Source organism: Corvus cornix, chromosome 8 (assembly GCF_000738735.6).
Source record: "Corvus cornix cornix isolate S_Up_H32 chromosome 8, ASM73873v5, whole genome shotgun sequence".
Classification (NCBI taxonomy): domain Eukaryota; kingdom Metazoa; phylum Chordata; class Aves; order Passeriformes; family Corvidae; genus Corvus; species Corvus cornix.
In genome coordinates this window covers 19,085,265-19,311,863 of record NC_046338.1, presented here as the reverse complement: position 1 = coordinate 19,311,863, position 226,599 = coordinate 19,085,265, and the positions used below count along the sequence as shown (strand labels likewise).

The following is a 226,599-nucleotide window of genomic DNA, read 5'->3' as shown; positions in this document are numbered from 1 at the left end:
ATCAGATCACAAATTGCTATGGAAAGTTGTACTGAAAGTGTTAAAAAGCAATACTGAGAGCAGCTATAAAAATCAAAATCACTGAATAAAATTTACATGCAATATTGTACATTTTTGCAACTGTGTATATGTAACATATACACACACAAAGTAGTGTGTGTGCATATATATATACAATATACTGTATATGAATTATAGATTAATGGTAAGGTAATTCTACCTCTCATAAAGAATTTTCTCATGTACTTTGTTATAAATAGTTTTCCTTAATAAAATACTGATTAATTTTGAAATGTAGATATATATATATATATATATATACATACACACACATTCAGGTAATTGATAATAAAATGCCTTTATAAGCCAGCCTCCTTGTTTCTTGGTTTTTTCTTAGATCTTTTGATTATTTGATCTCTAATTGAAGGTAACTCTTCAAAATCACCACCTTTCTTCAAAACCATGTAATATACTTAAAAGTAGGATGACATTGCAAAAGGCCATTAGCATGATAGATACCATTTTTAACAATTTCTCTAAACCTTCTCATATTTGCTTTATATAATGTCAGGTATTTAATCAACGTGTTGATATTATGGTGATGGAGCTATATTTCAAAATACAGTAATTTCAAAGCTGTGACTGAATTGAGGAATCCTTCCTGGGTGAGGCCCCTTTTTACAGGTATAATACAGCTTGACTTTTTTGCATGTGCAACAGGATTCTTAGTCCCACCACCAGCAGGTTCTCTGCGCATAAGAATCGAAACAATTTAGCTTTCTTTAGCTTTTTGTCCTTCCTTCCTTCAATTAAAAACTAGTCACAAATGGTTCTAACATTTGTTTAATTCTGTTGCTGATTTTCTGCAATTTTTTTGCATTGCATGATTATTTATCTGTTATTTATTAGTGCTTAATATTCCTGTCAGCGTCTCTTGCAATAGAAGATGTGGACAGTGTGTAACTGTTACACAGCCATTCTAAAGGAATAGGAAAGCTGGGAATAGAGCAGATGCTTTCCAAGTTACCCAAATTCTGGTGACAGTCTGATCTAAAAGGTCAACAAAAGGCTTCTGTCACTGCATTCAGATGAATAATGGATGGTGATTTGGATGGGTAGAGTAAATAATATACAGCAAGAACAGCTAATTAAAATGTTTCTAGTACATAGGAATCAACCTCTCCCTTGGCCTTTTTCTAGACTTTTATTGATTTATTAGATGAAATACATACCAGCTCGTGTACAGTATTTTTTTTAGTTCATGAATAAGTCAGTATTCTACAACAATCAACTTCTTAACAGCAACAAAAAATGCTGGGACATTGAAGGGTCAGGGAGGTCTTTTAGAACCTTGTAGCTTTTAAGAAATAGCCTGAAATTTATTTCATATCCTGTGTTCACTTGTCCTTGAACTTTACCATTTCTGTTCCTTCTTATAGGAACATATCTGGTTCTGGGAAAACAAGCTGTAGCACACAAGATCTCTAAAACTGTGAATGGATGGATCAAATAAATCTAAAGGTCTCTACTGGGCATATTATTCTGTGGCTAACATCTTATGAAACAGTTAATCATCTCTTCTAAAGTATGCTTTATGAAGCTTTTTGGTTAGGGAGATATTTCTTGTTACAAATTCAGAGACTATTTTTCAATTAGAGTACTGCAGAAAGAGGAGGATTTTAGTTTCTATAATAACTGTTCTTTACTGACAGCTAAACAATGAAAGGCCTCAAAAGGTTTGACACTTGATTAGATCTACACTGTAAAGTGCAGCAGGCAAAAAATATGGTAATTAAGGACCTGATCAAGTAAATCACTGAGGTATGTCTTTACCCTTAAGCACATGAGCCATCTAATTAATTAAAAATGAATATAGATATTCCTGTTTGTAACAAATTCACCTTTGGATCAATATTTCTGTCAATTGCTAACGTGAGCCTTTCTGTAAAATAGGAGATGTGCTATATTGCAGCATCCATTAACCCACACAAACTAACTTTTTTGACTTGAAAAAATGTATGTTGCAACTACGACTACCTCCTAATATATTATTTTGGTATTGCCATTTTTTAGCATCAAGGGTTTTAACAGTATCTAAAAATGCTTTACGAAGGTCTTTGGTACAGATAATATTATGAGCTGTGATCTCCTGCTTTTGTAGCCTGTATCTAACCTACCTGTAAAAGCAGCTTTTTTCCTTAAACTCATCACAAAATTAACCAGCATTCCATATCTGAAAAGCTTTTCAAAGTAAATGTAAGTTCTTTTACTGAGTTTCTTATTAAGTCTTGTCCAGGTAAGGACAGTTAACATTTTGTCCCTGTTTGAGTAAAGCAGGGTAGAGTTCCTGGGAGAATCCCATGACTAATTATTCTCCATCTGGGAATGGATTGTTAATGCCTACCCTTCAGCCAGTTTTTAGTCCACCTCAGGAGCTGTTGTTCATCTCTGCAGGAACTGATTTTGGAGTGAGACCATTTTAAATACTACACCAATTCTGTGTTACCTGCGTCCTCACCAACACCAGTGTTCACCTCTGGCAGGTCGGCAATGCAGGATTTCCTGTGAGTTGAGACAGGCTGAGAGGTTTATGAAGAGATGTAAAATGTTCAGATCGAGAACCAGCTTCCTCAAATACGTACTGTCTTACAAGGATTGGTCTATTTATTGTGTTTGAAAATTTTCATTCAGAAAGGATATTGTTATTATAGACCAGTTCTAACTAAGATTGCAGAAGCATACTGAGCTTTCTCTTAACAAAAATAAGATCAGAAAAAAAACTGTTAAAAAGTGAGTATCCAGCAGAGGGATTTCTACAGTATATAGACTGTATTTCAGACAGAAGTGACTGACACTGGTTTAAAACCTTTCTTCAACTGAAAGTTGTGTAAGTGGGTTAGACCCAGAACACTGGTAAGGCAGGGAGAAAAGAGTCAGACTGTGTAGTTGGAGTATTTCTGGAGCGTGATAAGGTTTGGCTTTTTCTTTTTTTTTTCTTCTTGATTTAACAAGTTGAAAATCTGCTGAATAATTCATGAAGAGTGGAAGGGCTGAATCTTCCTGGAATGATATACAGTGTACGTACTGTGGCACAGGAGAAACTGCAAAGCTTTGTATCAGTTGCTGCCGTTTCTGCTGCGGATTGCAAGGTGCTGCTGCTTTTGCTGTTTTCACAGCTACAGAAACCTCAGTCGTGCTCTGGTCTGCCAACAGCCATTTGCCTCCCTATGGACCCACCTTCACCAGCTACAATCTGTAGAATCTCTTGCTGCATACCTGCCTTGGACACTGCTGTTCTTTGGATTGTTACTTGCAAACAGCATTTTCTGGACCTTGCAGCTTGTATGACTGAAACCTGCCTTAGAGTTCCTCAGCAGCACAGCCTCCCGTGTGCTTGGTGAGGACTCCTGCAGCAGAACTTCTGACCCAGACAAGGATGGGATTTACAGGGCAAAGTCAAAACTGAGCTGCATTCAGCGAGATGCCCAACGCCTCTTCCTGGAGTGCTAGCTCGCCTCTGCTGCTGCTCTGGGAGGACTCCTCCGGGACCCGCATCTTTCTGTCGCTGCTCTACGCAGTCTTAGCTATCTCAGGGACTTTATCCAATGTGATGGTCATCTATTTAGTCTTTTCCTTCAAGAAGCTGCAGACAACCAGCAATGCCTTCATCGTGAACGGCTGTGCGGCAGACCTGAGCGTGTGCGCCCTGTGGATGCCCCAGGAGGCCGTGCTGGGGCTGCTGCCCCCCAATTCCTCCTCCCTTCGCTCGGCGGAGTACCGGCTGCTCCGAGGGGGGCTCCTGGGCCTCGGCCTCACCGTCTCCCTGGCCTCGCACCTGCTGGTGGCTTTCAACAGGTACGTGCTCATCACCAAGCTGCCCAGCGTGTACCAGGCCCTCTACCAGCGGAGGCACACGGGCTGCATGATCGGGCTCTCCTGGGCCCTCGCCCTGCTCCCGGTCCCGCTGCTGCCCGGGCTCTGGACCCTGGGCTCTGCCCAGTCGGACGGCAGCTCTCGCTACACCGCCCTGCTCCTCGCCCTGGCCGTGCTGGGCCAGACTGCGCTGCTGCTCCACTGCTACCTCGGCATCGTGCGGCGGGTGCGGGGCAGCGCCAAGCGGGTCAGCGTCCTCAACTTCCACCTGCTGCACCAGCTGCCCTTCCCCGCCGCGCCGCCGCCGCCTCGCCGCGCCCAGCGCCGCCTCAGCAGCGTCTCCGTCCTGCTGCTCTGCTGCGTGTTCCTGCTGGGCACCCAGCCCCTGGTCTGGGTGAGCCTCCTGGGCTTCTTCCTGCGCCCGGCGCCGCCGGCGCTGCAGGCCGCCAGCTGGCTGCTGCTCTGCTCGCTCTCGGCCCTCAACCCGCTGCTCTACACGTGGCGCAGCGAGGAGTTCCGCCGCGCGGCCCGCTCCGTCCTGCCCCGCGGCGAGGGCCCGGCCGCCGCTCCGCGCCCCGCCGCCGCCGCCGCGGGCCCCGCCGCCGCCCCGCCCTGCCCGCAGCTGCCGCGGCGCCGGGGCACGGGGAGCAGCGCCAGCGCCGCGGCCGCGCCGCTCTGAGGGGCCGGGGCAGCGCCAAGGACCGCGGCGGCCGCGCGCGCGGGAACGGGCGCGGCCCCTGAGGCCGCTTCGCTATCTCCGCCGGCGGTCACCGCCCGCCGGGCAGCCGAGCGGCCTCGGCCTCCGCCCCGGTAGCGCTTCTTCCTCTGCACATTGTCCTGTTGCTCCTTTCTGACCCCATGCACTTCTTGCTCGCTCCCTCTTCCACCGCACAGCTGGGCAGCACCGGGTGCTTTCCCAAGGCACCGGGACGGACACTGGGGTGGGATCTCCCGCCCGCGCCCTCAGCCCCGCTCCCGGCACGGCTGCTGTCCACCCCCGGGAACCGGCCAGGACTCCAGCCAAAGCGGTGGATTTAGGAATCTGGGATAACCGGTAAATATGGCAACGCACGTAACTGTTGTTATGCTCTAAAGATTTCGGTATGAGACAGGCACATAGACAGCTCTTTTTGAGACGTACTGCAAGTTTGTTTTTATAAAATCGATGTAATTCTTTCAGCATTTAAAGTAGTTCTTTGAAGTGAGCTCCCTGAACACAAGGTTCATTTGTGAAGAACTGGCAGGTGTCTCATTACACACACACTCACACACAGACACCGGGAGCTGCTTCCTTTCCCCCAGCATACCTGATCTCTGTGCTCCATACAAGACCCTCCTTCAGCTTTCTCTGACAAACTTCAGGATGATGCTATCTATGGAAACTGTTAAAAACAAAAACATATGCAACTTTGTGGTGATCTGGTTTGGATATTTTGTTTTGAAAGCTCTTTAAGGCCTGTTTTAACAAAGGCCTCTGCCCATGGGTACTCAATAAAATACAATGCAATATGAAGACTGGTATTGTCCATCTAACCTTGTCACCTGTTCAGTTACCAGTTTGTTGTGCTTCTCTTAAATATATTATTGCAGAAGTATGATTTCACAGCCTCTGCCAGATACAAAATAACAGATTCTGTGCGGCATTTGGAAAGGAGACAACTCCTCGCACCAAAACTGCGGTGGTGAGTGCTGAAGGCCCATTCCTCTCAGGAATGGTCTTTAAATCCTTGTATTTCCTTCTCTTTTGCTTGACTTCCTCCTTCTTCTTTGACAACACGGTTGCTCTTGTTCTCATGGTGATGATACTTAGTGCTGTGTTTGCCTTTTGACACAAACGACTGGAAGAAGGTGGTTGTTTTCTGAATCCATGGGCATCTGCAAGCAGTATCACCTAAATTGTGCTGTCTTGAGAAGAATGGACTCATGGGAACATAGGAAACTTTGTCACAACAAGAGTTTGTTGCACTGGGTGACACAAACTTAGCAGCTCTCAGGAAGATATTTTAATGATGGGATAAGAACAAGGAAAAGACTTGTGTGATGGGTAATAACATAAAAGGCCCTTTGGCCATATTTTATGATGCCCTACACACTTTGCTCGCTTTACTTGATGGGGTTTGAGTTTCCACAGAAAATGCTTTAAGAGAAAGGGAATAATTTAATTTTTTCCCATGACTGGGACCTGTTAGGTATCTGTGATACAGTGATGTGTCTAAAAGCCCCATGCCAATACTGTTTCCCTCCATAAAAAAATCTCCATCATCACGGAAGAGATACTTATTAAGGTCAGGATTTGAAAAACACAAGGAACGAAGGCCTCAAAAGGATTTTTAATTGATATCCTGAAAATGTATGAACATCTTGAAAACAGCTTTAGCCACTTGCAAGGACCTGTGGAAAAGTAAGAGAAGTTTTGTAGAGCCTGAGGCTTACAGAAAACTTGTTCCTTCATCTTGGAGACAGTGTTCTGAGTGACAGCATCAGAATGATAGGGAGGGCCTGTAAGGAAATACTGAACATAGAAGATATGCAAGATTTATTTTATTAACACTGTGCACATATCGTGGAGAGTGAAGGAGCCACTATATCCTTGTTGTAATATCTCATCCTAATCGCAGTGGCTGTGCTTTAGCTTTCTTTGTGTAGCAAATGGAGAAGAAAAACTGTTTCAACCTCACCTATCCCAATATTGGAGAATATTCTGGTTCACTTCCAAAATAAAGCTCAACCAAGGGCCACCTGAGGGTAAGACCCTGTTCAACTATAAAATAATCCTTAGGCTGGAACCCACAGAAGAATGTATATTGCCACCTCCCACCATGGCTAGAAGAACTCAAGACACTTGGTAAAGTTCAATACTGGGCCCATAAGCAAAAAAAAACCCCCAAACTCTAAAATAAAACTTAGACAACTCCTCTCCCCTGTTTTTGGCTATGGAACACGTTAGTCTGGAATTAAAGCAATAACAGGTTTCAGAATTCAATGTCCAAACCATCAGATAACTGGAACTTCTGGGCTTCTTCCCTTGTAAAATAGCATGCAAGTTAAATCTGAAATGCCTGTATTTTATATAGACTACATTTTAAATGCAAACATGTATAAAAATGCTATGATGTACAAAACTCCAGACAGCTATCCTTATGCTATGCATCAATTCCAGAAAACAACTGGAAATCCCTTGGAAAGTTTGATGTAATTACATCTGACTGTAAATCTTTGACTGTTTCAATATACTCAGGTGACCTAAATAGCATTACGCAGAAAAAAAATTTATTTAAAGTAATTAAGAAAGAGTATTTGTCTCAAGATCAGTTTCTCTGAGAAATTACTGCTCTGAAAAGTCCTGTATGCCTTGTTCTACAGCCATAATCGTTGTATTTCCACATTGTAAATACTCCATGGTAAATTGCAATGGAAGCTTGGCTTGGCTTAAGTTCTCCTGGCTCTGTGGTACTGCTTCTTGGTTAAGAAAATGGATCTCATTCTCAGTTTTTGTCATTCTATGCTTTACTTTTACAGATGATTTATACGTGTCCTCTGCTAGTTTAATGGTGACTTTTTTTCGATGTGAATTTCTGTCATGCTCAAACAACTAATTTACAGACACAAGGGATATGTTGCCAATTGTCCTTTAAAATGTCTCAACCAAACAGTATTTCAAGAGGTGTAAGTGAAGATGATGGAAAATCCTGTCAGCAATTCTAATGAGGTTTTGTTGAACTGAGTTGCTCCTTTTCTCTGGTGTTGTGCCAAGCAAGTTGTCTGAGCATGGCCTAAAGCTGCCCTTCCTAGACTGGCTTGCATTGACATGTATTAGCTGGCTTCATGTGCATTAGATGGGAGGTGTGAGCTCATTAAAACGTTGAATTTATGTTGCAGTAGTGATACAGTAGTGCAGATCAGCCACATTGCTCATGTGCAATAGTTGCCTATTCCTTTGCTATTTTCTCAGGGCTTCTGGAAACAGGAGCATGTAGGAGATAGTAATAGGCTGGATGAATTGTGGCCAGTTGCACTGATGTGCTTGGAAAGTGCCATTTGGTGTATTATGGCCCAAATAAATCTGCCACTCAGTTTGTGGATTGCCCATGCAGAAATATATGGGAATCTGCTTTTTGAAAGTAAAATTGTGATGCCTCAAAATAACACCGTAAGGCATGGGTTATTTGTGAAAATTGCTTGTAGAGGGTGTTCCTGAAGTTATAGTTTGGATTCAATCTTTTGAAGTTACCCTTGATTTACAATAGTTATAAAAGGCCGTTATAAAGAGCGGCTTTGCAGAATTAGGTAGCTACAACAGTAGGAGTCTCCACCAAAACTGGGCAATCATTGCCCTCAATAAAGGTCTGTAAAAAAGTACAGGCAGCAAAGTGAAGCTGGGAAATCATGACAAGGGGAGACTTATTAGGACAGGGGCACTAATAGTTTGATCCTGAGAGACAACACAGAGAAAAATCTGGAAGCCAGAAGAGGCCTGGGATTATGATAAAATTACCCATCTCAGATTCTTTGATTCTTTATATGTGAGGAAATAGAATTCTATGCTTTTCTTAATAAATAAAAACATGCAATTGTATTCTCAATTTCTTCCTTTAACAAAGCATTCCATACACCAGCAAATTTTCTTTAAACTCTGAAATCAAAAAAGACTAAAGGTGTGAGTTGCGTCAGCATTCTTGTGGAGACTGCATTCAGCAGCAGTACTGGACTGACAAGCAGAGATAATATCTTAGCTAACCTCCAGATTCAGTCAGCCATAAGCACACTGTGAACCTTTTTTTTCTAACTACCAAGTTGATGCTATTTTTAAAAAAACCCACATACAGATTATTTTCAAATGAAGACATTTAAGTGTAGCATTTCATTAAAGAAAAAAGTGACAACATATACTTTAGCTTTCTATTTCATCTTAAATCACATAACTAGATTATTGCAATATTCTTTAAATTCAGAAGTCCCTTTCTCAAATGGCAGCGAAAATAGCTTTTCTCGTGACTGTTTAACTTCTAAGAAAGCTACTTTTTTTTTGCTCTTTTATGTCAATCCTTCCCATGCACTGTCATCATTTTACCAGGGTAATAGTCTATTTTCTTTCCTTCTCTTTCCCTTTCTTCAGTATCTTCTGTAATTTTCTTCACTAAGGGAAAAGTTCTTGATTCTGCTGATCAGGGCACAACTGCTTGAGCAGTGTAAGTTTTGGGAGACAATTGTAAACTAAGACTAAAGAAATGATGGACAAATCCCACATACATAAATTTCTGTTTAAAGAATGAGTAAGTATTGAAGTTGGGCTTTTCCTGTGTAGGGCAGTGGAGAAATTCTGTGTCTATATTTACAGATACTTGCATTTGAGTAAGGCTGTGTAAAAAAAAAGGTAATATGAAAAAAAATCCAAAAATGGGTTGAAGGCTGGAGAAAAAAACCTTTGTGGTTTAAGAGTTCAATATTAGTAACTTAGCAAAAGTGACATCATTACAGAATATGCACCTTTATGCAGGTATTCAATCTATTACCATACATGGTGATCTAACAATCTCTTCTGGTGTGGAAAACGTGACTTTACAGGAAAATAGCTCTGCTTTAAGAGTGTGGGCCACCTTGTCTGTTTATTGTCAAGGAGTTCAATATGATAAGGGTCCCTTTGGAGCCTGCCCTACAAAAAGTCTGGGTGGATATTAATGAAACTAAAGAGCTGGAAACAATCCCGAGAAAAAGCCACTTGTGGCTGCCTTCTTGCCTGTAGCTTTGTGGGTTTCTGAAGAGGCATAATAACCACTCCAGGAAGGTTGTCTGTTTGGTGTTTAGGGAAAACTAGGTTGTCTAACCTGCAACCCCAAACATCAAACTTGTTATGAGTTTAAAGCCAAGCTTTTGAGAGTTGTTCAGAAGGAAAGCAAACTGCCAGTTGGAAGGGGAGCTCAAGCCAATCAAGGGAGCTGTGTAGCACCACAGATTTCACCAGGCTGAACTTACCCTCTTGTAAGACAATGGGTTGAAATAACGAATAATAAAAATGTGCCTCTGCCAAAATTTTTCATCATTCTTTAAATGTCTTTTTTTTCTGTACTTCTGTGAGATCCACCCCTGCTTCCAAAGTTTTTCTGCTGCTGTAGAATTGACAGCTGATGAAAACCATAATTAGTATTAATTACTAAAGAAGCGCAAAGGAAGGAAGAATAAGTCTCATCCTTATTGGACGGAATCACCTCTGGTGGTTCAACAACCTAGGCACACAGAACAGGAACAGAGCACCTGTTATTGAAAAGCTCCCCTTAAGACCAAAGATGCCTTGTGTTCAGGCTGTCTTCACCTGCTGTGTGAGAGTCTCAGGGAAGAATTAAAAGCACAGCTATGCTTCAGGTGAGAGCTGCATCCCCCCTGATCTGTTCTGAAGTTGATGATGTGATGGAGGTGTAATGTCAGTTGCAAAGCAACAAAGTGAGCATTAGCAACAGAAGAAAACTGTGAAAGGGAGAGCTTGAGAGACAAAAATGATGAATTGAAAAATAGTCGGTTTTGTAAAACATTTTGCAAACTTTGCTTCATGCTTGTTCCATATCCTCTGTTTTCTTCTGACCCCTTTGTCTGCCTTGCCTCTGTGTACCATAGTGCTGAGATAGCCAGTTCCTCAGCCTAGAACCTCTGACCCTGACTTTGATGTCATTTCATTAAACACTGTTTCTATGATTCTCTATAAACTTTGCATCTTCCATTCTAAGGTTCAGTGAAATGGCTGTAGCAGTGTTGTCGCTGTGGAGACAGGAGCACCAAGGTTTGAACAGAGTTAGTAACCAGGAATGTTGTGAAGATATGTGAGTAGTACTTCTTCATATCTATGTTTGAGTATTACTCCTTTGTGTTCTGTTGCATTTCACCCATGGCCATCTACACATACTGGAATAGCTTCATTGCAGGAGTGTCCTTTTCCATAAAAATATCTCTTTCAATTAATCCTTTTTTATAAAGGTAGTGATAAAATCTTGCAGGATTTGAAATGTTCAGCCATATTAGCTCCTTCAGTGAACATAATTGTCCCTCTTTCATTCAACCGAGCATCTCCCCTTGCTCTAGATTCGTTTTTCTCAGTTTATGGCATTATTTCTCTCAGACAGATTAAATGAAAGAGTTGGTAGGTTGCAATATGGAAAGAAAAAAAGCCAGTCTCACTACTGCTTCTATTTGGTTTCAAGCAAAGACATTTTTTATACCTTTCACTGTGGCTACTAGTTTTTTTTTCATATGCTAATTAAATCAAGGCAGTAGAACTATATTGTATTAAAAATAGAGATAAATAGGAACACAAAAATTATGCATTGTATATAAAGAGTAAATATAAGCTCTCTGATTTCCCAGCAAATATCTTGCTTGGCTCTTTGTTGTTTATTGTTAACTGTTATGTACATATGAACAGGACTAGAAAAGTCATGCAAATTTAACGAATGATGGCTCTGAGCTGAATTAAAGGCATGAATTAATTTTCTTTTATCTCATGCATCATTAAATATTGCTGTCTACTGATTATCTATATAATACCTGTCACCTGATAGCAACCACGGTCGTTATGGTAATGTCAAGATTATAATTATAGTCCCTTCTGCAATGTAGTCATACTATGCTAAAAAAATCCTTGAAATGATAGTGTCCCATGCTTGATATCAGCCCAAATACAAATACATTTTGAGATTGTTGAGGGGAAGATATTTTGTTACTAAGTTATTAACATTCAAGAAGAATTATGTACTGACATGTACATACATGTGTATGTAATTATGTAATATGTAGCCTTTTGAACTATGGCTTTATTTCATTTGAGATAGACAAAACTTGTCAGAACTTCATGTCCCTTGACAAGCATCCCTTTGGCTGAGTTTGGGAATTTAAGAATATTTCAAAAATGAAGTTATTGCTCAGAGAAATCATGTGAAAATTTGTTTGGCAGCATATATCAGAGTGGTAGATGAGCCCATACCCTTTTGCAGTAGAGCACATGATGCACTGGGTGTTCTGGCTGCTCCTTCCAAGGTCTCTGTCATGGCAGAAGCTGGTGACCCCCAAAGCCCAGAAGCTGATCTGGAGATCAGGACTCCTGGGAGACACATGTTTACAAGACTGCAAGTTGTGGGTGGCAGAGAGAGTGTGGCTTTCCAGAGGATAAAATAGGTCTGATTTCTGTAGAATGTATGGCAGAAGTCTGAGAAAAAAATCTAAGTCATTATCTGGTATCTTCTTCAGATTTTATTAATACAGTTGGCCTATTTTCTTTTAGATTCCAGAGACAATTTTCATTTAATTATAAAGAAAAAATATTGTCTGATAAGTGTACAAATGTATAAAACAGTCTCTTCTCAAATGTAAAAATGTTCCAGGAAAAGCATATTGAGGAATCTGTGTGAATTCAACTTTTGGAGCAAATAATTCAGAATAAAAACCCACTACACATAAAACTAAGAGCATTCTAACCATTATCTCCTCTAGTAACATCTAACACTATAAATATTATGTTAACCTAATGAATAAAATAGCTGATTATATGTTATTCTTATCTATAATTTGAAAGTAATTGTGATCAACTTAACCAGGGTAGAATGGCCCATACAAGTTTATATCTGTAAATGAGATACCAGTAGAAATACTGAAGTGTTCTTTTGTTTCTTATTCTCATCATTTACACAGTACTATATTGAAATACTGTTTTCTATTAATTGATTTTGGGAACAAAGTTGGTGACTTGTTTCATGTGTATTTGGTAACATTTTGACATCAGTATTTGGTTTCAAGCAGAATTGTACAAAGTTGTTTATGCGCCAGCCATTCTTAGGCTGGCACAGGTACCTGTTAAATAAATACTTTTATTCAGATAATCTATGGACAAGCTCTTGCCAAGAGTGTCCATGAAAAAATTCAGTGATGCCAAGGTTGTCTGTAGCTGTTAACCAAGGGTGTCTGGTGCTGGTGGATGCTGTCACAGTGCAGACCGCTGTGTCTGTCAGCTCTTTAGGAACAAGAAGGCTGCTCAGCTGCAGCTGCTCTCTTACAGGGGCCACCCAGTGATCTGAGTTGTTCTCCCTCATACAAGCCCATTGCAAAAGGCCACAACTACTGCTTCTCTCTAAAAGCTGCACATTTATGCCACCTTTACACTTTCAGTAATTTATCCTCATCTTCTTATCTTTATCATTCAGATTTATCCTCATCTCTTCACAGACTCAAGGAATAAGACCAGTGGAATCTCAATTAATTTGTTAATTATTTAGGTATTAAGGACTTAATATACCCTGATCATTTAAGAAGTTTGGTTGATTAGTAGGATTTCATGAAAAATCTTTATCTTGATATTCATTCTGAAGTAAATGTTTGAAGATTCAGCTGTTTTCCTATTTGGCATTAACAGCATTAACTACTTGGCACTCCAGTAGTAAGAAGTTCCTGTATGGTGCCAGTGGAGGAACAAACCATGCTCATGGGACAGAGCAGGAAATACCTATCCCTCCTGGTAGTGACGAGCACAGCAGTGAATTAGAAAGAAAGACTAAGCAAACTAGATTGAATCTTGTGAGTCCTGGCTCACCAGAAGCTGCCAAAGACGTGAGTCAGACCCAGACCTAGAAGAGACTTTATCTGTTCTACTACTGCAGCTCTTGTTCTGAAGTCATACCCTCATTAAAGGGACTGGATTTGTGGTATGCTTACATATAGTTAGGTCCTGCATATATTGCAAAGACAAATGAAAACCAGGCATCTTTGAGTGGATCTCAGATTCCATGTGTATACAAGGAAGTCCATTACCCTCCCCCCACATCAGGTGAGGGGAAAGTTACTTTCTCTAGCATTTTTCCTTTCTAGGCACCTCCAGGAATTTTCCAAGTCTCTTCAAATTTTATTCATTTGAAAGCAGAGATTTTTCTGTAAGAGACAAATGCCTTCAGCAATGTGAGAGGATTTAGTCATGCTGTCCTTGCTGTCCTGTGAAGTGTGTATTAGTATTGGTATGGTGCCAGAGCTTTTCCAAAGGCATTGGTAGCTTGCCTAGACCATCAGTAAGGATCTTTATTTTCCCATTTTGAAGGGGAGCAAAAAGACCTATTCTAAAGGAAAATACATGCTTTTGTCTCACATTTGTATTATCAAAGAGGGGTTTATTGTCAGGCTCCCCTAATTCAGCTGTATGTCTAGATAAATAGTCAAATAACTTGACAGCTCTATTAGTGGTTGTTCCCTGGCCCTACTTTTGCTACATCACTCAACTGTGTCCACACATGGAATTACTGAGGTCAGGAGAAGAGAAGCTAGATGGCACTATGGTCCAAAGGGATCATGTGCTGCCGGTGAACAGGGTGAAGTTGTGCAAGTTATCTGCTCTAAAAAGCCTCTAGAATTCCATAAACATCAGCAAAACCAGGATCATAATTTTTGGAGTGGAATTAGGGAGAGAAGAGGCTGATACAATTAGTTACCTTTTGGATTTTATAATACAAACAGACTTAAGCATGTAGACATGAAAAAGAATGCAGATGTAAAATGGTTTTAAGATTGCCTACACAGAAAAAGCTGTGAGAAATAGTTTATGCATCATTGCCTCAACATAACTTAAACATATTTGTGATTTTTAAACATATGCTCAGCTATTTCTGTTTATATATGTTATTATTTATGGAAGTAGATAAGCTATGTACCACATGTGTGCAATTACAGGAAATCAACACGCTCATCTGATTTGGTCCAGCAAACTAAAGAGGAAAAATAATCCACCCTGAAGCCCTCATTAAACCTTCCTTTAATGACTTTAAGGATAGAGCTAAAGGGACCTACACTGCCAAAGTATACATTTTGTTCAAGCAAATGTCTAGTGTAGTTATTGTAAGACATTCACTAAGTTGTCTGTATATACATATATTTTCACTATGACATGTCAATTTCCCTAATCTCTACTTTTTACTGTTTTTTAGTTAACAAATATATGTAATTAATCCATTTGTATTTTTATCAGAAATGAAAGTCAGACAAGAATATATAAATACAGTTTTTATCAAAATTATAAGGCAAACCAAAGTCTTTACCTAACCAGTAATTACTATTTAAGAGCACAAGTAGGCAGTTTAAGCTTAAGAACTACTTAGAAAAATGTCAAAGTTATTAAAACACAAAACAAATAAAAACATCTGGAATCTTTGAAAGTCTGCAGAGGTAGGCAGTTTAAGCTTAAGAATTCCTTAAGACGATGTAGAAGTTGTTAAAACATAAAACAAATAAACAAAAACATCTGTGAGCATTGGAAGTCTGGGGAGGTCTTATTTTGTACTTACTTTAAAGTCTCAATATTTGAAAGTAAATAGACCCCAGTCAGACAAACAACTTTCCATCTGTAGTAAAGCCAGCCTCTCGGCTTTTTCGTTTGTATCATTTGCTTATGCAGTGAAGGGTCTGCACTGCAGCATGCCATGTTTGAACCAAGGTCTTTTGCTAAAGGAAGAGTCCTTTTTTCTTTTTTTGGGAGTTCAATAGTTGTTGTTTTGGAGGTGAGGTATTGCTGTACAAGTTACACAAGTGTGCATCTGTCACAAAAGAGATGCAAAAAATAACAGATTTAGTAGGATTTTATGGCAGAAGGTAACCAAAAAATACCATACTGTTTTTTCAGAGTTCAGTATGTCGTTAATGTGACAGTAAGAGCTATGGATGAGCATGTAACTACTTTGAAAATGCTAGGAAATCTTCAAGGTTAGTAGTTGCAAGGAAGACACTTGCAGAACTTCTGCAAATCCTGCAAAAAAGGATGAGCAAGATGACTTCAAACGCTTAATGTAATTACAGAATTTTAATGCTTACACATTTGCAAGACAGCATATGAAAGTCACTGAAGCAAATTCATAGAACTGCAATCCTACAAGGACAGTGTTCAGGAACAAGCAGGAAAACAAATAGAGGAGTTGGAACAAAGAGGAGAAAATGGGATCGGAAGGAATGGGAGAGAGAGCAAGACACCTCTTTGGAAGTGAAAATGAGATAATGGACATAGTCAACACTGTCAAGAAAACAGGAAGTTTATCAAAGCTTCAGGAGAGGCTAGAAGAGAAGGAATCGTCTGTGGACAGGAGGTGCAGTGGAGGAAGTTCAAAAGTTTGTAAAAAGTGTGCAGAGAGGTAGGTGCATACTAATTTGGGCAGTGGGATTGCAGATTTGAAGAACCTAGTAGAAGGCTATTAAAACAACCAGTAGTAGCAGCAAACATATCCTTTAGGTTAGCAAAGAGCAAAAAAATCAGTTACTTTTAACATGGCAGTCTGTTTAAAAATAATTTAATAAAAGAAATTAATTTCACAGCAATTTTTTTTTTACATCTTCCTCGCATTTCAAGATACACTGAATTTGCCAGCTCCTGCTTTATTGTGTATATGGTGATTCAAGAGTCCTTCTTAACTCCTGTGCTTAGTATCAGTATTCTAGAAGGACATTCTTCAAGTTTAAATGGGAAAAACCATGCTTTCCAAGAAATGGAAACCGTGATAGGCCCCCATCACAAAAATGGTGGAGGCATTTAGGAATAAGATTCAGAAGAAATTATAACCAATTACTAAATCTTTCTCTTCTATCAGCAACATGTGAAAAACTATAGCTCCTGTTAACACCTTTTAGAAAGAACCCCTGGTGCTGATCTGCGCATTTGCATGGAATACAGAGATGCCACAGATTACCCAGGAAGGTGAGCATCATCCAGGTAGTACTACCTTTTTTCTAACTTATATTAAGACATGGCAGATCATGAGCCTCGTCCTTAGTTAACCATGGATTCCTGCTGCCTTATTTAAAACCAGCCTTAATTTTTAAATTTCTTTTATTATTTTATTTCTTTGGGAGTCACACATTTTTCCCTTAGTGGGGACTTTACCATGCAGTTTGCCACTTGGTTCTGGACTTCGGAGAACTGACTGCAGGTTTCAGCCTTCAAAACCCTAAGAAATACTTTAGGGCTGATACAGTATTTGTACAGCTGGGAGTGTTGCTTTGTGCTGCTTCAGCAACAAGGAGGAGGACTGTCTGACCTGACAATATTTCTGTGCTTTTCTTTTTTTTTCTTTTTGCCATTCAAGTGCTGTCCCCCTAGAATTCAAGGAAACTCATATTTTGTTTTTTCTGATGATGTGTCAAATCCTTTTAGAGTAGTGTGGATGTTGGCTGAACCTTCTGCAGGTTTAGTCTATAGTGGCTAAACTGAATGGAAGCCAAAAAGCTCTCTAATGTCTCTTATAAGTCAAGGGTCATGTTGTATACGGAGCAAAATGCATGTATAGTGACAGGAAGCAGAGTTTTCCCTATGTTTTAAATAAACAATAGCAAGTCCAAATTCTAGTTATTGGTGATAGGAAGATCTTTTTGTTCTGTGAGATTTCTGTTTCCTGTGACACTCTATAAGGTACATCTCCTTCATGTTTGCTGGCATTATTTGTGTTTTCTAAATGTATGATGCAGCACATTCTTAAAAATAACTGTCAACTTTGTATTTGTTTTCAAGAAAGTGCTGATACTAAATAAAGTACTAATTTTGGATTGCAGCAACAGCCATAAAATAGGCACACTCAGCAAGAAATCTAACATGACTGTGTTTTGGATTTAGTGTAATAGGTGAACTGAAGAAAGCATAATAAATTTAATGTACTTTAAATCTGTGAATATGTTTAAAAATAAGGTCTAAAAAATAATGTATTTTTAAGCTGCTTATCACACATTGAAACTGGTTATTTTACTTCACTAACCCTGGATGAACTTATTCACTAGATGGTTCATCAAAACAGTGCATTATAAGGGCTATATATTTAAAAAATACTAAAAGTATCAGGATAGTTAAATTTTGACTGGTGACTGTTCACAGAAAGTCCAAGCAGGGCCTATGAAATACGCCTAGGGCCTTGTGAGTGTTCTAGCAGTACAGAAAAACATTAAAACTTCTTAAAGTTGTTAATTTCTCTGAATAAATCAACAGTTATTTATTACAATGAAGATTGTTTCTTGGAAATACCAGGAGTGCTTTAGAAATACACAACATTCTAATGGGGTGTTGAATAGGTTCATTGACATGGCATTTTGCGACGTCCTGATTTGAAGAGCAGATCAGAATTTCAGATGATGATTATAAATACATTTATACTGCAATAGTCACTTGAAAATGACTCTTCTTATCAGTTTCTGATGAATTAATTTGTTTAACATCCTTGGAAGGTGCCAAATTAATTATGTTTGTTTATTTCAATCATCTGTGAATGTTTGCTGCCATATTCCATTGCAAATTACATAACAAATTCCCAACGCTGGCTCAGTGTTTCCAGAGACACCCTAGGTTAGTTGCCCTAATTCAGGTACAGTGTGTCTTCCAGGCTGCCTGCTGAAGAAGGCAGGCTGGAGGACAGAGTAGGAGCTGAGGCCAAATGTGCATTTTTCTGCTTGCTTCAGTTTAGGATTAAAACCCAGGCCTGCTACTGCATTTGCAGTTAAGGGACAGCTTGTGGAAAGACACATCCTCCTTTTCAGCTTCTGTTGCAATTGGTAATTTTGCTGTCATAGTTTATGTGCAAGTGACCCGTGTCTGCCTGCCCAAGGACTAAATGCAGCTTTCCCAGTGTTCCTAACCCATGAGCTGCCTTCCCAGGAGCTGAAGCCTTCCTTCCAGGACCCATGGTGTGGGGGAACGATAGAGATTCCCGCTTGCCCCTCACTCTTTTTTTGCTTTTCTTCTCTCTCTGTTTTCTCTCTGAGTGTAAACTTTGACCAGTACTGCAGTTCTAAGCTGCAGTATTTCTATTATGAGCAGGAATGTCTAAAAGCAACTTAACTCCAGCACAGCTGAGGACTAAAGAAAAAGCTGAGAACGTTCAAAACCAGTGCAACAAGCCAGAGTAAGGAGCCAAGCCTCCCTGTGCCTGGTCTGTCTGCAGCATTTGCTTGAAGCAGGAGTTAATTTGACCCGCACATTCCTTTTCTTTTTCTTTCAGTTCTAGTCTTGTCTTGCGAAATACAAGAGCTATTCCAACTTAAGTTAAGGAAGGGACCAATATCTAACAGAGATTAAGTTTTTACTGAGAAAGAATAGTTATAAGCAGGAGATTTTGGAACCATACAGGCCTCTATAGATCTTCACAAAATATCCAGAATGCAAGAAGGTTTTTCCATATTCCTAAACATTCAACTCCATCCATGACTATGATATTAATATTATATAAAATATTTTGAAGTAATAATGGATGAGAGGGGGATTTCCATTTCCTCTCTTTTACAAGGGTATTTCCACAGCTTTAAAACCCTCATTAAACAGTGTTTACTTTATTACATAGGTACAAAACATGTTCAGAGCTATTAAGATGTAGAAAAAGTTTGTTAGAGATTTTTTACACAAAGCCTGTGAGCCTCTGAGTTCATTGCTGAATGCTCTACCAGCTAAAGGGGTGGTTTCTTGCATTTTTATACCTCCATTTACAATTCTTATTTAATGATAGTAAGGATTCTTCTAGCAAAACATTTAAGCCTATATGAGGCTTGTATCACATAGTTAACTGGAACTAGTACACCGTATTTATGTTATGTAAATATTTCAGTATTTTATACAACTAATAATCAGAAATACTTTCCTGTGAAGTAACATCTAGTTATTTTTTTCAGTTTTGGGATTGTGCAACATGCCAAGAGCCTACACTGAACTTAGTATGATGAGTATTTTTTTAATCCTATCTTCTTTTGTTTCATTTCACAAATACCACATTTTATCCATTTTTTTCTTTTTTCTTTTTTCTTTATTCTCTTGGAGAAGTTTCAGTTTCGATATCTCAGAAATGTTTCCATGTTTCCAAGTAGTGGGGGCATTTCTAGCAAGATAACTGAAGGAAAGAATAGCAGGAAATCTTAATTAATTGTACTGATTTTGTACAAATGAAGTAACCGAGGGACAGAGCAGGAACTAGGTGGGAAAAGAAAATAGTTTGAGCACACAATACCAAGAAATAACATAGGACCAGATTTGGGAAGTATTTGGAAGCAAGGACTTTGAGAATTTAGCTAGTATTGGACATGCAAAGAGGTTAAATGTCTGCAAATACACCTGCTATAAAATATCTTACAGTTCTGCTAGTTTTAACTATCAGGGCAACTGCAGTCTCCGTTCCGTAGTGCCTTGAGCCATTAATGGCTTGTGAAAAAGCAGTCATCTGAGTGATCTTGCTAACTCTTTCCAGGTGCCAGTGAAGAAATATTTACAAAGGAGTAAGAGAGGTATTTGTCATACTGAATGAGAGACTGGCTGTAATTCAAAGTGTAAGAAACTGACTTTTAGAAAGGCATATTGGAAAGGAAATGAGAACATTTAGTGTGTGATTTTGAGATGACTGGAAAAAGTCCCAAGAGCAATTATGGTGATAGGAAATGTGAGACCTGTCAGAGTAGAAGAGAGTCTTTTAAAAAAGTAGAAGCAGTTTTGAAGTTACCCTCTGATTACCTGGGAAGAGAAAATAAATATACAAAGGAAAACTGGGTATACTGAAACCAGTGTATAAAGGTGCAGGTGCTTTCATAATTAAGGAGAAAGATAGTCAAACTGAACTACTGAAAATAAGATGAAAAACTAATTACCAGAAAGAAGAGTTTCAAAATAACTCTTAATTTACTGATAACTGAAAGAAACAGAAAGAGGAGAGTGCAGGTACTTAAGAGATGCTACTGCAAGAAAGGTTCAGAAGTTTTATATACCTGCTGTGACTTTAAATGCTAGTACTTGGAACTGTTCTACCACAGAGAATAGCCAGTGTTTGGTATTGTACAGCCTTGTAAAAACAGAATGTCAGAACAAGTTACCTTATTCAGCAGATTGCCTTCATCGTTCTAGGTTATTGTTGTCTGTATGGACAAAAGTGCCCAAGAGTTGCAAGGAACCAGAGGATGCTGGGCCTACAATAATCAAGAAGGAAGTATAGACATGTGATAGTGAAGGAGGAAATATTTTAAGTTCCTTTGAGTCTGAGAACAATTTTGTCTATCTGGAGATCTAAATGCTTGTGTGAGCACTGTGCAGATACTTTTCAAGCAGTAGCATGTAAATTTTTCCAGTGCTTTGCACAGTGGGGCTTCCCCAATTTTGACCTCACCAAAATAACTTGGAGCATTTGCCATTGCAGTACTGCAAAACTTGGCAGAGAGAGAGCTTCCCAAAGGTGCATTTCTCTTTGTAGCTATCTTCTCATAAGAGACAGAGTTTTTACATGTTTGTGCTCATTAGATATGTATACTTTGACTTCCTGTTCTCCACTGCATCAGTGGAGACCATTGCCATACTTGGAAGGCATTTGCACAACTACAGACTGTCCAAAAGGAAGAGAACAAAAGGAAATCATTGTGCATAAAGTTGTGCATGTTGTGAACATGTTATAAGGCAGATTCTTAATTTTGCCATTCTATAATGTACCCTATTGTGCATGGGACATCTAGCTGGCAATGACTGGTACCACAACTAGTTGCAGCAGAAGATTCTAACGTGAGCAAAGTTTTGTCTCATAGCATAGGCCCATCTGAGTTTGGAAATGGAAATAATAGTAATGACAGAATCTTTAATGTTGGAAAGTACCTCCAAGATTAAATGTAACCGTTGAATATTCTGAAGATTTTAAAACCTCCAGAGCATATGCTTTTGTATGTTTATTGTAATCTTTTTATGGTAACAAATATAAAGTTGTCTGATATTAAACAGGCTCAATTTTGGTACTTTTTTCTGTTGTAATTCTGTACTCCAAGTGTTATGCCACACAAAATCCCCACAGTTAGGAATCACTGTTGAGTCTAAATTCTGCATGAGGTTTTTCTCTCCATAGTCTAATTGTTGTTCTTTGCTTGATAAGCCGTCTGGATAGATTTTTAATGGTTAACTTTAAGACTTTCTTGTGGGAACCCAGAGGAGCCTGTGCTGTGGAGGGGCTCACAGCAGACATTGCTGGCTGCTGGGTTCAGGCACTTGGGTTCTCCACAAGTGCTGGGTTGTTATCTGTGAGTCACTCCTCATCCAAGCTTCACTGATCTCAGATTTCTTGTGTTTTATAAGATGGCCTGTCACAGAACAGTTCTTTATCAGGCCAATTTCTATAAATGAAGTTCTTTCCTCCTGTAACTCAAGGACTCCACAGGTGTGCTGCTCCAGGGACTAAAATCGCAGTTTCTGCTCGGAGGTGTCTGGAATTTAGGTTCACTTAGTATAGCAAAACATACCAAGGAAAATTGCTGTGAGGATCTGGGTCTTGCTTGGTGTTCTTCCCTTGTAGAAGTGGTTGTAGATGGAGGAAATGGGACAAAATGGGTGTTACTTCTCATATAAAAACTGTTTAGAAGCTGGATATGGCCTAAAGCTGTTTTTTTCTATTGCTCTGTTATTATATCTTCTCTTTTTAGTCTGTAATCTCAAAGCATTTCCTCATAATCATGAGGATATTACGGCAATTCCTATTAATAACAGGATTTAAAAACTTTCCCCTCCCTTGCAGCTTATTCAAAGGATGATAGATGTACTGAGCTGGACACACGTGCTTATATTGTACCTAGGCCAACATACTTGATGTAGATCACTAAAACATGAAAGACAGATGCCACTGATTAATTTATTGGTGTTTTCTACCCACTTCTCTGGAGCACCTCAACTCTATTAACTTTGATTACCTAAGTTAAGCACCTGAATTTTCAAGTAATAAACATTCCTTACTACTGTAATTAGGCAAATGGCAGTGTTCAGTAACTTTAATTGTGGCTAAATGAGACAAAGTTTGGGTACAAAGGGTCTCCTTTTTAGTCCAACCCCTCACTCATTACCACAATCAATTTATCTCTTCTAGTAAAGAAATGGAAGGCTTCCTGGGGGAAAAAAATATATCTGGGAACATACAAACATACAAGTTTTAATTATCTTCTTTCCCATTTTATAGCATGTGGATTTGCAACCATAATAGCAATTTAAAATAAAACATCTCATTGCAGAAATTCCTTCATAGCATGTCATACTGACAGAGACCATGGGAATGCAGCTGCAGGAGACCATCTGTCCTGTTAAGCTACAATGTAGGTGCATTTAGGACTATCCTGAGCACATGCAAGCAAGAGCTGAGACAGGTTTATTTGCTCTGAAGGGATGATGGTGTGTGTGTGTGTATGGTCTGGTCATACACCATACTTGGATAGTACCTCCATTTGAAATAACTGAAGCTTTTGATTAAAAAAAAAATTAAAACAGTAAAAATTTGCGGAGTTGTGAGCATTTTAAGGAACATTTTAAAATAAGTAATGTGAACAACTATATGTTTTTGGATGCAGGATATTAAAAATTATTTTGTAAGAGTAGCATTTATACCATGACATCTACTGGGGACTTTGCAATGACCAGTCTGTTTTACACAAAATTTTGTAAAATACTGGTGATGTAGTTTTAAACTCCGTCATGGCTGAATGAGCAAGAACTGTAAAACACATTTTCTGCTGTATTTGTAAAATATGAATCTACACAGGCATTCATATGTGTAGGAAATGATCATGCTTCAAAGCTTACCAGATTGAAAAAAAAATTTTAAATATCAAAAGGAATGTCGACTATTTTCTGATTTTACCTAGGAAGTTATTCTCTAGTGATTTTTAAGGATGTGAGTAGTATGGAAAATTTACACAATCAAGTGGAGTTAGGAGTGCAGACATTTTCAAAATAATCTTAATTGCCTGGAGATATCTCGAAGCCAAAAAGCCTTTATAGGAAAAATACAGTAATTCCCATCAATGTGCTTTAACTCATGAACTGTAAAGACAAAGAGTGAGGACTGGGAGGCTTTGTATTTTCTGATCAATTTTTTCCTTTCTTTGAGGAGGGGTAGAGCTTTTATGAAAGTCTGAAAATAAGATCAGTGCAGTAAAGCAGGAGTACAGGTCTAAGTGGATTCCATGCTGTTGCAGCCTGGACTTTGAAAATTACTGCTTGAGATGTCAGGAAAAAAATAGTACACTAAGCAAATTAAGAGATTCTAGGAAAATGCTGTTTTACATCTTTATCTAGAGAATTCGTATTTTACAAGAAAAAAAAGTCTGAGGTAATCTGAAAGTCTCCTAAGATCTTGGACATAAGTTGGAAGGGCAGTACTTCCTAAGCATCTACTATCCAGGCTTCTTACAAGCCTGATTCATTCTCTTTTTATCAAATAGAGAAAATGGGCTAGAACAGAGATATGCCTTGGAAGGGACCCTGAGATGGATTTTGTTTAATCAAGTGATGTCAATACAGATTTGACTATGTAATTTTTTTTTTGTTTCTACATATAGCTATTGATGTGGGAGTTTCTAAGAAAGTGTTTTGATCAATAGTCATCTTCACTAGAACAAGTTTGGAAGTACAAAGCACTTCCATTTTATTAACAGTATTTGATCCGTGACTAATTGCCTTTATCCTGTGAAGCTGTGTTTCTGTAAATGTATCTTTATGGTTTTAATGAGTGTTTTTAAAGTCTAAAACTAACCGTATAGCTGTATGAACAAGCTCTTCAAGAACTAGAAGATGAGTTTAGTTCAGTGCTTCAATTTTCCTATTTTTTGTGTGTATTTCTAAGACTTTTAATTATTCCTGTAGGATCTCAGAAACATGAGGTATCCCACAGTGAAAATGAGAAGACTGGTTTCTTAACTCAAGCTCACACCAGATTCTAGTTTGGCACATAACAGTGGTTAGTTTGAATAGATTTCACAGCTGTACGAACGCTTAATTTCAGTGACAGATTTACAAACAGGATGTAGGGGCTGTAATGAATGAGCTGCATTAAAGTAATCTTTTAGCATTTAGCATCAGTAGCTGAGGTTTTGAAAAACAGGAAACAGTTTCAGGGTGGAGACTTCAGAAGCACCTAATGTTCTTTAATATAATTGTGTGAATGCCTGTGTTTCTGTAACTATAGGTTTCTATAACATAGTTGGGGTTTATTATTTCGAATGGAAGACCCTACCTCCCTTTTCTCCCTAAAAGGTTGCATATAAAAAAATGTAGAGGGAAACTTCCAGTGACCTATTGCATTGTATTGTTTTTTTCCTAGCAAAGGTTGCTTTTCTCGGCAGTCATTCATAATTTTGAAGTCCTTCCAAAGGAAGACAAAGCTCTTTGAATTGGTCCAAAAGAACCAAAATTCAATGGCTAGTGCTAATTCTTGCCAATAATTTTCTGAAGTTACTGCAAATAAAGAACTCGCAAAACCTGATTGGTGGCGTGATTTACAGGGCCCGCATACAGACTCATGGATTTTTTGTATGGCCAAACCATTCTGGTCACACATTTCTCCACAGGGAAACAAATAAGAAATTTTAGTGCCTCTCAACTGCCTTAATCTTTTTTTCCCAAATTAATACATTAATACTATCTCTATTATTATTATTATATTATCTCTGATGCTTTACTACATAACAATGCTGATAGACGTTTATAAATATATGACTAGAATACAAATGAAAATAACCCAACTATAGTAATATGGTAAGAAATAGAATGTATTACACAAGTAAAAAAGTCAGCCAGGATGTTGAAAGCAATTGGGTACCTGCATCAGGGAGATGAATTCTGTGTTCTGTCGGAGAACACACATGACAGTTAGCCAAACTCAAAAGAATATATGCATAAATATTTATTGGGTTTTAATTAAAAATGTTTTTCAACCATTTTTTAAAGAGAACTGGAATTGATAATGGCTTCCCTAATTGCTTGTATATGGGTTTAATGTGCCCTGTAGGGAATACAGTACTTTTGAAGATTGATGTAATTCAACATATAGGTACATTGATTCAACATTTGAGTTGCCTACAAGGATTCCAATAGAACTTGGAATGTTGTAGCATTTTCTCTCCTTTTGCTACAACAGGTAAGTCTTTAACTTTACTGTGTAGTTCACTCACAGTGTTTTCCATTTCCTTTGAGCTTATTAGACAAGTCAAATGACAGTTTCTATCAGAAACAGTAGTCCTTGGCCTCCACTTGTACGCATGCAAGCAACTTGGTGATTTTGGCATTCACCCGCAAATCAAGAAAAACATTTTTAAATTAACTGAGATTTAAATATACCCGAGATGATTTAAGCTATAAATTCCCTGTCTTGTGGAGAATAGGACTAATAGATTCATTGTTGAAATGAGTCTTAATCCTGACAAAATACTATAGCATTTTTGTGGGACCAGAAAACAAATTTGTGTTTATGTACCTTTAATAAAGGTAGCTTATAGAAGACATTTTCAGGAGCAATCTGCATTATGCACATAAATCACTAAGTAAAAAGTTTTTTCTAAAAGAAATTATAACATATTGAAAAAGATCTATGTATTTTCTCCTTTGCATATAATTATTTAGTCTATATGCTACATATTAATATTAATATCTCATTATATTGATGTATTTGCATATGTTTCACATAACACAGAGCATTTACGTATTACAAGTGTAGGCCATAAGGTTTTGTGTTGTAAGGAGTTTTAAAACTGGGCAAGAATATCCTTCCAGTGGGGTTAAACTGCAGATATAAACACTGACATGTAGGATATTTGTAGGTGTCCATGTGTCAACTCATGCAGTTAGTGAAGTCCAGTAAAACTGGTCTAAGTCCTACATCTAGTTGGAATATATAAAAACTAAAAAATCAGTTTTTACATGGCAATGATTTTAACTTCTAGAACGTCATAAACCTTAAATTCCTTTTTTAAAATATATCTTTCTATAACTTACTTCAATTAAAGGTCAAATATAAAGGTCACAGACTAAATACAGGCAGTTCAAATGTTATAAATATCACAGCATAGATGAAATGAGGAAAATTACTTTTTAACTCTGAAGATTAGCATGAACTGTGATTTAATAAGTGAGAATTCCTCTCATTTCCAGTCAATGTTTCGCACTTCCTTGATTTAAGTATGTTGTGATTTCTGAAACTGATAGTGTCTGATTATACAGTAATTTGTAGGTGGGAAACTTTCGGGAAGTTTATTGCTGTCTTCAGACATAAAATGTTTAAATTATACAAATTTATATGCTCCAGTATTTACCAGTCTTTCTATGTATTGTTCATTCTACATGGGTTTGGACTTCTCAAAAAATTTTGTGGTTTTCACTATTGAAGGAATAATAATTGCAGTAAAGTAAGACAAGCTAAAGAAGGAACTCATATGTCAAATAAGGAGACATTATCTCAGCAAATAAGGACATTATTTAAAGAACTGCATGATGAACTTGGCCAGTTATGTGCAGTCTTCATCTTCTGCTGAAGCCACTGCTATTGACTATTGCTGTAAGTTAGACAGTGGTCCTACAGTAAATGCAAAAATGGGAAATTATCTGTTCCTCAGGAAGATTTTGCCAGAGCACTCTCTACTCTTGCATTTCTGAGAATGATGGGTGTCTCTGTCCAGGTGGCCAGCTTTGTCAGGATAATAAATCGATGCCCTTTCTTCTCTGTCCCAGAGGAACTGTGCAGGAGGGAAAATGGTCTTCCTTCCAGAGGATATTTGCCTTTGCCATAGTGATAGGAAAAGCTGATGAATAAATCAGCCAGAAAAAAACCAAAACAAAACAAAAACCCAGAAAGGTCAGAAAACTTAGGGCAAAGGAAAAAACAGTGAAAATACTGTGTATGTCAGGACTCTGGTTGCCATTTCATAAACAACCTTCTTCCTATTTTTGTATAATTTACTTGGACATCCTGTTTCTTTCTTTATCCCATGTGTGGGTTTGGGATTTTGAAAAGGCCTGTAGCCACAGAAAGGTTTCATCTATTGTGTACTGGCAGAAGGTGGAGGCTTTTCTGATAAGACTGAGGAATGTTTAAAGAGAGATAATAGATGCTACTAAAATGATAAATGCCAACTTTCTCCCACGAGGAGAATGGAAAGAAACACCACAGAAAGAAAAGAGATTTTTATTATATGCATTAGAGGTTTACTATTTCATATATTTCATTTGAAACATCTTTGCATTTTGAGATCAGTTTTGACATGATTTTCAAGCTGTTTTCCAAAGCCAACTTCCATTCTTTAGGTAAGAACATGTATTCTTGTGATAAAATTTGCATATTTTTATGCTATGGCAAAGACAGCCTTCTAAATTTTATCCATGCTTCATGCTGAGTGGCCCAGCATAGCAGGAGCTCTATAAATTTTCATGGTCCTCATGAGTTCAGTTACACTAATCCATGTTGCAAAGAAGCAAGCAAAGTAGCTCCTTAGCCTTTCAGTCATTCCGGTTTGTAGTGTTAGTAAATGTGGTGCTTTCAGGGTTAAAAAATCATTTAGTAAGTCATTACACAGCTGAAGAGGACAATGCAAAGTCTAAAAGTGTATCTAGAAGATTCTCTGTTTGAGTCCATTGGGCTTTAGACTAGGTCAGAATGGAAACCTAAGTAAGAAAGTGACATTATTAATTTAGGGAAATCTTACCTTTACAGCTACCAACAGGCAGCTCTGTGACACTTGTAGTGCAAAGTCAGTAGATGGTGACATGGCCCAACTGGTAACAGGACTGAGGTGGCCTGGGAGCAGTGCACTGGCAGGCAGCAACAGCTGTGGGACAATTCAAAACTTTGACAGAGGCTCTGTGCAAAGTTGGGATGCTAATAGCTCAGTTGATAAAGTTCAGTGACATTCTAGATTCAGAAATGACAGAGATTATTTTAAAGTAGCATGGAGAAAAAGATCTTGCAGTAGTAGTGCAGGGGAAAGTAAAACAGCAGAGCTGGTTTTAGCGTGGCGGAACAGAGCAGGTGATTCCTAGTTCCAACTGAAATAGTGTTAGGTAATACTATTAATTTCTATTTTTCTATGCTGTTTAGGATAAGATTTTAAAGGCTGCAAGCTTTAGAAATACATGACAATTTGTATTTCCAAATCTCTTAGATATTTCTCAAATTTCATTTGCTCGTATATTTTTCTTGTAATGAATTACACTCTCAAAAACACAGTGCAGAGACCTTTGGTCAAAGTCCCTGTGTAAGCAGTTGTATCATTTGTGCTTCCACCATTCTCAAGCTTTTGTCTTCTAATCTGCTTTTGGCAAGTGTCAGGGATGGGATTCTGGCTTGAAAAATTCTGACTGATCCACTGTAGGTATATTCTGTCCATCTCAGTCTCCTTGTAACAGCTACACTGATGAGCACATTCAAACAGGACTTGAATTCCAAAATACTGGAAATGGGGAAATAGGACTGAGATCTCAGGTACTAGCCAGCTTCTGGCCTACTTTCTGTGATTCTCACCAAGGTTTAGAGGAATATTTAATTAACTAGAAAAACCTTCTTTCTCTTGCAAAAGCAGACCTTTCTGTTAAAGGTTTTGGTGTACAGTTGCATTTCTTTTAATATATGCTGGAAAAGATAATAAGAAAATAGTTCTAAATGTAAGGCAGCAGCAGCAGCAGCAGCATGTAATTATGAAAAGGTTTCCTTCTGGTGTAAGAAGGAAAAAAGTGTAGCCTCCAACCCAAAACATGTAATGTGTTCTGTAATATGTGGAAATAATAATAAGAGAATAGGAATATTATCTATAATATCTATCATCACTGTATGTGTTAGCACCATTTGTCCCTTCATTTGAGCTACTTCATAAGAAAAGAGTTTTCCTGAAGTATGTGAGACACTGAAGCAAGACTTCAATAACATTTTCAGGATTTTCTGTAATAACTATTTCCTGTTTTCTCTTTTTTCTGGGTTTTGTTCTTTTATCTATTTGCATTATTTATTGTGTTTTGTGGAGCAATGGTAAATGATTCCTGGTTTGACAAGAAAGATTTTAAGTTTTAGCATAAGAAGAACTTAATGATATTTAAAAGAATTTGTTTTACCACTCTTTCAAATAGCCTCTTAATATGTGGCAGGGTCTGACATTCACACATACCTTGAGTAGTAGGTTTCTTAGAGAAGAACCTGTGAAATTCACCTCTATGTAAAGAGCTGTTACATTGGCAGGAATGGTAGATTTCATTTCTCTTTAACAGCAAGATTTTAAAGCTGCCTTGGGCTCCTGGGTAGTTCCTGCATATTCATATGGGAAGCATCAAGCTGCTCTCACTGTTTACTGAACACTTCTGCGTGTTGTAAACCCAGACGTGACAATCCAAACTATACTCACTTTCCCTACAGACTCTTGACATTCCATGAACTCTAGAGAGCTTTCTGAATAATGTAGAGATCTTGCTTTTGAGACACAGCCAGTAATTACAGCCAAGGTGAAACTGAAGTTCCAATCACATATCCAGTTAGGCTTGCACTGTGTTTAACCCTCAGTGACTTTAAGGAGTTACTATGAAATTGTTGCAACTGATGTCACTCAGTAATCATGAGATTACCAAGAAGTTGCAGATGACTTCTTGCTTGGTTTCATGTCCTATTTCTTCTAATTAGATCCTGACAGGATCTCTAGTTATTCACAATGGTTTGCTTTACAGCTATGTGCTATCCACACTCAAGTCCATAAATAATTGTGTTCGTCAGTCAAAACACTAACATGGTTGTCTGAGTTTTTCCTTTCGTTTTCTGTCTAGAACAGCATTGGAAGGATAAACTGAATCTTAAATGGCACACTATAGAAATCCTTATGAAAACAGCTTAATGCTGTAATATGAAATGCATTCACTGAAACATTAGATTTTATTAGGAAGAGTAAGAAAATAAAAGATCAAGGCAAGTTTACTAATGATTCACGAAACCAAAACTAACTTCACAAGGAATGTTGTGCAGGATTGTCATCTCCTCATTATTCATCTTTATAACCATCTGCAGCTTTAGTCTAAATTAATAGCATTTTTCAGCTGTACTGTACAATCCTTCTGAAAACTTAAAAAGCAGTTATTTCTTTCATTAGGAAAGGAATATGATGGGCTAGTAGGAACTAGTAAATAGTGCAGATTAATTCAGTAATTGCTTTCGTCCTGGGTAGTATGGAGTTTTGAACACATACACTGCTTACTTTTCAATCTTGTGATAAATTTCTCTTCATTCTTGTAATCATTCTGTACTATAGACTTCACCTGAAAATTTGCCCTCCTCTGTGTTAAATGTGCAAATCTTCTGGTAATCTTTAAAAATAAATTTTCAATTATTAATTTTCCAATCAATGAATTAGAAAAATAAAATTTAAAATAAACATTCCCATTAATAAATAAAATATGCAGGATAAAGAGAAACAATTTTTCTTAAATCGTCTGAGATCCTAAATTGTTAATAGACTGTATTTGTTATGTAGCAGCACATTTTGTGAAACCATGAGCTACAGCAGGATGCATATGCTGACCTTAGAGGTAGAATGAAAATCTCTTCATGCCACAAAAATTCAATAGCCATGATACAAGACACCTAAGAGTGCAAGAAAAGCAAAGTCAGCAGCTGGATCTTGGTGCCATAGCAGATGAATCAATATGATAAAATGTAAAAATAAATCACTTACAGGCTGATGGGTTTATGTCAAATACTTTAAATCAATAATACAGAATTCCTAGAGTGTATTTCTTTTTTGTGTGAGATGGTTGTGTTATATTCATTCAAATAATCTAGGAAACTCCGTGTAAGAGAATTTGCTTAAAATCTGACTGAATTCACCCTCATACACCTCTGGAAGTTTCTGTGCCTGGATCCTGATGGTCATGCAGATCCCAAGTCACCATGCTACTGATATCCTGAGTACTGAAAGGCACTACAGAGGTAAGATTAATCTCGAGCTCATGAGCCTACAAGAACTTAACTGGATTTGATCTTGGATCCACAAAAGGATTCAACACTGCTTATGAAACATTCATGTCTTTATATTTTAGAAACTGTGGGTTGCACAGAATTGTTCCCTTTCCCATTAGGATGTTCCAGCTTCCAAGAGAAAGCCCTGGCAATAGCTGCATGGTCATCTCACTTAGTCAGTAGTGATTTTATTCAGCTGCAAGAGAACCATATAGGTTTGTCTAGAGCTGAGCTGTTGAAAGAGAGCTACCAATACCCATTCCTCATGGTGCAGAGCTAACGACAGTAAGAAATTAAGTCAAATGGGGCAAAATTTATCCAACCAAGAGGGTCATTAAACAATCTGTTACTTATGGTTTGGTATTCACTTACAATTCTTGGGAAATTTCAGGAGAGATGCTTGGCTAAGAGGTATGGGAATGTTGGAAGTCAGATATTTCTCATACTAATTCAGCACAGACTTTTATCCTGCCTGACAGCAATTTCAAACATGTGTCGCACTTCTCAAGTTGCCTCTCTTATCACTAGAGAGTAACATGGTCTGTGATAGAGGGTGACACAACTATGAAAGTAATTCTTGCTCTGTTGTCTATATCGGACTACAAGGGCCGGGGCTTTGATGCCTAGCCAAGTAATTGTCTGTGGAGGGGAAATAAATTCCAGTAACTCGCATCTTTCTTACCCTTGCCTGTCAAGAAAAATTCAGCTGCTTATGGTTTTTAGCACTTAGCCACTCCTACTTTGGCATATTCTTCTCGTGGAGGTGTTAACAAACAAAGCAGTTAAGATGATACCTAACTGTCTGGGGGAAAAAAAAGAAAGAGAGAAATAGTTCAGGTAACAAAATAGCATGCTTTTTATTTAGGGTAGAGCACATTCAAGAGATAAAAGAAAGGTGCCAGATCCTTAATAGATTTGCATCTTGTTTCAAGCATCACTTGATTTATCAGTATATGTACAGAAACACAAACATACGTATTTTGCTACTGTAAAATGCTTTCTCTTGAATACTTGTCATTCTGGCTTGATGGAAAACTGGTTCATTCCCTCTTGTTTCTATTTGGAAGGTCAGTTTCTTCAGGACTTTCAGTCCACTTCCATAGACGGGAAGGTGACAAAATCTAGGTAAAAGGAAGACTTCCTTTGTGCATGTCTTTAAAAAAAAAAAAAAAAAATAAACTGAACAATCCCTGTAATTCTTACCTATATGGAGGATTTAAAAATTATGAATCTTGAATCCTGCAATGTTAAGTCATTTAATTTCTTTCTGACATCTGTGTAATATTTCTACCTGTTGGTGAGCCAGTCCACTGTGGGACAACAAAGATAACATTTCTATAACACAAGACAGCAAAAACACACAGCCAAGCACAGTTCTTCAGAACATGAACCATTGTAAGAGAATAAAAAAGAATGTATTCTGGTGGACAAGTTGAAGGACAATCAAGTAGTAGCAGTGCAGTTTTCAGTAGCCTGTCTAGGAGAATCCAAGTTCTGCATTTCTTGCAGGTGGAATGGTGTGTCACGGACCTTGCTCTCATCGTTCCCCTTTGTCTTTCTTGGTCCATAGGGACATCCATGTGCTTCATGACTGAAGGGCAGGAAGGATGTCGGAAACAGGGAAGTGACTGATCTACAAGTGCATTGGAGAGCTGCTGCTGGTGAGTAATAAAAAGCTTGGTCAAAAAGTTCTGCAGCATTGTCTTGATAAACTTCTGACCATGTGAAATACTGGCCTTAATAAAGTACAGAACAAGATTTAATGGTATTGGAATTTCCTGTGGAATGTTGGGGGAATTAAGTAACTTGCTCATATTCCTTCTTAAATGTTTTTATCTGACTTTACCTTGCCGTATCCTAAGTTCTAGCTATCATCTGCATGTTGACCCAGAGCCCACTCTATTTTTTTACTCTGTCCATTCAAAATGAGTTTTGTCTGGGTTTTTTTTTGTTGTTTTCCCCTGTGAGAACAAGTGACTTTTATATGCCTTAGTATACTCAGATCAAAATAAAAGTAGATCTGAAGTCTTACTTCAGAATTCCCAAAGAGATTTTGAATGCTCCAAGGCTCATATTTGAATTGACTCTTGTTATATACTAGATAATATTTCAGGAGGGAAACTTTTTTTTGCCTATGTCACTATGAAGAAAATAGGAGCTCAGCTAATAAAGTTTGGCTTGGAATACAGTACTTGGCACTTTAAGTATGTGGATTTAAAGGCTATCCAACGGTTTCGTTTTTAGATCCAGAATCACTAAAATCATACTTTCGGTTTTATAGAAATTAAGTCTGGAATTTCCACAGCTTTTCTCTTGCCAGCAACAAAAGACTAAGATAAAAAGTAGGGACTTTTTTCTCTAGTGGCTTTTATTTATTATTAGATGAAATTTTTGTTCATTCTGTGAAGTGGACAATGCCTCTGAACAGAAGAAAATAAGAAATTAGCTATTCTGTAATCTGCACAAGTTATCACACTTCTGTATTATTTTATCTGGCACCTCTGTGGATTCTGGAACTAACCAAACAGGAAGTGTCCTAACTGAGAAGCTGGTGCCTGAGAAAGATAATGCAGGAAGTAGATGCATTTATTTTTACATACAGTATTTAAGAAATTCCAGAAAAGGAAAAGAAGCAGATGATAAGACTTTCTTAAGATGTTTCTTTTTCTTTCCTTCTTGCAATAGATGACAAGTTAGATGTGGAGTACAATTGTGAGGTGTGATGTGGGTTACAGGGTAATGCGTTGGTGTTCTTTTTGTAGTTAGGTACAAAGTTACAATTCCTGAAACAGACACAACCCTTTAAATAGATCTGCATGTAGATCTCATCCTTCCCATCCGGAGATGAAAATTATAGGGAGTCAGTGATGCTCTCCTCCCCCTCCTGGGGCTATACAGAGGTTGTATTATTGTCAGGTGGTGAGAAAGCAGGTGGAGGGAGTCAGGAAAAGCAAAGTGTTGGGGAAGCTTTGGGAACTGAAACCCCAGGTGCTCTGAGGAAGGAGACAGTGTATAACCCACAGAGCAGGCTACTGAGGTTGCTGAGAACTGAAAATGTTGAGGCTGGCAGATCATTTCCGTCTGTATTATCCATGTAGTCAGCAGTATTCATACATGTCCTCCAGCTTCATGTTTTTTTGGTTATATTATCAAGATATGACCATATTAAAGGTACTACCTTGCATGTGGTGCCTGGAGGGCATTCCTTCTTTGCTGATGCCTGTAAGTTTTCTCTCCGAGATTAACTCCCATTTGAGTTACAGCACAGTCCTCTGGCTCTTTTTCTTTAGGCATGATCATCCTGTAGATGTATCAGACACTCTTTGCATGGGGTGGAAGCTCTTCATCCCAGATGCTTCCGTAAAGCATCAGAAACTCTGTAAGAGGCTTTCTGTACTCAGACCTCCAGTGCACACTCCAAGAATATCCTTCCTGAGATGTGCGAGGGCTGCAGTTCAAATGGGGGACCTAAGTATGGACTTGCTCTAACATCTCTTTGATATGAGGCTGAAGAACTGTTGAGTCAGACTTTGCTGCATCCTCTCACCTGAATGTCAAGCTTTCCACAGAAGGATTCTGACCTCTCAAGCTCTCAATCATCTTTAGTGATAAACACGTTGCACATGTTTCTGTGCTGGGCTTCTGTAGAGAAGTTATGATTCCAGAACTGAGTATTTTTAGCAGAAGTCCCAAATTGTCGCTCTAGATGCAGATACAGGAATGAAGTGCCATGAAGAATTTTATTGCTACACAGGAAACAGAATATCATGTTAGATGACTTTCCTCCCACCTTCTTTTTTTTAAAATTTCCTCTGCCAAAAGGATCATCACTCTTCACCATAGCTCCTTGGCCATGAATCACAAAATCAGTAGTGAAGGTTTTAAGAGTCCAGATTCTGCAAAAGATTAGCCTTTCAGCTAATGTCCATGAGACAATGCAGTATGTTAAAAAAGCAGGAAGAGGCGTATAAATGTTGGATAACTAACATGTTGGATAATCTTCATTTTGTTCAAATAATTCATTAAGATATCAAGAACTTGTTATCTCTTTTGCTTAGAAGAAACTTATAAATGCATCATATAGGTATTTAACAGGATTGCAGAAGTATGAGTTAAAGCAAATGCTTAGCACAGTTCTGAAATGGTTTATTTTCTTAAATTCCAGGAAAGTCTGATGTAAATATCCTGAAGGACACTTGTGTTTTCTTATGCCAGGCCAAAAATTGTGTTCAGTATTTCCAAACTCCCTTTTGCAACACACAATTGTTTTATCTTTGTCCATCAAAGCCTTAGAAGTCTCTTTTGATTACTAGATGTATTGAAAAACATGTAGTTACATCCCTGTGCTTAATTCTTTTAATCTTTTTTGCCTTTAGTAATATTCTTGTAATATTTGTTTCATTCCAGTCTTCATTACACTCTGCATGTGTCAAGATTTCTTCCAGTTGATCCTATAATACTTACCTCACTGTGGATGTAGATGCATCCTCTATTTTTACCCCCAGCATCCACCTCTCTGCTATTTGAATAAAAAGCTAGATTATCTGAACTCTCAAGGTCGAGTGCTAGAATTTGTCAGCTGATCTCTATTTGTTTACAGACAGAACAGACAATTCTGAAAATAAGCAAACTTGGTGCCCATTTTCCTATTTTGAGGTTGATGCTGAGGGTAGCAGGAGCAACAGTAAAGTACACATTCTTTTTAAAATACACAGAAGGCTCACATTTGAAGTTGTGTAAAGAGAAAGTTTTAAGAAACTTTTAAATTTTTTAGCAGATTTGTACTTCCTTTAGTAATATTTGTTGGCTAACTCTGCTCTTACTTGAACTGTCTGAATTCAGTTTGTCCGATCACTCAGTATAGCGGTCCCTCTGGTAAGCCTCCAGCTCCAGTAAAGTTGTCCAGTTTATTTTACTGAGAGCAGGATCAGAGTTATTTCCTATTTCATGTTATCTGATGAAGGACTTGATTAAAACTTCTCCAGCATGCAGACATGAACTCCTATGTTTAAATCTTTTTCTGTCTAGAAACTAATTTCCCAGAAACAAGGAAGTATTGCCCTTTCTCTTTCAGCTTAGCTTCTGATGATTATTTAAGGAGGCCAAGCAGAAGAGTTTCGTTTCTTGCTTCTCTCTGACTATGGTTTAAAAGTAATTATTTACAACGTAAGTGAGAGAGTACACTTTTCTTCAACAAAACCATTTTCTCTGAAGTAAAATCACATTGTGTAGATGTGTTGTTTCCTATCCAGGATAGCTTTTGGGGTTTTGGGTTTGATAGCAGTACTTCTAGAACAGTACTCTGCTTGCATTTTGTGACACTTAAGAGTGTTTTATTCTTCCTCCTTCTCCACCTCCTCCTCCACCTTCTCCTCCTCCTTCTGCTCCTTTCCCTCCTTCTCTAACAAAAAAATTATGATGGTGATAATAAAAAAATATTATGGTAGAATGCACTGTGGCAATTTAATTTAATTTTAGTTTTAGTGACTTTTGGTTAGGCATTTCTAGATGCTTCAGATTTCCCTGTTTTATTGCCTTCTGGGCAATTCTTGGATTGTCTTTGGTTTGTTTTTTTTTTTTTTTTTTCATTATTTACAATTATTATTATTATTAATAGTAGTAATACATACTTTCTCCTGAGATCACAATTTATCTTTTCACGATCTTTACATCCCTTTTATACTTATGTGTTTATGATGAGTGCATGAAAAAATTCGTTGATGCTTCTTGTTTTACCCAGTGTGTTTCTGTAGCAGCTTATACTCTCCAGCTATCCTTTGATGAGGATGCAAAGCTATGGCAGCATCTACAGTCATGTAAAAAGCATTAAAAAATACTTTCTGTAGAAGACATGCTTCCTGCAGGACAGCAGGGCCCTCACATCCTCTGATGCAACTCTCACCTGACCATGGTATTTTTGGAGCTAGCATGAGGTTATTAATGATATAAACTCTGACTGACTTAAAACATATATCAGTGGAGAGCCAATTTTTCAGCAAATACATTTCTTTAACATTTACAGCATTGCTACTTCAGCCTTTTTTTTTCCAAGTTATTAATCACTTACTAGATATTTGAATCTGTGCTGTTTATAAAATACAGACATCAAATGACCAAACTATTACATACCAAATGGTTTGCCAGAGACATTTTAAAAACATATATGTTTCATTTTGAATTTCTTACTGCATTTATTTAGTGATTTTTAATTGACCAATATAGAATCATTAAATTCTTTAGGCTGGAAAAGCCCTGTAGGGTCAAATCCAACTGTTAAACCTGCACTGCCATGTTCAGCACTAGACCATCTCCTCACGTGCAACAGCCACACATTTTTGAAAATTCCAGGGATGGTGATTCTACCGCTTCCCTGGGCAGCCTGTTACAATGCCTGACACCCTTTCAGTGAAGAAATTTTTCCTAATCTATGATCTTAACTTTCCCTGGTGTTATTCAAGGCCATTTCATCTCGTCCTGTCACTTGTTACCTGGGAGAAGAGACCAACCCCCACCTCAGCACAACCTCCTTTCAGGGAGTTGTAAAGAGCGCTAAGGTTCCCCCTGAGACTCCTTTTCTCCAGGCTAAATCCCAGCTCCCTCAGCCACTCCTTGTCAGACTTGTGCTCCAGCCCCTTCCCCAGCTCCATTGTCCTTCTGTGGATACTCTCCAGCATTTAAATGTTTTTCTTGAGGTGATGGGCCCAGAACTGGACGTAGCACTCGAGGTGTGGCCTCACCAGTGTGGATCACAAGGGGACAATCCCTGCCCTGGTCCTGCTGGCTGCACTATTGCTGATACAGGCCAGGATGCCATTGGCCTTCTTGGCCACCTGGGAACACTCTGGCTCATGTTCAGCCACTGTCAATCAGCACCCCCAGGTCCTTTTGCCCTGGACAGATTTCCAGCCACTCTTCCTTGGGCTTGTAGTGCTGCACAGGGTTGTTGTGAGCCAAGTGCAGGACCTGACACTTCATCTTGTTGAACCTCATCCAATTGGCCTCCGCAAACTGATCCAGCCTGTCCAGATCCCTCTGTAGTGCCTAAATTACTCAAGTAGTTGAATATATAAACAACTGAGATTTAGAAGCCTTTATCCATTCTTTGCATTTATAGCATTTTCCAATTGAAAATTATACATTGAAAATGTTACTTTACTTTTTTTCATAACATTGCTGCCTTATTAGCCATTAACAGTTGTCCTCAGAAATATTCCAAACTGGATTTGTATATCCCCTGCAAAGTGGTATTGGGAATATTAGTTAATTCAGTTAATTTGAACAGTATGAGCCTGATTCAAGCTGATGAAGTCAGATCTCCAGACTTCTGTTATCTGATGATATTTCTTCGTTTTTAGAGATCAAACATACTTGGTAGCACAGTTTTCAAAGGAAATACTGAGTCATGTAATGTTATTTACAGAGCTGAGCATTGTTAGAAGTATTCTGAAGACCCACAAAAATATTTTCATTAAAAGCAAATTTGAATAACTGCTTTGTCTGGGATATAGTTGCATTCAATTACTTGGACTTACACACATTCTTTCATTTTATCAGTTGTTTGCAGGATCAGATCTGAAACTGATTTTTTTAAATGCAGTAGGCACTGTATCTATGAGTGTTACCATTTATTTTCCTGGGCTTTCACAGAAGCAGCAGAGGGCGCTGAGCCAATGGGCACGGCCCGATATGGGTCTCTTCCTCCCTGCTCTGGTTTTTCCCGTCCAGGGATTTCCCACTCCACCTCGAGCAGAGCCCTTATAAAGAGCACTCTGGAGCTCTTGTAATAAACTGTTGCAGAGCAGCAAGATCTCGCTGTGCTTCTTCACAGAAGATAGAAAGCAAAACTCTTGAATTTACTTTCTTTACCCAGTAACAGCAATTACAAATGTTTAAAGAGATGGGAAGAACAAGCCAGGCTGTGCTAGTAATTTTGTGTGTGTTAAGGACTGGTAAGTTGGGGAAGGTGGGGGTTGGTGCTGCTTGTTTTATTTGTTTTAACTTTGTTAAGTGTAAACTGACCTAAAATTTGCTGTTCGATCTTTATTTCACTTTGCTCCAGTTACCTTTTCATTTCAGTGAATACAACTGTCAATTAAGAAGTTCCGTCAAAATGTCAGGAAGCTTTTTTTGACATTTACTTTGAGTTTTTCTGTGCTCTGCAATGACTCAGTCATTTTCCTATTGAGTTTGCTAAAAGACAGTCTAGGAGACAACTGCAGTGTATCAATGCATTTTTGACTTTTTACTGTCATTCCTGACAGTGTCAGTCAAGTTTGGTATTAAATGTCCTGTTGGAAGTGTTTCTGCTGTTGTCTTTGCTATCTACCTGCTACCTCTCCCCTCAAATGTTACAAAGTTTTAGAACCAGCTCCACCTGACAAAAAAAAAGTTATATTGTGCCAATGCATTTATTTTCATTGACAGCATTTGGTTTATGCCATTTTATACATGAAAATTATCTGTTAGTCATCTGAGTCTGTATTATCTTTGACAAAAATAGCAATGTTTATGGGGTGTTTTGAATATGTAAACCACTGCATGAGCTTTATTAGTTTAATTTCCACACAACTATAAAGTAAAGAATTGAAACATTGAAAGACCTCATGTCACAGTAGAACATGAGAAGAAATAGGGAGATAAAAGTTGAGGAAAATGCTGAATTGATGTGTGTTTTTCCTTTTGTAGTTAAAGCTTTTGAAATGGAGATTATACCTGCTAAGAGAATTGTTGCACAGATTGGAGACACACTCATACTCACATGCAATACTACTGGCTGTGCATCACCAAGTTTTTCCTGGAGAACACATTTGGACAACCCCCTTGGAGGAAAAGTCAGCAACCACAGGACATATTCTACACTGACTATGAATCCAGTTAGCAGTGTGAATTCTCATGCTTATCTTTGTACTGTCACATGTGATGAGAAAGAGAAAAAAGAGAAGCAGGTCCAAGTTGAACCTTACTGTAAGTAAAAATGCAAAATTCTCTTTAAATAGTACGTGTTGATAGAAAACTCAATAATTGTTTTAGATATTGTGGTTACCAGTTAGCTTTTAATTCTAGGATAATGAGTCTGCTATAGCTCAACATATACTTCCTTCTAAGATTCCTTTTATATGTCTCCTTCTCTGCTTAGCTTTCTGCACTGAAGGATTGTATGTACTAGTATTATTTTTTCTTATTTTTGGTAATTCTTGAAAGCCAAAACTGCCTGAATGCATTCACAGAGCTGGGGGGGAAAAAGAATCAAAGCCTTTGTAGTTTGCAGGGGAGTGATTCAGATGTCTAAACCTACCAGCACAGAAAACAGGATAGCACTAGTGTATGGATTGCTCTGAATGCCTATGTTTAGGCAGCTGTATCACTGCCCAGGTGCCATGCTGAATCTTACTAGATATTCTGTGATCATATTTCAGCAATTGTACAAATAAAATTCCCCTTAGTAAAAGAACTGCTTATAAAAGACTTGTAGGTCTTCAGATCAAGATATGTCTTGTAATAAAGTTGATAGAATGTCATGTTCTGAGCACCTCTAAACTCAAGATGTTTAATGTCTGGATCTTGCTCTTATGTTGACCCTACTATTCGTCTCTGCTAGTCTAAAGAAATTGATTTTATTCTTTTAGCTTTCCCCAGTGATCCTATCATTGAGATCCACTCATCCTTAGTTGCTGGAGAACCAGCCACTGTCATCTGTCAAATTCCTGATGTGTATCCCTCTAATGGCCTGGAAGTTCTCCTAAAGAAAGATGAGTATGTTCTTCATGAGAAAAATTTCTTTGAAGATGGCAGCACAAATACAGAGACCAAAATTGTGACACATACATTTCATCCTGTGGCTGAAGATATTGGGAAAGAGATTACCTGTGTGGCCAAGTTACTAATTCCTGATATGGAATTTGAACCCAAAGAAAGAACATCTTCTCAGAAACTTAATGCAAATTGTAAGTATTTTTGTACTAGGGCTTTCGCACAAAAAATGTTGAGTTTTGTGAAATGGTTTAATGAAGTGTGTACTATAAAAAATTTATAATCTGCACTTCTTACCTATATTATTTATGTCAATAATATACTGGATTCTATTGTATTCAGTACACTCACTGAGTAATTAAATATCCAGAAGTTAGGCAGAAGTTAGGCAATGCTTTAGTAACTCTCTTCTCTTGCCTTGGACAGTCTGTCAGAAAGTAAAGACCAGAAGAAAAATGGTATCACACTGCTAGATGTTTTCAAAATTGTATTGTATGCTTAGGAATTCCAATTTTAGTCATAAATGATAATTAGAAGAAAAAAAAAGAGAAAACCAAAAATTGTACACATTTTGTCTAGCTTAGCTTTCAAAGCTGTAAGCAAAACATCTTACTAAGCCTGGAAGAATTGTTCCACTGCGTTACTGCAATACACATTATTCATTTTTTTCTTAGTATTCTGTGAAATGTACCTCTAAAATAGCTAGTGTTAGAGATGTGCATGTCATTCTTCATTTACTTACTGATCTTGTCTTCCTTTTGTTCTCTTACAGTTGGTCCACAAAATACTATCATTACTGCATCTCCAGGCAACTCACCAATGGAAGGAGACTCTCTAAACCTTACTTGTGTGACTCAGAGTAACCCACCACCACAAATAGTTTGGAATAAATATTCGGCTGAAGAAAGCATTCAGCATCTGACAAATAACAATGTTCTTTCTATTCCCCATGTCCATTTCAATGATTCAGGACTGTATATCTGTGAAGTAATTAATCTGGTAACCAATAAAACAGAGAAAGCAACTGTGGACATTATTATACAAGGTACAATTCTGCTTGAGTTTCACTTGTATTATCCAGTACCTAACTGGCAGATCTCTGTTAGGTTGGAGGAGGCTGAAATATTGAAAATTAGGAAAATACGGGGCCCTCCTTGTTACATATTCAGGATGCAGCTTCAATTTAAGGCTGCTCTTCATGAGTTGGACTTTTTCTTTCTATAGTTAATTTTCGGCTAATTCTCTCTGTACTGCTGTTGTATGTTCACACTTCTATACATTTCACACAATGCAACATTCAAAGTCACAAAAGAATCTGAGAAAGTGGTGGGGGGACACACACTTGTTTCCTTGAAATACAATGTATGTAGCAGTTTCACAGGGACATCACAGTCTCCTTCTTTGAACTAATAGTTTTAGTCATTAGTAATAAATGTAATAGTAATTTAATGGTAAAAATCTTTTGGACATAATAATATTGTTGTTGTAATATTTTATGATTGACTGATTGATTGCTACTGTTTTGATAGAGCCAAAAGTCTTAGATTGTCTGGGATCAAAACCAAAATAAACAGATCCTTGAGCAAGCAATTCCCGCTTTCTTAAAAACCTCTCCATCTTTAGTACCTTGTGTTAGTTTAACAGCCTTTTCTTTTGTCATGCAGGTGCTCCAGTCATTACAAAATTCTCCATTGAACCTTCTACAACAGTTCAAGAAGGAGAAAATGTTTCCATACAATGTTCTGCTGAAAGTAGCCCTCCTCCCAAGATTATTTTAAGGAGAAAATCTGACAATGCAGACATGGGGCCTGACAGTGCCAGGAGTATCCTTCTTCCATCTGTGACATTCCAAAATGGAGGAGACTATGAATGTATAGCAGAAAATAAGTTTGGGAACAGTAGAAGTGAAATCACACTTAATGTGAAATGTAAGTATGTGTAAAGTTTTCCCAGTAATTCAAAATTATTTAGTTAGTTCTTCAGTGATAAATATAACCATCAAATTAAACAAAACCCTGTGAGAACAAAAAAATCAACGTTGTCCTCTGCTCTTCCCTAAGAAAGGAGCAGTGCTGACGAACAAAACAAAGTCATGAAATCTTAAATATAATGACATTCTAAAGTCCAGATCTGAATGAGTGAGAAATTGATCTACATGGTTAGAAGTACTTGGTTAGTATGTTTAGGCTATGGAGGGTTTGTATGGAATCTCTGATACTGTGTGCTTTACTTTCCTTTTTGAGAATGAAAAAGAAATTAATGTTGGGAGGCTGACATCCAGTAGGACATGTAGGATCCATCACTAAAAATCCAGTGGTGATTTACTATAGGACTCTTCCTTTCAGATGGACCAAAGAACACAATGATCACTGTTATCCCTACTGCTGCTCTTAAAGAAGGAGAAACTGTGACAATGAAATGTACTAGTTCTGGTAATCCAGCTCCTGTGATCTCCTGGAAGAAAAAGAAGGCCACTGGGGAATCTGAGAAAATTTTTAGAAATGCAACTTTAACTATACAGAACTTGAAAAGTCAAGATCTGGGGCTTTATGAATGTGAAGCTTATAATCCATTTGGCAAGGAAGAAAAATCTGTGAAATTACATGTTCAAGGTTTGTAGAACGAGCCAGAAAACAAGTTTTTTGGTTTATATATTTTAGGTCCAGATCTTCTTTGTGAAGGATGAGGTAATTCTGTCTTTGATGTCAATGGAATTAAAAAGTGGCCCTAACATCACTAAGTCATTTAGGAAGCTTTAAACAATGAAGCATGAAGTCTGCCTCAGTACAGATAGCTTATGAAATGTTCGTAAGTCAGCGGGGCTTCCATCACTCCTTCCAACTGACGAATGTATGCTTGAGGTAAAGAAGGTATGCAGTGCCTGTATTTCCTTCCAAACAGGCCTCAGTGGAAATCTGCATACAAAATATTCCAGGAGAAAGTGCATGCTGAAACTGCTCTGTGGAAGCACTGTGTTACAGCTCCTTGCTTCTTCCCTAAGTTACAACTCTGTTTCCTCCTCTTGCCATCTGCATTTAAGCTACACAAAATGCTAGTTCCTCAACTTAAAATGAAATGATAGCAAAGTTTCATTTTCAATAGTAATCAGGCTTCTCTCCTTTAGCTCTGCTGCTTCTGCCTCTTGCATGGCAAAAGGGTATTGCTTTGGGATCACTTCTGCCACCAATTCAGCTCTCTTCCCTATTCTTTACTATTTTAATAGCTGCACCAAAAAATACACTTTTGATTTCCCCTTCAAGCAAAGCAAAACAAGGACAAAGTGTTACCATTCCTTGCATATCTGCAAATGTTACATCTCTTAGGAGTACTCTATAAAAGAAAATTGCTGATGAGTTCACAACCCTTGAAACAATAGATAGCAAATATACCGCAGACAGGGCTTGGCTAAGGGATGCAGGAAAATACACATGCATACCTTTAATGAACTGGGAGAGTAGTCTCAGCACATAGTAGTTACGTCAAATGTTAGTTAATATAAATGCTCTACGGAGTTCATATTAGGATTTCTTTTATGCAGATAGAGTGACATCTTCAGTTTCATTAAGAATGAATTGTCTTTAAAAAAACTGAGATAAGTTGTACAGGTCTTTGTCATAAGTGGTCTTAATGCTAGTGAAAACTCCAGTCCAAAATGGTAGATACGCAAAATAATTGCTGCCTCAACATTTTTCATATTTCCACTTCCATCTTTTGAAAACAGGATATAAAATTGAGGAACCTAGTGGAAAAAAAATACACTTCTAGGACTCCTTCCTTTGCCTTTTCTGTTTCTCTTGTGTTGAAAGTGGACATAGACCTTTGGTTTTGTTGGTCTGTGCCCTTTCATGAACTCAAACAAATAAATAGTGAATTTGAAATAAGAAAAGAAGAAGAGGCTCCATATAATGTAAAAGTTATGCAACATACTCCATCAATTGATAAAATGTTCTTTTTGCCAGCTGCTGTTGGCTTCAGTGTGTGAAGGATAGCTGGTGACAGAGTAGTGTCTAAAGCCACGTGCTCAACTACTATAGTGGGCCCATTGACTGGATTAGTATTTTGCCTGTAAAAGCTGCTGATGCCTCACGAGTTTTGCTTCTGTTTGTTGCTAAATCCTACCTTGCATTTCTTTTCAGTTCCTCTCCAAAATATTGCTGTGTTAGTATATCCATCAGAAAATGTTAAAGTAGAAAATATCACTATTACATGTAGCATATATACCCTCAGAGATTGTCCTGAAAAAAAGCCCATCAGGAGAAATTATTCTGCCATCAATGAATGGAAATTTATACTCTGCACTGTCACCAAAAATTATGCAAGCAGATATGTACTTCATATTTCCAGTAAGGTTGGAACAACATTTCAGAGATCGAGATAGCTGCTGTAGATGGGTGGGTCTATTGCCTTAATCCTACTTTGTTTGTACTTTCTAGTGAATTTTTTGTCAAGGTGAGCACAACTAGTTCATAGCTGATCCTTGCATGACAGTACTGCAGTTAACCTAAAAAAAACCCCTCACCCAAAATCAAACCAAACAACCTGGTCAGAATAAGCTGTATTTAACCTCCTTTCAGTGTGGATGTCTTTGTCTCTCTTACGTGAGTTGGTGTGGTAGCTTTAGGGATAGGGCCAGAAAAATGTGGATCCCAGCTGCATTTCTGTCCACATGCGTGAACAGTGAGACTAATCCAGAGAAAGTTCTGTTTCACAAAAATAACTAAATATTGGACTTTTAAAACATGGTCTTCCCCTTGAAAGATGAATTCCAGGAGGTTGAAATGCACTCAAATGTTTCCTGAGTAAAGTATGTGGTATTCCTCTTGTATTCTTCATTAATTTCATGGTATTCTTCATTGTAGATGATATCAGATGGGTTTGAACTTGCAAAGCAAATTTAAGATCGAGATAGTGGCTAGAAATTAAAGTGTGTAATATGAAGTTACTAAAGGAGAAAATGTAAGGAAAACACAAAAAACATGCTTTGTGCATGAAAACAGAAATATGTTCCAGATGAAGGTCATTAATAACACTGCTTTTACAGTGATGTACATGTATCTGTTTCAAAGAATATTTACACAATTTTTTTCTCCTTTTGTCTCCATTTTCAGCAAGATTGGAAGAACCAGATCAGATGATACCACTGATTATTGCATTCTCATCTGTAGCAGCAGTAGCAGTACCTGCAGTTGCAATTTTGATCTACGTGTCAAGGCAAGCAAAGATCAATGGATCCTACAGTCTTGTAAAAGCACTCAGGTTGAAAGTGTGATCATGTGAATACAAGTCTTTAGTTGATAATAAGCGCATTTATTTATTGCTGTGACTGGTTCTACTCTTCTGTAACATGTGGTAACAAACAAGTGACTTAAGAACAGCACCATGTGATAGCAAATGGATTTTTTTTTTCATGTTTTGAGAAGTGTTTTGGTATTTAAATTAAAGGAAGAGCTAGAATCCTATCCTAGAAATTGGTAAATCACTTCTGTGTTGAAGCATGCTGAACAAAGAGCTCTGTGAAGAACTAGGTTTGTACATAGTGTATAATTTGTGTCATAAATATGTTCAACTAAATATCAGTTTGTAAAACTGAAGTCTTGTTGCAACTGTACAGAGTAATTTTGTTAATTCAAAGATATAAATGAATATTTCTTGAGCTGATCAGGTGATTTTTATTTTGTATTACTCTGCAGTACGAATGTTTTTTATATAATTTGTCTGTTTGTGGTAATGTTTGGAAAATGTTCTCTTTTCACTGATATTGCCATAAACTGCATCTTCAATGAAGTTATGCAATCACTGGGCTATGCATTTCTAACAAATTTAAACTAATTTAAGACTTCGAGGCTCATTTGTGAAATGTTTTATTTTAAATATTATTCAAAAAATGCCTGGGGTTATAATCTAGTAAATTCTAGGACTGCCAAGGTATTTTTGTAGGCTTTGATCATTCTTAGATCAATGTCAGAATTCTGTTATTTTGTGATGAGCCAAATCAGACTCTTCTTGTAAAATCTAAGCTGATTTTAAATATACTTTACCAATTTCCACTGCAAAATAAAACTGCCAGTAGATTTCTTTGACTAAACCCCACTAGTGATGCTTGTTTAAGATGATGCCAGAATACACATTACTGTGGAAGGAGATTGTCCTTAGCAGCAGCAGCTGTGGGTGTTGTGGGAAGCCCCAGATGCAAAGGCACAAGCAAGGCTGGCAGCAACCTCAATGCACAGGCAGGGGGCACAAGCAAAATCTGTGCACTTGGCAATGGTGGGCGAGTCGTTTCCTGAAGAAATGCCCTTCCCAAGGTGCTCACTGTGGAAATCTAAACCACTTGCCTGACTACTTTCCCTTTAACAGAGAACCAGTGTCTGCATGCTTCACTCTGGTTAGTGCGTGTTTCACCACACACTTGCCAGTGTTGGCAAAATGGCTGTGAAAAGTGTGGACTTCCTGTGCAGAGGCAAAGACAGAAGGAAGGAGAGGTGGAATTTGATAGTATTTATCCTTACCTCTCTTCTTCTGACTAGCAGTGGTGCTTTGGCTCATCTGGGTGCTGATATTCAGCACTGAAGGCAAAGTTGTGGGAGGTGCAGGCTCTGTGGCTGAGGTTGAAATGTATCCTGGTCCCGTGTGGCCTGATCCATCGTTCTAGGCACAGGAAGGTGGGCCTGGCCCCTCCAAACTTGCACACAGAAGCTCAAGCAGACATACGTGAAAATAATATATCTTTACATTATATACATGGTAACAACTGCTGCCAACAGCGATGCAAATGCAGGTGCTAGCTCTGGGATGAGGCTAGCTCTGGGATGAGGCAGTGGTGCACATCTCCCATATCTTTTTCATAGTGTGTTCAGCAGTGTTTTGTGCACAGTAAATCAGTTCATGCAAGATGTCTACCTAGATTGGAAAGGCAGGCTTGGAAAGTGGGGGTGTAGCAGAAAAATGGAGAGCAGTGTGGACTTGGCTTGGAGGAATGTGAGCATGCAGTAGGAGGGTGAAGAAAAGATTGAAGACAGAGGAGGAGGAGAGCTTTGACAGGCCCATGACATAAATTTCTTGGAGGTGGTGCCAGGCATATTTATTCAGAATAATGTCAGGCCTGTCTCAATGCTGCCTTGTGAATAAACCAGAAAGCATGATTTTTTTCCACTGTGCAAAACTTTGGTGCACACACATTTTGCCTACTCAGTGAGGTTCTGGTGTCTGTATTGCAGGAAGGATAGTTAGGAAAGACACAGAGAAGGAGAACTGGAAAATGAGACTAATTAAAATGCCTGGGACTTTCCAGGTTGGAGAGAGAATGCTGAAGGAGGTGAGGTTCTGACTGATGTTTTCCAAATGTGAAGACAGCTGATAGAAAACAACAGATGCAGAACTCTTTGCTAAATCATGCAATTCCAGAACTACAAGACACGCAAACTAAGGAGAAAGTGGTTTAACAAAAACAATGGAACAGTACTTCTTTACAGGGTGAATGTTAATCTTCTGGAAGCTGCTGCAGAAGGCTCATGGGGGATAACACTGTCAATTGGCTCAAAAGCAGAATGGAAAAAATAATGGGCTGAAGGTCCATAAACAAAAACGAAAGGGAGTAGGCAGAAATGTGTTGTACAGCATCCCTAATTCAATGGCCATTGATGCTGAGCAATACTCAGGATGTATACCAAAGGAACTGGCCAGTGTATGATGTCCTGAAATAATGTCTTTCACTGCTGGAGACATCCTGGGGTAGCTGGGCTGCTGGTGAGACCCACCAAGGTATGCCTTGTCTTCTTACTCCTCCTCTGAGCTGCCTTGGGCCAGATCTACTTGCAGAAGGGGCATGAAAGTTCCTGTGCTGTTTTTCCCTCTCCTGTGGACTGAAAAGACAAAAGCTGGGTGGAAGAGAAATAGGAGTCATCTTGCAACAGTGCTTTGGTACTTGAGTAGTCTTTACTGGAAATTCCTCCATGAGTTCCCAGTATCCTTTCAGCTGTTGGTTTCATCAGTATTTCTGATACAGATACAGATGCTAATGTCCACCTGGCTTGTCTGCCCTCTCAGGACCTCTATTAGGGTATTAAGTTACTTGAGTGGATAGGAATTGTTCTGTGATTTCAACAGGGCCAGCTTTTCCCCCAGAAACATTAAGTGAATAGATAGAACTTCCAGTTCGCGTTTTAGGAGAGTTTGCTCTTGTGTGGGCAGTGAGCTTCCTAGCAGTGAAATCACAAAGAAGGGTTTTGCCAGGGGATTTCCTTCCCTACTGTCTGGTTCTCGGTATTTTCCAGGGAACTAAATGATATCAGTACAAACTTGTCCTGTGGAGGCTGAAAGTTCACAGTCTAATAACTTCTCTTTTTATTCAAAATTACAGAAGGAATATTGCTTCTCCTTGCACAATTTCTCATAAGCAACTTGCAGAGCCTCTGCCTTGGCAAAAAGTCATGAACAGCAGCTCCAGCCCAGCAAGTTGTTTCAGAGCTGCCTTGAGGTCTAGGTAAGAGTCCCTGCCACAGGGCCTGTCTTTATGATCAAGAAAGTGGTCTGTAAAGCAAAGAGCTGTGATGGGTCCTCTCAGGTTTTCTCTATAAAGTCACTTCACAAGTTACAGATACGCATTTTCCCCTGTCTGATCTGTGCTCAAGAATAGCTGTTGCTTTTTTGTCCTCAGGACTTTAGCCCAAAAATACCACTGGGCAATGCTAATATGAGTCTGGATTTTAACAGGTGATTGCAAAATCTCACTCCCTCAAGTCAGTCCAGGATGTATTCTTTCTTAAAATATAAAGCTCAAACAGAAAAAGATACATTTTTTAAACATCTCCAAGAATGCTTTCAAATAATTTTTAGGTATCCTGAAGGGAACAGTTAATATATCCCATGAGAGAAGTGCTGTTATGTGCTGGAGATAACACTGTTGGCCTTGTATTTGAAGGGGCAGGCTCCTCCTGTTTTCAGGGCACGATCAGGGCATGATCAGGATGTTTAAGGGCAAATGATGATCTCCTGTCTCTGAATGGGGTAGGCCATTCAGCTTCATGGACTTGCTGCTGTGCTGGACCACATAATTTCTTTAAGCAGAGTGTGTTCCCCTGTAAGGGATCTGATCTGGAAATTCATCATAAACAGAGAATATGCAGTTGTCCTTGGTAATTAGTGGTGCCCTTCCAGTCATACATCCATGGCGTACTTCCTAATCGGATTTTTCTATCCTTTTACACCATTCTCCCCCAACTGATAATTTGGGCATGCTGCAACCAAGTAATCTCTTATTTCTTTGATAAACTAAAGCCATAGGGCTGTTGGTAGCTACATTTGTCTTTTCTACAGCAATAAATAATCCTTGTGGTTTTTTCTAAATCCTCTCCAGCACTACACATACCTTTTAACTTGAGGCAAAAAAACTTTGTCAAACTAAGCAGTCGGAATTTTACCTATACCTTTCAACTTACCAATCAAAACCTGACAGAGTTTTTGACACTACTCCATACTCAGTTTGAAGGCCACTTCACATTTTAGGAAGAAGTGAGAGAAGTGGTTACGTCAGGGAAACTCCCTCTCTTGTTCCATTGTCATTTGTGCAGCTCAACAGTCTTTAAGTCTCACAACCTTTTGGGATCCATGTGCTACATATTCTGCCACCAAAGTGGTGCAAGTTATGTTACTAGAAATATGGAAATGCTTGTAAAAAGAGTGATGTGCTTTGCTATTAGCTACCAGGCATCTTAGTAGTGTGTTGTTGCAAGTATCTGGGCAAAAGCAGGGAACAAAAGCAGGGAACAAAAGTGGGTACAAAAAAGCAGGGAAACTCCTGTCTGTCCCTCTGCCCTTCTCGCCTGAGGAGTCCTTCTGGTGCTGCTAAAATACATGGAATGGCCAAATGTGTGGCTGTGAGACACAGGAGTGGGAAGTTCCCCTTGCTTATGAGGTCCTTTTTTCCTCTCAGTGGTTCTGCTATGTTTAACAAGGGAAACAGTTTTTTTGACAGGTTGAAAATTTACCCTTACAAGGGCACCTTTTACTTTCTGCAATGCGAAGAAATTGGGAAGTTTAAATCTGAACATTTATTTTTAAAAAAGGAAAGTATGTATTTTATAAACAGATGTGATAGACAGTCTGTGACTCTGTGCTTATGTGACTAGAAGTAGGACAACAAATACTCTCTTTTTCTTTTCTTTTTTTTAAATTGCAGTAATAAACACTATATCCATATGTGTGAAAGGAGCCAGAAAGGAGGAAATATGAGGAAAGTAAGATCACTTGACTTTAATCCTCTTTGCTGTGTGTGATTGTAAAAGCCAAAATGTTCTGTCCTAATGGTGCTGATTTTTTCTCTTAAATATTTTTCCTTTCCTTTGAATGAGAGGCAGATATGGGACATCTGCTCTCAGCAGTTGAAAGAAATGGTGGCATAGGATGTTCCAACACAGATGTCATGTCTTGAACACTCCCACGTATTTCCAACTGTTATATTTCATGTTGTTCTTTCGTATTTATTGGAGATTTCCAGTGATGGAGATTATCAGTTTTAACAGTGAGGTAATTTTGAGACACTGCTACCAGTTGAGCTACAGGGCCTCTTTGCTAGTCAAACCTGGTAGATTAAACTAGCTTTTTACATTCCCAGGCACACGGTGTACAGGGCAGAAAACAGCCCTTGATCCTTTGGCACCACTGATAACATGCAGCTGAATGGAGAACTTCAGAACATGGGGCTGTGCTATTTACTTGACTTACAACTAATGGGCTTAAACAACAAAATCTTACCACAAGTGGTGGATTCATCTGCTTGTTTCAATATCAGCAATACATATAAAATAGAGTTAAAACACAACTGCATTCCATTTTTAAAATTACATTGAAAATGTATCTACTATTTTTCCTATTGATTTCCCGTTCAACTAAAAATGAATATTTGTCCCTTCGTTTATATCCAAGCTTCATAACCGGAGAGTGAGGCAAGACAGCATGATTCTTCACTGTTGAGTAATCATTCAGGCACTCCTATCTGAGAAGCATACAGAAATAAATATTTTAGTGATGTAATTTAGGTTTTGTAGATAAGCTCTGGGAAGAAGGAAAGAAAACTTCCTTCTTACAAACAAAATGCAATTCCAGTGCCACATTGTTGTTGAGGCTTTTGTTCTAGTTCATAGTCACAATGGTCTTGGTGCTGATAACTGAGCAGGGATGGAGCAGATAGCAAGATTTTTTTTGTATTGATTAAAGATCACTCCTTTTGAGAAATCATGACAGTGTTGGCACTTTTCCCAAGCTGTCTGAGGGGAAGTAAAAAACAAGAACGTGGCAGAATCAGGCTCTGCGTGCTTTTTCTGACAGCCAAAAAAGTGGTGTATCTGTAGAAGCAGATAAGGAAATTAATAGAATACAGGAGAATGTATTTTGACATCTAAAAGTAATTCCTAGGCTGAAATTCTGTGTTCAAAATACAAATGTACTGAAATATCCCATTTATTTTATGATACATATAAACTTTCTGTCAGAACATAATTCTTCTTTCTCTTGTTTCCTGTTTAGTAGTGTCTGTAGCAGCAAGCAGTTGAAGAGCACACTTTACCAGTAGGCTGCAAGTGTGATTATTCCTGTTTTCTTTCCTGTGTCTAACTCACTGTTAATTCGATAAAATGAGAAGGTATAAACCTCCAATATTTGCACTTCTTCAGACATGAAAATCAACTTTATAAAAGCTGTTGTGATTTTTAACTAGCAAAGTTCTCTTGCTGCAAAAATGAGAAACAGGTGAGTAGATGTGAGCTATGATCAAGGCACCTGTTTAGCCTTGGGCGTGATTTAATAGGGAAGAGAATATAAATTCTGTGTGAGCTTAATGCTGAATCACCCACAAGGTTTCTGCAGCTTTTATAGATGCATATGCTTAATTTTGGAATGAGACCAAATTAAGAAGGTAGCAAGATAATTTTAGGAAGACTCAGTGAAAGGAAAATGACATTAATTTTGATGTAGAGCGTGAGAATGACCACACCATGTCAAGCCAAAGCTTTTAACCACCATCAGGTAAAACTGAATGCCTAAAAAAAAATGCTGTAAAAGCAACAAGCATGGTAATATGTTCTCTAAATGCACTCCCAACCTCCAGCTTCTTCGAAGCTCAGGAGTCTCCTGAGTCAGAGTTTCCTTCACTGCATTTAGTAACTTGCAAGGGGTTTGTTTTCATTTTGACACTTGAAATTATGTAAATCCATAGCATGCACAACATCCTTGTTTGCAAGAGATGAAGTACTGCTTTGCTGAGTTTGAGATCTTACGGTGGTATGTTTGGGAGCTTTTGAAATTTCTGCCTTGTACTGTTTTGGTTTGTGTTTTTTTCAAAATGGAAGAAAGTGGGGAAAAGTTTGAGCCATCTTTCAACACTGAACTATCTAGATTTCTAGATAATGTCTGGGGCACAAGAGAATGCAGTGTGAAGAACTCTGCACAGCATTGCCACAAGCTGTCAACAGCAGAAGAGAGGGATTTGGCAGTGATCCCACAACCTAGCTGGAGAGCTGCATGTTCCAGACCTATTAAGGAGTAATTCTGCATGCAATTTATATTGCCACTTGCTGTATTTAACACAGTACAGGTGAGTAATCAATTACTTTCACATTTGAAGAACTCTCACTTAGATATTTAATATTCAAATACAACAAAGCAGGGGATGACTGTGACAGTCAGGGTCAGGACTAGCAGGAGCAAGACTGGCCGCCACACCTGCTTTTGCTCACTGCAAACAAAATAAAGCCTTCCCAGTCGTTTCCACAAAAACCCTGGGAAAATTTTTGAGGTAGATTACTTGGATTATAGGAGAGACTAAGGTTTTTGGTATGTAGAAGTCTGGACCAGAGGGTATGAAAGAATTTCTGATGTATTGTTAAATGTCCTACACTTATTTTAATAACAGTAATAATAAAGCATGGTAAGGACTATAAAACAGGTAAGAGAAAAATATTGGGAATCTTACTGAATTAGTAGAACATTTTAACAAACAGAATTTTATAAAAGATTGTTTATGTAGGTATTGTTTCCACTGTTAATGACAAAAACTTAATTTCAAGGTAGCATTTTGTATGATTTATCAAAATGAATATGTGAAACAATAGACCAATAGCATGAAGCACAGAGGAAACAAGAGCTTCTTTTGTTGGAGCCTCTGAAGAGTGTGTAATCAGAACTCAAGTCTATGACACTTGAAAAGAAAAACTGTCAGTTTTGAACCACAAGATTAACTTCGTTGCCTGTACTTAAAGGATGAATACCTCTTTTCAGTTATCTTTCCTGCAGCTGAACTGTCAAGAACAGACATCTTGAAAGCATGTTTTTTGAGTGTCTTAAAAGAACCATCCGCAGGATGGAAAGAGACAGAAGTCTGCAGTCTAAAGGAATGTAGTGCAGTGCACCTTCTAGGTCACCCTGATATTATGGCCCAAGCAAAAATTGTACAAAGAAGTACCCTAAATTTCATTTAATATGCTTGGCCAATCTAGTTCTTGATAACCTGATCTCCTAACATTCAAGAGATCACAAGCAGACTGAGTTAAAGCTATGATTTTTTCAAAAATACTCTGATGGCAGGTTTAAAAATCGAAGCGTGAGAAATTTTGTGGCAAATGCAGGCCTACTTCTCCATGTCATTTAATCTGTTTTGCAGTTTGAAATTTTTAAGCTGCAGATATGTCTAAATACTGATGCTAGGTAAAAAAATGTATCTTAGAAGGAAAAAGTATATTTCTGGACTGATTGAAGCCTTTCCATATCCCTCCAGTCATCAGAAATTAGAGAGAACACAGAGCCAGTCCCTTCTCAGAGGTGTACAGTAAAAAGAGAAGGGGATATGGCCAAAACATGTGATAAGGGAAGTTCCTGTTGTACGTGAGCAACAAATACACGGTGAGGGTTTTCAGAAGCCAAAACAGGACCTCAGCAGCTGGAGGACCTCTGCCCTTGGGGCTTTTGCAATTCAGCTGGAAAAGACCATGATCAATCTAATCTAACTGTAAAGTTTGCCTTACTTTCAGTGAAACACTGGACTTGATGATCTCCAGTGATCATCCCTGCCTAAATTTTTCTGTAACTATGCATGACAGAGGCTTCCATGAGATACCATTGTTTTTTTATAAGGAGCAGTGTAATTCCCGTATAAGAGCAGATGAAAAATATTCAAACAGACACTGATCTTGGGCAATAAGCAGCAACCAAAGTTTCACAAGAGGATGCAAGAAACATCCCTGAAGACAGATACAGGACCAGCTGCTTCTACAGCATTAAGGGGGTTTTTTCCATCTGGTATATATTGCCTAAAGGCAGGCATAAGATTCAGTCTATCTTCCAAATCCATGGCATAGTCATAAGTCTAAAAGTCCCGTAATTTCATGACTCCTTTAAAAGTGCTGTCCCAATTACTTCCTGTGGAAAAGAGTTGCACAGTTTAATAAGACACTTTGTGAAGAGTGTTTCCTTTGATCAGTTTAAAATACTTCTCCTTTTTGTCTTCTTGTTTCTGAGTAATCTGTATCACCCTCTCTAAAACCTCTAGTGCACTGTCACCTTTCATAAGCAATTATCAGTGCAGTACTTCCTATTCCAAAGGAAGTTCCATCATTTATTTACCTTAAGGGAGCTATAATGTTTCTTGGATTATTCTGCATCTTATTCCTTGCATTGTAATATTTTTGGGATATTGTTGTCTTAAGGTGACCTGGTCTGGCTGATAGCCATAGTTTCCAATCCCAAACACCAACTAAGTCAAAGAGAGGGTCTGCTCCTTACAGAAAACTAGTTTCTCATTCACCCCTCCCTTTTTTTCTTTTCCTCTGGATTAATTTTCTGACTGGATCAGGTCCTGAATTGAAAGTGCTGTAGGATCTCACACTTGTTTAGGCTAGTGCAACCAAGGCAGAGATGCTGATCATCAGGATGAAGACAGAGCCATCTCTCCCACTCTTGCATCAGTTGAAAGTGTCTGCGACCGATTACTCCTGCTAGCTGACCTTTATTTAACCATAGATGCACACTCAGCAGAAATTTTACTGCTCCTAGAACAGTGATTTTTAATTGCCTACTTATTAATAACTTCATCTAAATGGTCATTGTTCAACATGTCACACAGAAAAATTTCCTGTAGGAAGTGGAAAGCAGTTGGCTGCTCTCTGGAAGACTTTGATATTTATAAAGCCTGACCTGGATTTTCCAACTAATTTGACTGAAAAATATTTTCCATTTCCCAGAACAGTTTTGGTGTATTTGATAACCACATTTAGGACTTCCTTTAGAGTATCCTTGATTGAAAAGATTATGCAAGTAAATCTGTATTCCCAGAAAGAGTTGAAGGTTGCCTTAACTTTCTTTTAAGTGTGAAGACCTGTACTGTAAAGATAAATGAGACCATCAGAGGTCACACAGGATGAAGAATTCAGCCCTTACAAAGGAAGATGTGATGATGGACTATATCTCTCCTACCATTGCCCTGCAGTGCTTTGCAGCCATATCCCTTTCCAGCTTATTGCAAATGGCATTTAGGATCAGCCATCCATAAATCACCAATATCACCAAAAACCTACGGAAGTATAGATTTGCTCACCTTGAAAACTTCTAAGAAGCTTTGATGTAGGGTAAGGTCAGAATATTTTGGTTTAATGAATAAGCATTGAGTAAAAGAGAAGTTTTCACTTCTTGTTCAGTATTAGTTACAGAAAACACCTCTTCTGCTCATTTCCTGTTTGAAAATTCTCACTTGTACATCCACTCTGGATTCCAGTCGTGTGACCATTTCAGTCACATCCCATGAACTCCAGTAAGTGCTTCCCTGTGTTACTGGTATAAAACCTCTTCAGTGGCTTCCACCTCAGCGACTGCATTAGCCAAGAGTCCAGCTGGGTGAAACAGTGGGACACCAGCACAAACCCAGGGCTGTGAGCTGCATCATGGTGGTTCAGTGTCCACTGCCCCTGGAGAAAGCCTGCAGTCTAGAACCTTTTGCTAAGGAACCCGGGAGCAGATACAGAGCTGCAGACGAATGTATGCTCTGAGTCGCTTTCAGCAGTTTTGTTGTATGAGTGATACATATTGATATGTCAGCATCTTCCCAGTATTGTTTTGAAACAGCAAGTTGGTTAAGAACACATTTTGTTCCTGTTGTCTTGTATTATGACTCACTTTCTCAACAATAAAAAATACCAAAACCCCTGAAACTTTGTGTCAAAATCCATGAGCTGAGAACATAAATCTGCAAATAGTTGCTGTTTGTCTTCCTACTCTCTTCTCATAAACAAATTTCTTGGGAAATTATTTTTCATGATACTCTAGAGTCAGCTGCTTTACACACATATTTGTGTAACATCAAAATTCATGTCAACCAACAGCAGTGCCTTTTTAGAGGAGTGTAACTACAATGTGATCTGCCAGCCATCCATGCAGCTATTTAATCCCCTGACCTAAATTTGGGTGTTTGTCACCACCACCAACACTACTACTATTTGCTTCTAAGATTAAAGGGGGAAATAGTGTCTCTATCTGCATGGAGTTGTAAAGCTGTGCCAGAGTAGGTTTTGCTCTGTTTATTACTTCTGCTGAGGCAGAAGAGTGTTCTTCCTCATACAGTGGTAATTTTAGTGCAGGGTAGATAAAGCATATGTAAAAGTAACCTGCTGGGAAAGAGACCATTCTAAAATTTGAACACATTTTATTTAATCTTTTATTTCTGGGCTTTTGTGGATATTGCATATCTTGGTTTAACTGAAGATCAGTCTTACATTTACGTGAGAAAAATCAGTCTTGTTCTTTTCCTGCATGAAGTTGGGAAACCTCAGGAATGTCATGCAAGTAATTTTGTGAAATTTCTATCCCAGCTTCCCAGCAGTTTAGATGCAGTCTTAGTCATACTCTGAGGAACATTCTGCCACCTAAACAAGGAGTACTAAAAGAAAAACGCTCTTCTTTCAAAGATGTCTCTTGTTTATGGGCCAATAACTTATTTTGCTAAGGACTGAAAGGTAATTGCAAGACCTCACAAATCTCCATGTATACAGTGGGGATCCAGTTTTGCTAGAATGGTATTTGACTGACTTTCCTTTTTAGCTTACTTGAGCCATAACTCCCAGATAATTCATGCTGCCTACACATTAAATCTTACTTTGTCTAAGGCGGGTGAGCCAAGATCCTGCCAGGAGGAGTGACTCAGACATGGGGATAACCAGGTTCCCATGAAAGTCTCCCTCCAGGCTCTGTGGGTGCAGCTGGCTCCAGGAACTTGACCATAAACGTAGGCTCAGCTACAGCATTATATGCACGAGCCTAATTTGCCTCAGTCTCATGTGGTTTAAATAACAAATTGTTTGAGGCAAAAAACTCCAACCCAGCTCTGTAGGAGGATGTGTCTCTCCTCTATTTATGCAGAAAAAACGTGAATCCCATGTTATAGTATTCCTTTTATTTCATAAGACATCACGAACCACCATTTCTGCAGCTGTCTCTGCAGACAGAGGCTGGTGCTGCATTCATGGGAACTGAGCCTCTGCTCGTTTAAACTGTAGGAGGGGCTTACAGAGATGTCCTTGAACACTTTCTGCATCTCCAATTGTGGTTTTTAAGAAGTGAAGTGGTTTTACAAGGACCAAGGTTAGCTGGAGCCAGACTGTACTTCTAAATCTGTAGTCTAACAATACTTTGATATTGTAACGCTTCTCTCAGTAGATGTGAATGTGAGAGGAAGGGGGAAAAAGGAAATGAGGGAAATGTAAAGTTGGAGAGAAGGTGAGAAATGCACATAAAGCAGGAAAGAAATGAACTTGAAAGCAGAATGTAGAAAATAAAAATAGAAGCAGAAAAGGAAATTTTAGAAAAACAAGAAGTAAAAAAGACAATTTAAAAAAATTGTTTCTATTTGTCATAAGCACTTGGCTCAACTGCAACTGAGTCTGCAAGATGGAGACTGATAGCCTGCAGTGCAGGAAATGGGCATTGCTCACTTCTTCACAGACTCACATGCTACAACGAACTAATGAAAGAAAGAAAGAGAAGCTTAGACAAGTAGGGTAATTTAAACCCGCTAAGTGTCAGAAATTTTGTAATATGTCATGAGATCCTATGGAAAATTGTGCACTTTTTGCTGAGGTTTTCTTACCGTCTTCTGTTGAATTTTGTCCTTGTTTCACTTGCCCGTACCACCTGCTCAGGGGAGTGGTGGATCTTGGAAACAGCCTGCTTATGATTTACTAGAAACTTGAATTTCATGCAGTCAGATGTGGGAGAAGAAGCTTTAAGTAAAAATGGTTGGATGGTGGTGGCTGGCTCTGAGACTCAAATTCCTGGACAGTGGGAGCCCTGGTTTGTGCTCCCAGGCTCACTATGCAGCCCATGAGGAGTGGAGCAGGGAGGCATCGGAATTCTTGCAGGCTGCTACTGAGCCCTAAGTGGTATGTGGGTAACTTCAAAACTCAGTTCTTTCTGCAGGAATGTCATTCCTTCCATTTGTGGTCTTGTATTGTGGGGACCAACAGCCATTTCATCAGAAAACCCCAGTAGTCATTTAACAGTCAGAACAGAGGTGGTAAAGTTTCCTTCTTTTCACAGTATGTGCATTAAAGTATCTCCCAGGAAGTAAAAGATCCAGGTGTCAACTTCTTCCTCTGCCAGAATGGGTTTAACTACCTTTCCCTCCAAATTGCAACAATCCGTAGCTGTCCAATTTGCTGTGGGACAGAGTCTCTCCTTTTTTCCTGCATGATAACAAGGATGACTGGGGTGTTCATATGGAAGAAAGTTTCATTGATTCTGTTTCAGGATTTCTGTTTCATTGGATAAAACACCTAAATTCTGTCTAAATGTGGGCTTGGGCTTGACTCTTGACAGAATGGCAAGGCATTTGAATTGTGCTTATTTTACAGAGCACATATTAAATAATAAACAGGATACAGGAATCTGGCTTGCAGTCAGAGGACATAAATCTTGTCCTGGAGGTCACCATCCTATGAGACGGAAGCAAACAAATCTATCTAAAAGCACAGTTTAAAAACTTTTTGTGCTGACTGACCAAAGTATGTTAAAAGGAAGTTAGTTCAACATCACATTGACCTTTTCTCTATGAAGGTGGCTATCATTGATTCAGTGTCAGATTGCCTTAATTTCTTACTGCAAGCACAAAGGGTTACTATATAAAGTATTTTGTTTAGTATATGAGTTTTGTACTATCTTAACCCATTCTAAATAGTCTATTTCATTGTTAATAATCAAATCTGTCTTCAGCTGTGCAGGTTCTACAACTGATTATAAAAAAAAAGAAGGCAAAAAAAAATTAAACATGTCCTCAATTTCAGAGGAGATGAGCACACTGCAAGAATCATAAACTTCAGTGGAAATACAAGAAGCCACTTCTGGAAACAAGACTTCATACAGGTATGTAAATATTCCCAACTTTACCTGGGAGCAGGCTCTGTCCTATTGAAAGATATAAACTTCTAAACCAGTTAACTGATTTTCTCCAGAAGTCTGTCAAGTTTAAAAATTTTGCTCCAGTTGTAATTAATAAGATGAAAGAAATTAGCACATTTGAATGTTTCCATCAAATGGCTGCGTAGGTCTTTTCCTTGCCCTTCAGCAAAATCAGCAGCTTAGACAGATTTTGTTGTTGTTGTTGTTGTTTTTTGAAATAATTCCATTTCAGAAGTGAAAAACAGATAAAATAAAAATACAGAATTGAGAGTTATTTTTGAATGCTTTTGAGAACAGAGACTTGTACACTTTGGAATGGAAAGAGGAAAAACCCCAGCAGTGGTAATATTAAGAATCTTTCAGCTGAGAACTCAATGGTGTGTAACAAAATCATTGGTAAAACTGAGGAACTGAAGTTCAAAGCCCAGAGCTATGATGTGGGAAGTAATAAAAAGATGAAAGCTTTGAATAGATAGAAGGCCCAAGATTTGCTGGTCTTTACAAAATGTAATTAATTTTTAAGTCCTATTTTGAGTTCATACAGTTCAGCTTAACTCAGAGAGTCTTTCTTTCTTTACCGTTTTACATCTGATAATTTGATTATGAAAATGAACTCTCCCACATAGCAGAGAATGCTAGCAATCCTGTTCTGATAAGAGATATTTATACAGCGCCACCAAATCACTTAAACATAAGGGGGCCATGTGTTTATCCTCATGTCTGATGACGAGTCCACTGTAGCTATCTAAGATTTGTCAGCACATGTTGCTATTCCCTGTTCAGTCAGGGCCAGTGCTTTCCAGTGCTGCTTCAGGGCAACGATTTTGACTTACTTGGATATTCTGTGCATTTAATTGCTGTGAATTGAGACTGTTTCTTTATGCTTGCAGCTTAGAATAGATAGGTGCTGATTGAGGACCTAATTTTAACCTATCCTTGATCAGGGAGAAAAGAAAAATCTAAGGAATCTTGAGAAACAGAGCAAGGGAAGAAAGGACTAACTTTTGTAAAAAGCAATGTAATTGGTAAATTTTCATGGCAGAAAGGTATATTGAGTGAGCATAAAATGTTTGCTGTAAAGTATTTCTTAGCAAGCCATTATGGCAAAGTAGAATTCAAAATCATAGTTGTCTGTGGAAAATTTGGGGGAGATGATGGTGGAATAAAAGTGATGGAAATTATGTTCAGACTCATGGCTTACTCTCCCCTCCTTTCTTTGCCAAATGATATAATCTAATAATCATTTTATTTATGTCTATAGCCCAAAATCCATCTTCAGTTAAACAAATGTAAATTCCCATAGTCATGGTTTCATCATATTAAAAGCAAATATTTGCTATTATATTGCAATGAAGCCTTGACTGCTGTTTCTAAAACACAGTATACTGGGATTTGTCTTAGTCTGCACAGACATTTTGTATAAGACCCCATTCTATTAAAAAGTGAATTCTTTATTCATCACATTTTTAAATGGAATGCAATACCAATATAAGAAAGAAGTAATGACTGTAAGCCTGACTGTTCTGATGCTACAAACATTAATAGCTGAGAAAATAAATGATCTCCTAGAGCATTTCTGGATTACAAGAGTTGCACAAACTTCAAGTCAGCTGGCATTGTATAAACTAATAGAGTGCAGTGCATGTAAAATTCTGTTTCTAGAGAGGTTTCCAAATGAAAAAAAACCTTAAACCCCTTCAAAAATTGTCTTTTTATACAGGAACAATTTATCAGGTAAGGATGGTCTTAAATAGCTAGAAAAATATCTCTGGAAGGAGAGAAATAAAAATAACATTAGATGTTTTCTGAGCTAATACTTGTTCTTTTTATGGATCTTTGAAAACTTGTATGGTGTGACAGAAAATGTCTAAAATTTAATCCTAAAAAAGTTTTATGAGAAGAAAAAGATTCAGTTATTATTTGAAAGTGTGATTTTCAAATAAGAGTTCCTTGTTCTAGCAGATGTCCTATCACTATGGGACCCCAAATACTTTGGATTTGGAAAGCATTGCACAGAAAGCCTCCTGGGCAGAGGAGAGGCAGCTGGGTGGGACAAAAAGTCACACAGCTTGTGTTGGGACCTTCTCCATATGCGCACTCCACAAGAGCTTTTAGCTTTTAAGTACACTTATCGGTAGGCTTCCTAAGCTTTGAACTCTGGTCTTCAAGGCAGTAGAAATCTGGGATTAAAACAAAAATTCTGGTTTTGCCCATGTTTATGCAAGACTGTGTTCTCACTTGTTTTACCTGTCTTTCCTGACCTTTCTGCAGTCAAATATTAGGGAAGCACTTTTCAACTGATCTATTTTACTTGATTATTGGATATTGATGTTACTTCCTATTCTCTCCAATCGCCAACAGATTTGACATCTGTGCTTGCAGTTACTTCTTTTGAATTCAAGATGTAGCTCTAATTTAAAAAAAATTTCTTCATTGTTCCCATTCTAAAGAATTTGTGTTGGCAATATTTTCCTACATGCACCTTTGTTTAGTGTAGTGCTTTATTTAACCAGTGGTTGATATCAGCATCGTCAGTTATAGATAACCTGTGCTGGAATATTTTAGAGAATTCTTCCACATTATGTTTCCACATCAGTTGCCAGATAGGGATTTCAGGATCATAGGATAAGGTGGGAAGGGATCACAGGAGGGCTCTGGTCAAAACTGCTGCACAATGCAGGCTGAGCCATGAGCTTAAGCTGTGTCAGTCAGGGCTTTGGCCAGTCTGAGCATCTCTCATTTCTGTTCCTCACCCTCTGCCACGGACCATGGGCCTGATTCCATCTCCTCCATCACCTCTGTGCAAGCACTGGCCATTTGCTGGCAGGTATCCAAACCCATCCCCTCCCCAGGCTGAGCGAGTCCCGTTCCCTCAGCCTCTCTTCACAGAGCTCCAGCCCCAGACCGACTTCACCACTGGTGTTCTCCTTGTATGGAGGGGCTCAAAACTGGACGAAGTATTCTCAGCATGGGCTAGAAAATAGTAAATGTGTCAGTAACATTTTAGTGACCAGAACGAGACATCTGGGCTCAGAAGACGAACAGTCACCAATTGATCTAAGGGCATGAGAGGAGAAAAGGTTCAAAAATATCCTTTTTGATAGTAACAGTCAGAACCAGAGTACAGTATTTCCTGGAGAAATTTTTGTAACTGGCTGCATATGATGCCCTTATTATTTATCTTTCAACTTCAGTCCCCACATACCTGAGTGCAGTGCCTCTGATCATTGCATTCATCCAAACACAATTCTCTCTCATGCAAGTACACTAGACACACAGTTTGAGAGGATTTATCCCATTTCCTTGATACATAGAACTTCTGAGTCATTGCCACTACTTGTTTGAGCAGTACTAAATGTAAGCATCTTAGTTGTATCTATACACCCACACTGAAGTTTTTATATAAGATTCAAATGTGCCTGATTAACATAAGAAAACCCTGTGCATATTTGTGGAGCAGGTGCAAGCAATGTCTCATCTCTTCCTGAACAAAAGGTTAATACATTCTCACAAGTGACTTAATCCAACCTTATAGTTAAAAATTATGTGATTGTAAATGGATAAAAATGAAAATTAAAAAGCTTCAAGTAATGCGAAGTAAATATCAGTTAGTATTCAAAAAGGACAGGATGTTTAAAAGAAAAGTTACACCACTACTACCAACAACTAATTTGCACACATTGCATTAATTTTAAGAATTAATTATGCTGTAAAATTTAAGCTTAAGTACATACAGCACGTGCAATGTAGGAGTGTGATGTAACAAGGTCTGCAACCTGTGTTTTGACTTCTAGATTTAAAATCAAGTGAATTGAAAGTAATTGTAAACCTGGAGGATTTAAGTTTTATGGTGCAGAATCCCACTGAAAAGGGAAGGTAGGAACTTGGTAAATATGAATACCAGTAGTCTCAAATTCATTTTATGGTTTTTATCACCTCAGTTAAAGTCTACATGTAATGAAGAGTAATTAATCATTATATATAGAAAAATAAGAGGAATTATAATAAATAAGGGGTTACCATGAGGTGATAGGATGTGAATTGGACCTGGGTAACAAAATTCTGTGTGGGTGTGTCTAAGTGTGTGTATGTGTGTAGCAGCAGGTAACAATTATTTGGGGAATTTAATCCCATCAAGGAGTAAAACTTGTTGTGGATGACTCCCATCTAGAGATTTTCTAATCCTGAGGAGAAAAAGGTTGCATGAATATCCTTATCAAATCAGCTCCAGGTTCTCCAGTGCAGGCAACACAGCAGGGATGGCATTAGGGCACAGACCTCACATTGACAAGGCGAGCAAGGAAGGAGCAGCTCTGCAGCCTCTCCTCTGCCCACTGCTGGCCCCTGAGGTCGGGTCACAGGAGTGAGGGCTGGGTATTTGACCAGGCCTGCCAGGAAACCACCAAGGACTGCCAGTTTTGAATGACAGCTGCTCTTTGTAACAGACTGGTGGAGCTCAGGGAGATGCAGCAAGAGCTGTCAGGGTTGCTGAGCTGCTCTTTACTGTACATTTACCAAGAGGAGGTTTATTTCTGGTATCCTGGGTTTTATTAATCTTTGTTAAAAATGTGTTGGCTGAGCATTTACATGCTTTTCTACGTCTGGAAGACAAAAATTGCACTTCAGTTTTTCAATGGAATTTTTTTGCTCGTCTGAATTTTGTTTTATTTTGTGACTTTTAACTTTCATTGGTAACAAAATCTGCACATTTGAAAACCAAGTCAAGTATATTAATTTTCTGAATACTGGAAACAGGTAAAGATCCATTCAAATGTGGTTAATGAGAGCTTGTTTTCTTAAGCACAGACAGCAACTTCTCTGGGATTTTCTTTCAAGTTTTTTTTTTTTAAATACATTCAGAATTCTTCAAAAAGGAAACATTGAAAATCATTAGCAGCACAGCAATGATAGCAACTCAGAGAGGGGGTCTTCAAAGGATGTTGACTGTCTGTGTCCCAAACATACTTCAGTGGGTGTCTATTGCCCCCTTCAGACTAGTCCCAGTACTAGAGAAAAATAATTAGCTGGAAATTAATAGCATTCCTTTCCTTTCCACTAAGGAAAAAACTCTAAGAAGAAAGATATTGTTAAGTAGATGGTTGGTGAACATTTTTTAGATATTAGCAAAGGTCTTTCTTGTTATTAGAAATGCACGGTAATGCAATTAACTTAATTAGTACAGCAAACAACACCTCAAGTTACGTCTTCAGCAGTTAGGTTCAAAAGTCACAATTGAGGAAAAATGGTCTCAGAGCAATGGCTGCAGGATGGGCTGGAAAACTTGGAAATCAATTCAAGCTTCCAGAGTGCATTTATACAGTTTTGGTTAAGTGATTCCAACTCTGTGATTCAGGTCTTCATATGGAAAAAAATATGCTCCCTATTTCTCCTCTTACTTTCCTTCTACTTCAGAAGAAGTTTTTGTAGCATGATCAAGGCCAGCCTGGTAGAAGGTCTTCTTTACTTAATCCCCAGATGGGGGATAACACACCTTGATTTCATATGCCTATACAAACTGTGTGTATTTACAGTGTTCCATGTCCATACACATAGACATCTGTGTCTATAAAGCACCCTAATCTCAGCTGAAATTAAGTACTCCCTTCAAAAAGAACAAACCACCACCTCAGTGAAAATGTAGCCTCAGTTAGTATGCTAAGTGACAGGGACAACTGTAGCTAGAAAATAAAATTGTATCATGAGGTTACTACTTCGTGTCTGGGCTGTAATGTGGTACATGGATTTAGCTTGCCTGAGAAGGCTTTTTAAAATAGATGAAAAAAGAAGATATAAAAGATCATCTTACGCATTGAGTCTTCTCTCCCTAAGGAGAACAAGAAACTATGCTGCTGGAAAGTTATTTTGTATCCACCTTTCTCAAGCACAACCTGCTGAGATAACAGCACATATAAATACCAGCCTTTTATAGGGTGATACTGCTTTATTATTTAACCAAATGGCTAAGGAAGAACAGCAGTACAGATTTGATGGTGCATTTCATTCCATGTATCTCATAACATAAAGGTTTCCAGAGAATAAAACTTTCATTTTTTTAAAAGGGAAAGAAATACTGAACTGAAATAGTTACTTTCTACTTAGATAAAGCTGAGTTTTCAAAGCTTCTAACTGAAGGTCTTGCATACCTACAATATATTCTATTTGCTGTCCCGTTGCTACTCATTTTGCTGCTAATAGTAAAAAAAAAAAATAAAGTTTTCATTTTTCACATGACAGGTTCTCACCATACCAAGGGAAATCCTGGCATCAACCTTCAAGTTAAATCACTCTGATGTGACAGAAGGCTCCTCCTCTTCAGGCAGATTATACATCCATTGAAGTGTAGTGCAATACATCACTGAGGTATGTTGAGTGTTTGGCAGCTTGCTGCCTTTTTTTTTTTTAACCCTATAAGTTTGGGTTTATCATCCCCATTCCTTGGCACTCAATGATGTAGGTATCATTATTGGGGTCTTCCTCTTCTGACTTTGTCACAGTAAATTTGGCCTAAAAGAGGATTAGAAATATATCACTAATTAAGTTATCACACACAGCAGTTTAAATATTCAATATCTGATGTCCAATAATTGTATTGCCATGTGTTTATGTATATTACAGCTTTGACAGATTTAATTCAAAAAAACATTTAAATAAAAGTGGTAAAATTATCTAATCATTCTAAAAGCTTTTAACTCCAGAGTATGCTCACTTTCTACAGGAAAACTACCAGTTAATACTATAGCAATTGTTTTATCAATGCTTGTCCTCCATGATCAAGTTCAGCTCACTGCCTGATGAACTGTACATTGCCAGGTTACAGGAAAACAACTGATAGGTAAAACTTCCTGAAATTTTGGACTCACCTTTGTTAGCTGCTCTGCAAAGTGTATAGCTGTTTGAGTATGAAGTGTAATTGGTCCACTTTTCACTCTAGATACTCCCTTTGCTAGTGCCATAAAAATGATCAGCTGAAAGGGAGGGAAAGGTAATTATGAAGCCATTCTTCAGATTCTAGGAATTTACTGATTAAAAACAACCCAACCAAAACATGCAAAATGCCTGTAGATATAAAAATTTGGTTTTCCAAGTTTCATAAAAGTTCATGAAGCTGAGTTTGAAGAGTGATCCAAGCTCCAGAAGTTTGGAGATTACTACTGTAATACCTGTTACAGAAGAGCTACTTTTCCACAGTGGAGACTGCCCCTGAATTCCTATTACTGAATTCTTGTTACTGAATTCCTGTCACTACATTTAACTTTGCTCTCCCTCACTGTATTGCCCCAAAATTCCCCAAAGTCATGTCAGACTCCAGATTAGTAGATTACCTATATGGAGAGAAACTTGGGAAGAGATACTTTAATTCTAACACTTCCTGATCACATATTCACCAGACAGACACCTAGAAACCTCTGATTTGACTTACAAACATCACCATGACAAGAATACTGTAAGGTGTGATGTAACTCTGTACAGTTCCCATACACAGCAACTCTGGCTGTGGCTTGTTCCCACCAACTGTACTTGCATGCTTTGAAAAAAGTAGGATGAGTCCAACACCTAAATACTGACTGTACTACACAATACCAACGTGAGCCCAGGTTTTTACAGCTAAGAGGTAACATCATCCTAACTAAACCAGCCCAAGGTCCTTATCAGGCTAAGATAAGGCAGTGGAGGGCCTTCATTCTCAAATGCAGTTAGGTGACCAAGATAATCAGGAGCACATCCTAGATAGCCTCTAATACCTTTCCTTAGTATCATTCTATATATATAAGCAGGGAGCTATTATCACTGTACTACAGGGAATGCCAAATAGAAACAAATTCCTGCGTCTTTTTCCATTCTTACTGAGGGTTAGAAAATGGGAAAAATTTGAGGGTGTTGTGCAAAGCCAACAGCACTTGTGGTTCATAAGAACTGTACATGATTTGCTAATCCTTGTGATGTTGTGACTACACATCTCTGAGACTTCTAACATCTTGTTCCTTCCCTGTTCAGATCTATATTGTTTACAAGTAAAGCAGTCATGTTCTTGCTACCTCAACTTCATGTAAACAAATATATGAACCTTACTTGGTCTTGCAGAGAATCATCCACAGTTCCACCATGTTTAAGATTCTGAAGCAGCCTCTCAGCTGCTTCAATGCCAACCTTGTCAGAATTCTTTCCTAACAGAGAAATTAGAAAGCTGAAAATTACTATTTAAAGTTTTAAAAATACAAAAGAAAAAAAGCCCCATGAAATTATCAACTTTTTAAACCTTATTTTCATGCTCTTGCCTCAAATGTCTGCTAAAAAAAAACCCCTTCCCATCTTATGCTCATATACAGTTCATACTTCCTAAGCAGTGGAAAGAAAGTAGCCTCATTTAGTCAGAAAAACATTTGATTCAAATAATTTAAAACAAAGATCACTTCTATTCATTTTAATCAAGATTCACTCTTGAGCAAAAACTTCCCGTGTAAAACACAAAGTCTATGTTCTTAAAGTTCACAAATATTTCCAGTGATTCTCCAGTGATCCTTAACATTCCATTCTGATAAAAGGTAAAGTTAACAGTTTTGTAATTTTTATAAATTTCCATTTACTATGCTTTAAATCTGCTCACTTCTGCTGTCCTTTATTACCAAACAACATACATTTAAAAATGCAACATTCAAAGCATCAGATCTTTAAACAGATGATATCTCAGATTCTTATTTGTTACTGGTATATTCAGTTAAGTCTCAAAGAATTAATGGAATTCTTACCTCTCTTGCCAAGTGATGATCCAGCTAACAAACAACCTGTTGAGGTCTCTGCAACAATGCTACGCAAAAAAGAAAAAAAAATAAGAACAAAATCACTCATATTACAGTTTATTTATCAGAAATGTAATCAAGATCTAGCTAATCAATCAGCAAGATTAGAGTGATCAATAGAAAGCTTGGAGTCATCTTACATTATTCCACTTCCAGTCCCAATGGCTTGATCATCAGGTTCTCTGACAGGGTGAATGTTAATGTAAAGATCTCTGATTTCTCTTCTGATGCATCTCACTGCTGCTGCTGACATGTCTTTTGCCAGCTAACAAGACAAGACATAAACCCAGTAATTAGGTTATGTAACTACAGCAATACTTTTTCCTCATAAATCTAATTATTACAGTTAATCCCCAAATAAAGGAGCTACTCTATTAACTAGAAAAACAAAGAATTTTTATAAAACCCCTACAAGCAAGAACTGAACGTGATTTTTTTCTGACAGTTTTTCTACAAAATTAAGGTAACATTAAATGCTGTACAAATTACAGTTATAGAAATGTATGTAGAAACTTCAGTCTCAATAGAAATTCAAGAACTTTTCTTCATTTATAGATAAAAAGATTTGATTTTAGTCTTACCCCAAAACATTAGAGTCTAAAAAACACTCACCCCAAAATCAACTGCGAAAACCCCACCCCACAATTGTTATGTACAGAATACACTCTGTAAGAGCGAATACATAAAATAACAATTTTAAATGACAGGCAAGTGGGGACATATGAAGCTTATCCCATTCCTGTGATCTAATCATAGCTATATTCATAGGTTTGGAGATTTTAAGACCAAAACGAGCAATCCACAGCTCTTCAAAAAGTAACTAAGTTTCTCTTCTTCCTTCCTCTACTAATTCCTAGCCTGTTTGTGAGAAGGAACCCTAAGAAGATCCCACCACTCAGGACAGAAAGAATACAAAGGAGATATAAAGGAGAAAATTTCTCTCCTTTTAATTTTTGGCTATACCCACCCTTAACCTGTTCTAATACCCTTAGCAGTGGTTGAAAAACTTGTTGTAATCTGGCCTCCACCTATTAACAGTGCCCACAGTCTATGAACAAGGGCCCTAATTTCAGATTTAAAATAATTCCCATGAACAATACATAAATCAGGTAGGAGATACCCCTCAATATATGCTAAAGACTTTTGAATAGTCCTATGAAGGATCATGAGGAAACTATTCTCATCTCCTGTTTTAGCTTTACACTGCTGTGCAATGAACGAATTTTAGGTATGTCCAATATAATATTCTACAGCCTGAACAATTGAAACCATTTAATAAGGTTGCTTATCTTGTGTAAGAGTGCAGAAAACAGGGGAGTAGAGGAATGTTAAGCAGATTACATGCAATTTTATATAGCATACAAAGTTGGATACTACCAGAGCCGTTATCAGCACTTACTTTGATAGGCAGTGCTCCAGCAACAAATGCCCTTCCATATATCTTTGTCACTGTGCCACGTTCTGTTAAGTTTATTGGGCTCAGCTCTTTGACTGGAGACATCTGGACCACAACTTCACCACCTCCTTGAGGATAGTAGCCCCTTTTTAGAAACAGTAATCAGATATAACTAAATGCAATGATCACAAGGAAACTAAGAAAAGGGCCAGAAGACTCTTTGTATATTTCACTATACATTTTTATGTTCCCGGTTATCATACATACAGATTTTCTTGATGTGTGCCTTAGAAACCCTTATAATGGAATTAGGTTCTCTAACAGTAATCCTTTGTAATGCACATCTTATTAACTTCCTAACACTAACCTACCAGGCACCTCAAAAAAAAGCTCAGTAATGCACTGCCTGTTCAGCATGTGCTCCTCTCAGGGAAGCCAACGGGAAACATTACACAGCAGCTGTAGACTCAGCATGGAAAAAATAAGACAGGAAGGAATCACATCCCATTCATCATACGGTGACAGTACACACAGGGGCAGCTAATGCAGATTAGTTCATGTATTATAATTTCATCGCTCAGTTTGATTGAGAGCACCTTGTGTGTGCCCCTGAGCTCACACATACGTTCAGTAAGGCCCAGCTCTGCTGCACATCTCCACAACTCACCTCCTTTTTATATCACAATTAAATGTGAAATTGAACTTTTCAACTATTGGCTTGAACACCTGAAAAATAAACACATATAAAAACACAGAGTGAATTTATTTTGCATTGATAATCTCCCACTCTTTAATGCAATCTTATTTTAAAAAAAAATCAACACAAAAATTTCAGTTATATTATTAAAAAAACCAATAGCCAGTCTCATCCATATAGCTTATTTGACATTCCTCATATTTCATTATCAATGTCACTTTGTGTAAAAGGATTTTCTTATGGAAAACAGAAGAGTAATTCACAGCACTTCTAGAATAAAGAATACATTTTAAGTGAAATTTTCTGTAGTAATTAAAACCAAAGAGACCATTTGCTGTTTCAGGAAATTCCATGAAACATTGGTTGCTCTCTACACCCAGTACACTAATAGTGTTATATTCCCATGCCTAATTCCATAATCACAAATAGACTTGCAGTAAGAGCAACAGAGAACAGCAGTTACGTTGCACACATATTCATGGAAGATGCACTAAGGCAAAGGAATTTCTCCCTACCATGACTGTGTAGTCTATCTGAGGAGCCATCTCCGCATTAGTCCCACCTTTTAAATGGAGCTCTGATGGGGAAGCAGCAAACAGCACACAGGGCATTGCTACCTGCATCAGTAGACACACACTCCTAAAAGCAATTACAAGATACTCAAATGTCATACACTCACAATCCATAGAATTCCATAGAATCATTATATATCAAAGGCAAATGACTTTCCAGAGTGTTTACTTCTGCATTTTATTTTCAAAATTATCTATAAACTTATTAGTCTTAAAAAAAAAAATTTAAAACTTCATGTCCTTAGCAAGCCTAAATACGAAAGTTTTCATTTCACAATAATTGCATCTTTAATAGTTCTGTTTGAAATAAAAGTTTTATGTATCTTACTTAGTATACTGATGGGACCATGAAAACTGCGGGTTTAGGTAGCAGAAAAGGCTTAGGCAGCAGTAACACTTTAATACTTATTCAATAACAAAATAATTCTAAAAGCTACAAAATTGCTTAGGAGCTGCTCAGCGCAAGAGAGTTCAGGGGCATAGAGAATATGCTTTTAAATACAAGATTCCTCTATCACTGAATCTCTCCACATATCACAGAGATAAAAAAACTTCCAAAATAAGTTTTGCAAAAGTGAAAGTTTGTTTGGCAAAACAAAACAGTTATCTCATAGGGGTTTCAAACATAATTTTGAATTGTAAAAACAGTAATCACCACAGAACTGAAGATAAACATGGGTTTGTTTTCTTAAGTAACTCTCAAATATTTGTGAACCATAGTGTGTCTCTTTTTTTCTTGTGCTTAATGATTAATTCTACTGCATTGTTCCTTACCCAAGCTCTTTTGTGCTAAGTAAAAGGCATCAACTTAGTTGTTTATACTACTGCAGCTCAGAAAAATATTTCTTAACTTAAAGAAAATTTTAACTTATGCCTGCTCTGGCTTATGCTTCCAAACAGCTCTTCCAAACAACACCAGCTTTCCACAGCTCAGCCCACTTGGTCAGTTTTGCAACAGATTCCAAGAACAAAGGGCCCAACACAGAAATATGGAAGAAACAGATAGAAAGGATCATGGATGAAATATGTTCCCAGTTCCAAAAGTATAACACGCTGTGCCACTATGAGTGTAAGTAAAATGTCAAAATTTACCTTATTATATGGTGATAATTTAAGACCTCATGGATGTGAGGTATTTATCTAATTTAATGCATTTGGTCCAATATGTAACATACTAATGTGAGAAAATAACACCTAAAGTTTTAAATACATGGGCAGCTGCTTTTTGCATAACATGGACCAAGTGTTCAGCTTTTATATCAATCACACTTTTAAACTTTGCACGTACTTCATGCATATCCTGCCTATACTACATGTTCTTTGGTCACATAAATCTGGCTCAGGCAGCACATATCCTGGGTCATTACCAAAGCATAAATGTTCTTACCCCTCTGACTCCCCCATCTATTGTGATAATTTTAAAGTTATCAGAAGCTGTGTACAAAGACATACCCTGCTGTTTTTGTATCTGCTATGTGGGTTCCACCTTTGATCTTCCCAGGAGTGAAGGTTATTTCTGTTGAGCCAATTTCTCCACCATTCAGCTTCCCATCACACAGATCTCGAACAATCTCCAATCCAGACAGATGCTGAGGTCTTAGAATGACAATACAAAGTTAAAGATACATGCAGGTAGACTATATGCTCATGCTACATTAAAAGAACCAGTAAACACCAACTAAGAAAAACTACAATTGCAAATTTCGATCAGACAAGGATCAGAAATTCACTCTGGTTGCTACAGTACTTCTCCTGAGTTGACAGGAGCCAAAGGAGCAGCATTCAGGCCATTCTGGAATATGCAGGATTCTGGTATCTTTTCCACTAGAATGGGTCCAGACAGATAGATGAGATGCAGGAGCAGTTGCTCGTCCTAATGTGATAAATGTGTGGACAGAAATGCAGGGGGATAATGATGGCAATACTGGCTGAGCCAGAATCGGTTGCAGCGCTACAAGAGACTTAACAGGTTTTCTATGTACCTGCCTTGTGCTTGTTTCCATTAGTTAGGGTAATTTAAATAGGAAATACACCAGCTCTTCTTTACACTGGAAATACACTAACTGTAGCAACACTAGGATATGCACTAGCTGTTCTTAACGCTGTACGCTCGGTAAGCTATGTTTTGCTCAGGCATTACATGACTGTATTTCGTGTTTCAAACCGTGTTCTTCTTAGCATCTTCAGAACCATTTTCGAGGCGGCGGCCGGGCCCTCACCTGCCCCGGCTGCAGCCCGAGGCGGGAGCCGCTGAAGGCACTGGCGAAGGAACCCAGCCCGGTTCATGCCCTAGCGTTCCCACTCATTCCTTGTGAGCCACAGACGGGATTTTCTGGTAAAAAGGCTCTTTTAAAGCAATGGAAACACAGCGGTTTCAGACGAGAGCAGCCGAGGCCTTGCGCGGCCGTGTCCCGGCCCCGGAGGGCGCCACACGCCGTAAGTGACCGGCTGAGCGGCCCGGGACCGCCCGGGGAGGGTCTCACCTGAGGCCGGGCTGGCTCCGCCCGGCGCGGATCCGGCGCACCCGCAGCGGCAGCCCCAGCAGGCAGCTCAGCGCCGTGGACACCCGCAGGATCTGCCCCCCCTGCACGGAGAAACGGCGCTCGTCAGGCGCTACGGCACTTCCCGCCCACCCGGCCAGCCCTTACCGCTGCCCGGGGCCAGGTAAGCCGCGGCCCGCTGGCTCTCACCCCCTCCATGATCCCGCCATCTATCTCCACCATGTCCCCGTCCATGGCTGGCGGGGAGCGGCCGCGTCGATGGGATCCCGACGGGGTCCTAAACACGGCGAGCCCTCGGCGAAGCAGCCCCAGGTCAAAGAGTGCTTGACGATGCAGGCACGCCCGGGATGCTCGGGTGCCGGGGCTGGGGGCGGGCGGCGGTGCCGGGCAGGCGCAGAGCAGAGGCACCGCCCCGCCGGGGCGGCTCCGCCGCAGGGAGGAGCAGCCGCCGGGCCCTGGCGGCCAGGCAGCGGGGCGCGTCCCGGCGTTCTGCAGGAGGCAGTGCCTTTCTCCTGTTCTGCACGGTGCGCGGAGCACGGGGACCGGACAACAGAGGCACTTAGGAGGTCACAGCCATGGGTGCAGCGCTGCCGCCGGAGCAGAGCGGCCGGATTGCTGCCCTTCCCCGTTAAAAGCGAGTTTTCCTCAGAATCACAGAATGAATTAGGTTGTAAAAGACTCCTGTGCGAATACCACAATGTCAACCAGACCATGGCACTAAGTACCACGTCCAGTCTTTTCCTTAAACACCTCCAGGGTTGGTAACTCCACCACTACCCTGGGCAGCCCGTTCCAATGTCTAATCACCCTTTCTATGAAGAGATTCTTCCTACTAATGTTCAAAGTAAACCTCCCCTGGCGCCTCTTAAGACTATGTCCTGTCGCTTGTCACCTGGGAGACCAGGTCGACCCTCACCTGGCTACAACCTCCTTTCAGGTAGAACCACAGACACGGGCGTGTTGGTCTGGCAGGCGCGCTCAGGACTTTATTACACGTGTATCGGGAATGGCCGGACCCTTCGCGCTGCCCCTCCCGCTAGTGCGGCTCGGGGAAGCCTCACGCCCTGCACCGCCACCAGCGGCTCTGCTCCGGGAGCCCCCGCACAGGGGGACGCTCTCCCGGTCCCTCCCGTGGGCGTGTGCGGGCCCCGAGCGCCGCCCGGCCCGCGGCCCCCGCCCGCTCCCGGTTGGCTGTGCCGGCGCGGCCGCCGCCGGTTGGCTGTGCCGGGGGTGTGTGCGGGGCCGCTCTGCGCGGGTAAGATGGCGGCCGTGACCGCGCTGAGGAGCAGCTGCCGAGCCGCGGGGCGCCTGGTAAGGGGAGCGGGGGCCCCGCGGGCGGCGGCGCTCCCGGCCAGCCGGGGCGGGGAGGGATAACGCGCGGCATCCCCGTGTCCTGTTGCTGCCGTCCGGCGGGCAGACAGCGAGCACCGTGCCTCTGCAAACACGACGCGCTCGCGGACCTGCCGCCTCGGCAGTGCCCGGGGGCGGGCGGCGCCTCAGCTCCCCTCCCCGCTGTGCGCTCCCCGTGCTCCGCGCAGGTGACCGAGCCCCCGGCGGTGCCTGGGACCGCCCGCCCCGCGCTGCACAGGGAGCCCCACAATTGACACCCTCCGCCCCGCGCAGCCCCCGGAGTGCCCTGCCCTTGCCCATGCTCTCTGTGAAAGAAACGTGTGCCTTTCTGTAATAAGCCAGTGACATCCTCCTCTTCTGTTATTTCTAAGTCATCCCATTATTGCTTTGCCTATACGTTGCTGTGCCATCACCGCTTCTCCTCCCTTTGCATACCGCATCTGCACGGAGACGGTGTGGCTACACGTACAAAAAAGGGAAATGGGTTTCTTTGAATCCCAGGAGCCTTGATACTTAAAAAGTAGTTGAGATACCTTACCATAAGAAGTGAATCTACTTGGTTGCCTTTTAGGATACTTACAATCTCATGAACATAGATTTAGTTCATGCTTCCTTCTGTCTTCTTGTATTACAGTCTTTTTGCTGTTATGAAGAGTGTAGGCTTCCAATTATATCACCCCTATTTTGTGGGATGTCAGAGAAGAAATAGCTTTTGAAACTTAGAAACAAAATTAAGGATCGGTTCCAGTTTCTATTATTTTTTTCCTCTTAATAATTCATATTGTAATTTTAAAGCATGATGATGAGGAATTTTTAAATGATACTTTTGTAATCTAGTTTTAAGCTAGTAATTTATAAGTATTTATTAATAATTTTACTAATTAGGAGCACTGAAAATAACGCTTTCTTTTTAGTTTTATTTCTAACCATCTACTCTTAAATCCAGAGGGAGATTCTGATGAGAATGCTCATCTTATCCACCTTATCTAAGTACATGCTGAACTATAGAATTGGCTGGTTTATAGTGCGTGTTTCTTGCAAGCACATTTTCAGTCTGAGCCAGGGAGCCTTTGTGTTAAGTGGTAGGGAAATGGCAGTTACCAGGACACTGGGACGTGTGCTAGGTTTTTAAATAAGGGATGACATCGGACTAAAACATGTTACGAGGGGTGTTGCTCTAGTATATAGGTAACTATATACTTGGAAATATAGAATAGGTATGCAAAACAGATGCAATGCTCATTAAAATGACTCAATGGGACAGAAGTCAAGAGAGTTCAGCAGGGCAGTATCCTTTAATGCAAAGTCATTGCCTGTGAGCATGTACTGTTCAATTTGACTTGGAAATTTAGTGTTACTCAATCAGGTAATCAGTTCTCTGCAGGCTGCTTAAAAATATTTTGTTCTGAGGCCAGCATACATTTTCAGGATCAGTGGTAACTTAGAAAACCAGAGTTGGCTTGTTTTTGAGGAAACAACCAGAGCTGAACCTGAGGAGCAAGGCAGTTCTCCCCCAGAGTGTACTCAGCTCCGCTGTTGGCTCGGGTCAAACCACAGCTCTGTCAGCCAGGCTGGTGTGGCCTCAGTCCCAGCAAGAGACTGAGTGGGCCCTCAGTTTCTTTTTGCCAGTGTCACTCTGCACATCGAAGACTTGCACAGGAAAGGTGTTACCTTGCTGTGGCATTATTGCCTTTCAATTGCTGTATAGTGTAATAGTAGTGACATTAACAAGCTCAGTACCAGCAGTTATGTTTGGGGTTTATTGATAGATCTTTCCAGACATGGGAATATGTAGATGGGTATGCTATGGATATTAGAGCTAATTTTGTCTTTTAGGTACCGTTTTTATTTCCTTATTTGGCATTACACCAGTATTGTGGTGATTAAATGCTGAAATTGTAAGCACAGTCTCTTTGTTTAGTGGATTTTCATTTTTTCCTTGTTAGTAAGGAACACTGTTCTGTGAAGAGATTGTGTACTGTATTATTACTCTTAACATGCTAGCACACCAACTTTTTGGTAGAGAATGTGCAAAACTGAAAACCAGAAAGATTCCGTTTTTAAAACTGCTGTAGTTTTGAATTATTCCTACAGATATAATATGAAACAGCATGGTAACTCTTCTGTAACAACACCAGTCTCTTTTTTTGGCAGTGACATTACTAATTCACTACCTGCATTGGTAACCAAAGGTTAAAAACACATGGAAATCATTGTGAAACTTCACATTTAGAAATAGTTCAGAGATTTGATGTGCTCCTTGTGATCATCTTCACAGGTAAATACTGAATGTTTTTCATTTAGGGTCATATAAAGAGACAAGAGGGTTTTTGCAAGTTTGTGACAAAAAGGTCTAGTTGAACAATTTTTTCAGTAACATTTTTATGTAAACATATACCCTTCAAGTGGGAAGAAAGCAGAATTAAAAATAGGAGAAAATAGGATTGTGAAGAGGTATGTTATATACCAGTTTTGTAGTTTAAGGAGAACTTTAAATGTATTCCTAAAATATGACTTTTCGTAGCTTAAAATTGCCATGTTACCTGATTGTTGAATATGGAAAGTTGTTTGGAGGACCAATGGAAAAATTTTGTGTTTGCTTGTTATAGGAAGTAGAAAAATACTCATTTTAAATCAGTAGGTATGATCTTAGAGCAGGCAACTGAAAGATAACTCATATGATACAACTTTGATGTGTCCATTATGATGGATTGTGTTGTATAAATGTTTGTTCCTTAAAGAAAGGTGATATTAAATATAACTTGCAGTACTAGGTTAAATAATACAGAAAATGAGTACATTGTCAGTTCAGAATTGTATGGCCTGCTGAATAACGTACTTTTTAAAGAGCGAAATGTGGTAGCAAATAGTTGAACAGTTTGGGGTGTGGGGGGGGAAACAGGAAGTTTCATATGCTCTGTAGTTACTGAAAGGATTTTTTAAACAAGAAGTTAAAATGAACTTTCCCATGCAGGTGTGCTGTTTTCTGGCTCCTCTAAGAAGATAATTTCTAAATTTTACAGTTTTGAGCTACTTGAGGTACATTGTAGCACCTGAATTTTTTTCGTATCTCTGAATAAGTTAGAGATAGTATCTACAGAGAGACTGTTATTTTTATAACTTTTACAGCACTTTTAATACAATATAACACCAGAATTACATTAAATTTAATAAATTTTACTAGACAAGAACAGGTCTAAACTAACTTGTGTTGAGATTAATAAAATACCTGTTTATGTCAATGCAAGCGCTACCAGCTTTGCTTTTGTTCACAATCATGACTGATTACATGATGCTTTAAAGCATAAAGTTTTGTCTGAAGAATCTTTCAGAAAATTCTGTAGACTGTTTTAAATTGATTTCTGGATAAATATAATTGTAACCATAAAAGGAAACCATCTCATGCCCAGTTCTTACAAAATATCTTTGAAGCTAATTTGGAATGATGTTTACTTGGAAATTATTGCCTCCTATATAGGAACAAAAACGAAAGGGCAACTCCCTGTGCCCTCTGATGTGAATTTCCTTTCTGATTAGTACTTCTGATCAACCTCTGATGGGAATTAGAGCTGATGAAGAAAATGATGCTGGTTTTCCCTTCAGTCTAGGAAAATCTTCCAGCATTCATCCTGGATAGGAATATTTCAGATGGCTGATGTACTTGATAGTATGTGTGCTTTTTGTGTGCCTGTCCTGATTAAGCTAATTCCTGAGAGAAACAATAGCAGTGAATCACTCACCAAATCCTGTCATGATTTTTGTTAATCAGTTATGTCACTGTGACTTTGATCTCCCCATTTGTTGTGTTAGTGAAAGAAGTTAAAGAACTGCAAAGCTTTTGCTAATGTAAGGGTTATTGTATATTCAAGAATGTATTCAGCATCATTGTGTTTCGGTAAGAACTTCTCTTATATAGACTAGAATGAAACGATTTCAGTATTGATGTTACATCAGGAATGTTAAATGAGCTCTGCATCCTCAGTCCATTGTATTAACCCTTGAGACTTTTCTCCCCAGGTTTGCACTCATCACATTAGATCGTGCAGCAGCATTCGCTTTATAAAATCAAAATATGTGTGCGTGTTTGACAAATCTGCCCTCAAGTTTAGTCATCAACAGCGATTATTCAGAACATCTGCTGGTAATCCTTTTCATAATAAAATAATTCATTTTAATTTGCTATTTTATGAGTGTTATGTTAGAGGTTTGCATACGGCTGGTGTGTAGACTATTTCTGATTAAGTCAGATTTTTCTGCCTGATATCTTGTATTTAATGTTAAACATGCTGTATTTTCTTATTCTCTGTTTCAAGTTTCATGTGGCCAAATTGTCCAGTTTAAGCTTTCTGACATTGGGGAAGGAATTACAGAGGTGACTGTAAAAGAATGGTAAGCTCTGCTTTTCTGGAAATCCACTAAGAAATCAGCAGGTAGTTTAGCAGCTTTAGTTATATTATCAATTCATTATCTGAGAACATTTCCTGGGTTACTAGTGAAGTTGTTCTGGTTTCATTTTCCACATTTTAAAACCTTGTACATACGGAGCTTCACATTTTGTTCATTTGCAATCTGGTATATTTGTGAGTGGAAAAAGTGGAAGGAATGGGATGCACCTATATATAGGATTTTCCTTCAGTGATTAATGTTTTTTAAGTTCAGGAGACCTGTCTTTCATTGTGTTTACTTAGACTGAGCTTTAGAAACAAATGACTAGTCTGGAGAGTCCACATAATTTTATCCTATAACCCTTCTCTATTGCTTTTAGTAAAAGATTTGAACTTTTAAATTGTTTGTAGAAAGCCAGCGATTAATGGATTAAACAAAATCAATGTGCACAGTGAATGAAGGCAGTGCTGAAAGGCCTTGTTCTTTGCACAAATACCTCTCTTTGCATGGAAGACAGTGTTCCCCACTATCCATCTCTTTCCTGAAACTGATCGTGTACTTCTGACAATTTGAAACTAAGAACTTCCTTGCATTCAGATTAAGCTGGGCTCATTCTTATTTTTAGATGCTTTATAATCTGACAGGAAAACTCTGCTTTACTAAAGCAGATGTAGTATGTGTATAATGATATTCATAATCATTGTGTCATTTCACCCAACAAAGGGTTCTGCAGCAGTCAGGCAAAATGCATATAGCCGACACATCCAGTATGTAGAATTTGTCTTCTCATCTGGAATGCATTTCCATGTTGTGGGGATGTATATTACTGAACTTAGCAAAGGAATACACAGAACAGATTTTTACACTGACTGTGTTTCACAGTAGGCTGTGTGTTGCCTCCTAGGTACATAAAGGAGGGTGACAGTGTGTCTCAGTTTGACAGCATCTGTGAGGTACAGAGCGATAAAGCCTCTGTTACTATCACCAGTCGTTACGATGGCATCATTAGAAAACTCCATTACAGCATAGATGATATTGCTTTTGTTGGAAAACCACTAGTGGACATTGAAATTGATGCTTCAAAAGGTACTGTAAGCCATTTTTTTTTCTTGCATATTTTATGTTTGTTGCCATAAAACAATCAGTGACACAGAAGCTTACTTTTTCCTCCTGAAAATCTTAAAAGATTCTTTTCCCTTTATAAACTCAAGGAATTTAAATAGAGAAAGTTGCAATATTTTATTAGAGTTTAAAATCTCCTAGACATTTCCTATTGCATATTTAGCTTAAGCAGCAGCCTTTAACAAACTGTGTTCCCGTCCATATTAAATCAAAGTAAATAGTAAAAACTTCAGCTGTCACAGAATCACAGAATGGTTGAGGTGGGAATTTAACAAATGCTTATAATGTAGTAAAGTTAGTTACTTTCTTTTTGTTTGCAGGTGTTTCTCCAGAAGAAGATGTTGTTGAAACACCTCCTATGTCTCATGAAGAGCACACTCACCAAGAAATAAAAGGTCACAAAACATTAGCAACCCCTGCAGTTCGTCGCCTGGCCATGGAGAACAATGTAGGTTTGCTGAATAAGGTCCTGCTGCATTTTACCCAGCTTTTATATGGCAGTTTGACTGTCTAGAAGAACACTGATCTAGATGAAACACTTGTTTTCAAATACATTTTACATGTATGAAAACTGTTGTAGAAATGAAGAGGATTGTGCTTTCTGATGATTACGGTGGATAGAAAAAGAATTACTGGGCTTAAAACACAGCTAGGAAGCTTTAGGCTGAAGATTGAGAAGACCTTTCTAGAATAAAAATAAGAAACTGTCAGAGGAGATTCCTGAGAATCTCTACAGAGAAAGAAGGAGGGGAAAAAAACCCAAAACAACCTTGTTTTGTTTTTTAGATTTGTATTAGAGCAGAGGATATACTAAGTGATGTTTTACATGCTTTTCTAATGCCTTTTTTCCCCTATGAATATTCCATTGGTTTTGAAAGCTTATGATGCATTTTTGGAGAGAATTAACTCAAATGAATACTTCACTATTGATCCTGTGAGGTAATTAAGAGGTTAATAGTATTCTCAGTTCCTCCTTGAAGTATGCAATCAAACATAGTGGGACTAGTGGGACTTTTGGATGATTTGAACAATGTTGAATACCTAGTAAATTATAGAAAGGGAAAGAAAACTGCAGATATGTTGGATCAGAAATGGGAGCAATTTTAACCTTAGCTCACAATATAAGATATTTTTATAGTGCTGTGAAACTAAAGTGTCACAGCTTGTTATGTACTTTTCAGATTAAATTGAGTGAAGTTGTTGGGACAGGGAAAGATAACAGAATCCTTAAAGAAGATATACTCAACTACTTGGCCAAACAAACAGGAGCTATTCTGCCTCCATCACCGAAGGCTGAAATTGTCCCACCTCTGCGAAAAACAGAGACTGTGCCAGCTGCTCCAAAGGACAAAGCACGGAAAATCCCTCTACCTGTTTCCAGACCCATTGCATTTTCAGGAAAAGATAAAACTGAACCTGTAACAGGTAAATCATGAAATACAGAGTCTTGAGACCATGGTCACAGTAGGCTACCAGTAAATGTTGCTCTGTGAAAAGCTGATTCTTTTTGATGGGAGTGTTTCATGTTAGTGTTATGCAAGTGAGCGTTTAGGAAAACATTCTCTATAAGAAGCATCTCCACTGAAATTATTTTATGAAATATTTGTTGATGTTTTGGTTGGAAGGAGTTGGGCTGCAAATTGCATTTGGTCATTCTTCAAATGTATGCTGAAACAGGTAGGAATTCTGAAACATGGATTTGTCATGGTAGGGATCATTATGCAACGATAATGGCAAAGTGCAGCGAATTTAAGGGTTTATCAGTGCTTGATAATAGCATACTGCACTATTATGTGAACAGTATTCACACTTGTTCAGGAGAACAGTGCCATAAAAGACACTAAAGTAACAAAAAATCACATTAAAAGGGGAAGATTAAGGTTTTTTGCTTGCCTTTCAAGCAATGTTTATTGGGAGAGGCTGGAAAGAGAAATGCAGATTATCATATTATGATTTCACATTCATGCATACATAGGAGAGAGATGTAGTAATATAGTCTGAAATGTTACAGTCATCAAAATTGAGTTCTGTGAACTGAATAACTCAGTAAGTGCTGTTTACCCTGTTCTTTTCTGGTTATGGTTTGGCTTTAGTTTGGTTTTCGTAAGCTGTGTAATTTGTTTAATGGAAACAGATGAAATTTCACCATAACTTCACAGAAGCTCCTTTTGTTGGTTTAAGAAGACAATGAATATTTTCCAGGTTTTCAGAAGGCCATGGTAAAGACTATGAGTGCAGCCCTGAAGATTCCCCACTTTGGTTATTGTGATGAGATTGATTTGACTCAACTTGTTCAGCTGCGAGAAGAGTTGAAACCTCTAGCTGAACTCCGTGGAGTTAAGCTTTCCTTTATGCCTTTCTTCATAAAGGTGAGGCATGCAGCAGAGCCCTGCAGGGAGTACTTACACAGGTTTTGCCAAAATCTGTTCAATGATTGTTGTAAGTTTGGAGCACCTCTCTATCATCTGAGTTATGGCAGATCACAAGAAAACTTTAAACTTGTTTTTTGTTTATTGAGCCACTTATCAATTTACAGTTGGAATTGCAGCTAGGGTTATGCAATATAATTGAAATTTTTAAAAATATTAATGGGAAAGGGTAGAGTGCCTTCAGCATCATTTAATATGGAGGTAAGCATCACTAGGTGTTTGCATCGCACAAAACAAATTTTTGAAATTGTCTGTATTTTTTGAGCTCCTTTAAAATGAACCTCATATGAAATGCATCACCTTTGTTGTTGATGTTATTTTTATAATCTTTGTATTGCTAATGAATCCCTTAGATCTCTCACTGTTGTCCCTTCTATTGTTCAGAAGAGCAGGCAGTTGCACTCATTTAGTTGCCATGGTTCCATTTCCAACTGTTGGCCTCGCTGAAGGCTGATGCGATGCACTGCCTAAGCTGTGCAGTGAATGCACAGCTTAGTCTGAAATTTCTCATAATGCTGTTGCACTCAGAGTGCTACCTAAACACTCGTTCCATATTGTTATTAATCTAAATTTTCTCCTACCATTACTTCTTTCCCATGGAGCTCTCTGGTTATAAAATATAAACCTCTTATTTCGTTTCCTTTTGTTTTATTTAACCAGGCAGCCTCTCTGGGATTGTTGCAGTATCCCATTCTTAACGCTTCTTTGGATGAGAACTGTCAAAATGTCACATATAAGGTTTGTAAACTATGGATAAACGTTGTGAGCAGAAAGTGTACAGTAATGTCTAACAGGGGCTTTTCAGAAGCCTGAGCTAATTATAAGAACCAAAATTATGGTGTTGTGCAGGAAAATAATTTGTGTGCTCAGATTTTGAGATCTAGATTTGATTTATTATTGGTCTTGTTTCAGTAGATAGTTTCAGTTTGTTAGATAAGAGTCACTTTGTTATTCAGACTTGCCTCAAAAATGCATACTGATATGTTGATTTCCTATTTTTCGCCTGAATATAGGCCAAGCTTTTAAAATGAGAACATTTCAAATCTAATACAACAATTTTTAAGTAATAGCACAGTGGTTCTACTGTTCCAACACTCAACCCTTATATATTAAAGTACAGTCTTGATAAAAGTTACAGCATTTTCATACAAGCTGCTGGATTGATACTTCTGGGCAGCAAATATCTATTTTCTTAAGTTATGTGTACTTGCTCCTTGAAGTACAAACTCTTTTTGTGCTGTTTTATAAATAGCTCTCAGAATCCTTATATTCCTTCCAACAAATGAAAAGCAACTCAGTTTCTTTTATTTTTTTGTAATTTTAGTGTTCTCTTTAAAATCTGCTATGCATGTTTTGTTACACATGTGATCATCCTAAAGTGCGATGTTTTCAGTGTGAAATTGATTCCAGGACTTTGTATTCTCTGAAGGTGAACCTGTTAGCATCAATTTACAGTTTGCAGATGTGAGGCTAATATTAAAAAAACGACATCATTTTCTCTCCTCAGAGTTGTATGCAGGAGTTGCTTACTAAATACAGCACTTTCAGGTTAAAAAGATAAATAAGAAAAATGTAATTTAAGTGTCTTTTTATGTAAGATACATTTTGTGTTGACAGTTTATATTAATATCTGGTTAATGACACTTGTTGCAGGCTTCACACAACATTGGAGTTGCAATGGACACAGAGCAAGGTTTAATTGTCCCAAACGTGAAAAATGTACAAGTCTGCAGTGTGTTTGACATTGCTGTGGAATTGAATCGCCTACAGTCCTTGGGCTCTGCAGGCCAACTGGGAACAAGTGACCTCACTGGGGGAACATTCACCCTTTCAAATATTGGCACAGTAAGTACAGGAAAAATGAGAGCTACATCTGAAATCTGCTTCTGAAATGCAAACTTTACTGAAGTTTAATATGCAGAGAACAAAACCTGTAGCAAATAATTCAAAAGGCAATCTGCTTTGAAAAACAACTGTTAAATAATATCCCCACCTTTTCCTTTTCTAGATTGGTGGCACTTATGCCAAACCAGTGATACTACCTCCTGAAGTAGCTATTGGAGCACTGGGAAAGATACAGGTATATTAACTTTATCTCAGTGATGTGAATGTTAGCTAAGGTCATGAAAATGGAACATGGAGTCTCTCTTTGTTGCAGAGAAACTGCATAACTCATGGTTGAAAAGTTTGTGGTGTTTTTAGACGTTTAAATGTTTAATTAGAAGTCTCTTACGCCAAAGTTTTATATTTATTTTCTAGAATCCTGTTATATTTCACTCACATCTGTGTTTAGCCTGCTAGTTACTAAGAAACAATCTAAATATAGTTTTACAAGTTTACCAGCATGGCAATAGCAATTTTGCTATCATCAGGGAAAAAGCTTAAGAAGTATTCCAAAAATGAAGTTTAATTTCATGAGCCAGATAGCTGAATCCATACAGAATTTTGAATGTGAAGGCAGTTTTATATTTTCTGAATTTCAGGCTTTAAGTCTTTAATGTAGACATTTGAGCTCAATGCTGGAAATGAAATTAGTACTAACTGAAATTACTTCTTCTATGTGCTTCCTCTGAGCATTTTTTTAGAGATGCTTTAAAGAAACAGACATGTTGAGAACTAACAGTGCAATAAACTATTCAGGAGGAAACTTTTGAGTCAGGAAAGGCTGTTACTATTTCAGTATTTCCATTGTGGTGGAAAAGGGCTATGACTCTTTATTATGCAGGCTTGCAATATATTCTAATCTACAGCACAAACAGTAATGGAAAGGTCTTGGGTTTTAGTGTGGTGCTACTGCTGTCTATCTAATTCAGCAAAATGTTTAAATTTAGATCAACAAATTAACAAGAACAAAAAAAATACAGATTTGCTAATGGAAGTATCTATTATTTCTGTTTTTGTCCTTCCTCTGATTTTTAGGTTCTTCCTCGGTTTAATGGGAAAGGTGAAGTATTTAAAGCACAAATAATGAATGTGAGTTGGTCAGCTGATCATCGCATCATTGACGGAGCTACAATGGCCCGGTTTTCTAACTTGTGGAAATCTTACTTGGAGAACCCTGCTTCGATGCTGCTGGACCTTAAATAAAGGAAATCATGGCTAGAATATGCCTTTAAACTGTGGATTAGACTGAATAGCTAGAAAAGCTGTCTCTGCTAACATGTGCCCTTTGCTACGTGCATTATATAGTAATGTTATGTGGTTAAAAGTTCTCAACAGCTGATATCAGTCTCAGTTAGTTGTTACTTCTTTTAATTAGTATTGCTGTAATTTCTTCTACAGCAAACTGTCAAACTAAATAGGTCACAGCTTCTGAATATGGTGGTGGAATGTCTTTATTTTGCCTTTTATAGTAAGAATGATTGTCAGGCTGGTGTGACTGAGTGCCACTGCTCTACACCTGCAGTATTTATAATCTGAAGGGGAATTCTGGAGGGGCATACTCATAGTTCTTCCATTTTGGACACGTAAATTTATTTTAACAAATAATATCTGAATTCCCAAAAGGGATTATGCAAAAATCATGTACAAATAAAATGCCTTTAATGCTTCTGCCATAAGATGTTCAGAGAGCTTTTTGTTGTTTAATTGAATAAACCTCTTAAGTCTTTTGCTAGTCCACTTTTTCCTGGCAAGTACTTGCACAGGTACTCTTTATCAAACTATAAATGAAGAGGCCATATTTATTCAAATGCTTACTGACAACACTGATTGATAACTATCAAGGCCTTAATACTCTCTAGAATATCCTGTATTTTTACAGGCTGATAGTAGTTTCAGTCCTTAATGCTTTCCAGTTATTTTTATTTCTTATAGAAAGCATCTGTCTGTTAAAACCAAACAAGAAAGAGAAAACAAAATAAAAAAAGAAGGATCTTGTTTTATTATTTTGTCATTAGGTAAGCCTGACAGTAAGCTGATCGTGATCTACAAGCTTGCATTGTGTTATCGATACTCAGATACTAGAATTTGACAGATTTATCAGATTCAACAAAGAATGGACATTAAAAATACTGTGTGAGATAAGGACTCTTAAACTCAGATACAAGGCACATAATGAATAGGTTCAAGTTAATGCCTTTAGAACAGGAAACTGTTATGTGGCTTTAAGGTAACTTAACAGATCATGAGGATTGCACTGGTGATTTAATGGGAGATATGAAGAAAACTGTTGGATGTAAATACCTTCTAGACACATAAGTTTCACACAGACACAAGAAAAGACAGTTACATAGCCTTAAAAATGAATTTGTAATGCACAAAATGGACATTTTCTCCTTTTTTTAGATGTATCAAAAACAGGAGCATTCTCCAAAATTGTAGACCAAAGTTGTCTATTGCATTTAGCTGTGAAGATTTGAGACAGGCTGCCAGAGGTGGAATCCCTGCTATCCATGATGCTGAGACTGAATAAGAGGAAAGCTGGTAATGTAGGAGGGGGAGTGTGGAGCATCCATGTAAGGTGCTATTAATATTTCTATTGTGGTATAAGGGTCTTTATATAAAGGTCATTTCTTGCAAAGTTTGACTAATATATCATGCTTATCACCTATTTCATTTTTATCAGATTTATTTATTCCTAATAAAAAATATAAAGCCACAAAGAATTGTAGTAATATTGTTTTTATTTGTGAATTTTATGCAGGCAATCCTGTACAGGTGACTCAAACTCTTTCTTCTAGCTTTAAAGAACATACTGTGCTCAAGGCTACCAAAAGAACACAGCCTAATATCTACTTTCCTACAAGTATGTTGTTGTGGTAAGGGCTTAGGATAAAGGCTTAGGATATTTTTTAATCTGATGACCATTGAGAAAATAAATTGAGGAAATATAAGTGTATGAAAGAAAGCAATAAAATTACTTTGAGATATTTAAGACAGAATAATTTTACTTACACAAGGAGTGGATTGAAAGCTAAAGTACTTAGTGTCTTTCTAAGTAGGTATTGGTGTTCATGTATTTAGTTTGTGGTGGACTGGAGAGGGTCAGGGTTTTTTTGTTATAAAGTTCTGTGTGGTAGAGTTATAACCAAATTGATGTTACTTTTAAAATTTCATCTTCTTCACATTTTATACTCCAGTGCAGTTGGTTAGAACTATCCAGTTTTATGGCTTCTGCCTTAAATAGTCACCTGTGATTATTGTTGTCTCTCTTTCCATTTGATTGAAGAAAAAGATTCTGACAGACTTGTTCTCCTTTTATCTTCTCCAAGGGCTATTTGAAGAAATAGAATGTTAAATATGTTTCATGAGGAAGCATGAAAAGGGGTGAGTAATAACCCCTCTGCACATCCCGATAAAGATTATTTTTCTGTCTGGACTTTGATAATTTGCACTAAATTCTTCAGCAAGAGAATTCTTCAGCATGGGCAAGAGTAATGAGTGAAATACTTACTGATGTAATACTTTTTCTAGTTTATTTAGTCAATGTTGCTGTTTAATAGCACTTTGAAGCTCAGTTACCTTGCAGAGAAGCATTACTAAAGAAAGCAGCTGTTTTTAACTCAATACTAACCTTTTTTATTTTTAATTATAATTTTTAATTCAAAACAAACTCATTGTGTAGTATAACAAGTACTCCTTTGTTCTACTTGTTCACAATTTTTAAACTTCTGTTAAAGGGAGTCTAGTTTAGGGGAGCCCAGTCACACTCTGCAAACTGGGAAGACTTTAACAGTGGTAAATGCTTGGGGGGGTTGCAAAAGTGCCTCATGTGATGCCTTCTATTCTCAGCATAGGTTAAAATTAGAACTAGACTGACATTGCATTGGAGTCTGAGTGAGGGTTTTAAATGGGTTTGGTAATACAGACAAGATTCATAATTTATCTCTGCTCTTGTCCAGAAAGCAATGAATCACAGAAAATCCTTGAACACACCAAATAATTGAGGTAAGTTGTTGTTAAACTCTTTCTGATACTTGGAGGTGAAGTTTTTGGGAGATCTGATTACTTGGGAGTGAATTTGCAGCTGTTTTACAGCCACGTTTGGGAATTCACTTCTGAATTGTTGGCTGTGATGGCATGATTATTATGGTTTTATTTTCCTGACAAATAATAAGATCTAAGAACAAGAACTTTTTGATGGTAGTCATGTTATATCATGAAATACTCCTGAAAATAGTCATATACTTAGGCCCTTTGGTATTTCATGGTTCTAAGGCAGTACTTGTTGAATAGTACACTTTCCACAGCAAAAGAGAGTTGCCCAGAGTAAGCTTTACTGGAAATAAATATTGGTTTGACTGTATAGTATGACACTGGGTTTAGTAGTACAACTATTAACAAATGTCTCTTTTCTGCACAATTTGTATAAAAATATTTCTAGTTTTCTACCTAAAAAGGCTTGTAGTTCAAAAAGTGTCTCTAAGCAACAAGAAATTATAGATTAGTTAATCACTTGATCTCAGTAGAAATTTAACCTTGAAAAAATCATGCAGTTTGAATAGTAACCACTAACTGGAGCAAAAAAACCTCATGCATACATAGCATTACTGTTGCATATTGGGATGGGGATGGGGAAGGGTAGTTACTCTGATGACCATTGAAAGAGAAGCTAATCCTTCAAATTAGTAAATGTGATCACATTTATGTGGGGGAGGGAAAGAGGATACAGTCCTCTCTTTACAGGAAAAAAATCCAATTCCTCTGTAGGAACCCAAAGGCCAGACTGCACTGTGCCACGCTGGGGTTGCCATTTGTGTCACTTCTCAAATCCTGCCATTTTTCCCTAACAAACAGAGAACAGCTAAGAATAATAAATATTAATGTATTAGACCACATTCTTCTTTATTCAAGATTTATAATTTGATTTTTATGCTGTTTTTGCAACAGGAAGGAATCCTGACATTTTACATATTATTTGCTTACAGATTTTAACTTGATTTCAGTATAATCAGGCTTTACAAATAAGTATGTTAGCAAAAGATGTCGTAAACATAAAATAGAATGACTGACAGTTTGAACACAAAAATGGTCACTAAGCAATTGTGGCTTATCCAGGCCATACAGAATTATAACAGAAAAAATATAAAAGAAAAGATTGGTTCGAAAAGACAGACCTGCAGCAATTATTGTAGGGAAATATATGTATGAAAAGACATGAAATTCCTCTTTTGTTGTCACCTACCTGCTTGTTGGGAAGAAAATTATCCTTACTTTTTTAGTTTGAAGCATATGTAAGATATTTTTCTTACTTGCCCCTACAAGTATCAGTAAAAAGTTAGAAAGGGAACATTCCAATCATCAATGTTCAGAGTACACTGCTGCTGGCATGAAGTTTAGCCCTGCAAGCTTATCTGAGTATCAGTGTCTTGGCTCCAGTAATGAAAATAACAATGATTTTTAGAGGTATGCACTGATTAGGAAGAGTGAGTATCCTATTTTGCTGCTCCTCAGGACAATATGTATTAATTATCTCACTAAAGGATAGATAACTTTAAAAGTTTAGACTGAATTTAATTTTAAATGTGAGTTCTGACACCCAGTAGGGCTACACAAACATTCAAAGAGAAATCAGAAGAATTTAAAAGCCTTTTCCTAAAGGTAATGCATTACTAACTATAAAATACAATGTAATGAGTTAAGCTATGAAGAAAATGAATGCAAATAAAGTATACTAATTAATTTCCTAGAACAGTTCAGTTCTTATAAAGTGCAAAACTCCTGTAGCTGCAAGTATTTATATCAGGTAGGTGCCAGAATGCTGCTATCAGAATTTAACTGCCTTAGATTGCAGGTAACAGCTTAATTTCTTCCTGGGATGGGAATGAGTACTCAAATCTGCATTTAAGAATTATTAAGGTCAATGCATAGCCTACCATTGGAAGGAACTGAGAGAAGCAGTTGTTCACTGATAAGAATGCAGAGACTGCAAAAAATACCATTTCTTATTATAATAAAATTTATCTAGGTGCAATTATCTATTTTTATAAAGAGAAAGCAGTCAATAAAATCCTGTCAGTTCTTTACATTAATTTAATAACATAATGAAGTGGGTATTGCAGTATTTTAGTTTTCACATCACTGTCCCCATCTGGTAACTGATACATGAGGTGGTGCATTGAGCCTGAAATTCAGTCAGATTCCTGCAACTGAATCTGAACATGTAAAGGATCATGGCTGAAACTGCAGTTTGCCTGGGAACATTCACTGCTGTGAAGACACTCTGGGAAGTGAGAATACACAAGATAAATGAAGAATTACAGAAAGAAAAGGAATTCAGGCAGAGGTCTGCAGGAAGGTAGGTGAATTGTAGATCTTTAAGTATGTGAAAAGCTAGACCATATGTTACATTTCAGAAGACTGTAATTGGTTTCTTCAAACTCATCCAGACTCTGATTCTTTAGTTGTTACTCCTGCAGGATTCCCAGTGATTAGAATTTATCTAGTGTCTATGATAAAAATATTAGTATATAGACTAAATGCCCTGAAGTCAGATACTAAAATCCTCTGCTGTGTAGATATTCTAACCAGTGAAGATTTGTTATGCTTTCTTCTCCATTGAGTTATTAACAGTTATTAGCAGGGTTGCTTGGTCAAAAAATTGCCAGCAATTTTATGAAATCTGAAGAAATTTAGCATTCTATTTTTGGAACTCCTAATTAATCAGATGTGTTTGAAATGAAACAACAAATTCAAAAGTTACTGGAGAACACAAGCAGAAAGGAAGAGAATTGTTTTGTTGTTGGAATTCTTGCTTAAGTTCCCTTTGGAAATCAAGCTAAAAGAAGCTGATTGACCTTATTTTGTTGCACTTATATATGGTGGAATGGAAGGCTTTCATTTTAGGAGACTGCTTCAAAATGTGGTTTGGAACTTAATTCCACATGACTTTATATTCTGTGGCCCTCCTGCAACATGTTGAAAGTGAATTATGTCCTCCTCCTGAATGTAAATTTGAAGAACTGTAAATAGAATTCCTATAAATTACCTCAGCTGAACATTAAGTGTTTGTCGTCTCTCCAACTGGTAGTATATTAACATCCAGATATAATTAGTGTTATTTGACAGTAAGGCAATTGTCTCTTTTATTGCCAGAAAATAGGATAGTATTTATTGGCTGTATTCATTGTGGCACCACTGGCAGATCTTCTTTCCCTTGTAGGCTACTGCTTGTCTGGGAGGAGAGAGCTGCTTTAGCAAAGCTCAAAGAAAAAGTTATTAATGAAGGTGGAAGAGCAATTTTAAGGATAGAGGAAGAAGAATGGAAGGTAGTGTTGGTAGGAATGACTGATGCATTAGAAAACTACTATTTACAACTTTACACTTACAGTGGTACTATTTTTGTTCTATTAACTTCTCACTGTGCTTTGCTAACAGTGAATTGGGACACACTGTTGTGAGTGTAAAAGCAAGCTGGGTGTTTTTTAGTCCTGAATATTAAGCATTACTCTGTAAAAACAAAGCCCAAAAGGCTTTTCTGAATTAGAAATTATTTACACGGCAAATTATGATTTTTATTATGTAAATTCTCATTTAACATTCACACACCAGAACTACTGAAATGTATCAAGGTGGAAACCCCCCTCCGTATTTGGGTGCATGAAAATATTTCTTATTGTTTATTTTCTCTATCTAAGAGTGAAAATGAGCCTGTAGATCCCCAGAACACTGTTATTGTTGTTTCTCATGCACAGAGGTAATCTGCTGTTAATTCTGGCAGAGTGAAGGTCACCAGTGCTCTGAGCCATGCAGAAACACACAGCCAAGCTCCTAGAAAGTGATGAGAATTAGTCTGTGTTGAGGCCAGTGAGAACATGACAGCCAGACCCAGCCAAACTCTGCTGGTCTGCAGGCCAGTGGTCCTTGTTCAGAACTCTTTGCATGCAGACATTGTAGTTTTATTATCTCTCAGCTCTTCTGCTCTCAGCTGCTCACTGTTTTTACTGACAGAACAGGAATAGAATTTAGATCTCCCTTTATGTGCAAAAATCCATTTAGAGCAGTTTCATCTTCAGTTATATTGAATTTTTTTTAAAAAAGGAAGAAAGAAAGAAACAAAAACAAGCCTGAAACTTGTCAATGACAGAAGTGCAGGTATTTAAATCCTGGAAGCCAAAAGTAGGCAGGTTAAATCTGTGATCAGAATGACAACCCACATTCGTGTTCACTTCAGGATCATGGAATCATGGAACATGCTGAGTTCACAGAGTCCAACTCCTGGCCCAGCACAGCACCATCTCCAAGAGTCACACCCTGTGCCTGAGAGCATTGTCCAAACATTTCCTGAACTCTGTCAGGGTTGGGGCTGTGACCACTTCCCTGGGGAGCCTGTTCCAGTGCCCAACCACCCGCTGGAGGAAGAACATTTTCCTAATATATTGATGTAAACCTTTATAAAATATAAACCATTTCCTAATATGTATGATATTAAAATCATATCAATTATGCTTGCTATTCTTAGCATATTTTAGAAAACAGTTCCCAGGATTCATTTTGTAACCCACATGTTACAGTATAGCTTAAGAAGAAGGACAGACTGTTAGTGTTTCAAGCAAAACTTCTGCCTCAGCCTGTATTCTTCCTGCATACTAAGTTGAATTTCTTCCGGTTCACATTTCTTGTTGTAGACATTACCTTCATGCTTATTGAAACTAATCCACCTCCAGGAATGGCAGCTTCACAGAACTAGTTTGCAGAAAATTCCTCAGTTTATTGGAAGATTTCACAGTCTTGTTGTTCTGGATCTATCCCGGAATTCAATTGAAAGTGTACCTAAAGAAATTGGTGAGCTGTGCTTTCTTTTATTTTAAGCTGCTTTTCTAAGAAAATTGGTCTTGCACAAAATGTGCCATTTTTGTGCCCTTTGCTGGTCTCATAATCCTACTGGGTAGTAAGAAAACAGATTATTTAAATGGGACAGTGGGATAGAGATCTCCAAACCATAGATTCCCTTTAAACGGGGCTGGATGGAAGAGACATTTCTCTATGAAAGCTCCCCATGACAGAAGAAGAGCCTGTTTGCACAGCAGGGACTAGACATCATAATGCAGCTAGCAAAGTGATATTGAAAAACAGACTTTATGTTCTGAGTCCACAGCATGAGTAGCCTAGTCATAATTTTTTGGATTTGGGTTTTTCCTTGAAGCACTCAACTACAGTTCAGTTCTGTACTAAAGAGTCCTGAAGTGCTACTCTTTGCAGTTTGGTGATTTTTGTTTTGTTTTGTTTTGTGAGAACACAGAGCATTTATATAACAGTAAAAGGATAAGACAAAACAAGTAATGCTGTGCCTCAAATAGAATAAACGTGTACATTTTTCATTTGTGCTCTCTACAGGCCAGCTGACCAATCTCCAAGAGCTGCTTCTCAGCTACAACAGAATAAAATCTGTTCCTAAGGAAATAAGTAACTGCATCAGTCTGGAAAGACTGGAACTGGCTGTCAACAGAAGTATCTGTGATCTTCCTCCTCAGGTTTTGACAGACTGTTTAGTTTTGTTTAACGCATATTTTGAATTTATACAAAGCCAATTATCATTACACATTGCACTTCTGATTTCAGATTTGCTGTGATACTGTGATTGCACAGTACTACCCAGAAACACTGATGTGAACAATCTTTCTATGACTGGTCAAATTGAAGCCACATGAGAAGCACATACCTGAGTAGCTGAAGGAGCCAGTCTTTATTTTGGCCAGATAAATGACTTGGCAGTGCTGGGAGGGCAGTGATACAGTCCGTATCAATTTGTTTAGGCTGGTTATCTTCACTGATTTACCCCACTAAGAGTCTGATGCCTTAGCACAGAGAAGTTCCCTTTTGAGAGTATAAATTGGTACCATATGCTGGGGCACAACTGTAAGCATGTTTACCAGAACAGCCAGCTCTGAAAAGGGGTTGTGTGATTTATACAGTTGTCTGTGCAGAGTTGAACAAGTGTTGTTCTCAAATGCTGAAAACAATTATGGGAGACTAAAGACAACTACTCGCCTACTATGGAACTTTAATTTGAATTCACCTAAATGTGAGAGACCTGCATCTGTAACTATTAGTCTGTTAGATAGAGATGACAAGTATGTAACCATATTTGCTTGTTTTAATTTATTTAAAAAGCCAGTTGTGGCAATAGTTGACAGCAGTCAGTGCCTTGCAAAATTGAGTGAGTTCAAACAGCAATAGCCAACACAGAATCTTCAAATGGAAATATTAGCCAAAATCCAGAATTTACAAAATCTATGTGGATACAGGTTGCATGGGGTAATGTAGAAAATCTGTGGTTCTGTCCTATGGAGACTGCAGCAATGTGAACACTGTGAAGCTCTGGTTATGTGCACTTGAGTGGCATTCAGTGTTTAAACAGTTGGGCCAGATCTGCCATAAAACATCACTTGAACATCGCAAAAGCACGTGAAGGCATGATTCACCAAAGCACTTAGATGCTATGTTGCATTTTTAGAATGTCTTGCCAGAGTAGTAGACTTACAGCATGGAAGGTGTCAAGATTCACTCTAAAATACAGTCCATGCAATTTGATACATAAAAATCTGAATATTTGACTAATGAAAATGGCATATTGCATGCAGTATGAAATACTAAGGACAGTGCTGTCTTTAAAATTCTTTTTCTTGAGGCTTGGGGCATAGCTGCATTGTAGTCAGCAGTTAGGGCACTCACTACTGGGTGGGAGGTAAAGTCCCAAACCTACCTACCCTCCAGGCAAAACTTACAAGGTACCTTATTGTTAGGTACTATCAGCTATTGTAACTCAAAACCCTTCTGTGTTTACTGGCTTCAGAATGTGTTTTAATGTTTCTCAACGTTATTAGAGCACTGCTGTACTGCTGCAACAGCTACACAAAGTTGGATTAAATCTCCCCTTCTTTTCAGCTCAGTGATTTAAAGAAGCTTTCACACATAGATCTGTGCATGAATCAGTTTACTACCATCCCTTCAGCTCTTCTCAACATGCCAAATCTGGAATGGTTAGATATGGGGGGAAACAAACTCCAGGAGCTCCCTGATGCAATTGACAGGTAAGTAAAGCTCAAAGCTCATCTTGGTCACAATTCCACTGCATTGAAATTCTAATTAATAAATACTACTTCAATAGGTAATTTTTATGTTAACCTCACTCAAGATTTTATCAGCCCTAGTGTGATGTTTTGGATGAGCTGAAATAATCCATTCAATTAACAATAAATTCAGTATCAACTATAAGGTTAAATATTTACTGTCAATGATATTTTTGAACAGGGATTAGGTGATTATCTTGGATATGGGGCTTCCTTTGATAATTGCTGCCTTATGAGTCCTTTATGTGACTGAAAAATTAATTATTTTATGGTAATAACGGATATGATCTATTTTCTAAATCTTGATTTATTGCACAAATACCTATTTTTCAGAATGGAGAACCTCCACACTTTATGGCTCCAAAGGAATGAAATAAACTCTTTGCCAGAAACCATTGGTAATATGAAAAATCTTAGTACTCTTGTTCTTAGCAACAACAAACTTAAGGATATTCCACCTTGTATGAAGGACATGACAAATCTGAGGTAAGAAAAAGCAATAGAAATACAAATGAAAATACTAGAAAATATTTTTCAAAGCCTCTCTTGAGTTGTGTATCATAGTGATACTAAGGGAGAGGAAAAGACACTACCACAGTTGTAGAGATGGACACAATAAATCAGCATAATTACACAGATTAACAACAATTAAGGATTTAGTCAAGCAAGTGTAGTGAAACTTAGTAATAAGAAGTTAATTATGATAGCTACAGTCTCACATGAAAAAGTAAACTAAACCACATTTTCTCATTTCATAGCCCTCCCCCTATAATTGCCCTTTTATATCACTCTCTAAAGGCAAAAGCTTGCAGAAAAATACATGGCAGGCGTAAAAGTGACAAAAAGTAGAATTTTGCCATTGAGAAATCAAGCATTCAGAATTAAAAAAAAAAAAAAGATTAGGTTTAGGGACATGTCCTGTACTTGATATGAAAAATAAAAAATAATGTAAATTCTTAATTGGTAGAATTTGAACTACTCCTCAGTATACCATGACAGAAACTTTCCTGTTGTTTGCATTTTCATTTGGATTGCTGGATGTTGGCCATTTTAGAGAAACAATGCTAGTCTGCATAAATCATGCCTAACCAGTAAGACAGTTCCTGTTCTCAGCTCTTTTGGAAGCACCTCCTTAACTAAATATGTACAAACATAGGCCCAAGGATGGACCAAGAATAAAGAGAGACAGGACTGGCTCCTGCCTTGCAAAGCTGGGCGGAGGCATTTGCACTGTTCTCATCCACTCACCTGCTTGTGAAAGCTCAATACACCTGACAATGGGGTCAAAAACTGATGGAAAATTATGAGGACCACAATGTTTTTTGTCACCACAATCAGCTACTGTTAGATAGCATCTTCTTAGTTTATTTAATACTATTGATAGAGTAGTGAGTTTAGTATAACAAAAGTTTAATTTCATTTTGCTAAAAATAGTGCTTGAGAAATCTTAATTCAGTTTCAAAAGAGATCTTTTCTCTGGACAAAACTTACTGCAAGAGTAACCTTTTCTGGTGAATTCCTAGATTTGTCAACTTCAGAGACAACCCACTGGAGCTAGAGGTAACACTCCCTCCATGTGAGAACACAGATGAGGAGGAGCAACAGGAAATGTTTGGCATTGACTTCATGCACATGTATATTCAGGAGTCACTCAAGAAAACAGGCAAGGCTTTTTTATTAATTCTGATCTCTCCACAATACAGTGAGGAAGAGAGGAATGAACTGGATAAATAAAATCTAGGATATATATAGAAATGAAACATGAATAATCCTCTTAATAAATGAGTAGCTTTTTCAAAAAAATCTGTAAACAGGCTTTTACTGAGGGCAGGGGCACTTCTAACAGGAGTTGGCACAGTAGGTCTTCACCACAAACAGCATAGGAACATACTGGAACCATGGAGCATTGGAATAAATGTGCCTGAGTTATCTATACCATGAATAACTAGAAGCTGATGACTGTCTTTTGTATTTGCAAAATAATCAGTTTACATAGTGAAGGTCTTCTAGCACCCTTTAATTCATGAAGCTCAACTTTTCCTATTTTTGGACATTGTTCAGATGGTACTTCCAGAGGAGGATTAAGGGAGAAATGCCTATTTTCCCAACATATGTCTTTTAGCAATGAACTATCAATACCTGATAAACAGATGTTTGTCACAGCTTGCTTTCCCTGACACAAAATAAAGTCACTTAAACAAAATACCCCCACAGTTTCATCCCACTTCTAAAACATGACAAATATTTGCTATTCATAGTTTCCAAAGTAACAGCTTAAATGTTGCAGTTAAGAGACCCAAATAAGCACTTTGGAACAGATGTTCAGGTGGCAGCTGTTTTTTGCAGAGAGCACTTCACTGCAGATATAAAATGTTCTCTGTGATCTTCATTCTGTGTTTTGTGAATGCTTAAAAAATGATTGACATGCTCTTGATTTAGAACACTAAGCCAACTTTTTTCTTATCTATATTTCATTACAAAATTATACCACGATGACACTTTAGACATAAGTTTTCTTCTTGACTAGATTCCTTAGCAGCACAGGCTGATAAAAGTACTTAGGTCTACTTAAATATTTTAAGAGGAAATACAAAGCTATTCTGAACTTCAAAGTGAAAATAAAGTATGTTAACTTCTCTTAGTTTAACCTATTGTCTTTCAGGAAATCTGGAAAGTTCTTCTGGTTCTCCTCCTGTCATGAATCCAAATGAATAAAGAATGTAACTGTGAATGGAAGAAAATATCAAGTACAATTCTTCACAGCGAAGAGGCTACAACAGGTTTCAAATATTCTTAGGGGTTTTATATTTCCACTGATGTGAACTGGTTTGCATATTTGTAATTCCCAGTGAAACTGAAAAATACAAGACCTTTTCCAGGGTACAGGAAAGATGACAAAAGGGTTTTTTTGTAAGAAATGAATTAGCTTTTTAAAAAAGTCCAGATGAGTTTCATAGGGTTTGTTTTTTCCCCTGCCAATTCCAAATCTATTTTCTGTCATATAGTTGGCTCTGGTATCAAAGAAGGACTTGGGACAGCTGTCAACAGCACATTCTCCAAGGACACAGCAGACTCTGTGTAATACTGTAGTGCAGCCTTGTATCCTTGTTGTTGTAAATACTCAATCCGGCCATGATCAATCAGCCGTTTACAGAGGCAGCCGATCTCCTTTCGTTCCTCAGCACTCAGTATCCTAGTTTCAGAGAAAGGAAGGAAAGAATGAACAGCTGTCAGGAAATAGTTTTGTTAATTAACATTAGTAGTTAAGCTTAGAAAAACTACTGAAATCACTCTAAGTTCATTTCAGTCAGGCAAGCATGACTGTTGAAATATTTTGAAATGTATGTTCATGAAAATTGTATTTTTAAAGTATTTCCATAAGTTTAGTAATTAAATGGTTCTGCAAAACGCATCCATTTGAGGACCCAAAACAATTTAATGTGCCACTAGACACAGCTTTTCTGCTAGAGTCCATTTGCTAGGAAAACCAAAAATACATACCCTTGTAAAGTATCTGAACCACTTTCTGTCCTGCTGAGTGTTTGCTCATGTTCTTCTGTGTCATCAGTTTGATCTTCACTGTCTTCACTTGTAGAAGCTTTGCTTGTGGTTTCTCGCATGCCACAAGTGGCCCAACTACTCATTCTCTGAAAATAATGAAATTCCACTGGTCCCAGTCCTACTGATTTAAAGAACTCTCTGCCTACATAATGTGTCCAGTCACACTTGTGATGGCAACACAGAGCAATAACAATTCCAGCTACAGGCTTATGGTCCTCTGTGGTGCTTTCATTACCAGCAGATCTCTGAGGAGCCACCTCTGTCTGAGCAGCCCTGGAGCGTTTTGGTGCAGGCTCTTCATCTCCCCCATCACAGCAAGTGGTGTAACTTTCAACCAAGCATCTCAAAGCAAGATCTGGGAATGAACAAGTACATCCCCCCCCCCCAAAAAATATCCATAAACACCATGCCATTATTTATACAGGCTGTATCATGGTTGGGAATGTGGGAATGCTTCCCACAAAGAAAAATAAAATTATAGATCACAAATTAAGCCAAAAAGCAAGTTCAATGATAACTAAAAATTACAAACATGCTTTGAAAACATTAAAACCCTAAATGCTAAATTAATATTATGAGACCTTTTAGAGCTTCTAAGGGCTTATCCTCTGAATATTTGTTCTGCACAAGCGAGTTTAAAATAGTTTGGTTAAAAAATTGGCATACTGTAGGAGAATATCATCCCTGTAAAACACACAAGTATTTGCTCTAGAAGTTTGATATCTAGGACACCATCTATTTAATATGCACATGTACTTCTTAAATGCTTAACTGTGTCATCTTTGTCACATACCTATAAAGGTGTCATATTTATGTCTTTCTCTATGTAGTAACCATTTAACATTAAAAAAACTGTATTTGTTTAAAGTTTTCAGGACAGAAACACAATCCTGTTTGTGTTTGGGATACATATTCAGACAGCCAATAAAAATTTAGAAAGAAAAATATTTCAAAGAAGAGGCAACTGTGCTAAAAAAGTACTGTCAAATGCATGACCCACACACTATTCTCCGTTCTAATCTATTAAAGCCAAAAAAAGCTTCACTTCTGCCTAAAGTATCCTTACATCTATTATCCTTTTACTATTCCACTGGAGTTGACAGATATTTAGAATTTAATTACTGTATTCACCAACAAAGGGTTAGAGGGCAAGAACAGCTTAAAAGGACAGTTTGGAAGATCAGGCGAGAGCGTAAGGTTTAGTATCCTGACTTTCTGTAGTTCCTACATCTGTAATTCATACCTGTTGCAGCACCACACAAATGCTTCCCAATTCCTACCACTGGTAGTTTTTTCTTCTCCAAAATAGGTACCTTATCTGGAGGGGAAAAAAAAAAAACAACCAACAAAACCCCCATCCAATCCACAACTACCCCAGCACCTGTATGGTTTTTTTTTTTAAAAAATACGATTTCAGTGCACTTAGAAATAAATGTTTGCCACTACTAAAAATACATGGTACATGTATTTTTCATGTACATGGTACACTACTAAAAAAGATTGGTACATTCAGTTATAAGCTATTCGAAGGAAAGAGTCTTTTGTTAAGACAAATTAAAAGAATAGGATGCTGAGGCTGGGAAGCATATTTAACCACTTCAGCCTTTCTACACAGCCTATGAAAGGTAAATACGACATTGATGCATCTCCTGCTGACAGGTGCCTCCACAAATTCTGTATCATTGATGGTGTATGACTTGCTTAATTCTACACATAGAACAAACAATGCAAACATGTTTATTCCTGCAAAGGCTAAAAAACTTCTAAAATGTATTTGTTTTGCTACTTCTCATCTGTAATGATGTCCCATGAGTGTATAAAAAGCAGAAAACTTTAAAACTCCATTTAATATATATGTATGCATCTATGTATATTTACACATGCCTGTGTGTATATATGTGTATACACACAGCATCAACATGTCCAAGCAACCACTGAGAATAATCTTCAAATACAAGTATATTTAAGTGTGCTACGTACAAAGTGCTTGGAACCCCAGTATCTGAAATTTAAAAATAAGCCTCTATTTCAGAATGACAAAGGCCAAGAAGGAACTTACTTAAACATAAGTGCTGAATGTCTACTTGAAGTCTCTCAAATATAGAATCTCTCCTTTTATGTTTTCCATCCACCTATTTAAACAGGACAAGATCATTAAGTAGGAGTGGCCACAAATAATTATAATTTTTCTCCAGGTGTTAATGTCAGACTTTTTCCCTGTCAAGTCAAGTGACTTTCCAACATTAAACACCAGGATTTTTTTCTAATAAATTTGCTATTGGTGAAGTACGGAACATGTAACTTGTAAAATTTAAATTTATTGAGAACAAAAAATAAATACTAACAGCTTCAATGGCAATGGTTTAAAAACTATACTTTACTAATGTGACAATATCCTCTTACCTTGAATCTTGTGGTTGCCCTTTCCACAAGCAAAAACTGAACACTTTCAACATTCTGTAAGGCAACATCAACCCAATGAGACAGCTTTCCTCGCCCAGCTCCAAACTCAACAAAACACCTTCCTGGACCAAGTAAATGCAATTTTTCCATGTTACCTAAAATAGAAGCCTACAAACATCAAAAGATTATTTGTGAACCAAGCAAGTATTTACACTGTGTATTGTAATGCCTTACAGAAAAAATAATTCCTTCAACAAACTGCAGAAGACTTTTTTAAGCCTTCCTTTCAGTAAGGGATTAGGGAAAAGATGATGTGTGTACAGAGGATGTGTGTTTTGTTTTATCATATCAGATTTCCTCTGCAGGAAGCAACGGGCGCAATGCACCCAGTCACTCAAATTTGCAGCAGCACAATTTCACATTCAAACCCCTCTATAGTTATGAGTAAATCAGACCAAACCTGTTGTTTCAGGTGTTTGAAAGCAGATTCCCCGTTCTTTGGGTCATTTAAGGCTTCTTGTAAAGCCTGGTGGGACAGTATTTGTTCCTTAAGATGAAGTTCCAGGCCTGTAGGCAAATGCAAAACTTTTAGGTATAGCTTTCCAGTTTCCAAGAGTTCCTAGTTTGTAACACAATTACAACTGTGATATGAACTCAATTTGTAGCACTAACAAAACAGTCTGTTGGGAGCATAAATCTATTATCGTATGTTTATAACAGAGCTATATTGTTAACTGTAGTGATATCAGAGTGTGGAAAAAAAAGAAAAACAAAAGGAAGGGAACACAGGATTGGTGTTTCATCATTCTTTCAATCTATTTTACTTTCTGTAGTAAAATTTGGCTACTGGAAGTCTGCCTGATCATTATTTCAGATGTGTTTTATGCCATTGGTCTCATATTTTTACAGGTATCTAACCACAAAAATAACAATGAAATATTTAATCCATTCAATTAAAACCTCTTATTTTTAGTATTTAGTACTAAGCTCACCATTACTTGCTTTTTTCAACTTGATAATTAAGTTCTGCAGCTCTTCGATAGAGAGAGAAGATAGAGGAACCTTTTCAAGGAAAAAGAAAGCGACACCAATAAATATGAGACCATTCAATTTTTCTGTATCTTTATAGTCATATGACAAATTGCAACATGTAAGGACTGAACTTAAAACCAAATCATGTACTCACTTGTTTTTCTGGTATTTCTGCAACATCTTTTAAACCAGCATTAATATCTTGAACAAAGTAGACCTTTAAAAAAAAATCAAAAGAAAATAAATTTGATTCAGTTAATTACCAGGAAGCAAATAGCTAAATTCTTCAGTGTTCATAAGAAGGTATGTAGCAATAGGAATCCACTGAAGTAAGATTTTCCAAGAATTTTTCTTCCTATAGTCTGATCCTGAATCCCAGCCAGAAATTACTCTTCTGACACAGTTTAACACAATTGAACACGTTAATAAGAGTTACGCAGTCAGTGCTTACTAGACAGATTCCAGAGACCATTTTAAGGTGTCCCAGGTGTTACTAAAGATGGAGGTATTACTACTAAGGTAATACACCTTACGTATTACCAAGGTTTCCCAGGTATTACTAATTAGGCAGAAAGGCAGGCAATAAAGAAACCATCCTCTGCTTTCTTGCAAGAGCTGTTTAAACACGTCCTGTTCACTCAGCAGCTGTCAGCCAAGGTTTCTATGTCTCACTGCCAGCCTGACTGGAGCGGGCAGTTGGCTGGAATACCTGGAGCCTCCCTGTTGGTTTTACTTTCCCAGGACAACCTCTTACCCAGCCTCTGAAATGAATGGCACTGTGAGAGCCTGTTCCCTGGGTGTGTTTCTGAGAAAAATGAATTAAACGTTTTTATTTTTAACTAAGAACTGAAAAACTGTACCAAATTACAATGAGAAGGGGCAGAGAATATGAGGGGACTGGAATGTAAGTTGCATTTCAGCAAGTACTTATCGAGCTTCCATCCTGCCTTACAGTAGTGCTTTGGTAGAACTGCTGCCCTGCAGCTCACAGCTGCTGTCAGCACAGAAATCCTCTGCAGGGCTGTAATGTTTAAGGTCTAAAATCCGAGAGGAAGTGCTGAAATTACAGTGCACTTACGGGCCTTGGCTTCTCTCTTGAGTTACATTTTTTTAAATGCTTTTGTAGTTGATCTTCATATACAGTGCTAAAAGCCAAATGGAGAGAAAAGTAAGTATCATGGGAATACTGACAAAGAACAGGAAAAGCATTTACATATACTCACTGTTTTGGATCAAGAGGGCACGGAATTCTTTTTCTGTCATTTTGTTCCTAGTTAGAAAAGTTATAGAAAACACTTCAGCATGCATTCAGCGTCCTGTTTCAAAAAAGCTGTTGATGGGCATCAGCTTCATAAAACACCTATTCAGAATAGGTGGGTTAACCGGAACAGAGAAACTGAGACGACAACTTAATACTCGACTGGATCCTAAAAGAATAAACCCCTAATGCAAGGGCAGCGCTACTGCTGGGTTGAAGCGAGTGCCCGGCACACGAAGGCTCAAGGGAAGGCACAGGCGCTGCCTCTCCCCCCGTGCCGCCAGAGCGAGGCAGACCCCGAGCCCGCCCTCCCGGCCGGAGAAGGGTCCCCGCACCTCCTCGTGGCCGTGCTCTCCGCAGAAGCGCCTGCCGGGCGCCGGAATCATCCTGCAGAAGCGCCTCTTCCTCAGCACGAAGTAAGCGCAGCGCCCCGGCTGCGGCTCCGGCGCCGCCATTGCCGCTCCCGACGGCCCCCGCGCCGCCATGTTGCGGCCCCTCCCCGCGGGCGGGAGCAAGATGGCGGCGGAGCGCATCTTCGACCGGGCGGTGTCGGTGCGAGTGCGGGGCTGCGGCTGCGAGGAGCGGTGAGTGCGGGCCGGCCGTGCAGGAGCCTCTTTGCGCTCCTCAGAGGGGCTGCGAGCCATAGGCGCTTTTCTCCTGCCTGCCCTGTGCTCTGAGCGCTGCCGGGCAGAGCTCTGTGGTACCTGCGCTTTGGGGTTGCTGCGGGCATCCTCCGGTGAGGGAGGGACCGGGTCTGGCGAGGCCCGGGGCAGCCGGCGAGGGCCGGGCGGTCGCCGTGGGTGCCTCGCCAAGGGAGCGGGGCCGGCGGGGCGCCTGCAGCGGAGCGAACTCGCAGTGGCTCGGCAGAAGCGCCGCTGTGCCCGGGGCCGAGGCCACTCGAGGGCTGGGCGGCTGCCGGGCCCAGCGCGGTGTTTGGCGTCGCCCTGGCCGCAGCGTTGCCCGCGGGCCGTTCCGCCTCCCCCGGCACACCGCGGCCTCCTCAGCGCCCTGCGGCCCAGAGACCCGCGGGTTTGAGCCACCCGTGCGAGGGTGCGCACGGCGGTGGTGTCTGGGGAAGCCAGACATTCTGTATGTGAAGTGTCTCTTCAAAATAGCATGAATTTCGGCACTATGGGTCCTGTCTGGATGAGACAGTGTGTGCCTGACTCACCTGTGTGAGAAGCCGCGGAAAGGCTGATGTCCGTGGTGTGTGTTGTATTACAAGTGACTTTGTACTCGACAAGAAGTCATTGAAGACAAGGTAGCGCTGTATAAATGATTATCAGAACTTTGAAATTAATAAATTTCAACAGGCTTTTCCAAAAGTTCTAGTTCTGGACGAAGTTTCGAAAGTTCTGCCTTGCTATTTAAAGCCTGGTGGATAACAAGCAAGCAGCAAAAATCCAGCTCTGACTGAGGAGCTGCAATGACTGAAACTTACATCTTAGTTGTAGTCATCTGTGCGAACTTTCATAATGTTTCTGCCTAAATTTTTATTTTTAAAATGCCATTGATTGCTGTAATGCAGCTGTGAACACATGTTATTTGGGGAATGTTTTCTTGCTTTATTACTGAGTTTGATCTTTTTGTACACAGGAGATTAAATGTTCGAGTGAATATTGAACTACTGTCAGTTTCTAATCCTGTCCATAAAAAGGTTTGTAAATGAATCATATCTGTGTCGTTCATTAGGTATTACCTGAATTTCATTGTATAAACGGATAAGTAGAAAAAGGAAAAGCAAAATGGGATTTTAGTGTTTCCCATTTCACTTTATTTTTTATGTAATTTTTTGAGTAACTTAGTTGGTTTGGTATTGCGTTTTTCCACCTCTGCCTCCCCCCCAGCCTTTTTAGTCCTCTATTTTAGTTTGGCTGTTGATGGGTCTTAGCAAACTTGCATATTAAAAGTGTTTGGAGACGCTCAGAGGATCATGAGTTAGAGATTAAGAGTACCTTTAGTTCAAGGTGTGAAACTGGGCGTAAGGAAAAAAGTCTTTCTCAGGGAAAATAGCAATGAGACCACTACTGGAGATTTTTTAATCTCTTCTGTTGCATGTCTGATTTGTCACCAAACTGTTCTTTCCCCTGGCACGATGTTAAGGTTGGTCATGGGTTGGTTATAGCGTTGCTAAGTAAAGATTTGTTTGTAAAGCAGTACAGCAGCTTTTGGTAAGGTTCTGCTGCTGGTGGCAGTGCTAATATTATTTCCCACTGTGCAGGAGCAGTTCAGTTAGACGTGTGTACTGAGCTGCAGCCTGTGTCAGGGGGAGCCTGGAAATGCAGTTGAGTACAGCAGGGAGTGATCAGTCTAAGAGAGAACTTCCAGTGCTTGATGGGACATTAGAGCCAGCAGGCATTCTTATCCCACCCATCAATCCACCCCAGCTGGCTTGGGGTAGCATTAGTTTTAACTTGAACTGTGTGTATAAATCCCTGAGTTTGCTTATGTGTCTCCAGCTGAGAGTTTTGTTGGTGTTACTGGCACCTGAATTACTGAAACAAGTTGCAGTTGTGTGTATGTACATGTGCTGTGGTCACACTTTATTATGTTGGAACAGCTGACATGTTTCTCCTTACTTTTGTACTTCTGCTAGGGAATATCCTTCCCACAGGGGCGAGCACTGTTACAGGGAGCAGCTGCTTGGGCCTAATGTACTGCATAAAGGTTTTCCTTGCTTTCCCACTGTAGTATTTGAAGTTGTGTTAAATGGCAATGTTTTAAACATTCTGAATTAGTTGCCACAATTCTATTGTGGTTTTGGTTAAACAGCAAAAACATTCAATACCGTTTGCAGTGCTGGTTTAAAATATTTAAAGACTCCTGGGTAGCTTATAGTATTTTAATCATATTTAAATGTACATCTTTTCAGGACTTAGCTGTTCGATTGACTGATGATACTGATCCTTTTTTCCTTTATAACCTTGTCATATCTGAGGAAGATTTTCAAAGGTAAGTGAAATTACAGTATTTTCTCTGTGAAGCATTTCTAAATGGCAAAAAAGAGCAAGGGAATATTTTTAGCTTAGAGTGGTCTATGTTAGAATTCAGGTTTTGGCATTTTTCAGTTGTGGGGTTTGGTCAGTATCGTTCTCTGACCAGACGGTGGAGCAGCCAGGTTCCAGAGGGTGACCAGCTCAGATTACACACAGGAACGTTGGGATCCCGATGTTAAGTCCCATGCAGGGACACAGTGCCACTGTACCACAGTTCATGTTACTGCTGGTATCTTCTGTTTATCCTAATTGCTTCTTACAGACTGTTGTGTGTGTGTGAACTAGTTCAGGGAAATAATTACGAGAGGTAAGTGTGTTTGCATGAACATGGATTCACAGACCTGAGCCTGTGTCTTAGGGGTTTCTTGCATGATTGTACTGTTGGGTCTCATTTACTTGCTCAGAATTTGAGCAAATCATTGAATTTGGATTTCAGGCATGAACAGATGAACAGTTCAGTTTTCTGCTTTCTTTGGGTATTTATTTATTTCATTTTTTGCTTTGTTTTGGTGTGGGTTTTTTTGGCGTGGGTTTGTTTGTTTGGGGTATTTTTGGGGGGAGTGGCTTTGGTGGTTTTAAAAAGGGAGGTGTGATCAGTGTGTGGATCAAAAGGCAGAAGCAAAATAGTGTTTTGCAAGAAAGACATGCAGAAGTGTTTTGTTGTAGAGGCACAGCTTTGTGCATGCGCTGCTGGATGTTTGTGAGTTTGCTTTGTCTATGGAGAAGGGGGGCAGAGGAATGAGTGAGTAGGTGATAGAGGTGATGGCTGAGTCTCCCCTCCTTGTTCTGTGCTTGTTCCCTGTGCCCTGTCCCATAACTGCTCCAGGCTGTGCCGTGAGGATGATGCCTACTCAAAGGGCACATTTGTTACACCACAGCAACTTCTGGTTTTTAATTAGTGCAGCCCATGTGCAAGAACTCTTGTGATCAGAAGTATCCTCTGGGGATTATTAACCAAGATGTGCTCTAGGATGACCCTGCTCAAGCAGGGAGGTTGGACTAGCTGACCCATCATGGTCTCTTCCAGCCTGACCACTTCGTGATTTTGTGATATGTAGACACACTTCTGATTGAAAATAACATGCTAGTAAACTTGAATGACATGATCAGAACTGGTTCTTTCTACTAGTGTAAACAAAATATTTTATAGGAAATAAATTACAGTTCTCTGTATTGTTGACATTCTGGTTTCTGTCTGTTTATATAGTTTAAAGTCCCAACAAGGTCTCTTGGTAGACTTCTCTGCTTTCCCGCAAAAATTTATAGATCTGCTTCAGCAATGCATTCAGGAGCAGAACAAAGATATCCCAAGGTAGGTCACAAGTGTGTGCCATGTTACTCTGTGTGTACCTATTGAGTTCTTAAAGTGCTTGTCAGTCACTCAGTCTGAGAAGAGTCAGTAGAACAAGGATAATCTGACCTGCCCCTGACCTGAATATAAGTTGGTGGATGTAACTGGCAAAACCAGAGTCTTGGGAGGAGAATTCTTTCTTGAGCAAAAACTGGACAGCCTTTTACATGCAAAAATGTATTTTATTGGGAAATAGCTTAGGATCTACAGGTAGTGTGAGAAAAAAATATGCTAAACATTTGATTGTCTTGGTTTTTGCCTAGGTTTTTGCTGCAGTTAGTTTCTTCAGCACCTGCGCTAGATCATACACCTGTCTCTTTAAATGTAGTGGAGACCAACCCCTTCAAACACCTTACCCATCTCTCTCTAAAATTCCTGCCAGGAACTGATGCGGAAATAAAGAAGTTTTTAGCCAACTGTTTGAAATGCCTTAAGGTAAAATGAAAGTTTATCATTAACTGCAACTAAACCTTGATGCTGTATGTACTTAAGCATTTTCTTCATTCTCAGTAATTCAGAAGAATGTACCAAGTTGTATGCACTGATTTATTTTTCCTTTTAGCCCAAATATGTCATTGCATGCAGCCACTTGGGTGCATGTTGTAAGATCTAAATGGTGACTGTGACCCTGGCACCGAAAGCAGTGCATTCAGGAGGCATTTGGAGTGGCAGCAGCTGAGGTGCTTCACAGTGTGCAGCTGCTGAGTGCTCTGGCTGCTGCAGCTCCCCTGCTCACAGCCTGTGCTGATGGCCAGAGCAGCTGCACGGGTGACTTGCTGCAACCTCTCAGTCTTTATTCTGCACTTGGCTGTAGGAAAGCGTGGTCTGCTGGTAATTGTGAGGCTTGATGGACTGCAAAGGACTAATGGCTAGAAATAGAAAATTAAAATTGGAATGTTGATGCATTTTCATAGCATGCTAGGTTTGATTTCATGAAAAATAAAGGTCTCAAAGTATGACTGCTGTCAGTTTCATAACCTGGGATTTGTTTTTCCTACTGTGCTGTCATGTTTCTAGGCACCTAATAAGCCATTTTATTACTAATATAATAATTATTAAGATCATTAATACATTATTAATATATTTTATTATTAATATATCTATTAATATAGATTCACAGTATTTCAGTTGATTTGTTGTTTAGGTAACTTCTTTGTAAACAAGTTTTCATGATAAGATTCTATTTCCTTGTAGAAATTTGGTAAGAATTTAATTTGGAGTTTTTACATTGTGGGCTAATGCCTTTTCTTTTAAATTTACTAATTATGTCTTATTCAATATGACACTTATTTAATAAGGTGATCTTTTCACAAATACAGTGGGTATTTGGGTGCTTAGGCATGCTGTGCTGGTTAAATGAAAGCTAAATACTAACGGTATTTTGGGAGCTAAGGATTTGACTTGGTGCCAATTTGTACGTAGGAGGATAAAATGATGTTGGAAGAAAAGCTTAAAAAAACTGAAGAGGATCTTACCAGGCAACTGAGCTACACTCAACAGGTAACATAAATTTTTAACTTTTGTGTGTTGTGCTTTTTTGATTTGTGGAAAATGTCCCTTTTTGTAGGCTGGTTGGTTAGCCACTACCTAGCCAAGATAATGGATGTGAGAGTGCATGAAAAGACAAGAACAGTCTACTGTAGCTTTTATAGAGAGTGAGTAAAGCCTGCAGCTGAAGAGTTAAATTGAGTTCTCACACTACTCAAGGAGAATTCTACTTTATTTTGTGCCGAGGTCTGTCTGTGTATGCACACACAGATTGAATACTAAATATATGGTCATGTGAAGATAAATGATAAATATACTTCATATATTCCATGGAAAATCATTTTATTTGGAAAAATTGTGAAACAAAGGTAAATAAATTGGAAGTCTTGGACTTTAATTACTCAACTTCTTTTTGATTTTTGCAGTCAGCATAGTAATCACTTTTGTATTTCAAGAGAATGATTTGGGTCAGATTCTACAATTATCAAGGTGACTTTTTTGACTATAATGAAACAGAACAATTCCATTAAAACTGCTATGAATTATTTTTGGAATGGAATATTTGTTTGCCTCATGTCTGCAGCTTCAGTTTGAGTTACTGGAATGCGTTTGCTGAATTGAAATGCAGAATTACAAACCAAAAAGAGGAAAAGATGCTGCTTAAGAACTTTTATTTCTTTTTTTCCCCTAATAGAGTTCTCTCTGTTACAAGGGTAGGCACCATCAGCAGGCTGTTTTTTCACACTTAAATAGTGGTTGGGAAAAAAAATGCAATTAAAAATTAGAATTATTTTTTTCACAGCGTTAAGAAAAATGCTCTTCAGCTTCTCAGTGCCTTACTTTTCCTGGTTACAAAATTAACATATTTCAGCATCTGGTGCTGAAATTTAGACTTTTTTTAATAGTTCCATGTCCTCTTAGTAAGAAACAGTAAAGAATCCTTCAGTATTGACTGAAATGCATACATTTTTAAACTCTGTGCTTTGTCAAACTTGAACAGAACTTGTCAGAGAAGAGCCGTGAACTTGACAAACTGAAAAATGAATGGACGTCCTACACTACAGCTCTGAGCAACAAACACTCACAGGAGCTGACAAGTGAAAAGGAAAGAGCTCTCCAGGTACAGTGATTGGAAAGAATAAACAGGATTCTTGTATGGGAATGGTCAGATTCATTGAATAACTGCTTCATTTCTTTGCTTCTCACAGGCACAAACTCAGTACCAACAACAGCACGAACAACAGAAAAAGGAGTTGGAAAATTTGCATCAGAAAAGTATTCAGCAGTTGCAGACCAGACTCTCAGAACTCGAGGTCATCAATAAGGACCTGACAGAGAGGAGATACAAAGGAGACTCCACAGTCAGAGAACTGAAAGCAAAGCTTTCTGGATTAGAAGATGTACGGCTTCCCAATACCCAAAATCAAGCTTCCTACTGTTAGAGCATTACCATGCTCTAACAGTAGTAAGCTTGCATAGGAAATATAGCATATTAAGTTTATTAATCTCTTCTTCATTCCATATTATGCTTACTATTTAAATACGTCTTTTTAAATTAAAATTACAGGTTTTCTTGAAAAATAAAATTCAATTCCTTCCCAACATTAGGAATGCCAAAGAGCAAAGCAGGAGGTGCTGTCCCTGCGCCGGGAGAACACAACTCTGGATGCTGAATGTCATGAAAAAGAGAAACTCATTAATCAGCTGCAGACACGAGTTGCTGTCCTGGAACAAGAGATCAAAGACAAAGATCAGCTTGTCACCAGAACAAAAGAAGTCTTGGATGCAACACAAGAGCAAAAGGTTTCTTCATTAATTTTCTTTAAACTTGGTAGAACTTTCTTAATTGTGGTTTCCACAGAGTAGCTGCTGACCAGTTTTTATGAATACAGCAAGTCAGCTTTCAAATGTAGTTAAGATTCTAAATTGTGGCATCAAAAGTATAGTTCAGATTTAATATTGTGGTACTGGAGTTACAGTTTATGGTATTTCTGGTAAGAAAAAAAAGGATTAATGATCCTATAAAATTTGACTGAAAAACACTGATTTCTTGTAAGGATAGTTCTCAAAGAATTAATGAACATTCTACTTGAAATCATAAGCAATGTCTATCACAGCTTTATTGTGTAACATTCTGTTCAAGGTGATACTGGAAGAGAGTACAGAGGAAAAGCAAAGGCATATTGAAAAACTGGAGACAACAATTAAGTCGCTGTCAGCTGAACTACTTAAGGTTTGTTTGAACATGACAATTCCCTTGTGCAACATCTTCCTTCTTCTTAGGTGTTTATTTTTGTAATATATGGTTTGGGTTTTTTTAATAGGCTAATGAAATTATCAAGAAATTACAAGGAGATTTGAAAACTCTAATGAGTAAATTAAAATTGAAAAATACAGTAACAATTCAACAAGAAAAACTATTGGCAGAAAAAGAAGAGAAACTTCAAAAAGAGCAGAGGGAGTCACAGGAGATGGGACAATCCCTTCAGATGAAAGAGCAGGAGGTATTGATGGGTTAACCTGTGCTGGAAATGCTGTTGTATGGACTTGGTTGGGTTTTGTGGGGTTTAACTTAGTTAGAGCAATAAGGTCTTAAATCTTTCCATGCAATAGAATATACTCTTTTGCTTAGTTAACATGTTTATTTAAATGTGTAATCAACTTCCAGGTTTTTTAATGTTAACCTGATTTGTAAAGGCCTTCCATTTGTATGGAAGAAAACTAAAATTGTTTTAAGAGAACAAAGCAATGTAATGGATGAGTCAGCACCCTATAGAAGGCACGTTCATGTGGAAATTGCTGAAGGGAACAAGAACAGGAACAGAGTGAACCTTTTTCTTCCATTAAGGACATTGTCCTGTTTAGAGTCCTTGCGCTAATTAATCACAGAAAAATAAAGGTCAGGAAGGATTCTGGCTGTCACCTTGTCGAAATCCTAGCTAAAAGTAGGCCTTCCTTTAAAAGAATTACCATATTGCTTTTGTGAAAAACTAAGTTCAAACTTTTTTAATTTTAGTACAACTTCATAAGTGCTTTTTTTGTTGTTTGTAGTTAGTATAACACTAGTAGTATAACTCCTGATGGTGTTATTAATTATTCTGGGCATTACAGGTTTGCAAGCTACAAGAACAGCTAGAAAATACAATACAAAAACTCGAAGAAAGCAAGCAGTTACTGAAAACCAATGAAAATGGTAGGTTTATACAGTTTGGTATCTCCCTCTGTAAAAATGACCCAGTGATCTCACTGCTACTGAAATGGATGGAAGCAGCTTTTGGGGTTTTTGTGAAGACCTGCAATTATTGTTGTGTATGGAAAACAAGCCTCTGGCTGTTGAGGTCATGCAATAGCCAAGAGCTGCATGCTGGGAAGCCTTCCCTTGGGGCTGTGGGGTGGGGTGGGTGCTCAGAGGCCTGGACATGGGGAGGAAGCTTCAACAAATGGCTTTGCATGGGACTAGAGAGGAAAAACACCCAGTGAGTTGTCACTTTTTGTGAGGAAGGGCTACTGGCCATTTCAAACAGCTTGTAAGAGGTAGCAAAATGGACTTGAGCTTTTTCTTCCTCTCTGCAGTTATCACCTGGTTGAACAAACAGCTGAGTGAAGTTCAGATGGCAAAGAAGCTGGACACCTCTGCCAGTGCCCATGGTGGTGGGAGGGCTGCTGTTTCACCTCACAGCATGGTAAGGTAGAGCTGTAAATACCAGGCTGGTGAGGTGGTCATGAGTTGCTACAATGCAGGGCCTTAAAGGAAGGGAAAAAAAAGTGCTTTCATCTTCTTCTGGGCCTACAGTTTTGGGTGGGTGTGGTTTGGGGTTGTTAGTTTGTTTTTCAACAATGTCATACCCTGCTGGGTGGTTCTTGTCCTGGGCCTTGTAGGTGAGAATCTTCTAAGCTCTCATTTACATAAAATACACAAAGCAATACAGAATTATCTTGGAAAAGATGAAGTGCAGTGTGAAGGCAAAAAAAAAAAAGGCATTTTAGTGTTGAGAGGTTAACTTACTAATTCTCTTTGTAAAGGTTAAAACTCAAAGTGTACTATTTGAATACTCTTACTAGTGATTTTCAGAAACAGGAAAGTCAGGGACTTTCAGAACGCTGCCTGCAATCATTGTTGAATAACGTAACTTGCTGGTTCTCACCCTGTGTTGTACAAATCTCTGCTGTCACAAAGCAGCAACAGGAACTGATGAGCTGCTTGTTCATAGTGGAAGGGCATGCTCATACAAAGAGGTTTCTTGATTTGTAGATGGATACGTTTAATACTTTAATCAATTACAGGGTGTGCAGCTTTTTACTAGCTGAGTGCTCACCTCATCTAACCTTTTTAAAGTTATGTTTTCCTTAAATGTACAAAACTTGGAAAAGTGATGTTTTCTTCCCATCAGGAAGACTCACATAAATGTTGGCTTTGTAATGGCAGTTAGTTGTTAATTGTGGAATTTTTAATCTCTACAATTACTTGAAGAATTGTGTTTCTCCTTTATGGATGTGTTTTTATTTCTTTTACAGCCTGACCGACCATCCTTTCACAGCTCGGGAATCAGTCATCCCATTTCTCCTTTCTATGCCTTCCAGAACTTTCTGGAACCGACACACAACAAAAATGGGAATTCCCAATGTCCAGTACCAAAGGCAGGCACTTTGACTCTTTTGTTTGGTTAAGAATGTGACAATACAAACTATCAAAGCACAACATTTTGACTATTTCTCAAAGTACATAAATATTTACTGTACTTACTCCTAGGCTCCTTGCCATGAATATTATGACTGTTATTCTGTATATTCTATGTTACAGCTAATGCTTGTCTTTAGGCTGCTTGTTCTTGCAGGCTTTGCTGCACAGCAGGGCCAGTGAGGTGTAGAAACACAAATCCCTGGAAATTTTTCTCTGGGAATGCTGTCGGGGGAGGGGACTCTCAGATCTGGAGTAACTCTTAACCTGCAGCTCTTTGTCGCTGCAGGTTCAGTTGAACTCACAGCTTTTGAAATTGAGTCGATGTTCGGATGCTCACACAGTGCCTGCAGCCGGTCACCCGGCGAATAAGGAGAAGTGAGTGTCATCTACTGCAATTTAGTATTTTCATTATTATATTTATAAAGCCCTTTGTCATTTTGGTGTGTTTGGAACCGAGTAAAATGGTTCTAGTACCAAGCGTAGTTCTGTGGTCTGCCTTTCTTCGTTACCATGCTAATGAATTTTGTGGTGGTCTGTCGAAACCAGAGGAAGAGCTGCGCTTTTCAGGAGTGGGCCCCAAAGAACAACAGTTCAGCATTGCTCCTGCTGGCAGATCTAAGCCAGCCAGTGCTGGCTCACTGAAAAAAATAGTTCTAGGCTGTTCTTAATGTACTCAGTTATAGTTCAACTTTAAATGGTAAAGGTCATAGAAACATAGTCACACTTCTTACTGAAGGTTTTCGTGAGCAAGTCTGTAGCTGCCCTCATTGTAATGCACTGATAATAAACTGCATTTGCTTTAAATTGTAATTGGCCTTTCTGTTTCTAGTGGTGATCAGCTGGGTCTGGAATCCAAGTATTTCAAGAGAAAAGATGACAGCATTCCTTTACGAGGGCTTAGTCAAAACACACTTAACTCGGGTAAGTACGAAACAATAGAGCAAGGCCTTATTTGCAATGTACTTGCAGGGCAGTAACAGCCCTGGTTCAATGCAGTGTCCTGTGCTGTTCTGCAGAGTACCTGAGACCCTACTTGCCAACCAAAGCCCAGCTGTCACCAAAAGCTGCTGGAACACCAGCCTCGGCCTATTTTCCTGGATCATAGACAGGGTTCTTACAGTAAGAGTCCTCTTTTAACTGTTGGGGGGGGATTTTTGAATGTCCTGCAATAGAGTGTTAGTAAAGTATCAGTGTGAACTGACACAATTTTATGAGCCAGTTTTCTTTGAGGAAGGGAGCTTGACTGACTTGGATGATGTTCCAGTGCTTGAGCCTAAGGACAGGAAGATAAAGCTTTAAGGAGCTTTAGTGGGAACAACACTGCTGTCACCAGGGCTGTGCAGAATTTCCTTAGTATATTGTTGACCCTGTAAATCCTCCTAAAAACCCACCTAAGTTCTCTGATTTTTTGTAACAGGTGAAATATACGTTCCCTGAGTGAGAACACTTACCTGAATTTCTATTTCTTGACTCCTTTCAGAGAAAGGATGAGGCAGAGGGAAAGCACAAGAAAACTGTGCTGTGCTGTCCTTTTCAGTAATGGTCAAGCTCATATGTTGGCATGACTGCCTCACTAACCTTCCCCTTACAGTTCGGTTTTAAAAACTTGCTTAATTTTGGAACCAGCTTATTTGAAGTGCATATAGACTTACACATCTCATACAAAAAATGCTAAATTATTTCACTGAAGGTATAAAATTAAGACTTAAAATTCTCACTGTTGGTTCCCCTAACTTTTCTGTGAATTGCTCAGTATTCCATTCCGTAGGCCACCACGTTAAAACATTAAAAGATGAAGTAGCTGAATAGTTAACTGTTGCCAAGTATCAACATTTTAAAGTTCCTTTATTTTTATATATCATACTTTACAACTGTAAGACTACAAAGAAATTTAAGATTCTCTTACACGTATTCAGCTTGTTCTGCTGTGTGGGTTCAAATGCTAGAATCATGTAATGTTTCTGTTCTGTGCCATCTTTCACTTGGTATCCCCTGCAGAACGAGCATGCACAGACTTCTGCCAGGCAAATACCCTTACAATAACTATTCCTTATTTTTGTTAAAGGTATTTCATTCCTTTTACTTTAGTTACTCAAGTGCACCCAGAGGATTGTTCAGTGATTCGTTTTGCTGTGTGAAATGTGTAAGTTTGTTTATAAATTAGCACCATGTTAATGTGTAGTGTCGGGTTTTGTCATGTGTGTTGCAATGGAAATATTAAATGGTTTTTATCAAAAGCTCTGATTAGCTAATGTTTCAGGAGTACTAAACCACCCTCTCCACTGTACTGCAATTCCCAGCTGAGGTAACCACCAGAACAGCTGTATTTTGTTTACCTTTCTCTGCAGTTTTCCTTGTTGCTTATTGTTCCCCAGGCAGTGCAGTGCCCCAGGCCCAGCCCTGCAGCTCCTCTCCAGCTGTCCTCAGGTGTCAGTGACTGAAGCTGTGGTGATTAAAGGAGTGTGCCAGCATCTCCCAGGCCTCTTAAATCAAAAGTGAACCACAGGTGCTGTGGGCCTGGGCAGCCCCAGCCAGGCCGGCTGTGTGGAACAGATCGTTCCTTGGAGCCTGGATCTGTGGCCATCCTGTTCCACTGGAGGCCCCAGGAAACAAGGAGCCAGCTGCAGGGACCCCGTGCTGCTGGACAGCAGAGAGCCCTTCACTGTGCTCAGGGCTGCTTTAGCTAACACAAAGCTCTGTGCTGGACCTCTACTCCAGCTGACTTTTCACACCTGCTGAAGTATAACACACATGCAACTACTGAATGTCACTGAAGCTTGGAAGAGACATTCACAATTATTTAAAAATTCATTAAAATATTCAACTTTATTAACAGTATATTTACATTTTTTTTCCTGCTCTTGGTCAACCATGGTGAATGTTCAAAGGTAAAAAAGCATTAAGCAATAACCACAAGATGAAAACATTTTAAACCTATACAATACTTTATACACAAATTTATACAAAGGAACACTTAAATAATACAACTGGACACAAAAATATACACTTTTAGAGAAATTCACATCAGTAATTGTATAAAGCTCTCTTCTGTACTAAGGGTCCTGAAAATTTAGGACTAAAACTTTAGCTCTGTAATGCAAAAGGGTTATTGTGACAGTCCTCAAAGGCCACTATATAGCACACGGACAGATTCAAGGCTATCAGCTTGTAGAGTTCAGTCTGTGTATTCAAGTTTTGAGGTCCTTTATGATTACGCAAACATCAGAAATAGAGTGGTTTAATAAACGGTACAGAGGAAAGCAGAGGTTTAGAGCCGGTATTAAAATCTGCAGGCCCAAAACACCCACTTCATATTTCAACAAGTGTTTGATACGACCGTTTATTCAAAAATAGAAAGAGTAAATGCACTTACATAAAAATAACTTTTACTGTTCAGCAAGCGTGCTCATGTGATTTTTATATTAGTACAAACTTAAAAAAAACCTGCCATGTGACTATTAAAAGAAATGATACCAGTTCACCTCCCTACTTAAGTACATTTACATTAAGGCTTTGAATGATCTGACCCAAGATTTTACAACATTAAAACGAATGGGTCCACATGGATGCCAGTCTGTCTCATTGAGACGTAGCATGACTAGAATTAAAGCTCACCACCGTAAGGAAACAGAAGGACACATGCTCATGCCTCGACTATTGTTTGTCTCTGAACTAGAATGTAAAGTTTAGCAGTAACAGTATTTCATGGCAAGAGACAAGGATGTAACAGTTTGTTTATAAAAGCAAGTTAGTTTTTAGTTCAATGGCAACATCTTTGGAGAAAGTTCCTGTTTCAATTCCTACAGATTTCATGCAGAGATGTTTCTTAAGATTACCTTAAGAAATTACATTTTGGTGGAGTTGGAATGTGTATCCCAAACTGCTAATGAAAGAAGAGTCCAAACAGTCTTCCTGGGATTTTTGTCATACATTTGTATCTTGCAGTAAAGGTTCTTTAGCTTCACCAGGAGCTTGTGGGCTGTGGGGATGGCCATGACTGCCACAGTGTTTCTTCCAGTTGCTGGATCTTACATTTAGGTTTGTGTGTTCAGGAATAAACAAGGCAACAAGTAATGCCAACAGCACAGAGCACGCTCCAAATAAGAACGGGGGTCCAGGAATTATGGAATTCTGAAAACAACAACAGTGACACCACGAAGTGTTAATGAGCCTTTAGACACACGTTAACAGCCTACAATTGCTAATTACCCATATTCAAAAGTGGGAAGAGCTGCTGCCTGACACACTAGTGAATACAGTGCAGGCTTTTAGAAGGAATGAGAAGGAACTTTACATCCTAAGATTTAGGACAAGGGAGCACATGGTTTTTATTAATGCTTGCCAACTTCCTTTTCTAGTGCAAGTTCTTCCTGCTGAGTTTCCCCAAAAGCTTAATAAAAAACCCCTGAGCGCTTGGTAAAAGGACAACAAAAAAACCCATACACCATTAGTAACTGTCCATCCTTCCCTCAAGGTAGTCTCCTTGCAAGGGTCACAGTTGTCTATGGCTGTCAGCTGTAGCTATTTGAAAATTAAACTAAACCAGTGCATGTAATTAACTGTACTTAAATAACCCTCCCTGAAGGACACAGAAACCTCTTGCTACACCCTTCATTTGCAGTCAGTGTAACAAAATGTAACACAGCATCGAACTGATGGGCACAGGAGCCCTTCCTAACAACTTTTGGAAGCAGTAAGTACAGAAGAAACGTACCTGTTGTAAATGGTATTGTGCAACCACACTACCTCCTGATGGTGATTCGGGCATGGGCAGTTCATTCAATTCAACGTGAAATATATAGAATATAAAACCATAAAGTGCTGGTCCCAAACCATTACAGAGTCCTCGAATTCCTGTAATCATCCCCTGAACAACACCTGGGAAAAGTGAAATACATGTTCTTACCTAGCTGTAGCTATACATAGATAATTAACTATTTCTGTTGACTTCACCTAAAAACTGATGCAGGCAGGAAAGCTCTAAATGGTGTTGCACTCTGGGTAGCAGTAAACAAGGGGTGCAAAGAGCCAGTCATTATCATGTACTTGAGTGGTTTTTCTATCTGCCTCTAGCAGAGGGCAGTGCCTGCCACGCTGAGCTAGTTCAGAGGCCAGGAGAAGGAGGCTATCCCTGCTGTCATTGTCTCACACGGGAGAGAGAGCACTGTGTGCAACAGCGAGGAACAGTGCACCGAGTTTGCTGAGTATTTTGCTACTACAGGGCCTTGCTGTAAGTCTTCCCTCTGCACCAGAAGTACATGGTACGCACACAATGCAACTTCCAAGGAACCTGGATTTAACGTGTGGTGCCCTAAGCTCAGGTGTCTGGGCTGCCCTGCCAAGACTCAGCCTGGCTGACAGCACTAAGCCCAGAGCCCAGTGTGCCTGCACAGTATTCCTTGACTAGAATTCCAAGAACCAGGAGCAAACCTACCCTGCTGGTCCGCATCAGCAGTTCGTGAGACCAGGGCGCTGACAGCTGGGAAAGTAATGCTGGACATGGCGGCCACAGCGCCGGCTGCCCACATCATCCTGCAAAACACAAACTGCAGTGACTGCTCTGGGGCTGCAGCTCTGCCCTGGGAGCGCAGGGACGCTCCACTGGCTATCCTGCACTCACACCCTATGCAGAAGGGATAAATGCAAACCAAGGCCCCACCAGCCAGGCCAAAGAGAAATGTGCGTACCATGGCTCTGATCCAAAGCCATACCACGCCAGCTGCAGTATTTGGAACCCCAGGCCCAGCAGGATGGTGTTCTTATTTCCAATGGACCGCATCAATAAACTCAACACTATTGTCTAACAGAGAAAGGAAAAGTAAAGTGTCAGAAAAAGAACATCTTATTCTAAATATTAAACACAGATAAGTTGATGAGTTAATGAATTAAAAAACAACAAAAAACCTGAAAACATTTTATACTTAATGTCAAATACATGCAATAAACTAATTCTTAAGTAGTGTTCTTCAAAAGCAGTATTTGCCTCTACCAAAAAAATCCAGTCGTTTAGCAAGTAATATGACCAAACCATCACCCCTTCTTTGATGCACAAAGGATTTAGTTTTCCCTTAATGAACCAAACCCTTGTTGTCAAGTGTTTTCATCTAACTTAAGAGTCTTAACCAATTTTTAGAGATTTAATAAAAAACAGACACAGAAAAGCTGAATCACATTTATGGAACCACAGTGTTCTCCATTCTCCACAGTGCTTCCTTCTTTTCAGCTTGCCAAGTCAATAACACACACAGCAGTAACTCACCTGTGCAATAATGGAAAGAATCCCAAGGACTGCTATAAATGCTGCAACACTTTCAGATGAAAATCCCATTATCTATATTTTAAAAAAGGCAATTTGATTATTAACCATAAACCTTATGTCATGATGTCACAAACCCCAGTGAGGGAACACACAATGCAGAAGACCAGTATTATTCAGCTCCTCATCTTTTTTCTCATTACATCAAACAAGTAAATGAAAATAAAGGGGCATAAATAGAAAACAATTAAATTGTTCCCTCAAAAATAAAGCCAGTTCAACATATTTAACCTCAAGAATAGTCCAAGAATAATGCAAATAATTACTAAGTACAAGAAACTGTTTTGTAACTCATTCATCACTCCCCTCTCCTCTCTGTCTGTCTAAAAGAGAAAAACAGAACAACAAGGGGACTTAAACCAGTTCGTGGGAGCTTCTAAATTACATGAGTTATCTGTACTTTCCATACTAGTTCAGTAATACTGAAAACTTTCTTTAATCCCGTAAATCTACTTTTGTTCAAATTCATACCAAAATGTTACATTACCTGTCTGAGGTATAGGAAGAAGCTGGAATATTGGCCTGCCTCTGGGAGGTAGGAAAGAAAGACTGTTATGCAGATTAGCAGCACAATGGAGTCCTGGCCGACTTTCTTCAGGGACTACGGCAAGAAAAAAGACTTAAAAAATATTCCACGTTCATTTCCAAAAAGCATTCCTAGCTGGGCTCTGAAAAGCCTGTCAATGAAATTGTTACGTGACACCACCAAAGCATTCCCTTTATGTTTAGCAAGATTGTTGGCAAAAGTATCACCAGTGAACCACCAAGGTCAAGCTTGAAGAAATTGCAGGCTTTGTTTTTCAAGCCTGAACTATTGTAAATTCAGTCTCTTCCCTGTCTCCAAACTCAGTATCTACAAGTAACAAAATATTCCCTATTTTAGTAGCTTACTGCAAAGGGGTCAGCCTGTTCCCATGAAATGGGTGCTCCCCAGGATGCTGGCCTCATCTTCTCTGGCAGCGATTCCGGTACAGCAACAAGGATAAAACAAATGTCCAGCAGGGCGATTGCTGTAGCCAGCACCACCACCAGGCTGTCTCCGTACGCTCGGCCAAGGTAGGCACCGATAGCAGGGCTGGTGACTAAACTTGCTGCAAAAGTTGCCGAAACCTGAAATAGGTAACAGCTGGTAAGATTTTCAGTGAGACAAGTCAGCAGTGTTCCTACCTACATTTCTTCCTTTTCAGAAGCCTAACCATTTTAATCACATAGTAATTAAAAGTAACCTTTTTCCTATGCCTATGTGGTAGCACCTGTGTATTTTAGACAATCACAATTTTTCAAGAAAAACTTTCTGATAACTGGACAGCAATGTGAGGCCCACAGCACTCTTGCATGTATTGACATAATTAAGTTTAATTAACTATAGACTCTACTAATACCTCTGGGAAGCAATGAGCTGTATTTAATCTCCATATTAGTGAAATAGGCAATGTCTGTTAAAAAAAAAAAATCACATGTATAAAGGGTATATTAAATGTAATATGCTGGTTAATCCAACTCAGTAGCTCTCAGCTGACCAGCTGGCCTTGTGAAAGATGTTAACTTAAAAACTGAAGGAACTTTCTCAACATATCTCAATCCCTGATGTGTACAGGCACAAAGAAACTATTTAGTTCTATATCCATTGCTTTCAGCTCTTCCTGCTGAATGGTAATGGATTCTGTAATTTAAACACAAAAAATAATTCTGCTAATCCATAATAACATGAGGCTGTGAAGGCTCCTGGGACCTGGCACGTTATCGGGAGATAATGGAGAAACAGAGGTGAGTTGTAAGAACTTAGACAAGTAACTCAGCTAAGTTTGTTCTGAACTGCAGCACAGCACAGTGACTGGAAACACAGGCAGGTGCAGTCAAGTACCACACTGTGGCAGTTCCAACACAACAGGTGAGATTTTTGAAAAGATGACAGAGTAGTACCACTGTGGACAACAAAGGAGGAATAACTAAAGCTCCTCAAATTACATCATTAAGACTGGTAAGAGCTGTTAAGACAGACACTCAAGATAGCTTTTAATACCATCATGTTTTGTTTCATTTAGAAGCAGAATATTCAAGAGATACAAGACTGGATGACAGGAACAATTAAACAGAAAAACCTGACTCCAAATTAAAAACAACTTGCCGTAGGAGCAGCTTTGAAAAGCATTACAAACTGAAGGGCTTAGTACTGAATACCACAGGAAAAGAGCCCAAATAATACATACCAAACCATAGGCCATGCTTCTCTCATGTTCTTGGGTTATGTCTGCTACATATGCAAAAACTACAGAAAATGTCACTGCAAAAACTCCAGACACGGAGATTACAGCAAAGTACCACCTAAGAACACGATAAAAAAAATTAGAACAGCCAAATAGAACCAAAAAGTCTATTCAATCCAAGTGCAGTTGAACAATAAATCACCTTGTCCAACTTATCCTGACAATTTATTGAGATAATCTTGGATAAAGCTGATGTGAACGTGTCTTGATAGAACTGTGTAACTTCTACGTGCACCAAGTACAAACAGCATGATTTTGTAACGTCTACAAAAAGCTGCTGTGATTAAGTACTACCAGGAAACAAGGTGTTCAGCTAATAAATTCAACTGGTCTATGACCCAAAGCAAATTAGGAACTTCAGTATTTTGAGAACCTGGTCATTGAAAGGCGTCAACATCTGCCATATCGTTATGCTATAGACACTAGCACTTGGCATTTGAAACTTAATAAACACTTAGAAACAAGCTCCTTCTGAAGAGAGATGAGCAGCCTGTGTGACCAGAGGGAAAATGGAAAAGGCTGACCTGAGCAGCTGGCACTGGCCTGTGTCAGTGCAGGCTGTGCCACTGCTGCTCCACCCTCAGGGACAGCACAGGGGTCAGGGAGCCAGCCCAGGCCTCTGACTCCTGCCATACCTGGGCAAGGTTCCAGCCAGTTAACAGGTCGATAAGGTGCACACAGCATCAAAGCAGGTCGATTTTAGAATTTGAGAAACAAAGTGTAAAACTTCTGCAACTTGTAGGTTACAAATGGTTATTTCACGCACCCGCATTACGTAAGGTTTTGATTTCAGTGTTGCTGGCTGGTATCTGAGTGAGAACTGTGGCCACAATCCATGCCTGCACAGTCCACTGGACTGTTTTCCAGCTTTGGCAGATGTGCTGGAGCAGGACATAGGGCTTACAGCACACAGATCAAAATCAGCAGCTATTGAAATTCTGACCAAGGCCTTTGGCCTCATGGCAGCTGCTTCAGGTTTACTGTTCCCCCAGCTTTGCACAGAAGTAATACAAAAGCCTCAACCTTCCATCAAGCACAAACAGCATTTTATCAACAATGCTACACACATAAGCATTAGATAGCAACCTTGAAAAGCAACAGCCAATCTGGTGTGAAACAATTTACTAACCATGGGCTGATCTTCATTAGTGGTATTGGTGCACAGGTGAAAAATACCGTTAGCAGCAAGAAGGACTTTCGTCCCCACACGTCAGACAGGGCACCTATGAGTGGGGCACTGAGAAACGACAATAAGCCCTAGGTGAAACAAAACATTTGAAGTTAGAACTAAGTGGTCAGACTCGTGATAGCTGACCAGAGCACAGTCCAAGAGCACTGGTATGACTCAAGTCAAGGGCTACAGTGCAATGCACCAAAAGCAATGTGACCAACCATCACTCATCTTCTCTCCCATGTCTGGTTAAATAAAATTTGAGGTCTGTTACCTCAGAACTACACAAAATTCAAAATGCAGATGATCCAGTCATACTAGCAGTTTCATGAACTGTGTGTTACTGTCTTCTTAAAATTCACATGAATCTAAGTAATGGAAAATACCCTACTGGGGCAACAAGCTCCAAGTAAAAAATTATCCACTTTTAACACCATATGCATCATTTGGGATTAATCAACTACCTTTTTATTTGCTGAACCCAATCAGTAGATATAGGCCAAGCAATACCTTGTTGAAAGTAAAAAGATGCACACTTGCCTTTTTAGCAGTAATTTATTCCCATTTTATTTATACTATGAAAGCCATATTGAAAAACCTCGTGACTGTTTCTCTCAGCTGGCAGTTATTTCTATATTCCTCCCACCACTCACTTTAAATTGTACTTGTGATTAACTTCTGTCAACTTACCTTTACACCTTGAATTAGACCATTCATTAGAAATGTATGTTTTGGGAAGGTTTCATGCAAAACCTGGAGAAGAAATATGAATACTGTCATTTACACAATATCAACTACAAATATTGCTCATGACACATCCAACTTTATGATGCACAGTAGTTTTTTTATTTTCATAGATTACAGAGAAAAAAAAGGAAAAAAAGCAAACTACAAACAATGTGATTAATCTTTCATTTGCAAGGAAGGCATTTTGAGATTTCAGTGCCTGAAATGTAAATAAACCACAGAGAACCTAGAAAATTATCTCAGACCAGACTCTCCACATGTTACTGTGTCATCTGTCGGGGACTGGGGAGAGAGAGAGAGAAGAGACATCACCATCCTGAAGTGGCTCTCAGTTTGGCGAGCAGAAGCCAGAAATGGAGCTGCCTCAGTCTGATTTGTGTTTAGATGACAGGGATTTCATTCAGTGACAATGTGCAGTTCATACCCAAGAGACTGTTCATGGGTAACATCAGCTTTCAGAGCAGCACCAAGACTGCATTTTAAGTGGAGTTGGCTTGGGAGATTTTTTAGCCTTAACTCCTTTTAATTTGTCAGCATGTATCACTCACAAATTAAATCCAAATTAAAAGCAACTGACTACATGAGAAAGTACTTTGGTACAAACACATTGATATGACTGTCTCACAAATCACAGGGATGCTTTGACTGGTGTAACACAGTCTGTGCTCTGAAGCTTCTGCTTGAAACACAGCCAGGTCAGCAAAGACCTCCTGTGTAGGTACACACACACTTGCATAATGTTACTAAATTTCAAGTGTATTTTTGCCCTTACATTTGTAATGTGCCAATGTTTTAGGGCATCTTGAAAGGAAAGATAATTTCATTACCACCTTACTGGTTTCAATCAGAAAATATTTACATGTAAGCTTGAGTGTTAGCAGACTTGCATGTAAACAGCTGTGCTACAACCATTACACTGCTATAATGAAATAATTGAAATTTTTGATATCATCCAAAATTACAGAACTTTTTTTTCACTTGCACAACAGAGCAGCTCAGTCATATGTAATTTTCATTTCATGTAATTCAGAAGATGCTGAGTGCCTTTGCAGTAATTGTCCCACCTCCCACAGAGTGAGGAAAAGCTCCTGAGGATTACCTACCACTAGAGTGGGAGCTGTCAGGAGTCCCCAAGCAAAAAACTCCAAGAAGATCACAATAACAGCATGGTAGACACTAGGTGAACCTATTCCTTGAGGCTGAAACAGGAGAAAAGACAGGTGATTAAAACATCTGATCATCTATCAGTCATGAGAAATGCATCTGAACAACTATAAACAGAAGGATTAATAATGAAACAGGACTCAAAATTTGGGAATAGTTACCCAAGCTAACTGGTACAGAGTTACCGAGTAACCCTTTGATGCTACTGTCCTGAAGTGTCCTACTCTTACTCTGCAGAATCCTTCACTGCCATCTCAAAAAATAAATCTCTTACACTGCCAATCTGGGAAACAAGGATGCTACAGGGAAAACAGACTCTTCTTCAGAGAATTAGTTTGTTTTCCTTGAAAAAATGCTTAAGTCTACGCAGAGCTGCATGGAACCAAAATTCCATGGTTTCAAAACACGGCAGTGGTCACACTCAGCTATCCCCAAGTCTCACTACCTGGTCTATCAAACAGCTCTTCTGTTACTAAAAGGCACCACTGCTACATACAAAACATGGCTCTAAACCAGGAAAGAAACTAAAATAATGAGCACCAGAAGCAAATCTCAGGAACAGCACTGATCACTTCCTAAATACTGAGTGCAGGCCTATCAGTTACAGTGTGCTTCAAATGCAGGAAGAGATGCAGATAAAAGGTTTGACAAAGGGAACTCGAAATTGTTCAGTGATTCAGTAGAAGCAGAGGTAGCTTTTGAAGAGAACAAAAAGAGCATGGGTGGGACAACCTGCTCATCTCGTAGACTCTGTAAATGCTGTCAAACAACATACCATAGTTCAACATTTGCAAATTAAGGATAGGGCTCACTAATTATTTTCATATGAAAGCAGTATGAATAACTCCTCAGAAATCTTACATGCATTCTTTCAACTTAGAAGTGCTGCCTTAACATCTACTTTGCCTGCTTTGTGCAAAGGTGAGTTACTAACAGAGCGGCCCTGATGTGATCAGACCCCACATTCACACTGAGCACACACACACAGGCTAAGGACCTCAGCTGCTTCCCAAGGAGGCTCAGAGGGATTTTATCAATGTGTGTAAGTAGCTAATGGAAGAGCAAAGACAAGAGCCAGACTCTTCTCAGAAGTGTCAGTGACAGGACTGGAGGCTCATAGTGAAATACAACAAATTATACTTGTACCTCAAAAAAGCAACCCCCTCTGAAACAGTTTCCATCTTCCAAACCCCAGTGGACATAGCCCTGAGCAAACTGCTCCAGCTGACCCTGTCTGGGGTAAAACACTGGGGTAGTTGGATTAATGATGTTGGAGGTGCCTTCCAACCTCAAACACAACACAATTTTAAGTTGCAGTTAGGTAATACTGGAGTCTTTATTAGGAGATTTATGCAAGCCACACCTAACTTTTCTTTCCAGATTCCAGTATTTCCAACATAGAAAAAAAGAGCTTATTGAACAAATGTAGGAAATAAATACAGAAAACCTCACTGCCTACTCACCCCTATTGCTAGAAAAAAATCATAATTTTCAAAAGTAACCATATCAATCTGTAAGAGGTGAATTACAGAAGTACCTCAGCACTGCTGTTTTTCTTTCCCAAGCTCTCTTCAGTAAATACAGACATACCATACAGATATTTCTGCTATATTTTCAGCCTAAGGAGGTAAATTAACAGTCTTTGTAGGTACAGAGAGTGGCTATAATTATCATCTCTTCCCACAATTCTTTTCCCTTTCCACCCACAATCCTTATTTTAGCTTTGGGTTAAAAATTTATCCAGCTCTGCACAAACTGTAAGTATCAACGTTAGCTGTTAGCTGTTTGACTCAGTCTCATAAAATCAGGTTCATTCTGATAGCCCCCAGATTCCTGTCACATTGCTGGCACATGGCCCCTCGAGGCATGACAGACAGTGAGGGAGGTGTCACAAACCATCCCACCCCTTCCAGCATGGGAGTCAAGAGCACCTCCATTCACAGCAAACACGAACGAAGGCAAAGGCCATCTGTGCCCAGGCTGCCCTCATCCAGCTCCGGGCAGCTCCGAGACCACGTGCACAAAGCGAAACAGCAGAACGAAAGCAGCGGCTGCTCTGCACAGGAGAACTGCTGCTGACTTTAGAGGCCTCGGGTGGGTGAGTGCTGCCCTCTGCCCTGTCATCCAGCTGTAAGCAACACCAACAGAGCTTTCCAACACACTGGCAAAAACGAACAGAAGCGACATTTAGATCACTAGGGTTCAACTTCCCTGCTTTCTTGTTGCTAGTGCTCACTTATCACAGGTACTTATCACAGATTATTTGTTCTTATCGACAAAAAAAAGAAGTAATTTAGTCACATTTAGATCATCATCTCTATAGCCATTTTTAAAGGTGTTGGGAAACTATCAAGAAACAAGGATGCTTCTGAGGTGAAAGGGAAGGAGATGAATAAGCAGTTACACTGCAGTGTATTAAGACACATTATAAGCATTCAGTCCACAAGGTTTCAGTACCAGTCTGATGCACCCTCCCAACCCAACAGGCACAGTGCAGGTGCTGGGTGTTCAGCCCTGCCCTACTCTACAAACCTGCCCCCTGTGCTTTCCAAAGGGGCTAACACCGTGTAATGCAATGGCCTAAGTGCAACTGAATCAGAAGGCCCTAGCCCTGGAGAGAAAAGACACAGGGGCCTTGTGAGGACAAGGTGGAACTGAGATGTTCCAACCAGAATAACAGCAACCCTCCTGCTACAAGTAGCCAGAGCGTTTTTCTGCCTGGCTAAACCTGCAGCACAAATAGGGCTCCAACAATGCCTTTTCCTCTGGTTATAGAGAAGATGTCTTTTAATCAAACACTTTGTACTCTCAGTCATGACAGTGATAAAAAGTGTACATGCCAGACAAGCCTAAGAACACACATCTGACAACAACAGAATAACTATCAAAGCAACAAAGGCATTCTATGTAAGACCACAGCTGTTGCTTCTCTGCTGGAAAGGAAAAAGCACCAAATGAAGCCTTAATCTCTAATTTGTTTCATGACTGCTTCAAAAATGCATTATTTTATGTAAGATGAATACATAAAGGAAGGAAAAATTAAAATTGTTGGGGGGAAAAAAAAAGTGTTGAAATAGAAGTTGTGGCTGCCCTACCCCTGGAAGTGTTCAGTGCCAGGCTAGATGGGATTTTGAGCGACCTGGTCTATGGAAGGTGTCCCTGCCCATGGCAGGGGGTGGAAATAGATGATCTTTAAGGTCCTTTCCAACCCAAACCATTTGTGATTCTATGAAATCACTTCACTGGTGTTACTGCCTCTCCTTTGGTGAAATCTGACAACACACACTTGAGTACAACACACCATTACATATTTTTTCTGTGATACAGCTACTAAAGCTGCAAATAGAAAAACACAAAAATACCACCATGCACCAACCCAAGCTCCTGCACCACCCACTGCCTTGTCGAGGAGACCCAGCAGAAACTGCAGTGGGAAGAGAGCCTTTGCAGAAACAATGGGTGGGTTTTCCTTTTTGCTTTTTTGGTGCTTGGTTTTTTGGTGGTTTTTTTTTTTTTTTTTGTTTCCCATCAGAAACTCTTTCTGCCTGTACCACTGCCTCATTAGCCATCTGTACACTCTTTCTGGCTCACACAATTTTCTCTGATGTCAAACAATTCCAAAATAAACCAATCAGGCTGGAAAGTGCACATGAAGATGCTTGATTAATTACTGATTTGCCAGTGGGAGACATTTAAGACATAGGGGCCATTTTCAGGTACCTGTTTCCCAGAATGTCACACACCATGCTGGGTAATGAACAAAGCAGATGAGGATGCTGAGCACTGAAGACTAACTTAACATTTCAGCAAATATTAAACAAAATTCTATGCATGAAGTTTCTGCTGTTGTTATAAAGAACACTCTGCTATATCAGACTTCATAACTTAAAAAATGTATTTAACACAAACAAATTCCCATTTATTTAAAGGCAGAAAGTATCACAAGCTGAACTTTTTGTAGCCTAACAACAATCTACATACCTTCAGCTAATGTTTATGGCCCATTTTTCCACTGTTTTCCAGTGTAAATTAAATTAATACAGAATGGGCGTTTGCATTCAGCTTTTGAAACTGGTGGGAGGCACCGAATGATGTAGCACAAGTATCACTGAATGCAGTTAATTGTAATATATATTTCTCCTCTCTTGGCAAAAGAAAGTTAAAGTTGAGAAGTTAGGGACACTTGGAAACACACTGTATCTTAATCAATGACACTCCAGAGAGAAATTATGAAGCACCGTGTCCCCTCAGTAACATTTACTCTGCTTGTACTACTCAATCTAAAACACTTGCATTTAACATGTGTACAAGGTAATCTCATATATTTCTATCTTTACAAAGAGCAAGAACACATCCTAGAAAACACCAACAACCATCACCAAAATTAGTTTTGCTTCCTAGCACTTAAGTAATCCAGCCAGTTGGCCACTTCGATGAACAAGTAATGAGACTCTAACACCTGTCTCTTCTCCATTATTGTTCCAAAAAGACAAACTGAAGGGCCATCAGCAATTTAGTCTGTCAAGATGTCTCGTTATTTGAAATAATGGCATTGTATTTAGAACAGGGCACATCGAAGCTACAGAGTGTTACACAGTGGAAAAAATCCAGGGGCAACAATACACTGCAAGTAATGGCACTCATCAATGTAAAAAAAACCAACCAAAAAACCACCCAAACCAAATCCAAGCTCCAGCAGCCCAAACACTTAACTTCCTTTATTTTTCAAATTTATGTATTTAAGAGGAAGCAAAATAGTGGGAAGAACTGCAAAAACCTTTCTTCCGGGAGCCATCTGCGGGACTGCTCAGGCGCTGGCGTCTGTCCCCCTCGCGGGCCCGTTCTGTCTGACCACGGGCACAGCGGTCGCTGCAGCCCCGCACCCGAGCCGCGTTCCGCGGCCCCGCCCGCACGGCCCCGGCCCTGCGTGCCCTCGCTCACGGGAGCCACGCTCGGCGAGGGCAGGCTCGGACAGGCTCCGCTCACCTCGGGCGGCCGTAACGACCCGCCGTGCCCCAGGCCCCGCGCCTGAGGCCGCTCTCGCTCCTGCGCCCCAAAACCCGGCCGACGCGAGGAACAAACTGCGTTTGCGGGCGGAGCGAAGCAGCCTGACACGCTCACAGGTGTTCCTCGGGCAGCCGTCCCGCGGACACCGGCCCGGGCCGCACCGCGACCGACACAGGCGAGGCCGCCCGAGGCCCGCGGGCCCACCGACCCGGCCGGACCGGGCCCTACCCGCCCGGGGCCGGCCCCCGCACCGCCGCGGAGGTCGGGGCCCTCCGGGGCCCCCCGCCGCCGCCAGCCGTGCCCCGGGCCGCCCCGCGCCCCCGGCCTCACCGTCCCGCCGTCCTTAATGATGATCTTCTTGGCCAGCATGATGCTGCGGTTCACGGCGCGCTTCTTCTTCTTCCCCGCCTGGGTCATTTTACCATCGCACCCCGGGGGGCGGCACCAGCGACGGCACCAGCGGCCGCTCCCGGCTCCCTTCGGGCCTCGGCTCCCTCCGTCCCTCCGGCGCGGCCGCCGCCACCCCTCACGCGCCCGCCGCCATCTTGGGCAGCCCCACCGCGCGCGCATTCGGCGCTGCGCATCACGCGATCGCGCCATTGGCCGCGCGCGCTCACGTGCGCCGAGCGCCCCGCCCCGTCCGCGTCGGGAAGCGCGGGCTGGCGACGGGAAAGCGGCGGCGCCTTTAGGAACGGGGGCGGCGGCGCCGCTGCCACGGCCGGGCCCCGCCCAGCCTCCGCCGCTCACCCCGAGCCCGACAACACCGCGGGCTAAAGCACGCGAGCGCGGCCCCTCGGGAGGTCCCGCGGGAGCCTCAGGTTCTTATCCGCCCTCCCAAACATCACTCGTCCCTCCCACCCGAATCGAAACAACCAGCCCCGCTTCCTCCTTCCCGGAACTGCTGAGGCGCCGCGGAAAAAAGGAGCAAAAGGACGGCAGTTCGTACGGGATATACCTGACATTCCCAGAGCCAGAGTACACAAACACAGATATAATCCACCCTAAAGATCCAGAGACAGACATTCTACTTTCTTACTGTCAAGTTTTAAACTTAGTTTATGAAAGCTCCGACACCTTCAAACGGGCAGGTCATCCCAGGTTCTGATTTACCACAACGCCCGCATGTAACAAGATAACAGGGATCAGCTTCCCCGGGGCAGCATGCCAATTAATGGAGAAAATCTTTTAGAATCATGTGCTGGCATTATTAGGTTTTTTGTGGCTTATAAATTCATCCACTGTTGATGTCTGGCATCACTAAAGAGCAACAACTGTCCATCCTGTACTATCATATTCACGATACAGACACAAGTCTCCATGGCCGTATCCACATATCAGTCTTTATGTTATTAGTCCTCCACCTTTCAGCCCTCTTGCTGCTTATCTCCATCTTCCCCAGCTCCTGCAACATCCCTGTTTCCCCCAAAACCTCAGCTGCAAATGAACAGCTTCCCTGCCCCTACCAACAGTGGAACCTCATCCCTAAGGTACAGACTGGCACTGCAGCTCCCACCTTGTTACCAAAGGGCTGCCAATCACTCACCACTTCAGATAGTGTGGGCTTAAGTTAAACCCTTAGCCTTAAGATCAAGCACCTCTTATCATAATGCACTTTTTAAGGAATTTAGAACTTGCTGAGGCACAACCCTACTCACGCCAATGTCACAGTGAGACAACCACAAGCAGACTCTAGCTCACAAAACAAGAGTGCGTCTAGCGGGTCCAAGATGTTTGCTATTATCAGGAATATGTTACAAGTATTAGGGTGTCACATGAAGTATTTGACAATTCTGTCCCACTTCTACTTGAAAAGGAGAGGGGTCTTCAAATGTTGACATAGTTTCAAGTCTGTTCCTCAGAGTGCTGTTAGATTTTGGTGAGAAAGTCACACAGACACGTATGTGACATGTAAGGGACTCATGTAAAAGAAGTCAACACAACTACACAATGCAAGCAAAGTCATTTGGTAACTAGGCTGAGAAGACAGTTTTCTATCCACACCTTCATATAAGACCAACACCTGTTATTGATGTCATTATCTCAAAATAAATGCATTTAAGCATCAAGTTTCCTCATGCAGAGGATTCAAACAATGAGAATGTAGAATAAACTTGCTTTTGCTGTCATGAATTTCAGCCAGCTATGTCTTCAAAAATCAAACTCCACTTACCTACACAAGTTCTGACATAATCTGCTCTAACATTATTTAACTTGTATATTAACATAACATTAATCTTAATATTTAACATTATTTAACACAAACTCCTGAAGAAAAGAAACAAGAATTGTCTGTTACATCTAAACACCTGCAGTGCTCAACCCTCTATACTATGAAAATGCATACTACTACTTCCTAACTGTAGAAGACATTACCATCATTTTGGAAGAGGGATGAAAAAGCACAGAATACTTATCTCCCTAGGGGGATTCCAAGGCATAGGCAGATGATGGCTTCACTGGTTTCAGATAAGATTCCTCCCAGAGTGCTTTTACACCAAACTTGAAGAACACTGTCCCCTGCAGAACCAGCTATGCTCCTTTGTTTAGATGGTGAATAATTGTTACCTAATGGCATAAAATTTTCAGTTTAAATCATGTTGCATATGAGCATTAAGAACAGGGCAAAATTGACAAAAGGAACTGACAGAAATTAAATGCCCTGAAAACTGCTGTGAAATGACCCAGTTTTATTATAGGTTATCTCCAGAAAGGGCAGAGAAACATGTCCTCCATCATACATAGCAATTGCTTGTGAATTCTGTTAAGGTCTTTGATATCTTGTAAATTATAGCTATACATAGCTCCTTACAGTGTTAGTGTTTTACAACCACACCCCATGCTATAACTTGATATTGATACCCAGGTGCTCCCTACCACCCCCGGTTCAGGGCACATCTGGGGTTTCAGACCAGAAGAGCAGAGAGTGTCACAAGAACACTGCTCTTGAACGTGATTCACAAGAGGTCATGACACAGTGGTCAAAAAGAAGCATGTCTCAGTCAAAATTAAATTGCTGGCAAAATTCAGTAAGATGTATGTTAAAAGATACCATTAACAAACATCTTACAACAGCCTTCTAGATTTTATAGAAAACTATGTTAAAATTATATAGTGAAATAATAATAACTGTTAGTTAAAACATCGTTTAATTTCTGCCGAAATATGCATAAGGCAACCCTCTCCTTTTAACAAAGCTCTCAAACAGTTTTTTTATCACATTCTTAATAAAGACAGTGCTTAATTTTAATCCGTTTATTACTACAGTGACATTATCTACACATACAGAAGAAAAAAAATACAGTATTTTACCTCAATGTGGATTTAAAAAAGGACTGTGTTAAGTCATGTAAGATGCATTCAGTGTTCAGCAGTGTTATATATACCAAAAAAAATAACCTTTTCCAAACTGCCTGGAAACACCATATATTAAAACTGTATTCAGTGTAATCACACACAAATATCAACATCAAGGTACAAAAACCTAAGACTACCTTAAAAAGTTTGCTACAATGTTTGAATAAATGATTTATATTTGGGCGCATGTATTGACAATAAGGACAAAGTTTAAAAAATCTAAAAGAATTATACTCATGGCAGCAAATGCAAACTATGCTTAACATATAAGCAATTCTTACTGAGCTATAAATCACTAATGAAATGAATATAGCTAATTACAGTCAGAATGATGCCAGAAGGTTGAAGATGAGTTAATGTTCCATGTCTACTCTTGGATGCAAATGTGCAGCAGACATTCAAGAACAAGAACAAGCACTGAATGGCAAGTCAGGACAGGTTCTTTTTTCTTCTAGGAAGAGTTATAAATTCAGCTGAGAAATACTTAGAAAAAGTTAAAAATTCAACTGAACAGAACTTTGGACAGTAACTGAAGCAGAAGATATAATTTAATCAATTCCATGTATTTTGTTGCATTTTGACCTGCATTTTTCTTTAGTAAAATGTCTCAATTCTAGATACCTAAAACCATACCATGAGCTTACCTGGAAAGAGCAGGGCTTTCCTCCTCTGGAAAATAATCAGCATTAAAAATGAAAAGAACAATTAAAACTAAGGCAAGGAAACACTACTTGGGAGTTTCTCATAGTAATACACCACCTTACATAATGACACATTACACATATATGGTATAATATCATATTATAGATAAATATTACCTTTCTAATACACAAAAAACCCCCGTTTTTTAATAACTCATTCTCACAAAACATAGATTTCAGATATGGAAGGAATGAATAATCCTCCTCAACACAATATCCAGCAAGAAACATTGTCGCCAGGAGGAAAATGAGAAACAAATTCAAATTTGGAAAATGATGATCGCTTAAATACAACAGAACACGCAGGGCTGGTTAGGAAATACATTAAAATATGAAAGTTGCTGACAACAAAAACCAGAAGAAATGCAACGTTTCAGTAATAAATTTTTTAAAAATTCAACAAAATCTATTGCAGTATTTTGAATTACAGCCATAAAAATAAGTCAGAAACACAAAACAATTACGTACTACTAAAAGTCTGTGAGAGGCCTGTATGCACACGAAACACAAACAAAATGAGATTGTTTTGTCTTTTTGAGGAAAAAAAAAAGACAAGTTACTAAAACATTGCAGTAAAAAACCAAAGATGTTATACTGGAGAAGTTGAATCGAGAACATTAATCTACCCTCTACTGACACAAATAAAAAGGGAGGTTTTCTTAAATTTTGTCTAAAACAATAAAGTTGAATAAAACTATACAATTATCTGAATTCTTTGAGAAAATACATTATTGGGCACTTGTGGATTGCTTAGAAATACACTGTGGAAAGAAAAGTTTATCTTACTTTATTAGACTCAAGGTTTTTCACCACTAAACTGATTTATTTTGCTTTGTTAAGTTTATCATTATTTGACCATTTATCATGTATCCCAGAGATTCTCAAATAAAACTACCAAATACCCAAATATTCAATAAATACTAGTACACCCAATATGTAAGTCTAGAAAAAAAAAAAATCACATAATTCAAGCTGTTGCAAATAAATACCTAGCTATAACTTCTGTAACTTCATAAATATTTAAATAAAATTCTGCTAAGTATAGGTTAGCCTCCTAAATATACAACTAAACTAACAAAACCATTGCCTGCCTAAAAGTCAGAAAAGTAGTTCAGAAAGGCAAGTTTATTTTTGGGAATTTAGACTCCTACAGAGTTTGCTTTTAGGGCAAACTCAAAGCACATTATCCACTACTTCCCAAAGCTCTGTGCTAGCTATTCCTCTTTGGTTAGTTAATGAGTTACAGACTTAAAACTACTCAAAAAAAAAAAATCCAAATGTAAAAGCATCTCAGTGAGAAAATGTGCATATGCTCTCCGATTGCAAAGATTAAAGAAATCAGTAAGCCCTCCTCAAATCCGTTCTGCTCTCACAAAACACGTGCTATCTCCCCTTGGCCAGAGTAACACCTCAGACAAGAGCCTTTCCTCAGCCTGCCAAAGGCTAAGGAAACACAGCTAAAAATTCAAATTCACTTTTCCTTTTCAGCAACAAGTCTTTGAAGAGATCTATCTTGCTGGAAAACATAACTGGACTGTCAAATGAAAGCATGGAAGTCACTGATTTACAGACAGGAGTTACTGTTCCTTACTACAGCAGACAGCATTCCAAAGCTGCATGGCATCCTATTCCAAAGCAAAGAGCACATATTCCTGGTCTTTCCTTTAAACATCCTTACTGACAAATATTGACAGGTGCACCTGAAATATTAAAACCAGGCTACATGTCACAGAGCTCCAGCCACATGGTGATTATTTGGTCTATTTGGTCCCTTCCTGTACAACTGGCTTTAAAGTGTTCTCAACCCTTACGTTTTTTGGACACTTTTTTTTTTAGGAAAGTAACCAGTTATATCACCTGAACACTTCCACTGCTGTGATTCATGAAATCAAAAGTATTATTGGGTAGGCCAAACTCCAACTGAGAGATTACTAGCAACACTTCCCGCCTCATTTCAGAGCTGAGTGGCTCCCATTCTGCACTCGGCACTGCTGCGAGCCGCTGCCCTACACACACATCTTACCTCATGCTGCACACAGGGGGCAAATGGCTAAATGTGACTTTTCAAAGATTGTGCCACATTGAATGTTACAGGTAAAAGTTTCAATATTAACACAGAATGCCCATTTAGAGAGTTTTGACCACCAAGTAGCAAAGCTCCTACAATTACAACGTGCTGGGACAGATTCACAGTTCACAAAGCTTAGCAAGCCCTAGGCATAGCTCTGATATTTCTTTAATGTCTTTCTCTGATAAGATAAACAAACAAAACATTGATAAAACATGTAATTACCAACAGAAGGAAAACACTATTTTTACTTGACTGATACAACTGGAATTCTTCCTTTCGTGTTTACAACACTTCATTAAGAAATCTCAGAGCACTCTTACAGAATCTCCTCGTCTATCAGATGAGGTACTTTGGTAAACATTTTAAAACACCCTTCTCTTACACGTTTTCTTTAGCACAAGACAGATATGAAAAAGAACATGAAGGGAGTGGTGGTGGGGAAAAAGGGAAAGACATTTTTACCACTTGCCATTCTACTGGTAAGGGACTCCTGATACGTTTTTGTATAAATGCACCATCACGGGTGTCACACGAAGTCACCCAACATTAACATCCATTGTGAACAGTCTCCTGAAAATCAACGATTTTTAAGACAGTTTTTTTTGTTTATTTGTTCCAGATTTTTTTAGTGTTTCTGACTATATGCAAATACTTCAAGTGAAGTGTTCATAACAGTCTAATTGATTTAATTGCAGCAAGGTTTCTTTTTGAAGTTTTTTCTTTGTTTGAAACAGAACAACAGCATGCTTTTATATTTATCTATTGCACAATTAATTGCTTTTTAATTATGTTTCCTACTAAAGTAATTCCACTACTAGACTGAATAGCTCCAGAGAACCCATTTTGGTCTGTTGGCTCAAGGACTCCCAGAACAAAATAATAATTAAAAAAAACCCATCAAAACTCTAATTAAGCCATTACATAGAAATATACAGAAAAAGCCTTGAAGAGTTCATGAGTAAACAACACTTGTTTAAAAAACACCTCTGTAATAAAGTACAGTACAGTATACAGATGCCATACCATAATATCTCCAGATGGAGCTGTTACAGACAATGATAATGCCTTTAAAATGCTTACTATGGGCTCTTTGTTTTTTTTTAATTGTGGTTTAAAAGAATCTCCAGAGGCTATTTAAAGCACAAAAACTACTTTTAAGGTTCTACCAAAAAGATGATTTATAATCAGTAAAATAACAAGAATGAACATTACATCTGAACAAGCACCCATCAGAACCCTACTCTTACTCCCAGGTTAGCATGGTAACCTCCCACTGGTGTTCCCAGAGTTATTCCATCTGCTACAACACTACAGGCTGATGAAGGCTGCAGTATTCCTCTCTTTGTACTTCGGTGAGAATGTTAACATTCTTACAATAGTTTTATATAAGCAACAGAATTATAATATTATCATTTAATAACAGATTTCTGTTATTAAATCTGCCTTCTAAATATATAAAAATATTTGATATTGTGAAAGCATCTTTCAATCATATTTCAATTTTCACAGTTTTAATAAGGAGTACCTAATTAGAACCATCACTTTAGTACTATGACATTCAGCTCGTTTCACGTAAATAGACAAACAGTTAAAAACATATTTACTAAGATTAAATAGAATCAAATCCCAAAAACATACAATCTGACAATGTTGTCGTGTGCTCTTTCAAAGAGTGCATAGGACATATTTCTGCAGCAGTCAATACAGTAATTATTTTGATGCAATCTCAGTCGAAGCTGTAAACATTCCCAATTGTAGTTTCTTGGAAACTTTTGGTTCCTTTCATGTTTTTATTAGCAAGTTGCACTGGGCATTCCCCTGACATTTCCCCCCCATCAGTTACAGACAGCATCATCCTCCACCTGTAGCCCCTCTGGCTGTTCAGAACTACTCATCAGCACTTCTTCAATACATTCAGGGCAGTCATCCTTCCCTTGCAATGCACAGTGACACTTCCACATGCCCGTGCTAGCAAGGCCCCCAGTGCATGATCTCGAGAAGCAGGTTGATGAGGAAGTCTGCTATGCCTTAATGGGATTTCCTGCAGGTTTGGGATCATAACCATATAGGAAAGTAGCTGCTATTACAAGGATGGCTCCGAAGAAAAAGACACTGGATAGAATAGGGATGAAAAAAAAAAGTTTGTTTTAGTTGATGCAAATTTATTTATGCAATACAATCAAAAGAAAGGATATTCTTCCATGAGGAAAACAGGAAGATAAATTATATTTGTCCAATGTATAAAGAACACAATAATTTGTACATTTTTATTTTTAGAGGGATGCAGAAAGTTGTTGAAATAAGTAACGACAAATTAATGTATCATTATATTAACATATTCTGAAAATTAAAACTATACTTTCACGGAACAACTGTCAAGAGCATCAGATCAATCCTTCTTTCCTTAATTTTTTACCTAAAGATGTGGGCAAAATGGAAGCAGGAGCTGAAAAAAAGCAGCTACTGTGGTTAACTACCTGTTTTTAACGAATTACATACATCATGTTGTTGGAGCTGTGTTTGCTCTGAAGTCCTAAGCTTACGTCAAAACAAATTACTGCTGCCTAAGAACCAGTTTGCAAGTCAGTATAATCTAATTTTTGGCAGATACAGAAAGATTTGTCTCATGAAAACACAATAAGGGCATCTTTTCTATTGTGACATTTTGGCCTTTCAAGTTGTTTTGATAGTTACAAGTCTGATACAAAATAACCAAAGCCAGCAGACAACCAGTACACATTTTAGAAACGAATCTTCTCATAGACATGACAACATCAACAATTTCATCTTCTGAACCAAATACTAAAAAACTGTGGCATATGACATGATAATCCTTCAGAGGATACATTTAGCCTATTTTGGGACACGGCCCCTTGCAACCCATTCAAGCATTTAAGTACTTGACATCTATTACCCTAATCAAAAATGTTGATGTAACAGAAACAATTATACTGTTTCAGTTCAAACACATTGTTAGCATAAGCAAGGTACTAAAGATTAAATTTGATTAACTCAAGTTAAGCAATTTTTATTAAATTGGATGTCTTCAAGTTCTACATGCTGCTACTTGGCTCTATTTAATTTTCAACATGTTTGCAGAAGCTGTTAAGTTACTTATTAATTTTCCATTTGAGCACACAGAAATTCTTAAACCACTTTCGACATTTGTTTTAATGGGACAAATATAGTCTACTTATAATTTAAGCTCAATGTCTTCCACTTCTTAAGCCTAGATAGCTACTCCATTTCCTTTTTTGAATGTTTAAGTAAAGCCCTGATAATACAGAATCACAGAACAGGCAGGAATAGAAGGGACCACAGTATTGCAAATATATACTTTTAGATAAAAAGACGTTTCTTTGTACCAGATACAAAAGTCGTAAATATTATTCAAAATATTTGTATGCCATGAGTACATGTAACATGCAAGGAGTGTTGGTCAGTCACAAGCAAAATCGTACTCCTACATCTGGAAGTGGGATTATTAATTCTACACTCCATACAGGAAGAGCACTGGCAAGACAAGCAGTGTTCTGAACCCACCCATGTACAAAACCTGTGGTACACAGAGCTCATCCCCAAAACATCAGGACACTGTACAGGGCCTAGAAGAATGGAGCAAGCACTCTTCTTTCTTTCTCACTACTGAATATGGTGTTGCCTTTAGAAATAGCTCTGCCTTTGGGCTTCTGGGTGCCCTTGGGCAACTCAGTGCGGCAGCGTCACTTCCGTGAGTGCCGTGACTGCAGTGAGCTGTGCTGGAGCGTGTGGTGCGGCCGGTGAAGGGCAGCACAGAGGCGATGTCCCCGTGCCAGCCCCTTGTCCCGGGACACGGAGCAGCGGCAGGGGTGCAGTGCCCACCCGGGGCCGCAGGGGGCGCACCGGGCGGAACAGCGGCACCGGATACCGGCAGCAGCCCGCAGGGAGCGGGACCCTCGCCCGCCTGGAAAACTCACTGTTAGCTACCGGATGGGGCTAAACCTTGATGTGCAAGTTGTACCTAAGCATTCTGAAAGTGTGGCTTGGACGGGATTGGGTTTTTTATTTATTTTCGCAGTTATATCTGGTAAGCAATAAGTTTTCAACTATTTTTTTTTAGTATACTTGGGAAGTAATTCTTACCTTGTAGGGACAAAATCTTGCAGCCAGAAATAGGAGATCAGTGTTGACAGTATAATAGAGAGAGAAGTTGCAAATCCCTTTAAAATGTTGTCTGCATATTTTATAACAGCAGCAATCACCAGCCCTCCAAGTGCCTGGAAAAATAGTGAGGTTTGGATTCATAAACAGATAATTTGACTGAGAGCATCTATTTTAACACCATGCACCTACTTTAGGAGAAGCTATTGTCTGTGTTGAAGAGCAATACATTTATTTTATATTATGGATTTGCACTGTTGAAAATAAATATTGGACGAGTAGTTCTTTCCCCATCAAAGAAATTGTTGATTGTATCACCACCATTAAATGAGTGGAAATGCTTGTACTGAACATTTTTAGCCACAGGAGAAAGACCATATAGAGAGATATTTTTAAACATTACAAAATAAATAATGCTTATTTAATAATGCACAATACTTAATCATATACCTGCTATATATTCTCCAGCTTTTCACTGAGAGGTTTATGCTAAAAATGATATATCAGACTTTTGACTATAGAATTCTCAATAACTTCACTGACACCTATTAGTTTCCCCCGTTATTTATAGAAGAGTAAATCCCTGAGTACCTTCATAGAAACATGCAACACAAGGTATCTCACCTGTAGAACAACCACCACCCACGTAAGTTTATTGTATCCTTGAAAAAATCCATTCTTTGACAGTTGTTCTCCATCATAAATGTAAACACCCATCAGTCCAAATATGCTACCAAAAAATCCTGAAAGTACAAGATTGATTAAAAGCTTCAGGTGAAAAACATGCACACGGATTCCTCATCCTTAAAGGCTGCTCGTGTATTTCTGATTTTAAAATTGGACTGTCACTTGCAATACCATCACATCCAAATGCAATCAGTCCTGTTCTCTTTTAAAAGCTATTCTCCACACATACAAAGAGTTTTGATTGTTTCCATGAAGATATCTTTATATACTTATCTTCTATTATTTTCTACTGGAATGGAGTGATTTTTGTTTATGGCATATAGTAAAATTCACTTAAATGCAATTTCAGTTTTCCTGAAACTAGTCATGACTGAAGGCTGAAGTAACCCTATAACCTGGAGAGAAAACCAGGAAAACACTCAGTGGAGGAGAAGGTCCCTGGCACAGCAGGAGCAGCAATTAGCAGTTTGCCAATTCAGACAAGGATCTTGGAAGTGGGATTCTCCTGAGCCAGTCTCAAACACAATGAATGTTTACTAGTAGAGACTTAATGTCAAAAGCTGAAATTGGGATAAGACTGTGGAGCTTTTAATTTGGCGAGTAGTGTTCTTCTATCAAATGGGAAAGCTTTCTCAATCCTTCAAACATGGCATAATGTAAGCAGCTACTCTGTGACTGATGTCTCCTCTAGTTCTGAGCAGGAAAGGGGGAACACTTTTTTCTGTTCCTTCTCTGTGAAAAGCTGATTTTCATCACATTTCTTAGCATCTGAAAAAGGCAGCATTGTTTTGAACAAAATAACACCTTCTGCTTGATAAGAAATAATGCTTTTTGTAGGCAGAATTAAAAATGTAGATAATTCAGATTAAACCATTTACTTATATTTTCCAATTGATCTGCTAAAATAAAGAAATAAAATTGACTATTCATACATCCTTATTATGATATTGGTATACATTAAAAATGGAATTTTAAACAATTTCTTTTCCCATTATTTTCTATAGTTTTAATAACTCTCTATGGATATGAAAATGAAAACCAGGTTGGACATAAGGGTTTTTGGTTTGTGTTTTAAGAAAAGCTCTATTTCAAAGCTCTTGCTTATGAATGACTTGCTCCTGAATAATACAATGTCTGAAGTGGGCAACTACCTTGCACTTGCAGAAAGAACACACCAATGTATTTTTGAAAATGTGATTTCATGTTTTATGTATTTTGTAAAGGCTGTATAGCAAAAGCTGTATTTATTTTTGTATGTATTTAATATATATTGTTTAATGTATTTATGTATTTAAATAGTTTCTAAAATCTTCACGACATATGACAACATTAACTTTATTTTTGAACAGAAAACAACCTCAATAATAAACATTCTACTGAACTTCCTCTTGAGGCAGACCAAGCTCACTAAAAAAGTAAATACAAAACACAGGTGATCTGATTCTCACTACAATCAGACATTTATGTCTTCATATATCACTGTTCTAGCTATTCATAACCTTGAAGAGTGTGTTTAGACACAGCCTGCTCTGATCTCATTGTTTCACAAAGAAATTACTGGAACATTCAATATATGACCAGGCCAACTACCAAACTACGTGTACACCTGTGTACTGTAGAAAAATCTCAACAATGTTTTAGAAGAGATCATCGATTCTTCAGCAATTATGGATTCTTACTGGAAATTATTTCAGATATCTGCTGCCCATGAAAGCACTTTTAGCATGGAAACTGATAGTAATAATAATAATCATCATCATCATCATCAGCTTTCCTTGGTAATGGATTTTATATTGCAGCTCCACCCAAAACACCACATCTTACCTTAAATCCTGGACCAAGCCCCAGCTAGCAACCCTTCTCTGCCCCCCAAAATTCCCTAACATAACGCTTCCTGATGTATTTCCTACACCCTGTTCAGGAAAACTTAGTTTGAATATACACAAGCAGATAGTAAGGAGAGGTTTTGATTCCTTTAGCTATACTCAGTTTCAAAATATTATGGTAACGTAAAAATGTTATATTCAAAATTAAGTTCCGCATTTTTAACTGAAACCATTTATAATTAAAACACAGTAGTAGGAAAAGAAAGGAAAAAAATATGGCTTATTGACCAACTATCTAATTACTAAAGAACCCACACCATCTCCTGTTCTTGCAGTACTGCACTACATTCTACCAGACTCAATACCCAGCTCTGATCCACTAAGTCATCTCATGACTTAACTTCACACTGGATTTGATCACTAGTCTGGTCTAAGGTGCTGGGAAGGTCAAATTCTGCTCAACACATCCATTCAAATATGTCATAAATAATTATTGCCTACAGGTGAAGACCAGAGGGATTCCATTAGAGAAACAAAGGCAACAATAAGCTTTGTTCCTGTTGCAGAAAAGGAACAAAAGGATATTGTTGATGTCACATTTCCAACCCTGTAAACTGGACAAGAGTGCTTTGAAGTGAGGGAAAACTCACTCAGGAACACAGATCAATTATGTTACCTTTAATATCTAGGGTCTGGAAGATCCAAGACTGCTTTGGGAATAAAAGATATTCTCTTACTGGTAAGTGCACAGTAGGTACACCTATTTAAATAGTTAAGATGAACTGGTCTTTTGCATATGCCTCTCCCCAGTGATTATGCACACAACTGAAAGAAACTGACCTTTGTATTGAAATAACAGTAATTAATTACCTCAACTTTATTCACAAACAAAGCAGATTTTATGGCTTGGCACTTTTAATAGAAAAAACTGCCTACCCAGGCACAAGAGAAAAAATACATTAATTTTAAAACATCTCAAAACATTGACTTGGAAACATATTTTGTTTTAATATTCCTATATTCTCTAAAAAACAGTAAAAAAATTTCAACTGATAGATTCTGTACCAATGTACAGATACTCTATTAACAAAGTAAATCAAGAACTAGATTGAAATCAGAAAGTAAATTCTATAATTCCATCTAGCAGAGTTTAACTTTCAGTTTTAAAATAACATATATGCAGCATACTAAAATGTTGATTTTTTAAAATTTATACATTCATTTTGCACAATTATCGTAATGCTTCAGAATGCAATATCTCTAACAGATGACTAAAATTAAACTTACCAAGCTGAATGTTTCTGATCCACACAGACTGCTTAGTTTCCTTTAAAATTTTCTCAAAATAAACCCCAGCAAATCCACTAGAAAAGCACGCTATGAGAACTGCAATCAGGCCTACAAACTGTGATCCTGCTGAATGCTCCTTAGCAGGTGTTGCTTGAGAGTCTGAAGGCCACTGGATGTAAAAACAGTTACACAAAATTCACTGATGAAATCAAGTCATGAGCATCTGTAAAATGCAAACTTGGTTTCTACCAACAGTAACAATTACTAAATACAGATAATCACATGCCTGTAAAGCTTTGTATTTTGGACCACAAATACTTTTAAAGGACTGCAAAGCTACAATTTTTCTTTCTACATATTTGTAAGAAGTAAAATTGTGCCTGAACTGGGACAATACTCATCAACTTAAACAGGTGCAGGATTTACGTTTTATAAGCAAGAACTGGTTCTGAATCACAGTGTGACTTATCATTATCTGCCACCAACTTGCGCCACCCAACAGTTGGTTACCTTACAAATATAAGCACAGTTAGAAAACTACTTACACCAGCTGTCTTTAAGATGGGATGAATTGTCTTTTTCATGTGCCCCTCTTTGGTGATTGTGCAGACTAGTTAAATCTGGCAATGTGTCAAATGCTATTTGAATAAAATGCAATGCCATAGACAAAAACTTTCTGAGGAGTCTGTTAAATACTGTCAGAGTGTTTTGTTCTCATTTTTCATTACTGAATTTAATCACTGTATCTTTTCCCAAATCCTTAAGTTTTAAAATAAAAATTTCTAGGATATACTAAAATCTGCTAAAAATTCTTAGAATAGTCTCTTATCCCATGATCATGCCCTCTAAGAACTACAAACTCTGGTACTTGCACTATTTAGAACTGAGGCCAATTTTGCTTTTTGAAATAGTCCAAAGTAAATGTGCCATGCTGAAACCATATGACAAAGTGAACACAGCCTGTACTGGCAAGGAAGATCTGTGAATTCCTAATGTCTGAAGAAATGTGCTAATAAACAGTGCTATCATTATTACTTGCAGGTTGCTCCAGAGGCCCTTTAACATTCTACAGTAGAGCACTGGGTTGCAAAAGAGGTGTTATCTTCTGCTTTTGAACCATTTCTGGTGTCCTCCAGACCTGGCCAGTTGTGATTGGTAGCTCCTGACTATACTCTGGTGCTCGTGTACAGCTGGTAGAATCAGAAAGCTGAATAATCAGTATAGAAATCTGTATTTCTTGAATAAACATTAAAACCCCACAAATCACCTGCTAATATTTACCTGCACAAATGCCACTCCTGTCATCAATATTACCAGTGACAGCCACTGGTATACACCCAGTTTCTTGCTCAACATGGACACAGAAAACAATGCTGTGGTGAGAATTTTCAGTTGATACGTAACCTAGAAGAACCAGAAACAGTTACTACTACTACCCCATAATTCATGGGGGTTTTTTGAAACTTACAGAGAGTTCCAAATATGCAATACCTGGTATGTGGCTGCATCTAGGTTTGACAATGCTACATATAGCAAGTTGTTCTGAAGAGTGTAAATTCCTGAAGGAATAGCAAGTTTAAGAGTTTCCATGGGTTTGTTAAGGATCTCGTCATGTAGCACTCTGTTCAGAGTCCGTAAATTGCATTCTACCCAAAGAAACAGTAAAAGAAATAGATATTCACTAAAAGGAAAGGGTGGGGAATGAAAGAGAAACAGCAATATTCTGTTCTTAAACTGTTGCCCCTTTTTATAGCTATCACTATGCCAAGACCTGAAAATACTATGTTTGACTTTAACAGGTTTTGTATATGTAAGGAACAATGGCTGCAAATATCTTCTTACAGCCTGAAGTATCAGAATGAAAACAATTATTCAAAATAATTTGAGATAAACTTATTGAAACCATATCAATAACTTAAGATAATATATCAAAGAGTACCACCTAAAAGTCCATATGTAGAATCCTACAGTCATCAATATTTATGCATAGACAATGACATTTTTAAGCTGTTGAAAATCAAATAGAAACCAGATAAATTCAGTTTAAAATGTACAGAATAAGAACTGGTGTAAATGTGAATACAGTTTTCTATTTTTTAGCTTAGAACTATGATTCTTCCTGTAACAATGAAATTGCTTCTTCCGTTCTGCATCTACTGTTTATCACAGGTTTCTATTATCATTCATGCTTTGGACACACTTAAAGCTTTTAGTTTTTAGCTACTTCTACATATGGATTTCTTAAAATGCCTGAGCAAATGCAAAATTTGAGATGTAAGCATAAAATTTATTCTTGCACTCCTCAGTATCCAAATTCTCTTAAGTAAATATACAGCATAATTATTGTCTTTCCAAGACTATTTCTTACACAAGGAGAAGGGAAATGCTTTGTTGTATGCCTGTACTCACATGGCTGCTTTGCAGTTGCCACTACAATACAGCATATTGATTAGGAAAATTACTTGGTGCAAAATTTGACACATACTGCTGTCTTTGTAGACTAATAGAACACAGGCCAAAATCTTCAGAAGTTCAGCAATAACTACTGCAGTAGAGGATAAGTAACGAGGTCCTTCTTCTTTCAGTGTCCGAGAATAGCGCATGGTCAATACTAAACTTGTGGTCTGAAAAACCAGGATGCCCAAGGAAAGGTACTTTAAATTAGCAGACATTTCTTGACTTTTTTCTTTCTGAAACAGAAAAACAGAAACGAACCCAAAGGTAATATTGCAGATATTGGGAATCACAGATTTCTTTATGTAGGTGAAGGCTCACAAGGTATTTTCAAGCTGAAGGTGTTTTCTGCTGTGGTACAGCACAATGCCCAGTACTCCTGCTGCAAGGAGCTCTTCCCAGACTGAAGAGTTTTTCCCACTCTTCCACCTCTGGCAAGTTTGTCAGGTTGCAGTCTCTGCCTTGCCAGGCGACACCGTCCCAGCAAAAAAGGGTGAGGGTTGGGCTGCTTTAAATAAGAATGAGAGGCATGCCTGGCAATGAAGGGAGAGTTGTGGGAAAGCAGAGTTGGAGAGGAAGACATGGTATGGAGGGGCTGCAGGGGAGGCTGCTGCTTATCCTGCTAATTATCCTGCTCAAAAAAAATTCATTGACTATAGATGACTAGGTGACTGCAACTGCTTACTCAGACTGCACTGACTACCACAAACCTTATGTTAGTAAAGCTGTACCATCCTCATCTCTATTAGGAACTTCCACCAAGTTGATGCAGTTTTCTTTACAATTTGTCATCAATTTAAAGGATTAACTTATCGCAGAAGACTAATAGAGACAGTAATTTTCATTTTGCAAGCAAAATATATGACAAGGAAATTTGAAAAAAGCTTGCTGCTACTCAGAATATCACATAATTTTTGCTATCCTTCATATAAAGAACTTCTATACACACAAACTAATGCTTGCTATAAAAGATTACCTTCTGCTCCCTTCACTGCCCACTTATTCAGAAAAAGAGCCACTTTTTATAATGCTGAAGTTAAATCAATAACTAAGAGTTTACAACTATGTTTACAAGCAAAAGAAAAACAGTAACAAGCCAAGACAATGCACATGGTTCTCAATTTCAGAAGTCTAGACACTCACTGGGTGCATATGGCAGAGCTGTCCCTGTGTTTTACACCTGCAGGCACACAACTTCGACTCATTAACTATCCAGCTCTGTTCACACTGCTCAAGGATGTGCTGGTACCTCTAAATATTCGTAGCTTGAACTGAAGCTGTTTCTTGCAGACTGCATTTCTCTAGCTCAAGATGCATTTTATTGCTGTTTTTGTAGACATTTGGAGAGCTGCACTCTTCAAGTATTTCTGACTTGCCTTTATCTTGTCTCTAAGCATTTATAGTTTTTCCCCAGTCAAGTATTCAAAGTCAAATTATTACCTATATGACACTGATACTTAAAAGACATTGAAGTAACCTGCAAATAGGTGTGAATTACCAACAGCCACGAAGATATGAAGTACACACTTGTATCCTACACAGTAAAACTGTTTATCTCAAAAATCATGCCATTGTAAAAATATTTGTAAAAGTATACTGGCAAATAAGGAAGAAAAGGATGCCAGGATGCAGAAACTGAGGAAGAAACACACACAGTTCCATTAAGGAATCTTAATCGGAGATACTTTTGTACGAACTACAATCTCATGTAACTTCTGAAGAAACAAATACTACAGCTGCAACTGCACTGAGCAATATGAATCACACAGAAATACAAAGTATGAAGGAGAAGAAAGCTGCAGACAATACTGAAGACTTGATGTTTTTTACTGGTTCTGGTGGAACAATCCATTACACAAGAATGTTAATTAATTAATTAATTAATGTGGAATTATGCATCCCCAACAACAAAACTGAGATGATCTGTTAGTTGAAGAACAACTTTGAAGAATAAATTTGCTACATCTGAGAACAAGGAAGAGAAAAAGAACAGTTCCTGCAAAGGGACAAAGAAGGGACATGCATGTTCAGAGACAATGCTTTCTGGAGAAATGCCAGCAACACAAAGAAGACAGAGGGACAAAAAGGTAAAGGAAAAAAAAAACCACTGAGAGAAGTACAAGAATTGAATTTCACTAAAAGGCTTGTCTATGATACTGGAGAAAAGTGACATTTGTGTGAGCCTGCCTGAACAAACAATTTCTTTCACCTTTTCCATCTACCTAATTTTTTAAAATTGAGACCTTAAAAACTGGAAATAAAGAGCAATATATTAAGATGAAAAACAGTGAATTTCATGAAAGCACACATACAGATAAATAAGTTTTTAAACTTTTTGGTTTTCAGTTTTCAAAATGCTTCTGAACAAAATATAGATAATGGGAACACACATATCCCTCCTGACTCAGACCCAAACTTTTGCATTTTGTCTGCCTGTGAAGTGACACAGTTCACATTAATTTTTTTGCTAAAATACAAGCACCTATTTATGAAGCAGCTTAAAATGTAATTTTAAAAGTAAATCACTAGTGTGCTGTTCATGAGCAAGTACCAAAGCAATCAGCATGAAAATAAACCAAAAAGCACAACACTTTGATAAGCCCATCAGGAAAGCCATAAAGAACACAAACCACGTAATTATCTTGAACTTCTGTCTTGTCTTCCTCAGTAGTCATGAAAAAAAAGGGAACCCTCCTCAGACAGTGTATCTCAAAAAGGCAGCAGTAGCAGGAAATATTTCCTTACTGTAGTCACTAATGCAGTTTTGAAGTTTCAAAAGTTCACACAAAATGGAATCTAAGTATCCAGCGTGATGGCTGAAATAAGGGTGTTTGTTAAAAGTTGTCCTGTCACTGGTCAACAAGACAGGCTTGTAGACAGAAAGTGCATGAAGTTTTATGCTGGACTTACAAACTGGTTCACAGAGCAGGAACTAGAGTCCTGAAACGTACATATGCCAACAATATAAATACTCTCTCTTAAGCACACAGAACATTTAATCAGCTCTCCTGGTCCCTTCTCCTTCTTTTGAAAGAGCTGCTTATCAGCCCACAGGCCTCTGTGCAAACTGGGGACGGACAATCCAGAAAAGGAGCAAAGTACTGAACTTCAAACAGTTGGGGCTGTCTTCAACTGCAGCTTCACAGCAGCTTTAGATTTACAGGTGACTACCAGAGGTGTAAGCACTCACTTGTAGCCATGAGCTCCTGCTACCCTCACAGCAACAGCCTGTGCAGTCACAGAACAAATGAACTGTTGTCTTCAGTAACAGCCCACCCTTGGATTGTCTTAAACCAATAAAGACACTGACGTTCCCAATGCATTTCCTGTACAGAGTTACAATATAGATTTCTTACTGGGCTTTGGATGCACTACTTGGTACTCTGAAGGATGCATCTGTTTGAAAATTCAGATTTAGGTTTGCTAATTCAAAGACTGGAAGGTGGGTGGTCACATGAACTCTGTCTTTTGAACTGTATCTTACAGTGGAGTGCACTAAGGACCTGCACTTCCCTGACTATAATACTGAATAACCTATCTCAGGGACTGGGCTCATTACTCTTTTCTTCTGTTAGTTTATGTTAAAAAAAAAAAGTCAGCCGCTTCTGCGTCATTTCTTCAGTAAGCAATGGACACACCCTGCAGCCACATGGAAGGCAGCCCTATACAGGAGCCAACACGCAGGAAGCCAAAATGGGATTCGCAGCCACGTAAAATTTGAATTCAGTACACACAGGTGGGTGAAATACAGGTGGAGTCTATGTGAAGAGCTGTTCTCCTTCAAAGTAAAAAGGAGAAGGATCCTGGAAAGGTTTCCAGAACACAAACCAAAGCAAAGCAGTCTATACAGGAAGTAATACTTTCAGCTCAAAGTGCCATACTGTGCAAAGTCTGAAAAATAACTCTTCAAAGGAAGCAGATTTTTTAAAGTGGAAAATCACATATTTCCATCTCATAATATTAATTCAAAAATGAATACCTTTCTGACTTGCAGATTTTCGTCTCCCTTTGTAATACCTCCAACCCAGGCTAAAATTTAATAGTTTGCATTTTATTTTGTCCCTACACTTTCCCTCCTAAAATGCTGGTAAATGCTAATGTTTGCAGAGGAAATTAGGCCATGATCTATTTGACTTAATGAACAGCACACCAAAACTCATTGATATTAATCAGGGTTTACTACAGAGCAATAAGTTTACAGGACTTTCCTTAACCTTAAGATTTTGTCTTTTAAAGATCTGATGGTATAAACTTCTGAGTTTTTTCAGCTGCTAAGTATCTACCATTACAAACTTCTGTGCAAAATTAAGGCACAGTCTTGAGTTTGTAGAAGGACTCAAAATCTGACAGAATTACAGGGAGTATCAGAGAAAACTTGCAAGAAAAACTCCAAGCACTTGACACTATCTGAGGTAAATGACAGACCAAAAAAAAGAAAAACTAACAATAAATTCCAGCAAGTCTCGTAACAAAAATGCAGGTTAAATTCACCAAGAGATTTGACAAAAATAACCTCTACTGGAAACTACTTCTTTACTCCTCCATACTCTGTCACAAGTAGAGTTTAATTTAAAAAAAGAAAAAAAGTAACAACTATCATGCTCCAAATCTTCACAATGATGTCATTATATGAATTAAATACCTTCCAGCCTAGCTGTGAAATGTTTCCACTGCTGACAGTCTTTTAGAGTAAAAAAGCCAAGTTACAGGAGTTCTTTTTCTTAGCTCTTATTCCATTTTATGACTATTCAGTTTAACATTGCTTAACCAAATAAAAGGCATTTGTGTATTAGTCAAAATGCAAAGCCCAACACAGAAGTAGACAACCAGCCTCTCAAAATGCCAAAGGCAAAGTTTAAATTTTCTGTGCCACTACACCAAATTCTCTATATGGGATCTGCTGGAAAATAAACAGACTGAGTCTGCCTTGTGGAAAGTAAAGTACACTGTGTCATCCCAGTGGTACAGGTATAGACTTCCTGGGCATTTGCTTGGAAATCAGGATAACAGATTACAGAAACAGGATGGTGCTCTCAGATTTCTCCAGTGAAAGATGAACCTAGTGCTGATGCTACACCTATACAAATATAATAAGCCGTCAACAAAGGAAAAAGCACAATTGGAAGGTGAAGTAAGAGCTAACTCACAGAACTTGAAGAACCTATTTTTACAAGGCTTCTTTCAATGCTTTTCATACTTTCTACATGCATTTCCCTCTTCCCTGTGCTGGGTAACACACAAGTAACATGTCATTTTCTGCAACACAATGACATTCCTCAGAGGAAAGTTCTGTTCCATAAATACTCTTTCTTTTTGGAGTGAATATAGATTTGTATTTACCAGAAGTAGTATCTAATACAACAAATATTTTAAGTATAGAAATAAATGGAAGGAAGGAACCTCATAATGTTCAACAAGGCCAAGTGCAAGGGCCTGAATGTGGGCTGGGGTAATTCAGGAACAGGCTGCCCAGAGAACTGGAGAAAGTCTGTCACTGTAAGTGTTCAAGGACAGGTTGGACAGGTTTTGAGCAATGTGGTCTAGTGGAAGGTGTCCCTGACCACGGCAGGGGGTTGGAAACAGATGATCTTTAAGGTCCCTTCCAACCCAAACCATTCTATGATTTTATGACAAATATCCCACATGGTGCAGAGGGCGCACAGACCTCTCGAAATCTAGTTAAGTGCTGCTGAACTGGGGCCTGAAGTAGCTTTTACATACATACAAATAATTTAACTGCTATATTTGGACTGCTATATTTAACAATACATTTCTTTCTCCTCTCACCACCACAAGATGTAATCTGTCATGTCACTGTAATTTTAATAAGGCACGTCCTAAATATTTCTAATAATCTTAAACCTTGCATTTATCACTTTAAAATGTCACTATGTTTTCCATTTTCCTCATACTGTAAACAGGTCTGTAAACAGGTTTCTTTTTTGTTCCCTCCCTTAAGCTATCTACAGTTTCAGACGTTCCTCCCCAAATACATGGCACTTTTCAACTAAATCACTGCAAATCACTTCATCATTTTAAAACTTACCTTGTTCTTTCTTTTGGTTTCCAGTTTCTTACTCATTTTTCTTGCTGGAGACATTATAAAGTGCACTAAGTACACTATGAAAAAAACCAAAACTGTGTTTCTCTTAAAGTTTGTACACTTCTTCAGAAGTGTGGTTAAAAGCAAATCCTCTAACAAAGCTTTTTCCCTACTCTTCTAGCAGAAACTGAGGAACAAAGATTTTTTTCACATGAAGGTTTCCTTCAGGCAGTATTTCCAATTTCTCCATTTACATAAAAAAAATCTTAACTGGTGAAATGAATTAAAAATATAACTGCATTCAAGTAATATTTTAAAGACAAAGATATCAAGTAGAACGCAGAAGATCACTGGTGGACCTTGCTCCTGCAACGTCATCTTGCTCCCTAGGCATAACCATATCTCATGTACTGGTTTTGGCTGGGGTAGAGTTCATTTTCTTCACAGTAGCTGATAGGGAGCTGTGTTTGGGATTCGTGCTGAAAAGTGTCGATAGCACAGGGATGTTTTCATTGTTGCTGAGCAGGACTTAACTCTTTTCTGCCTTTTCTACCCCACCAGTGAGGAGGCTGGGAATGCACAAGAAGCTGGGAGGAGCACAGCCACGACAGCTGACCTCAGGAGACCACAGGGATATCCCAGACCACACAGAGTCATGCTCAGTACATAAAGGTGGGAGAAGAAGAAGGAAGGAGGGGAGGTTCAGAGTGATGCTGTTTGTCTTCCCCTGTCCACTGTTCCACGTGATGGAGCCCTGCTTTCCTGGAGATGGCTGAATACCTGCCTGCCCATGGAATGTGGTAAAATAATTCTTTGGCTTGCTTTGCTTGCATGTGCAGCTTTTACTTTACCTACTAAACTGTCTATGTCTCAACTCACAAGTTTCCCACTTTTACCCATCTGATTGTCTCTCCCATCCCACCAGGGGGGAGTGAGCAAGTGGCTGTGTGGTGCTTAGTTGCCAGCTGGGGTTAAGCCACAACTCTTGGCCATTTTAAAATCATGAAGATGGTTTTTAAAACTGGCAAGTGCACTTAAGTACAGAGCAGTTACACATTAAATGGTAACCATTAAAGATCAACCAATGATTGCTCCAAAACCTTGGCTTCTGCCAAAGATAGTGGAGGCTGTATCAGTGATTCACCAGCCATATATCACTCAACCAGGAAATTCCATCACTGCCAAGTCTAACAAAGGGAATGCAATTACATATTAACTATTAACTAAAGTCTAATTTCAGAGAATGTTATAAATTGCTTGGGACTCAGGTAAAGTTTTCTTATATGTTGACAGAAAACTGAGCAGAAAGGGAACTTGGATGAGTGTTTTCATGAGCTCCCAAAGGTTTTCTGTTTGTTTCTTTCTTTCATTTGTTGAAAAAAAAGTACCATTCTAATCTATGTATCAGGGAGGAAGAGTAAAGCATTGTGAATCTTAAAGTGTGAAATTTGTGGCTAAATGTTCTTTAAGCCCACCACCTTAATCCTTTACACCAAACCTAAGAATCCAGACATCATATTTTTTGACTGATGAAAATTTGGTTTGATGAATATTATACAAATCACACACTGAGTATAAATATTCAGCATTCAGGAAATTCAGGCCCTCATTGAGCTAAATGTTAACACCAGCATTTCTTATAAGAGGAAGACTTCAACTCTGCCCAGTAGTGCAATAGTTTTATGTTGACATAACAGTCATTAAGCCAGACTCTGCCTGCCAGCGCAGAAATTTGATACAAGCTGCCTGAACGGCCTCTCATTTTCACACAGTACATACACTGTATTCATTGTATAGATCACAGTATAGATAGATCCCAGCAGCCACATTCAGACTCTGGGAGCAAGGAGCCATTCAGTTCTCAGTTTCAATTCAAATAACCACCCCTCCTCAAGCACACAGGAGTGCAAGGCCACGAACCAAAGGACTGCTGGAATGCAGCTCCGGCAGATGTATCAAGCCAATGAAGGAGCTTGATTTAAGGTGCTGAAAGACTGAACATTGAGTCCAGCTGGGGTTCAGCTGCAGCTTACACTTAAGCTATTTATGAATTACAAACCAAGTCTGGGTGCTTAAGGCAATACAGTGTGTCAAACACCTCAGTCAAGGTGGCCTACTTGGAGTGGAGTAACACAAAGTAGATCCTATAGTGAAAATCAACCTGTAGGCACTTTAATTACAAATAAAATTAGACAGCTGTACAGCACTGAAGGGATATAAATATAAGACAAGGTTCAGAAATTCAGTGGCAAAATCCTGAACTCTTAACCATCTGACATTATCATGCCAGATCCTAAGAAGTACAGATGTTAAGAATCTCTCCTCCCCTCTAGAGACATCCTCCATTGATGTGATCCAGCTGTGCAGCCTCCCGAGCTCCAGCAAAAGCACAGAGCCTGCACAAGCAGCATGAATATGGTATGAACTGAAGTAACCACTGAAGAATAAGCCCAGCTAGCAAGCAAATCAAGAACAATATGGGAGGAATAACTGTGTCTAGCAAGCCTGTCCCAAAGGTAAGTATGTGTTGTCCTTCCTTAACACTGCCAACTTCTGAACTGTTTTGAGGGGATGTGTGACTTGAATTCCACAGGTACCTGGCTCAGATGATCTCTGCCTTTTTCTTATTATTGCAAACAATAGCATAACCAGAATAAGGAATTAGGCTGTGTAGGCAGCCTGTAGGATTGTTAAAGGCAGAGTTACTCCTAACAATACATTGCTCTAAAGAAAGCAAATTTATACTTACTAGAACCAGTCTTTCCCCAAACCAGTATTTTTGCTACACATGTTACTTCTACCAACCAGAACATCATACATCCCAAACCAATGGATCTTTATCTCCCAGAACTGTGAATTTCAATCACAAGTTCTTCTCACAATGCCTAACAATGTGCAAGGGAATCATGAACTACAGTATCCAGAGGGAGAGGTTATAATAAATCACTTTCTCCACAACTATCACCTCCCTCAAACTCACCCTGCAGCCTTTAGCTCAACTCAGTGTGCACACTGTTAAGTCAAGTGTAATGCCTATGGAGAGAGGCAATCCCACAGATTTCAGGAAAAGCAGTCCATCACCTAATGTTAATTCTAAGACCCACTTTGTCATTCTGCACATACATTCCCTGAAAAGCAAAGGTTGTCTTAGATCCCAGTCCTCCTGTGTAGAGGCCACTGTGAAAAATAACACTTCCCACTGTGGTGCTCACTCAGTTTTAGAAAGGTTTGTTGCACGTGTTCTTTATGTTCCACATAACACACCCCTCTGTTGCCGAAAGCTGTGTCAGTCTTCTCCACCCAGTCATTCCTTTAAAATATTTTATCTGAATCCAAGTGTTCCTCACTCTGGTTTAAAACGTAGTTTATAGGATTTAATAAAATGAAACAACTTGGTATGCTTTCTGATAACTATCTTTTACCTTTCAGTTTATTCCATAATATGCATTATTACATTTTTAATCTCTATATTCTCTGAGTTTCTGCTTAATCCATAACTACTGTACTGCTAGAGGGTTTCTCATTTCAAAAACTTGGTATAAAATTGTGATACCATGCAAATACTTGTAAAATGAGCATTTCCGTGAACTTTACATGAGCACCTCATCACGCATAGTGAGCATCTTCTCAGCAGAGCACCAGCAAGGGAGTCACAACCTCAGCAGCACTGACACAGCTCTGGCCAGATCCGTGCTCCTTCCCAACTTCACACGCAGCCGCTTCCCCACAACAACTTTAACTCCACCTTCTGCCTCTTCCCTAAACCGCTCCATTTCCAGACATTTCTCCCGGTGATTCTTCAATCCCACCCTTTCCCCTCCCCAGCCAGCTCCCACAGACCTGCTTCCCGCCCCACCCACCAGCCCCAAGCGTCTCCCCCGCCACAGGCCTCCCTCAGGCTCCCCCTCACGCACAGCCCCGCACCGCTCCCCGCGGGGCGGCCCCGGCCGGGCTCTGCTCCCACCTGCGCGCCCGCCCGGCGGCCCCGCTCGCCCCTCACCGCCGGCCCAGCTCGGCTCGCTCCGGCTCCCGGTGCTTCCGGGAGCCGCGGTCCCGTCCCGCAAAGGCTCCGGCTGCAGCCGAGCCCCGCCCGCTCCGTTCCCAGGGCCGCGGCTGCAGCGAGAGCCGGCGGCGGCCGGGCGGGCCCCGGGCCGGGCCCCGGGCAGGGTTCGGCGGGGCCGCCGCATGAGGGGCAGCGGCGCGGGGCGCGGGCGGCTCCCGGAGCCTGCAGCCCCTTCCGCGCCGAGAGCGGCCCGGGCCGCCTTCCGCCCAAACCGTGAACGGGCAACTTCGGCAGCCACTGACACGAGCGTTTTGTATGAAACCCATGACAATTTATTAGAGAATGGCAGGGCTGGTTCTAATTAAGGTACGGACCTCTCCAATAGAACATTACTGTGTTGTCCGAAGAAACAAATTGTTCACCAAATTTTGAAGATCGTATATAGGCATAATTTTATGCTTCAATTACAGGTTGATTTACCGATGGTTGGCAAAGGGTAGTGCTGTACATAAAAACCGGGTGAAATCCTGTCCCCGCAGAAGTTGGTAGTTGACTTGAATGGAAATCTCTCCCACGAATTACAATTGTAAACCGTGACAGAAAAGCACACTACTAATAATGGTAACTGTAAGAGCAGGCACACGTTCAGTAAGACATTCATTAGAAGTAGGCTTTAGGTGAATGCGCTTTGTTAACACCAAACAGAAGGTGGCTCTGAGAGCTCTGAAAGAGTTTACTGCAAGGTCTGGAAACCTGAACTCAAAAATGGGCTGTGGTATTTCAGCGACCACACTGATGTACCTGCTTGCAGATGTACGCATCACTCATGAAATTAAACTTTCGGATATATGAGGTATAACGCGTTAGACTAAATACTTGAAAAAAGGAGTCAAGAAGTTATGAGTTTTATGAATTTAATTTTCTACTCCTTCTAAAGAAAAAGGCTTTATTTTTCAGCAGATTTTAGTTTATCAGCCTAATCTGGGGTACATTTGCCTCACATGCTTCTCTACAGAATTCCAGGTATTTGCAGTTGGTTTAAATGGAGTTCATTGTGTCTTTGCTCTGAGCTGTTTCACTTTTCTAATGATTAAACTTTAATTAACCCCAAAAAATTTCAGTTCTGTGGAGTTTTTTTGGTTTTTTGTTTTTTGGGGTTTTTTTGTTTGGTTGGTTTGGTTTTTTTTGTTTTTGTTTTGGTTTTTGTTTTGTTTTGGTTTGTTTTTGCTTTACAATCTCCATTTTGAATTGCATTTGATTACAAAAGACTAAAACCAATACTCTGATACCACTTCAGCATCTTTTCTTCTGTCCCATGGAGAACTGCTTATCAGATGCTTACATTAGCCTTGTTTTATGCGATGATTACGAGGCACAGTGCTCAGTTTACATGTATAACAATTTATTACACCTTGTCTGCTTTGGTTAATAACCAGATATTTTTAAAGTATTCATTTGTCACACCAATCATTTCAGGTAGGTGTTCATTGCATTCACTATTGGATAAAAAGAAATCATATAGGTAGGGTACAATATGCTCTCTTAAAATGATGCCTAAAACACTGACACAGCTAATGATATCTACTAATGACTAAAACCAGAGGTAAACTAATGAGAGGCATGACATACCAGCTAGACATGCAACATAACAGCTAAATAGCATCTGCCAATTTGGCTTAAGGGTATTTTTTTCTTACATTCAGTAATCTAATAATACGGAATATAATCCGTGTTTAGGATGTCAAGTAACTCTTCAGAAGTTCATATAGACCATTTTGACACAGCAGCAGAGAGAGCAAAGGCACTCAAGACACTGAATAACATCAGGAGTTGAGGAGTGGAGTGTTTCCCAGCAGAGCTCTGTAAAAAAAAAAAAGAGACATTTGATAAACCCATTCCTAATTAGTTCTCTTTTTCACTATTATAAAAGCGTAGAAATTTTCAGAAAAGTCTTTTTCTATTAGCCCCTTCTATTATGTAGACACTTCTGATGTGAAAAGATCACGTGCCACATTTATATCAACAGGTGTCTTTCAGTGATAATCAGGGTCAAAAGTACAAAGCACCTATGTGGTCCCACTTCTCTTCACTTTTGTTAAGACTATTTCATTTATTATTTTGCACATGTGTTCTCAAATGTTTATTCATATGTAGGAAATGTGACAGATTTCAGTGTTCTGTGACATGTATAGGAAGAAAACAGTAGAAACTACAAAGAGGAAAAGTTCTTACCACTTGACTGCCGCCTGAGTAAGGTGATTGCTGAAAACAAACAAACAAATACATTTATAGAGGTGTTCCCAGCCAATGGTTTTGAACACAGTTTTTTTCCTATGATCAATATTTTAATAGCTTAACCCACAGCATGGTTTTAAGTTGTTTAAGAGGAAAGTTGAACTAATATTAATACAGAATGTTCTTTTTAGACCAATTAGTCCCAAAATTGCTCTTTCCACCACCCAGGTTCTTTGTTTACTAAGCAAAAAAGATGAAAGTGCTGTGATGAAAGTATTCTTACCGGTTTCCCAGAGTAAGTGCTTCCTGAGCCAGAGCCACCCTGTGAAATAATTATGAACTATTTAGTTTTGTCATACAAGACTGCAGTGAACAGTGTCCAAAGAGCACACAGCAGCTTGAAAATGTCCTGGATATTAGTGGGTCTGGTAGTGATTTTGATTTTACCATTTTCACTGCACTTTCTCCCCCTACTTTAATTGCATGTCTCAAGTAAGCACAGCTGTGTCCTTTTTATTGCACGAACAGTTTCAGAGTAATGGGTCAAAGCAATGTGTCTTGTCTGAACTACAGAGTTGGAAACTGAATCAATTGCCCCGATATTTAAATGCATCATTCTTATTAGAATGACCCAAGCATGTTCCTATGAGTAAGTAACAGAGTATATCAAAACTGTGCTGTGGGAGGAATAAATGCTGCCTCATCCTAAGGTTCAAGTTTGAACAAAATATACCAATTTTTATTGGTGATTTTTCTCAGACATTTACCATTGTAACATAATTTAAATTTCACCTTCATTATTGTTACCTATCTTAAAACCCAATATCCTCATTTCTAACTTGGTTGCAGAATACTGAAAGAAAAATATCCTTACTGGCTTTCCTTGATGACTGCCTCCTGAGGAAGAGGAACCCTGGAAAAAAATACCTGGTTTTGACTCTAAGTCTATTTGTGCTTAAATATTCTTGCTATCTGGAATAAAAGACCACAGAAGAATGAACACTGTTTTGTATCCAGTCATCCAAAAATCCCAGGCCAAACCTTATCTGAAATACAAATATTTAACATCTTTCTGAGTATTCTTTCAAATGTTGTATTGGACAATTTAATACAAAATTCCCAAGAGGAAAGAACTGCTTTGTAGTTGTGTTTAATATATGGAATAGAAAAAATAACAAGATCCAATTAAACAATAATTCACCTGGTATCAGTCTATGGTTACATTTGGGAAAAAAAGGGCACCACCAACAAAAAAAGGCAAATGTTAAGAGTCCTTTACTCTACAGCTCCTACTTAAAGAAAACTCTAATAAGAAAGGTAGTTGAAAATAAAAGTGGATACAGAAAAATTAGATGTTCTGAAAGCATCTTATTCAGTATTCTGGTGAAGTGGCTCTGCTTACTTGAACGGCTTTGCCAACAGGAAATGTTACAAGCATTAAGTCTTTAAGAAATGCCATCAAATAGGTACAGAAAATGTCTCACCTTTAGGATTCATGTATTAGAAAATGTAACATTCATAGCCACTTTTTAATAAAAAGTACATCTTCTTTTCTATAAGAGATAAGCTAAAACATTTGTATCTCCTGCCATTGAATGACAAGAGCAAGGTCCAAATTACATAGTAAAAGTAGTAGTCTGAAATGGTAGAAGTTGAAAATATGCATAGTTAAATGGCAACTATTATTTCCCTTGAAAAGGAGGTGTTTTCTTCAAAGCAAGACAGAAACACTTAAGACCAATGCATCCAAAATCAATGAAAAACTGAGCTCTGAGCACGAAGTGTATGATTATTTTGAATTTGAATAGAAATAGCTGTTCAGAAGTTCCTTACACACACAAACACACACACACACACACACAGACATAGACGAATAAAAATCCAGTGGTCTCATTCTGTGATTACTAGAAGTTCAGCTACATAGTAAAGTGCTGTCTCAAAACCATGAACTGTGTGAAAATAAATACTGCGTTTGCATTTGTTGAGAATATCCCAGAGAAGTAAATCATGTGACACTCTTTGCATATTAAAGTAATTCTCAGAAAACTGTCTAGTCCATAACTAACTAGATATAGGTTTTTGAACGGGCGTATAAGAAAAAAGAAAGGTAAATTTGATTGGTTTGTACTTACTGGTTTACCATGTGGTCGGCCTCCAGAAGGTCTGCCTCCCTGTGAGAAGACAATCAAACTTGTATTAACTGAATGAAAGATCTTCTATCACTGTCTTGAGACAATTTCTGCAGTACTTAGGACAAGCTTATTTGGGTGTTCTTTGAACAGAAAAAAGTAAATGAGCTACCTAAAATTTACACTCTGTACTACACACCACAACAATGGCAATTTGAATCAAGAAAGCAGTGTTATGAAATAGAGCCTGGCAACTACAGTATGTTCAGAGGAATGTTTTACACAGAGCAGTAACTCTACTATAGAGTAATTTTAACCAAATTTTTTATTCACCTTACTGAAACGACTCCGATCTGTATTACCTCCACTGTTTAAATTTATTAAAAGGGCCAAATTAGTGCATCTTTCAGCATCAAGTAACTGACCTGATCGAGAAGGTATGTTAGGGAAGAGTTAGGAGTGATGGGATGGAAAGAGAATATACTCACCTGCCCACCATACTGGCTGCTTCCTGAGGGATAAGATCCCTATTAAAAAAAATTACAGAAAATGAACAGCAGTTACTTTTTTTTTTCTGGGCAGAATGGAACATCACAGGGCTCTTGACATGAGATCTCAGTAATAATCTGGAAAGTATATTAATCTAAAAAGATGTAGTGAAAGACTTCTGACTTAATGCCTCTAAGTTCCTCAACAGCTGAAAGTAGTAAACTGGACAAACAGGCACAAAACACCTGCTAAGACTGTTCTGTTACATAAATAAATGGATCACAAGAGTCTTACATATAGCTCTGTTAAAGAGAAAAAAAGAATCGACTTTATTTGTGATTTTTTGCTATGTCAGACGTGTTCAGAGAGCATCGTGTATTATTGTAAAAACATTGTTATTATTACCAAAGAGATAATTTGGGAAAAAAATTGATTTTTAGCTGTTAAAAATCGTCTCTGTTCTACATAAGATTTTTTTAATAGAGTGATACTGAACTCCAATGCTTGCCAGTGGAGTAAAAAGAAATTATTTTTTTTAGTATGGTAGAGTGAGACATTGCAAACACAGTAATACTAATGAAAAATAAGCTCCATCTTATGAATTAGTCATCCATTTCATCTGTCAGCTATTTGCACTAGTAACATTTCTGAATCAGTGGCAAACAGTCTGCATATGGCACATGCTTAACAGGAAGACTTGAGTTGAAGCTGAAGAAGAAAGTAGCATTATTGTCTGCAACACACCAGAATTTATATTTTTAAAGCAGTATCTACTGCTATATTTTGTCTCAAATTTTCCAAGTATTTCATGTAAACATAAAAAGGGTTAATTAAAATAATCACTTGAGATAAGAGGCATTCTGACATAAAACAACTAGAATTATGATCTATGGAATTTCTTTAAATGAAAATTTGTTTGTGCTACTCCATTTCAGCTACTGAGCAACAGTCCCTGTTTTCAAATATTTATTAAGAGGCAAACGACTCTAAAAAACTGTCAGTAATTGCACTACATGATATTTTTCATTTAATAAATTGCAAGCAGAAAGATCTTGAAAACAAAGAAAAGTAGCTTGCCTGTCCGCCATACTGATTGCTTCCAGAATATGAGCCCTGTAAAAAGAATGCAAAATTTTGATAAATACTTTTTTTAATAGCATCAAAAATTTTAAATGGCAAAAAAAAAAAAAAAAAAAAATCCTGGACCTCATATAAATCATACTGATGACACTGATAGTAAGTAAGAAAGCTTCTATAATTACAGAGTAAAATTTTGGCTTTTGTATATAGAAGGATATAACTGAAATGACTATAGTGATTGAATAAAAGCTCCATGCACTCCCTGGAATTATTGTACCTATCTCTGTGACTAAACTGAACTCAATATTTAATGCCTTCTGGGCAAATATGACACCTGAGCCATGTTTATTCCTGAGGAACTAATCTGTGTAAATGTTAGAGACAAACTGCCTACCTGTCCACCATGGTAATTGGTTCCTGTGAAAGAGCCCTGTATTCAACAGAAACAGCAATGTTTACTCTGTATTAACTTCAATGTCACAAGAGGAAAACCAAGAGAACATATTGGCCTATGGCAATGATCAAGTCATTTACACTGATTACTACTATTCTGATTCATCTTGACTTGTATGTCAAGTAATATATATGTGTGTATATATAATGTATATATAAATTATTATTATTATAATTTCTATTTATATAAATTCTAATTTGTATGTTGTTTTCAGCACTTTTGAGTCTCAGAATTGGCATATATTCCATGAGTTGTATTACTCGGGCATGTCATTTTGCTTGATTACACAGACCAAGAAAGAGAAGTAGTCATCCAAGCAATTTTGACTATACTGAAAAAAACAGGTAACTGAACCCTCCTTTGGAGGTAAATTAACTTGATCTTAGCAAAACAGTGGGGGGATTTTGTATGTTTGGGGGTTTTTGGGTTTTTTTTCAGGAATTTACAAAGAAATAGGAAATATACTAATTAGACAGAAAAATGGAAATAGCTTTAACTTTTCCAAATGTGTTGCTCTGCTCCATTCTGAAAGCATTTGGAGCCAAGATTTTAGATCTAAGTTTCACTAGTTTAATCATACTGTTAATAACTATCATAACAGCAAAGTCCAAAACCCAACAGGTCTGCTATGAGATATTTGGGAAACAGATTCTTAAAAAAGTCCCAGGCCTGTCTTACAAACTGAGTAGCTAGTTTTGAATACAATACTATGGTTGCAAGTCATTTAATATTTTTGTTTTTAGCAGATTCAAAATTGCTCATTTTAGCATAATGTGGAAAAAGCTTTCATCATACACAGAACTTCACAGACAGAATTACTTCAAGAAATGGAGTTCCTTGGGAATTTTCCAGTATGTGTACATACTATGAGAAATATATAAAGACAAAGAATACTTACTGAACCTCCACCGGGGCACACACACCCACCCTGTACAAAACACAACCAAACTTACTTTCCTGGATCTATGATTGGAATAGGCCTCTGAATTAGTTACAACTCACATTCTGCTACTGTAAGAAAATGGACTATAAAGCACTGCTCATAAACTTATCAAGCTCCACTTAAAAAGGTAGTTTCTTTCTCCCTTCGCTGCCCTTTTAGGCTAGCTGTGCACTTACTGATCAAGTTTTTAAATAGAATCTTCTAATTTCTCATTTAAAATTTACAGTAAAAACCTAGTCACCAAAAGGGTGAGTAAAAAATTCTGAATACTAATACAGATTTTATTTTTTTTTCCCTTGAGGAGATCAGAGCACCTAGAATTTTGCCAAGGAAGTGGTCACAGCACCAAGCCTGTCAGAATTCAAGAAGCATTTGGACAATGCTCTCAGACACATGGTGTCATTCTTGGGTGTCCTGCATAGGGCCAGGAGCTGGACAGGATCCTGATGGATCCCTTCCAACTCAGCAAACTCTATGATTCTATGAATGCATACATCGCTCTTTAGATGACTTCCAGTGGAGGCCTATTAGGTAACTTCTACTCTGATAAAGCTTAGGGAGAGGTGGCCAGGGGTTCACTATTTGGTGTCTCACTTTCCACATTCAATCTAAATGAAATGTGTGATGGGAAACAGTTCTTGTGAAGGAAAGTTATACAAAGCAATTTGTGAGTATATGACACTAGCAGAACTGAACAGTAGAGAGGAAAAAAGCTTACCTGTCCACCAGATTGTCTGACTCCTGAAGAAAAGCCCTGGAAAAGATTAGTAACTAAATTACTTCTGTGTTACTGGGTAGCCTTTTCACTTGTTCTCTGTTGTTGTCAGTCTTTCAAATTGCTTGCATTTAAACATTGCACAAAAAAATTGGCTTTCTTAAACCATGATATGTTGAAGAAACATTTCCATGCCACAGGCCCCTGTATCATTTGCTCTTAACATGATCTGAAATACCAGACAGACTCCTACTCAGCAATCCTCAGTCAGTCTGGCTTAAAGCCATTCTATCTTACAATGTTCCTTTTTTTGCAAAAAATATGGGTCTGTTTTCCTGATGAACTGTGTACCCAAACTACAAATACCATGAAAGTAGAAGTTTTACCTGTCCACTGTACTGGCTGCTTCCTGAAGAAGCTATACCCTAAAGAAATGAGAAACCATTTATATTTGTTGCACATTCTTTAACTTATGACCTGTTACAGAAAAACACACTTTCATTTGTCTTCCATGGATTTAAGTGCCCCAGGGACATGAACATTTACTTTATAACAACACTGAAATCCACAGGCCTTTACAGTGGCTGCAGTTTAAACAGAACAATGACGTTTGAATCAAAGTCAGCTTCAGGCAGGTGTGAGTAGTGCTGCTGCCCTACTTTACAGCAGCCTTGTGTGTTTTGCTTATGTGAGTGGGCTGACACAGCAGAAAGTCAGATCTATTCTGCCTAAACACTGTTTTGGTGTAAGACACCCCTTCAAAAAATATTCTGTTTTTCACAAACCTCCCCCCCCCAAACCAGTGAACAATGGAAAAAACAACTTATAAACAGAAAAACAATTCTCACCTGTCCTCCATAATGGCTGCCACCTGGTAAAGATGGATCCTGAAGCAAAGGTGCCAATTATTTCTCAAATCAGAAAGCTTCTTAAAGAGCTTTTTAAAGAAACACTATTTTTGCCTCTTTTGCACAATGACAAATTACAGGAAGATAAACACTCAGCCTATTGCTTTATGTGTCACCCCATACTAGAGGCTATACCTCTAGGCAGCACTGGGAACCCTATCCCTCATCTTTCACTTCACAGGGGCATGGAACTCCTCTTAGCAACTCCTCACCCTCTCCCCTCTTCCAATTAGAAACCATACTGCTTCTCAGACACCAACTCTGATTCTGCATTTTGCTGATGGAAATGAGGTAGAGAAGGGATAAATCTGCTTCCAGCCACTCCTTACTCTTAGAGCTAAGAAACCTTGACAACAGCAGGGCAGGTTGGAGGGTCGAACAAGATCAGAACTGCATTTAATACAACAGAAGCAGCAGATCTCCATAGTGTTTGTATTGCTTCAGATCATACATCTTTAGATACCTATCTATTATCAGATGAACAGAGTTTTCACAAAATACTTTTTTCAGTCAATATAGAAGAAGCAATTTTTGATGTAGAAACTGTATGTTAGAATAAGAACTACACAGGAAGAGATTCTCACCTGTCCTCCATACTGGCTGCCTCCTGAAGAAGGTGACCCCTGAACAAAAAAGAATTAAATGACCTCTATATCCATGTCATAGTACCCCTTTAAACCATGTTCCATACGAAGGAGTAGCCAGTTTCTTTCACCGCAGAACTGTGAGTGTACCAAACCAGACTGTGCCAAAATGGGTGAAACTCATCTGCATTTACCATGATGCATGAGAAATTCCATCTTAAAAACTCTTCTGTGGCTTGGTATCACATACATTTATAACCATTATATACTTAGCAACAAATTAGATAAAAAATGGACAGAAACCCCCAAACCAAACCCCAATCTCCTTAAAATGTTCTTTTACACAGAGAACTACCAAATCTCTTTGATAAAGTAGCAAGGGAAGAATGCAAGGAAATAGAATACAAGGGAAAAATACACACCTGTCCACCATATTGGCTGCCTCCTGAGGAAGGTGAACCCTGAAAGTAAACAAAAAGTGGAAACTGAAACTTTTTTGTACCTATTTCATAGACTCATAGAATCATTTAATGAAGCTTTAAAAATTCTGGTTAGTTTCATTAAGTACTGATATATTTCAGAGGCATGATGTCTAGTCCTGCAAATTTCAGGAGTCAATTGAGTCAACCATATATTTCACATTCTATTTTTTCTTAGTCTTGGATAATGATCTTTATCTGAACTTGTTTTGTTTAATCACAGTAGCATCCAAACACTACAGAGTAAGATTTACTGAAAAGATTTTAGATTAAATTAAAGCTAAGACAGACAGACAGGTGGACAATAAATGAACTACAAAAATGGGGACTATTAATGCTTACTTGTCCACCATACTGGCTGCCTCCATAAGAAGATGGCTCCTGGAAAAAAATTGATAATTAGTTATTTCTTAATATCTAATTACTGAAAAGAAGTGGCAAAGACATCTACATTTTGTTATTTGAATGTTTGTGTATAATTATCCCAGAATAAACTCTGTGGTTTTTGTCTTTCTCCAGTTCACAATATTATTACAGAGTATAGACCACTGTCAAATTTCTTGAGGTCCTTAATATGAGTCAAATATTTATAAAACAAATATATAATATAACATATTAAAAAGTAAGAGCTTATGTGTCGTCCATACTGGCTAGCTCCAGAGGAATATGAATCCTGTAAAGAATACCAGATGAGTGAATTACCTGCAGTAGGATTTCCTTAAAGCAAAACATGACTCTGCCAGGACAACAGGAGCATGAGAACAAGGTACGAGTGAAGACAGGTGAGCAGGATTTTCAGAATGCTTTAATAACTATAATTTAAGTTGAGCAAGGTAAATTGGGAAAATACCTGAGATCCTTAGCAAGGGTGGACAGCAAAGACCTAGTGCTTTGTTTGTATGACATGTTGGAAAGGTTAAAGTGCCATTCTTTCCAGTTCTTTCTCTGCTCATTTCTGGAGAGTGGCTTTTTTTTTTTTTATTTGGAAAGCTGAATGCTGGGCCAGAGCTAGCAGTAAAATATTGGCTACCTAACAGGACTCTGAAAACCAAACTAAGAAAATTTACTGAAACTTCATACAATAAGAGGTCTCTTTAAAGAGGGGAGATTGGATTTGTTTTTCTTCATAGTGGAATTAGGTCAAATAGGAATAAAAAATGATGCGTTTTTATTCATTCTTTCCCCATGCGTATTTTTTTTGTGAGCTTCATTTTGCAAGTTTCCCAAAACAAGGGTAGTTTTTGCTAAAAAACCCATTGTTGTAATTTTTTGTCCATATCTAACCCAGTGATGAATTTCATTTCCTGAGCTTTTGCTCTTTTTACCCAGTTCCCATATAAAAACTGAACTTAATTGACTGAATGAATAACCATTGTTTTCAGAAGTGGCAAACTGTCTCTCCTTTTGGAATGAGTGCTTACTTGGCTATTGTACTGGCTGCCTCCAGAAGAAGATGAGTCCTGGGGAAAAAACAAACAAACCAAAACAACCAGTTATTTTGGTCTAAAAGAAGTATTTTGAAGCAAAACTTCTCGAAAGATAGTAGTACATAAATACTAATACTAAACTTTCTTGCAGTAAATGATCTAAGAGGAATACAATCACATAAATCATTGTTCTTGGGGGATATTTTTACATAATTCCAAGGAAGCCAATGGAATTGGCTCCCAAAGTAAATATTTTTACTGGTATCTACCTGTGTTTGTGACAACATTTTTCATTGTAAGACTTCTCTTTGAATGAAAACTGTTTCAAATGGAAAGAGAAACTGGGAGCGCTGCATGAATGTCTTGTGTGTATTTTTTAGTTACAATTAAAAAGAATGTCCTGCGTGTATTTTTAATTGTACCTAAAGTAGGTTATTTTCACAAGTGTATGACTTCTATTAGGCACTGACTCTTTTTATCCTCTCTGGACACTAAATTGATAAAGCAAACAGAGGACACACTTAAAAGCTAATGAACATTGCTTACATTTGCAGAGGAATCACTTCTGACTAAAGAAGGGGATCCGCCCTAGAAAGGAAAAAATAAAAGGAAAATTAGCCTTTGTCTTTGATCATAAACTAGAAATTAAACAAAACCTTAGAATGCCTGTTCTATGGCATTTCAAAGGAAGAATATCCCAGCCTGAAATTAATTACACTTACACTTATTTTTATCAATTTGCCAAGAGAGAAAAAACCCCTTTTTTTGGCCCAGAAGATCATAAATCGTGAAGTATCATATTATATCTACCCATAACTCATTGCCTAGGATATAAGAGTACTACCCAAGGTGCAGGAATGTCCTTTACATGCTACATGTGGATTGACCACATATGATCTGCCTTAGAAAGCAGGGATTACCCTGTTTCATAGTCCTTAAATAATTTCATATGGACTTAAAAGCACAAGTGAGCAGTAACTCAGTTTTTGTTTTTGTTTTAAATTTGGTAAACATTGATTTTTGATAGAAATATTTGACTTGGTATTATTTTAGCTTCCTTTCATGATAGATCTTTTGTCAATCAATTCTGCTATTTAATGCAGTCTTTTGGGTTTTTTTGAGAAGAGGCACACATCTCTGTAAATACTGTATGGTAACTGACATCACTGCTCAGAGAATGCAACTCACTGCCAGCTTTGGGGCTTCCTGGCTTTTATAAGAAATAATGCAGCCAGCAGCAGTAGGGAAGTGATTGTCCCCCTACACTGAGGGGGGACTGATGAGGCTGCCACCTTGAGTCCTCTGTTCACTTTTGGGCCCCTCACTACAAGAAGGACATTGAGGTGTGGGATTGTGTCCAAAAATGGCAATGGAGCTGGTGAAGGGTCTGGAGTACAAGCTGTGTGAGGAGCAGCTGAAGGTGCTGGGGTTGTTTAGCCTGGACAAAAGGAGGCTCAGGAGGGACCTTATTGCTCTCTACAGCTCCCTGAAAGGAGCTGTAGCCAGGTGGGGGTTGGTCCCTCTTTCAAGTAACAAGCAATAAAACAAGAGGAAAAGGCCTTGAGCTGCTCCAAGGGAGGCTTAGATTGGATTTCAAGAAACAATTTCTTCACTGAAAGGATTATCAAGCACTGAACAGGCTGCTGGGGAAGGGGCTGAGTCACCACCCCCAGAGGTATTTAAAAGACATGTACATGTGGCACTTAGGGACATGGTTTAGTGGTGACCTTGGCAGTGCTGAGTTAATGGTTGGACTCAAGGCATTTTCCAACCTAAATGATTCAATAATTCTGTAACGCTGAATCTTGGCATAATGAGAAATAACTCCTACCATATCAGAAACATCTAAGTCACCAAAGGAACAATGAATATAAAATTAAGAGTACATTCAAATAAGTAAGTTGGAAATAAATAGGATCTCACATAATTTTCCAGTTAAATAGTTTAGTAAAAGAAAATGTATAATGAGCACTTACAGAACTTCCCCCAGAACAATCACATCCACCCTGTAAAGAATGCAGAAATTATTTAAGATATCAAGGGCACAGGACTGAAGTGGGTTCTAGTTACAACTCAAATTACTTCTACCATCCCAGGCATGCAAACCATAAAGCTACATTCTTAACTGCCCAACTTCTAGAACTGAGTCTATTTCATCCAATGCTACTATTCCTGCAGTTATTGTTCTGAAGGGGCAACGTACTGCTAATTTTTTTGTCTTCAAATTTTCTTACTTACAATTTTTGTGATGTTAGAAACGTTACTCATCAAAAGGATGAGTAAAAAATACTGAGTAGTACTACAGAAAGCAATTTTTTTTTCCTAAACAGGCCAGAGCACCTAGAGTACATGCAGTACTGTTTCATATTACAGATGATACAGAAAACAGGTGACTTCTACTTTGATAAAACTGACTGTGAGATGGCCAGGAGTTCACCATTCAGTGTCTCACTTTCCACTTTCAATATGCATGAAATTTATTTAGCACCAAAGCAGCTACAGAAACTCAGATGCATGTGCCAAACAGTTACTACTGGCTACTCTGGCTTGCAGGATGTCCAAATGACACAGCAAGAGAAAATAATGTGTTGCTGAGGCTTTGGGCAAAAAGGACTGTGGTGAAGGGAAACAGTTCTTGTGAAGGAAGGATAAGAGAAATAAATTTGAGTGCCTGACACTAGCCCAGCTGAAGACTGTGAAGAAAGAAAATCATACCTGGCCACCAGACTGGCTGCCTCCTGAGGAAGATGAACCCTATAAATATTACATTCTCATTTAAAAACTTTGACACGTGCATTTAAATACAAGGTATTGTCTTTTACTCTTTTAACTATGTTTCAAAAGATCTATCAGGCTGAGAATGCAGTTTTATCTATAGAAAGATTAATGAGGGTAAAATAAACCACAGAGTAGTCTGGAAATTTAGGTATTACCAATCTGGTAATATTTTCTTGAAATATGTACATTGGGGGCAAAAATGTCTCACAATAACAACAAAGAAAAAAAATTTCCCACCTGCCCACCATACTGGCTGCTTCCAGATGAAGATGAGTCCTGAAAACAATAAAAATACTTTTATTTAAAATATATAAATTAATGCCAAATATTTATTACTTTCATTTTTCCTGGTGTTAAAACATCAGTTAATACATGAATTGTATTTTGACTACTCTGCTTGCATTTGGACTTTTACATAGAGATATATAAGGAAGAATGAATCAATCTTGTTCACAGATTAAAAATTGCTGTAATACAATATGAGGCCTCAAACTTTTGTATGACAGATACTTGAGATCAAAAATACAAAGATTTAGTATTTACCTGTCCACTGGCATAGCTACCACTTTGAGAAGATGACCCCTGCAAAAAGAAGACCCAATTTATTTTAGTTTGAAATGGTTTCTGGAGAACAAGACTGTTGTACACACACAATTTTTAATTTTTTTATTCAAACAGTTTGCAGTTTGATTCCACAAGACATGATGCCAGATGTCATGATATTCTGGGAAATAAATGGTTTGGTGTAATATGCTCATTGGGATAATTTTTAAATAGTACAGAAGGGAACTGTAAATAATAAATAAAATAGATGCTTACATGTCCACCTGACTGGCTGCCTCCTGGGGAATAAAAATCCTGGAAAAATGTATTGAAATTACATGAAAAAACCAAACCCCCAAAACTGCAAAGATCAGAGTGGAAGATAAACACTCCTTCTTGCTTCTCCACATTCCTTATTTTATTGTCATGGATTATTCAAGAAAAACAAAAAAAATCTGTTGTCTTTCTGTATAAAACAGCACATGCCCCTTCATGACTAATTGCTCTTTTGGTGGAAGATATTCCTTAGGATACATGAGTTGGAAGAGTTATATCTCCAACAAAATAATTTATCAGTCTGTGTCGTTAGAATAATTACAGTATGTGCCATGTAAAAATAATAGGAAAAAGGAAGCCTTCATAAGTAAGTCATGCAGCATAACAAAGCAAAGGGCTGCATTTAGAGTAAGTGCTGGACAAATGATGGTATTGAAGCCCTTTGCAGTAAAGCAATGATATAAAAAATACAAGGACTTGAACAAATTGTGCTATCGCATTTGTGATGTAAGTTTGAGATTCAAGAGCACACCTCAGCATCAGTTGGGATTTCTAGCAGAACTTTAACTCTTTAGCCATACTCTCATTCCCTCTGTGCTTGAGGACTTTCTGTCCCCCACTGGAAGCTGCCCCAGGGTTTCCACACAAGATGAATTTAGGTGCTGGCAGTTGCCAAGCACTAGGGCCGGCACCTGGCAATACGTAAGGAAGGAGGGCTTACCCGCTCACTCTGGCCGTCACCAGTTGGCAAGGCAGAATCCTAAAAAATATCAGAATCTAGTTATTGCCATGGCAAATACTACTTTTTCTTTCTAAGCAGGGGTGCAATGCAAAGGAAAGTACTGCTTGTGGAAGGTTGAAGATGTAGGCTGTAGGATAAGCAGTCTACAAGTTCTTTCTCTGCTCATTTCTGGAGAATGGCATTTCTTTATTTTGAAAGCTGAATCCTGATATAGTGAAATAAAGGAATGAGATCATATCTCAATCTATTTTATTTCCTCCAGAATGTTTCAGTGAAAAACATCAGCATTTGGAAAGCTGTCTTGATTTTTTAAGACCAAGATGTGGTACATATCTACTGTTATACCTTAGTTTCTTTCAGAGGGGTTTTTGGGCCCTCTGTAGTATCATATTTTAGCTTTCTTGAATACCCATAAGAAGATTTTGATATAGAAACTGCATTGAAGCTATTGACACAGTATACTTGTGACTAAAGTGCACAGCTGAATTTATAATTATTTGCACAGAGCAATTTCCTACTAACGAGGACCCTGGAAAACACTTTAAAATTGTGAAGTTTTATAAACAGCTTCAGCAGAATTATTAGGAAATATACTTTAGTCAGGAGAAAAGGCATCTTCCTAGGAAAAGCAGGCAGTTTTCACCACACTATATGAAAACAGACCATTCCTATGCAATATATAGATGAAGGAACTTGAGTCTTACATATCTGGCATTGGCAAAACAAACTAAGTGTAGCGCAAATTGGGGATGGAAAGAGGGAAGTAGTCATATACTAATATTGAGTTTTGATGGAAATTGTGAAATAAAAAGAGCTTTCTTTTTAATTGCTACTTCTAATAACCAATTCAAAAAATGTTAGATTGTTAGAAGTTAGAACTGTTGTAACTGCAATTTTAATTTGTGAAGTCCTTATCATGCATAGCACAATCATGTGACACCAGATAAGGTAAAGGTCCATGTAAGCACCTAGATACTTTAAAAGGTAGTGAATTATGATATTGATATTGTTGAGAAGAACTGCTTACACTATCTTCAGTTTCACTGCCTCCCATGGAAAGTGAATCCTGTAAAATGAAAACCATTTATTTTTATATAAAAGGACTCTTACATGCTCTTAATTGTGGAGAATATAAAATAGAAGAATAAAGCTAACTAACTGCTTAGAATCTCCAATTTTACCTAAGCTAGGGAATGTGCAAAAAAAGAAAAAATATGTAACTTTATCTGTTGCTTAAGCAGAAGAGGCTGGAAAAAGCCCCCTCCTTGCAAACATGCATTTTTATATGGAAAAACTTTTCAAGGAAGTTAATTTGCAAAGCTTTCTTTATATTCAAAAATCCCATTTTTTAAACTTTCAACAGCTTCTGCATAAGTAAGGTGTGTAAAAGTAAATGTACAAAATATTTTCCTTTTGAATGAGGAAATGTTATGCTAATGCATAAACAATAAAGTACTTAAAGCATTGAATAGTCACAGGGCACAGTTAAAAACAGCATACATAGTGCATCATGTTCTCTACATTATGGAAACATTTTAAGTTGCTACAAAAATAAAGAGAAACAAAAGTTAAAATGGCATTTTTGTGGTCGTGGTCACTTAAAAGTAACTGAAACATAGAACCCAGGACACATGAGAACCAATACAGCAAGCTTAAGCTTTTGATGTAGGAGACAACATTTACCTGGCCATAAGCGTCAGAACCACTGTATGTGGAAGATCCACCCTGTTCAGAAAACATAAATGATTTTCATATTGCAAACAGACTCTTTTTTTTGGATGCTTACTGTAGGGATCTCCTTCTTGGCAGATTTAAAAATATGATTATTTACTTAGTTATCAGAATGGTTAGGCAACTCAGAGTTATGTCCCTGCAAAACACTAATGTAACATACTTTTTAACTCAAATTCTAACTCCACTTTTGAAGAGACCTTTATCTTACAGGTAATTCAAAGCTAGCATTATTGAGAAGAATAAGCCATAAAGGTTGGATGCATCCCACCTTGTACTCCCCTATAAACTTCCAGACTACTTAGTTAAAAATATATACAAATTTATTTATTCCTCAAAGAAAAGACCACTTTCATTAGAATGTAGTGAGAGCCAAAATACAGATATAGCTGTATATTTACTTCACTCAGAGTATTGGCCCTCAGCAACATTTACACAAAGAGAAAAAAAAGAGTATTTACCTGACCGTAGGATTCACTGCTGCCATCATAAGCAGAAGACCCTCCCTGAACAGAAAATAAAAAAGGCTGATTAATTTGATTCTCCCAAGAAAGTGTTTTCAATCATTCAAGGACACAATAGGAGTGAAAATAAAAGAAGTCTGTTATCTCTACAAACAAGAAAGAACACCTACCTGTCCGTAAGATCCACCAGGATAGAAGGAAGGCCCTCCCTGCAGAGAAAACATAGAAATTTACTGGTTTGTAGTTGAATTGTTTTCTCAAAGAATACTTTTAGTCTGCTCCTATGCAGGCACAGTGACCAGAATATTTACCTGATTACCGTAGTAAGAACTGTGGGACGAACCTGGGCCACCCTGAAAGAAAAGCACAGACCAGCTATTTTCTTGCAGATGAGAGTTTAAATACCTGCATACCTGGTTCTCACTTTATAGCCTGTCTCCCAGTTTTAAGCTAATTTTTAGGTGCCTAAATAAAACTCAAGACCATTATTGTTAAAGTGGAAGAAATCCGGCAGCAATTTTCTTAGCCTGCTGAAACTTGAATTCTGCAAAGAAACTGCAAAGACCATTCTGTACTGTTCCCTGTGAAGCTGCTCACCACCAGGTTACATCAGGGTTAATTTAAGTTTTCTGCTCTAGAGGACAACAGTTGAGTCTGTATTACGCTATGTCATAGCACCCACAATATTGGGGGTGAAGGAACCAGGAGGATGGGAGTCTGTATTATCCTGGTGAGAGAGGAAGAACAACTACCTGTCCATAGGATCCTCCAGGATAGAAGAAGGGCCCTCCCTGTGCAGAAGACAGAATGGGTTACTGGTTTATATCTGGCTACTCCTTCAGGGAAGGTTTCAGATGGAACTTCTGAATAGGGCATTTTAACTGAACGTTTACCTGGTTACCAGAATATGTGCTGTATGAAGAACCTGGAGCTCCCTGAAATGAAAACATAAACTAGCTATTTTCTTGCAAACCGGATGGTGGAAATACCAAGGTATCAGAATCTCACTCAAGGCCAATACTGTTGAACAAGAAGGGACTATTTATCACTAATTTTTTAGTTAGATGAAAGATCATTCCATGAAAGTTGTAAGCATAAGTGTGTCTTTTTCTCTAACAGATTTCATGTGGTAAGGTACAAACAGCTGATATAATTCTTAGGTGTTATTATAGACTCAGCTTTTGGGTGTTGTATTTCACAACAGCCATTACACGGGGAATATAGAAAAGAAGATAAAAGAAGTCTGTTATCTCTACAAACAAGAAAGAACACCTACCTGTCCGTAAGATCCACCAGGATAGAAGGAAGGCCCTCCCTGCAGAGAAAACATAGAAATTTACTGGTTTGTAGTTGAATTGTTTTCTCAAAGAATACTTTTAGTCTGCTCCTATGCAGGCACAGTGACCAGAATATTTACCTGATTACCGTAGTAAGAACTGTGGGACGAACCTGGGCCACCCTGAAAGAAAAGCACAGACCAGCTATTTTCTTGCAGATGAGAGTTTAAATACCTGCATACCTGGTTCTCACTTTATAGCCTGTCTCCCAGTTTTAAGCTAATTTTTAGGTGCCTAAATAAAACTCAAGACCATTATTGTTAAAGTGGAAGAAATCCGGCAGCAATTTTCTTAGCCTGCTGAAACTTGAATTCTGCAAAGAAACTGCAAAGACCATTCTGTACTGTTCCCTGTGAAGCTGCTCACCACCAGGTTACATCAGGGTTAATTTAAGTTTTCTGCTCTAGAGGACAACAGTTGAGTCTGTATTACGCTATGTCATAGCACCCACAATATTGGGGGTGAAGGAACCAGGAGGATGGGAGTCTGTATTATCCTGGTGAGAGAGGAAGAACAACTACCTGTCCATAGGATCCTCCAGGATAGAAGAAGGGCCCTCCCTGTGCAGAAGACAGAATGGGTTACTGGTTTATATCTGGCTACTCCTTCAGGGAGGGTTTCAGATGGAACTTCTGAATAGGGCATTTTAACTGAACGTTTACCTGGTTACCAGAATATGTGCTGTATGAAGAACCTGGAGCTCCCTGAAATGAAAACATAAACTAGCTATTTTCTTGCAAACATTTACATAAATGAGTCCATTCTGAATTTCTATTCTTTCAAATAAAACATTACAGCAACCATTAAAAGAGAATGCTGGTTAGTACTTTCTGTTAGAGATAAGGAAAACTTTAGCAGGTTCTGTTATTTCCTGTTCAGGTTAAAACATCTGGAAGTAGTACTAACATTTAATTTTACTCTTTCTAATTACAGAAGCCTATGTCATACCTTGCAGACTCTATGTTGTTATCAACGATCATGACCTTATGGTCTTTTTAAAAATTGCCAGAATACTGAACTTCCGAAGTGTAAAGAGTACTTAGGAGAGCATATTTTTCAGCTTACCACTTAAAGGAGAAGACTATTTACCAGTACATGACATTCACTATTACTGTCACTTCCCCCTTATATACAAAACAGGGAAAGTATTATTCTATGGCTGCTTCCTCTGAGACTATTTGTAGACTAAGATCTTGCCTTTAAATGAAGCTTGGAGAAAAAGCAGAACAATTGCAGTGTGAGGAATTTGGGGATCCACATGAGTAAAACCATTTTTTCCTTTGAAACAAGATGGTTTAAATATGTATAGCTTTGACTCTTAATTTATAATATTCTTCAGGTTTGAAGAGACTTTTGTGTAACTCACAGCTTTTAAATCTAGAAGAATGCTTTTTGCAAGAATTTTTCTCCTGTGCTGAAGAATCTTCAAGGAATCACAGAATAATCTGAGTTGGAAGGGACCCAAAAGGATTATCAGGTCAAACTCCTGGCCCTGCACAGGACCAGCCCCCAAGAGTCACACCATGTGCCTGAGAGTATTTTCAAAATGCTTCTTGAACCCTGTCAGGTTTGGTGCTGTGACCACTTCCTTAGGAAGCAGATGACTCTCTCTTTTATGTAAGATTTATAAATAGTAGTTTATTTGTACATGTACATCTATCTGTAGCTTGCTTTTTCATTATTATTAGAATGTAACCTATCATGGCCAGTCTGTTTACATTCTAATCTAAGCACTGTAGCTGCCATGTGTAGAGGGCCCTGGAGAGAAAATGAAGTTCATTTTTAAATTCAGTTTATTCCTTTGCAAAGATCACTGAATTTTACTGTTGGCTGGAGGCAAAGATCAAGTCTATTGCTACACAGTTTATCAAAACTAAATTTGATCTGCTGATATGATTGCAAACCTGGAACAAGCTCTTGTGTATCAAAGAGGACACATTTGCACTGAGAATTGGTTTCTGATGTGTCCAATTTTGACGTCTTATTTTCTTCATGTTTCAGTATTATTTATTTTAATAGACTAGTTTATGTTTTAAAGCATGTAGGTCATGATTACTGCTTAGCCTCAATTAGATGAAAGAGGTGGTATTGTACCTGACCAAAATTACTGTTGCTATATTTTAAGTTAATGAAGTTAAGTTCAGAAAGCAGTAATTTCTTTATACAACTAGTTTGCTTAAATAGAATGGGTTTTTTAATAGAAAGAATAATCCACAAAATGCTTTTTGTCGAAATCAAAAACTAAAAAAATACTACACCATTCAAATGGGTTTATGTAAATACAGCTTCAATAAAAGGTTAAGAAATATGTATCCTGATAGAAGACAGGTGACTTTAAAATCCAAGATGACTTTAAAAGCTAGAAGCCTGGTAAAACTAGTCTATAATGCCCATATAAGCACATTCCTTGGCCTTTTTCCTGGCACAGAGGCATTGCCTAAAAGAAAAGGTTATCCAGTGCAACTGAAAATGAAATTTCAGTGATTCTCTTTAGGGGAAAGAACAATTTAAATGTTGATTTAAGATATTATATTTTGAAATATATTTTGACATATTGAAATATCAACATATTCTGATATTTTTAGTCACAGTTATTTTATTGTACCAGTGAGAAAGACAAGGAAACTAAGCTGGATGCAACTAAATACTGTGGTTACTACGAGGTATATTGACTGCTTTTTGAAACTAATGACTAATTAGCTCATAATAGTCAAGTGACAGAGCATCTGGATCACCAAGCACACTTACAGAAAATAAGTGGCCAAATGGTAATTATGCAGTTAAGTGGAACTCATTCTTTCATTTAATTGTGTATAGTTCTACCCATACTAAGGAAATTACCATTAATGTTTAGAGTTAACCAAATGTTCGTATTTACAAGGTGATTAATTCAAAATACTCCATTATATAGAAGGAAGTATAAACTTAGAAAAATAATTACCTGTCTATGACCACTGCTTCCATCAGGACAAATGCAACCACCCTACAAATTAAAAAACAAAGGAAACAAACATTGCTTTGTGGAAATCTAATTATTTCAGATGCAAAACTGTTTAGGGGAAGAAAGCCTGTGAGACTGCAGAGTAGGTGTGACCTTTCCTGTACATAGAACAAACGAGGGGAAAGGACAGATGTGTATGTTAATGTTTGCTTTGGAAGCCAGGCTGATAGTGCATCTCTAAGTGTGATGTCTCAATGACAGATGCCTCAGCACGAGAGAAGTATCAGGGTAGTCAGGAGTATCACCATTGTGCTATCACCAATAAAACACGTTATATTGAAACAGTGCTAAAAAGTGATTTCAGAGAGCCATTTCTGAAAAATTTAATGTGAATAGGGTGACTTCATTTACAAATTAATGGATAACGTCACCAATCTTCTACATAAAACTACTTAAACTCTGACTCCTGAATTTAGTTAGTTTAATTACCAGGAAGATATCTGAACAAAACGACTTAAAAATAAAAGAAATCCTGACCTGATTACTTGATCCACTGGTTGCAATAAATGATCCACCCTGTGAAGAAAAAAATTCTATTTTATTAGCATTTTATTAGAATCTAAAGTATAAAACTATGTAGTGAGAAACTCTAACACAAACTCTATTACTTCCCTGCACCAACAAGCATAACCTGTTGAATTACTGTGAAAACATAAATTAGGAGGAAACATAATTAAATGACTGGATACAAATCACAGGGAATGGGCATTAGGAAAACTAATTAAGAAAACAGTTACCTTCCAGAGCTCAGAGATCTGTCTGTACCCTTGAACTAAATGTCAAACTCTCTGAGACAGAGGACTATGCTAATGTTAAATCTACATAATGCTGGGTGTACCAGGATTTCAGATCCCTGGGAAGCTGATAGGTACCAATACAAGATAAGATACTAAAAAAACAGAACAAGGTCCCACTCTGGATCAGTTAAATTTCTCATAATTCTCTAATATATACACTGCTGCAGCAGTACATAATCCTACAGAATATGAAAGCTGGATGTACTTTTGTAACAGAAATACGTAATCCCCAACATGTGCCTTCTTACCAAATGCTAAATAAAACAATTATATATGTATGGCCATTACCATCACTAGAGCATGAATATTTCTAAAAAAAGAATCTGAAACGGTATAGTTTGTATTTTTCAAATGAATTTTACAAAATGTTACATAAAGAAACACCTGCAATTCTTACCTGCTTGGTGGGGTGAAGGAACAGAAGAAACTGTGTATTCTGGGCCCAATATCACTATTTACAACTGTGCAAAATTATAACTTTATAGGGAAAATGTTGTCAAATCAAAATGGTATCCTGCAGCACAGAAAAATTACTGGAACCTAATTTTCAAAATGAAATGTAATTTATCAGAAAGCTCCTTGATATCATTCAGTTGACACTATGTTATTACCTGGATGTCAGACTGGCTGCTATTTGAAGGAGAAGATGCATTCTGTGAAGAAACAAAAAAATGACACATTTATCTGTAAGGGTAATAAAATAAAACACATAGTTCTATTAGGAAAGAATGACCTAACCCTAAACAGAATTAATTCTCTTTTGTAGACACTGGATCCTTCTTCTTTTTTGTAGGTAATACACAAGGAGCTACAAGGTTACCACTACCAGCAGTAGTTCAGAAGAAGTGACAAGAATGGTTTACCTGTGCATCATAGGCTCTTCTACTTAAAACATGTGATGTGTCCTGTAAAAAACAATAACTTTTACTATTAGGAGATGAAAACTCTACGATCAGTGATACATCTTTTTTTCATTCCATATTATTTGTTTATAACAGGTGCAGACCCATTATTGTGTACATTGAGTAGGACTGCATTATTATAAAATAAAAGGCTATTTGCACATAATTTTTATGGGCTACTACTGAGTCTGACTTGCAACTATACAATACACATATCTGTATCTCCTACACAGCTGCTGAGCACAATAAATTAGCAAACATTATTATTCCATCTTTCTTCAACTAAAATGTTAGCTGTCCTTTGTTTGTATGATACTCATTTAATTTTAACTTTAGCTTGGACCAACTCTGTATGTGCTTAATGAAGAACAAGAATTTGAGCTGCCCTATACTTCAAAGCATGATTTTCATGTCTTTTTTTTCATATATCTACTTTCTTTAAAGAAATTCACCCAAAGAGCAAATACCCAAGTAATTTTATTTTACTTTCCCCATATTTAGGAGAATATCAACTAGTGAAAACTTAATTAGGGAAAAATTAGGTATAATTAAGATAGATTAGGTATAGGTTGGACCAAAATCCTACAAGCAGGCCTACAATCCTACAAGAAAAAAAGTGATACTTACTCGGGCAACAAGAACTTTCTTCTTTGCACAACCAGAACGCTGTAAAGAAGCCACAAGCCTGTTATTACTTTATGGGTGTAGTCATCTACATGAAATGCTTTAACAAAAATCTACTACTTGTCAAGGTGATGTTTGGAAAAGGAAAATGTCCAGATATTTCATTGTATTAGCAGTAAGAGCCTTAAAAAGCATATTCTTTGTCTGTTTTCACTTTATCCCTTTCAACAGAAGTTCCTGCTTAGGGGAGTCTCTCTCAGCTGAACCACTGTAGTTTAGAGAACAATCTGTAAAAGGATTCTCTCTTGTTGTTTTTTTGCGGTTTTTTTAGCATTCCCCATCCTTCTTTGTGAGAAAGTTTAGAAGCAAACTCTTTTACAAAGCAGTCCAGCAATACGGACTGGATAGAGAGATAACCAAGGGAATACTAACATCTTTCATGAGCAAAGGAGGAAGTGACGATGCTCCTAAACAGGGCTTGCTGATGAAGGATGTCTTTTTTCAGAACATTTAGAATTGAACATAGTGCAACGCATTCAAGGTAAATACAAGCCAAAACAAAAGATGTTTTCAGAAGGCCTCCGTACTTTCTAGAATACATTTGGTGCAGTACTTGAGTACTACAGAGGAAAAATAGGGAAAACAGTGAATGGCTGAGAACTGAAAAGGCAAGTAGTTGATGACAGAAGGTTACTCTAGATGGCAGTAAAACAAAAGGAGGTTGTGACAGATGGGAAAGCTTCTCTATGAACAGAAACAAGTAGGAGAAAATGTAATTTATTTACACAACAGTATATTTGCTTGGTGACAATCTATCCATGTTAATTCACCATTTCTGCTTGTAGGACAGATGGAAAGTCTTGACACAGATAATAATACTGGGTAATACTGGGAACAAATGTTGCTCTAAACCAGCAGCATGTAAGTGGCTTTAAATCTGAACGAGTGAGCAAAGCTTGAGATGGCTACATGCCTCATGTACACGGGTGATTAATTCCCAAATAACTGTCCAGTTAAAGTGGATATATTATGAATCGAATGTATTAGTATATATTCTTAGAAGTATTGTGCCATTTTAATAATTGTGCAGCAGCCTTGAATACAGAGAAATAATTAACTTTTTGAAGGGTATTATAAAGCAATCATATACTAAAGGTCAACTGGTCTAATATAGAAGTGTTCAGTTACTAACACTGTCTTTAATCATTATAATAATACAGAACAAACAAAGTACTTACCTGATTATTGGCACTGTAGGTAGTGTCATTCTGGAAAAGAATACATTATTTCCTTTTTTGAGAATTATTTAAATAAAGTAAGCTTACAGAAAATTGTTTCCGATACTGCATACAGATATAACAAAAATCACTTACTGCTGCCATTCTCCACAGCCTTGTCTAAATTAGTTTGAAATTCTACCGTTCTAGTCTGGGAAACATTTTAATAACAACCTTAGATTGGTAGAAATGTAACATGAAAAGCAGTGTAATATCTTGCATTCATTGTATATACCTAAAGATTTTCTTTCAGGTTTGGTTTTTTTTCTTTAATTAATGTAAAATGTACCCTTAGACTTTGGGGAAAATCATCTGTTACAGGAAAGGCATTGAAATATTTTTATTCATATTTCATTTCATCATGTTAAATGCATTTAAAAGCACTAAGTGTATCCGTAAACATATGTATGACAATTTGCAGCAAGAGAAGAGGCAGTTGCTGAAACAGCTATTAGTGTGGAAACTCAGCATTCTTTCTGGATCATTCTGCACCAAAGACTGCATCTAGCAGAGCAACATTTTCTCATCTACGTGAAAAATATTGAGATGAAAATATATTAGAGACAGCATACTCACATCATCACAGGCATTGGGATTACTATCATCTGAGAAGTCTTGTGAGTCCTAGAAGGACATCAGATACCAGTTATTTCCTCAAAAGTATGAATTGCTAAACATACACTTTCATGTTGTCCTCTACAAGACAGAAGAGACGCTCATGCAAAAGAGGAGCTGAGTTAAATTAAATTGCGATCTTTATAAGGCAAAAAGGAGCCAAATACATAGCTGCAATAGTGGCTGACAGAGAATGTTCCAATCTTCAGTAAAGAAATAAAAAACAACAAAACAAATCCAAACCAAGAAAAGCACAGAAACAATTATGTTTTATTACATCTTTGAGAAAAATGATGCAGGGACTACGAATAATATGTAACCAGGAGAAAGAACTACTTACCTGATTCTCATAATAGGTGTCTGAAGATGATCCACCCTTTAAACAAACAAAAAACGCAATGAAAATTGGAGAAAATTAGGATATAGAAAACCTGATTTTGAGCAGAGGCTAAAGTTTATATGAACTGATGTACAAGTAGTGAAATAGAGTATTACTTACTTGGCCACCACCATAGTTTTGTGAGTAGGATCCATCCTATAAAACAAACAAATATAAACTCTACTTCAGAAGAAACTGTGATTTGGCTCAGAGGCTGTAAAGCTGGAATAAACAATTGACTAGGATTCCTTTGAAAAAATACAATTTTCAAGATATCTGGACAAATTATCAAATATTATAAAAGTTCTTACCAGGACAAAATCAAGGTCTACCTACCTGATTGTCACTGTAACTTTGGGAGTATGATGATCCACTCTGCTAAGAAAAAACACCAACAAAATAATTAGAATTTACATTACCATAGTGCAATCAGCCATCACAGAAGTTAAAACCATCATAAAACCTCAGTGGGAGGCAATACTTACTTGGCTACCACCATAGTTTTGTGAAGAGTATGAACCACCCTGTGAAAACAAAACAGCAACAGTTATAATGCTGGAGAGCTGAATTTTATCTGAGTGCATCCAGCTATCCTATGTTGCTGAGTTCTATGGAAGTTCTATGTAACTTCCACTTTTATATAAGTGGAATTTCAGGGCTGATAAAAAGTGTGCCTGCAGAAAATGAGTTACAAACTGGACACGGAGAGACTCTGCAAGATTCTATATCCCCATGAGCAAGAAAACTGTACTGTGGATTAGAATTGCTTTAAAAGTTTTTACCAATGGATAATAAAGAGTTACCTACCTGACCGCCCTGTGATCCACCCTGTAAATCAGACAAAAAATGCTTTAGACACTCACTGTTTGGCCATGGAATATTTTTGGTATACTTGCTTAGGAAGAGTAAGAAGCAGAGGCAGACATGCAATATAGATATAATTTCTAACATAATGAGCACACACTGCCAGTAATGCAATGGTAAATACTAGATGAGACATAAATCAAGGAACCTCAAACATTTAACTTTAAGTAATGTCTACTGCACAGATGAGTTCCATTTGGAACACTCTCTAGAGAATGTATCTTTTTTTCTCCTGTAGAAAACGTAATTTATATAGAGTGAATTTATACAGATTCCCCTGGTAGCATTATTACTTAGAAAGCTGTGACCTGTGAGATACAGTGGCCTCAAGGAGAAGGTTTTAAATAAAGCACTCAGTATGTTTCAATGTGCCCTCTTTAGAAGAGGAATGTAACTCCCTCCAGTGAAATCAGAAGAAATGTAGAAGTATTCAAGTCAAAAGTGCATAATAAGAACAGTGAAATCCTGAACTATTGAAGTGAGCGGGAAATTTTCCATTTGCTAAAATGGGACTGAGGCTTCATTCAAAACAGTCAAAAATGAAATGAGAAGTATTATCTTTCAATGTTCTAGAAGATTTTAGAACAAAATTTAAGCAATTTCTTTTTTCTTAAAAAGAAATAGGTCCTCTTAAAAATATTAAAAGCTATTATAAAATATATACCTATTTAATATAGAATTCTATCAAGTTCCAAGTTACATACAGTGCATTGTATATACTGTACCACATAATAACTATATATTGAAGCAACATCTAAGTTGTTTGCACATTTATAAATATAGTATATATTTATATTGCTAAAACACAGTATTTATTGAAACAATGAATCTATCCAATTTTTCTGTTTCTTGTGAAAACTCAGTAAGAATCAAAAGAAATGTTGTGAACAAAAAAGAAATCATCTATTGCTGCTTTCTTCCTAATTTTTAACATCACAGGGATGACTTCTTTAAACATAGTTGACATCTTTTAAAATAGTGGTCTGTAGAGCTCCAACACTTGAATTTGTAACAAATACACATGTAGCTGTCTATAATTCACTGCAAAAACAGTGAATTGTTAAACCAGTTTGTTTCAGGAACCTCAAGTGGCAGTCCTAAAATATTTTTTGGCTTTTGATAGGAAAAGAGAGGCTGGCGAGTTCCAGCCCTGATTTAAGTCATGCCAGTTAAGGAACTGTGCAGCAGACAACTTCTTTCCAGAATCTGGCCTTAATGTCCTAATGATTTAGATGTTTCACAGACATAACACTAGGAAAAAAGGGGCAAGAAAGACTCCAAAGCCCCTGTGATACTTCTGTGTATAGGAAGATAGTCAGTTCTAATCTCAAAATTTGTAAGATTACATGGATTTGTGCAATATGAATCTGAATTTGGGACTAATTGAGTTAGTGTCAAAACTAATTGTGGATGCATCTTAAAATAAGAGGAGAAAGACCATTTACCTGGTGGCAGGGATTGCTATCATATGAAACACCCTGTCAAAAACCAAACAAACAAAAAAGTAAATGCCATTTTTCTTGCAAAGTAATTAGTTTCCTTAAAATTTCTTATGTGTGAATTAATGTAACAAAACTCAACATATAACTTTACAGAGGGTGAGTTAAATTTTATTTAACCCTTTAAGTGTGTGGCTTTACCCTCTGCCACTCTCATACTCCCATACAAGAATCAAGACACATGCACACAGATGATCAAAGGACTACTTGTGAGCCACAATGAAAGAGGTAGGTTGGTAATTGATGTCTCTCTGTACCATCCTAGTTCCTGTTGATTGGCAAAGATGAACTGTTGGTGGGATTTTTTGGAAGCAACTGTTACTGTTGGGTAACCATCTATCTAAATGTGACCATCAATCTCTTGCTAGATTCACCCACCATGCATTTTAGGCAAGGCTTCTGCTCAGAGCCATTCATTTACCCGTTTGGGGTATATCTTGTGATGACAGGATGAGGAACAGTACACAGAAAGAGTTCTGCCTTGGCTGTCACCCTCCCATTATTACAGCACAGGTCTTCTCTTGATAAGTCAACCCATGACACAGCTTGGTGGAAATAATCCGTTCTTCAGTGTTTATCAGTGTCATTGCTGGTAACTGTGTCCTTGTTGTAATGCTCCTTATGATGCTTTCACATGCATTTTCATTCATGCCTAACTTCTATCAATCCTAATATTTCTGCTAAGTACTGCTAAAAATGTCTGTATTTATACTTATCTTTCATTCTGGTTGCTTTCCTCAATATATTTATTTAAACATAGGTTTACTATTGGCCTCACCCATGATCCGTTCACCTGGGATCTCATAATCAAAGACAATGTCTTTACACCATTGCAGACATACACAAGATGAAATAGAACCAGGATGAAAACTACTAATTTAATTCTTATTCCATTTGAGTCACTCTCTATTCCTATCATTTTCTATAGGAAATAAATGGAGTAACATCCAAAAATTCCCAAGCAAAGATTTTATATACTTATTAAGTAGACAGATTAATCACTTGTTTGTCTTCCATGTGTAATTCTAAATGGGAGCAGCCACTTCATATTGGTTACAAGGGCCAACAATATCAGCCTTTCTTGACCTCTGTGCTAGATAAGTCCATGTAACAATGAAAGCAACAGATTTCAAACTAACAAACATTATAAATTATTAAAAACATGCTACTATTGCAAAGAAAGCTGGGTATAGTTTTCAAATAGTTTGGAGAAAAAAGTCTTACTTGTCCACAACCACTGCTGCCACCATAAGAAGCAGATCCACCCTGCTTGGGAAAGAAAAAGACCAGCTCATGATCCAAATATTCCTATTCTCCATTTCAAACAGAGATATAAATTTTCAAGGGCTTTAACTGCCAAGTTGCTTCCAAGGTAGAAGACCAACTACATCTTACTGTGAATTATCTGGTAAAGTACTGAGTATGTTGAATACTGAAGTGCATCAGAAAGCTGAAACCTGCATGCACTCCTTTCTACAGGGGAAAGTGCTGCTTCAGTGAGCCTATTGTCAGAGCCATATGAAAAAAGTTCATGAGACTTAATTCTAAAGAGTACTTACTGTATTATTTCAAGTAAGAAACAACAGAATTCTCAATACATATATGGGAACACCACATACATGCTGTATAATGACCAGTGACTGACTGATGCTTACCTGTCCATAGGAGCTGCCACCTTGAGGCTGGTAGCCCTGTAAGAAAGGCAAGGAGTCACTTGTACACAGAGCTGTGTAAGTGCAGTCCTAGCACAGCTGAAACAGAATCACAGAATGCCAGAGAGAAAAGCACATTTCCATTAAGGGTTCCTCTCTACTATGTTATTTTTTCCCTCATGGTGTTTTAGTGGTACAAACCAAATCAAGGACCACTCAGAAGCACCAAGAAGGAAAAAAGCCCACCCATGCCCCAAAGCCCATTTACAAGACAGGCTCCAACAGAAAGGCTCAACACATTTCAGCAATGAAGTCTCACCTGGCCGTAGGACTGGCTGCCTTGGGAGCCCTTTAAATAAAGAGAAAATAATTACCACCTTGACAAGGAGGCTACTTTACAGAGCATAATGTTTATGGAACTAACGGCTGCATGTGGGATTCCCTGAAACATTCTTCCTGTGCCAAAAGACACAGAACAGAACGCTAACAGCTGTGCCTCTGTGCAGCACGTTGTCCTATTCTTAGCAGAAGCCACAGCCCAAATTGAGACACAGAATGCCAAGGGAAACATCACTTCCAAAGTGTGCCAGTCGTGTCAGCCACAGAAAGGTCAGTAAAGAACTTTCTGCAGAACAGCCAGTTTGCTTACCTGGCCATAGGAACTGCTGCTGCCCGAAAAACCTGGTCCACCCTAAGACAAGGACAGCATTTGGTTACTTCCCTTTCAGTAAGGGAGCCAGCCTGCATTAGCAACAGCCAGCACCTACACCCTAAGGCCACACAGGGCAGTATGAAGAGCCAGACATCTCCTGGCACTCATGAGGATGCTGCGTGTGATGATTTCACACACTGGCATTCCAGATCAATAAGTAGCACATGCATAAATGTTGAGTGTGACAATAGACAGTTTCAGAGAAAATGTCCATTAAAGTTCAAAATCTGAGGGATTGCCCAGTGTCTCTACAGTGCCACAAGTGCTCCATTTCTCAAATGCTATATGACTAAAATACAGCTAAAATATTCTCAAATGCTAAATTACTGATGCGTACCTGGCTGTAGGAACTGCCACTTTGAGGTCTGTAGCCCTGTAAGAAAGGCAAGAAGTCATTTGTAAACAAAGCTGTAGCATCTTAGCACAGCTGCAGCAGAAAAGTCCATTTCCACCTAAAGTTCCTCTGCACTATGTTCTTTTCTTCCCTCACATGGTATTTCAGTGGTACAAACCAAAATCAAGGACTACTAGGAAACATCAAGAAGGTAAAAAATGGCCCATGCCCTGAAGTCCATTTACAAGCTCCTGCAGAAAAGCTGAATACATTTCAGCAAAATGTCTCACCTGACTATAGGACTGGCTGCCTTGGGAACCCTTTAAACAAAGAGAAAATAATTACCACCTTGACAAGGAGGCTACTTTACAGAGCATAATGTTTATGGAACTAACGGCTGCATGTGGGATTCCCTGAAACATTCTTCCTGTGCCAAAAGACACAGAACAGAACGCTAACAGCTGTGCCTCTGTGCAGCATGTTGTCCTATTCTTAGCAGAAGCCACAGCCCAAATTGAGACACAGAATGCCAAGGGAAACATCACTTCCAAAGTGTGCCAGTTGTGTCAGTCACAGAAAGGTCAGTAAAGAACTTTCTGCAGAACAGCCAGTTTGCTTACCTGGCCATAGGAACTGCTGCTGCCCGAAAAACCTGGTCCACCCTAAGACAAGGACAGCATTTGGTTACTTCCCTTTCAGTAAGGGAGCCAGCCTGCATTAGCAACAGCCAGCACCTACACCCTAAGGCCACACAGGGCAGTATGAAGAGCCAGACATCTCCTGGCACTCATGAGGATGCTGCGTGTGATGATTTCACACACTGGCATTCCAGATCAATAAGTAGCACATGCATAAATATTGAGTGTGAGAATAGACAGTTTCAGAGAAAATGTCCATTAAAGTTCAAAATCTGAGGGATTGCTCAGTGTCTCTACAGTGCCATTTCTCAAATGCTATATTCTGACTGATGACTGACTGATGCTTACCTGGCTGTAGGAACTGCCACCTTGAGGCTGGTAGCCCTGTATGAAATTAATTATTGATACATAGTTACTGTATTTGTGAAGCAGATGACTTTCTAATGTCTCTTTGTGGGGTAAGAAAGCAGAATAAGACAGAGAATGTACAGACTCTATGGCTAAACTAGAGTTATTTTAATATTTTCTATTCTGGAGGAAGAGGTGATCACCCCGTTTATTGAATGACAATCATAGAGTAGTTTTACATCTGTCTCAGACAGTACTCTAATCCTATGAGGGTTTTCCAGGAGGGGACACAACATTTCTTACTATGTTTATTTTTCCTTTATTTTTCAGACTCTGGGCTTAGATGGCTAATGCTGAATACTAGGTGAATATTGATTTCATATATTTGTATTTTCCATTGGCCCCAATTGCATAATTCCCTTCCTCTGAGGGAAAATTCAGGTGAAAAATAATTTTTAAAAATTAGGAAAGAGTCTTAGAAAAAATATAGGTTCATAAAATGGAAACAAAACAATGCAACTCAAAGTAGCAGGTCAAATGAATTAGCCAAGGATGACTGTATTAAAAAAATTTCTCAGTAATATAAAGTTACTGTGGTTATAATGTGCTGTTGCAATCTGCCTTCAATATAATCTCAAAAAAGTGCAGTTGTTTCATGTACATGCAGACCTGTGCCACAGCAGCCTGGGAGACTTATGAAGATAGGGATTACCAAAAAGTATTTGAAGTATCATGTCTATCTTTGCTATCTGACATAGAGATCTTGACAAAATTCATAGCTATGTTAGGGCTGCTTCAATTTACATAAAAACTGTGAAGGGAGGTAAAAATTCATCAGTTGCAGGCTGCAACACCAAATCTTCATTCAGCTGAGAACCTGACCCAATGTTCTTTATTCCTCAACACTACTTCACTGCTGAGAGCAAAGGAGGCAGCAAGAACTGACTATAAATTTGTATTATACCATCAACTGGAATGGGAACAGCATCAAATAGACTATTTCTACCATAAATTTATAAAGTTCCAAACCCATGGAAAAGGTAAGACAGCAGCAGAAATCTCGGATTTCTGTATCTATCCACGAAAAACACAATGGTCATGTTCACAACAAAACATTTGAAATGGAGTCAGAGATATATTGGTTAAGAATTCAGTGTGAATTGAAAAAAATTATTTTAAAATCTGCTAACTTTTCAGGACAATGACCTACACTTTCTCAAATGTTCTATTCCAACCGACATTTACCTGTCCATAGGAGCTGCCACCTTGAGGCTGGTAGCCCTGTAAGAAAGGCAAGGAGTCACTTGTACACAGAGCTGTATAAGTGCAGTCCTAGCACAGCTGAAACAGAATCACAGAATGCCAGAGAGAAAAGCACATTTCCATTAAGGGTTCCTCTCTACTATGTTATTTTTTCCCTCATGGTGTTTTAGTGGTACAAACCAAATCAAGGACCACTCAGAAGCACCAAGAAGGAAAAAAGCCCACCCATGCCCCAAAGCCCATTTACAAGACAGGCTCCAACAGAAAGGCTCAACACATTTCAGCAATGAAGTCTCACCTGGCCGTAGGACTGGCTGCCTTGGGAGCCCTTTAAATAAAGAGAAAATAATTACCACCTTGACAAGGAGGCTACTTTACAGAGCATAATGTTTATGGAACTAACAGCTGCATGTGGGATTCCCTGAAACATTCTTCCTGTGCCAAAAGACACAGAACAGAACGCTAACAGCTGTGCCTCTGTGCAGCACGTTGTCCTATTCTTAGCAGAAGCCACAGCCCAAATTGAGACACAGAATGCCAAGGGAAACATCACTTCCAAAGTGTGCCAGTCGTGTCAGTCACAGAAAGGTCAGTAAAGAACTTTCTGCAGAACAGCCAGTTTGCTTACCTGGCCATAGGAACTGCTGCTGCCCGAAAAACCTGGTCCACCCTAAGACAAGGACAGCATTTGGTTACTTCCCTTTCAGTAAGGGAGCCAGCCTGCATTAGCAACAGCCAGCACCTACACCCTAAAGCCACACAGGGCAGTATGAAGAGCCAGACATCTCCTGGCACTCATGAGGATGCTGCGTGTGATGATTTCACACACTGGCATTCCAGATCAATAAGTAGCACATGCATAAATGTTGAGTGTGACAATAGACAGTTTCAGAGAAAATGTCCATTAAAGTTCAAATCTGAGGGATTGCCCAGTGCCTCTATAGTGCCACAGTGCTCCATTTCTCAAATGCTATATGACTAAAATACAGCTAAAATATTCTCAAATGCTAAATTACTGATGCGTACCTGGCTGTAGGAACTGCCACTTTGAGGTCTGTAGCCCTGTAAGAAAGGCAAGAAGTCATTTGTAAACAAAGCTGTAGCATCTTAGCACAGCTGCAGCAGAAAAGTCCATTTCCACCTAAAGTTCCTCTGCACTATGTTCTTTTCTTCCCTCACATGGTATTTCAGTGGTACAAACCAAAATCAAGGACTACTAGGAAACATCAAGAAGGTAAAAAATGGCCCATGCCCTGAAGTCCATTTACAAGCTCCTGCAGAAAAGCTGAATACATTTCAGCAAAATGTCTCACCTGACTATAGGACTGGCTGCCTTGGGAACCCTTTAAACAAAGAGAAAATAATTACCACCTTGACAAGGAGGCTTTTTAAAAGAGCATGATGTTTATGGAAGTAACAGCTGCATGTGGGATTCCCTAAAAGCACAAAGTAGACAGAGCAGTATGCTAACATCTCTGCAATACATTATCCTATTCTCATCAGAAGCCATGAATGCCAACATTGTGCGTATTGAATATTTGTGATATAGAGCAGTGGGCTTCCTGTGGCCTTGATCCCTAAAAGTCATACCTACCCTTTTGAAACATTTTTCTGGTTGCATGTAGTGCTAAACAGAATATTGACAGACTTTTGCATCCTTCCTAACCCCAACCCCCAAGAGGAGAAACACTTAGAGACTGGCTTCACACTTCATACTTGAGTTCATACTATGAATATTCTCAAGTTTTAGTTTGCAATAATCTATGACACCATTATTTGAGTACTTGTTAAATTCACACACTGTTTTTCACACAAGTAGCTTTAAGCAATCCTGGAAGACATTGCACATAGTTCCACAATTATGATTTTTCATCATTCTTGATATGGCTAAGCAACTACCCTTTACAACTTTTGGAATTTGAGGTCTAATATGCAAGGGATCTGAATCTATCAGTCTGGGGCTGATGGTGCAGTGTGAGCCTAGAATCACTTCCTCTCAGGGCCATGACCTTTATGCTCTGAGTGGAATACACTCATTTCATGTCAACCCATCACACACAGAAATACTTTTGTGAGCATCACAAACAAAAACAGTTGAACACCAACATCAGATGGTATTTTTATGAACAAAAGCCAGGGAAATAGAAATACCTGCACCTATGAAATCCATTTTTAAATGCAGAAAATGATTTCTAAGTTGTGATGGCCCTGTTTTAGTGAAGTCTACAGGAATATTTATAATACTTTTTAAGTTCACTTACCTGAACATAAGTACTGCTGCTGGTTTGCTGTTTTTGTCCACTCTACACAGGAACAACAACAACAACAGGTTACTTAATTTTAAGAGAAATTGCTTATGCACTAAGCCATTTCAAGGAGCAGCTCTGTCCCTCTATCTACTAGACAGTTTGAAAGCCACAAAGAGTTCATTACACCTTTTCATACTTTATGCCATCTCCATGTGCTATAAGATGTATATAAAGATGCTACAGAAATAGTGTTAAAAGTATATATATATCTCTTCTTATCATTTTCTTAATGAAAATTAATTGTATAATACATCTTGGTGTAATATTGCGGTATTTGAAGTGAGTTAAAATAATTCTGCCCTTCAAATGTACGACACATATTGCCTTTAAACTCATTGCCTTTAAACTTTGTCTTCATATTATGACCAGTATTTTTTCATGAATAGGTACAACAAACTGTTGACAAAGTCTTTGACAAAACAAAAATTGAAAAAGCCACAGTTACAATTTAATCTAAGGAAAGTCACTGCAGAAAATATTTTGATTCCCACGAATTACGTGGATTATGAGAGGAATAAAATGATTTTTATATCTACACAATGAAAACAGTTAACCTGTGCAACCAAAACACTGTACATTTAAAGTCATAAATTAAATAACGAGGAAATCTGATTCCTTTCTTTGCCAGCATTCATCACTAGCCAGGGAAGAAAATAATGCTATGTATTTTGAAAGTGATGATTTCCAAAAGACTAATTTCAGCTGGGGTAACCTGCTACTGATCTTTTGATGAAAGTGAGAATTTGTTGTTGTAGTCTAATGGACTAGCATCTAGTGGACTGGCTAGCCATTAAGAGTGGGATACATGCTAAACGTGCTAAATTGCAAAGAACCCAGAAAAATATGCCTGAATGATATTCATAATACTTTATGAGCATGCTCTTAATGAGATTGGATTGTAATCAACTTTCCAAGTGCCTGGTTATCAAGAAGCAACATTACAAATACAGTTCACCTAAGCATTAACTGTGGGATTTTAAAAACGTAATTCTGAACTGGCTGTTTCCATTAAAAAAACAAACACTTTAAATGAAAATGGAACTGTGCAGGTTGTGATTTATATTTAATTTGATATTGACTAACATTCAAGCTTTAGTTCTAGAATTCCATCCTCCTTCCTGAGCAGACCAAGATGGTCAACTTTTGCCAATTTTGAAAGCACTATGGAATTTGCATACAGAGGTTTTCAGATTTTTTAAGTGTCAAAAACAGCTGCAATGGTCTTTAATCAGCAACCAGCTAAGATATCCCCTTTGCTGTAATTACAGACATGCCCTACTCCACCACTGTAGTTCGTGGACATCTAAGATATCTCTAAGCTATCCACATACCCACAAATGTTCCCTAAGAGACAAATTATTAGTTTATCAAGACAAAGCTTCATTTAAAACTCAAGTATAATGGCGAAAAAATGTCTACCTGTACTATGATTCTTGTAGCAGAGCTTCCCAAACTCTGAAAAAAAAATCCAGAAACAAAGAAACATAATTTAATTGTCTTGTTTAAAAGTAATGCACTTAAACAGAAAATACTAAGTTGAACAATTTAGTTTGTGAGAATAAAGGGAAAGGTCATATGTGTTACGTATTGTGCATCAGTTCTTAACACCCAGCATTCAACTAGGTTATTCTCAACTCTGAAAGTCTGGGGAGGCAGACTAAGTAATTTTCTACTCTTAAATCTTCTGTGGAGAGCAGCAGAGCACAGGTTATGTGCACCACCTTTCTGCACTACCAGTCAGCTTGGCTTTTCCAAATGTGGGGAGGGAAGCTAAGACATCATCATCCCTCCAACCTGTCTCACTGCCACTGGACATACATCAACACATACAAATCCATTTCCTCTTCCAGTCATTTGTTTGCTGAATTCTGGGGCATGAGGGACAAATGTAGAAGCGTGGCACACACCATCCTGAGACAACTGGTTTGATCCCATAAGAACTATAATAATACTATAGGAATCACAAGAAAAAAGTAAGCGTACCTGAGGGAAGGTGTGACGCTGCAAATGAAACAGAAATATATTTAATTATTTTGTACAAGGGCTTGCCCAAACAGAATATTGCAGCAGAGAAAGGGAAAAAGGGCCCTTATATTTCAGATGCAATACACAATGGAATGTGAAAGAATGATATAAAAAGGATGGCATAGAGCAAATGCATCTTAACCTTTATTCATGTAAGAACAACATGTTCTATTAGAAATTAAACATCTATAAAATATTACATTATAAAAACTCACTTTAAGCACCTGAAGGCTAAACTTACTTTTAGTTCCAAGTAAGCAGAGTAGAATGTAATCATTTAAAAATGAGAATCGAAGTGAATTTTCAAAAGAAAATTGCAGTAGAAACAGAAAATCAAAACTATTCAGGAACACAGAGTTTGCATACTTTGAGAGACCTGGTGTCTACAGCTAATCCATTATCTCTGCAAGAACTAACAGCAACCACAGAACCATGAGATTTGTACCTATCTTACAACAGGCCTTCCCTGAAGATAACTATACACATAGGGTAAATCCTGCCTGCCAAAGAATTTTCTCCAGGGATATTTCCGAAAAATTAAAAATGTAGATATTTGAAAGTCTTTTTGAGTCAAAATTATTTGTAGAGAAAATGTGTATTGTAGAGAAAAAACTGCTTACCACAGGTGGAAAAGGGTTGCTGTTGGCAACGACCACGACCTATAGAGAAACCAGAAAAATCTCTTTACTCACCACAGAGATTAAATTGTTAAATATGTTAGAAAAGTGAAGAATACTGAAATCTGTAAATTTACAAACTCTGATAATAATGCTATGGAAGATCCCTTTTATAAAATATTATTTTTATTTAAAAAATTCATTCACATTACCAAGAAAAGAATTATATATACACACACACACATAAATATATATATACACATGGTTTACACAAGAGTATAAGAAGATAAAAGATTTGCCCCAAACCACACAATGCCTCAGCTGTAGAGGCAGAAGGAGGATTTCATGTCTTGTACCATATCCCCTGGCCTGTACTGTGTGCCCTTTTTGATCTTCAACTTCCCACCCCAAACTAGAAGATCAATTTATTCTGTCTTTATTCAGTGTTATGCTAAAAAGCCCCTTGATATTGAGTTAATTAAAAAAAAAAATAAGCCAAATGCAGTAACTGTATCTTCTGCTTAGGTGTTAATATTTTCTCATTAGAAGCTCTGCCCATCTCTAAGAACCAAACCAAATCAAATCATATTAATCAATCTGGGTTAAAACCTTGGAAAGTCTTGACTGAAATAACAGGAGTCAGGCCAAGTTATAACTGGAACAATTCTTTTCGCCTTGAAAAGGAGTGCTTACCTTCTTACTGGAATCTGAACTGCTTGAAGGGACAGACTGTAAAAAATACAGAATCCATTTGTTGCTTAGGTAAATGTATGGCAAAAAGAGAAGTAACTTCTAAAAAAATGGATATAGCAACATACACCAAATATTCAACTCATCTGCTGAAGTTATTTCCAGATATGATCATTACTAAAACATTTGAAGAGAGTTTGCCTTTATCCCCTTCCACAAATTTAATTATTGTTTGGTAAATTTGGGCACAAAGGCTTAGCTTTTGAATACCTTAGGGAGCTAAAAACATGTTGGAAAACACAGTTACCTGGCCATAAGTAAGACCACTGCTGGATAAGGATGCACTCTGAAATAAAAACATAAATCAAATATTTATTTATACAATACTTTGCTAATTATTAACCTGTTTTCAAGTACAAATGAAATAAATGAGATTGACAATAAAAATTTGTCTACTAATCAAAGACTTAATATGCAAATGTTTTAAAAATTCCCAAATAATATTGCTCAATATGCAAAATCCAAAGACAATGATTTTAACTGATAAAAAACATTACACAATGAGAATTATGACATTTTAGTAGGGTAACAAATTAAGAGTTTATAATAGGTGATTTTATGTATACCTATGTGTACATATACACCCTTAAATATAAATGATTGGGCTTTGAGGAACTGACAAGGTAGCATCTTTTAATTTTGGGTTTTAATCTCAGAACAATACCTTAAGCCAACACTATTTTCCTGAATATATTTAGGAAGACTTCAATAGCTCTACAGAAAAGAATCAAGTGCAATTTGCAGTAAGGAGATGAGTTAAGAAGCAGAGTAGGAGACAATCAGTAAAAACATCTATAACCAGCTTACATCTCTGCAGGCTTGTTGGCCATATGCACCAGCAGCACCTCCCTAAGACAAAAAATAAACCAGTTATTTCTCATCATTATTTTCTATTTGGAACAGAGACTCCCACATGAACATTTATTAAATAATGCCATTGAAGGCTAGGAGTTACTATAAATAGAGTTATGCTGGGGACAAAAAAGAAAACGTAAAAGTAGTGCTTACAGGGACACATCCACTCTTGCTTATTGTGTAGACTACTCCACCCTGAAATAAAAACAGAATTCAATTATCTCCCTATAAAAAGCTCAAATGGGGAAGACAGAAAAACCCAATGCCATGCTGTTTATGGCATGAAAAACTGTGCAGCTGGCAATGTGTATGTGCAAGCAAGGGATAAGCAAGTAAAGAGGTTACCAGTTCACTGTCATGGCCTGTAATAACTCTAATTTAGTATGACACATTAATAATGATCTTTACTTCATATAACTTCCATCAACTTTGTTACTGGTCATGAAACCTTTCAAAATTTTACTGAATGGATCATATTTTATAAAAAATTAATAACTTTAAGTAGCTATATGACAAGATGAGAAACTCAGCTCTTAGAAAAGAATATGTATTATGTATGAAAAAAAGGGAAGAAAACTAGTTTTTAGCAGATATATCAAAATAATTTGTATTTCTTAGTATCTGGCAATTCCAGTTACAAGTAGTAAATATTGAATAAATTGAATATTACCAGATAATTCACCAATAAATATAACTAGTAATTAGTAAGAAATATATCCTTGAGAAGCTCAGTTCAAGAAACTGGAGACATACCAGAAAGTATTTAAGAGTTAAAGAGAAAATAGGCATATTAATGGTAGTGAACATAATCAACTAAAAACCAAGTATACATTGCTGTGGTTAATGAAGTGAAAGTGGTGAGAATGCAGACATACATACCCCAGAAGTTTTAAAAGGCTAACTAAACAGCGATATCCCCAAATTTTCAACTGCATATATAATCTGGTGTTAAAAGCAATATAGATATTAGATTGGAACAAGCTGTTGAGTTCAGCAGAGTGGAGGTAGTTGAACTTAGCCCAGGTACAAACACACTGTTTACTGGATGAATAACTCTGCCTTTCTGGGTTAACTAGCAGAGAAGATATTTCAGTACTGTACTAAATCACCTCACTACTCTGTAGCTACAGAATTTTAGTCATTCAAGGTTACTGAAGGAAAACATACAAATGCTGGAATTTAGAGCTCATACCTGACTGCCTGAATAGCTGTTCTGCGAGGAACTGGAAGGTCCAACCTGTAAAGAAACCAAATTGGTATTTATTACTTTGCTGAAAAATTACTTTTATATAAGTGATTTTCAGGAAAGAAAGTTCTACTTGGTGGGAAGAGAAAGAACACACAAAGTAGTTTTCTATTACTTCATTCCACCAAACTGATACTGTTAAAATTATTTCAGAGATCTTTCAAGACATAATCAAAACTGTGCCAATCCAGCTGTTATAAATAACATAATTCTGCTGCTTGTATCCTTTTTTATCTGACCTCATACACTTGATATCCATCATTGAGGAGGAGACCTACACCATCACAATCATTAAAAAGTAGATGAAAGATTTTACTGATATGACTATGCAATAATTAGCATATTTGCTGTAAAAAAGCAAAGAAGGAAAAGAGGCTTCTTCACTGAGCTGCAAGTGATAGTTTTTAGAGGAAAAAAATCAAATAGCTGTATTTTATATCTAGATCATGATTTGCAAAAGGCAAGGTTTCAGAGCTGTTGAAATAAGTGACCTTGAACAGCAAGAAAACACTAAGAATAAAAAGAGAAAACAGAAAAAAGAAAACTTCTATTACAAAGCTACATCAGATTAGCTAGAGAGAATCTACAGAAGGGAATGGTAGCAAGTGTGACAACCCTTTAGACAGTTTTGGATTTTTAATCAACAAAGATAAACTAACAAAAAATTAAATTGAGTGACGAAGGGTATAAAGACATTTCTAGAAGCAACTTTTGACTAGGCCTTGAGATCTTGGGTAGTTAACAGCATGTCAATATCTTTGGAGAAAGAATATTTACCATGATGCATCGGCCTGTTGAGTAAGTCCCTCCACGCTGCAAGAAAGTACAGGTTCCAGTTACTGTTTATTGACTGGTGTAAAAATATTACTTTAAACAGGAAATCAACTGAATTCACATTGATGGTCCCAGCAAAGAAATCAAGTGTTTCACTGCTGACAATACATTACACATTTTAACAATCTCATCTGAGAACTAATGTTAACTAATTCAAAATAGAAGTACCTTCAAAACTGAATAGAAAAATGAAAGCATAAATGTGATATTGCTAGGACAGTAATTTGAATGGTATAATATAATCCTCACGCTACAAGCGTGAAACAGTAGAACAAGAATTCTAAAAGTGAGGTAACTGAAAACTGGGAAATCAAAGAAAAATTGCTCTTACCTTGTTACATTCTAATTCTATCATAAGCTGTGGGGAAAAAAAAAAAGAGGAAGCATTTCCAAATTATTTACTGCAAAAAAAAAAAGGCAGCTTATTATAGGAAATAGGAAATACAGCTGGTGAAGTGAGAGATTAAAGACAGGTGTTCATTCTTGATTAGATCACAAGTTCACATAAATCAGTGCTGCTACAGACAATACAATAGATTTGAGGATAATTTCTTTACTTAAGCTGCCAATCATGTTTAATATGTTTCATATAAGCATAATTCTTGGCAGAAAAAATTTTACCAACTCCTTTCAAGAGTATGCTACACAGTTACAGTTCCCAGAGCTTAGGGCAGCAGCTGAGAACAGCACTGTTCATCAGAAGTACAGTACAGTTCTCCTTATAAACAATTTGCTTTTTTTTTTTTGCTTTAAGTTATGGATTGTTTTGATAACTAGATTATTACTGTCCTCATTTCTGTGGGAGAAAAATTATATTTACTTTATTTCTTCATCATTTTAGTAAGTGGATTAGGCAGTTAAATTACAATTATTGAAAACATCTAATGACTTTGGCCATCTTAGTTAATGAATAAATGACAACAAATATATGTCTTATATCAAGCCAAAGATACTTTAATTACTGTATTAATTTCTATCATTCAAACAGCCTCAAAACATACCTTCCTTTTACTTTTTCCTGTCGCATTAACTGACACAGAATGTATAGGTGTGAGAGTTTTGCTTTGAATTCCAACCCAAAAATTCTCTAGATTTTGAACCACAGTTGCGCTAGAAAGAAAACAAAATAATAATTATTTTTCTATAACAGTATTTTAACATAAAATACTAATAAGCTCTCCTCCCCCTTTGCCCCCAGCCAAGAATATCTACTCTGTTTTGGTGTTAAGTGTATACAGTACAAGTTGCACAGAATACTTTTCCTTATAGTGACATATCATCATCCAACATAATTTTGAAGATAACTAAAACAGATGCTGAGAACAAGCAGAAGAGGTGTAGGCACTCTTTGAAGAGGCACTGACTCCAGTGAGGAGTCTCAGCTCAAATGTCCATAAGAATTGTCACACACTGACAATCTTTATCTGTGATGGTGAGCTGATTCTCATGGCATTAACGAGTGGAAGCAATTGTGGTTTTCCTATTTTTTGCCTATTCTTTGTATTTCTCAAGATTTAATGAAGCAAGGCAAAGATGCCCCTACCATAAATATGCACTTCAAACAATACAAGATATCAAATATTTAGGTATTTTCCAATATACTTCAAGCATGCATTTGTTAGAGTAGGTGGAATTTTTACAAGCTTCAGATCTGCAAAAAAAGTAGCATTAAAAGCAGGCTAAATAAGTCTTCTCCTGTTTCCAAAATTTAGTTCATGGGTCATACATTTATTTTAAAATTTATATTAGAAGAATTTACATCAAATTACTATTTTGCCACTGTTCAAAATAAAAAAAAAAGATATAACTGAATAGAGCCTGAACTGAATAGAGCCTGAACTTCATCTTTTCAGGGAACAAGTTACATTCATATTGTTGCTGTTTTAATTAAAGAAGTCAAAGTGTAAAAACTGGTTACTCAAAGATCCATTAATAGTATTGTGCTTAATTGAATTATTTAGATATATTAAGATCTGTAGGACAGTGTTTGTCTTTTTATCTTGAAATGGAAATCATATTACTTAATGAACACAGTGGGAAATTATGGTGAACTATGAAAAAACCCATGATGATGGCAAGACTAGAATATCAGAAATAGCAACACAGGTCCATCTCAACACAGAATTAAAATTTCAAGGCAAAAAAAATTTGAAAAACAACTATTTACATAAATTGAAGCTCTCTAGCATCCTGTGGAGCAATCCATGTTGTTGTAACTTTCTGTTTCACATCTGAGTTGGCATGACTTACTGCTGAATTCTGCAATTAAAAAGGAATACATATAATTATATAAGATGCAAAAGTGACTTTTACCTGTATTATTACAGGAACTTTCTCTACTACAACAGGAAACACTGATGTAGTTCTAAAAAGAGCTAGGGAATTTCTACATTAGGTTCATATCACATATAGAGGATATATGTAGTTCTTGAGAAAGCCCAGTTTTTTAAACTCTACTGATGAAATAGCTTTGCTGTATAAAGAATGATCCCTACTTCTATTATTTAAAAAAAACCCAAACGTCAGTAAATATTCCAAAGACTGCACACATACCGTCATGTTGTGACATTCCAAGCCTTTCGTGTTTGGATCTGTAATTTTAAAAGTACCAACAGGAACATCTCCATCTATTTCTCGAGCTTGTAGATTAAATCCTTTAAACCCAGCATCTCCAAGTGCTTCTAGAGTTACTGTGAAAAGAGATATTTTGAGAAATTTAAGTTTCATATACAGCTAAAATTGCCTGAATGTTTACCATGTAATTTGCTTCACTCCAAGGCAGAAGACTGTATGTGCAGTAATTCCTTTAAACCTTGTACAATTCTAAAAAACATTAAAAATGCATTTCTTAATTATAAGGAGAAAACCAATAAAGGTAAAGGAAAAAATTTAGAAAGGCACTTCTGTGTAAAGTAACATGAAATTTATGATTTACTAACAATTTTAAAAGGAATTCTGCTCTACCAAATAAGCAGTGGCCCTGCTGACCAAAAGGTTATTTATTTTCTGTCTAGTTAGGCCTACAAAGTCAAACTTGCTATAGGAGAAAGAGAATTGCATTTCCTTCTACCTCTGTTTTAAAAGAAAAGATTAGCTTTCATGTAAGGCTGAAATGCAGAAACTTTTTTTTTTAATGTATTGTAACTGCAAAGAGAGAAACTACAGTTTGGCTTCCATGTTCTACATTAAATATGAAAACTTAATATAAGCTGCTCAATATTACTCAAATTTTGTTACTGAAGGAGCTGAGAAAAATATGGAAGAGAGCAGTTTCATGCTTCGTGTGTATCAAAACTGACATTAAATTCGAAAAGGCATAACCAAATTTGTTATGATCTATTATAACTTTTCTTTGCTAATTCCATTATTAGGGACTTTGGCAAACAAAATCAGAATAATTTTTTATGCACAGAGGCATGTGTCAACATTAAAAACAAGTGTAGATGAACTGGGAATGACACAAAAGTGAAGGCAAAGACCAATCATACCTCGATAATTTAGCATTTCCAAACACCTGCATAATTAGCCTTCCAAATGTCATCAACTTTCAGTCCTAATTCACTAATTTTCCCCAGGTGTCACAGAAGCAATGACATGGAGCCCTTGAATGCAGGACTAAATGCAGCAGGGATGACTTGTAGGAGCCAGCACGTGGCATGTCACAGTGAAGCTGCAATATTCTCAGTGGAAGGGGACCTAAAGCAGCTCCCTGAGACCATGTACGGGCTGCTTACAATTGGGAGCATGAGAAAAGTAGTGCTAAAAGTAGACACGGTTAGGGGAAAAAAGGGACATAAAAGGCAAGGTTAGTAGCATCTGGGATTCAATATTTTTGTCATGATAAATCTCATTTAACTTGCTGAACAGTCTGCATATACTTAAATCCATCCACCATTTTTCTGTCAATAGTATTTTAAAAGTAGGTATCCATATTTAAAGAGCCCTCCCATCTTTGAAGGAGCTCTTCACACATGTTTTCCCAAGAACGGCAGCAGCAGCAGGACTCTAAGGCTTCTCCATTCTTCTCCCTATACATAACTCTCTGTGGAAGTACGTCCATGCTACTAGGTTAAAGTAAAACAGAATCCCAGCTAGGGAGTAACTACTTAGTGAATAATGCTCTTTTTCAGCTACTGAGATCCAACAATAGACATGTGACAGGTCACAACTCTCTTCCACTTCCACGCTTCTTCTAGCATGAATGGCTAGAAAAAGAAGCATTCACAAGTTACTTGAAGTGTGACAGCACCATGAGGTGGCATCATAGTGTGGAGAAACAAGGCTGTTAAGGTGTGCCATCCAGAGAGCAATTTGGGATTAGGAAGATAAAAAGGTGGTTTAGGCCACAACAGCTCCACCTCCTGCAATTTGATAAAATCTGGGATGCAGCTCTTAGAAGGATGACTCAAAATGTCTCACTCTTGAGTTGTCTCATACTGCGTCTTGAATTTTTATTTTCCTGTAAGATGACACCATGTGAAGAACTAATGAGTAGGATCTCTTTGTATTGCAGAGGCCTGATTCAAATACTCAAATACAAAGTTAAAGAGCAACTAATTATTAGTCCAGTTTGGCCAGCTGTCCCACTTAATTTTAATTTTGTCACAAAAATTACAGCATAAAGTTAATATATATTTATTAGATGAAGAAAAAAGAAAGAATGCATTTTCAGTTGTACAAGTATGTACATACAGATATAAAACAGAAAAAATAATAATATCTCAGATATACAAGAACAAGATTGAAGTTAAAAAATAAATTATCTAGACTGAGAGGAAAATGGAGGAATTTTTATGAAGATAGGTAATTCTGGAAGACACGAAAAAAGATTTTATGTCATTCAGATTGTTTACCTTGGACTTCATTTCCTGGCTCAAAGTTATCAAAAGATACAGCAATAATATATGGTGGTGCAGATGTCTGAGGTTCAGCTTCATAGTTTGGTAACAGGGAATCGCAATCAATTGAGGTATTTGTCTGTGGAAAACCAAGGATTCCAGGCAAAAATATTCCACAGAACAAAAAAACAAAGCAGGAGTGCCTTCTCATCTGTGGAACAAAAAGACAGTACAGTTCATAGTAACTTCTTTTAAGTAGTTGCCATTTTGAAAAAGATCTGCTTTTCTCCAGGACAGGAAAAAAGGCAAGCTCAGAAAGCTGTACTTTCTTTGCATTCATGTATTTTGAAGAAAAAAAAATTAAAGTACTTATATGCACTTGCAGAAAAGTGGAATAAGAGACCCAAATATTATAATTTAATGGCAGTTTAAATTTTCAGGTTACATGCCAGCAGTCCATTTACAGCCATGTCTGCTGCATTACACCTTAGAACTAGAGAAGTCTTTAAACAGAGTTCCTCACTGTTGCACTGGCAGATCTAGCTCAGCTCCTTGGCTATTCAAGAACAAAGATGTAATCCTTGCTCTCCCAAACTGTAGATATAACCATGACTAGCATGCTCTCCTTTGACTGCTTTCCCTACTCTCACCTCCAAGGGATGGTCAAGAAATCTAGTTAAATGCCTCAGAGTACTCTTAACGTTTTTCAAAATATTTGTTTCCTGAAGGACATAACAAAAGACCTCTGCAAAATCCTCTGGAACTTCTAAACAATTTAAAAATACTAAATTACTACTGCATGCTTCCTATGGGTTAAGAATAAACTATAGCCAGTACAGAAATTAAAAAAAAATAACTGAGAGACAGGACTGAAGTCCATTCCTCCAGGACTGTCTGTGAAGAAAAATTGTATTTTCTTTATAGTTCACTTGTAGTATTGACATTGATGGTAAACTGTTTCCAAGAAAGAAAGGAAACATTTCCCAATAGTATTCTCAGGTGTTTAATACCAGATTTTACACCCCATGTTCAAAGTCTAAACATTCAAGTGTGGCACTACATAATTTAAAAGGCCATTACATCTTATGAAGAACTCACTCTACAAAAATGCTGATACAACAGTTAAATTTCCAGAAGTATTTAATAATGCTATTTTACATGCTGTCTGCTACAGGATTGCCTTGTGTGAGAGGATTGCCTTGTGTGAGATTTTTTTACGCATTTCAAACACAAGGTAAGAGATATGTTCAATTTGAACCATCTACCTGTGTATCTTAATTCATGCATGACAGTGAAAGATCATTTGGTTTTGTACGTGCTAATGAAATAAGTAACAGAAGCATCTGGGAGCAGGGGAAAAATATGCAGTTCCAAACATCCCTGTACTTAACTCTGAACTTCAACAACTTTTTAAAAAGCCACTGAGTCAACAAATAATAAAACAGGTGACTGTGAAGTGCTGAAAGGTTTCCAGGTAGGATGATGAAGGTTTGCATGGTGTCACAACTACTCAGAGCAGCAACCAGGAAAGTGATACATGCAAGTTATCATGTCTTTAAGCAGATGAAGACTGTACCTCTCTAAAGCCTCATCAAAGTGTCACTTTAATGGATCCTGGTAAGCATCATGTTTTGGTATCAGCACGCTGGGTGCGGTTATCCGATCTCTTGTGATGATTTTGACGTGGCCCACCTCTAATTAAGTTTTAAATACAGCATGTGGGTGCTATTATATCAACAGATGTGGTAAACAGTGATTTAATATGAACCAGTCTATGTGTTGTTGAAATCTTTGTCTGACTCATGGAGAGATGGAAAAAAAAAAGGCTGTTTCTAATTAGACGTTCTATTCCAAAGTGCAAAGCCCTAGTTTAGCTAGGATTGGAAAATTGTCTGGAGCTGCACTCTGCCGTGAAAGAAAGCCAGTCTGAAATCTTTCCTCTTTTTCTTGCTAGAAAAGAGCCAGAAATATAAGTACAACATGTTGAAACATGGCTGAGATGCCTTCTCTTTGTATCAGCTCTCTGATTTAATGGTTCAAAAGGTATTCTAAGAGTCCCATCATGCCATTTTTTGGAACTAGCTTTTAGATGAGAAAGAGAGATATTAACATTTTAAGAAATTCCAAGTCCAGACTTGAAGCAGAAAACTTCTATGGGCTCCGAGTTCCAATACATACTCAATGCAGTCATGTTACCTTGGATCACATATTTTACCTTTTCACCACGAAAAATGTAAAGAAACAAAAAGTAAATATTTATAAAATACTATCATAGAGAATTCCGGCAAATAAATGTTATTTGCAAACTTCCAGTTGGATATAATTATGAAAAATTAACTATATCCTCAGTTTCTTCATCTGATGGAAAAATTCTTAATACTTTTTAACCACAGATTCAAAGCTTTTTCCCTATGGGTCTACATGGCCTTCATCTTTTCAACACCTGAGTGGCCACCTTAAGAATCCTCTTCCATATGTAGTCTAATATGACTTCAGGCCAACAATTAAGTCCCTGAGTGCTAGTTAGCTACTGTGTTCAAAGTCTACTGGACTCAGGAAGAGACACTTTGGTGGTTTGCTCCTCCAAAGCCTTGGGCAAACTTCTGAATAGAGACAAAAGTTGTTTTAAAAGCTTTTAAATATAGAGCATTTAACTAATATGATAAATACCTTTCCGTAATTTGAAAAACACAGTCCTTGCAAGTCCATCCTGCCAACAGTTTAAGACTAATTCCTGCATACCCCTTTCTATTCCATTCTTTATGAGTATTTTTCTCCTTCTCCTAGACACTCCTGATGAGCCACAGACTTATTCTTAGCCTTTGAGAATAAGTATCGCCAGTTAGTGTGCACCCTGTCCACCACATCCCCAGCAACACACCTTATCGACCAAGTGCTGATGCGTGGGCATCCTCGGGTCCCTCTGTGGTCAGAGCAGAGGAGCTGCAGCCGGGCAGCGCTGGTGCCCCAGCAAGATGAGACAGAGGAGGCGGGAGGCTCGGCCAATCCGTGCTGAGGCAGGAGCCAGCGCAGCCAATCCGGGCCAACTGTGCATCTGGTCTGGAAATTGGGACACCACAGGTGGGACTGTCCTGCCCAGAGCTGGCGGTGACAACACAATCCTCACAGGTGAGTCACGCCCCTCTGACCTTTCCCAAGGCATCTGGCACAGGCAGGGCTTCTGAAGCCTGGTAGCCTAAACCAGTATGTTGACTAAAATCAAAAGAATCATGCTATACCAAAAACCCTTACTAATATTTTATAAACCATTCCTGTAAAATATTCTACATTAGTCTTATTAGTCTGTTACCAGAGAGTATTCTGCTGCTGTTTTTTTGCTTTTCTACTTTCTTACAGAAAGTAGATGGAAAGAGATGGAAAATTCTAATGATTGTGGTACTTCCAAGCATTTTCTCAGAGCAAAGAGTTAATGAGGATGTTTCTTCTCATGCACCTTGTGGGAAGAATTGAAGTTATTGTGACTGACCTACACTCAAAACTAAACTTTTTTTTTAAGTTTTCAGGATTTTCACAAAATCTCTACTGGAGATTGGGAGAAGTCCAAAGGCTGAATGACATATAGAATAGGATATGGATTAGCTGGATAGGATCTACAATTATTTAGCTATTATTTGTCAATTATCTGTCCAAATGCCTCTAAAATACTGACAGGCCTGGGGCTTTTACCATCTCCCTAGGAAACCAGTTCCAGCACATGACCAACCTCTCAGTAAAGAAATGCTTCCCAATGTCCAGTCTGAACCTCCCCCAGCGCAGCTTTGAACGATTCCAACACATCCTATACTAGACACCAGGGAGAAGAGATCAGCACCTCCCTCTCCACTTCCCCTTCTCAGGAAGCTGTTACAGGGCAATGAGGTCACCGCTCAGCCTCCTTTTCTCCAAACTAGACAAGCCCAAAATCCTTTGCTGCTCCTCACAGGACATTCCTTTCAGCCCTTTCACCAGCTTTGTTGCCCTCCTCAGGACACCTTCAAGGACCTTAACAATATGACAGACACACAGAATTCTGTGAATCTATGAGTCCATGATACCAGGAAATCCATTAAACAAAGACTGTTCATAAGATCCTTCTTCAACTCCTTAATGTTTGTGCATTTAAAATGTAGTTAAATTCAAAAGCCCATAGCATTTTAAGAACATTATCTATTTTTAAGATTAAGTGCATTTAACTAACTGTACTCTCTTTCAGTTAATTACCTTGAGTTAATGAGTAGCATTTTATTTACATTGTTCCATTATGAAATACATTCTTTCCTATCTACTGCTATCCATTGGGGAAGAGATCATAATCTTTCTTCTCTTACTGTACCACCAAACTTACCATTAATACCAATGTTATAAATAGCAATGAAAAATCATTCTGCACACCACAAATGCAATAGCATACCAGCAACACCATCAAATAAATTACACAGTAAAGGAATGACAACTGCTCATACTAGAAACACAGAGCCAAAGAGATGGGATCTCGCAAATGCATAATGCAAGACCTCCCTCACAACCAGCTAGGAGATACTGAGAGGTAACCAGAGGGATCAGAACTATTTCTCCAGGCTACTTTGAGTAGCAGTGAGTACTCCACGAATACGTGATTTGACAGTCAGATAGATAAATGTCAGGCAGTGAATTGCTATAATCTCGGTAATATGGTTATAAAGAAGCAAAGATAACACAAGCAATAAGCTTTTGTTGGCTGTAGCACTAATAAAATACTACTCTGAATAAGCTGGTAAAGACTCAGACCATTAGTTTACAATGTGGGAGTTGTAAACCTGCGTCCCTCTTACACAACGCACTGCTTGCGGTTTATTTCAAAGGAACAGTATTCCCACTGAATCAAACATAGGACACTGATTCAGTATTAATTTACCTGTATTCCAGAATTGCCAGTTTAAAAAAAGAGTCTTTTTCAGGTCTACACACTTGAAAGAATGATTTTGAGATCATAATTTAAATACCAATTGAACAAGTGGTAAACTCCCGACTCTAGTGAAACGATGATTACACAGTTTGCTATGTACTGAAACTCCTGTGCAGATCAACACTACACTGTGTGCACATGGAATTCCCTGGTGCTTGGAATGCCTTCAATGCAAATTCCCGTGGGAATATTAGCCTCTTTTTTTAGATCTCTGATTGTATGTAGCCCATAATGGAGTTAGCTGGTCTTTCTTTAAAATAATCACATTAGATTTGTGCCACCGACAGTGGGCCAATTCATTTTAGGAACAAGACAGAGATCATGGCAGAGAGGCCGGAGTCCAGAACACTGAAAGGAAGAGGATACCTACTGGGCAGTGGGTGAAAATTTTAAAGGGCATGTGATGGACACAGGGGAAACCAGCTACTCACCTAAGCAAAAGACTGTCTTCTTGAATAAAGGACTGAAAACCCTGGCAGAGTTTCCAGTACTACTTTGCTTCTACTAAAAGTTGTTTAAACCGAATCAGACAAAGCAGCTCACTTCCTTCTTCCTCACTGACATCAGGACCTCTAACTGCTTTGATGTTTCCCACCGGTGACAGATACACCACTGACTCTTGGACTATTCAGGAGAATTGACAAACTCTTTGCTCAGACACCTCACATGTGCTAGACACAATGAATGCTGTAACAGTAGCCGCTCCAAAATTATTTCAGAGAAAATGTATATAACAAGCAGTCTTACAGATATGAAGAGCTGAGTTTATAACAATTTACATCATCTGTTAAGTAGTCCAAACTGACTCTATGGAACAGTAACAGTGAGTGGGAAGGGAGGGAAAGAAACTTAATTTCTTCCAAGCATTATTTTTCATAATTCTGAAAAAACCCACAATTATTTCTGAACATCCTTGACTCCTCTTAAGTGTCAGGTGCCTTCCCAAGCTCTCTCAGTCCTTTTCTTTGTTTCTTCCTTGCTTAAACAGGGAAGGACAAGAATAATCCCTACAAATGACAGAAACAAAATTTGCTCTCCTGACATCTATTTTGACAATATGAGAAATTTCTGCGATATCCCACATTCCATCTCCAAAGGAAAGTGGCTTTCTCAGTGTACAGTATTAGTGCTGTAAAGGGATGTTATCACTGCTGCAATTGTCCAGCATACCTTCTGTGTGTAACTCTGGAGTACTCAACCCAAGTTACTTTGAAAAACATTCTAGTCTAAATTTAGTGGTGAGGATTCTTAATAGCTATGTGAATTGTATCATAATGATTAAATGAAAAGACAGATTTATTTAGTCTTCCTTCAGAAACAGCATGTCTTCTGCCTTATACTAGTAGGTCAATATTTACATCCTGTTTCCAAGGACTTAAAGTATTGCCACATTTTTTATTTATAAAGGAACACTTTGCTTCCTATGCTCAATAAATAGATTCCCTTCTTGAAAATACACCAACATATCATACAGTAATATTACACATTGCTCAAAATAACTCTAGATATAAATATGGTGTTATTCTTCAGAAAAAAAAATTTAAAAAACCCATTGTAAAACCAACTAAAATTTACATAGTATATTTTGCACTCCCGAAGAAATATGTTAAGTATCTTCTTGATAAACATTCAACTCTCTGATAATTCAGCAAACCATGTATTTCTAGGGAAAAAAAAGAAAATTATCCTTTCCTACATATTAAAAAATTTCAACTCTTTGTTGTCCTTAATGTCTTCTCTTTGCTTATATTAGCACTTTTCCTGTCTGATTTAAACCCTGCCAACATTAGTGTCAAAAACCAGTAACTATAAATAACAAAATGGTTCACACCCCAAAAGTCCTAGATAGATGATGTCACTGGGAGCCTTACATGAGAATTAGTGAGCAAAAAAAGGTTTGACTTGACTTGACATAAGAATAGAAAGGGAGTGATCAAACGGATTACTTCTACCAAACCTTTTGTGTCACAGTAGAGATGAGGGTGAACAAGACTGTGCAGAGCTGATGGATGCCATGCACTTATGTGCTGCTCAGGAGAAACACCTGACATGAACAGCACATACAAGAGCAATGACATATGAACATTGCATCACTTTATCTCATGCATTGTGCAAGCTAACAAGTAGTATTGTCCCTATGTGCTTTTAAGGTAAGTGCTTGGGCGTGGCTGCAAACATATGCAATACTTCATCTAAGCCACAGTGACTACCTTTTGTTAGTGATTTACCAGACACTATATTCAGATTTAAGTAAACCTAAACATCTGTTAATGGAATGGAAGAAATGGTAGTAGAGGGATCCCGCTACCAAGAAATGCAGTCCACAAGAAAACTGAAGCCTTAATATTAACAATCAAAATTCACTGTTCCCCTAGTCACAGAGAAGATAAATGGTCTCTCTTACATGCATCACCTACTGGTATTATTGAAAAATTCTCTTTGATTGTAATTTGTATTTATAGATCCAGAATACTTCAAATACAGTTGAAATATGTTCACAGGCTATTTCTAAGTCCCTGTGGCTTAGAGAATTCCCCTGCATAGTGGGGTTAAGGCAGTGCACTATCCATTCATGAGTGAGCAGCTGGGATTCAGATATGTAAGTTCAGCTTTAGAGCTTCTGCCAATCCAACAGTACTGGGTCAAAACTAGCACAGGTACAGGATACAAAACTGACTTGTATAAACTCACTTTGCTGATGTACTCTCAGTCATTCAAAAATTTTGGCTGCTTAGGCTAACTGCATTTTGGCTAATTTGGGAGACACATCGTTGCATGTCTGTAACAGATATCCATGAGACCTGCACTACTGTGTGATCAAACAAGGCATGAATCTGTTATTAATAAACATAGAGCTGCAGTTTATAAGAGTTTCTTCCAATCTTTCAGGCAAAGAGGGAGGTGTCCTTGCTAGTGGACATTCCTTTGGAATTCAAAATCAACTTTAAACACTTGCTATTCACTCCTTGAAAAGAGTGACTAAAGGAAGTAGATTACTTATCTTTGCGTCAATCTATACACGTTGTTCCTAGGTAAGAGAATGAGACTGTAGATCTGGGGAGTCCCAAGTTCATCATTTACAGAAGCCAAAAAGCTGTCATCCTAGAAAGAGACATACTTTTTTATGGGAAGAGAGGTTGTCTAATTTTGCCTAACTACACGTGCACAACTACTCGATAGTAGAAACGAAGTAGAGGAGAGAGGGAAGGTATGATGGGCCCGTGGCTTCCAATAATATCACATTCCCAAGAATTAGCCAGTTGATAATATATTTTGCAGGACATGATCAACAAGGCATTTGATATTGTACAGGTTTCCAGCAACAAATAGTAACACTTCCACTGCATTTTTCCTGTTTGTCTCTGAACACGCCTTGCAAACAGTAATGAAGTAATCCCCACGGCTCCCTGTGAGGCAGGGAAGTATTACTGTTTATACCTAATTCTGCAGATGAGGAAACCAAGTCACAGAGGGATTAAGTGACTTGGCCAAGGTCATATAGAAAGTCTGCTGCCACTCATGGTATGCGTCAGTCCTTGTCAGCACTCAGTGACACTCCCTGAAAAGTTCACTCAACCCCTTTCTCTGTGTAGGCCAGCATCTTTAAGATTTCATAAGTATAATCTTCCACCCTAACCTTGACTGAAAGAAGAAACTTCATCAGCCCAGGTCAGAGTCAGGCTGAGCATGATTTCTTGCTTTATCATTAGGACTCCTGATTATCTACAGGATTCTACTTTATTTTCACCTTTGCCCGAAACTCTTCCTAATGGACTCCTCTAATTTAAACCTAAGTAGGTGGGCAGGACAATATCCATACAATAAATACATGCAGTAATTATTTTCAAAGATTCATACATATTTCTCTCAGGACACAAACCTTCCCATTTCTACTCCTGCACTTAAAACTCTTCACCATCCTTTCCTATACAATATAAATCAGCTCAAAGTTTCATAAATTCATGCCATACAATGTACATATATTTATACACGCACACACACACATATAGATAGCATAATACCTCCTGTATAGACAGTGTTACACTACAGATGGGAATATCTAAGTGTATAGAGTAAAAAATAGCAAGGATAATCTAAAAGAATTAAAACACACATCTTAAAGTCTTTTACAGTAACTTTCCAAACACAATCTCTGATGTATTTTATGTGTAAGCACTTATGTGTTGCATTTCACATCTTATTTCCTTGTATTTGTGTATCAGAACAGTTACTGGACTTCATTTGGATTTCTTTAGGTGTGAGAAACTTAAGTGAACCTCTTGTGTGACCCATACAGTGAACAGTGCTTTTTGCTCAGTTTAAACAGAAATACTGAGATTCAGCCACAGCAAATCAAAAAGCCCAGTGATGAATCAGCATGTTTAAGGCTTGAGACCAGATCAACCAGAACCATTTCTTCTATGCTGCTCATACTAGGTTTCTGGTGCTACATCAAGCCACTAAGATCCTCCTTCCCCTCTCTCACCTTCTTCAAATTGAGATCTAGGATTCTTGCATTCTAATCTGTTTCTACTTAAAAGCAATGCTATGCCAATAATAGCAAAGCTCTTCTATTATATTGCTAGAAAAGTAGCAGAGTTGCTCTTGGTACTTTTCTTTCACTTATTCAATAATTGAGCTTTTCAGATCATTCATTCATAGCACTGCTCCAAAATCAGGAGTGCCTTTTATTTGAGGACAAAAGGAGTCATTCTGTAAATAAAAAAATAGGCATGAGAGCTGCAGGAGCTGCCATCTATTCCTTGCTCTGTCACAAATTTCCTGTATGACTCTAACAAGTCATTAATTTCTATATGCCTCATCTAGAAAATGAGATAATGACATTTAACTATTTCATTGGCAGGCTTAATGGTTGTGAAATTTGCTGAGCTTCTTGGATGGAAAGAAGTTGCTGTCAGAGTCAACAGTAATTGCATGATTATGTTTGGTGGTAAGGTTATAGGAGAGTCACTTTGTAACAATATCACAATTCTGCGTTACACAGACAAGATTGGCTAATCAACTGAGTCACTTAGTGAGAAATTCGTGTTTTACTTTACTTGTGGTACCTGTGCATACTGTCTGGACCCCAAAATCAAGATAACTTTTTAATGCCCTGTAAGTCTGTGGAAAGAGATACCTTCTTTAGAAAATAAGATATCCTTTCTCTACTGTTAGAATCTAACGGCAAATATCAGCCTACAAAAGACTTAGAAACATGTCTATGGGCTTTGAAATCTGCTATGGATTAGTACAACTCACCATGTGACAGATCAGTCATAGACAGTAGCACATATATTGATTCTTTGTTGATTTTCCTTCTGATATTCTAGAAAGCAAGGGGACTTGAACTAATGTATCTGGTATTCACATACTCTTAGATGGGAATGCATCTGTGGATTCTGAACACATTTGTGAAAAAATATCTCATTCATTCAGTCAGTGGAAACCACAGTAACTTAGGATCTCTAAAAAACCCCACACAACCTTCTTGGAATACCCTTTGTGGACGTTGGTATCTAATGTTAGATACACATACACAGTAGTTTTAATTTCCCAAAGTTTCACCACTCTCCAGTGTCCCATCATCTCTCTTCTTCTCATCTATATTTGCTGGAGTTTGGGTCTTTTAGGTTTACGTTCCTTTAATTGAGAAGATGATGGGATATCAAATATGCTTCTAAATTGCTTTTGGCCATGAAAAATGTGATGGCTATCTCCTACAACCTCAAACAACTCATGCTGACAAAATGATTGGTAACATATTTTTGGGCAACAACTTGAAACTAATGCTTCTGCTTCCACCATAGCAAGCCTCATTTCATCTGTGATAAGGGATTATACTGGTCATTTAAATTCTCCGTGATGTTTTAATGTTGGTAAAACATCAATGACCATGTGTTGTTTCCCTCTTCAAAGTAAAACGTCACCTGAAGGAAATGTATCTGTTTATGTACACTGTTTGTAAATAGCCAATACCCCAAAACTGAAAAATCTTGATATCCACACCCAGTACCTTGAGTACAGGAAATAACAAGCCATCTTTTTACTTGAAAAAGGAACTTAATCAAGCATTCTCTTTCACCAAATACATGTTACTAAATACCAAGGAAGAATAGCAGAATTATATGATTGAGAACATAGTATGTAAGAGACAGAGAAAGCTATTCTTGTGTCATTGTCTACAGATGACATTCTCAAAGGCAAACATGGCTTTCATGGGATTATAGGTTATGTATTACAACCATAGCAGAAATAAGTCTTCCAATCATAGTGGCACTACAAACTGTAGCACTGGTCCATTCAATTCACAATGCTTTAGAAATCTAACTGAATTTTCTTCTAGGAAACACCATCTGTTTGCTGGACAGCCACAGAAAAAAATATGAGATCTTGGAACAATTGTGATGTTCACATATTATTCGGTCAAACATAGGGCAGCTAGCTAGATAAACAACATTTAAGATTTCAGCACGCCGTTTTGCAGTGGTTTACTGAAATCTCTCCACAGCAACACAGCTGAATAGGATCCTCTCACACCTGTCACATTTCATGGCATCATGTCTTAAAGATCAGGACATCCCACAACACCACACTGGTGCCTATTGAACTACTGTATCATTGGAAAGTGAATAATTCTGAGTAGGACCAAAAGGTGTAATTTAAATAGATTTGTAGCTAGTTGCATTTTTCATTTCTATCACCAAATTAGTTGATTCACATCAACACAAGCAAAACAAAAGACCAATTATGATATATGTGTCCAGAACTCTTACAGTGAGTCAGCAGGTTAAAATATTCATTCTGCAACTAGCACATTAGGAAACACACATGATCTAATTAGTCAAAATCCCTAAAAGAAGAACAAATAACCATCTACTATAGCAAATTTCAAAAACTCAATCATAAATGAGTTGAAATAGGAATGTGCAGCACAGTTCGACAGTGAATGTTTCTGTTTGGTAGTGCTAACTCTGTTAGTATCAGTACTTTAAACCAGTGACAAATTATGAATTATTATGTTAAGATTAGAAATTAGATGCAGGAATACCTGAACTGACTGCTCCACTCCTCTTACTGTTTTTTGTCTGGTTCTGTGCTCAGTAAACCCTTCGCAACAAGAATAATCTCAATATAGATTTCTACTAAGGTGCTCAATTCAGACCCTTGCAAGACAAATGATAGAAGATATGCTACAGGAGACAGCATTAAATCTCTGAAAACTCTCAGATTAACTTTACTCTGAATTTCAAAACAAGAAGGTTCACCTGTTTTGCAGATAGCTGAAAAATAGATGAACTGTGGCAAGAACTATCCAACACCTAAAAGTGATCATCCACTAAAGCTGAGACTTTTCTAGCACGTGTTTATACTCTAGAATCTCTAGTTTTAAAATTACATCAGGGCATCTAAGTTCCAAATATTTACTTTCAGCAAAAGGAATGCAGTAACTACTCTGTCTAAGCTGATCTCCCTGACAGTTCTGGACAGGCCTACACTTGCTTACAAAAACACAGAGATTTATAGCTAAGAAAGAGCCCTACTTTTAACTGAGAAGGCAGCGTATGCCAGCAGGACCTAACACTCAGTGGAGAAAAATGTGAGCCTTCCATGACTAAGGTAGGCATTAGAAGATACACAGCTGGGAGTGGACGAACCGGAATGGGCAAGGTCGAGAGTATTAAAATTTGGCCTATTTCTTCTAATTAAATGCTCACAGAAGGATTGTACAGGGACAAGGTACCATACAGTTGGTATGTAAAAAATAGCAGAAGTAAACTACTCTTCAAAAAAAGTATTAGGAAGAAGGTGTATGATGAGTTCACGCAAATTAGGAATTAAAAAAAAAAAAAAGAGAAGATGGGGGGAGGCATTTAAAACATCGAAGGAAGAAGTTAAAGTTTACTTATTTTCTCCCTGAATCTTGCTCTTGAAATCTTTTTGGCTAGATGAGTGGAAAAAGATATAATACTGTGCATCAAGCCCAGCCAGCTTATTCTCAAACTCTCCAGGTGATTATCTTTCCATCTAATTTGAACTGTGTGAAATTATAAAGGACATACCGTACCATGCAGCTACAGAAGCTGCTGTGCCAAGATTGCAGAGCTCTTAAATTGGACAAACTCTTGTCCCTTGCTAAGAAGGCAGAAGCATATAAACATCGAAATGAGAAAAGTAAAAAGGGGAGAAAAGGAGCCATAAAAGTCAAGTACTCTACTGGACTGAGTCCCCAAATTAAGAGCTGCAAACAATATGCAATTTCCACCTTAACATTTTCAAAGCTTCAGGTTTGAGTAAGCCTAAAGTAGCTCTAAAGGACTGAGAATGCTACTAGACATTACCTTCATGTGCAGCTCTTTCCCTGCCAGCTTTTTCTGAGAGCAAGTAGAGGTCTTTGAAAGTCATAAGCTTTCTATTTTCTCCCCATATAAACCCCCATGCAGACAGTTACAAGAGCAAGGCAGAGATGACCAACAAAATGATCAGTGGCCTAGCTAGCCTCTGAATTAAATTTGCTCCTTTTTCCTATCTCAATATTAAATGTTTAATGGGCAACTACAGGAAGTTTATAATTTCACAGCATAAAAATTAACTTTCAGTATAATTCATGTTTGTAATATATGGTGTTACTAAGTACAGAGCAGAGAAATTAACTCTCTTTATTATTCATATATATAATAAACCTCAAATTGTAATGTCTAGGTGCTTAGCTGCAAGGTACCTGAAGTTTTATATATATATAATTTATATTCCAGAAAAGTTTAAGTGACATTTAATTGCAGAGGGCCACTTTGTTGGAGGGGTTCAACACAAAGTTCAAAGGCTGACACTGACCTGGAGCCCTAGGGAAGTGGGATGACCCTTAATTGATTATGAATTAATTTTGTTGCTAGTGGAGACACATCACAAAATTTTCTGACCTCTTAGTTAATGGTAACCTTGATTCCACGAACCTCACTGTAGAAACACAATCTAGTTGGATACATCTAGTTCCTCAGTATGCTGCAGCAGCTGAACGCAGAAGATGTGGAGATGAGAAAAAAACTAATAGAAATTCTGGGCAAATTCATTTTGAGACATCCAACTCATAGGCTTTTGCCCCACCTCCCCCCAGAAAAGGAGAATATTGTCAGTATTTTAAGTACTGAGAACAAGGATTATTATTTTTCCATCCCCTTAGGTTAGTATAGTTGAATTTGCAATCCTGGATTCTCAGAGCTTTTGCTTTTCTAGCTAAAGGGGACACTCTGCTGCTGTAGAACTCCCTCACACCAACACTGAGGTTGGACCAAAATCTAATGGTTCCCACAGCTTTGGCTTAGGATGTCAGCCATGCTGCTGCTATTGATCTGCAATGCCACTTGTGGAAATGACAAACTGAACTTCTTCTAAGCAGTTGAGAGAGACATTTCACGCCATAAAATAAGAATTTATTAGAAGTGCTCATGTATTTTAAAAATGTGAATAATAGTAAATTAGAGTAGTATTTTCCACTTACTGCTAAAACAGGAAAATTTGAATGCCTTCAAGACACAAATTTCTAGGTATGTTTATTTTAGACAGACTCTTTTTGGCCATCCTCTTGAGTACCAGAAATCTTGCAAAATTGTTTCTTCAATTTTTGTGCAATCCAAGACTGAGAAACACAGGCTGCAGCATTATTAAACTAGACACTTTTCATTGCAGTGAAAAGTTGAACAGTGCAACCATGAGTTTATTATTGCAACATGGGAGCAGGTTTAATTGACACTGTCCTACAGAAACAGGAGTCCAGTAAGGCCCTGAATTTCTGTCTAAACAAACACAAATGGTGGATAATGGAAATAATCTCCAAAATCAGGAAAAAAGGAAAAAAATATGGGAGATGGCTGAAAATTGCATCTCTTTATGCCTCAGCCTCCAGTACTTAATAACCACAGAAACCCAGAAACTAAAATGGAAAGTGTAGCATTAGTGGCACTCTGATTTCAACCCAGCCACATCCATTTATTTTGAGAGAGAATACAGAAAGAGGAGAGATGGTTTTGTGAGAGAGCCAAAGCAGTGCTTCATGTTTCATCACATCCTGTTTTCAACAGTTTCATTAGACTTACCCTACAATTAATTTTAGGAGCAGATCTTGCAGCACCGTAAGGATATCTGCTCTTTCCTGGCTTTGTGCTGCAGAATCTCACACTGAACTGATGATAATTCTAAGCCATAAACTTTTTCCAAGTTCATCAACGGTCTGTAAAGAAAATTATTTGCTGCATTCCAATGCTCTAGATGACACATTAGTCTTCACCTGGAATGTTGGGGAGTTTGTAACACACCTTAGTAATGTGATCTACTTCCTACTTGATCAGCTATGACCTATTGATATTATTTTGGAGCTTAGAATGACAAAAACCTAAATTTTTCAAAAATTGTTTGCTTGACAGGCAGAAATCCAGTGGATCATACAAAACTAATGAAGTGCTAATGAAGAATGACAATTAAAAGCATAGCATATACTATATGAGGGCCTAATGTAATTTTCATTAACAAGGCTAAAACTATCAGTAGAGCATGTTCAGTGTAATGGATAGACTAGAGGCAAATTAATAAGTATAGAATCAGCTATTTTTTAGACTATTTTTCCTTTAAAAAGTGTTTATTAATAAAATAAAAGTATTTAATAATAAAAGGTTGAATTTAATGTGAGAGAAGATGTATCATTATCTGAGCTGAAGTTTAAAGTATCTTCTTTTTGTGGTATTGAATAAAAACAGGTTCCTAAAAATGAAGCTTGGATACCAGTAACAGCAATGTCACTTACAGTACCAGAGGATAATGGTAATTATGCTCTCCACTTGCAAGCTTAGCAAAATTATACTTAGTGTTATGAAAATAGGAGGGTGTCTGCTTCAATCTATTTGCTAATCTAGATGAAGGACCCTTCTTTGCTCAGAAATGATGTGACAGGAGAGGTGTGGATACACGTATATACACAAAGAAGACTATTTATTTATATGGCTTGGGAAACACGAAATTAGGTGTGCCAGGCTTGAGCAACACCTATTATCATTTCTGCAGATAGCTTACTGCCCTGAAATCAGTCCTGTGATAATTATTTCAGGACTTGATTAGGTGGCATTGCATCAGAACTCCATTTTCTACTTTATATCCAAACCATTTTTGCAGTTCCAAAAGAAGGTTCATCCCAAAGCACTTGATTAGGATGAGAGAAAATGTACTTTCAGAAAATGATGAGGAGGAACAGGAATGGCTCAGGAAGAGGCAGGTGGCATGGATCAGTGACACTGCTCATGGTAGGCTTATTCTTTAACGGTAACATATGAGAAGTCTGATGCGTACCAATATCTGAATATGCTTAGGTTGGTAACTGAAAACAACAACTGTTTCATCTCCATTTATTCATCTTTTTCTCAAGCATTGAAAGAAAAAACTTGCTGGGTGGTTCAACTAAGTAATTTATATAAACAAAGGTTTCTCAATGACTTGGAATAAGAGCCATTTCTTGGATGTGAGCTACTTGCATGTATTAGGTATGAGCACTGTGTAGCATAAATTTACTACTGCTGATGGTCAATAATTTCCTTATATCCTCATCTTGTGAGCAACTTCTAGATTATCCAACAGAACATTATTATGCAAGAAATCATATACTGACACTAACTTGAGATGTTTTCAAATTTGATGTATAAAATTGTTAGTTGGGAACTAAAATTTCTATCTGCATCTTCAGCAAGCTTTCATAAGCCAAACATAAGTCAAATATACAGAGTTTTTTTTTTAAATTTCCAGTAATTACTCTTGGATTACTTCTAGAATTTTTGGTGCTTGAAACTATGTATGACTAAAAACTCTGACTTAACATTTTTAAAAAATGACCACCTAAGTGATCATTTCTGCAAAATGCAAAATCTTGTCATACAGATGCAGCACTTGGAACCACAGAGAGAAGAACAGCTAAAGAAAATGCTTTTATTATGGCCTTCTTTCTCAGAGAACCATTTGATTCTCACCACAATAACAATGACTTTTAGAAAAAACCATAGGAACAAAATACCAATTACAACAGATTAGTCCTTGAAAGAAAGCATCCAGAAAAGGTCTGCTCATACATTACAGATTTTGGAAACAACATTATCATTGTTACCTGCTTACTTCTGATAAACTTGTTATGCTAGCTTCGTTGTTGGTTTAAAAAAATTTTTAAAAATTACCAGTAAAAACTTTAGCCTTATAAATCAAGGAGATTGGTAAAGGTGTACCTACTCTACTCCTAAAAGCACCAGTAGTTTAACTTAAGCTTAATTAAATAAGAATTTAGTAAAGAGCTATTGAGAATTGCAGTAGAAAGAGCATGAATGTGATCACATAAAAGGACACTCCTTTTCTCTCCTGTCCTGAGAACTCCCTAAAGTTGAAGAAATTACCCAGAATTGAAAAAGTCTCCCTTAAGGCCTAGTCTCCCTGCCATGGACTGGATGTAGGAAATATGTTTTGTAAATTTGACTGTAGATTAAAAGTCCAAATACCAAAGACTGAGCAAAAACACTTTGAAAACTTTGTCCAACAAACCAAACAAATGTGTTATTGTCAACTAATACTTCTGAAAAAAAATCATTGAGGAGATTTTAATGATCCAAGATGGAATCTGAGAATGTGAACTGTAACCCAGAGTAGACAACTGATTAGGGCAGCTCCATCTCAGGAAGTCCTTCTGATTCTGAGCAAGGTCTGTCTGCACCTATGTTAATGCTATCATTCAGACCAGGAGGATACTTTCACCTCACTCCTGAAGCACAGGTATTCATTACTTTTGCAAATCTATCTTATTCCTCATTTTTTAAGGTGCTTTGCAGATTTCATTCTAGTCCATCTAGCCTTAGCAATAACTATACTGTGACCAAATCTGATTGATCCACCAGGGCCTTATTTATGCCAAGTCAGCATCTCTCCTTACCTGTTCACTCTCATCTATTAAGAGACAGTTGTCTTACAGTATCAAGAAGGACTCTCCTATGTGTAAGTTAAATAAATTCCTGGTGGTAATCTATTTTTACATTTTGGGTAAGTGAAAATCACTTTTAAAATATTTTAGAATCTGGAAGTTGCTTCACTCATTAATCTAAAATACCTTGACTTTGGTGACCTGAACACAAAGATTTAGTGAAAGACACTTAGTGGAAGATTTCTCTTGTGTTTCTTTGCAGCAGCTACTGATGAGCTACAGTGAGTGGGTAACATGGAGATGCTGCATGTATCTATTGGGTTGAATTCCTACTGGGCTGACTAATTTAAAGTGGCTTTATTTCACTTGATAATGAATTATCATTTCTATCACTTAGACTCTTTAAATTTGTAAAAATAAAAAGATGCTTGTTAAATAAATAAAAAAATGTTTGCAAGAAGATTCAGTAAGCTTACCAGAAGAAGGGTTATGACTGCTTATGGCATCATGATCAACCCATAACCACCTTCTTGGAGCTTCCAGAGAAAAACTTAATACAAATATATTAATTTTTTGATAGACACTTGGAAGGCCCAAGAGAAGCCCACAAAGAAACTCTTTTAACTGTGGTCTTTCTCAGTAGAAGGAGCTGATGTTTATTGTTCAATATCTACAGGTCTCCTCCAGATGTGCCAGAACTGGGACATGTGTCTTGGCACTGAGAACTTGTCAGTCAATCAGAGTCTAGATAGTTCTAAAGGTATTCCTTGACTGTTTCCCAAGCCCTTCCTTTCACTCTGCATAGCAGTGAGAAGTCACTGCAGGATGTGTTCTCATGTCACCTGGGTTGCGCAGAGTATTCCCTCTCAAATGCAGAAGCAGGTGAATTCCCATTCCTTCAGCAGCTAACACTGTACGGAATAGTCAGGTAGCAATTTTTGTTCAGTATTTATCACATTTTTTCAGGGTGAATTTGAAATCTACTACAAGGAAAAAACCAACTCTCTATAAATAGTCAGTCCCTAGCAGCTGGACAATGTCCCCTTTTTGTTGGAAAATAGTAAGCAGTCCTGGAATCATATCTGAAATACTTAATTAGAAGTGCAGTGTATTTCGTATATCTACATTTTCAGGCACTTCTCTCTTCACCAGTCTGCAATTGTTTGACTGGGATATAGTTTAATAATGCTTCCCAACACAATGCCCACAATGCCCACAAATTCCTTATCAAAACAAAAGCACCTGGCTTCTGTTTGGGATCTCATTTCATGGTAATAGATAGTATTAACAGAAGTATAGTAATAGATAGAATTTCTAACAGATAAAGACTCAGAACAACTAGTGTAATACCTGCTTTGGTAGTGTAAGTAGCTCTAGAGCCTAATTTGCAAAGTTTCCTCACTACAGTTAGCAGAATATTAGACAATGGATCTAGAGGCTGAAGACAAAACATGCCTACAGAGGCCTTTTCACCTATATGCTTGTTTATTCATTCCCAATTAATTTCCTACAACATTTCTGACTCTTCCATCATACAGAACATGGTCTTCCTGTGCGAGCTGTGGCTTGTACCAACTTCCTAGCTGACTAGAAAAGTCAATTTTTAAACCTTCATACCCTTCTGGAAAATCTTTCAATCCTGAGGCTTGATTTACCAGGCCAAAATTCTCCATCCTATAGACCAAGATGACATAATTTTAACTAGACTACAAAATCATTTTTTTCCTCAGGTACGTGAGAATCAGATTCTTTAGTCTACCTTTTTCAAGATAAGGCAAAATGTTAACAATGTTAACAATGTGACTTCCTAGATGAAGTAATAACATGAGAATACACACAACTCCTAGTATTTTGAAGAGGAGAATCTGCTTTGGAAGACAATGGGAATGGAATATACAAAGTCCTACCATTGTTTCAGTATCACATAACCCTGGATATAAGGTGCACACAAAGGCCTG

At 38.2% G+C, this 226,599-nt stretch overlaps 10 protein-coding genes and 2 long non-coding RNA genes across 72 annotated transcripts; 7 read left to right on the top strand and 5 right to left on the bottom strand.

Moving 5' to 3' along the window:
- Positions 1–3,000: 3,000 nt before the first annotated feature.
- Positions 3,001–9,348, top strand: GPR88 (G protein-coupled receptor 88). The gene has a single exon (XM_039556158.1). It carries the CDS (start codon positions 3,482–3,484, stop codon positions 4,550–4,552), a length of 1,071 nt encoding a protein of 356 aa, XP_039412092.1. The 5' UTR covers positions 3,001–3,481; the 3' UTR covers positions 4,553–9,348.
- VCAM1 (vascular cell adhesion molecule 1) lies at positions 4,842–47,442 on the top strand. 7 transcript variants are annotated; one of them, XM_039556155.1, is made up of 11 exons: positions 4,842–4,927; positions 5,464–16,013; positions 16,467–16,573; positions 31,431–31,577; positions 33,178–33,268; positions 40,293–40,571; positions 41,234–41,551; positions 42,130–42,402; positions 43,022–43,285; positions 43,703–43,969; positions 46,466–47,442. In XM_039556155.1, the coding sequence occupies exons 6-11, from the start codon at positions 40,307–40,309 to the stop codon at positions 46,624–46,626; spliced, it is 1,548 nt and encodes a 515-aa protein (XP_039412089.1). In that variant the 5' UTR covers positions 4,842–4,927; positions 5,464–16,013; positions 16,467–16,573; positions 31,431–31,577; positions 33,178–33,268; positions 40,293–40,306; the 3' UTR covers positions 46,627–47,442. The 7 variants fall into 7 exon arrangements, with proteins under 7 accessions (XP_039412089.1, XP_010407514.2, XP_010407513.2 ...); XM_010409212.4 differs by lacking the exon at positions 4,842–4,927 and having other exon boundaries at positions 5,469–5,555; positions 10,593–16,013; XM_010409211.4 differs by lacking the exon at positions 4,842–4,927 and having other exon boundaries at positions 6,537–6,618; positions 10,593–16,013.
- A 17,994-nt stretch (positions 47,443–65,436) lies between these two features.
- Positions 65,437–75,144, bottom strand: RTCA (RNA 3'-terminal phosphate cyclase). The gene is made up of 11 exons (XM_039556367.1): positions 74,942–75,144; positions 74,735–74,835; positions 73,704–73,847; positions 72,195–72,318; positions 71,650–71,708; positions 70,986–71,127; positions 69,727–69,851; positions 69,536–69,594; positions 68,859–68,953; positions 67,649–67,753; positions 65,437–67,292 (listed from the first exon to the last, which is right to left on the bottom strand). Exons 1-11 carry the CDS (start codon positions 74,984–74,986, stop codon positions 67,194–67,196), a joined length of 1,098 nt encoding a protein of 365 aa, XP_039412301.1. The 5' UTR covers positions 74,987–75,144; the 3' UTR covers positions 65,437–67,193.
- An 816-nt stretch (positions 75,145–75,960) lies between these two features.
- Positions 75,961–88,646, top strand: DBT (dihydrolipoamide branched chain transacylase E2). Of its 2 annotated transcripts, XM_010409493.4 has the most exons (12): positions 78,293–78,380; positions 79,077–79,141; positions 80,120–80,243; positions 80,416–80,491; positions 81,393–81,574; positions 81,931–82,058; positions 82,792–83,035; positions 83,813–83,979; positions 84,700–84,777; positions 85,693–85,884; positions 86,048–86,119; positions 86,959–88,646. In XM_010409493.4, exons 6-12 carry the CDS (start codon positions 81,969–81,971, stop codon positions 87,124–87,126), a joined length of 1,011 nt encoding a protein of 336 aa, XP_010407795.3. In that variant the 5' UTR covers positions 78,293–78,380; positions 79,077–79,141; positions 80,120–80,243; positions 80,416–80,491; positions 81,393–81,574; positions 81,931–81,968; the 3' UTR covers positions 87,127–88,646. The 2 variants fall into 2 exon arrangements, with proteins under 2 accessions (XP_039412360.1, XP_010407795.3); XM_039556426.1 differs by lacking the exons at positions 78,293–78,380; positions 79,077–79,141 and adding an exon at positions 75,961–76,063.
- Positions 88,376–102,966, top strand: LRRC39 (leucine rich repeat containing 39). 3 transcript variants are annotated; one of them, XM_010409197.4, is made up of 12 exons: positions 88,376–88,464; positions 88,685–88,786; positions 89,253–89,307; positions 89,883–89,928; positions 92,091–92,278; positions 93,143–93,248; positions 94,608–94,764; positions 95,317–95,453; positions 96,868–97,013; positions 97,386–97,538; positions 98,576–98,715; positions 99,715–102,966. In XM_010409197.4, the coding sequence occupies exons 5-12, from the start codon at positions 92,154–92,156 to the stop codon at positions 99,765–99,767; spliced, it is 1,017 nt and encodes a 338-aa protein (XP_010407499.3). In that variant the 5' UTR covers positions 88,376–88,464; positions 88,685–88,786; positions 89,253–89,307; positions 89,883–89,928; positions 92,091–92,153; the 3' UTR covers positions 99,768–102,966. The 3 variants fall into 3 exon arrangements, with proteins under 3 accessions (XP_010407499.3, XP_019147269.3, XP_019147272.3); XM_019291724.3 differs by having other exon boundaries at positions 93,143–93,257; XM_019291727.3 differs by having other exon boundaries at positions 92,043–92,278; positions 93,143–93,257.
- TRMT13 (tRNA methyltransferase 13 homolog) lies at positions 98,711–106,169 on the bottom strand. Its single transcript, XM_039556425.1, has 11 exons — positions 105,642–106,169; positions 105,272–105,318; positions 105,127–105,193; positions 104,203–104,265; positions 104,009–104,078; positions 103,477–103,583; positions 103,017–103,184; positions 102,673–102,745; positions 101,857–101,931; positions 100,554–100,968; positions 98,711–100,245 (listed from the first exon to the last, which is right to left on the bottom strand). The coding sequence occupies exons 1-11, from the start codon at positions 105,948–105,950 to the stop codon at positions 100,050–100,052; spliced, it is 1,590 nt and encodes a 529-aa protein (XP_039412359.1). The 5' UTR covers positions 105,951–106,169; the 3' UTR covers positions 98,711–100,049.
- LOC120410401 lies at positions 105,860–109,503 on the top strand. Its single transcript, XR_005602527.1, has 4 exons — positions 105,860–105,890; positions 106,903–106,963; positions 108,249–108,258; positions 108,565–109,503. It is a non-coding gene; the product is annotated as an uncharacterized LOC120410401 (long non-coding RNA).
- Positions 109,504–109,582: 79 nt separating this feature from the next.
- On the top strand, positions 109,583–118,059 carry SASS6 (SAS-6 centriolar assembly protein). The gene is made up of 14 exons (XM_039556427.1): positions 109,583–109,614; positions 110,036–110,088; positions 111,076–111,153; positions 112,142–112,261; positions 112,350–112,541; positions 112,750–112,944; positions 113,285–113,374; positions 113,466–113,645; positions 114,253–114,334; positions 114,715–114,824; positions 115,657–115,779; positions 116,109–116,197; positions 116,652–116,743; positions 116,839–118,059. Exons 3-14 carry the CDS (start codon positions 111,085–111,087, stop codon positions 116,925–116,927), a joined length of 1,431 nt encoding a protein of 476 aa, XP_039412361.1. The 5' UTR covers positions 109,583–109,614; positions 110,036–110,088; positions 111,076–111,084; the 3' UTR covers positions 116,928–118,059.
- Positions 118,060–118,621: 562 nt separating this feature from the next.
- MFSD14A (major facilitator superfamily domain containing 14A) lies at positions 118,622–133,069 on the bottom strand. The gene is made up of 12 exons (XM_039556424.1): positions 132,825–133,069; positions 127,427–127,522; positions 126,267–126,329; positions 125,535–125,662; positions 124,349–124,463; positions 123,030–123,248; positions 122,626–122,739; positions 122,082–122,153; positions 121,510–121,622; positions 121,257–121,354; positions 120,537–120,700; positions 118,622–119,953 (listed from the first exon to the last, which is right to left on the bottom strand). Exons 1-12 carry the CDS (start codon positions 133,062–133,064, stop codon positions 119,747–119,749), a joined length of 1,629 nt encoding a protein of 542 aa, XP_039412358.1. The 5' UTR covers positions 133,065–133,069; the 3' UTR covers positions 118,622–119,746.
- A 2,554-nt stretch (positions 133,070–135,623) lies between these two features.
- SLC35A3 (solute carrier family 35 member A3) lies at positions 135,624–159,128 on the bottom strand. Of its 3 annotated transcripts, none has more exons than XM_039556429.1 (8): positions 159,061–159,128; positions 149,049–149,253; positions 148,055–148,209; positions 147,845–147,967; positions 146,561–146,732; positions 143,385–143,503; positions 142,743–142,876; positions 135,624–140,732 (listed from the first exon to the last, which is right to left on the bottom strand). In XM_039556429.1, exons 2-8 carry the CDS (start codon positions 149,233–149,235, stop codon positions 140,642–140,644), a joined length of 981 nt encoding a protein of 326 aa, XP_039412363.1. In that variant the 5' UTR covers positions 149,236–149,253; positions 159,061–159,128; the 3' UTR covers positions 135,624–140,641. The 3 variants fall into 3 exon arrangements, with proteins under 3 accessions (XP_039412363.1, XP_039412362.1, XP_010407492.2); XM_039556428.1 differs by having other exon boundaries at positions 159,025–159,105; XM_010409190.4 differs by lacking the exon at positions 159,061–159,128 and adding an exon at positions 155,064–155,507 and having other exon boundaries at positions 135,732–140,732.
- LOC109145944 lies at positions 155,511–162,298 on the top strand. The gene is made up of 3 exons (XR_002047663.3): positions 155,511–155,860; positions 157,394–157,576; positions 162,148–162,298. It is a non-coding gene; the product is annotated as an uncharacterized LOC109145944 (long non-coding RNA).
- LOC104695570 (hornerin-like) lies at positions 159,499–209,766 on the bottom strand. Of its 50 annotated transcripts, none has more exons than XM_039556373.1 (76): positions 209,638–209,764; positions 206,772–206,967; positions 204,472–204,608; positions 204,086–204,177; positions 202,920–203,028; positions 202,250–202,276; positions 201,862–201,897; positions 201,031–201,075; positions 199,992–200,033; positions 199,791–199,832; positions 199,231–199,269; positions 198,927–198,962; positions 198,237–198,275; positions 197,575–197,592; positions 197,011–197,046; positions 195,544–195,585; positions 194,596–194,625; positions 194,309–194,344; positions 193,911–193,952; positions 193,581–193,610; positions 193,265–193,300; positions 192,020–192,055; positions 191,654–191,695; positions 191,324–191,353; positions 191,037–191,072; positions 190,637–190,678; positions 190,307–190,336; positions 189,991–190,026; positions 189,560–189,604; positions 188,282–188,314; positions 186,780–186,800; positions 186,458–186,496; positions 186,309–186,347; positions 186,093–186,128; positions 185,934–185,969; positions 185,555–185,602; positions 184,940–184,969; positions 183,705–183,743; positions 183,039–183,080; positions 182,787–182,828; positions 181,856–181,894; positions 181,319–181,360; positions 179,040–179,081; positions 178,899–178,937; positions 178,458–178,499; positions 178,317–178,355; positions 177,934–177,975; positions 177,793–177,831; positions 177,352–177,393; positions 177,211–177,249; positions 177,038–177,082; positions 176,529–176,570; positions 175,873–175,911; positions 174,825–174,863; positions 174,104–174,142; positions 173,828–173,866; positions 173,522–173,560; positions 173,222–173,260; positions 172,483–172,512; positions 171,053–171,094; positions 170,501–170,539; positions 169,422–169,460; positions 169,023–169,061; positions 168,601–168,639; positions 167,957–167,995; positions 167,495–167,533; positions 167,112–167,147; positions 166,349–166,378; positions 165,391–165,426; positions 164,994–165,029; positions 163,916–163,954; positions 163,431–163,469; positions 162,173–162,211; positions 161,582–161,620; positions 161,296–161,325; positions 159,499–160,923 (listed from the first exon to the last, which is right to left on the bottom strand). In XM_039556373.1, exons 1-76 carry the CDS (start codon positions 209,665–209,667, stop codon positions 160,825–160,827), a joined length of 3,297 nt encoding a protein of 1,098 aa, XP_039412307.1. In that variant the 5' UTR covers positions 209,668–209,764; the 3' UTR covers positions 159,499–160,824. The 50 variants fall into 50 exon arrangements, with proteins under 50 accessions (XP_039412307.1, XP_039412304.1, XP_039412306.1 ...); XM_039556370.1 differs by having other exon boundaries at positions 186,309–186,350; positions 209,638–209,763; XM_039556372.1 differs by having other exon boundaries at positions 186,309–186,350; positions 189,560–189,601; positions 209,638–209,763.
- Between the last annotated feature and the right edge of the window lie 16,833 nt (positions 209,767–226,599).

Coding starts and splice junctions, on each gene's coding strand:
- GPR88 (XM_039556158.1), top strand. CDS start 3,482: ATGCCCAACGCCTCTTCCTGGAGTGCTAGCTCGCCTCTGCTGCTGCTC.
- VCAM1 (XM_010409201.4), top strand. CDS start 39,493: ATGTTTAAAGAGATGGGAAGAACAAGCCAGGCTGTGCTAGTAATTTTG. Junction 39,557..40,292: donor TTTGTGTGTGTTAAGGACTG/GTAAGTTGGGGA, acceptor TTCCTTTTGTAG/TTAAAGCTTTTGAAATGGAG. Junction 40,572..41,233: donor GGTCCAAGTTGAACCTTACT/GTAAGTAAAAAT, acceptor TTATTCTTTTAG/CTTTCCCCAGTGATCCTATC.
- RTCA (XM_039556367.1), bottom strand. CDS start 74,986: ATGGACGGGGACATGGTGGAGATAGATGGCGGGATCATGGAGGGG. Junction 71,128..71,649: donor AATTGTGATATAAAAAGGAG/GTGAGTTGTGGA, acceptor GTTTCTAAAAAG/GGGCTACTATCCTCAAGGAG. Junction 68,954..69,535: donor ATCATCACTTGGCAAGAGAG/GTAAGAATTCCA, acceptor TTTCTCTGTTAG/GAAAGAATTCTGACAAGGTT.
- DBT (XM_039556426.1), top strand. CDS start 76,013: ATGGCGGCCGTGACCGCGCTGAGGAGCAGCTGCCGAGCCGCGGGGCGC. Junction 80,244..80,415: donor ATTATTCAGAACATCTGCTG/GTAATCCTTTTC, acceptor CTCTGTTTCAAG/TTTCATGTGGCCAAATTGTC. Junction 83,036..83,812: donor TAAAACTGAACCTGTAACAG/GTAAATCATGAA, acceptor AATATTTTCCAG/GTTTTCAGAAGGCCATGGTA.
- LRRC39 (XM_019291724.3), top strand. CDS start 92,154: ATGGCTGAAACTGCAGTTTGCCTGGGAACATTCACTGCTGTGAAGACA. Junction 95,454..96,867: donor TCTGTGATCTTCCTCCTCAG/GTTTTGACAGAC, acceptor CCTTCTTTTCAG/CTCAGTGATTTAAAGAAGCT. Junction 98,716..99,714: donor GGAGTCACTCAAGAAAACAG/GCAAGGCTTTTT, acceptor ATTGTCTTTCAG/GAAATCTGGAAAGTTCTTCT.
- TRMT13 (XM_039556425.1), bottom strand. CDS start 105,950: ATGGCTCGCAGCCCCTCTGAGGAGCGCAAAGAGGCTCCTGCACGGCCG. Junction 105,319..105,641: donor GAGAGCACGGCCACGAGGAG/GTGCGGGGACCC, acceptor TTTTCTAACTAG/GAACAAAATGACAGAAAAAG. Junction 103,584..104,008: donor GTTGAAAAAAGCAAGTAATG/GTGAGCTTAGTA, acceptor ATTTGCCTACAG/GCCTGGAACTTCATCTTAAG.
- SASS6 (XM_039556427.1), top strand. CDS start 111,085: ATGATGTTGGAAGAAAAGCTTAAAAAAACTGAAGAGGATCTTACCAGG. Junction 111,154..112,141: donor AACTGAGCTACACTCAACAG/GTAACATAAATT, acceptor AAACTTGAACAG/AACTTGTCAGAGAAGAGCCG. Junction 114,335..114,714: donor ACTGAAAACCAATGAAAATG/GTAGGTTTATAC, acceptor TCCTCTCTGCAG/TTATCACCTGGTTGAACAAA.
- MFSD14A (XM_039556424.1), bottom strand. CDS start 133,064: ATGCGCGCGCGGTGGGGCTGCCCAAGATGGCGGCGGGCGCGTGAGGGG. Junction 124,464..125,534: donor CTAATGAAGATCAGCCCATG/GTTAGTAAATTG, acceptor TCGTGTTCTTAG/GTGGTACTTTGCTGTAATCT. Junction 122,154..122,625: donor TCTTCCTATACCTCAGACAG/GTAATGTAACAT, acceptor TTTAAAATATAG/ATAATGGGATTTTCATCTGA.
- SLC35A3 (XM_010409190.4), bottom strand. CDS start 155,117: ATGTCTCCAGCAAGAAAAATGAGTAAGAAACTGGAAACCAAAAGAAAG. Junction 148,210..149,048: donor ATTAGTCTACAAAGACAGCA/GTATGTGTCAAA, acceptor TTCTTTGGGTAG/AATGCAATTTACGGACTCTG. Junction 146,733..147,844: donor CAGGAGTGGCATTTGTGCAG/GTAAATATTAGC, acceptor TTTTACATCCAG/TGGCCTTCAGACTCTCAAGC.
- LOC104695570 (XM_039556370.1), bottom strand. CDS start 209,667: ATGCCCACGCATCAGCACTTGGTCGATAAG. Junction 177,250..177,351: donor GTTCTTACTACGGTAATCAG/GTAAATATTCTG, acceptor TTTTCTCTGCAG/GGAGGGCCTTCCTTCTATCC. Junction 176,571..177,037: donor GCAGTGAATCCTACGGTCAG/GTAAATACTCTT, acceptor TTTTCTGAACAG/GGTGGATCTTCCACATACAG.